The sequence below is a fragment of the Cydia amplana genome, chromosome Z (genome assembly GCF_948474715.1).
Source record: "Cydia amplana chromosome Z, ilCydAmpl1.1, whole genome shotgun sequence".
In the NCBI taxonomy this organism is placed as follows: domain Eukaryota; kingdom Metazoa; phylum Arthropoda; class Insecta; order Lepidoptera; family Tortricidae; genus Cydia; species Cydia amplana.
This window is the reverse complement of record NC_086096.1, coordinates 32,173,097-32,458,521: the sequence shown is the minus strand read 5'-3', so window position 1 is coordinate 32,458,521 and position 285,425 is coordinate 32,173,097. Positions and strand designations below refer to the sequence as shown.

The window sequence follows — 285,425 nt, the reverse complement described above, 5'->3', positions numbered from 1 at the left end:
GAGAGAGCTCTATGTCGCGGCATTTTCTCGCCTGTCGACTGTCGCGCCCATCATGTGCTAGCCGTGCAGGACCCGATATAACGAGAGTAACCCTCTGCAGGCCCCTCCACTCGCGTTCGAAACTTCGCGCACGAGTGTGGGCTTGTGACTTTTACCCCAATAGACGGGGGAAGAAAAAATGTTGCTTGCGTTAATTCGTACAGTTTCGAAAGCTTTTTCTAATCAATATTTGGGGTTTACAGATGCCCAGGATACGATTATCTCCAGTACCGTAATTGAGCTTTTCATGAAATTAATATCTATCTATATCTAAAACACTATACAGACTAAGTCATACAGTCGGGATAATGTATCAATTATACGTCTTAAGTTAGTTCATGATTAAGAACAAAGAAATCCCGAGAGTTTCCTGTGAGCTGTGTACAGTAAGCTCAATCTATAGTTTTTTTCTTAATAATCGATATAAATGTAACTTAAAAATTCCTACACAAAAAATCGAAATGATTAGGTCATAATATAAATCTCAATTGATATGGAAATTTGCACCACTCGGATACAGTGAGATCTATTTATTATGATTTTTTTTATTTTATTTTATGCTTAAAAAATATGTTTATTCGTCCTACACTCGAAAATTTTATATTTATACAATTATCTGTATATTTAACACGTGTTATCAAAAAAAAATGGAATAATAACAAGTGCTTTGCGAGAAATCAAAATAAATAACAAATAATTTGACACCAATACTTTTAAAATTGCCGCTTTTCGCGAACATGCTTGCGTAGCACAGATAACCAACTGTTAGATAGTTGGTCAAACCCACGTCAAACGAAATTTGTCAGTAAATAAGAACAAAAAAACTATACTCATCTTTTTCTTTTGGGTGCTAGTACGTACTAGTGTAAAACAAAGATAGTATGATTCTTTGACATTTCTCTCTGTCTATGTTTGAAATGAGACAGTCCTTTGACAAACTATACCTACGCGTGTTACTTAATTATAGTTCTTATTATATAATATTGGCGCTTATTCGGAACGCATAACGCCCCCTACATAAAACTGGGGTAGTCTATGTTACGCGGGCTCCGTGTGAGACACGTTCCGAAGTGTTACGATGCTGTCCATATGCTGTCAGTAAAAGGGAGCGGTATATTTTCGTTGCTTTCAAAAACGAACCATACATGTTTGGTATAGAGCCGTAAATTGTATGAAGTGATTTGACAATTCACGAAAACAGTGCAGACTTGTCATTGTCTTATGTCTGTCTCACATTATATTCTATCATCGATTTGACGGAATAAAATGGATAGGGTGCATTGGGGTAATTCCGAAGACGGGGTAATTTTGAAAATGGCAAATATCTACTAAACTAAAAACACTTCATACTTTAGCAACACTTATACCACTGGCACGCTTACATGGCATCTTGCGTAATGTTGCTACACAGTAGAAAGCTTTTCTAGTTTAGTAGATATTTGCCATTTTCAAAATTACCCCGTCTTCGGATTTACCCCAATGCACCCTATGATTTTTTGGTTATGTAGCATAACTTCGAAAATCAAAAATCCTAAGTACGTAGTAAGTATTCCTAAAGACAACATCGAAAATCAAATTGTCTAATGTACGAAATTCCTAAAGATGTTTGTCCCAATACACTATTAACCTTTTCGACGCCGTGTCAAACACAAAAGCTGTCACTCAGACGCCACGTCTATGTTGCTCTGTGGTCTATGACCGATTAATACGTCTTCGGCGTTGAACCTGCGGTGCGTATATATCAGTCATTGGCGTCCAAAAGGTTAATCAAATGATCTCATTTTCGAAAATCAAAATTCCTTTGTACAAGATGCCTAATGACAATACTTCGAAAATCAATGTCTAGTGCTCAAAATAGCTACGTTCAAAAAGCCTAATGACAATACTTTGAAAGTCAATATTTATAAAAAAAAACGTCACCTTTCTCACTTGTTTGACCCTGACATATCCCATCCATACAAGTGTCAAGAGTGACGTTCCTTCAAAAACGTCACTTTTGTCACTTGTTTGACACTGCCATAGCCCATCCATACATGTCAAGTGACGTTTCTTCAAAAACGTCACTTTTGTCACTTGTTTGACACTGTCATAGCCCATCCACACAAGTGTCAAGAGTGGCGTTTCTAAAAAAACGTCACATTAGTCACTTGTTTGACACTGACATATCCCATCCATACAAGTGTCAATAGTGACATTTCATAAAAACGTCACTTTTGTCACTTGATTGACAACGACATATATCCCATCCATACAATTGTCAAAAGTGACGTTTCTTAAAAAAACGTCAGTTTTCTCACTTGTTTGACCCTGACATATCCCATCCAGACAAGTGTCAAGAGTGTCGTTTCTTTAAAAAAAACGTCTCATTTCTCACTTGTTTGACTCTGACATATCCCATCCATACAAGTGTCAAGAGTGACGTTTCTTCAAAAACGTCACTTTTGTCACTTGTTTGACACTGACATAGCCCATCCATACATGTCAAAAGTGACATTTCTTTAAAAAAAAAGTCACTTTTGTCACTTATTTGACCCTGACATAACCCATCCATACAAGTGTCAAGAGTGACGTTCCTACAAAAACGTCACTTTTGTCACTTGTTTGACACTGACATAGCCCATCCATACAAGTGTCAAGAGTGACGTTTCTAAAAAAAAACGTCACTTTAGTCCTTGGAGGATATAATCAAACGGAGACGCCATGTCTGTAATTTTCTGTACAAAACCGTCTGCCGATTTTTGCGGGGGAGGGGAACGTCAAATGTATGCGTAACGTAAAAATAGCCATGTCAGATAAACGTCAGTCCATACATTGTGTATGACCGTTGGCCGCCTATTTTCGACAGAGGGGAAAGCCTGTTAATGGCTACACCGTTTAGTTGTATCTTCCAAGCTTTAGTCACTTGTTTGAAACGGACATATCCCATCCATACAAGTGTCAAGAGTGACGTTTCTTCAAAAACGTCACTTTTGTCACTTGTTTGACCCTGACATAACCCATCCATACAAGTGTCAATGTCAAGAGTGACGTTTCTTCAAAAACGTCACTTTTGTCACTTGTTTGACACTGACATAGCCCATCCATACATGTTTAAAGTGACGTTTTTGAAGAAACGTCACTTTAGTCACTTGTTTGACACTGACATATCCCATCCATACAAGTGTCAAAAGTGACCTTTTTGTTTGAAGAAACGTCACTTTTGACAGTTCATGAACGACCAAAAATCGTGATATTAAATAAAATTATCAGTTTAGTACGGTAGTCCCCACGCTAGCCCAGTGCGGATTGGGGACTTCACATACACCTTTGAATTTCTTCGCGGTACGGTAGACTTTTTAAACTTAGATCAGCTAAACGTGGGACACATGTCGTTAGAAATTTCGCAATTTATACATTTTAAACTTAGGTCAACTGAGATACGTCAAATATTAGTTATAGAAACGATATGGATCGGATATATCAGTGTCAACAAGTGTCAACAGTGACGTTTCTTCAAAAAAAAACGTCACTTTTGTCACTTGTTTGACACTGACATAGCCCATCCATACAAGTGTCAAAAGTGACGTATCTTAGAAAAACGTCACTTTAGTCACTTGTTTGACACTGACATATCCCATCCATACAAGTGTCAATAGTGACGTTTCATAAATAACGTCACTTTTGTCACTTGTTTGACACCGACGTATCCCATCCATACAAGTGTCGAAAGTGACGTTTCTTAAAAACAAACGTCACTTTTCTCACTTGTTTGACCCTGACATATCCCATCCATACAAGTGTCAAGAGTGACGTTTCTTCAAAAACATCACTTATGTCACTTGTTTGAAACTGACATATCCCATCCATACAAGTGTCAAGAGGGACGTTTCTTCAAAAACGTCACTTTTGTCACTTGTTTGACACTGAAATATCCCATCCATACAAGTGTCAATAGTGACGTTTCATAAAAAAACGTCAATTTTGTCACTTGTTTGACACCGACATATCCCATCCACACAAGTGTCAAAAGTGACGTTTCTTAAAAAAACGTCACCTTTCTCACTTGTTTGACCCTGACATATCCCATCCATACAAGTGTCAATGTCAAGAGTGACGTTTCTTCAAAAACGTCACTTGTTTGACACTGACATAGCCCATCCGTACATGTTTAAAGTGACGTTTTTGAAGAAACGTCACTTTAGTCACTTGTTTGACACTGACATATCCCATCCATACAAGTGTCAAAAGTGACGTTTTTGTTTGAAGAAACGTCACTTTTGACAGTTCATGAACGACCAAAAATAGTGATATTAAATAAAATTATCAGTTTCGTATGGTAGTCCCCACGCTAGCCCAGTGCGGATTGGGGACTTCACATACATCTTTGAATTTCTTCGCGGTACAGTAGACTTTTTAAACTAGGTCAGCTAAACGTGGGACACATGTCGTTAGAAATTTCGCAATTTATACATTTTAAACTTAGGTCAATTGAGATACGACAAATATTAGTTATAGAAACGATATGGATCGTATATATCAGTGTCAACAAGTGCCAAAAACACTGACATATCCCATCCATACAAGTGTCAATAGTGGCGTTTCATAAAAAACGTCACTTTTGTCACTTGTTTGACACCGACATATCCCATCCATACAAGTGTCAAAAGTGACGTTTCTTAAAAACAAACGTCACTTTTCTCACTTGTTTGACCCTGACATATCCCATCCATACAATTGTCAAGAGTGACGTTTCTTCAAAAACGTCACTTTTGTCACTTGTTTGACACTAAGATAGCCCATCCATACATGTCAATAGTGACGTTTCTTTAATAAAAAAAGTCACTTTTGTCACTTGTTTGACACTGACATATCCCATCCATACAAGTGTCAAGAGTGACGTTTCTGAAAAAAACGTCACCTTTCTCACTTGTTTGACCCTGACATATCAAATCCATACAAGTGTGACGTTTTTATTTGAAGAAACGTCACTTTTGACAGTTCATGAACGACCAAAAATCGTGAAGTTGAATAAAATTATCAGTTTCGTACGGTAGTCCCCACGCTAGCCCAATGCGGAAAGTCGTGAGAAGTTTCGCAATTTATACATTTTAAACTTAGGTCAACTGGACGTAGGAAAAAAGGTCGTTAGTATTTTCGTGCACTAGCAGTATTGTACTTTAGACATTTAATTGCTGGTGACTGTACGCGTACGCTCGTATAAAACGCTACTCTCTAACCGCCCTAAGATACCTTCATCCTATCCAATCCGTTGCTCTGCGGCCGTGCGGCCTTGAGGTATCGCCATCGCTTCCCCTCCCGCCCCGCGTCGATCATTTAAATAATTTAACGATAGCTAATTTTACAATTGTGACAAAAGCTCATTGTATTAATAGGAGATTCTTTGACGTTGTGATAACATTATTTACAGGCTGTATGGTGCATTAAAAAAATATACTGTAGAATTAATGCGCGTGGGGTAAAATACGTTATAATTGTTTAAAAAATAGTAAAAATAAAATCCCCTGGTTTTTTATTTTATTAGATTGAGTAGAATAATTGGCGTAACAATATAGTGGAAAATCACCAAGTGTTTAATTAATGTTGTATTGTAATTATTTATTTCAAACATTTTTATTGCTCGTGACGTATGCACCACTAAAAAAGTGGTGCATATTTTACTTACAGTGTAAAATATTTAGTTATGCCTTTTGAACAAAAAATCGCTACTGTAGAATTTGATGTTTACATCTTTTTAAAAACTAAATTTTTAAAAATTTATTTTCCAAAAAGCTCAATATTTTTTTTAGAGATAACTTTACACATACATTCACAAAATAGTGTTCTATTATATTCCAAACACAAATATACTGTAGGTTATGTGATGCTCTCGAACAATTTAAAGTTTAGTAACCGGCCTACAATTCAAAATGGCTTTTTGGAATCAATGCAAGTATAGTTGGTCAAGCAGATCTTGTCAGTAGAAAAAGGCGGCAAATTTGAAAAATGTAGGTGCGAAAGGATATCGTCCCATAGAAAATTTGAATAGCGCGCCTTTTTTCTCCTGACAAGATTTGCTTAACCAACTATACAAACTCTATTACTACAGCCGGTCAAATAACTTTATCAGTAGAAAAAAGCGGAAATTCTAATTTTCTATGGGACAATAACCCATTCATATTTTTTTTTATTTGCCATTTTTTCTACTGACCAACTACTGGCGGAAATGGCTAGACAGACAAATTAGGGTGAATCAACTTTTAGAACACTTAATTTCGTGTCTCTAGACTCCCTACCAAAGAAAAAATTGATTTTTCAAAAACCATGTCGATATTTCTACTTTTTTGTTTACACGGGCATTATCAGATCCATAAGTATTTAAGAACACATTAAAATTAACAACTTGATCAGATAAAAGTTACATTTTGTACGGTAACGCAGGAGAAAAAAAGTTATCTCCCATACAAAAATCAGGGACACCAATTTTGCCTTTTTCTACTGCGTTACCCTACAAAATGTAACTTTTATCTGATCAAGTTGTTAATTTATTGTGGTAATGATATATTTAGTTATCTAATAATGCCCGCGTAAACAAAAAAGTATAAAAATCAACATGGTTTTTGAAAATCGATTTTTCTTTGCTAGGGAGTCTAGGAACACGAAATCAGTGTTCTAAAAGTTGATTTACCCATCAATTAAAGAGCTTTATTTAGAAGCCCTGTTCAGTTTTAATTAATGCTCTAAACAGTCTAAACCTAACTTAATAGTCGGAACACACGGAACACACTACCTCATCGCACCACGACCTTGATAGCCCAGACTGTGCAAACTTCTATGAAATACTTGCAGTCTGGGCTATCAAAATAGCTGCCAACTTAGCTTGGTCTAACCAATATTTATGCTAAACTAAGGTAGGTGGATCAAGGAAGATATACCCTGTATCATAAATTTGAAGAATTGTTATTTATCACTGATAAATTATAATTACAATATAAGTAAATCCAAATTCCAATGATTTTCCAACTAAACTCATAAATTATATAAATGATAAACTAATAATTTACTATGAATGAATAAGTGTGGTGATATTATTATATTATATTGTTTAATACACTAGCAGCTGAAAGCTGATGCGTGTATATCACTGCACTTGTTTTTTTTAACGATTAATGTTCATTTTTTGTTGTTTTAAGTGTTTGTCAAGTCTGTTTTTAAAACTGTTCACTGAAGGAGCACATATCACTGTTTCTGGTAACTTATTCCACTCACGTACGACGCGGTTCGATAGAAAGTGCTTCCTAGGGTTGCTTGTACTGGGAACTCGAATAATCTTTGAGCTGTGGCCTCTTAAACGATGATTATTGCTCATAACAAACAGGTCCTTTAGTTCAGGTAAGTCATAATAATCATGTATGATCTTGAATGTTTCAATGAGGTCACCACGCTGTCTTCTTCGCTCTAGGGTTGTCAAACCAAGATTGGCAAGCCTTTGGTCATATGGCTTATTACGTAATCCATATACCATCTTAGTTGCTCTGCGTTGCACCTTTTCAAGTAAAGCTATATCCTTCTGAAAGTATGGACTCCAAATTTGGTAAGCATATTCAAGTAGAGGCCTTATGTACGTCTTATATAGTTTTAGAATTAATTTAAATATTTAAAGTATGGTAAACAAAACTAACTTTATCAGCTGTCAAAATCTTAATCTGTCATATCTTGATCTTCACATGGTGGATGGTTTGGGGTCACTTTAACATCAGCTTCTTGTAATTTTGATTTCCACTCTATTTTAAAGGTATCTATTGCATCTTGTACTGTCTTGAAATTTAATGGCACCAAATTATCTTCATCTTCTGGAGGTACACTTCGAACATCCGTTTCTGCAAAATAGTTTATTACCACACTTTAAACAAGTAGGTAACCTTAATTTTTATTCTACAGGATGATTACAACACCCTTTTGCATTAGGAGTGGGCAAGAGACTTGGCAGTCTTGTGTGTTGCTAAATAAAGAATGTTATCAAATTACCTGCACCTTCCCTAGGAGTAATGTAAGTATGCTTCATTCTGAGGTATTTGTCTGCTTTACAAAGATACTTCATATTTTCCTTTGGCACTTTGTCAAAAAGAGGATCAACACTAGGCGGAGCTACATCTCTAGCAAAGAACATGTATGTTCCAAGAGGGCTTTCTAATTGTCCTGTAATGATAGAATTACCTATATGGTTTATTTAGTATTTAACAAACATAAATAGGGTCTATGCGGAAAGAGAAGTCGTAGAATGTATGGGCTCCCCTAGATTTCACGACTCTTCTCTTTCTGCACAGACTCTACATATATTATAGATTTTATTTAGAAGATAGTATTGTATAAAATGTCACCCGAGTCGTGGAATGTATGGGGCTCAATACATTCCACGGCTCTTCTCTTTCCGAATAGGCTCTACCTGTGAATATGGTGTCATCTAATTGTATTATAGGATTTTTCCCACTAATACCAAGCACATGTATTGATCTATAGTTTTCCATGTTCACAGTATCCTCGAATTCGGCGAAAACGAGAATTTCCTCTTCAGAATCAGCTGATTCTTCACAGATCATTGCTTCCATTTTTTTTATAGCAACAGTCATGGTCTAATAAAACATGGTCTTCTCTTCCCAGCAGTGTTGCCAGATGGGTTTTACGTTCCGTTACGCGCGCCTCTTAAAAATATAGCTGGTCAACCGAAACTTGTCAGTAAAAAAAGGCGCGAAATTCAAATTTTCTATGGGACGATATCCCTTCGCCCCTACATTTTTCAAATTTGCCGCCTTTTTCTACTGTCAAGATTTGGTTGACCAAGTATAGTACGCAAATTCAAGGTTGAGTACGCAGTATAAAATTAACTGTAAAATAGTAATTTGTGCAACTGTTGCATAATGAGAGGCCTTAAAATTCGAAAGTGGTTTTATGAAACGAGAATTATAGCTGTTCAAGCAAATACATTTTTCAAATTTGCCGCCTTTTTCTACTGACAAGATCTGCTTAACCAGCTAAATGTTTGCATACAATACCTTATATACACACATATTAAAAGTACTTACTCTAGAGCCCCCTCCAGACCATGTGCGTGAATCGCGGCGCGAAGTTCGAAAATCGATTCCACACTCGCGTTCGCGCTTCGCGCCGCGATTCGCGCGCGAGTGTGGAGGGGCTTAAAATAAGTTCAGTAAACTAGCTTTGGTAAATATCGTCTGGACACAGCTTTATCATTTCGTCAGCTGACAACAGTGACAACCAAAACTCACTAGTTATTGTTAAGGCCCCATGGGCCATCGCCGGCCACTCCAAGGGACGCATTTATGCGTTAGAGGGAGCAAGTGATATTGCTATCTCATTCTACCGCATGGCTGAAAAAGGCGGCAAATTTGAAAAATGTAGACGCGAAGGGATATATTATCATCCCATACAATATTTGAATTTCGCGCCTTGTTTTACTGACAAGAATTGCTTAAAGAAATACAGTAAAACTTCGTTTTCTGTAGGGTGAAAAGAGGTATGAAACCAAGTTACAGGTACAAATGTAAAATGGAGTATTACGCGGAAAATTGTATTATCGTTTTAAACTGTATGTATTATGTCTATAATTCACCTGTTAACATATGGTTAACAAACGATCCAATTAAAGAAAAGAATGTATAGTAATACTAACTCACAATTTGATCCTTTTTTGATCGATATAACAACTATTATAAACAACAAACATGAAAATATTGAAAATTAAACCGCCAAAGAAAACTTAGAAAACGACAAACCAAAGCGCCAACACAACAACAGCAGAGCATAGCGCAAACCAAATTAACCAAAACAAAACATACAGGGGGCCTAGCCAAAACGCGTTTCGAAAAACGATATCGCTAACGAATCGATAAAAAATGTATGGGAATGACAGGTACCGTTGATGAGTTAAACTAAACTAAATCAAACTGTAATGCACAGGTAACATGTTCGATTTTGCCTTGACTATGATGTTGATGGTGCTAATGTCATTAGTTTGACCATTGGCAGTGTCACTTGCTTGTTGTGCGTGCGACAGGCACAGATAATCTATAGAAATAAAGTCCGTCAACCAAATCTTGTCAGTAGTAAAAGGCGGCAAATTTGAAAAATCGCGGGTTAGCAACACTGTGTTCAAATAATTCCAAAACGCGTGTCATCTGTGTTTTATCTGTGGAATGTGGATCGTGAATGACAGCCGTCACCTTATTTGTTTTCATTTGGTTTTCATTCTGAATCGTTTCTGTTTCAAGAGATATTTCTGCTGTCACCATTAAATACCAATACATTAAATAAGAATAAGCAAAGCTAAGGGGCCTACAATGTACAATCATGCTCGTTGATAGTAAACATTACTGAAACAAACAAACAAGTACTGGAAGAACTCTTTCGAACTTTTAAGATTGTGTTCAGTTTTTTTGTTTTAGGGTTAAAAGGCATAAATAAAATTAAAACGTATGCCTAAATCTATCCAACAAGACCATAAATTGTGTCCTGGAAACCGTCCATAGGCCCACATGTCTAATATTTTCAGCAATCGGTTGTGACTATTTACAAAGGTAAACCTTTTAAACAGTATTAAGAGCCTTGATTATATCGCCGTTCTTTCGCAATATCTACCTAATCCATACATGTTTGTTGCAGGATTAAATCTTGCCCAATATAAGGCGTTCGTAGTAGGTAGTATCTCTTCAGACAATACTTAAAGTCCGTCAACCAAATCTTGTCAGTAGTAAAAGGCGGCAAATTTGAAAAATCGCGGGTTAGCAACACTGTGTTCAAATAATTCCAAAACGCGTGTCATCTGTGTTTTATCTGTGGAATGTGGATCGTGAATGACAGCCGTCACCTTATTTGTTTTCATTTGGTTTTCATTCTGAATCGTTTCTGTTTCAAGAGATATTTCTGCTGTCACCATTAAATACCAATACATTAAATAAGAATAAGCAAAGCTAAGGGGCCTACAATGTACAATCATGCTCGTTGATGGTAAACATTACTGAAACAAACAAACAAGTACTGGAAGAACTCTTTCGAACTTTTAAGATTGTGTTCAGTTTTTTTGTTTTAGGGTTAAAAGGCATAAATAAAATTAAAACGTATGCCTAAATCTATCCAACAAGACCATAAATTGTGTCCTGGAAATCGTCCATAGGCCCACATGTCTAATATTTTCAGCAATCGGTTGTGACTATTTACAAAGGTAAACCTTTTAAACAGTATTAAGAGCCTTGATTATATCGCCGTTCTTTCGCAATATCTACCTAATCCATACATGTTTGTTGCAGGATTAAATCTTGCCCAATATAAGGCGTTCGTAGTAGGTAGTATCTCTTCAGACAATACTTAAAGTCCGTCAACCAAATCTTGTCAGTAGTAAAAGGCGGCAAATTTGAAAAATCGCGGGTTAGCAACACTGTGTTCAAATAATTCCAAAACGCGTGTCATCTGTGTTTTATCTGTGGAATGTGGATCGTGAATGACAGCCGTCACCTTATTTGTTTTCATTTGGTTTTCATTCTGAATCGTTTCTGTTTCAAGAGATATTTCTGCTGTCACCATTAAATACCAATACATTAAATAAGAATAAGCAAAGCTAAGGGGCCTACAATGTACAATCATGCTCGTTGATGGTAAACATTACTAAAAATTGAGGTTATGACAAGTATTGGAAGAACTCTTTCGAACTTTTAAGATTATGTTCAGTTTTTTTGTTTTAGGGTTAAAAGGCATAAATAAAATTAAAACGTATGCCTAAATCTATCCAACAAGACCATAAATTGTGTCCTGGAAACCGTCCATAGGCACACATGTCTAATATTTTCAGAAATCAGTTGTGACTATTTACAAAGGTGAACCTTTTAAACAGTATTCAGAGCCTTGATTATATCGCCGTTCTTTCGCAATATCTACCTAATCCATACATGTTTGTTGCAGGATTAAATCTTGCCCAATATAAGGCGTTCGTAGTAGGTAGTATCTTTTCAGACAATACTTACCTATGGCGGTTTATGTACGTGTACAACGCAACCAAGTCGAAAAGTGACCCTTATTTTATTTACCTTTAAATTAAATAAACACCCAAATATCAGTTGTTTTATTTTTAATATGTATATTGTACAATATATACCAATCAAAAAAATTACACAGGTATGTCATATTCATCCAGAACAGTACACTAATTTACATTAACAAGTGGCATATTATATTGTAAATAACAAATATATGCACTATCTTATTATCTGCATTTTGATATGATTTTATTTTAGTAAACTTAGAAGACATAGATAGGGAACAAAGAGAATATAAGCACTACGATAGGGAGTTGTTTTTGATATCTTCAAATTTGTTCATCATTTTGATTAACATTGTTTTAACATCGCTTTTAAATTGTCCGTCCATGTTTCAATTTTTTTCAATAAACCGCGAGTGACAATTTGAATTGACGTACGCAGGGCGCGCTCAACGGAAAAAAAAACTGTTGGTTCGATGTACATTGCTGCTTTTCTTAGCGCAATACTGCTCTTTGAGTGTTGCCCTACTTTAGTTTGCTTTACATTGCTACTGACAAGATTTGGTTGACGGACTATACCTATGGCGGTTTATGTACGTGTACAACGCAACCAAATCTTGTCAGTAGCAATGTAAAGCAAACTGAAGTAGGGCAACACTCAAAGAGCAGTATTGCGCTAAGAAAAGCAGCAATGTACATCGAACCAAAAGATTTTTTTTTCCGCTGAGCGCGCCCTGCGTACGTCAATTCAAATTGTCACTCGCGGTTTATTGAAAAAAATTAAAACATGGACGGACAATTTAAAAGCGATGTTAAAACAATGTTAATCAAAATGATGAACAAATTTGAAGATATCAAAAACAACTCTCTATCGTAGTGCTTATATTCTATTTGTTCCCTATCTATGTCTTCTAAGTTTACTAAAATAAAATCATATCAAAATGCAGATAATTAGATAGTGCATATATTTGTTATTTACAATATAATATGCCACTTGATAATGTAAATTAGTGTACTGTTCTGGATGAATATGACATACCTGTGTATTTTTTTTGATTGGTATATATTGTACAATATACATATTAAAAATAAAACAACTGATATTTGGGTGTTTATTTAATTTAAAGGTAAATAAGATAAGGGTCACTTTTCGACTTGGTTGCGTTGTACACGTACATAAACCGCCATAGGTAAGTATTGTCTGAAGAGATACTATAGTCCGTCAACCAAATCTTGTCAGTAGCAATGTAAAGCAAACTAAAGTAGGGCAACACTCAAAGAGCAGTATTGCGCTAAGAAAAGCAGCAATGTACATCGAACCAACAGTTTTTTTTTCCGCTGAGCGCGCCCTGCGTACGTCAATTCAAATTGCCACTCGCGGTTTATTGAAAAAAATTTAAACATGGACGGACAATTTAAAAGCGATGTTAAAACAATGTTAATCAAAATGATGAACAAATTTGAAGATATCAAAAACAACTTATATTGTAGTGCTTATATTCTCTTTGTTCCCTATCTATGTCTTCTAAGTTTACTAAAATAAAATCATATCAAAATGCAGATAATTAGATAGTGCATATATTTGTTATTTACAATATAATATGCCACTTGTTAATGTAAATTAGTGTACTGTTCTGGATGAATATGACATACCTGTGTAATTTTTTTGATTGGTATATATTGTACAATATACATATTTAAAATAAAACAACTGATATTTGGGTGTTTATTTAATTTAAAGGTAAATAAGATAAGGATCACTTTTCGACTTGGTTGCGTTGTACACGTACATAAACCGCCATAGGTAAGTATTGTCTGAAATGATACTACCTACTACGAACGCCTTATATTGGGCAAGATTTAATCCTGCAACAAACATGTATGGATTAGGTAGATATTGCGAAAGAACGGCGATATAATCAAGGCTCTTAATACTGTTTAAAAGGTTTACCTTTGTAAATAGTCACAACTGATTGCTGAAAATATTAGACATGTGGGCCTATGGACGGTTTCCAGGACACAATTTATGGTCTTGTTGGATAGATTTAGGCATACGTTTTAATTTTATTTATGCCTTTTAACCCTAAAACAAAAAAACTGAACATAATCTTAAAAGTTCGAAAGAGTTCTTCCAATACTTGTCATAACCTCAATTTTTAGTAATGTTTACCATCAACGAGCATGATTGTACATTGTAGGCCCCTTAGCTTTGCTTATTCTTATTTAATGTATTGGTATTTAATGGTGACAGCAGAAATATCTCTTGAAACAGAAACGATTCAGAATGAAAACCAAATGAAAACAAATAAGGTGACGGCTGTCATTCACGATCCACATTCCACAGATAAAACACAGATGACACGCGTTTTGGAATTATTTGAACACAGTGTTGCTAACCCGCGATTTTTCAAATTTGCCGCCTTTTACTACTGACAAGATTTGGTTGACGGACTTTACCTACTACGAACGCCTTATATTGGGCAAGATTTAATCCTGCAACAAACATGTATGGATTAGGTAGATATTGCGAAAGAACGGCGATATAATCAAGGCTCTTAATACTGTTTAAAAGGTTTACCTTTGTAAATAGTCACAACCGATTGCTGAAAATATTAGACATGTGGGCCTATGGACGGTTTCCAGGACACAATTTATGGTCTTGTTGGATAGATTTAGGCATACGTTTTAATTTTATTTATGCCTTTTAACCCTAAAACAAAAAAACTGAACACAATCTTAAAAGTTCGAAAGAGTTCTTCCAGTACTTGTTTGTTTGTTTCAGTAATGTTTACCATCAACGAGCATGATTGTACATTGTAGGCCCCTTAGCTTTGCTTATTCTTATTTAATGTATTGGTATTTAATGGTGACAGCAGAAATATCTCTTGAAACAGAAACGATTCAGAATGAAAACCAAATGAAAACAAATAAGGTGACGGCTGTCATTCACGATCCACATTCCACAGATAAAACACAGATGACACGCGTTTTGGAATTATTTGAACACAGTGTTGCTAACCCGCGATTTTTCAAATTTGCCGCCTTTTACTACTGACAAGATTTGATTGACGGACTTTATATTATACTACTCTTTGGCCGCGAGCCGAGCCACGAGACGAGAGTGTAAGCGGTGGGCTCGCGGCTCGCCTCGTGGCTCGCGCGAGAGTCTAAATCGACTATGAGGAGAGTAAAAAAATTTAAAAAATATTTGACAGGTTATACATTTGTATTTTGTATTCTAGTCTATGGTGCATTGTGTTTTTTTACACTGAATTGTGAGTTGTTACTTGTTTTTTGCGGCCACAGGACGAGAACAAAGCAGAAAGCAAAATCTTAGAAGTTTCAATTTAACTTACTTTCTTATTATTATAAACGCGTAAACATGTCGGACTGGGATACGGTCACTATTCTTCGCAAGAAACCGCCGAAAGCATCGACTTTAAAAACTGAGCAAGCAGTAAATGCCGCCCGCCGTCAAGGTTTACCAGTTGACACCCAACAAAAATATGGAGCAGGTACTAATAAACAGCATGGAACCACAAAAAACACGGCGAAACTTGACAGAGAAACTGAAGAATTAAAACACGAGAAGATACCACTGGATCTTGGAAAACTTATCATGCAAGGACGGCAAGCAAAGGGCATGAGTCAGAAAGATTTGGCCACAAAGATCTGTGAGAAGCCGCAAATAGTAAATGACTACGAAGCCGGTCGCGGTATTCCGAATAACTTGGTTCTTGGGAAGATTGAAAGGGCAATTGGAATAAAACTTCGTGGAAAAGAACGTGGCCAGCCACTACAGCCTCCTGGAGGAAAGAAATAACGGATTCCCTGGGAGGCGAAGACTATACTCCGATTTGTTAACTGCATACATTTTACTTAAAACTATTATTTGCTGTTGGATGTGGTTCTATCGTAAAACTTGAGTGATACAAGAATATAAGCAAGCATTTATTTTTCTTTCGCTATCTAGATTATTTTGTGATGTGTTACTACCACGAAAATAATTTTCAATGTTGATTTGTTCCAAGAAAGTTGTTTTTTTTTTAAATGTTGATTTGGCAAGAAAGGCCTGTTTGTGAAATTAGCTATGTTTGTAACATTTCATAATAATACTGTAATAGGTATCTAGTTATGGTTAAGATTGTGTAAATTGTGTTCTTTTGTACTCATGAAAAACGAATGAAAGATGTAAACTGATATGGTTAGCTCTGGCGATCAGAGCTAACATGATAGCTCGCAGGTTCAGTTGGTGTACAGCGCAAGTTAAAATTACACTATTCCGTGCGTACTGTACATCGCTGTATACCTGCAGCTCATGGGCTAGATATACGCAACGCTCGATCAATAAATGCGGCTGCCGCGGCATTGCAGCGCGTCTGGCATGTTCGCGGACGCTCACGTTGACAGTTTTTATGTGACGCTGCGCCGTGATGCTCCGCAGAGTCCGTGACAGCCGCCACAGCCTCCTGAGCGTAGTAGCGGAGAGGTGGGACAGTGGCCTAATCAGGCACTGGTCCTCGCTTCACTTAGGTTTAGGTACTAATATAGTTGTTTAAGTATTTTTAGTTTTTTTTGTTGTTACTAACAAACTATGGACACTGAAGTCTGAAATAAATGCATTTTATTTTTAGTCAGGTGTCGTTTTATTGTTTTTGATCGAAGAGATTGAATTATATATGTATAACATATTAAATTAAAACATGATACATGAATTTGTTCAATTTGTGCCATTCAACATAATATTTATCAATAATATCCGAAAATAATGTTTACTCCCAGGCAGCTCACCTATCTCCTAAAGCCGGGAATACAACATGCCTGTAGCTGGCATGCAAAGATGCAAATTGCATGCAACTCATGCGAGTTTAACTAAACTAGTGCATGTATTCACTGTGTGCTATTTACTTCCACATGCCGTTTATAGAGTCTGTGTGGAAAGAGAAGAGTTGTGGAATGTATAGGCCCAATACATTTTACGACTCATCTCTTTCCTCTCTAGTCCTCTCAGACTAGTATGCATGCTATAGTGTTGCATTTACATTCATGTGTATTCCCGCCTTAACTTATATGCTGCGTGAAGAGTATGACATCATTGTCTGTTTCAATCAGCTGTGTCAACTATGATGCAAAAAGTTGTGTAATGAGGCAAGTATTCCACCCAGATTCACCTGATTTCACCTGTCCAATTTCTTGGTCCAATGTGCATTGCGTCTCACTCTCTCACTAAGCAAAGTACCCTTAGGTTGCTGGCTATTTTGATATATTCTCCTATACACATAATTTACATAATCGTAATAATTATCGGCTACAATTACTTATAGACGGTCAATAACTTTGTCAGTAGAGAAAGGCGCAAAATTAAAAAGTGAGGCTCAACGCCGAGCTCCATGTGTTACAGACTAAGACTTGATTTCGACGCCTCCCAATGCGAGGCAAGAGGATGAGCTGCAGCATACAGCTAAGAATCGAACGTCAAGTGTAAGCCATTTTTTATTTAATATATGCATTAAGTTTAAAATTAATATGGTATATTCGGTCGCAGACGTTTCTGCTTGTTAATAATTAAACTAGTAGTTCGCCCCGAACTGAGAACTCGCGGTTCGTCAAAAAGATCAATTGAATGCAGTGCTACTTAGTCCGAGATGGGCATTTCGTAATTGAATCCTGATTCCACGATTACTTGAAATTACTGTTTAATCTGATTACCGATTCCCAGATTAGGTACTTTGTAATGTAATAATACCGAATTACTAAGTACAATTCCATTTGAGGAATCAGGAATCAATTTCTCGAATATTACAATTACTAGTAATTGGAATCAATGTCGATTCCTCATTACAGGAATGCATTACTTGATTCCTTTCAGATTACATCTCATACTACTACTATCAAAAGTACATTTCGATAGTAGATATAGATGTTGTTGACTTACTAGGATGCATCTATATCTTATTTGAAACAGGTGCGCAGATTTCGAAAATGATGACCATGACCTATAAAACGACACCCATGACGACTTTTATGACATACTGCATGGCTGCCATCTTGGAATCCAAAATAGTCATCATTTTCGAAATTTGCGCCCCCTAAAACCTATAAAACGACATCCATGACGACTTTTATGACATAGTGATGGCCGCCATCTTGGATTACAAAATAGTCATCATTTTCGAAAACTGCGCCCCCTAAAACCTATAAAACGACATCCATGACGACTTTTATGAGATAGTGCATGGCCGCCATTTTGGATTCCAAAATAGTCATCATTTTCGAAATCTGAGCCCCCTATAACCTATAAAACGACATCCATGACGACTGTTATGACATACTGCATGGCAGCCATCTTGGAATTCAAAATGGTCATCATTTTCGAAATCTGCGCCCCCTAAAACCTATAAAACGACATCCATGACGACTTTTATGACATAGTGCATGGCCGATATTTTGGAAATGTTCATAATTGTCGAAATCTGCGCCCCCCAAAATCTATAAAACGACATCCATGACGACTTTTATGACACAGTGCATGGCCGCCATCTTGGATTCCAAAATGGTCATCATTTTCGAAATCTGCGCCCCCTATAATCTATAAAACGACATCCATGACGACTTTTATAAAATACTGCATGGCCGCCATCTTGGAATCCAAAATGGTCATCATTTTCGAAATCTGCGCCCCCTAAAACCTATAAAACGACATCCATGACGACTTTTATGACATACTGCATGGCCGTCATTTTGGATTCCAAAATGGTCATCATTTTCGAAATCGGGGCCCCCTAAAACCTATAAAACGACATCCATGACGACTTATATGTCATAGTGCAAGTCCGCCATTTTGGTATCCAAAATGGTCATCATTTTCGAAATCTGCGCCCCCTAAAACCTATAAAACGACATCCATGACGACTTTTATGACATACTGCATGGCCGTCATTTTGGATTCCAAAATGGTCATCATTTTCGAAATCGGGGCCCCCTAAAACCTATAAAACGACATCCATGACGACTTTTATGACATACCGCATGGCCGCCATTTTGGATTCCAAAATGGTCATCATTTTCGAAACCTGCGCCCCCTAAAACCTATAAAACGACATCCATGACGACTTTTATGACATACTGCATGGCCGCCATTTTGGATTCCAAAATGGTCATCATTTTCGAAATCTGCGTCCCCTAAAACCTATAAAACGACATCCATGACGACTTTTATGACATAGAGCATGGCCGCCATCTTGGATTCCAAAATAGTCATCATTTTCGAAATCTGAGCCCCCTATAACCTATAAAACGACACCCATGACGACTTTTATGACATACTGCATGGCCGCCATCTTGGATTCCAAAATAGTCATCATTTTCGAAAACTGCGCCCCCTAAAACTTATAAAACGACATCCATGACGACTTTTATGACATAGTGCATGGCCGCCATCTTGGAGTTTAAAATGGTCATCATTTTCCAAATCTGTGCCCCCTAAAACATATAAAACGACATCCATGACGACTTTTATGACATACCGCATGGCCGCCATTTTGGATTCCAAAATGGTCATCATTTTCGAAACCAGCGCCCCCTAAAACCTATAAAACGACATCCATGACGACTTTTATGACATAGTGCATGGCCGCCTTATTGGATTCCAAAATAGTCATCATTTTCGAAATCTGAGCCCCCTATAACCTGTAAAACGACACCCATGACGACTTTTATGACATACTGCATGGCCGCCATCTTGGATTCCAAAATAGTCATCATTTTCGAAAACTGCGCCCCCTAAAACCTATGAAACGACATCCATGACGACTTTTATGACATAGTGCATGGCCGCCATCTTGGAATCTAAAATGGTCATCATTTTCGAAATCTGTGCCCCCTAAAACATATAAAACGACATCCATGACGACTTTTATGACATAGTGCATGGCCGCCATTTTGGAATCCAAAATGGTCATCATTTTCGAAATCTGCGCCCCCCAAAACCTATAAAACGACATCCATGACGACTTTAATGACATACTGCATGGCCGCCATTTTGGAATCCAAAATGGTCATCATTTTCGGAATTTGCGCCCCCTAATACCTATAAAACGACATCCATGACGACTTTTATGACATACTGGATGGCCGCCATCTTGGAATCCAAAATGGTCATCATTTTCGAAATCTGCGCCTCCTAAAACCTATAAAACGATATCCATGACGACTTTTATGACATACTGCATGGAGTGCATGGCCGCCATTTTGGAATCCAAAATGATCATCATTTTCGAAATCTGCGCCCCCTAAAACCTATAAAATGATATCCATTACGATTTAATGACAGTGCATGGCCGCCATCTTGGATTCCAAAATTGCCATAATTTTCAAAAAAAATCTTTAAAAAAACAATATTATAAATGTGTAAACCGAGCACTTTCATTTGATACCAAACTCGACCATACTTTCTTGCAATTAAAATGACCAGAATAGCAAGACCCCTCACAAATGGCTTTTTAGCATTTTAAGCTCTTCTAGCTCAATAACCTCTTGTTCAAGCCAGCTCAAAATTTAATGACTAAAATATAATGCCCTCGACTATACGTTCACCCAATTTCATTTAAATTAGAACAAATTTACTTAAGTTATTGAGTATCAAACTATCCTCTGAAAGTTCAGCTTAAAAACATTGAAATGCCAGGACGTGCCCCTAGCCAGCCGTGTGTTCAAAGTCGAATGTAAGAACTTCGCTTCGCTTCGCTTCGCTTCGCTTCGCTTCGCTTCGCTTCGCTTCGCTCGCTCGTTCGATTATGCCAATATTGGCAAGTTCAAAAATAGGCAAGACAAACGAGACCCGGGACAGCCATTAAAAAAATAACAAAATACATATTATCATCGCAATTTATTTATATTTGAGTGAATAATGGTATTCAACAACGTTTCAGTTTTTTACATCAGTAACACTTACAACTATAATAATTATCATTTATCAACATTGATATATCTTACAAAACATAACAATCAATTCATTAATAGAGTCAGACCGAGAAAAGTCTGCAGCGATTTTGATAGCCCCTGTAGTGCAAGTGTCATTTTAAACGTCAAACTTCTATGAATTTATGACGTGTAGACCAACACTTGCACTGCGTGGGCTATCAAAATCGCTGCATACTTTTCTTGGTCCAACTCTAAAAAACAGCCGAATTTCTTTAACGGCATAATTATAGTATTTGAAATAGAGGCGGATTGTCAAAGTAAATTCACAGCCATCTTTTGACAAAAGACGCCATTTGACTTTGAATCTTTTCGAGCGATGGCGCCATAACCTTTGGCCTACACTCGGGTAGATGACGTTATTTTAAAAATTTAACAAATTAACACATATCAGTGAAAGAATAAGGGTCAAAGTCAAATAGCGTTCTAACAGTATTAATCTTTTGTCAAAAGATGGCAGTAAATGTACTGGAGCTACATAATTTACCATGACAGTAACTCTCTATTCACTCTATTCTCTTTGGTAATAATAATAATAATAATCGAATTCATTCAACAAGGAAATATTTTTTTAAATAAACCAATGAACGTAGAAGGTATGTACCTACGTAAAAATTAATATCATTAAAACTTAACATAGATGGCGCTCCAGATGGTATGTCCCATTGACATATAAGATGAAAGAACAGTGGTCGAATAGGGACGCATAACTGCGTAGGGGGCGCCACTAGTACAAACTGTAAACAAACCGCCTTCATATATTTATTCCTAAGAAATAATCTGCGTATACAGGTGATTTTGTTATGTATGACCATACTCTAAGCCTAAGGGGTGGATATGTGGGTCATACTGAACAACTTTTAATATAGGGCCAACTCCGAAATCGCGACAAAATCTGCCGTCTGACATTTCGGTGAATCACATGCCAATATTTCTAATATTTCTATGGAACAGCTGAATTTTTTCGCGATTTTGGGTTTGGCCCTATATTAAAAGTTGTTAAGGGCCCCACTGATTACCAGTCCGCCGGACGATATCGGCTTGTCAGTTAGAACAAAAATTTGACAGTTCCGAACAACTGACAGGCCCATACCGTCCGGCGGACTGTTAATCAGTGGGCCCCTTTAAGTATGGCCCACATATTCATTCACCCCTCAGAGTATAGTCAAGACATAACAAAATTATCCTGTATAAGTTACTCCATGGTTTACGGTTTGTACTATAATCAGTAAAATGTGACATTCTCAACCAAAAGGTACCACACTATTGGTTGTCGATAAGGTTGATTTCAAATTGAAGCTATATGGAAATAGCGCCTTATTGAAAACCGACAATAAGTACCTTTTTGGTTGAATATGTCACAAAAATATATTCTTAAAGTGAGACCATCAGGGTATAGCCATACCTTTTTTTTTTGTCTCACAGGGGTAAATGCATTTGCGCATCTCACCCCCGGGCCAGGGAAGCCCATATGGGGGGGGTGGTATGTGGGGCTCGCTCCTCCTGCAACTCCCTCTGATAGTCAGAGGGAGGGGAGAAGAATACCCACTAGTGTTAGTCGCTCACTCGTGAGAGTCGTGAGGCACCTCATTTGTACCACTCATTTTGTTAATTTGTCGCAGTACTTCGTACCGAAAAAATGTCTTACTTCACTCCTCTATTCATTTTACTTGATTCTAAAATTATCTTTCTCCTAAAAGTTCTATTCTTAACCTCCAGAATTGCACTCCAATTAAATGTTACTATTTATTTATTTATAAAGGAAGTGATGAATACATAAATATGTATATACATTAAATATTTTTGTCGCCGTTGGAATTAATGGAATAGTCGACGCTGAAAATATGCTAGTACCTCACCTCATTTGAAGTAAGACATTGTAACACCTCATTTTAGAAAATGAGGTACTCATACAAACTCATTTTAAATTGATGTCCTACCCATCACTAAATTTCATATTGATTAACAGAACATTATTGTTTTGTTATGCCCTTACATAATAACGTGCTAGATGATGAGTGTTTACACGTTACACTTACTTGCGTATTTTTCACGCACGCTCAATTATCGATATCACACCGAATGATGCACATCCCTATCGCATATGTCAACGTCATAGTCGAATATTTTATCCTATCGCATTCACTCTTGGAAAAGCCATGCAAGTGTAAAAGGGATAGAGCATAAATGACTATTTACAATAAATAAAAATCGTAGTCCAATTTCGACATAATTTTCTTTACTGTAAGGTTCAAATTATTGTGATGGGTGAGGGTTCATAATCCCTTTCGAAATAAGAAAATATGGCCAATTTTTGTGACAGCGTGTTGGCGACATAGGTTCCCATACTAATCCAGGCACATGCCGTTTCCCCTTAGAGCGCGGCGCGCTCTTTCTTTCTTCCGTGGGTATGACTATACCCTGATGATCTCACTTTAAGAATATACAGGGTGACATTTAAGTCTTGATCAGTAATATGTTTTTCTAACTCCATAAACAACGAGCAATTTAATGCCCCTACTCTTGCTAAAATTAGACAAGATTTTTTTTATTTTTTTTTGTTTATTTTTTGTCATTTATTTTACTTTTACAAGTGGCAATGTGATATTTAAACAGCTTTGTAAGATATTTCAAATGAAAGATTAAGTAAATTTTATTTCTAACTGGACAAATGACAAAATTGATGTCAATGACAGTTCCGATTCAAAGAGGCGATTCAAGTTACTAATTTAAATATCTTAATAAGCCGCTGTAATATCGTAAATCCACTTATAAAAGTAAAATGAATGACAAAAAATAAACAAAAAATAAAAAAAAAATCTTGTTTGATTTTAGTAAGAGTAGGCATTAAATTGCTCGTTGTTTATGGAGTTAGAAAAACATATTACTGATCACGACTTAAATGTCACCCTGTATTTTTGTTCCATTTTGTATACAAGTGTCTGATATACATATTACTGGATGTGGTTCCCTCTTTCAGTCACTGGTGTTATACTTGGTCAAGCAGATCTTGTCAGTAGAAAAAGGCGGCAAATTTGAAAAATGTAGGCGCGAAGGGATATCGTCCCATAGAAAAATTTAATTTTTTTACTGACAAGATTTGCTTGACCAGCTATATATTACTTACTACTTATAAAAAAGGCTTATTTTAAAAGTCTATCGATATCCTCTTTGAGAAGTAACACCATTCGTGCCTTTTTGTCTGCGTCCGTACGAATGAGAGAGCAAACACTATCCCTCATCTTCTTCTGAAGTGCGGTGATTTGCTTTTTAAAGCTGAAAATTGCAATAATAGTATATTACGATACCAGTGCGAAAAATAGGAAATTCGCAACGAGTGGCGATAAATTAATAATCCGAGGCTGAAATGATGCCTTTCACCCGAGTTAAACACTCTACTTTTCATTTCGAATACGAGGAAAGTAAAACGCATGTGATTTTAAAAACATGACTGAGTAGGTATATATTTTTATACTGTTTCTCGAGGGTACTTTCGATTAACAATTTCAGTAAAAGAATCGTTATTTTATGGAATGGATAATTAAAAAATCAGAATGGAAATTGTATAATAAATCCATTTAAAACCAAATTTCAAATGTTTATCTTAAAAAAATGAAAATAATCGTCCTTGGAAAGTTAAATGCTCTAGTGCAGGAACGTATCACTTTCTGCACACCTTTTAGAACAACAATGACCCTCTTTCAGAGCATGAGAAATGAAAATAGTAGTTTGTGTTACAAGGGATCAAAATGATATATTTCTGAATGAAGCGATGGATTCTACAATAGTATGGATGTATTCTACTAACGTAGTGAGGGATTCTAAAGTAGAATCCTGAGCGTAATGAGGGATCCAAGTGTTAACGCCCAAGACGAAATAATTTTGATACCGTGTGACACATACTGCTTTTCACATCAACTACTTATGAGGAGAATAAAAAATCTTAGTGTTGACACAATCTGATACTTAAACAGATTATTTAAGCTAAAAAAAATAATGTGCAATAAAATGTAAAAATAGTGTGCTAGAACAGAAAAGTGTTACTTTGATCCCTCCTAGCAGGGAGGAAAAGTGCCACTTTGATCCCTCCTAGCAGGGAAGAAAAATCTATTTTCCGAATAGGTGGTGTGACTGGTGTGAAATAGTTATTTGTACAACAAGAGATCAAAGTTTGATATTTCTTCGAGTGCTTATTTTGAATCCCGTGCAAGCGAAAGATTCTATACTAGATTCACAAGCGTAGCGAGTGAATCTAATTTAGAATCTTGAGCGTAGTAAGGGACTCAAAAGCGCACGAGATGTAAATAACTTTGATCTCGTGTAGTTCACAAAACTTTTCACCTCAGCAGTGAACACATATTAGAGAACCCGAAAAATGTATTCCATCTTCATCACTTACCTCTATTCACTCACGTTTTCTTAAGATATACCAACAATTAAGTTTATCACCTCAGCAGCTCGAACAAGGGTACTTTGCTACTTAAAAACAGTGAGCAAAATGCGATTTTGCTCACTGTTTTTAAGTAGCAAAGTACCCTTGTTCGAGCTGCTGAGGTGAAAAACAATTTAACAGTTATAATAGTGTCTGCAGCTTAGATTACCGCACCGGACCGTGGCCTCTTGGTGCGGTGCGCCGCACGTATCGAGTAAGGTTGTCGTTAAGGACGCAGGTATAAGTGAGAGCGAGAAAGAGACATTTTGACGGTACCAAGGTACCGCGGTGCGGTGCGGTAGTCTGTTACGGCTTTAAGCAGTGTCCGGCCGAAATTTCCCGTAGAGATGACCCGAATAGTGGTTTTGGCCGAATACCGAATATTCGGCCACTCTTTCGGCCGAATACCGAATATTCGGCATGAGATGCGAACATTGTGAGTCACAATTAAAGGGATGTTTACAAAAACAACATAACTGCTTAGAGCGGTTGACACTTTTTAGGGTTCCGTACCCAAAGGGTAAAAACGGGACCCTATTACTAAGACTCCGCTGTCCGTCCGTCCGTCCGTCCGTCTGTCACCAGGCTGTATCTCACGAACCGTGATAGCTAGACAGTTGAAATTTTCACAGATGATGTATTTCTGTTGCCGCTATAACAACAAATACTAAAAACAGAATAAAATAAAGATTTAAGTGGGGCTCCCATACAACAAACGTGATTTTTGACCGAAGTTAAGCAACGTCGGGCGGGGTCAGTACTTGGGTGACCGTTTTTTTGCTTGTTTTGCTCTATTTTTTGTTGATGGTGCGGAACCCTCCGTGCGCGAGTCCGACTCGCACTTGGCCGGTTTTATTTAAGAACATTGTTAATAGTTTCAGGTGTCAACCAGTGTAGTCAGTTATGTTGTTTTTGTAAACATCCCTTCAATTATTATGAAAAGTGTTCGCCAACAAAGCACAACGTTTGCTAAGATATATTTTTTGTAAAACATAACTAATGAATGTAGTTAGAGTCAATCAAATGATAAAAATAAAATATTTCATAATCTTCTTCTTCAAGGGTCTTCCTATTTAACAATTTTCCAATAATACATTTTAAATATGAAATATACCTAATTGTTGGTATTTTTTTGTGTAATTTTTCTTTTTAGGTAGGGGCAACAGATATTCGGCAAAGTGGCCGAATACCGAATAGTTGCCGAATATTCATGGCATCTCTAGTAATAAGCAATTTTCTGATATAAATACCTGTCTATCTGTTTCTGGTAAGCTTCTTCCTGGGAGCGAACCAGTTCTAATAAACATGTCAGCTCCTCTTGAACATTTAAGAAGGCAGCTTGCATCCTAAAAAGTGTCGTTAGAGCATGAATCTAATATAACTGGATCAGGCATGAGGGGGGGGGGGGGGGGGGGGGGCATGACCAAACGGGATAGTCTGATGTATATTTCAGTAGGAGTAGCAGCCTCAAAAGGATAAAAACGGAACCCTAATAGGATCACTCGTGTGTCTGTCTGTCCGTCCGTCTGTCACAGCCTATTTTCTCCGAAACTACCAATTCAGTTGAAATTTGGCACAAATAGGTATGTAAGTTTGTGACCCAAAGATGGATGTTATTAAAATAACGTAAATAAATGAATTTTAAATATGGAGGCCATTTTTGGGGGGTAAATGAGAAAATTAATAAATAAAGTTTTTCAAACTATATCGTGTTACATATCAAATGAAAGAGCTCATTGTAAGAATCTCAAATAATTTTTTTTATAATTTTAGGATAAATAGTTTAGTAACTGTTGCAGACAAGAAAATAGGCAAAAACCATCCCCCCCCCCTTATCTCCGAAACTACTGGGTCTAAAATTTTGAAAAAATACACAAAATACTTCTTTACCTATAGATTACAGGAAAACCTATTAGAAATGTGCAATCAAGCGTGAGTCGGACTTAATGTACGGAACCCTGAAACGCAAGTCCGACTCGCACTTGGCCGATTTTTTTTAGTAGTAAATTTAGTAGTAATTATGGTGGGCAACAAATAATTTCGACCAATCATAGTGTCGCATTGCGTATGTTTTGTCCCTCACGGACGCACGCGTATAACACATCTATTAGGATCCTACCATCTATGCGTTAAAGTCAGCCAGGTAATAGTACTGCAATGTTCTGCCGCCAGAGGCAGCACTAGCACAAACTGTAAACCATAGAGTAACTTATAGATACTATGACTCAAACTGTTTTTTTTTAGAATGACGAATGAGTAAGGAAAATGGCTTTGATGCATCGAGGCGGTTTGTTTACAGAGTGTGCGCAGAGTTTGCGTAATCATATCCTATTGCAACTAATATAAAAATACAAGAAGGGAGTGATACAACCTCATTTCATATCGATCATAGAGAACATTATCGACGGTCTTCATATGTCATGTCATGTCTGTCAATTCACTTTTAATTGTCAACGTATATAAAATAAACATTAATAAATCTAATGAATATGTAATTTATATCAGTGGCGACGAGGATTAAAAAAAATCGTCACAAAATGAACAGCGAACAATTTGACAAATTCCTTGCATTGCAAGCTACACAACAACAACAAATCTCGGACATATTACAATTGCTGTTAACTCAACAGCAAAACGCAGCTGCCGCGACTCCCACACCAACAACGACACACGGCACGGAGTCACCCAGCTCTTCGAACACTAACGGTAACAGAAACAATGTTTACAACGGCTTTAAGAGCGACAAATTCAACCCGGACGATACCGCTGTTGAAAAATTTATCGACTATTTTGAAACAAAATGCAAACTTTGGGGCGAGGATGCACGTATCATACAAAAGGAACTGCTTTTCACCTGCCTCTCACCGGAAACCTTTCACGAAATAAAGGTTGCCCTTACACCACACTTTGAAAACAGTACATACGCGGATATTCGAAATAAACTCCTCGACCTATTTAGAATCAAACGAACAAGATATAGAGCATTAACGGACTTTTGGAACTGCTTACGAAAAGACAACGAATCTATGGAACATTACGCTAACAGACTGAAAGAAATAAGTAAAGATTGTGGCTATAGCGATGATCTATTAGAACGACAGTTACGTGACCGATTTGCAACCGGGCTTAACCACGAACAATTACAGATCGATCTAAAACAAAAATGGCCGGACCTACAAGAAATTCAAGATGGTAAGATGAAAGAAGTGACCTTCTCAGAGATTTTTAGCGTTGCTCAATCGCGGGAACGAGCAGAAGGCGATGCAGATACACACGTCAAAGTCAATAAGATTAAGAGAAACCCCAAATCGTACCAGAACACGTCACCGCGCAAATTACGGACTCATCAATGCTTGAGATGCGGTGAGCCTGAAAGACACCCACTTAACCAATGTGCTGCCAAAGCACATACATGCAAACAGTGCAACACGCCTGGCCATTTTGAGGATTGCTGCATCAAATCCGGCAAACATGCCTTCCTAACCGGAACAATAAACAAAAGACATTTACTGAAAGAAACAAGTTGCACAAACTTAAGTACGACGGGAACAGCAACCACTCGTCTCAATTTTCCTACTCAGATGACAGCGGAGATGAAACAGACACCGTCTGTCAAATACGCAAAACGAGCAGCAAGGACAGTAAAAAAATTGATGTCTTCATCAACGACATTCCCTGCACGTTGGACTGGGACCCCGGTTCTCTCTATTCGATTATAAGTACACAATTCTGGGCGCGTATCGGAGCTCCTCCTCTCATGAAAGTTCCCGGCTTGCGCGCATATGGAAATACAAGACTCAAACCAAAGGGTCTAACAAACGTTACCGTACGCATTCAAGATGAGGACAAACTACTTCCTGTTGTTGTAATGAAGTCAGCTGACCCTATGTTGTTCGGCCTACAGTGGAGCGAAATGTTTCAGATGGATTTCCCAAAGCCAGTCTACTCGATCAAGAAAACTCGACACGAATCCATTACACTAAAACAGCTCTTGGACAAGCATACAACTCTCTTCGACGGCAAACTTGGAAAAGTAAAAGATTATCGAGTAAACATACATGTCAAGCCCCATGCTCAACCGAAACACATCCCAGCCAGATCAATTAAATTCTCAATGAAGAAAAACATTGAAGTTGAACTAGATCGTTTGGTCGAAGAAGGAATTATAACCAAAGTAGACCCAAATATAACACCGGTTCAATGGGCAACACCGACAGTTAACGTGGTGAAAACCAATGGCCAGATCAGAATCTGTGGTGACTTCCGCAGCACACTTAACCCTGTTCTAATAACACACGCACACCCTGTTCCTTTATTTGACCAACTACGCCAGAGTCTAGCGGATGGTGAGAAATTCTCGAAAATTGACCTAAAAGATGCGTACCTACAATTTGAAATTGAACCCGAATCTAAACAATACCTGACAATATCGACACACAAAGGATACTACGTCTACAACAGAATGCCGTTTGGTATTTCGACGGCTCCGTCAATATTCCAACACTACCTTGACAAGCTTCTAGAGGGATTGCCAAATGTAGCAGTCTATTTTGATGACATTGCGGTTACAGGGAAAAATGACAAAGACCACCTTGAAACATTACGTACCGTATTTGAACGACTGGAGCAAGCCGGATTGAAAGTCAATTTAAAGAAATGCACCTTTTTACAACCAGAAGTCGAATATCTTGGGCACACAATTGTCAAAAATGGAGTACGCCCTACAAAATCAAAGATAGAAGCCATCACCAAAGCGTCCCCGCCAACTAACGCCAAGGAGCTACGAGCATTTCTTGGGTTGGTCAACTTCTACGAGCGGTTTATACCACACTTGCACAGCGTCTGTGCTGATCTTCACGCACTAACTGGAAACAGGATGAAATGGCAATGGACCAACAAGGAAGCTGAGGCTTTTGAACGTGCTAAGTTAATGATTGTACATTCTAAACCACTTGTAGCTTTCAATGACAAATGCCCACTATTTTTAGCCTGTGATGCTTCCGAAAAGGGGGTCGGAGCAGTGCTTTTTCACATGAGGAATAATATTGAACAACCAATTGCTTTCGCATCACGAAAACTCCGACCCGCAGAGTCAAAGTATTCTGTCATAGACCGGGAAGCTCTCGCAATATTTTTTGGAATTAGAAAATTTGACCAATACCTTCGAGGTACGAAATTTACATTAGTCACGGATCATAAGCCCCTGATACACATTTTGGGATCTCAACGAAACTTACCCAAACTTGCTAATAATCGCCTAGTACGATGGGCTTTAATAATTGGAAGTTATGATTACGACATTAAGTATACAAAAGGTTGTAACAACCTGATCGCAGACTATTTATCAAGAATGCCCAACCCAGAAGAACTGCCATCCAAGTCTGAGCTTAAGGTTCACAGAATTGTAGCGCGACTGCAGACTGACAGCATTGGTGATCTCGCACTATCTGAAAGCGTTATACGAGAAGAAACACGCAAAGATAGCACGCTGAAACAAATATATCATCTTATAAAAACTGGTTGGCGTGAGCATCAATACTCAAACGATGTAAAACCATACGCTCGGAAGCGCGGTGAGTTGTCACTAGAAGATAGAATAGTCATGTGGCAGGGCCGTATTATTGTTCCTGATACTCTAAGGAAGGCGACCCTAAAATATCTGCATCGTGGACACACAGGCATTTCAGCAATGAGAGCACTGGCACGTTTTTACGTTTGGTGGCCAACTATAGAGGAAGATATAGACACGCATGTGAAAGCTTGCCACAAATGCCAAGAGAATAGACCTAATACTTCAGATCTACCAATTTTCTCATGGTCTATGCCAGATCAAGCCTGGGAAAGGATTCACGTTGACTTTGCCGGACCATTCGAGGGCACATATTGGTTAGTTCTATCAGATGCTTTTTCCAAATGGATCGAGATTAGGGCTTGCAAATATTCGAAACTTTCAGATATTCGAATATTCGACTTTTTCTGACGACGTATTCGAATATTCGAATAATTATTCGAATATTATAAAAAATAAGAAAAGGAACGAGAAATCGGTTTATTATCGTTTTATTCAAAAGCTTTTTTCACATATTGCTAAAACTAAGGATATTTGGCAGAAATCCACTTAATTGACTAGATTTATCATCCTACTATTTATAAGATGCCCACATTTATAAAAACAAGTAAAACGCCAAAATTAGACGTATTTAATATTTCTAGATAAAACTTATTATAAATGCGTCGTTGCGTGAAATAATATTACTTTAACCATCCAAACACCTAGGTATGTAAGATATTTTTTTAGTAGGTAATTATTTTCCGATTTAAATTAACTTGTAATCACTCAGAAGCCTGTAAAAAGGCCTTTAATTTCATTGTATTTTGAATCTTTATTGACTTTATTTGTTTTGGCAAGTTACTATTCCTAATGGTCGGCTAATTATATAATATTGGAACATTTAAGGGAAAAAGTTAGTTGAGTACTGGGTGAATTATTCGTCAGCTAAAGGTGCATGGTTAGATTACCAAGTTGGGCAGGTTTGGTATGATTAAATTTGAGAATTGCGATAAGTGGCAAGGTTTAGACTTCAAAAATTCGCTTAACGTACGCTTGTACTGAATAAACAGAATGACCCTTTAACTTAAAACTTACGCACCGTAAAAATAACATACTTTTTGATTTCGTTTTCTTTTAAATTGAGTTAGGTTTCACTGTATTCACGAAGAGGAATACATATTCAATATTATTATATTTATTTGCAAGCCCTAATCACACCCCATAGCACCACTGGCAAAACCCCGGGCCAGCTAATGTTTGGAAGACAACTACATTGTGTGCTTGACAATGCCCGACCAAGAGCTAGACGTTCATTACAATACAAACAGATACAAGCAAATGTTGACTCCGACGGCCAGACTCCAAACTATAGACCAGGTGATGCTGTGTATGTGCGAAGCAGGGAGCAGCCGCGGTGGGAGCCTGCCACAGTGTCTCGACGCACGCATCGATACTCCTATGTCATTAACACTCCAGTCGGGGTGGAGAGGAGGTATCACGCAGACCATATACGATCCCGTCTGCCTGATCTAGAAGAAAGTCCTGCAGAGCAAGCTCCTCAATCATCTATGGTCCCAGTTGCATCATCGACGCCAGTACTGGAAACCAACAGATCCGCAATGCCATGTCCAGGATCAGGAGCTGGAGTGGAACTTGTCCCAGAAGTTACTCCAGCTGGCTCACCTCAGAATGAGGCTAGCAAGGCCACAGCAGCTACACCGATGGCACCGCGTCGAAGCAAGCGTGCCATTAAACCACCTCGTCGGTTAATTGATGAGATGGACGTGTAAATCTTTAAAGGCGGACATGCATGCACCTAATAGTCTACCTTGATGGCAAATATCAAGTTTCTAAGTCATCTAGAAGTGGGTTAGGTTTTTGGTCTATAAGTATTAATTATCTTTTTTCCATCGAAATATTAATAATTTCCAGTTTTCAGATTTTTCCCTCTATATACACCTAATAGTCTACCTTGATGCCAAATTTCAAGTTTCTAGGTCATCTGGAAGTGGGTTAGGTTTTTGATCTATATGTCAGTCAGTCACAAAAATGCCGGTTTTTAAACGTTAATTTATCAATAACTGTTTGAGCTATGTTTATGAAATTTTGTATTTTGTACAAGCTAAGGGACTTGAATACATGTGCCAAATTTCATGTGTGTAGGTTAAGTAGGTTTCAAGTTGTGAAGGGGTCAAAAGTAGCTCGAAATGGTTCGTGTAATATTACACACGGTTGCTGCGTCGCCAGTTCCTTTTTCTTTGAACTTGGCTGGACACGCTACCGCATGTCTATATAGATACGATATTTAACCAAAAAGCTTTTTTAATTATTTGGCTGAATGGAACTATCATTGCCATGTTGGCTGTCGTAACCAGAAAAAATTAAAAAGTAAAACCGGCGCTCGGTGATTTTTCACTCAGAATTTACATGTTATGTTAGATACATGTAAATTCTGAGTGAAAAATCACAATTTAGATTCTAAATAAATCATCTTAAATTGCAACCGTGTGAGAGTTTTTGTATAAAATGAGTTATTGTGAGTAATGTATTTATCATTCCTAATCGTAATATATGGTGCTGAATTAACAATATCATTCGGATTCAAGGGAAAATTCGTATCTGTAAGTATGTAAACAATGTCTATCACCCTTCCACTTATATGATCTGTGCTTCCACCAACTAATTAATGACATCACAAATGGCTTGCGAGGCGTTTTCGCGCGAGGTTTAAACTAGCTATAAAAAAATGCAATTATTTATGTTAAATCTATTAAGGGAGGGGAGGTCTTTGCCCAGCAGTGGGACACTAAACCAGGCTAACAAAAAAAATCTTATGAGTATAGCTGAAATATTGTGTTTTTCGGAACCAGTACAACTGTACCGACAATACAAATACAAATAACTTTATTTTGCATGAAATATGGTACAAAAGATGGTAAGACATTAGTATACATAAGTAGCACATATTTCACCAGCATCTGGCATGCAAAAAACTAAAACTATAATAAAAGGGATTTCAAAATTTGTCATCAGGCCAATTCATTAATTTTCTCATTTCCACCCCCTTTTCACCCTCTTTAGAGATGACTTTCGGCATAAAAACTATCCTATGTCCTTCCCCGGGACTCAAAATATCTCTATGCCAAATTTCAACGAAATTAGTTAATTTAATATATCAGAGTTAGAAATGGCGGCCGCCGCATGCGCTGCTGAATGAGAGCGGGCATCTCTAGGCGTCTTGCCCCACGAGGGGACATTTTCCTTTTAGGGCTTGTATCAGAGGGCCTACCGCGAACCACGTTCGGCGTGTTGCCTCTCTGTCGCACTTGTAAATTCGTACGTAAGTGTGACAGGGAGGCAACACGTCGAACGTGGTTCGCGGTAAGGTCTCAGTATCATCTGGTGCCCTCGCACTCACACAGGTGCTGTTTCAGGTTGAACTTGTAGTCGCTATTGCTACGTTTATAGACTTCGTCCCAATATGTCACCTATTTATCTGTACGAGAAGCTGTCCATATGCAGGCCACGCGAGGGTCGGCGGTCTGCGACTCGACTTCTTACTCCTAGGCACGCATCGGCAGCCTTCCGGGGCAGTTTTCGCTACGCGGCCAGCCGCTGTTGGAACAACATCCCTCCTCCTATCAGGAACCTGCAAAGTATTTACAGTTTTAAAACATCCTTAAAAGAGTTCATGCTCGAACACCAGCTTAGCGAGGAATGCCTCAAACTGGAGACAAGCTGCATTTAAATATCGATTTCGTATATGTATGTATAAGTACTTACCATCTTTTTCTGTTCCTTTCCGCAACTGCCATTCACACTCATTTTATTGTTTTACGTAGTTCTTAATATAATTCTTTCTTTTTATTTATTTTTTTATCTCTCTTCCTTATTACCATAATATATGAATGTATTACTGTTATTTACTTCTGTATGTAATTATAATATGAATGTATTACTGTTATTTATTTCTTTCCAATTTGTTTGTTTTATTGCCATTGTTAATTACTTAAATGTTGTGTACTTTCCGTGCTTCACTCGCCCTTGGCCCCGACGGAAGACCAGCGTTGGCCCATCCAGGCTAACACCATGCTGAGTCGGGACCATTTCGTGGTTAGTTTACATGTTATGTTTGATATGTGTTGTGATGTTATGTGTAAGTTTTACTTTTGTTCCCCTGTTTTATCTGTTGTATTTTTATTGCCACGAATAAACTATTTCTATTCTATTCTATTCTATTCTATTCTATATGCGTCTTCTGGTGCCTTTGTAGAGTTGATTTCTGAAGGCATTTGTAACCACAGTGGCTACACAGGAAAGACTTTTTACCATTATGCATCATTTCGTGTTTGCGTAGACTTGAACTATTATTGCACTTGTAGTCGCAATGACAACACGTGTACGGCTTCTCTCCGGTGTGTGTTCTTTGGTGAACTCGTAACTCTTCTTTCCGCCTGCACCTGTAGTCGCAGCTGCTACAATGAAATGGCTTCGACCCGGTGTGTATCATCAGGTATGTTTGTAAACTTGATTTCGCAGTAAATTTATTATCACAGTGGCTACACTGAAAAGGCTTTTCGCCAGTATGTGTCTTTTCATGTCTTCGTAAGTCTGAACTTTTACTGGATTTGTGATCGCAATGACTACATTTATAAGGCTTTTCTCCAGTGTGTTTTCTTATGTGACATTGTAAGTTGTATTTAGCAGTGGATTTGTAATCACAGTAGCGACATGTAAAAGGCTTCACCCCGGTGTGTATCCTCTGGTGTGCTAGCAAGTGATCTTTCCGCCTGAAACTGTAGTCGCAGTTACTACATTTAAATGGTTTCGCCCTAGTATGTGTCATCAGGTGTTTTTGTAAGGTTGAATTGTAACTGCATTTGTAATCACAGTGACTACACTGCAAAGGTTTATTGCCCGTATGTGTCTTTTCATGTCTTCGTAAGCCTTGCCTGTCACTGCACTTGTAGTCGCAATAACTGCATATGTACGGCTTCTCTCCAGTGTGTATCCTCTGGCGTCTTTTAAAATGTGATTTCTGGCTAAATTTGTATTTAAAGCTACCTGTAAATGGCTCCCCGTCAGTATGTATACTCAGGTGATATTGTAAGTGATGTTTTTGACGGGTTTTGTAATTACAGTGACTACAATTAAAAACGTTCTCCACGTGACTCTTTAAATGAGTCTCCAAACTTTTCTTGAAACTTGTTGTATACTCAATTACTCACATTCAGCACACATGAAATTTGTGACACCGTGTTCGCTTTTCTCGTGTTCGATTACAAGCAATTTAGTTTGAAACGTAGAACCACAAAAATCACAAGCAAATGTTTTACGTCCGATCGACAAGTGTGTGCTTTGTATGTGTTTTATTAAATTCGACTTGTTTCTGTAATGCTTGCCACAGTGCTCGCAGTAGTATGGTTTGTCTCCACTGTGAACAGTCGCATCGCCGCGGAGGCGCTCGAGCACCACGGAGCAAGCCATCGCGAGCTGTTCCCTGGCGCGGGCGGCGCTGCCGTCCGAACAGTGTCGTCGCTCCGGGCGTTATATCAGGCTTCGAAGTATCACGTTTAGGGCGGAGCAACTCCAGAGAACTGTAAAGGAAATTCATACGAAATTGAAGGCCTAAGCCGGGAAGTAATTTTTTTTAAAATTCTAATGTAAACATGGGGTCGGGGTCTGTGTCCATGAACAGGCTAAACAGCCGATTTTTTTTATTTTTTTTTATTTTTGGTGAATGAATGGTTATCGGACCAAAATATCCGTGTTAACGCCTGTTATACACGAACGTACTGATATTAAGAATACGAATCTGTATGATTCAATGTGTTGATGAATAAATTTAAAATCTTGTCTATACGTCAGTCACCAGAGACCATAGACAATATTTAAAATCCTCTGCATTTATACTGCGTCAACCAAATCGTGTCAGTAAATAGGAACAAAAAAAACTATACTCATCCTTTTCTTTTGGGTGCTAGTACTAGTGTTAGACAAAGATAGTATGATTCTCTCTGTCTATGTTTGAAATCAAACAGACCTTTGACACACTATATTTTATTTATTGAAATTGAGATTCTTATTATCAGGTTGTGTATAATGGCCCTAATAGGGTCTATTCGAACACTACACACGCGAAATACGGACGACTTCCGTAAAAAAAAACATTATGGCGGGATTGGAAGGAAAATTTAAAAACTTTTGTCGTGTAGCTATTTGTGGTTGATATTTATAATTTGTGTTTTTGAGTGGTGAATTTTTTTATTTCATTGCATATGTTTGAGAAAAGCACTATACATGCCTAGCCGTGAAAAGGTCTTGCCGACTTCGTATCACTATCCGGCCTCCCTACGGTCGGCCGTCTATACCTACTCACCCGGCAAGCCCTTCTTTCCCGGCGTCTGCAGTAATGTACTATTCATTGTATTTTGAATCTTTATTGACTTTATTTGTTTTGGCAAGTTACTATTCCTAATGGTCGGCTAATTATATAATATTGGAACATTTAAGGGAAAAAGTTAGTTGAGTACTGGGTGAATTATTCGTCAGCTAAAGGTGCATGGTTAGATTACCAAGTTGGGCAGGTTTGGTATGATTAAATTTGAGAATTGCGATAAGTGGCAAGGTTTAGACTTCAAAAATTCGCTTAACGTACGCTTGTACTGAATAAACAGAATGACCCTTTAACTTAAAACTTACGCACCGTAAAAATAACATACTTTTTGATTTCGTTTTCTTTTAAATTGAGTTAGGTTTCACTGTATTCACGAAGAGGAATACAGTAAAAATATTATTTCCTTCGTATTTGGGTACCTACCGTTCCTCATTCACTGTAAATACCCGTAAAACATACAGAAACTGTAACTACAGCGGATGACATAGATTTTTTTATAGTAATAAAAAATATTCGAATATTCGAAACCTGAGCGGCCGAATATTCGAATATCAAAACAGGTCGAATATTCGACAAATTCGAATATTCGAATTGCAAGCCCTAACAATACCTGAAGATACATGGCGGACTTAATGCCTTAAGGTATTCTCTACCAGTCCAGCAATGGGTCAAACCAGAAAGATTAAGTAGGTGCAGTGTCTTTTTATTAGTTTTTATGTATCTACTATTACTTACTAATATTATTTTCTCATAAAAGCCAATACAAATATTTCCTAATGTAGCTGTCGTAGACCAATTTGTTAGTAGAATTGAGTGAGTAATTTAAAAAAAAAGTTGGCTGTTTCATAAATTTTGGCTGTCCTGTTCGCACGTGTATCGTACAACGTTTTACAGTACTATGGCCCTTTAAACTTTTGACATACACACGAAAAGTGCTATTTTACGCACTAGTGCGGGAAAATAGGGCCATATGTACTGTAAATTTATTTTTCGCGTTTTCGGGGTTGGCCTCATATGGCCCATAGTAAAAGTTGCTCAGATACAAGTGACTCTAGAGTCTCTAGACTCACTGATATAAATTACATATTCATTAGATTTATTAATGTTTATTTTATATACGTTGACAATTAAAAGTGAATTGACAGACATGACATGACATATGAAGACCGTCGATAATGTTCTCTATGATCGATATGAAATGAAGGGTTCCGTATTTAGGCGATTTATGACGTATTAAAAAAAAACTACTTGCTAGATCTCGTTCAAACCAATTTTCGGTGGAAGTTTACATGGTAATGTACATCATATATTTTTTTTAGTTTTATCATTCTCTTATTTTAGAAGTTAGGGGGGGGGGGGGACACACATTTTACCACTTTGGAAGTGTCTCTCGCGCAAACTATTCAGTTTAGAAAAAAATGATATTAGGAACCTCTATATCATTTTTGAAGACCTATCCATAGATACCCCACACGTATGGGTTAGTTGAAAAAAAAAATTTTGAGTTTCAGTTCGAAGTATGGGGAACCCCAAAAATTTATTGTTTTTTTTTTCTATTTTTGTGTGAAAATCTTAATGCGGTTCACAGAATACATCTACTTACCAAGTTTCAACAGTATAGTTCTTATAGTTTCGGAGAAAAGTGGCTGTGACATACGGACGGACAGACAGACGGACAGACAGACGGACAGACAGACGGACAGACAGACAGACATGACGAATCTATAAGGGTTCCGTTTTTTGCCATTTGGCTACGGAACCCTAACCCTTTAATTAGGTACCTACACCCACCACCCTGACTCCAACCGCCAAGTAATCTTCTATCTATCTATATATATAAATGCAAGTGTCCTGACTGACTGACTGACTGACTGACTGACTGACTGACTGATTCATCAACGCAGAGCCGAAACTACAAAAGATAGAAAGTTGAAATTTGCACACTAGGTTGCATTTATAAAGTGTACAAGAGATAAGAAGCGATTTTGAAAAATTCAACCCCTAAGGGGGTTAAAAAGGGGATGAAAGGTTGTATGGGGAACAAGTTTTATTTTAAGCTAAGAATTTGAAACTTTGTACAAATGTATTATATTAAAAAACAAGAAAACTAATTTCAGCGTTTTTGAAAATTCATCCCCCAAGGTGGTGAAAAAGGGGTTAAAAGTTTGTATGGTGATCAAATATTTTTGTGAGTGTGGGACTTGAAACTTTGCATATGGGGATATTATTATAAGACAGGAAAAGTAATTTCAGCGTTTTTGAAAATTCATCCCCTAACAGGGTTAAAAAGGGGTTGAAAGTTTGAATCCATTACAAATGCTTTGAAACTTCTTAGAAAGGCATAATAGCCGATTACAAAAAAAAATTAATTGCAACGTTTTTGGAAACTCAACCCCTAAGGGGGTTAAAAAGGGGATGAAAGTTCGTCTTGGGGTGCAAATTTTATTTTGATCTAGAAACTTGAAACTGTGCAAAAAGGTATTAAATTAAAATACAAGAAAACAAATTTCATCGTTTTTGAAAATTCATCCCCCAAGGTGGTGAAAAAGGGGTTGAAAATTTGTATGGATATCAAATATTTTTTCGAGCGCGGGACTTGAATCTTTGCATTTGGGGATATTATTAGAAGACAGGAAAAGCAATTTCAGCGTTTTGTAAAATTCATCCCCTAACAGGGTTAAAAAGGGGTTGAAAGTTTGTACGGGTTTCAAATTTTATTTTAAGCTAGGAACTTGAAACTTCGTAAAAAGGTATTAAATTAAAATACAAGAAAACTAATTTCAGCGTTTTTGAAAATTCATCCTGTAAGGTGGTGAAAAAGGGGTTGAAATTTTGTATTGATACCAAACAGTTTTTCGAGCACGGGACTTGAATCTTTGGATTTGGGGATATTATTAGAAGACAGGAAAAGTAATTTCAGCGTTTTGTAAAATTCATCCCCTAATAGGGTTTAAAAGGGGTTGAAGTTCGTATAGCGTTCAAATTTTATTTTAAGCTAGGAACTTGAAACTTTGTTAAAAGTTATTAAATTAAAATACAAGAAAACTAATTTCAGCGTTTTTGAAAATTCATACTCTAAGGTGGTGAAAAAGGGGTTGAAAGTTTGTATGGATATCAAATATTTTTTCGAGCGCGGGACTTGAGTCTTTGTATTTGGGGATATTATTAGAAGACAGGAAAAGTAATTTCAGTGTTTTGTAAAATTCATCCCCTAACAGGGTTAAAAAAGGGTTGAAAATTCGTATAGGGTTCAAATTTTATTTTAAGCTAAGAACTTGAAACTTTGTAAAAAGATATATTTTTAATATGCAAGAAAACTGATTTCAGCGTTTTTGAAAATTCATCCCCTAAGGTGGTGAAAAAGGGGTTGAAAGTTTGTATGGATATCAAATATTTTTTCGAGCGCGGGACTTGAATCTTTGCATTTGGGGATATTATTAGAAGACAGGAAAAGTAATTTCAGCGTTTTGTAAAATTCATCCCCTAACAGGGTTAAAAAAGGGTTGAAAATTCGTATAGGGTTCAAATTTTATTTTAATCTAAGAACTTGAAACTTCGTAAAAAGATATATTTTTAATATGCAAGAAAACTAATTTCAGCGTTTTTGAAAATTCATCCCCTAAGGTGGTGAAAAAGGGGTTGAAAGTTTGTATGGATATCAAATATTTTTTCGAGCGCGGGACTTGAATCTTTGTATTTAGGGATATTATTAGAAGACAGGAAAAGTAATTTCAGCGTTTTGTAAAATTCATCCCCTAACAGGGTTAAAAAGGGGTTGAAAGTTTGTACGCGTTTCAAATTTTATTTTAAGCTAGGAACTTGAAACTTTGTAAAAAGGTATTAAATTAAAATACAAGAAAACTAATTTCAGCGTTTTTGAAAATTCATCCTGTAAGGTGGTGAAAAAGGGGTTGAAAGTTTGTATTGATATCAAACATTTTTTCGAGCGCGGGACTTGAATCTTTGGATTTGGGGATATTATTAGAAGAAAGGAAAAGTAATTTCAGCGTTTTGTAAAATTCATCCCCTAATAGGGTTTAAAAGGGGTTGAAGTTCGTATAGCGTTCAAATTTTATTTTAAGCTAGGAACTTGAAACTTTGTTAAAAGTTATTAAATTAAAATACAAGAAAACTAATTTCAGCGTTTTTGAAAATTTATCCTGTAAGGTGGTGAAAAAGGGGTTGAAAGTTTGTATTGATATCAAACATTTTTTCGAGCGCGGGACTTGAATCTTTGGATTTGGGGATATTATTAGAAGACAGGAAAAGTAATTTTAGCGTTTTGTAAAATTCATCCCCTAACAGGGTTAAAAAGGGGTTGAAAGTTTGTACGGGTTTCAAATTTTATTTTAAGCTAGGAACTTGAAGCTTCGTAAAAAGGTATTAAATTAAAACTGCAAAAAATTTGTATTGATATCAAACATTTTTTCGAGCGCGGGACTTGAATCTTTGGATTTGGGGATATTATTAGAAGACAGGAAATAGTTATTTTCGATACAAGTGCGAAAAAGAGGAAATTCGAAACGAGTGGCGATAAATTAAAACACGACCGAAGGGAGTGTTTTAAATTGACACGAGTTGCGAATTACCTATTCGCACGTGTATCGAACAACGTTTTACAGTACATATGGCACTTTAAAGTTTCGACATACGCACGAAAAGTGCTATTTTACGCACTAGTGCGGAAAAGTAGCCCCATATGTACTGTAAAGTAATTTTAGCGTTTTGTAAAATTCATCCCCTAACAGGGTTAAAAAGGGGTTGAAAGTTTGTACGGGTTTCAAATTTTATTTTAAGCTAGGAACTTGAAACTTCGTAAAAAGGTATTAAATTAAAACTGCAAAAAATTTATTTCAGCGTTTTTGAAAATTCATATTTCAAGGTGGTGAAAAAGGGGTTGAAAGTTTGTATGGAGATCAGATATTTTTGTGAGTGCGGGGCTTGAATTTTTGTACAGAGGCATTTATTAGAATACAAGAAAAGTAATTTCAACGTTTTTAAAAGTACATCCCTTAAAAGGGTTAAAAAGGGGTTGAAAGTTTTTATGGGGTTCAAATTTTATTTTAAGCTAGGAACTCGAGACTTCTTAAAAGGGTATTTTATTAAAAGAGAAGAAAACTTATTTCAGCGTTTTTGAAAATTCATCTCTCAAAGTGGTGAAAAAGGGTAAAAAGTTTGTATGGAGATCAAACATTTTTGTGAGTCTTTGTAAAATGGCATTTTATTAAAATACGCGAAAAGTAAATTCAGCGTTTTTAAAATTCATCTCTTAAAGGGTCGAAAGGGGGTTGAAAGTTTGTAAAGTTGCAAACAAACTTGAAACTTCGTAAAAAGGTATTTCATCAAAAGAGAAGAAAACAAATTTCAGAGTTTTTGATAATTCATCCCCATGGTGGTGAAAAAGGGGTTGAAGATTTGTATAGAGGTCAAACATTCATTTGAGTGCGGGACTTTAATCGTTGTAAACTTTGTATATGGGCATATTATTAAAATACAAGAAAAGTAATTTTAGCGTTTGTAAAAATTCATCCCCTAAAATGGTTAAAAAGGGGTTGAAAGTTTGTATAGGGTTCAAATTTTATTTAAAGCTAGGAACTTCAAACTTCGTAAATAGGTAGTTAAGTAGTAGGTTTTATTAAATAGAGGACATGAAAATCTTCTGGTTGAGAGGGATTATATCGAGAACAATTTTATTCAGTTAGGGGCTTGAAGCTTCGTAGGTTGTGAAAGACAAGTATCATGCGTTGTAATATTAATAATTAACAAATGATTAACCGTCTTACTGCGATCTTTTGCTGCATAATGTTCTAAGCTAATGTAGAATATATAACCACCAATATACAAATCCACGCGTACGAAGTCGCGGGCAACAGCTAGTACACAATAAAGGTACTTAAATCCGTTTCAAATGGTTTCTTAATTTGTGTTTCAGTGTGTTCGGATTATTAAAGGCCTTTTTACAGGCCTCTGAGTGATTACAAGTTAATTTAAATCGGAAAATAATTACCTACTAAAAAAATATCTTACATACCTAGGTGTTTGGATGGTTAAAGTAATATTATTTCACGCAACGACGCGTTTATAATAAGTTTTATCTAGAAATATTAAATACGTCTAATTTTGGCGTTTTACTTGTTTTTATAAATGTGGGCATCTTATAAATAGTAGGATGATAAATCTAGTCAATTAAGTGGATTTCTGCCAAATATCCTTAGTTTTAGCAATATGTGAAAAAAGCTTTTGAATAAAACGATAATAAACCGATTTCTCGTTCCTTTTCTTATTTTTTATAATATTCGAATACGTCGTCAAAAAGTCGAATATTCGAATATCTGAAAGTTTCGAATATTTGCAAGCCCTAGGTATTGTGCAATAAAGATTAAAATAAATAAATAAACAATGCTTACGTTTCTACAGTAGCTTCATTGATTTCCTCCAAGTGAGTATTTAATGTTTCCATCACCTCTTGGTACAGCATTTCTTTAACTGTCGATATGTCATCTGAAATGTTAGAATGCATTTAGCCATATCACATGTAAATCTAAATTAAAAAAAAAGTCGACGCAATGAAACGGATGAACCGATTTTGATTAGCTACCACCGATAGGAAACCTGCTTTGAAATAAAATAAAAGGGTTCTACAAAAATCTCATTCCCCTGGCCATGCCTATTCGCAAATTCCCAGGAGATGCCGCTTTATTCGCATCTCATTTTCGGTGACTCTGTAAGTGTAAGGCACTGACAATAGTGACAATCCAACCTCTAGACTGAGCTTAGGCCAATTCTTTCATGAAACCGATGCTGCCAAAAATACGGGGGTGCGGGGGGACGAGGTGAGCGAATCCCGTGCCGTGATTGGTCCGTTCAAAACACGGACCAATCACGGCACGGGATTGACTCGAAGATGGAGTAACGCTACCGTATGTGTGGCAGAGGGGGTAGCGCGACTATGCTATGTCTAGAGGTTGGATTGTCTGTGTTGATATACAAATACATTTTTTCAGGGGCAGCCTCCATAGCTGTTATTTTACTAGATACCATATCAAGAAATTCTTCTGATTCTGTATATTCCTTTGGTGCCTGCTTATAATAAGGCTTAATCTTTTTTTCAATTATCTTTTCCATATCATTGGAGTTTTCTAATTGGATACATAAGCTGATGAAGTTTTGATAAATAGGATGAAATTCACTTGGCAATCCAACGTCTTTTTTCGGATCCACGTTTTTTGTGTTCTGTTTTAGCTATAGGCTTGATTTGTCTGACTGACACAGTGCCCTGCTTGTTTTCTGCTATCTCAAGTGATGTTTTTTCAGTTTCCATAATTTCTGGAGTTAAAGAAATTATTTTACTTTCTTTATTTACTTTAGCATTTGATTTGTCACTGTCCTTTGAATTTGTATTATGTGTATTTAGAGGATGGTCTACATCCATTGGTTCAATTTCAATCTCAAGTGTGTGCATTTCTTCAATCACAAACAAGCTCACTCGGGTAATCTAGCATCTTTTTACAATGTGGGACCTTTTTGCAGTGTCTGCTTCATTGTCACTGCCTTCAGCAACAGCTTCACCAACAACGCTACCCTTGTTGGGGCTGTCATCAATCATAATTACTTTTTCAGTGCTTAGTTCCCGTGTTCGCTTTGTTTTTACTGGTTTAACAGGACTATCTTCTATTGTGATTTCAATATACTTAGGAATCTCTGGTTCTTTATTATTTGTATCCTCTTGTGTAGGTGCCGCCTCTTTTTGAGGTACAATTTCATCTTCTTGAATAGATATCTCAATTTGTTGTTCAGGTCTCACATACCATTGAGGACTTTTAGATGATGTAGAAGCATCATCATCATCAAGTTCAACTGTTTGCACCACCTCTAGTTTTCTCTTTTCACTTAGGTTTGTCCGCTGTTTTGGCATAGTTTTTGGATTAATAGCTTTTGATGGAATTGTTTTTGAGAGTACAGATTTTGGAAGCATAATCATATTTGGAGAAGGCTTCGCTGCTGACCCCGTCTTCTTAATTGTGATGCTGGGTGGCAATCTTTGCAGAGGTTGTGGTCTATTCTGCTGAGGTTTTTTTATCAGTATCGGAGTTTTTAACTTTGTGATGGCAGCGTTTGTTGGTAGGCTAAGTGGGTTAAATATTTTTCCCTTGGATGGGGGTAGTTGGGCCACTTTTTTCGCCACTGCCCTCTTTTTAACGGCAACAAGCTTTTGATTTTGGTTTGTTGATTTGTTTACTGAACTGCCACTTGTTTTTGTGATGGTTATATTTTTCCCCAGTTTAGGTAGTTGTGGTACTGTTTTGACAGGTTTGATTGTCACTCCAGGGAGGTTTGCCGGAATATGAACCATTGCATTTCTTACATTCATCTAAAACACATAAATAAGAATAATAAAATTACACTAAGGCCTGCGTGGACGCTCGAGTTGGGTGTGCAGCGGGGCGGGGCGTGCGGTGTGCATGTTAAACAAATGCAAGCGTATAGGAGCGGCCTTAGTGCACGCTGCTCACATCATGCGTGAGCCCGACGCCACGCTGCACGCCCCGCCGAACGCTCCGCTCTGAGCGTCCACTCAGGCCTTAGTGTAACCCGCGCCAAGCTCCATGAGCAACCAAAACTGCTTAGCGGAATCTCCTGGGAATTTGCGAATAGGTATATCCAGGGGAATGAGATTGCTGTAGAATTACCCAAAACCGGTTCAGCCGTGTAAGAGCAATGGTGCCACAGACACATAGCTCAGTTCAAAAGCTAAAGACAATATTCATGTAAATTTAAAAGTGGAAAAATTTGTGGGTGAGACTGGAACTCACGGCCTCTGGATGAGAATGAGGTCATGGTGGCTCAGATGGCAGAGCGCTGGAGTCTCGATCCAGAGGCCGTGAGTTCAAGTCTCACCCAAGACAGTAATTTTTGCACTTACTGTTTTGGGGTCTTAAATTTATTCTAAGCTTAATAGCATCGTTTGCAGACGTTTCTGGTTGTTAAAAATTAAAATTGGGTACTTTCCTACTAGTCAAATCAGCTTATTTTTTAGAACTGTCAAAACGATTTGCTAATATGGAATTTGAATCAAAACGTGTGCAGTGACGTCACAGTCAACTCACCTACTTTTTATACTTCCATCCGATTTATTAAATAGAAATTGTGTTTAAAAAAACCGCTATCTATATTTTTCTAATAATTATCTGGTGCTTTATTTCGTGCACGGTGTGAAATAATTTATTTTAAGTAGAGGAAAGTACCCAATTACATTCATGTATATTCACCTGTCCTCGACGACCCCGCCTCAGCGTTCCTGTTTATCCAGCTCTGTACGCAAGCCACACTTTTACTCATTTCTGACGGGCCCACAGTAGACGCAACAGTCTTCTCCTTATCAGTATTCTTTGTCTCAGCTGATATGACCACAGTATCTTGACTGTTTGAACCTTGGTCATTTAATTCCTTTGCCAAACACTCGACACTTTTTGCTCTTAATTTTTCTATGTTTGAACGAGATTTATTCGTTTTGTCGGAAGATTGGACTCTGCCTCCGAGTGTTCTGTTGGTTCTATTGCCTGTAATACTAGTTGTAAGATCTACGACATCGAAGTTTAATTTCACTGGGGAAATTTTTTGTTCAAAGCTTTCGCATGAAAAACAAGGTTTTGATACAGATTTTCGTCGTTCCAAGGTTCTTCTTGGAATTATCCCAGGTACTTTTTCGATAACATCATTAGTTTTCGGAATAGGTAGCCATTTGTTTATTTCGTCGGAAGAAATCCTGTCTAGAACGACCACAGGTGTAACAGTAGAGCTTGATTTTTTTGTACTGGTGGGAGTTACGAATTTTTCTATTTCTTCAAAAGACATTCTAGTCAATACTACCCTCGAAGCACTGACTTTTGATTTTCGTGTAACGGGATTCATTTGAGAGTCAATATCTTCAGACGATATTCTTTCCAATACAACTCTTGGGTTACTTTTATCAGACCCGATATAAGATGAAGTAACGCTTGGCTTCCTATTTAATTCGGATATTTTTTTCGCACATAAATTCGACCGCGCACTATCTTTTGTGGACATTCTAGTCATAGATATGACAGGAGAAGTGCTTTTTGCAGCTTTGCTATTCATTCTCTGACTCCTCATATTATCCAGGAATTCCTTCATGGATTTTCCCCTGCCCTCAATGTCTACATCTCTGTGTTGGAAACTTTCGTTCAGTGCGTCCAAATTTGGTGGGGATTCATCAAGGTCGTTGTGGCCAGTAATGGGAGATCGACCGCCTGTTTCTATTGATTTCTCCGAATTTACATCTGGTATATCCACAGCTTGTAAATTGTCAGCAGCGACTGCGTTGTCATTAGAGTTGTCCAGGTCAATTGCCACATTTTGATTAAGACAGGTTTTATTTAATAAATCAACTTCTATTCTAGCATTATCATTATTATCGTTAAGCAATAAGTTTTGAGTGTCGGTCGTATTCAAGTCCTCAACGTATATCTTTTTGAGCTTCTGAAATAAGTTGGCGTCTAAGGAAGAAGTCAATTCATTTTTTCGTGGTTCTGTTTCTACAACAAGTCCAGGTAGAGGGCTTACTGTTGCACTTTCTCTTTCCGTTGGTACATTTTTTAATATTGTTTTGCTCCTCTTGGATACAGGTGGCTTTGTGAGTTTATCGCATCTCCTTTTAAAGCTCTTGTCAGCCTTAATTTTGACTATTTCCGCTTTATTAGGTGTTTGGGGTTTCCTTCCCGACACTATGGACTCATCGTGTGAATCATCAGGAACTATTTCCATGCTACTCAAGGTTACAGTTGATTTTGTGAGTTTTACGCGTTTCTTTTTCAATGAATTCTCAGTCTTAATTTTGATTATCTCCTGTTTATTAGGTGTTTGAGGTTTACTTCTCGACACTATGGGCTCATCATATGTATCACCAGTAGGTATGGTTTCTAAAACAGGTACATTTACCGAAGGTTGAGGTTCCTCGGGTACATTAATATCGCCCTTTTCTTGGACGAAGGAAGTTTCTAGCACTTCAGGTTGTTCAGTTCTCATTCTTTCATCAATCAAGTCAGTCCTCTGTATTCCTTTAGCTTTACGGCTTCTGGGTTTCGTTCGTTTAACTGTTTTGGGTTTTACTCTTCTCTGGCACTCTTCTTCCGATGAAGATAATAGATAGATGTATGAATGATAATCTACAGGCTTCACCGATCTTCTACGTTTAGTTGCAGACTCTAGACTGGACGAACTGATACGTTTTTGGACTTGGATCTTTTTCTTCTGAAAAACTTCATCGTCGCTTTCACTCGACATATTATAAACATCTTTGTCACTTTTTATATTGACGAGCGTTATTTTCTCGTTATTAACAACATTATCTTTTAATTTATCGAATATATAGTTCAACTTCTTGGTTTTAGGCGAAATGACAGGTTGTGTACTCGCTCTCCTCCTAGGAAGTATTATGCGAGATTTGCGGGCGTTCTCCAATTGTTTGAAGCACGTCGCCATGGGAGATTCAGTGGAACTTGGTGGCTTTTTTTCTTTTCTGGTTCTAGCGATTTCATTTTCAGTATCGTCGTCCTTGGGTGAATAAAGCTTGCGCTTTTTTCGAATTAATCGGTTTGTGGCATTAGTTGGGGATTTCGTATTTTCTTTTGAGTTTCTATCTTCTTCGATATTAGTTAGTTTTACGCGTTTCTTTTTCAATGAATTCTCAGTCTTAATTTTGATTATCTCCTGTTTATTAGGTGTTTGAGGTTTACTTCTCGACACTATGGGCTCATCATGTGTATCACCAGTAGGTATGGTTTCTAAAACAGGTACATTTACCGAAGGTTGAGGTTCCTCGGGTACATTAATATCGCCCTTTTCTTGGACGAAGGAAGTTTCTAGCACTTCAGGTTGTTCAGTTCTCATTCTTTCATCAATCAAGTCAGTCCTCTGTATTCCTTTAGCTTTACGGCTTCTGGGTTTCGTTCGTTTAACTGTTTTGGGTTTTACTCTTCTCTGGCACTCTTCTTCCGATGAAGATAATAGATAGATGTATAAATGATAATCTACAGGCTTCACCGATCTTCTACGTTTAGTTGCAGACTCTAGACTGGACGAACTAATACGTTTTTGGACTTGGATCTTTTTCTTCTGAAAAACTTCATCGTCGCTTTCACTCGACATATTATAAACATCTTTGTCACTTTTCATATTGACGAGCGTTATTTTCTCGTTATTAACAACATTATCTTTGAATTTATCGAATATATAGTTCAACTTCTTGGTTTTAGGCGAAATGACAGGTTGTGTACTCGCTCTCCTCCTAGGAAGTATTATGCGAGATTTGCTGGCGTTCTCCAATTGTTTGAAGCACGTCGCCATGGGAGATTCAGTGGAACTTGGTGGCTTTTTTTCTTTTCTGGTTCTAGCGATTTCATTTTCAGTATCGTCGTCCTTGGGTGAATAAAGCTTGCGCTTTTTTCGAATTAATCGGTTTGTGGCATTAGTTGGGGATTTCGTATTTTCTTTTGAGTTTCTATCTTCTTCGATATTATTTGGAGGCTTGAAACATTTAGCCTTGTTTTGCCGAGAAGTGTTCTTTTTTGGAGCTTGTTTTTTAGGCTTAAATTTCAGGGTGACTTTTTGAACACCGTCAGCATCGAGTTCCTTTGTTATGTCTTTGGGTGATTTTAATGTGTCGTTATTCATATTCAGTGTTTTGTTTGCCGTATCAATCAGTACTGGCAGTAGCATCTACTGCGGCCACGGGTGAGCTATCTGAATGTTGTTCGACAATAGTCGAAAGATGTCTGGTATTTTTTAAAATATTATGAACCTCGCTGTCGCTATGATATAGCATTGAACGCGCCACCCCGCAGTGTGGTTTTGGTACGCTGTTGCTTAAACGTTCATATTCTTCTTCTATGAGTATAGGTAGCACGGGGATGGCGGCGATTTTTGGGGGTACTTTGGTGAAATGTACTGGAGTGAATGCACTTAATTTATCGCGAAGCTGGAATAGAAAATCAGCAGGTAAAATTTGTACTGCCCCTTTATTTGTGAAGCTTATTATTGCCTTATATATGTTGATTTTCACTAATAATTTTAAAAAGGGACTTAATCGCGTGCACTTATATTTATTATTAGGGCTGAAACATCGAACGTGACATTTCGGTCGTGGTCACAGGCAGACTGGCGAGATAAAACTGCTGGCTGCTGGGATAACGTAAGTCCACGCAATTAAGTGCCGTTTGAGTGTTAAAATTATGAATTTGCCTTAATAGTCTAAGATCCGGCATATATGGTCGACCTTCACCGATATGTCTGGCGGATGAAACTTACATATTATGAAAGAAAATATATTCCTGAACATAAATAAATAGGGTTGCCTAAAGAAATATGGTCAAGACTATTTTTAATTTTTAAAAAAAAAATATTTTTTTGTTTAAATATTACTGAATGTTTATTTTCCTTAATTAACAATTGCGGATCAAAGCTAGTCAATTACTATTGCATATTAAAAACTTTACATGATTTAAGACCATACTCCATGATTTCCATGGTTTAAATATCACCGATCTGTCTGACAAACGAAATAAGTTCCAATGGAAAGTATTATACAACATGTACAATATAAATTAACTAGGTTGCCTATCTTTTTCCGGTCACTATTATGTGGTTGCCGTGTTTACAGGTTACAGGTAAACAGGTGAGTTTTTATCGATAATTGCACTCATCTGTCTGACGCTTGAATTATACATCAAAATGATGGTAATTTGATTGCGAATACAATGGCATAGGGTTGCCTGCGAAAATCCGGTCACAAATAAGGGTTGCCACTCGACAATAGACGCAGTTAAATTGTTGACGAATTATAGCCTTTATTATATAGATACATTACAGACCAAAATATAATCACACCATTAGGTATTTGATTGCAACAAAATATTTAAATATAAATTATTTATACTTTACCCATCATATATTTTTTGCACTTGGAACTAATTTTATTAATGCACTGAATGAAATGAACGTCTTTCCCGAAGCAGAAGTTTGTTACAAATTCAGAATTAAAGAAAACAGAGTTTGTTTATCATGCGTTGGAATAAACCGGTTTTAATCGTTCTTAACCGGTTAATGTGACAAGAACTTTATGAAAACGTTCCCCTAAAAACCGGTTTAAAAATAACGGTATTACGAGCAAAACCGAAATGAAAAGGTTTTGCGCCAAGTACATCATAACAATCATAACGGTTTGGAAATTTAACCGGTATCCGAGCCCTGGTTGCCAGGTTTTTAAATAAAATGTCTGTCAATTTAAGATGTCTAAACACTACTGAATTTAGGAAGAACATGACAAGCTTTCTATTAGAACACTGTTTCTATAGTGTCAAGCAGTATAATGAGCACAATAATGCAAATAATTAATTTTAGTTATTATAATCCAATTAAATATAATCAACGAATCGGCATCGCCATTCAGCGCGGCAACGCCACCAGCCTTCTGGGCACCCTACCATCCGGCGCCGAGCTAGCTCCTATTTTTTATTTGTAAATATGTGTATATAGTTAGATATCTTTAGTTAATTTAGTATGTATTATTTCTGTTCTTTTTTTATATTTTTTTTTGTTTATCAATAAAAGAAACAATTAAATATAAATTTTATGTAATATAATAATGTACTGATATTAGTCCAATTTCATTGATGTAATGAAATGTGCTATACAATTTCTTGAGTGAAATCTATTTATCGAATTGGCTATATTGCATGTATTAAAATTAAATTCAATAACATAATAATTTTCAGTCTAACACATGTGCTAGACTAAAAATTAACGTTACTATAAAATTTGCGCATCGTTTTTCTACAAGAACATCCTGTAACTATAATGAAGTATTCTTGCAAATAAATGATATTGATTGATTGAAATAAGAAGGGAAGACTTTTAGCGATAACTCATAAACGGCTTAACTTATCAAGTTTGTTTTAATTTTGTTTGAATGAGTTTTTTAAGCACTATTTTTATGATTTTTTTTTATATTTTTTGGATCGAGTTTTCAAAAGTTAGAAGGAATAACCGTTTTTTGTTCTTTCTAAATTATTATTTGCCAAATGATTCACTTTATCAAAAAATGTTGTTTGCAGACCCCTATTTATTTTTAAAGACCTATCCAACGACACCCCACACATTTTTTGATAAAGTGAACATTTTCGAAAATAATCGCTTCTAACGAAACAAACTGTATGTGAGCATTATTTTTTTTCGTTTCAACCATATGATGTGGGATATCGTTGGATAGGTCTTTTAAAATTAATAGGGGATTTAGAAAATCATTTTTTGATAAAGTGAATATTTTCGGAAATAATCGCTTTAAAAGATACATAATGTGTGTGAAAAAATGTTCATCGTTCAACCATATGATGTGGGACATCGTTGGATAGGTCTTTTAAAATTAATAGGGGATTTAGAAAAACATTTTTTGATAAAGTGAATATTTTCGGAAATAATCGCTTTAAAAGATACATAATGTGTGTGAAAAAATTTTCGTTTCAAGTCTATAATGTGGGGTGTCGTTGGATAGGTATTTTTTTGATAAAGTGAAAATTTTCGGAAATAAACGGTTCGAAAAAAACTAAATGTGTGTGGCGATTTTTTTTCGTTACAACCTTAATGTGTCGGATGTCGTTGGATACGTCTTTTAAAATGAATAAGAGTCTTCAACAAACATTTTTTGATAAAGTGAACATTTTCGAAAATAATCGCTTGTAACGAAACAAAATCTATGTGAGGTTTCTTTTTTCACTTCAACCCTACGATGTGGGATATCGTTAGATAGGTCTTTCAAAATAAATAGAAAAGGGTCTTAGAAAAACATTTTTGATTAGGTGAATGTTTTTGAAAATAAATGCTTTGTAAGAAACAAAATGTATGTGATTTTATTTTTATCGTTTTAACCCTATAGTGTGGGGTGTCGTTGGATAGGTCTTTAAAAATAAATAGGGGTCTGCAAACAACATTTTTTGATAAAGTGAATCATTTGGCAAATAATAATTTATAAAGAACAAAAAACGGTTATTCCTTTTAACTTTTGAAAAATCGATCCAAAAATATGAAAAAAATCATAAAAATAGTGCTTAAAACTCATTCAAACAAAATTAAAACAAACTTGATAAGTTAAGCCGTTTATGACTTATCGCTAAAAGTCTTCCCTTCTTATTTTATTTAAAAGCCTGGCAACCCATATTTGTGACCGGATTTTCGCAGGCAACCCTATGCCACTGTATTCGCAATAAAATTACCATCATTTTGATGTATAATTCAAACGTCAGACAGATGAGTGCAATTATCGATAAAAACTCACCTGTTTAAAAACGGCAACCACATAATAGTGACCGGAAAAAGATAGGCAACCTAGTTGATTTATGTTGTACAAGTTGTATACTTTCCATTGGAACATATGTATTTTGTTTGTCAGACAGATCGGTAAAATTTGAAGAAAAAAAAATTTTTTTTTTCAAAAATTAAATAAAAATAGCTTTGACTATATTTCTTTAGGCAACCCTATTTATTTATGTTCAGGACATATTTTCTTTCATAATATGTAAGTTTCATCCGTCAGACATATCCTCGACATATCAGAGAAGGTCGACCATCACCTCCTACTATACCCTCCTCCTACTATAAATGCCTTGTTTTGAAGATTCAGAAAAAAGGTGCGTTAAAAAACCAATGTGTAATTATTGCTCTCCCGCCATTATGCCGGCCGAGCGACACTGTGCGAGCGGGACAGCAATGTAATTATGCGCGTGCGATAAAGATAGGAACAGGCGGGGCAACGTACAAGTGTTCGTGCTTATCGTTCTTACTTTATTAGCTGTGCTACTCTTACCTAGGGTTACCAGACGTCAGGAATTTTCCTGACATGTCAGGAATTTTGGCCGTTAGGAACAGAGATGTTGCGGATGCCGATTTTTTGACATCCGCGGATGCGGATGCGGATTTTTAAAGGCTCACACCCGCGGATGCGGATGCGGATGTCAAGATAGGTACATAAAAAACGTCAAATATTACATTTTAGTAATTTTTATTTCAAAAAACCGGCCAAGTGCGAGTGGGACTCGCGTTCCAAACCACGTCCCTCGCACAGGTAAGGGTTACCAGACCCAATTTGGAATTTTGGAATTTCCTGATAAAATTCCTGATTTGCGAAAATTTTTCCTGATGCTCGTATCGGCGGGCGACGGGGGGGTCTAGCCGTATGCGATATCTATGTATGCTTGATAAGTAAATTTGAATAAAGTACCTTTTAGGTACATATTGTTAATTCACTAAAATTCCTGACATTTTCGTATTCCGGCCGCATTCCTAACCAGGGATGTTGCGAATATCCGCATCCGCATCCGCAACCGCGGAACTTCCGCATTATTTTCAACATCCGCATCTGCATCCGCATCCGCATAAAATCGATGCGGATTTAATGCGGATGCGGATTTGGAACAGGTCGGTACAGGAACGTCTTAGCATCGGCGTAAGTGCTAGACTGCTAGGTAATTTAGTCACTAGCCAAAAAAACCTATTAGAAATTAGCAGTCAAACGTGAGTGGGACTTAATGTACGGAAACCTTGGAACTAGGGCTTGCAATTCGAATATTCGAATATTCGAATTTGTCGAATATTCGACCTGTTTTGATATTCGAATATTCGGCCGCTCAGGTTTCGAATATTCGAATATTTTTTATTACTATAAAAAAATCTATGTCATCCGCTGTAGTTACAGTTTCTGTATGTTTTACGGGTATTTACAGTGAATGAGGAACGGTAGGTACCCAAATACGAAGGAAATAATATTTTTACTGTATTCCTCTTCGTGAATACAGTGAAACCTAACTCAATTTAAAAGAAAACGAAATCAAAAAGTATGTTATTTTTACGGTGCGTAAGTTTTAAGTTAAAGGGTCATTCTGTTTATTCAGTACAAGCGTACGTTAAGCGAATTTTTGAAGTCTAAACCTTGCCACTTATCGCAATTCTCAAATTTAATCATACCAAACCTGCCCAACTTGGTAATCTAACCATGCACCTTTAGCTGACGAATAATTCACCCAGTACTCAACTAACTTTTTCCCTTAAATGTTCCAATATTATATAATTAGCCGACCATTAGGAATAGTAACTTGCCAAAACAAATAAAGTCAATAAAGATTCAAAATACAATGAAATTAAAGGCCTTTTTACAGGCCTCTGAGTGATTACAAGTTAATTTAAATCGGAAAATAATTACCTACTAAAAAAATATCTTACATACCTAGGTGTTTGGATGGTTAAAGTAATATTATTTCACGCAACGACGCATTTATAATAAGTTTTATCTAGAAATATTAAATACGTCTAATTTTGGCGTTTTACTTGTTTTTATAAATGTGGGCATCTTATAAATAGTAGGATGATAAATCTAGTCAATTAAGTGGATTTCTGCCAAATATCCTTAGTTTTAGCAATATGTGAAAAAAGCTTTTGAATAAAAAGATAATAAACCGATTTCTCGTTCCTTTTCTTATTTTTTATAATATTCGAATAATTATTCGAATATTCGAATACGTCGTCAGAAAAAGTCGAATATTCGAATATCTGAAAGTTTCGAATATTTGCAAGCCCTAGACGTGGTGGAAGCACTGGAGGGCGAGGTACAACTCAACCGATTGAGGACGGTCGATCGTGTGGCGAAGCCTGTCAGAGACATAATAGGGTGATGACACAAATGTTGAATTTTACAGGGTGCTTCCTGTAACAGGAGCAATAAATTAAACTGTAGGCTCTCAAACTGACCAACATTTGTTCAGCAATTTTTGAAAATAACTCATGTTTTGATTTTTATTACACTTTAAAGTTTATTCTAAGACGCAATGTATTGCAAATTTTGTTATGTTTAAAGCGTGACAAGCTGACAAGCAACGTCAAACACACTGATGTCAGCGTACATTGATGGCAATATTTATTTTGTATGAATTGTTCTCAGAGGCAGAATTGTATAACATAGTCACCAAAGGAGTAGCGTGTAAGAATACGTGTGACATATATGACATTTCTATAAAATTACTAAAGATAAGCATACCGATAATATTATCACAATTAGTTTCTATATTTAATTATTTAATAAAAACTGGAACATATCCAAGTATTTTGAAAAATGTAAAAGTAGTGCCTATCTATAAAGGTAAAGGGAATAAAGACGACCTGCAAAGTTATAGGCCAATAAGCATTATTCCGGCAATCGCTAAACTTTTTGAATACGGCTTAGCAAACCGATTAAGAACGTTTCTAGAAAATTTCAGCTTGTTAAGTGACAGACAATATGCGTATAGGAAAAATAAGTCATGTTTAGACGTTATTCGTCAAGCCCTAAAAAATATACTGATGGCTAAGGAAAACCAATGTCATGTCGCAATAATATTATGTGATACCGTAAAACGAGGTGACTTTAGGAAATTTTGGGGATACTTTGATAGTTTTAAAACTGCCACTAAATTATCATTATTCATTATTTTCTCGAACTGTTCGTGTAACGTTGTTTACCTACTACTAAAAAATCCGAATAAAAATATGTAACGGCTGAAAAACTGAAATATCGAAGTCGCGCCTGCATTTGAAAGTCACCCCGGTTTACGGTATGACACGGGCATTCGACCTCTGTAATCATAACGTACTCGAAAAAAAACTTGAGCATATTGGTATCCGCGGCCCTAGCCTTAAGTTAATGCTGGACTTCCTGCGCCAGCGACACCAATGCGTCGCTATAAATAATGGACGCACTAAATCTGATAGCGGGAATATCGATATCGGCGTTCCCCAGGGTTCGTCTTTAGCGAATTTGTGCTTTCTTATCCAGGTAAACGATTTACCTAAAATCGTAATGGTGAAATGTATATTTTTGCTGACGACGCCTGTGACATTATAAACGCTAACACAATTCCGTCTCTTGAGAATATTATAGCCTCGGAGATATGTACTAGATTACAGGGTTGGTTCACCGCTAATGGTTTAGTCTTAAACCTACACAAAACCCAAGTGATGCACATAAGCCTAGGAGGTAGGCCCCCGCGCCCACTAAGTGTCAACGTGGACGGCGCCGTCCTTCCTCAGGTAAATAGTACCAAGTTCCTAGGCGTGACCTTGGACGCGGCCTTGAAGTGGAACGTGCATATAGATGTCGTGTGTGGCAAGTTGTCTGGTGCATGTTTCGCATTAAGCAGGTTGGCGCGAATCTTGCCTCACCAGCAGCTAAGGACTAGCTACTTCTCGCTGTTCCATTCGGTGATGTGCTACGGCCTAGAATTCTGGGGCACAGCTGCGGAATGGCAGCGTGTATTCATTTTACAAAAACGTGCAGTACGGATCATATCATATGCCCCACACGGAACCCCCGCTAGGCAACTATTCATAAATAACAACATAATGACACTCACATCACAATATCAATTTTACATAACGACATCGTTAGGAGAGCCTTAGTGGCAGCTAATATCCCCTGCATGCTTGAGCCGCCAGGCCTCAGCCGTTCGGACGGCAAAAGGCCTGACGGCTTGACCCTGGTGCCGTGGGAAAAGGGTAAGTGCTTGCTATGGGGCGCCACGTACGTCAGCACTTTTGCCGCCTCGCATATTAGCCGCACAATGCGGTCTGCAGGAGCGGCTGCTGAGCACGCGGCGTCCCTTAAAAAAGATAAATACTCGGCGCTGAGCGGGTATCTGTTCGTTCCCCTCGCCGTGGAGACCTCAGGTTGCTGGTGCGCGGAGGGTAAGACCTTCCTCCGCGAGCTGGGTCGTTGCCTGAGTGAAAGGGGCCTTGACCCCCGCTCCGGGTTCTTCCTGATGCAAAGGCTGTCCATCGCAATACAACGCGGCAACGCAGCGAGCGTGATGGGCACCTTTGCGTCAGGGACAGCCCGGGACGGGTTTTAGTAAGTATTTATTTTTTATATTTTTAGTTTGTATTTATATTTAAGTTTTTGCAATAAATGTTCCTTATATTTTTACATAATTAAATATATTAGAAAAAACATACACCTATTTCCAATAAAGACATTTAAAAGTTCACGTATTACACAAAAATACAAAAATATGTTGGACTCGACATGTTGTCGACTTGCAAAATCCAATAAAACGGTATCTATTGCGGGGCCAGGTATCTATAATAAACTACCCGACAACATTAAAAATATTGAAAATGACCTGACATTCTACTCTCAGTTAAAAAAATGGCTCACTAGAAATGCCTTTTATGACATGTCAGAATAGGGTAATTGTGTCTGTTTGCCGTCCAGTGCCTGTTTCCGTCCACTTGGCGGAGTTGCTACAAAGAATTGCGGAAAATTTGAATATAAACAAGCCTTCTCACACATGTTTGGATTTGTTGCAATCCATAATGTCTAAGCAATATTTTTACCAAAATAAAAGTGTTATTTGACAAATAGCGGCTTTAAAAAAAATTATGTAAGTGGCGGCATTGCATCCAGAGCTTGAAAACGTCATTTTGCAAGAAAAAAAAAGTGTTGGCGGCAAATGTTCACGGTAAGTTTATTAATTAATTTAACTAGTTTAAGTTACGTTATTGGCACATACTGCAACTTAAAAGTATAGTAAACGCAATTTTAAGTGTTTTTTATAATTTTTTCATAATAATCTTTGATAAATTTAGTGGACGAGTACTGACATACTAATTTTGAAAAATATTTAGTTTCCGACCACACGGACGGTAACTGGAACAGCTAGGTGAGTATTTGTTATGATCGTTTTACTTCAAAAGACTTATAAACTACTATATATTTTCTCTTAAAATGATGTTTCTTGCTTATAAGATTATACATTTTAGTTTTCGTGCACGATTTTGTCAGTGTTGCTTGATTAAAATCATGTTTAAAATACGTGGTCGAAAACTAAAAATAGCTTTAAATATTGTTTCAGTTTCCGTCCATGTACTATGAGTGGTGTAGACGAGATTTATTATTACATGATTACTGAGGGCGAAAATAGCAATTCGTGGATGAGTTTCGATTTTGTTCGACGAAATGAAAGAATTGAACTGAGTCCGACAATGAGACGATTCCACGAATTGCTATTCCCACCGGAGCATAGTGGTTTGCCCCAAATATGCGAGGAAATAAGTTAAAATAGGCAATTAATTATTTAAGCATCAAGCATTACTCGAATCTTAATATAAAAAATGTCAAATCTTACGATTTTCCCTCCTTAATATCTCGCGCACGAGTGTGGAGCGGGCTTTAAAATAATTGAAATGTCTATGATTATTAAGCAGTATTTACACGATGTTACAAAATAGTCCTGCAAGAATGAGACATATAATTGTCTCCCTATCTCGCTCTATATCCTACAGCATGAACTGATAGCTGTACCAGGCCGTGTGGATGCTGGTTTAATAAGTATCTGTTTTTCGCTCTCACTTAAGCCCCGCATTCACACTCCTACCTTGTAGGCCGCCTCGTAGTCCGCCTCGTTGGGTAGGATTGTGTATGGGGGTTGTAGACTACGAGCCGTCCTACCGTTTAGCCGTTTGTAGGACGGCTCGTAGTCCACAACCCCCATACACAATCCTACCCAACGAGGCGGACTACGAGGCGGCCTACACGGTAGGAGTGTGAATGTGGGGCTTTATAAAACTGCGTCCTTAAAAGCCATCTCTTTCTCGCTCTCACTCATGGGTGCGGTTGTCTGTTACACGGCTTTAATGGACGTACATACGGCGGATCACCTTACACACGATCGAACGTGCGCCGGACCGCAAAGTCACGGTCCGGGCGTCTGTAAGGCCAAGCGCGCACCACGATTTTAATTTTTGCGAGACGATTTTAGAATCGCGCTGTAATTTATCGCAGAAAATTCACTGCGCGCACTGCGATGAAAAGTCGACGATTTGTTCATTCTCGACATGGATTTCGTACCAGTCGCCAGGCGTGAAACAATATGCAATCGCTGTATGACTGAGTATTTATACCACAAAGGTGATCTCCTTCTATTTCTATAATTAAACGGTCAACATCTAGCGTCTCATCTTGTGACTCCATTGGAGAAGCAGGTTCCGATATGTTGACTCTTGGAGAGCGAAATGCCGACTGAGGTCCGGGGTGCGATTTTATTATCGCAGTGCGCGCGGGGCCATACAACTCCGTATGCTGCAATTCACTTTGTGACAATGGCGTCGCGAGCAGTCGCGGAAAAATGTGACAAATCACAATTTTAAAATCGCTGCGATTTTTTTGTCGCATATGCGCGCACTGACATATAAACACATACGTTACATTTCTGCGACTAAATTATCGTGCGACAAAAAGTCGTGGTGCGCGCTTGGCCTTACTGTCGCATTTGTCAAAACCCATGTTGCTGCATGGATTTTTGACATTTGCAGCAATAATGCAGTCGGCAGTATTGTCACGCTGCAATAATGCTGGTGTAGTCAGAGGGGCTACCGCCAAAATCGAAATTCGCAAAATTGCGGGGCACTTTCTCTTTTACTCCAATGACGGCGTAATTAGAGTGACAGAGAAAAATGCCCGCAATTTGCGAACTTCGATTTTCGCGGTTGAAGCCCTGAATCCGAACTGTATTTTTAAAAGCCTGGCCGCAGACGTTCGGAATTTTCCGTAAGGAATGACATGTGTAAGCGAGACAGCGCTATGCATTTGTAGAGCGACGTCCCGTTCCCACATGTCATTCCATACGGAAATCGAATGAAAATTCCGATTGTCTGTGGCCACGGCCAGGGTTAAGGAAGGCGTCCGACTGATAATTGCAGCTGCATTACTGTTGCTGTATCTGTCAATTTCCGTAATAAAATAAATGACGTTCACCGCCGTACTACTGCCGCGATTATTACGTTCATTCCGTCATTAATTTTATCAAGGAAATTGTCATCAGATACAGCGGCGGAAATAATGACGCCGCAACAGTCAGCTGCACCTTCACCTAGGCCGGGTACTGCACGCACGCGACCGGCGGCGGCGCGGCAAGCAGGGCGGCGGGCGACGACCGCCGTCGCCGCTGTCGTCCAAAACAGTAGCCGCACCATGAGTTAACGCCAACTTGACGTTTACGTTAGTGACTACGTAAACTCGATCGCAGTCCATCTCGCATTTTCTGTCAAGGACCTTGGCGTAGTGTTCGATGCGCGGCTAACTTTCCACGAACATATTTTTTCTCTTGCCAAGAGTTCCTTTCAAAGGCTGGGCTTTGTTATCCGAAACCTTCGCGATTTTCATGACCCGGGGGCCATAAAAATGGTTTACAATGGCTTAGTAAGGAGTAAGCTGGAAACTTCGTCGATTATATGGAACCCCTACGAATCGACGTACGCTTTACTACTTGAGAAGGTTCAGAAAGCGTTTTTAAGGTTCCTTTATAAAAAAATATTCGGATTCTATCCTTATCTGTACCCGACAAAGTATCTTCTCGGATCCCTCGGGTACAATTCCTTGGAGGTCAGGCGGAATTACCAACTCCTAGTCACGGCATGCCGAGCCTTGCGTGGTGAGTCGGACTGTCCCGAAGTTGTCTCTGGTCTCGTGCGTCTGTTTGTTCCGGATGTCCCGAGAATGACCCTCAGACCGCGACAACGCGACCTATTGGCCGTGCCGCCGGCGCGCACCGTATCGCGCAGAAACTCGCCGCTTCCCCGTGCCCTTTCACTGCTCAATGCGCTCCTGGCACTGACACCTGAGTGCGACCTATTTGCGTGGAGATGGACGGAAGTGTATACTGAATGCTTGAGATTCTGTGAGGCGATGGATGCTAGGTGCTCAACTGTTCCAATGTAATTTGTCTACACTAGTGTAATGTGCTATTATTGTTGTTATAAGTATTATTGCTGTTAGTCTAAGTTTCGTGACGCATTGGTTTAGCTGTAAAGTCATGTAAACATGTTTATCAATGAAAATAAAAATAAAAAAACGTACATAGCTTAAAAATAAATGATTCCTTATTATATTGATATTATATATTATAAATGCGAATGTAACACTGTTTGTCGGTCTGAGTCCTGAGGAAGGAAATATATATAAATATTTATCACGAAAATAACCATTCTACGCGGTCGAAGTCACGGGCAGAAGCTAGTAACTAACTAAGAATTATCTATATAACATAAAAACAAAAAATAAAGATAGGTATAATTGATTTTCAATGCAATAATGCACCCTACAGTACTTTTTCATACAGTGGACGAAAACTGACTCATACGTGGACGAAAAGTAGCTCACAGGCGGACGGAAACTGAAATAACCCTACTTTTTCATAATATATTTTTTATGAAATAAACCGTAAATATTATTTAAGGTCACGTAATATTAACCTAAAATAGACAATATGAGCAATACAAACAAATATAGCACATTTAAGTAAGACTACTTAATATTTTTTTTTAGCATTTCAAAGTAGACATCTCCTATAATTGGACGGTATCTGACACAATTACCCTATAATAATATTAATAATAATGATTTAATTGTAATTTAATTTTTTAATTTATTTTATTTATTTGAATTATGTTGATTATTATAATAGTGTTTTATTTTACTGTAACTCATGAATATTATATTAATGAATTGAAATTGACTAATTATAAGTATAAATTTTTGACATATAAAGTTTGTAATTTTATGAATAAAGAAATATGAAATATGAAATATGAAGTCTAAAGGATTCATCATTTTTAGGGTTCCGTAGCCAAATGGCAAAAAACGGAACCCTTATAGATTCGTCATGTCTGTCTATCTGTCTGTCTGTGCGTCCGTATGTCACAGCCACTTTTCTCCGAAACTATAAGATTTATACTGTTGAAACTTGGTAAGTAGATGTATTCTATGAACCGCATTAAGATTTTCACACAAAAATAGAAAAAAAAAAACAATACATTTTGGGGGTCCCCATACTTAGAACTGAAACTCAAAAAAAAATTTTCATCAAACCCATACGTGTGGGGTATCTATGGATAGGTCTGAAAATGATATTGAGGTTTCTAATATCATTTTTTTCTAAACTGAATAGTTTGCGCGAGAGACACTCCTAAAGTAGTAAAATGTGTCCCCCCCCCCCCTGTAACTTCTAAAATAAGAGAATGATAAAACTAAAAAAAATACATGATGTACATTACCTTGTAAACTTCCACCGAAAATTGGTTTGAACGAGATCTAGTAAGTAGTTTTTTTTAATACGTCATAAATCGCCTAAATACGGAACCCTTCATGGGCGAGTCCGACTCGCACTTGGCCGGGTTTTTTTTAAAGTTGCTGAACAAATATTGGTCAGTTTGAGGAGTACAGCCTTTAGTTTAATTTATTGGTCCTGTTACAGGAAGCACCCTGTATAACCAAATTTAGTAAAATAGATAGCAAATGAGCAATTGTCACAATAATGTGGATATTAAAATAAAATACGGAAATAAATACGGAATCGTGAGGAGACCGGACTAATCCCAACAAGGGCCTAGTTTACCCTCTGGGTTGGAAGGTCAGATGGCAGTCGCTTTCGTAAAAACTAGTGCCCACGCCAATTACTGGGATTAGTTGCCAAGCGGACCCCAGGCTCCCATGAGCCGTGGCAAAAATGCCGGGACAACGCGAGGAAGATGATTAAAATAAAATACGGAAATGTTACAAAAATACAGGACCTGAAAGTTTCAAAATTTAAGTTTTTTTTTAACTTCTAAAAACGATAATAGGGTACCATTCGATTCCTTATCCAAAAAAATATTGTATTTCAACTATATACAAAAACGCAATATTTCACGGACAAAAACGCAATTTTCTTGTTTTGTCCATACTACAAGATGGGACGTTGACGTCACGTTCACTTATACTTTTGTGAGGGGCGTTTCGCGAGTGACGAAGTGCGACTGTCAGACTTTGACTATGATTTCTGATTTTTGTGTTGCTTTAATGCAATGGGTCCTATATAGACATTTGATCCTAAAAACAAACCCGATCGATTGATACCATAAATGAAAATTAGTCATGTAGCCTATTGGGTCATATTTAGACCTCGGATTCTAGGGGTATAATTTATTGACAGGTAGGCATAGAACGCACTGCGCTAATTTCTTGCGGTTTGAGTCTCTTAACCTTTTCGACGCCGTGTCAAACACAAAAGCTGTTACGCTGACGCCACGTCACCGAAGTGTCAAAACTGAAATTGAACTTTATGCATATGCACGTAGGTCTATGTTGCTTTGTGGTCTGTGACCGATAAGGCGCTAGACGCTGTTTTTGGCCGAAAACTCTAACATTCTAGAGTCTATATCTTCTTAACGGTTCAACAAAAAAATATGAAAAAAATATATATGATTTTACGTTTTATGTACAACATTTCTAACGTTTGACTTGTTCCCTATGACTTATAGTTTTTCCAAAAAAGGAACATTACGACAGGCCGTTTTGCGACTAACTTTGCCTATTTCTAGTAAACGGTTTATTCGATTAAAGTTATTTTTAGACTAGAATAATTGTTTTAACAGATACTACAAATGCAACGTAGAATAATGTTAATAAATAATTTTTTTTTAAGAAATCGAATATTTTTCAACATTTTGTGCGTATGTAGCTCGAAAAAGGCGTGGCCGGCAGTCGTGTGCTAGCTTTGAGACGAGGAGGCTGTGTCGCTCGTCGCTCCGTGCCTTCCTTGTATTCTGCATGCTTGTTCTGAGCCGAGGTGCTATAAAATTGGAGTTATTGTGGCCAAAGATTAAATAACTGCAGAATGTTGATTTGGTTGTGACGCGCTTTAGCGCGCGCAACACGGTGTTTCGCAGCCTATTATTACGAACGTAATGACAATATTTCCACTTATGTTTGAGAAAGCTTCATTTGAAATATATAAAAAATGTTTTCGAACATGCGCCGACATATTGCCATTAAAATTTAACGTTTTTAATAAAGTTCAATTTCTAAAAAAATTGATCAACATTGGCAATTTATGTTGTAGGTATATACTATATAGTTTGATTCAGAAACCATTACATTTTTAGGATTGTTACCCATTAAAATGATGTTAGTTTATTAAGTAAATCTATTAGGTAAATCCGGCCAAGCATTGTATAGTGCTTTTCTCAAACAATGTAAGAAAATAAAAATGTAAATTGCCGCCTTTTTTTATTTTTTTAACTTGACATTAGAAAAAGCTATTCGAGCACCATGTCTAACCGCTTATAAATATAGTACCATAGATTTGTTTTCTTTTTTTTTTTAATTTTAATGTCGCAAGTATGCCCCAACAAATCTGTAATATGCACCTACTAGACACATCACATATAGCCCGTATTTCTAGGGAGGACCGATTGACTCACCAAATGATACATAATAATAATAATAAAATATATGTCGCAAGTATGCTTACAGCTTACAGAGAGTGGTCGTTGGCTGTATGTAATATTTCCTTTGTCAGTCTAATCTTAGTGAGCAAATTTAAAAGATATTTTAAATATTAGACAAAACAAAAAACCTAAGGTAGGTAATAAACACATTAAAAAATGTTGGCTGACGGCGTATTGCATAAAGTATCATTCTATGGAACTAACTATGTCAACAAAAGTCACCAGAAAATTCATTCATCAAGTTTGATTACTTACATAGTTAGCAAGTTCCATCGAATGACACTCTACCAATTCAATACGACGGTTATGTCAATTACACAAACGTGCAGCATGGTGCGTAACGGGATGGGTAAGTAATATATAATAATAATATAATTTTATACGGCGTTTTAAACAGGACGCGAGTCGTATTAACCGTGAAATGTAATTTACGACCTCCACTAAATGCATTATCTACTCATACTCAAACAACAAAATATCTGCAAACAAAAGGTATACGAGTATAGCGCCAACTGCACGCCTCTGGGCTGTGTCTTATTCTTTGAACCTCGTGGCGGTGCAGCTGCGGTGCAGCGATACAAAATTGACGTACGATCGCAGCGAGCGGGGTAAGCGGGTGGTGCGGGTAGAGCGCTTAGCTCCGTCCTGACGCTCAAGGGCATTGGACCTTCCAATCGTCTTAATCGGTCTTTGGCGTTGAACCTACGGTGCGGATATATCGGTCATTGGCGTCCAAAAGGTTAGGGTGCGAGCGCTTATGAAGTACTAGCGACCAGCCCCGGCTTCGCACGGGTTAACAATTATACATAAACCTTCCTCTAGAATCACTCTATCTAAATAAACAAACCGCATCAAAATCCGTTGCGTAGTTTTAAAGATCTGTACGGATATGATGGTCGTTCTTGTCTACGTGACAGCGTGATAAAACGGTGTCCGTCACTTTCTTTCCCACGGTGTTAAACAGTGACAGTTATTTTATCACGTGGATAAAGATGGATAAAGCTATCCATAATAGGCTGGCTGAGCATACATAGGGACAGACAGACAGCGGGAAGCGAATTTGTTTTATACTAATGTAGTGATAAGGCATGCCGTACGTTACACTTTTTGCGATTCTGGGGGCCGATTTTTGAATTTCAGGCGCTCGATTTCGTGTGGTTCCCTTCAATATATCTCCGCTACTAAGGCATTTTAATTCTAATAACAGAATTGAAAACGAGTGGTCAATACCACTGAATTCCCAATTTCAATTATAATTGAGTCGCTTAATTTCAAACTCGGATCCCTCTACCCTCTTAGGAAATAACTACCTTTTGTGTTAAACATTCATTTTCATTGCCACCCAGCCAAACAGGACATTCGCGCCAGGCCACAAAAATTTCGTCATATAAAGCTGAGGACCTACCGCGAACCACGTTCGACGTATTGCCTCTTTGTCGCACTTGTAAATTCGTACGTAAGTGTGACAGGGAGGCAACACGTCGAACGTGGTTCGCGGTAGGCCTTCTGTAGTACCACGATCCCGACTATTGGGTCGTCCAGCCTGGGAACGAAATCATAAAATACCCGATAGTCGGGTTTTCGGCACTGAATGTGTATATATGTATACCTTTTCTTAATATCAAAATCTCAAAATCTGACAGTTGGATTTATCCGTGTTTGAAGTTAGCGACTATTTTACGGTAAGTACAGACTCTGACTAATAAGCGTTGGCGCTAATAAATATGGGCACAATTCACGCTGGGTACCTCCAATTTCAAATAAGTATCATCTAATATTTGATAGTATTCATTGGATAAAAAGGAGAACATCATTTAATACAATTGAAGGGGTGTTTACAAAAACAACATAACTGCTTAGAGCGGTTGTCACTTTTTTAAGAACATTGTTAATCGTTTCAGGTCTCAACCAGTGTAGTCAGTTATGTTGTTTTTGTAAACATCCCTTCAATTATACTTTACTTTTGATTATATTTTCAAACAATTAAATTATTTTTACCTTCGCGGTGCAGGAACACTCCGTCCGTGCTCCTGGACAACATTTTAATGGTAAATGTCACAATAACATTAATATATCCACGTTTTTTAAAACTACCCTCAATAGACGCATTTATTGTAGAAACGGGTACCTCATATATATATATATTATACTACTCTTTGACCTGTACACGAGCAGGCCCCTATTTCACCACGGTGACAGGTGCGACAATAGGGATGTTGACAATTTTTTGGAACTGGTTTCATTTTGTAGATAGACACGTAATAATTACAGAAAAAAATATAAAAAAAATATATTCATTAATTTTGAATAAAAAAACATGTATAATAAGTTTCGTGTTTAAATTTCGCGCCTAAACGCTCCAAACTGTCACGTGACCTTGATGACGTAACGGCGTTTTAAACAAACTGCTGTCAGTAATTTTTTTAAATTCTTTATATGGCAATTGACAATTTTTTTTAAAGCCTTAACACACTACCGCATCGGACAGTGACCTTCTTTCTCGCTCTAACTTATAGCTGCGTCCTTAACGCACCACCTTACACACTATCGATTCGTGCGCTGCACCGCACCAAGATCGCGTTTCGGTACTATAATCTGTAGACACTTAGGCAGGTTTTATAACTTGTCTTTGGTGATTCCACTGTGATTACGTCACGCGCTCCGATTGGCGTTTGCAGTCACGTGATACTGGGCATTATTTTAAATACTTTTGATTATTTTTAATTAATTTATTACGCATATTTACACTTGCAAAATATGATTTTCCGCGTTCTAATATTCCCTGCTATGGTAAAAACATAACATATTATATATTCGCGATTCATGTCAACATCCCTATTCGACAAATGTCACTGTTACTGACGTCACAGGCATCCATGGGCTGCGGTTACCGCTTACCATCGGGCGGACCGTATTCCTCTTTGCCACCATCATTGTATTATATTAAAAAACTTTATTATATCGCAAAAAACAGGTATTTCTCTTGCGAAGTTTATGGTGATGATGATGACAATTGTCTAGGGTTGCCATATGTGTTGGGGACTCAGACCGGGACATTTAAAGAAAACCGGCCAAGTGCGAGTCGGACTCGCGTTCTAAGTGTTCCGTACATTACATAATTTTTAACTATGTATTTTTTCATGTGAAACGTGAGTGAAATGACTATAAAAAACCCGTAGGCGTAGGGGTAGCATCAAAAACTAAGTAATTAAGTCCGACTCACGCTTGACTGCAGATTTCTAATAGGTTTTCCTGTCATCAATAGGTAAAGAACTATTTTGTTTTTTTTTTCATTTGTGTTTTTTTTTCAAAATTTTAGGATTTCCATGTGTTTAAATGACTATTCATTGACCAGTCAAGCTATCATGTAGATTCACAGGGTCAACCAGCAAAAAACGCGAGCGCAGCGAGCGCGAAATTTTTTGTAACAAAATTGTGAAAGCGTGTTAAAAAGTTCCCCAGTGAGGCGAGCTTTCATGCGAGGTCGAAGCCGTGCTTCAGGATAAGCTCAGCTAGAGCATAGACGCCAACCAATGTCCATTGTATTGAAAAGCGAGACCGCAGGCCGAGCGCGAGGCAGCGAGGTCAAAGGCTAAGCTGAAGAAGAGGAGATTTGGAAGACAAACCAAAAATTTAGGTAAAAAGTGAGGCTGAAGGTCGAGCTCAGAAATCTTCACATTACTTAATAAGCCCGAAACGTACTTATAACCAGCGCGGTAAGCTTTCATGCGAGGCAAATGCCAAGCTTCTGAAACAAATGTTTATATTTGTTAAAAATAAAGTGACGCCGAAGGGCGAGCTGTAAGAAAGCAGCGCTCTAACACGAACCAATCGTCAAATGTTACTCAACAATAATATGTGTCATATGTACAAGAGTTACTCGGAGGGCCGAAGTTCCATTGATGAGGTTTTAGGCCCTCGGGAGCCTGAAATTCGAGCTCTACATTACAGACTTTAAAAGCTATAAAATAACATAATTTACATAATCATCTAATGATTGTGTGTCTGAGAAACTGATATTGGACATTAGGTAAAAGTAGGTACCATAAAACATTTTTTTTTAACTTTTGGCCATATGAAACGTAGAAATGTAGGTATATTATTATTTACCAAGGCCAGCCCCCTTTTTTTCTTACAAAAAAAGGCCAGCTCCCTACTAAATAACTATGATTTTTAAACCGGGACAATTTCCTTATCGGCCGGGACGCCAGGACACCGTGCCATGTCCCATGCCATGGACATGTCCCGGCGAACCGGGACGTATGGCAACCCTACAATTGTCAGAAGATTTAAAAGAACTTTCGGTAATTCTTGACAGGAAATGAGTTCTATGTCGGAATTTCGTGACAATTGTCGTGTTTCTTGTGACAATTGTCATTAGCTTCGCAAAATATTAGTATTTATTTACTGGCGATATAATGAAGTTTTTTTTAAACTAAAACGTTGGTGGCAAACAAGCACACGACTTAACGTCAGTAACAGTGGTGTTGACAATTATCGCATCTGTCACCGTGGTGAAATAGGGGCCAGGTGGCAGCTAACCTAAAGTAGATACATCACACACACTTGTGACAAGTTTGACAAGCGAGGCGAGACTCGAGAGTTAACAAAAACCATCACGCCGTTGGTTGAGTTTTGCCTATCTAGCCGATGAGTTGAATTGGACATAATAACGATAGTAAGCAGAAATATAGCTGGATAATGAGTAAGTAATATTGGGTTGGTGTGGGCCTGTTTCAATACTAACACCAAGTAATTATCCGGATTACTATGTCGTTTAACTTTTCTCCTAACGTTCCCCCACCTGTGGTATTCGGCACCGCCGCCAAACGTGAGTATTCTACTATTCATAAAAAACTCACTAAAGCTATCTCCAATCCAGTAGCGGTAAAATAATTGGTCAAACATTAAGATACAAGGATTCACATTAAATACTTCCTTACTATTCTTAATACCAATCTGAAATTCGTAACATATGCCGTTTATTAAATATATTTTCTTGATAATCATTTAGGCGTTGCATGTAAATTATAAAGAAAACTTCATTCCTCAGGCATGAGTGGAATGATGGAAGGTCATAAATAAATCGTTTTCATCCTAAGTAGGAATAATGACATGTTAACATAAAATAAATTCAATCATTCATACTATAAACTAGCTTAGTTTTGTAGTAGTATTGTAAATAAATTTGTAAGGTGAAGCTAATTAAAATGGAATGATTCATAGGTACACCATTTGGAACTTTAGCGGCATCAGCTGCCTCCACTGGGGGCTCTATGTTTGGAGGCTCCACCTTTGGCACTACTACCACAAAACCCACAACAGGTATATGTTACGAAAAAATTAATGCAAGCATAGCATGCCTCTAGATCAGGGGTCACCTAATGGGCGGACCGTCAACCTATTTGATTTTCTTGCTTATTACATAAACTCAAGGACAACAAACCGCGATGATCATTTTATTTTATCAACCGGCCCCCTGAAGAAACTAATTGGTGATTCCTGCCCTAGATCCTAGGCCTAATTATGACCATTCATTTCTCATAGGTTATTTATTTTGGTGGCTCACATTCACAAAAGGAATTCACAACTGTATGTGTACAACTATGTGAGCCATGTCAATTTATTCTTAATGAAAATAATTAATAAACTTTATTTTCAGGATTTAGTTCTTTTGGGAATACAACTGCAACTTCAATTGGTGGCACAGGAAGTTTGGCCTTTGGTGGTGGTGCTTCAACTTTTGCTAGTACTGCACCAACATTTGGCAGCACTGCACCAAAATTTGGCAGTACCGCACCAACATTTGGCAGTAGTGCACCAACATTTGGAAGTACTGCACCAACATTTGGCAGTACAGCACCAACATTTGGCAGTACAGGACCTGCGTTTGGTAGTACTGCTCCTACCTTTGGCAGTACGGCTGCAACCTTCGGGACAGGAGCTCCAGCTTTTGGAAGCACAGCCCCAGCATTTGGCACAAATACTATGACTACAAACACCTTTGGTGGAACATCTACACTAAGCACTGGATCAACATTCGGTTCAACTTTTGGACAAAAACCTGCAACTAGTGGTTTTGGTGGATTTGGCACAGGACTGACCTCAGCATTTGGTCAGCAAAATCAGGTAAAATTCTTTAATGTTAACTAGGATTTAATGCTTATAGAGCAAAAAAAGGATTATCTGAGTAAAAATAAGGTAAAAGACGGTTACAGCCATGATATGGTGACAAACTATAAAACTTATCACATTAGCTATTTGTAACTACCTCACTAGGGAATTAGGTATGTAATGATATTACTCGACTAGTCTGAAATGATTGTTGAAGCAAGGTACAAGGTTAGGCACTCCTAATTAAGTAACTTTAATGATGGGAAATATAATATTACCATATAATATTAACTGTGACTTACACAGGGAAAATAATGTAATTATTAATAAAAATCATAATCATCATGAAAATATCTAGAAACAAACTGTTTTATTGTTCCTAGCCTAGCCGTTTCAAAAATATACTTATATACTTGACATATTGGGACATGTACTGCCATGACCAAGTCACCTAGAAGTAATGGAGTTAGCCGTATAAGTTGAAGATGCCAGTTCAATTACAGCCTTGGCCAACGGAGGGGCTTGGTTGTCTATTTCTGATTATGAAACTACTGACATTTCATACACCATGTTACAGAAATAAATTAGTTTGAATTTGACACCTTAAGAATAAGAATCTTTTATTTGCAATAAACAGTACCAGGTACATCGGTGCTCATGCGATAGGTGGTAGGTTTCATGTTTAACCATAAATGGTATGAAATACTTAGTCATAGTGGAATATTGATTATCTAATAGTACATAGTTTGTGTTACAAGGGATCAAAATCATATATTTCCGTCAAGGGCGTACATTGAATCCTGAATGAAGCGATGGATTCTAAAGTAGAATCCTGAGCGTAATGAGGGATTCAAGTGTTAACGCCCAAGACGAAATAATTTTGATACCATGTGACACATACTGCTTTTCACATCAACTATGAGGAAAATAAAAAAATCTTAGTGTTGACACAATCTGATGCTTAAACAGATTATTTAAGCTAAAAAAATGTAAAAATAGTGTGTGAGTATAGAACAGAAAAATGTTACTTTGCTCCCTCCTAGCCGGGAGGGAAAGTGCCTGTACAGTGAAAAGTACTTACAGTACAGGGTGTATATTGTGTATTGTTGTAGCAGCCCCAGCAGCAGCAGCAAGGTCCAGGGTCGGCTCATGAGGCACTTGTGGCTGCAGTGTTCAATTGTTCGGTGTTTGGGGACGAGAGGGACCAAGTGCTCGCCAAATGGAACCTTTTGCAGGCACAATGGGGCACTGGTGAGTTCCTCATTAGTCAAACCACAACAGAAAAAAAATCTATAATACAAAACTGAGTGCCTGAGTTCATTGTTGTTGTTGTTAATCGGTTTCAATAGTATACTATCTCAACGGAAATAATGTACCTACATAATGCCGCCATCAAGTCATTAATCCATAATATACAAGAATTGTATGCTCTGTTTTGAAAATATAAGTTTTCTTCCCTTACATATTTTCTTTCACAATTTTTTATTACCGCACGTAGAATATTTTTAAGCAATTTCCGACTTTGCAATCCATTTATTCAGAGATTTCTCGTAACAAATTTTATTAATGTGTAACAAATGTTATAAGGTACCTAACTTTATTATAAGACATAGGTTTCTTTTCTTATTATAGGAATTATAGTAAATTACTATTGTCAAATTATTAATTTCAGGTCATGCATACTACAGCCGTAACGCGCCGCGCCTAGAGTTGAACGAACAGAATCCCCTGTGCCGCTTCAAGGCAGTCGGGTACTCTAGGCTCGGCACCCACGAGGACAAAGACGGCCTTGTTGTGATGATGTTCAACAAGTCTGTTCAGGAGATTAAGTGAGTACCATCGTTATCACAAACCTTATTGCAACGAAATTCATTTTCATTCCTCCTCATTTCCTCATGACCATAACTGAGAGTCGCGATCAGATGAGGTTGGATGAGGAGGTTATGTCGACTCGAACAACTCTTGATCTATGCTCTAACTTTGTATGAATATGGCTGTAAGTGGTTAATAAGTGGTCAACTGACATGTGCTCTAATCAAGCTTACTTTCAACAGTTTCAACGCATTGATGTTACCTACTTCGTAAGGACGTTTCTCGGTTTCTACACTAAAATGTATTTATGTTTCAGCACAAACAAGCAAGTTCTCCAGACTTCGTTGAGCAACTTGTTTGGTAACAAACCGAATTTAGTAGTTACCATCGATTCAGTGGGGGCAGTGACTGATAATAAAAGCCAGGTAAATAAACACATTACAATACAAGTAACTATCAAAAAAAAATTTTTCGATACACACTTTTTTTGCTGACTGTATTTTCTCTCCTTTACATATTTGTAAAGTACTTTGATCTTTCTAATCTCAATATGTTTGAGTTTCTCTATCGAAGAGTTCCATTGGCTACCTGCCTACTGCATCATCAGATCGGCTCCATGCTCCATGTTAGCGTATTGCATTGTTAACAGAATTGTGGTTACTTGGTAAATTTAAATTCAAATATACGCAGTGAAGTTAGAGTGTGTAAAAATGTCGGTAGCCTACCGGTAAAGCGTGCAGCTTGGTAACATTGGTAACCAGACATCTTGACTTCAAAACTCAGCTTCTACGTGTAACGTAAACCACTTGAAACTCCTTGCCAGTCCTAGTGTTTTTAACACATTCAGTGCCGAAAATCCGACTATCGGGTATTTTATGATATCGTTCCCCGAGGCCGAACGACCCGATAGTCGGGATCGTGGTACTACAACTTTATATCACGATTTTTTTGTGGCCTGGCGCGGATGTCTTGTTTTATTGGGTTAATTATCCGTATTTTGAAGATAAGACCAAGAATATTCACAAAACTGTAACTATTGCCACAATGACTTTATTTGTAGCATCCTGTTAGCACTGTATAAAATGCTATGATACAGGATGTTGGACAATAGTTCCGGTTTTTAAAGAATTAACATTTGTTTGCTATCAAAGACTTCTGTGGTGAACGTATCTTAAATACAACAACGATTTACAGGTGGTGATATACGTGGTCGACAAAAACGCCAACAGCGCTCACATATCCGCGACGGAGCTGGCCTCGTTCCTGAACTCGGGCGCGGCGCGCACGGCGCTGAGCGGCGCCGGATGTAGCACCATCAGCGCCGTCACTCGGCCCACGCCCCAGGCGCTCGCGCAGTACTTGCAGACCCCTCCCCCCGGTGAGACTATACTGACTCTGAGGGGCTACCGAGAAAACAGAAATTCGCAAATTGCGGGGATCTTCCTTTTAATCCAATGAAGGCGTAATTAGAGAGAAAGAGAAAAAAAAATGCCCGCAATTTGCCAACTTCGATTTTCGCGGTTATAGACCTGGACTGGATTAACAATGCGACGGAGCTGGAGGTCGATTCGAACTTACATTTTCATTCAAAGTCATTGGATTAATAATTCGCGCGTGCATTTCGTACTTCTTCGTACATGTATTGGCGCAAGCGAGTCGCACGGGGAAATGATAACAAAATGACATTAGGTATTTTAACATCATAATACAAGTTAGAATTGGCCTCTTGGTCTAGTTCCTGAAGGCGGATTTTTTCTGTTGAGAAGTAAAGGTGCTAATCAAACAGTTTTGATGGCGTATTTTTCCTTGTCTGTAAACAAGTTTCGACTAAATTATAAAAGAGAAAACTGAGTCGCGTCTTAAAGCAGAGGACTTTAAAGGACTTGAATTTTAACTAACACTTAATCGACTTTTACTGTACACTGTACAGTCGCCATCAGATATATCGGAGCAGCCAAGCTGTTCACAAAATCTGAACTCGCACTCTAGTGCCTTGACAATAGAGGCGTGTTCAGATATCTGTGAGCACCTTGGCCGCTGCGATATATCTGTTAGCGACTGTACATGTATATTTCTGTCACTTCTCAACGCTTGAATGGAATGAAATCGCTAGCGGTTACTTACTAACTCGTCTGTATTCTTATTTTTTACAGGAATGGATATGAGGCTATGGAAGCAAGCACAAGCTGACAATCCCGATCCTGATAACTATATACCAGTTCCCATCATCGGCTTTTCCGAGGTAACATATAGATAATCACTTTAGAATACAATTTTTAAGATGGATTAGTACCTTGAGAATGACCCATGTTTCGATATTGTAGTGTATGCGGTTGCGACGTGGACAATCTATTGTCTATATTTTCAATAACATATATACTTATATAACTTCACTATAAGCATGTTCGTGTATCTATTTTTATATGTAATGTCTCGTAAATGTCACGTTGTAGTTTTAATTAGTTATTTGTTATTAATTAATTTGTTAATAACCTGCATGCTCACTCATATTTTATGATTTATCTTGTATTTTCTCTATTTAAGTGAAATGTTAAATTTCTTTTTGAGAAAATAAAGTTTCTTTAACCACAATAACATAGTACCCAAAGCAGGAAAAATGGAGTAAGATCGTAACGGATTGGTAACCAAGAGGTTGCACACGGAGTCAGAAGAAACCTCGAACAAGATGGGAGGATGAACTCAATCTCACAGCGGGCCCGAAATGGAGAAGAGTGGCCCACGACAGACCCCAATGGAAACAGCTAGAGGAGGCCTTTGCCAAGCGGCACACTGAGCTTAGAGACATACTCTAACTCAGAACAAAAGGGCTTAATAGATAGATAGATAGTACCCAAAATAAGACATATTATGTATGCAAAATTTCAGCTCAATCAGAAATCGGGAAGTAGGTCAAATTTAGTTTCCAAAATTTGGCCCACACTAACTAACAGGGCGAGTTAAATAAAAGCTTGTAGAAATACGTTACTTAGTTAATGAAAATAATGACCCATTATATAATGTCCATTCCATTGCTAATTTAATAGTACATTATTGTCGAAGTTCGGAAGTAGCTACTTGCTGGCTGAGGATTCGTTTTAAATGGACGACCTTGGGAGTCCGTTTAATTGAATCCGAAGCCAGCAAGTAGCCTTCCAGCCGAGTCATATATAGTGCTTTTCTCAAAAATGGTGTAAGAAATAGAAGTTATTTACCGGAGCAACGGTCTAATTATCACAGAAAAAAGCAAAACCATTGAAAATATTTGCTTTGCCGCCTTTAAAAAAAAAGTGTATTTTTCTGCTGAAAATACGCCAACCTATTTGAGACACCTAAATAGTCGCGGTACCAATAAGTAATAATAAGTGCTGATCATCTGTTTGGCTGTTTAATTGGACCTAGGCCTTCATTTGATATGACCATTTCAACTTTTAAAAAGTTTGGAACTCGTTAAATTTGTATGCAACATTGCAGTCCCGAAATCGAGACTGCAATGTTTTGACTTTTTAATTTTTTGACTGACCATAAACTACGCACTTCGCGACCAATTTTTTAACCGGCAACGTCGCCTTTGTCGTCCATTTTTGAGAAAAATCTTACGACGAATGAACGACAAAAAATATGTAATAAAATCTTAGACACCTGAACCTTATTGTAATCTATTCTGATATGCTTCTGACTCGTATTTGTTAATAGATCAAGAGTCGGGCACGCATCCAAGGCGAGGAGGCGAACCTGCAGGCCGAGTGGCTGAAGCGGACCGCGGACACACTGGCCGAGCTGCGAACCAGGCGCGCCGCCGCCGCCGCACGGCTCGCGCAACAGTCCGCCAAACTACATGCGTTGAGGCACACGCTACTACAGGTACACACGGACTATAGACGAACCTGCAGGCCGAGTGGCTGAAGCGGACCGCGGACACACTGGCCGAGCTGCGAACCAGGCGCGCCGCCGCCGCCGCACGGCTCGCGCAACTGTCGGCCAAACTACATGCGTTGAGGCACACGCTACTACAGGTACACACGGACTATAGACGAACCTGCAGGCCGAGTGGCTGAAGCGGACCGCGGACACACTGGCCGAGCTACGAACCCGGCGCGCCGCCGCCGCCGTACAGCTCGCTCAACTGTCGGCCACACACACGCTACTACAGGTACACACGGACTATAGACGAACCTGCTGTTACCCCTGACCGAACTGAGGACGCGACGTGAGCAAGGCTCGCTGAACTGTCGGCCACACTACATGCGTTGAGGCACACTCTACTACAGGTACACACGGACTATAGACGAACCTGCTGGTACCCCTGACCGAACTAAGGACGCGACGTGAGCAAGGCTCGCACAACTGTCGGCCACACTACATGCGTTGAGGCACACTCTACTACAGGTACACACGGACTATAGACGAACCTGCTGGGACCCCTGACCGAACTAAGGACGCGACGTGAGCAAGGCTCGCTCAGCTGTCGGCCAAACTACATGCGTTGAGGCACACTACTACAGATACACACGGACTATAGACGAACCTTCTGGAAACACTGACCGAACTAAGAACGCGACGTGAGCAAGGCTCGCTCAGCTGTCGGCCAAACTACATGCGTTGAGGCACACTCTACTACACGTACACACGGACTATAGACGAACCTGCTGGTACCCCTGACCGAACTAAGGACGCGACGTGAGCAAGGCTCGCACAACTGTCGGCCACACTACATGCGTTGAGGCACACTCTACTACAGGTACACACGGACTATAGACGAACCTGCTGGTACCCCTGACCGAACTAAGGACGCGACGTGAGCAAGGCTCGCACAACTGTCGGCCACACTACATGCGTTGAGGCACACTCTACTACAGGTACACACGGACTATAGACGAACCTGCTGGGACCCCTGACCGAACTAAGGACGCGACGTGAGCAAGGCTCGCTCAGCTGTCGGCCAAACTACATGCGTTGAGGCACACTACTACAGATACACACGGACTATAGACGAACCTTCTGGAAACACTGACCGAACTAAGAACGCGACATGAGCAAGGCTCGCTCAGCTGTCGGCCAAACTACATGCGTTGAGGCACACTCTACTACAGGTACACACGGACTATAGACGAACCTGCTGGGACCCCTGACCGAACTAAGGACGCGACGTGAGCAAGGCTCGCTCAACTGTCGGCCAAACTACATGCGTAGCGGCACACTCTACTACAGATACTCATTATAATGTCATAGTCGATCATCAGTAATCATCAGAGCTATAAATATCGATTGGGATTTTTTTATATTAAAGGAAAAAATGGAAAAAGTTACGCTTCCGGCAGGACTTGAACCCGCATCCTCCACAATCCGTGTGTTGCTCTTAACAAATTGAGCTACGGAAGCCTACCAGGACATCGCAAATCTTTCCATTCCTTCCATTATGCATACACGCCTTTTACGTCCTGGTAGGCTTCCGTAGCTCAATTGGTTAAGAGCAACACACGGATTGTGGAGGATGCGGGTTCAAGTCCTGCCGCAAGCGTAACTTTTAAATTTTTTCCTTTAATATAAAATTTGGAATATCGCTCGCAGACGTATCTGCTTGTTAAAAAATTTATTTAGTATGGGTTAGCACATTGTTACTGGTGAATTCTCAATGCAACTTGAGACTCCGGTGCCGTTAAAAGATGTAATCGTCTTTCGGTAGATGTCGCTATACGCCACCCCAAAAGGCGTGTATGCATAAAGGAAGGAATGGAAAGATTTGCGATGTCCTGGTAGGCTTCCTTAGCTCAATTGGTTAAGAGCAACACACGGATTGTGGAGGATGCGGGTTCAAGTTCTGCCGGAAGCGTAACTTTTTCAATTTTTTCCTTTAATATAAAATATGGAATATCGCTCGCAGACGTATCTGCTTGTTAAAAAATTGATCGATTGGGATCTTAGTTCTTTGTTTTTAGGGTGTTCTGAAGAGCCGCAGGCCAATTTATAAGGAACCGCATGCGCCGCGAGCGTCTAGCCGCAGTTTGTCGGTTCCTTATATGGCAACTATATAATATTTTAGATCGAAAAATGAATCCTAATATATGTTGTCGTCGTTTCTAGGCGATCGGTCGTAAGGAGGTGATGGGCCGAGTAGGCGCGGCGCTGAGCCCGGAGGAAGAGGCAGTGAGGGCGCGCCTGCACGAGCTAGCTTCCACTTTGTCCACACCACCGCTGTATAACGTAAGTAACTAAATAAATATTATAGGACATTCTTACACAGATTGACTAAGTCCCACAGTAAGCTCAAGAAGGCTTGTGGTGTGGGTACTCAGACAACGATATATACAGGGTGCTTCCTGTAACAGGAGCAATTAAACTGTAGGCTGTACTCCTCACACTGACCAACATTTGTTCAGCAACTTTTAAAAATTATGAATACTTCCTCTTTTTCATACAAAATAAATATTGCCTTCAATGTACGCTGACATCAGCGTGTTTGACGTTGCTTGTCACGCTTTAAACATAACAAAATTTGCAATACATTGCGTCTTAGAATAAACTTTAAAGTGTAATAAAAATCAAAACCTGAGTTATTTTCAAAAGTTGCTGAACAAATGTTGGTCAGTTTGAGTAGTACTGCCTACAGTTTAATTTATTGCTCCTGTTACAGGAAGCACTCTGTATAATATACAAATACATAGAAAACTCCCAAGAATCAGGAACAAATATCTGTACTCATTACACAAATGAATGTACCGGGATTCGCCAGAACCGCGGCTTCACAGGCAGGGTCACTACCCACTAGGCCAGTCAAAATTAACTAGACCACACTAATTGCATACACGTCCTAAGGTACTGGACGATAAGCTCGTCTCTTGTGTGTCATCTGAAATCCGTCTCGATTTTAGATTTGTATGATAATTAGGCATATGCGACAACGATGGCCAGCCTCTCAATTGATCATGTGGCATTGGAATGCTACAATTCAATCAGTCGGCATCAAAAGTAGCGTATTATGGCGTTATTCATAAACGGCTGCTAACTAAATCAGGTGATGATCGTCGTTTGTCCCTATCTGTCGTTATGCCATAGAGAGAGCCAAACGACGATCATCAGCTGATTAACTTAGCAGACGTTTATGAATAACGCCGTTAGACTATACGTCTAAAGTATTTACCATTAACAAAAAGAGATAGCTTAACAAAAAGAGATAAGTGTCTAAGATATATCGTCAGGTCAGGTGACAATTTCTTTTCTTTTCGTAATAATATGGTTCACTATGGCTATGAACTAGTGGTGGTACTTAGTGACTTTTGTTTGTCACCTGACGATATAGAACAATCAAACTGTCGCAGGTACTTTTGAACGCGGACTGTCGCGATATATTTCTATTTGAAAAAGTACAGATGGCAGATATTATAGGCGCATTATTTCAAACTCTGCCAGTAATAAGTGCCCCAGTTTTATTCGCCATACTAACTGTATAGATACTTACGAGATTGATACTTATGTTAGGGTACCGACTGTACCACTACTACGTATTGTGTTACTATTATGGTGTACAGTCAGCAGCAATAGTCGCTAAGCGGGGAGTAAGGTGTTCAAAATGATCTTGTCGAGAAAAAGAGCGCGTCAAGGTAATACTACTACTGTACTAGCATAATTTATTTTAGAATCCTGAAATTTTAGTAAACTCTATTTCTCCTCTATTAAATCCACCGTCCTTCTTACATCGGCCACCAATTTTTCAAGTAGGTAGTCGGTGGCCAATATTTAGGAGTGACAAAAAAATCGGACAAGTGCGAGACGGACTCGCCCACCGAGGGTACATCATCTTTGAAAATTTCAACTGTCTAGCTATCACGGTTCGTGAGATACAGACTGGTGACAGACAGACAGACGGCCAGAGGAGTCTTAGTAATAGGGTCCCATTTCACAGACAAGACATCCTCTAGACTGAGCAAAGTAACGCTACCCCCTCTGCCACAAATATACGGTAGTTTTACTCCATCTTCGAGTCAAAGTGTCTTTGTGTGACGTCCGTGTCTTTGAACGGACCAATCACGGCACGGGACTCGCTCACCTCGTCCCCCGCACCCCAGTATTTTTGGCAGCACGGAATCCTAAAAACAACTATCTGAATATTCACCTCTACTAGAATCAGCCTTACACGCTCCGTACACGATCTTATAATGTGTTGTATAGATAACACGTACAATCTCTTCAACATATAACCAGATATTAGATTATCAATCGACGAGTTTCCGGACATTCGGCGGTGACCGCTGTATGCTGTATATTTTTGGTTTCAAGTATCAATTTATCTCTTATCTTCAGGTAAATCCGGCTTTGTTTGGTACACGGATCATTTGCACACTAGATTACGTGTGACGACCGACTGTAGCCCGGTTTAGACGAAGCCAGCGCTGGCTTGTTATTGGCCCCGTATAAACAGTTTTTCAAGACAAGCCAGCGCTGGCTGCCAGCACTCATCTCTTTGTGTGGTAGGGCACAGCACATGCAGCGGATGTCATTCCAGATCTACAGCAGAGCCCAACTGGGGAAGTTGAACCTTACAGAAAACTGCAGCCAAATAACACTAGACCCCACCCACTCATAGTGTTGTCTTCCTGCCCGTGAGTAAGGTTGCCAGAGCTCAACGAGGGTGCGGACTGCGGAGTATTAGGGTCGGCAACGCGCATGTAACACCTCTGGAGTTGCCCTCGTCCATAGCCTACAGCCATCAGGCTTGCCATCAGGCGGGCCGTATGATAGTTTGCTACCGACGTAGTATAAAAATAAAGTTTTCATACCAAGTGCTGCGTCAAGTATGGAGCTTATAGGGATCTGTATGCCAAGTTTGTGCAAAGTTAGCGTGGTCAGAGTCTTACGAACATCATTCCGTTGGACATCAGTGAATAATGCGACGTGTAAAGGAAGTGTTCTATGGCCTCATGTGAGGAAGAGCGTGTTATCGGTAGACTGCTTTATCGATAGCGATTGCACGCGGCCTTGCCTGCCCACTCTGCCTGCGCGTGGACCGTTATCTGTTTATCTTTGATGGTGTTAATACTGTCTGGGGGCTATATGCCGGATTAGCCGACCTGAGGTTTCTGCGCTTCATTCATTTGTTATGTGTGCTGGATTTGTTAATAGGTGCTGGACCGTTAAATGGACGGTTTAACCTTTTCGATGCCGTGTCAAACACATAAGCTGTCACTCAGATGCCACGTCATTGAAGTGTCAAAACTGAAATTGAACTTTTTGCATATGCACATAGGTCTATGTTGCTCTGTGGTCTGTGACCGATTAATCGGTCTTTGGCGTTGAAGCTACGGTTAAAGCCCTTCTCAGCTTGAAATATTACAAGTTATTTGTAAAAAAAAATGACAATAAATACTAACTCTGGTTATCGATATCGCTTGACCAATGATCAGGGGGGATTTGGTCAGTCTTGCCGCCTGAGACCTGTAAAATTGTAACGTATAGCCTGAGCTTGTTATAATATTAACATAGAAAAAAAAAACTTTTTTTATGTTACGTGCATCGACTAGTTAACTTATATATTTTTTTTAACAATTAGTCACAAAATCGCAAAATCAAGTTGTTACTCAAAAATCCCAGTAAAAAAATTGTTTTCACCGAGGCCTTACGGAAAACTAGTTTTAAATATGTATGTAAAACGCGTTTTCACACTTTTCATTGAGGCGATACGGAAAACTAGGGAAAACGCGTTTGCACTGAAAACGGGATTTTACAGGAACATAGACAAGTGAATTTACTATATTTAAAATAAAATAAAAGCCCCTGAAGTTCCGTAAAATATTGAAGCCGCAAAATCGGCCGCTGAAGTAGACGGCGCTGTGCGGCGGCCCACAATACATTATGCAGTTATTAGGTGATCAAGCACTAACGTTATATACCGTTGTACACCTCCGTCTACACTCTACATCAATTGTCAAATATGCACATACAATTTACACTACTTTAAGACTTATGGTGCGGGGCCACACATATCGGGATTCAGCGAATATTCGTGATGGCGTCCCTTTCATTTTCCTTGGGTAGCGAGGGATGCTATCGCGAATATTCGCCGAATTCAGTTATGTGTGGCCGCCCCCCCGTCATATGAACCCGCCGCCAAAAAGCCGACGAACGTAACAAAAAACTTATTTTACAGTACATATGGTGCTGGAATAAGCACTTTTCGTTGCTATGTCAAATATTTAAAGGGGCATATGTACTGTAAAACGTTGTACGATACGCGTGCGAATAGGTAATTCGCAACTCGTGTCGATTTAAAACACTCCCTTCGGTCGTGTTTTAATTTATCGCCACTCGTTTCGAATTTCCTCTTTAACGCACTCGTATCGTTAATAACTATTACAGTACATATGGTGCTACTTTCCCGCACTAGTGCGTAAATAAGCACTTTTCGTTGTTATGACAAATATTTAAAGGGGCATAATAATATGTACTGTAAAACGTTGTACGATACGCGTGCGAATAGGTAATTCGCAACTCGTGTCGATTTAAAACACTCCCTTCGGTCGTGTTTTAATTTATCGCCACTCGTTTCGAATTTCCTCTTTTACGCACTCGTATCGTTAATAACTATTACAGTACATATGGTGCTACTTTCCCGCATTAGTGCGTAAATAAGCACTTTTCGTTGTTATGACAAATATTTAAAGGGGCATAATAATATGTATTGTAAAACTTATTCGCAACTCTTGTCGATTTAAAACACTCCCTTCGGTCGTGTTTTAATTTATCGCCACTCGTTTCGAATTTCCTCTTTTCCGCACTTGTATCGTAAATAACTATTTCATGATTCTTTTGCACATACATTTTGGCGCAGCCGTGTGTGATGTGACGACACAGTCACAGGACGCGCGCTTGTATGGGAAAGTTGCTGGGATACAATCGATAGCAGGTTAATTAGAAACATTTTAAAATTTTAATCTCTAGGGAAGTAGAATATATCAGGTCCATTTATTCAACAAAACTCAAAATACAAAATGTATACAAAAAACAGTAACAACTTAAGACTAGCTTAGGCCTAGTCAAAAAGTCCCCCGCGAGTTGTCCCTGGCGCAAAGGTACCCATCACACTAGCAGCGTTACCACGTTGAATGGCGATGGACAACCTTTGCACCTTAGAATATATTGACATTTTCCATAAAAATATGCATGAACATAATTGCAATTTTTTTTTTTTTACATCTGTGACATTCGTGACTTTCAACGTCTGTTTTTAAAGATTGTGAAAATCAGCAACATGGCGAGGGCCTAATAACATCTTTGTTGGGCTTTAGTTAATTAGGTACAAGTAAAGTTAATATAAGTGTGTTAAAAAGAGGGTCAAAGGTTAACAATATATTTGTTTGGCACGTATTTAACCGGTCAACTAAATAATCGAATTTGGGTAGTTTAAAAAAATAGAAATGGCTACTAAAATTAATAGTTTGACAACAAAAACGGAGCCTTAAAATATATCAATATGAGTTGTATTTTAATGCCGTTACAGCTTTTGATTATTTTTAGGCAGGTACCAAGTATTTATTTGGCAACTGAATTAATATATTGGAGACCATTTATGAAGCACATTTTAAAAAGAAAACGGCTATCTATTAATTAAATAATGAAGTTCTTTTAAAATATTTTGTTTGGTCATTACACGGTCAACCTCGCTTCGCTCGTCGTCGCACCTATCTGTTGACTCTAGCAGAACACAGTGGTAACTATTGAAATTAGTAATTAAAAATTTAAAGATCTAATGGTATAATGGCCTTTAGGCGTTTCATGATTAGAAATTTCGACTATAAGTATACTGACCATTGCGTATTGGTAAATTATATACGCATTTTATTACGGAGAAAGATTTAATATAAGGAAAGGGGTAAGTTTTTTTCTATTGGTAAATTAATTTGAGGTATTTTGTGTAAAAAGTGACTAATATTCATTAAATTTAACTGTGTTCGTGTTAAAATACTACCTAGCTGAAACGATATGCTCAGTTATGATTAGTTGATTACTTAGGTGTGAACAACTAGATGACAGCTAAATTTTATGATCGTTTTACAATATTAGTTGCCAATTTATTATTTTAGATGCCAACCTATCACTTTAAGTTCTCTATAATTTTTTAGGTGGCTTGATTTTGCTGCCAGTTTTTTAGGGTTCCGTAGCCAAATGGCAAAAAACGGAACCCTTATAGATTCGTCATGTCTGTCTGTCTGTCTGTCCGTCTGTCCGTCTGTCTGTCCGTCCGTATGTCACAGCCACTTTTCTCCGAAACTATAACAACTATACTGTTGAAACTTGGTAAGTAGATGTATTCTGTAAACCGCATTAAGATTTTCACACAAAAATAGAAAAAAAAACAATAAATTTTTGGGGTTCCCCATACTTCGAACTGAAACTCAAAAATTTTTTTATCATCAAACCCATACGTGTGGGGTATCTATGGATAGGTCTTCAAAAATGATATTGAGGTTTCTAATATCATTTTTTTCTAAACTGAATAGTTTGCGCGAGAGACACTTCCAAAGTGGTAAAATGTGTCCCCCCCCCCTGTAACTTCTAAAATAAGAGAATGATAAAACTAAAAAAAATATATGATGTACATTACCATGTAAACTTCCACCGAAAATTGGTTTGAACGACATCTAGTAAGTAGTTTTTTTTATACGTCATAATCATAAATCGCCTAAATACGGAACCCTTCATGGGCGAGTCCGACTCGCACTTGACCGCTTTTTTAATAATATGATGCTTATATTTGAGGCTAAAATATATTTTTTTTTTGCGCTAAAATATTAATGCACAGCCAAATTATATTATTATATGCCCAATGAAAGTTCCTGTTTAATATTTTAGTTGCCCGGTTAATAATAAACCTATTTGTTTACACCTGTACTTACTTATCAAATTCAATGACCTAGGCGAATAGGAAGTGAATGATTACAAATATCACGTGTGGTGTGAATGTTTTCATTCAATTAGAATTATCTAACGGCTGATTAGGGTAAATTCTTCGATTTTACGTGAGATATTACATTACTTAATGTTAATAATTCTGATGACTTTCAGGAGTTAATGAATGATGATATACATTTTGATTAGATACTTACAGTTATAAACGGACTTCAAATTAATTGGTCCAGTAGTTTCGAAGAAAATAGGCTGTGACAGACAGATGCACGTGTGATGGTATAGCGCGTTAGTTCTATTCATACCATAATATCCCTATTATGGTAATACTCCCGTATTACTGCAATGTTTTGCCGCCAGAATGCAGCACTAGTGACTTAAGTATAGTATACCATAGAGTAACTTATACATACTGTACCTTAAACGGTTTTTTGACAAGTTTTCACAGACAATCAAATATGACATTGATACATCAAGGCGGTTTGCTTACAAAGGGCCTACCGGGAAACGCGAAATCGAAACAGCTATCTGCCTCTTTATCGCTCGAATATGCAAGAGTGATAGAGAGGTTAGATAACAAAATGTCGACTCTCGTTTGCGGTAGACCCTTAGATTGTTTACTTGTTGTTGATGTGGCGCCCCCTACGCAGACTTTCGCATAATATTCCCTATTGATAGAGTCTGGCTACTGAAATATTACACAAACGTTTGGCGGGAAATTTAAAAAATCTTGGGCTGGTCACATTTTGTGTAGTAGGAAATTATAGTTTTGATACTATAAAACATTTTAGATTTTCTGTGCACACGTAAGGTACCTAAGAATATAAGTTAAATATACGTTGACGTGCACTCAAAGTCAGCTCACATAATTTCTACCACTATGTAAAGTACAGTTAACGATAAACACATATGTTAACACTTTCTCACCATATACCATTGTGACATGGCGAAAAATGAAATGTAGTGTAAATAAGACCTAGCTCGATGATACCGTAACATTAATCCATCACCAAAAAATTACATAAGTACTATGCCAAATTTGCTTAAATGCTAAGTAACAAAATATTTATAGAGCATCAATCTCCTAATTTGTTTACATTTGCGTACGACTTGTAAACATTGCAGTTTTTTGTCATATAACGCTACACGACAACTTCGCACATGGTCATAATTATTTACGAGCTTAAATAATTGTTGGCAGACCTGACTCAGTATAGACATTATTAATATTATTTAAAATAAACCCCTTATAACCGCAAACCATTTCAATGAATGACATAAATTGACAACTGACTTTTATATTTTTTTTCTATTATAGACAATTGGTGATACAACAACAAAATATCTCTCAACAATTTTTGGCTAGCCAGACTCTAGCACGGGATGTTTTAAGTAAACTAATATCACAGTACGAATGGAGGCTTATTTCGAGAATCCCATTACCATAATACCTAAAAGACTTGTAGCTTAAAAGTAGCATGCAGATTATATATTTAAGCAGATATTTCATGGCCTTAAAGCCGAATGAGTTCGCCTTGGCATACAGGTAATGAATAATGAATATACCTACTCGTAAAAGTAATCTACTCGTTGTACCTAATACTTAACTGTAAAGAGGTCATCAAGATACAGATACAGACTCGAAGTCCAAGAAACCATTTAAACACCGGTAACATCTAACCAAGCGTTGTATAAGCAAGCAGATACTTTCGCAAAATCACATCACAGTGTTGCGCGAAGTTGCAAAATAAACTTTATTTAAATAATACTAAAGTTGAATTCATTAAACGCGGACAAGTGGCTAAAGATAACCCTGCTACAGTCACGGAGACAATGACAAACAGCATTAGACAAAAATGTAACGCGATCCGGTCGATACTGGTAAGGCAGATAAATGCGACTCGCGCTTACCACACGCGCTGAGGACATTAGGGGTCTACCTAATTTACTTAATCTACAATATATTTAGGACTCATTAGTAAATCTAGAAAGAACTGCCGACACATTCTGCATGTTGTTTACTTATTCTTAACCTGATTTAGCAGATTTAGCCTCATTTTGTATATTACCCCAATTTTGCCAACCGATTTGTAATATTAGTACCTACAAAATTAGCACAAATTACAAAAGTGTGATGATTGAGTAGTAAACTGGCTAATTGTCATCTTAAACTCATAGAAACACAGTTTGGTAAACGGAATTTTAATTTCAAATGCAATAATTCACACACTTTTGGACCCCTTTGAATAAAACACCCGGAAAATTATATAAGAATAAGAATAAGAATAAGAATAAGAATAAGAATAAGAATAAGAAACCATTTATTGCAACACAAAAAGCATACAGGTTACAAAACATAAGGATTGAAAAAATAAGAATAATTGTGCGGCAAAAGGAACGGGCTCAGCATACGCTGCGTCAGTCATTTCATTACAAATTGTCTGCGCAGCGCTGATTTTCAGTCCGTCCCCTTCACTGAACCACATTGACATTTATGCGGGTTAAAAAAAAAAATTCTAAACAAAAAACCACTACAAAGATCTCTATTTAAAGTAGGTAATAATAGTTTAAGTCTTGTTATTGGATAAGTCTTATCTTAATTTTACAGTTTGCAATTTATCAGAAATAAGTACTTTTTTAACAGTTAGAAAAACAAAAAAACCGACATTATTATTAGAAGTATGTTAAAAATCGTTTTGCAGGACTATATTTACTACAAATGAATATTACAATGTGTTAAATTACGAATTAGCTTGACATTAACTACTGGTTAAATTTATAAGTGCTTAAGTTTATTACTAAATAGGTAAGTAAACATAATAAGTACTTTTTTGTATGAGAGAATACTTATAAATAATAATAATAAACAAAAACAAAATTATAAACAATAGGAAAAGAAAGTGCCCTATATAAGTATAGCACAACACCATTTTAAGTAATTATATCCTCTGTCGAAATTTGGTGATTTAATAAAAGTAGGCTCAGTTTGCGTTTAAAAGTTGGAAGGGATATCTGGCTGCGTATAATAAAAAAAACCGGCCAAGTGCGAGTCGGACTCGCGCACGGAGGGTTCCGCACCATCAACAAAAAATAGAGCAAAACAAGCAAAAAAACGGTCACCCTTCCATGTACTGACCCCGCCCGACGTTGCTTAACTTCGGTCAAAAATCACGTTTGTTGTATGGGAGCCCCACTTAAATCTTTATTTTATTCTGTTTTAGTATTTGTTGTTATAGCGGCAACAGAAATACATCATCTGTGAAAATTTCAACTGTCTAGTTATCACGGTTCGTGAGATACAGCCTGGTGACAGACGGACGGACGGACGGACAGCGGAGTCTTAGTAATAGGGTCCCGTTTTTACCCTTTGGGTACGGAACCCTAAAAACAGGGTTTTATATAGATTAACATGGCAAAAGCTCCAAACGCGGTGAAATTAGTTTTAGTAGTGTAAATAAAAGAGGGTTATCTAACAGCCTTGGGAGGTATGTTGTTTGTTGGCAGACGGGGGAGCCATTCGTGTCGTTTGGAAGCTTAGTCTACTGACAGCGATAATAACAGGCCAATTCGAACGTGCACTGAAATTATAATGATGTTTTCATAAACATTAAAAGTATTTGAAACTTGAATAAAGCTTGAATTTAGTTTGGAAAAATGGCCGTCTAGGAAATGTCAGGATTTTTAGGGCGATATCGGACTTTTCTCAGGATATTCTATTTTTTCTTATGACAACCCTGACACTTGAATCTGGTGTAATCCGGTACCTGATAATATTTTAACTGTTTTTTTTTTAGTAAGCCTAGTTTAGTGTCCCACTGCTGGGCAAAGGCCTTCCCTTCTTTTTCTCCACTCAACCCTGTCGTTTGTACTTTTCCGCCATCTCCTTTTCGGTGGCCGGGGGCCTGCACCATCTATGGTGTTCCGTGGGTTTTCACTGTTATGTATGTACTTCAAAAAATTAATTACATAATAACACGTCGGTTTTGGCTGCCTGTCACGCTTCGAAACTTTCACGTGTCATTGTACTATCGAAAGGGCATTGAGATAAAAGTTATCAGTCTAGACTTTTATCGTATCAGTTCAATCTTCAAAGGCTTAATAAATGATTCGCAATAAACCACTTATGTTCGAGGGCGCAACTAAATACTTATAACACTTTATGATGAGCTTTTTAAAGTGTGATATGTTCTTGTATCACTACTTACCTACAGTTCGAACACCAGGTCCTTGGAAATAAACCCCCAGCCTTGCCCTCAGCACTGTTTACCCAACCACAGTGCACATGATCATGATATATTACGTTCTAATAGTTTTACTTCATGAGTAACTATTCAGAATTAATTTGAGTATGAAAACCAGTGTCGTAAAGCTCACACATTCATAGTTAAGTTACAACACGGCATACAATTACAAAAATGCTTTTGATTGGTTGCAATCTATCTTACTAATAGGGTGTTACCGGTTGACATTTCCAGAATTAATATCAACTGTAGGGTCTGTAGGTAACATATGCCACGGTCTAAAATATAAAGGGAATGTTATGAGACATGCATTTAATTATTTAACAAAAGCTCGCCTAATACCAATCTAATACAGCTACTAACACCGAAACTCTTATCATACGCGAGTCGTAAGGCTATAAAACCGGTAGGTATACCTACGTGAGCTCTCCGATTACGTATACGTAGTTACGGAGCTTACGGCCTCGTTACACTGGTGTTTTCGATCTACACGCCTGCTAGTAGCCAACCGTTGAGAACTGTAGCTTTACCACGACCGCCTTAGCAGTGACAAACTGACATAGGTATTTGACTATTAGTCAAATCAGTTTCGAACTGTGTAAACGATTTTGCCACTATTTATTTGAAACATTGGCATGTGACGTCACTATCTAATTACCTACTCTTTATAGTTTTATACGGTTTTTAAAATATAAATTATCTCTAAAAATATTTTGTTGTGGCACAGGGCCGGCTGAACGAGTTGCTGAGCGCTGTGCGGCTGCAGCGGAGCGCCATCGGCGGCGGGTCCCATGAGCGGTACCAACTTGATCCAGGTAACTTATCTTTGTGTTTCGATTCAAGAATTCGGACACACACACTACGTTCTTATTGTTGTGTGCTTACACTCACTTCAGGAGCTAACCTAAAGTTTAGTTCATGTTTGCGGGTCGATTCAAGATTGTCGCAATAGTATATTTGGTGACTATTCTTTGGAATCAACAAGTACAGTGACTGTACTTGTAGGTTTCGTGTTTCAAGAAAAAGTAAGTTACACACACACACTACGTTTTTATTGTTGTGTAGCAGCACACATTTCAGAAGCTAACAAGTATAAATTAGAGTTAACAAGTTGGCATTTTTAAAATACATATAATGAAAATCACCGTAGTATAACTATATTTACTCCGTTCTCCAACTAAAAGCAGGACGTGTTTAATTATTACGAAAAAAAATATGGCAACATTGTATAAATTTTAAATATTCAATTAGTATTTTACGGTATTTTCTTATTAGCAAAGACATAACACCGTCAATCTCGTAACAAATTAAAAACAATGTTCATTTATGAATAAAAAAAAAATCAAAATAAGATATAAGGTAAGGTATGTTTATAAAATGTTATATAACATTGTGTGACAGGGACAAGATAATAAAACACTATCAATATTTGGTAGCACTATTACTGGGAAGAGATACATCGGTAATATCGGTATGGTTTCTTTAACCATGGCTAAGAATTTGAATGTACTGCGCTTCACATTTTGATTGTTTCTTATACATATGAAAGGTAAATCATATTTTTCTTATTTAGTCTTACTTAGTAAGCATATAATTTAATTAACCTTTTAGACGTCATTGTCATGCCTTAGTATAAGAATTGCACAGAGCAAATACCTTCGTCGTATTACAATTAATTTTTAAAGGTCTGCTGAAATTATACTAAAGAATAATAATTATAGCAGTATTTTATGAAAACTAAAATTAGATATTCTGGGATTCAATTATGACACGATGATGTATTGAGGTCTCAGAATTATGGCACAGATTTATATGATATGTAGTTATTAATGTTATTATGGTATGTGGGTAAAACAAAGTTAAGGTGCAATAATGACACATGAATCAAAAAATTGTTCAATAGATGACGATGCGAATAAGTAATTCGGAACTCGTGTCGATTTAAAACACTCCCTTCGGTCGTGTTTTAATTTATCGCCACTCGTTTCGAATTTCCTCTTTTTCGCACTTGTATCGTAAATAACTATTGTACCATACTTATCTTGCAGACGTCGCCCTTATACCTATAATTACAAAAAAATCACAATGACATCATCATGTTCATATGATCGATCTAATCTTATCTTTTCAAACCTATGCTATTTTATAGGTGATGACGAAAGCAACAATAAGTGTAGTTATTGAAGGAAAATCTAGGCAGCCTGTTTCTATTTTAGGGAAAGAATTTATGGAGCTGTAGCCCTGTCTATTCTGAAGGTCGTGTAGTCTATTGTTACCTTTGGTACTGATACTTGGGTACTCAGGGTTGAGCGATTTATCTCGTCTGAGTAGGGCGGTGTAAGTTGTACTTATATTTCTATCCTCACGCATGGGCATAATCGATGAGCGTGTGCAACAATGCAATTCTGTCTCCGCGTACTAACAGCATTCATATATACTTAAATGATCTTTGGAAATTTCTATACCTAAGAATTACGTTTGAAGGCATAAGCGTAATTAGTTTGAGCTACTCCTTAAGTCATTGTCGTGTCGAGATTTTGCTTATGTTTTGACCAGCTACACTCAACCAGCGGCTCTGAGCTTTTGTGACGCCTCTCATAAATGCTCAGAGCATCTAGCAATTCCGGACACTACTACTTGCATTCTAGTGGGTATTTAATACGAACTGTGGCCCCGATAACAATATTAAGTGTGACTTTATTATAGGCGGCGCAACGTAATAACCAATATTTAACAGTTATAAATTGACCCTTATATATGTATATGAATCTAAGTTTATCCATAGAGAAATAAGTAAGACAAGAGTGCTCACTCCATACATTAGTTCAGACTATTAATTTCAGTGTCTACATCTAGCATCGAGTAGCGGAACTATCAGTACTGCTACTTGACAATAGATGTAGCACCGACCGGAAAGTCTTATCTCAACAGCATAAGACTTTCCGGTCGGTGCTACATCTATTGTCAAGTAGCAGTACTGATAGTTCCGCTACTCGATGCTAGACGCTAATAGTCTCTTTGGTACTAAAACTGATGTATGGAGTGAGCACTCTATGTATTATTTTCTCTATGGTTTATCAGTTAAACTAGGTCTTAGCCTCAAATACATAAGAGTCGATTCATAACTCTCAAATATTGGTTCTTACGTTGCACCGACTATAGACAATCGTCGAACATGTCTTTGCGTGTAAATGAACCGCAACTCGCGCTATTATCTCACTCTCTCTTATCTACCAGGTGCACAAGAAGACTTAAAACAATTCCTGAGTCTACAGCAGCGCGGTATGGCCCACCTCCTAGACACGGCACGGAAGGACTTGGACGCGCTAAACACGATCGCGGAAGGCATGTCCCGCCTAGTACGGGCCTAGCGAAGTACCTCATGGCTATGACTACTAATTTGACCTTTGTTGAATTATTGCAGCACGCCCTCAAATCAAGATCAATCAAGAGAATCAAGATTAAATTAGACTGACCTACGAAGATTGGAGAATGTAAAACAGTAACTGATGGGTGTCATTGTGTTGTATTATTTTGTGGATTATGTGAATTGATACAATTGAAATACGAATTTTTTATTAAAAATTAAAAAAAATATCCGTTATTCTAAGGAATCTAAGGGTACGTTCGCAATAAGCTTATTTTTAGAGGTCTAGGAACTCTCATCGGATTGCATCCAGCTACGTAAGACTTAAATAAAGCTTTCACCCTACGGGTAAATATAGCTTGATATAAAATTTTCTGAAAAAGCCGTGTAAGCTTATTGTGACCGTGTTTTCTCCTAAGAAACCCATGTTAATACCAGTTATATACTAGTATAATAGGGATGATGACACATGTTGAATTTTATAAGAAAATCTAGTAAAATAGATAGCAAACGAGCAATTTATCACAATAATGTGGATATTAAAATAAAATATTGAAAAATTACAAAAATACAGGACCTGAAAATTTCAAAATTTAAGTTTTTTTTTAACTTCCAAAAACGATAAAAGTAAGGGTACCATTCGATTCCTTACATTTCATCCAAAAAAATATTGTATAGCAACTATATACATAAACGCAATATTTCACCGACAAAAACGCAATTTTCTTGTTTCGTCCATACTACAAGATGGGCTCCCAAAGACGTTGACGTCACGCACGGCCTCTGGCCGTTTTGTATAGGGCGTTTCGCGAGTGAAGTGCGACTGTCGGCCTTTGACTACAATTTCTGACTTTTGTGCAAACCCGATCGATTGATACCATAAATGAAAAAAAGCGGCCAAGTGCGAGTCGGACTCGCCCATGAAGGGTTCCGTATTTAGGCGATTTATGACGTATTAAAAAAAAACTACTTACTAGATCTCGTTCAAACCAATTTTCGGTGGAAGTTTACATGGTAATGTACATCATATATTTTTTTTAGTTTTATCATTCTGTTATTTTAGAAGTTACGGGGGGGGGGGGGGACACACACATTTTACCACTTTGGAAGTGTCTCTCGCGCAAACTATTAAGTTTAAAAAAAAATGATATTATAAACCTCAATATCATTTTAGAAGACCTATCCATAGATACCCCACACGTATGGGTTTGATGAGAAAAACATTTTGAGTTTCAGTTCTAACCATGGGGAACCCCAAAAATTTATTGTTTTTTTTCTATTTTTGTGTGAAAATCTTAATGCGGTTCACAGAATACATCTACTTACCAAGTTTCAACAGTATAGTTCTTATAGTTTCGGAGAAAAGTGACTGTGACATACGGACGGACAGACGGACAGACAGACAGACATGACGAATCTATAAGGGTTCCGTTTTTTGCCATTTGGCTACGGAACCCTAATTAGTCATGTAGCCTATTCAGCCCCATAATGCATAACAGCTGAAGCCGCCATTGGAAAACGCGTTCAATTGTTTATCGTATCTCCGCGCAACAAATTCCAAATTCAAACCCCTTTTTTTTAAGGGTTAGTGTTACGGCTGTTATGTGTGGTGGGGCAGAATTGGGGCCAAGGTACAGTCGGAAAAATGTTGACGTCTTTATTGCGTTGTCATTAGTAAATAAATTAGATTAATTGATTTCGATTCGCTTTGCTGAATTCAATTCATTGGTATTTACCAGCATGTGTTCTATTGTAAGTGATCGATTTCGTCTGAGCAAAGCTATTTATGACATGGACATATAGAGCTTATTTTGTTTGACTTAAGACTGACTGCTAACTGACTTAAGCCAATGTAGCGTCCACAAAAGCCCTTATTAACAAAGCTTCATTGGTTGTTCTAGATGAGTATAGTCTAAGACAAAATGTCGTTCTCAGAATTTACAGCTACACGAAAAGTTTAAATTTGACAGCGTCACTTTGGACGTCAAAAATTGACGTTTGACAATTCAGTGACTACAATTTCCTACCCTTTTACTTGACGTTGGCTATGGGCAACACTGCCCTCAAGTCCATACAAAGAAAAAAAAATAGCGCAGTACCTACGGCGCCATCTTTTTCGATTGTCAAATTAGGGAACAAGGTTTTTTCTTAGGCTTTACCTCTATTACAGAAAACAAAGTTTGTTAACACTTTTCCAGGCCGCTCTGATATAGGTAGAAGGTTTTCTCTAAATATCCGAATATATTCCAAATCATAAATTTGAAGACTAATCTCATTTTGTGAATGTCAATGTAATTTGAACCTTTAATGGAATCGTTAAGGTTGAAATTCTATTGACAGGTAAATAGTGGTCGATAAATCCTCTATTCCTAGAGCCATTTGCGCCATCTAGGGTTAGCCAATAACTCGGGGTTAACCGATTAAACCCGGAGTTACCAGTACAATTTAACCCTGTGTTAACGGTTAACTCCGAGTTAGTGGCTAACCTTAGATGGTGCAAGTGACACTTATAGTATGTCTGGAAAAGGGAATAATTAAGTTAAATTCTGTATAGAATCTGGACAATATAAATATTATAATATGCTTTAGCACAAGAAAGTTCAACATTATCACATGCCGACTGTACCTATATCCTAAAATTATGTTTTTATGTTATGTGACTTGACTAATCTGACTTATGTATTATTCATCGCTGACCATGTATTACTGTCCTAAAATAAGTTGCTAAATAAAAAGATGAGGATTAAAACAGGTAGTCTTGTTTTTAATATAATATATTAAGTTTGTATAAACAAAGCATATGCATCTCACGTGAAAACTCACCTCGTCATGTAAAATATTTGCTTAGTGATAAAGATATGCTGAATACGATGAACATCAGCAACAGAGTGTAAATGTTTGTTCTGTCTCGAGCAAGTACCGGGACGACTATCTTTTTACTGATCAAGGAAAAAAATAAGAACATTACATACTATATAAAAATAATTTATTTAATACTGTCAATACTATCTTTTGTTGCTTAAATCTAACGGCAAGTCTAGGCGAGGGGCTTTTTTGTCAAAGGTGTTGCTCTCCCGTTTGGTGCACTTTAAGTTTAACGGCATATCCGAGCCAGCGGGCTTCACATCCGCACTCTCCCTTACTTCTGGATATGCTTCGATCCGGGGTTCCTCGTACGTGTATATTTTTTCCCCGATTGCAGGTCTTAGTACTGGACAGCTGACGCCGTTGCAGTAATAGCTTCTGTAGGCGTGCTCGTACATCTGCGTGTACTCTACATACGACATTTCGTTAATAGGCAATCTCAACGGGTACATAGTTTCCAGTGGTCTCGTGTAGACTGGCTCCAAAATGGGCGGGTACGGCGCGGTCGGTATCGAATCGCTCATGGGTAGAATGGGATTGTAAGGTGGTATCGTAGGTGAAGTATTTCTTGGCGGAGAATACTGGATACGCATTGGTGATGTGGACTGTATGTTGTTGTAAGAGAAGCTGTTTTCCTTTGCCGGCGAGCTGGTCTCGGGGCTGTGCGTTTCTGGCGTGTGTTTGGACGTGAAGTGTTTGTAGGTTTTGACGTGTTTCCTTAGGCTGGAGGGGTCCGTGTACCTCTTGTTGCAGCCGGGAACCTTGCAGCAGTATGGCTTGTCTACCGTGTGGGTTCGCGTGTGTTTGAAACGGTCGCTTGAGTTTGAGTATGCCTTGCCGCAACCCTGTTGGCAAAAATACATTTTTAGCTACAATATTTGTCGTCCATAGTAAAATTACATTTCATTTGCAAACATACATTCCAAAAATAGTAAATTTATTATATAATTTTAATATTTGTTTATATATATTGTGTTCTATCTTTTCGCGACGTATAGAAAGCATAAGGTAATATTTTTTGAAATAGTCGCTCTGAGGTGAGGGTAGATATTTAAAAGGCACTGGTTAGATGTGAAGTAAATAAAACCTTGTATAACGTTAACAAGTACAAATACCTAAAGAGAAAGATATTTTATTGAGTTAATAAAGGTGCTTAAACTACTGGAATAATTAATTACCTCATAAGGGCAGACGTAGGGTTTTTCACCCGAGTGTGATCTTAGATGGATCTTAAGGTTCTCTGCCCTGGAGAAACTCTTGCTGCACTGGTTGCACGTGTGCGGACGCTCGTTCGTGTGCGTCCTTATGTGCACCAGCATCTTGTACCTGTTGACAAACAAACGCAAGTTCAATGATATGTACTTTTTATAGCTGGCTTCGTCTGCGTGGATGATGATGATGATGGTTGATGGGAAGAGCGGCTTAAGAGGCTGAGTTACTTACAGACATACTGAGTTACTTTCGCATTTATAACATAATGCTATATATATATTACATATTCTATTATATTTATTTATATCTATTAGGTATACATGTAGGATACTAGTAGGGATGTATAGCGGGCGCGGTAATGATTTTATCAGTGAGCTTGAGCTTGTTTCTTAAAATCGCATGGCAGCTTTACAACAACAAAATAAAAAAAATAGTTTAAATGTCAAGGATTATTTATTTTGAGCTATCAAGCCAGCTCACCGTGCCGTCTGTGTAACCAATGTCAAAACAACCTAAGTATGTTTAAACGAAAAATTGAAGGTTCGACATGTAACTTATAATGCGAAGCTGCGGTCGTAGCGCTACGCCGTAGCCCGTAGCCGGTTGAAGTACCCGTTTAGAAAAACTCCTGTACCGAAGAGCTTTCTACTTTCTAAATAGATACTAACCGTGCATTAAATCCTCTCTGAGGCCTGGTGCAGTCGCGCCAGCCGCAATAGAAGAGGCCATCCCTGTGCGCGAGTGCGTGTACGCGTGCGACGTGCGCGGACAGCCGCGCGACGCTGCTGAAGTGCGCGCCGCAGCCGCGCCAGCCGCACGCAACCTCGAGCGGCTCGCGCTCTGGCGACGACCCTCCTGACGACGACTCCTCGTCAATCTGTATAAACAAAACACCATCGATACATTGTTGATTGAGATTGCTAAAGGACATAAGTCGCCAGGGATGACGTGCGAGAAACGTCCTATAGTCATATAGTATCCGAGTATATAGCCGAGTATCTAAAAGGAAACGATTTGGAAAGGTGATTCCTGACTCCGGAACAGATACTTCAGATTCAACAAACCATAAGAGAAATTCCAACGAATATTTGGTATATCTAAGAGAGAAGTCGATATTTTTATATTGATGTATAATCTGGTATCAAAAAATACCTGTGTTTGTACTGCAGGTAACATCACTGGTCTAGCAATGTAGGGCGCGAAACGGTCCGCGGGCATCCACCGTTGCACCCTGCACCCCTCCCCGGCCACCTCCGGTCTCCATTGCGGAAAAACTAACATTATGAATCACTATCGCTTCGATATTAGAACGTGGTCACCGTTCGGCATACATCGACACAATGATGGCTAGCGCGCGCGGCGCTTACTTATAAAACATCTCCGAGTGACAACGTGCTGATAAGCGGACGTATCCCCCGCGAATATGCTCCACGTTCCCCCTGGGTAAACTGGTTAAAACTATACCGATCTGTATGGCGAGCGGTTAATGAGCTTGTTTTGTTATTGCTGGTGTTTCGATTATCATTTGCGGTTTGTAATAGGGGCTATATTAGCACAGCAGAGTTGTAAAGGACGGTTAGCGAGCGCCCCGTGGTAGTGTGGCCGAGTGTTATCGGCAGCCGCCTGCTGCGGCCGGCGGCCAGTTATTACCAGTCTGATAGGCCGTAGTTCAATAGGTGACTGATACGCATGCAGTCAGTGTGAAGCGATCTCGAGCTGGTTCTTAGTGTGAATCCCTTCGATGATTGCATCGCTTTAGTTTAAAGTCCACTCGCACTCGCGGAAGGGCTAATTAATAAGTATTAACATGAATTAAATTAACTCTAAATTTTGATTTTTATTACATCATTTTATTACTTACTCGTACATCAGACTTAGTAACACTAACTTTCTAAACATTTGGGATAATTCTCAAAACATAAATAGACATATATATATAGCAGTGGGCGACCGAAGGCTAAAATGAATATAGAACAGTTCTAGATGAATGTGAGGCATAAAGTATTTAGTATATTTAGTTTATTTTCAGTGTCATTTTTCAATCGCACCTCATATAACTCTATCGGTGCCATCGCGTCAGTAGACATGGGCTAGCTTCCTAGATCAAAAACACATTTGGAATTTGCCATCAACATTATAAAATTATCTGTCGATCTAAAGATTAACTGAAAATAACTAACTGCGTAGGTGAAATAAAGCTGTTGCACAATGATTTAAGTACTGAAAAAGAAATGAATTAAGTACCTAGGTCTTATATTTTTATGATTTTATTATTGGGCCGCGAAAGGCCTTATTGCTGTAATTTGTCATTGTCTGTTTGTGTTGATTACTTACACTTATAGAAATTGTCTACCTAAACAGAGCGGTAATCTCTGACCAAATAAAAACACTGTAAAAAGAAATGAGACCCGGATAAAGTATGTTAACATTGGTTTTATTGTTTAAGCCATTTTTCTTGGCTATTAGTATCTATATCACTAAATAAATATGGGAACTTAGGCTTTTTTTTCGTGTATTACTTTACCTACCTACATAACATACCTGTAGAGTGAAGGCGTGACAAACTTATCAGTTGGGTAAGCCAGAGCTTGCGGAGCTTTTGTCGAGACTCGTAGGATAAGGTGGTTAGATGACCCCAAATAGGGAAATTATGGTTTTAGGAACGCCCACATTGTTACCTTGGGTGGTATATTTGCTAAGCCAAGCAATTATTACCTTCCAATAAAACTGCCTATATGCCTACTCGGCCGAATAAAACACTGCCTAGCGCCATCATGGTATATTGATAGGTAATTAATTAGAAAATGGGTCAGAGACCTCAGGGTAAGATTTTATTTTCAAACAGTATTTCTGATATGACGTCACGCGTGCCATTAAAACGTCCTTAGAACGTACTTACTCGTAGTTTCTAAGAAACTAAAATAGAAAGTTTGTTTTTGGTCTACGGTTTTTGTTCCATAGCATATGTGCGGAAAGAGAAGAATCATAGATTGTATTGGTTCCCTTACAGACTCTATCAGATAGAGTCTGATTCTAATGTCATGTTTTTTTAATCGTAAGTGCGTTATCGTGCGTTAAGCTAATCCTCATTGATTTGCTTTAAGTAGGTACCTAAGACATTTGGGCCAGGGTAGTGAAAACGCCACCGTCGACTGACTTAATTCTGAAACATGAGGGACATTCTTACTTACGTCAGCTTCAACCATAGTGCCTGGTGTGCCTATACACATTATTTTACAGCATATAACTAGTACCTATTGCTCTCTGTATTATTATTCAACCAGTTGTCTACATTATATTTTAAAGTAATAAACATACTTCAGCTAGGTAGGTATATAAATCGCAGACCGATTGGTCACCGACGTCACTGTCAAACCTGTCTACATAGGTAGGTACTCTAGATAAGGGATTATTTCGTAAGGCCATCGGAAAATTTAGATAGCCACGTAAGGACCGTCCGGGACGGTTATCTAATCACGTGTAGATCTGCTGGTCCCCGCGTGCAGACGGTCTTCCGAAACCGCGATCCCAACAATATCAGCTTTAATCCATTCGACAATGATAAAGCAATGTTGCTCTGTAAATAGCGAATCCAAGTGCAAATATGGTGTAAGATACTGCGTCATCAGATACCTAGTTCGTGTTTGAACTAGCAAAAGCGACAGCGTTATCGGTACGGTATCAAGCGAGAGTGTGTGTGCGTTGCGTTTGCGCGAGTGTGCGCACGGCCCCCTGCGGCCAGCAGCGGCGCGCGCGCCGGTTTCAGCCGGCTCGCTTATCGCGCCGTCTGCGTCGACGTTAACATAATAAACGTATGAACAATCCAAGAAAGTATTAAATTGCGACATATTAAGAACATTACATTCAGGTTGACAATATAAACTTGTGTGTTGCGATATAATTTACGGTCAATTATTACTGGTCAATCATCGCTTCGGACAACTTTATAGGTAGTATAGGTACCACTACTTAATGTACGAAATTTTGCCTATAAGTACCTATATATAGAAGTATTTTGTATCAAATTGTATCTATTCTTTAAGTTCTGTTTAGAAATTAATATCCCACCAAAAACATTTTCATGTAAAATGTTGCCAAGACGAAACCATAAGGCTCGCACTGACAAAAAGTTATCAGATCTCTTGTAGAGCCAAGCTTCTAACTCTACAGGCCCTACCTTCACAGACTCTACACCTTAGTCCAAATATGTGGCTTGATCGTTTCGTCACATGGGCGTTAGGTGAAAAATGTATTCGCTATTCATTATTTTTTATTATAAAATAGTTCTTGTAATAATGAAACGGCCAAGCCACATATTTTGACTAAGGTGTAGAGTCTGTGAAGGTAGGGCCTGTAGAGTTAGAAGCTTGGCTCTACAAGAGATCTGATAACTTTTTGTCAGTGCGAGCCTTATGGTTTCGTCTTGGCAACATTTTACATGAAAATGTTTTTGGTGGGATTTCACGTCTTTTTGTAAGTTGCTTATGACAATCTTCTGATTTAAAGGGTTGTGGGTGATTTACTATTAAAAATCCTGAAATACGTATACCTGGGGGCATATTTTATATACAATCTGCTTTTTACTGATTCCCCATACAAACTTCAACCCCCTTTTTCCCCTAACGCCTTTTCCACCCCTTTTCACCCTTACGGGGTGATTTTGGGGTTGAAACTATTTTATATCCTTCTCCATAACAATAACTATCTACATACCAAATTTCAACTAAATCGGTTCTGCGGTTATTGATTTCCCATACAAAATTCCACCCCCCTTTTCACCCCCTTAGGGGCTAATAATTTAAAGTATTTGAATTATTTTGTTGTTTGTGGACTAATACTATCTCACATACCAAATTTCAGCTTCCTAGGACTTCAGGAAGTACCCTAGAGGTTTTGATGATCAACAGTGAGTGAGTGAGTCAGTGACGAAATCGGGTTTTTTTAGATATTAATAAAATCTTAAGTATAAGAGCTATTCAATTGAATTTTTTTATGCTTAATAAGTCCACTATTGACATCATATCCCGAGAGTTTTGTTTATCTGGTATAATCCAAACCCAAGTTAAGAGGGTTCAAAAAAACGACGAAGCGCTTCGAGAAAAGGTAGGTAGTGCCCTTGCGCTTCGCTTTGCTCGTCTTGGCGGGGGCACTACCGTGCCCCCAGATACAATCTTTGGCATGATTTGACGGTCGGTTGGTTGTGTTCTATCGATTTAATCGACTTGTCTTGTACAAACGTTTATCGAAAAAGTACGTGATAGAGTCTGTGCGGAAAGAGAAGAGTCATTCCACGACTCTTCTCTTTCCGGACAGCCTCTAGAATATTGGTATTTTAATTTATTATAGTGGCGTAGGTACTAGGTCAATAGCATGGGCGTTTCGAACGACACATTTCTTTGGATAGGTACATTTTAACTGTCTTTACATTTGATGATAATTTCAGTTGTTTCGTTGTAGTCAGGGACCTCAATTTACCAGATAACCAAAAATATCATCAAAATGTCGAAACTAAAAATAGAAAAAATGTTTATCAACATGTGATAAGCATTTCATGAATATGTTTTTGTCTTCAATATTACGTACCTACTAAAATTAAACAAGTAGACATACTCTAAGCTACTTATGTATACCTATTTATGAATCCTGAGCATTTAGTTTCTGAGTGGATCAACTATTTCTTGTTGTTATTCTGTCCCGTCAGCCAGGGGACAATAAGATACCTACTTATTTTACCTCACTTTTTCACAACTCACAAGAAATTATATAGAAATTGTCCTATACAACTGTCTACTAGCTACGTTTTTTTGTATACGTACATATTGTAGGGCCATCTGACCTTTATGGAAGGGACTTCTCTCTTTTACAGAAATGCGTATGTTTGTGAATTTAAATGACTTAAAATCGGGCTTTAAAGAGTGTCGAGAAAAAGTTGATTTACCCTTCTATTAGCTTCTGTTTTAGATTATTCCATAACATGTATCCGTTTAAAACGAAACCATTAAATTATCTACAGTTGGAAAAGCGAAAGTTGGTATAAGTACTTAAATTTCATAAAGTGCTACTGAAACTGCTGCAATGTAATTTTTTTAAGTTAGACTGTTGATATGTCGAGCAAAATAACATTAAACAGTGCCCTAAACCTACAAATGTAACACTGTGATAGATACACAAGATAGTGGCTTTGGGATAGTGGTTTGGCCGAATACCAAATATCCGGCCGTCAGGTTCCCCGTCGTGCCGAATATCCGGCCAAATGTTCAGCCTAAAATGTGCAGGTATTAGTTATTTGTGAACTTTGAATATGTAATAATAATTTACCTAAACACATTTTACTTTTAAATAAGTGGTACTTATGGTGAAAATAATGTAAACTGATTGGCTAATAAGTACAGAAAAAAAAACACGCACCAAATGATACCTTGTTAGAAATAGCTTGGCGTCTTCCCTTAATCTGTTCAAAACCAGATAGCTTAGAAGATTAGGTACCTAATGCAATACACGTGTCGCGTCGAGATATCGTTAAATTGAAAGGTGCGCGTGTAGGTAAAACCTGAATTTGCGTGTACAAACATTGCTCACGAGTCAAGCAAAACTGGACCCTGTGTCGATGACACAAGTTTGATCTTAGGCGCGTAAAAGGATTCTCTTCATTATTCGCCACGAGTTAAGTTGGTGTCGATGGCGGTGTTTACTTGCCTGTGCGATATCTATTGGACAGACAGGCCGCGGGGGCGGACGGTCGGTTCAAGCCAGCCGGTATGGTCCGGTTGCGGTTATCGCATACTCGTACTTCATTTCATCACGCAAATATTGTTTAACCGCTAATTGGATGCACCTTATTGGCAAAATAGAGAATTATATAGACTTGTTATGTAGGTGCATATGAAACATATAATCTTGTTCAGCCCCATGCATCGTAACAGTGCATTATGTACATTTTGTCATTATACTTTGAAAAAAACTCGTATCTTGGTTTGTCTATGACCATTGAAAAGAAAAATGTAGTATAGTTGGTCAAGCAGATCTTGTCAGTAGAAAAAGGCGGCAAATTTGAAAAATGTAGGCGCAAAGGGATATCGTCTCATAGAAAATTTGAATTTCGCGCCTTTTTCTACTGACAAGATTTGCTAGACCATCTATATCTACCTATGTAAGGTAAACGTACTAGTGCTCGGCACGGTCCCAGTACAGTACATACATGTCATCTTTAAAAATAAGTCATTGTCAATAGAGGTGACAGCAGGGTGTCATCTATTGGGCATTAACAGGTCGAGCACAGGAACTTTTACCTTATGGGATCCATATTATAGAGTTACTGCGGTTCAACTTTGAGGAGCAGCGAGATACGAGATTTTTTTATTTAAAGTACGGACGAGTTGTACCTAAAGTACCTAAATTGATACTAAATCGAGCAAGCGAAAGATAGAACCAAAATAGAACCACGAGGTTAGCGAGTGGTTTCGAAAAGTGGGATCTTGAACGTTGCGAGGGTTAAACAAATTTTGTCACCGAGTGACCCCAACATTTTTCAGCACACATAGCAAAGAAAATACTAACTGTAAAATATCAAATACAAATGAACGTTATTACATATTTATCATTCAAAATAATTTAAAAGTCAATCCGACCAGCCAACATACACATCTCTAAAGTCTATTTACAGTACATATGGGGCTACTTTTCCGCACTAGTGCGTAAAATAGCACTTTTCGTGCGTATGTCGAAACTTTAAAGTGCCATATGTACTGTAAAACGTTGTTCGATACACGTGCGAATAAGTAATTCGCAACTCGTGTCGATTTAAAACACTCCCTTCGGTCGTGTTTTAATTTATCGCCACTCGTTTCGAATTTCCTCTTTTTCGCACTTGTATCGAAAATAACTATTTTTTATTCAGTAGACTAAAATGACATTTCATAGTATGAAATAACATTTTATGTTCATACTATGTTCATTTTATGGTCATTTCAGTCTACCGAATAAAAAAATATACTTTGTTAGTAGTTTGTTAGTTAGTGTTAGGTATTCCAAAAATTATTAGTAGACATACTTATAGTATCAAGTTTCGATTAAGGTTTCTAAATTGATTCGATGGAAGACGGTTGCTAAAAAAAAATCCAGTGACGTATCCACTGGGGAAAACGTAATACGTTATCTTTACTGGTAATTTAGGGTTACATAGAACATAGGGTTTCATCAAATGATACGTTTGTAACAAAATCAGTGATCACTCACCATATCATCTGTCACCACGTTCTTCGACGTCACAATTTTTTTGAAGAGCCCCACCAACGTCGGTAATCAAAGCTGTTGTGACGTCGAGTTTCCCGCCAAAAGCGGCGCTGGCGACCACACGCGAACTGCGCCAAAATAAAAATTCCAAAATAGCTGCCATAATGCCGCGATGGAATTAAAATAGGCGCGCGTACCCGGCCGATCGCTTCATAGGATACGATTAGTGCCTATTATTGATGTATTGTTCCACTGGGAAAGAAAGTTGATATTATTTATCAAGTTGCATTTTATTATATGTATATGTCAGACGACTCCTGGATAAGGGTACTTACAGTTTGAAACATGAGAAACTGTACCCACTGTTTTTCATTTCATTAGTTAGGTATGTATATCAACTCAATTGTATGTACCTAATAATTCGAACCAAATCACACCTTCCTGTCAACACAAGTGTCATGTACTTAGTACAAATTACATACTTACTCGGTACCTCTAAACAGTATTTTTCGCTTGCTCGCTCGCTAACATGGATGCGTTTAAATGAAAGATAGTTATTTGTGTTACAAGGGGGCAAAGTGTTGTTTAACCGCTCGTAATAATATTGATACCCGAGCAAGCGAAAGATTCGCAAAATAGAATCTTGATCGTTGCGAGAGATTCAAAGCACGAGGGTTAAACAGAATTTGCCCCCGAGTGACACACAAAAATTTTCACCACACCAACCCTAAGAAAATATTAACTGTAAGATATCAAACAAAATCAAATCCAAATGAATGTTATTAAGTATGTATTTATTTGTAGTTCAAAATCATCATTTAAAAGTCAATTCTACCAGCAAACATAAGAAAACAACTCAAAATTTGCATTTGATTACTTTCCCGCATATGTGAATAAATTAAACGAGCAATTCTTGATGTATATTTATTTATTTACATATAATGATACATATATATATATTTCGGGGATCTCGGAAAGGGCTCTAACGATTTCGATGAAATTTGCTATATGGGGGTTTTCGGGGGCTAAAAATCGATCTAGCTAGGTCTTATCTCTGAGAAACGCGCATTTGTGAGTTTTTATAGTTTCCCAGATATTGTGAATAAAATGCAACTTTGCTATCAGTTTTTGAACAATCAAGAGTGCCTTTACCAGTTGGTGCGGTGAAAAAAAATAAAACCCTGGCTGTGCTTTTGTTTTAGTACTCGTAATTGTGCCAGTTTTCATTTTCCGTATTGCATAACGCTAATAAACACAATAAATACACACAAAAATATTGAGATTATTTGAGACACGCGACATTGCATGGAGGTTGAAACGCTTTATATTCATTGACTTCTCTCTGGTTAATGCAATATTTGTGTCCACCTCATGTTAAACGCCATACCTTCGCGTTTTGAACACATAATATAACATAATTTTTAACAAGTAATATATCGCGAATTAATTTTGTTCGCATTTAAGTATTTCCAAAAGGTAAACAAAAATTATTCGCGATAGATCCATTAAATATATGTATAGGTATGCTTTATGCATTAGTATTCCTTATGCTTCGGACCCCGGTTCATTTGCCATGTGTGTAAGTGTACATGTATATTTTAATATCAAATGCAAAACCACCCCACTACCAAAACTGGTATTCTAATGCTACATAATGCTGTTACGTGTGGTAGGGCGGGCAGCATTGGACTAAGTTATTTACTTTTTCATCAGATCACACTGACTCGTATATTATGTAGGTACAAAGCATATGGCATTGTCCGCATGTGTAGCCCATTTTATTCCCTAGGGAGCTATGGATTTTTAAACAAGCTATGTGCAATTTACTTTAAAATTTAATTTCTTTTGTTTATGGTAAAAAAAGTTCAATTGATATAATTTAATAGCTGTTTTAATTCTTTTTACACAATTTCCATTCGAGGCTGTATGTCAAATGAGTTTCTTGCCTTTCATGCTTATGCCTTTTAAGTACTTCAAATCGATGGCGGCCGGCATGTGTAATTTTTCCTTATTTATAATTTATTTTATTTAGCTTACTTAAAACTTTTTTCTTCGAAAGTGTGATAAAAACATTGCGTGTAACACTGGCGGTATTAAAATTGTGCCTTTTGGGCATGGGTTCCTATTGACTCGTTAACAATTTTACTAACAATATTTATGTGATCTCCCAGTTTAATGAAAGGTATACAAAATAAATAAAACACCAGTTTCATATTTATTTGTTTCATACAATTGCATAATAATATTTATTTCTTATAACATTTGAATATTGAAATGGAAATATTGGCGTTATTGTTCTGGTACTAAATCGGAAATGTTTATGTGGGTATTGTGGTACTATTACAGTGTAGTTTCGGTTTACTTTGTAAATACGAAGATGAGAGGTGAGAGCAAAACAATGCATGTACTAATCCGTATATCTTAGAAGTTTGTACCTTCCTTAAAGTACAATTTTGTACTTTTTCGGACTAAACACATATGTGACTTGAACCTGCTAGTGAAAATATGTGTGATCATGCAAGTACATAATATTTGACACTTGAGCTAGGTAATGTACTCGGACATTGGTTGCATTTATCTATACAGTTTTAATCAACTTATTTTCTTCTTCTTTTCTTTCTTCTAATTTTAATACTTATTGGGTATTACAGGTAATATTTAGATTACTTTTAAGTACCTAATACATTAATAGCTCTGATGCATATCAAAACTGGGAAGTTCACTAGTTTATTTACTAACTTCTTTGCTGTATTCGATGAATTTAAGGAAGGTTGATATGCATCGACATGCTTGAATGGAAATACATTACATAACCCATAAATAACCATTCAAGAATTAAGAAGTCTTCAAATCATTTGTAAATCTATATATTTCAAAAGGTCAATCCAATCATATTACCTAGATTGGTTTTTGTATTTTTTACTGTACTATTCAGAAAGTATTGTTAATTCCTAGTAAATGTAAGTATAAAATTCTTTTGTAATATACAATCTTTATGAATGTGTTGAAACTGATTTATATTTGAACGGAATTATTGAAATTCATTAGCTTTCGTCTGTTTTGTAATTAACTCATAAATTTCGATGTTCTAACGCAACTTACTCTGTAAATACGTAAAACAAGGCGTAAAAAATTGAGCTATCGGTGCAATGACACGATTCACTTAATAATAAGTAATAAAAGTCGTGTTAATTAGCAGTGGCCTGAAATATGTACGATACAAATGATTACATTTAAATTTAAAACTAATATCGCTTTAAATTCAAAGCAAGAAGCCAAGTTTACAAATTTAACAGAAGAAAAGCATAATATTAGGGTAGAAAGACGACGCCGAGCCGCTAATTGCTATTTAACTAATACACATTGATACACACTAAATTTAAGTAGATGCCGACTCGCAAGTCATAATAATTATTGACAGTAATACTAAAAGCACAAAATCCTTAAAACACGAAAATATTAAATATAATATAAGAGTGAATTGCAATAAAAACATATTACATAGTTAAGGACCTGTAAATTAGTCTAAAGTCAATTGATTTCATTGTGTTACGACAATTAAGGTTATTTAAGTTATATGCATGAAAGTGTTTCTGCGTAGACTTATATGTGTATGAATTAAGTACAATAAATAAATACAACACAGTACGATTTACATGGTTAATTTTCGTAACACAAATGAATAAATTACCCTAAGACTAATCTGATTCACAGCTTCTTAACTACGCTTAATTACGCTTAATTACGTAATTTTTTTTTGCAATTTACGCATAAAAAACATCACAATTAAATAAGTGAAATGCCAGTTCGGGAATGACATAATACATAAATTTGAATAATTAAAATAATACAAAAAAAACAATTGTCTTTGTTATTTTGAAACATCTGAATCTCGGGCAAGAATATGCTTTTGTCTTTTTAATGTCAAGATAGTTTGTATTTGCTAACATTTTTCCATTATTAAGAAAATACTTCAACAGGAGCATTTTATGCGTAGCCTTACGTTTCACTTAATTACATACGTATTACCTATAGCAATCGAACTAATAAAATTCAACTACATAAGTATATATTAAGTAACCAAATACTGGTTCAGACACGAATATTATTATTATTATTAATAATAATAATAAAAAACCCCAATTTTAATAGGAATTAGTTATTGCTAAACCTGTTTTTGAAGTGAAAACTTCTTTAGCGGCGCTGTGCACTTTTTGAGGTGGGAAAAAAATGTTAAACTCGCGGCAGCTCACCGTGACCGTAAGACGGACACGTGACCTGATCTAAAAACTGTCATTCGAGTTTTTATTTATTGATTTAAATGCCATCTAGTGAGTTTCCCTCTAACTGCTATTAATATAACTCGAGTACTAACAGTGATGTGCTTAGGGCTTTCAAGAAATGCGACTAAATAACGCTAGATGGCGTTAACCTCAATTACACAGACATTTTGCACTAGTCATTGAGTTTTCACTTCTGCCGGCATTCCCGCAGTGCAACCCGTTGTTTTTTTACGAAAGGAGGGGTATATAGTTAAGTACCTGTTAAATATTTAAGGTAAGTATACCTGATGTATATTTTTAATCTCATAGCAATAAAAAAATTACATGTCAATGTCATATTTTAAAGTATGTAAACAACGGTTACGTCCACATTCCTACAACAACAATAAGTTTTTATAAGGTTCAAAAAGTCTTTAATAATCAAAATTAAGTACGTAAAAAATAGGTATTATTAGGAAAAAAAATCCAACTGAGCCGAGATATTTTACAGTAATAAAAATCAACTAGAAAAAGATAGTATAGTTAATGTATATATAATCGTATAAATTCTAGCAGAACACATTTTGGTAGTATTTAAAGAAGACAGTTCTGCTGTCCACGCTCTAGCCTAATTATATATATTTTTTATAAAGAAGGCCATCGTTTTCTTTTTTTTTTTAACAGTTGAACGTGGCTCGCTTATCTAAAAAGGTTATTTCGTTTAGTTGGATAGATGTGTTGGCCAAGCATTCACACTCGGGTCCGTGCGTTTAATTATACATTCATATGTGTAAAAATACGGTTCGCGTCTCGCGAGACGAATATTAGGCTAAATTTTCAAGAATCTTTAGAGAGTGCATCGGGAACACTGATCGCGCCTCTTGAGCCAGGGTGTACACATGTCGCTTCGGCTTCGGCTCCTCTTCACAGCAACCGCTTTAGTCCATAGGCTCGTTATTAAATTCACTAATTGCGCACTCCTAAAACACTAATCAGTAATCATTGCCGCAAGTTAACATGATTCTACTTACAATTATTAGGTACGTCAAGTAACATGCTGAGAAAATCAACTACGTTACTGTCTTTGATATGCCAATCACTTTATACTGTATGATATGTTGGTTCATTTTGTGCAGTAATTGGGAGTGTAGTTGTTTATGAACGAATGTAGGCTGGTTAAAAGTTCACATTTTCACTTCGACACAATTTGTACCTTATGTGTACACCCGGTGTTTGGCAAACGTTCTCTCTTGTTAGTGGCTGTCGCGGGCGCAAGTTGTATTGAAAAAATAGATTATATCAAGCTATTTTTTACATTTCTCTTCTGAAAATCGCTCTTTCATCTCGTGATTAAAGTCAGAAACCAGTTGCTAATAGGAATTCGTGAGTTAACACAAGTAAAACTGTTCAAAGGTGCATTGCGTGGTCGTGCGCCGTGTGACATGAAATGAAGTTTTCAAACCGTGGTGCTGCAATGGGCTACAAAGAGGAAACGCAGAAGAGAAATACGCCCGCTGTAAAGTTCATGAAGATGTTCACGGGGCTGTATGCCGTCGTTCAAGCGGCACGATGTAGTGTTTGTGCCCCGTACGCGCTAGTCAGGCGTACGTCTCTCTGAAGCGCTTTTGGATGTGGTGGGCGGCGTTGAGCAGGCGGTGGTGGAAGGTCAAGTGGGTGTGGGGGGTGAAGACGGGCGGCACGGGCGCGGGCGCGGCGCGCAGCGGCAGGGTCGGCAGCACCGCGTCGGTGTCCGGGTGGCAGAAGAAGGCGACGCAGTGGCGGCCGCGAGCGCGAGCGTAGGTGCCCGAGGGGACCACTACGCGGTGCATCTGTAGCATTCAAAGTTTAAAAAATATCTCACAAAAGAATCCATTTATGCTTGCCGGGAAGAGAAAGCTATCTAAATATATAACTAAAAATACAATTTTGCGTTATAAAAACTACAGTTTAGGGTTAGTTAGTATTTTGAAATGCAATGATTAATTATTTTGTTACAGAGTTGTTTTGTTTGTCGTGCATAACGTAAATATCGATGGTGCAATAACAATAATTGTGACGTTTCCACATTACAAATTCCTCCAGAACATAATACGCTATCTTATGAGGAGATAGAAGAAATACCTAGCATAAACACATGGACTAGTTTATTCACCTATACACAAACATAACATACATACAAACAAACTCGCCCCCTTCACTTGCACACACACGCACTTACACACCTGCATTTCGCTACACCTTAGTAAGCTCAAAATGTAAATAAATATTTAACTTCATAGATTATATTAATATTATTTGTAATTTTTTAAATAAGTTTCGTTTTAATAAGTATGACCTGCAATAATCTAAGCCTGATTGTGTTAACTACGCGCTACATGTCGTTTGAATACTCGTAACTGTGTCGGCTACCTACGGGACAGGCACTGCCTAGTGTAGGAACCATGTATAATTTGTTCTTGGTTTATGTTATTCGAGTACTTGCTTAACCTCTTTGTTTAATACTTATGCTCAATATCAAATATGTACTGAAATAAAGATTTACTTTTACTTTATAATAATTTCACAATGTTGATAAAGTACTGCGGTATGTAAATAAACTGTTAGTCAACGCGACAGTTCGTGTTGTCATCGATGTTATGTAAATATTTTTATTTTTTCCTAAGAAAATAACAAACTTATTGCATTCCATTTTTAATACTAGTGAACTTAAGCAAAAAAACCCAAGGGCCAAGTACATATTGGGGCCAATAGTTTGGCAATAGTCGCTTGTCAGTGGAGCCTAGGTAGACAAAATAATACAAAAAAGAGGAAAGAGTGGGTTAGTTTTATTTTGTTCTAATGAAACTGATAAATAGGTTTGTTAGACCTTATATGTAAATGTTACTGACCAGGGCCGGCAGAATGTTGGTTGTCCAAGTGGCGAGCAGTTCCCCGGTCTGCACCAAGATGGCGCCGGGAAGATGGCCGACTGACTGCCACTTTTCGCTGCCGTTCAGTTTTACCTGGAAACAATTTCACATACTCATGTTAGTTGAAATACGTAACTCTGCTTGAAAGTTATAATCGACGACTGAGTCAGTTGGCGAGTTATTTTAGTCAATGGACTGGTTCAAGGCTTGGCTGTGTGGGACTGATTTTTATTATTTCAATTATTTAAAAAAAGTAAAACTTAAGTACCTACTCTAACTATAGAATTAGTCCCAAAACTAAGCTAGAAATAACACCAACCACCACCACCTCATTTAAGTGGTAGACTTACGAGTATAAAGTCTCTATGGGTATAGAGACTTGATCAAACTGCTGAGATCCAAACTTATTATAAATACTTTCGCATTTTTTTCACTTTAGGTAGCTGGTGTTTCTAGTTTGTACAGTCAGCCAAGAAAGTGGTAGACTTTCTTGGCTGACCGTACGCAATGATAAAGGAGTCGGAATAAGGAGTGCCTCCGTATATAGTATATAATATGTGGACGGACAAACATCGTCTATTAGGTAGCTACAGGCTGACACGGAAGACGAACAACAAATTCAAGTTATGAGGAAATACTACACGTTAAAATATATTGGGCGTTCTACGCGGTTGGTGCGAACGACCTCAGAACATTACCATGATATTGATCTGATGGCCTTGGCACTGACCTTGATCTATCTATAGCCTATTATTAACCAGCGAACCAGGTACTTATAGGCGGAGAACAGGGTACTTATTTCGGGGTAATCTGCCGAACACTGGATCTGTTTTTAGACGTGATACTTTTTAAATAAACGGTTCAAAAATAAAATGGAGTAAAATACAAATTAGTCATCAAAAATTCATATGTTCGTTGGTGACCTTGGGTTAGGTATAAAGATGAAATGTTTACCGACTTTTGATAGCCTGTAATTTTTTGGGTATCGTCTTGGGTCGTCCCATTCGTTTTTCGTCAAGTTCTTAAATTAGTCCTATTCTGCTTTCGTCACGCATTCTACATTGAAAGCCACTGACGATTGTGACGAATGTAGAATGACGAAAGCAGAATAGGACTCATTTAAGAACTTGACGAAAAACGAATGGGACGACCCAAGACGATACCATTTTTTGCTAAAAACGAGCAATATCTTTACGGCTCTTAACGCATTCACTGCTAGCAACCCGCCAGGCAGGTGTACTATCCGTAGTCGCTTCTCGCTACATACGGTTTTTCCCATGTTATCGGCTACGCTCGTAGCGCGTACTGAATGTGTTAAGTGAAATAACCTGCATTGCGTGTCTCTTAGCAAACGTTTCTTGATGCTTCCCAAGTTACTAATTTATTGTTCTTTGTTACGATTGTTGCTAAATAATTGGACGTAAGCGGAAACTAAACTTAATAAAGCATGACCTCGTACGATTAGGTAAACTCACTAAAAATACCCACAACAGTTATTCATAGATTTTTTCTAATTCCAATTGACAACTATATTTAGAACCCGTTCTTTTTCCACTCTCTTGTGCATTCGTCATTGTCAACGATAAAAAATGGTTTCACAAGTAAAAATACCTCGAGGCCGCCTTCGGAGTCTTGCGCAAGTAGCGTGAAAGTGCCGTAGTCGGCGTGCGCGCCGCAGCGGGTGTAGTGCACGGCGTCGCTCTCACAGCACGGGCCCACGTCCTCGGGCGGCACGGGCGGGTAGTACAGCAGCCGCATGGTGGACGGGTTGCGGCCCTCGCTGGACAGCATGCCCGAATGGCACGTCAGCAGCGTGGCCGGCGGCAGACCTGTACCCACAAATGTACATAATACATAATTCATGATAAATTCGATATTTATTTAATTTGATTTGGGATTTATTTAATTACAACTATGTCGAAAGTGAATTACTTACTTAACAAGGAGAACGTAAGTTCAGTGTTGGGAGCAGGGGAAAAGGATTTTCTAGTGATTTATCCTAATACATATTTGTACGTTCTACTAGTAGTTACAGCAACATCACTTAGAATAATACTGACAATAAATAAAAAGCGGCCAAGTGCGAGTCGGACTCGCCCATGAAGGGTTCCGTATTTAGGGGATTTATGACGTATTAAAAAAAACTACTTATTAGATCTCGTTCAAACCAATTTTCGGTGGAAGTTTGCATGGTAATGTACATCATATATTTATTTTAGTTTTATCATTCTCTTATTTTAGAAGTTACAGGGGGGGGGGACACACATTTTACCACTTTGGAAGTGTCTCTCGCGCAAACTATTCAGTTTAGAAAAAAATGATATTAGAAACCTCAATATCATTTTTGAAGACCTATCCATAGATACCCCACACGTATGGGTTTGATGAAAAAAAAATTTTTGAGTTTCAGTTCTAAGTATGGGGAACCCCCAAAATGTATTTTTTTTTCTATTTTTGTGTGAAAATCTTAATGCGGTTCACAGAATACATCTACTTACCAAGTTTCAACAGTATAGTTCTTATAGTTTCGGAGAAAAGTGGCTGTGACATACGGACGGACAGACAGACAGACAGACAGACAGACAGACGGACATGACGAATCTATAAGGGTTCCGTTTTTTGCCATTTGGCTACGGAACCCTAAAAAGTAAGAGGTTCGATTGCTCATATAAAATTCCTTACAGCTAAATAATAAAGCAGAAAAAGTTGAGGAATAGCTATAAATAGATATACCTCAAGGTTAGACGTTTATTAAGAGGGCAAATTAAAATGGCCTATTTCGCATTGCAAGCATTTTAATACGTATTCATAATAAAAAAGCAAAGCAAACAAACTTTGACTGTTAGAAAAATCATAGCTAATTATTGTCATCTGCATAAGGTACTTAACTGTCAGAGTACAGTCACCTGCGTGCAAAGAGACCTGGCACGACCTTATTGGTACGGCCATAAATGTGAGTCACATATTATTGTGAGACATTTGTATTATGTAAGACATTATTGCAAAACTGTACCTATTCCTAGTATCAAGGTATAGATACTGTCTGTATAGGCGACACAAACGAAACAACTGCGAGATGCAAAAACGAGTAAGAGGACCTGATCAAGGTTAGCTCCATTAAAATAACTAATTCTTATATATAAAAAAAGCGGCCAAGTGTGAGTCGGACTCGCCCATGAAGGGTTCCGTATTTAGGCGATTTATGACGTATTAAAAAAAAACTACTTACTAGATCTCGTTCAAACCAATTTTCGGTGGAAGTTTACACGGTAATGTACATCATATATTTTTTTTAGTTTTATCATTCTGTTATTTTAGAAGTTACAGGGGGGGGGGGGGGCACACATTTTACCACTTTGGAAGTGTCTCTCGCGCAAACTATTCAGTTTAGAAAAAAATGATATTAGAAACCTCAATATCATTTTTGAAGACCTATCCATAGATACCCCACACGTATAGGTTTGATGAAAAAAAAAATTTGAGTTTCAGTTCTAAGTATAGGGAACCCCAAAAATTTATTGTTTTTTTTCTATTTTTGTGTGAAAATCTTAATGCGGTTCACAGAATACATCTACTTACCAAGTTTCAACAGTATAGTTCTTATAGTTTCGGAGAAAAGTGACTGTGACATACACGGACAGACGGACAGACAGACAGACAGACATGACGAATCTATAAGGGTTCCGTTTTTTGCGATTTGGCTACGGAACCCTAATAAACTACAGGCATCTATAAGTTATTGCAGCTTCAAATATAATATTAACTTCTTAAGCTTAAGATACTCAATGAAACATAGTTATACTCAGATTAATATGACAATGTATTACAATGTTCTAATTAGTTACCAATTCAGTCAATTGGACGGGCGAGGCTTTCTGATACAGGTACCTACACTATACATGTAGATTCAACAATGATATTTTTTCAAAAATTGATATATTTAATGACTCCTTGACTAAATTTAAACATCAAGTACTTTTGGTTTTAAATGAACAAACGAATTAAAGACACTGTATCTTTACACTTTAATTGCGTATTTAATGTATAAAAATAGTTATATCTCATTAATTTAAGCCCTTGTCCTAATTTGACTGTTGTTGTTAATTTTTAAAATATAGCTATCCCGAATTTTGTTTTTCTTGAATGAGCTAGTAAGTGGTGGCAATGGCAACTGTATTGGTTTATGAATGATATATAGACATTAGTTATAAGAAACATGTACCGTCTGTGCCCAAATAAACATTAAAACATTAAAACATACCTACTAGAAGGTCTCAACCCCTTGTATTATGTATTACTTTAGATTCAATGAAATAAATTAAAATTATTAAAAATTAAATTAAATAACTGACTGTTCTGTGAGTCTGATTATGATTCTATGATTTATTGAATAGGCATTGAACCGGTTGTAATTGATTGACGCAACAGTCAAAGTGCGTTTGATAATAATCGATGGCTGCGATGCAACAACGATGACAATATTTATGTGCTACAAGTTACTTTAATTCCCATTTAAAAGTAAATAGTAAAAGTCCAGTATAAAGTCTCTAAAATACGTCAAGCCTTAAGGGCTTTTATGTTTCACAAAAAATACCTACCTACTATAGATCATACTTTTGCAAGAAATGTACAGCCAGCATCAATAGTAGCGTATGAAACAACACGTCCTAAGAATATGCCACTTTAGAATACTTTTCCAATTACAGATTTATCTCCATAGTTCGCGTTCAAAGATATCTGAAACAGTTTAAATTATACTACATATAGACATGTCTCTTTTGTTACTATCAGAGAATGGTAGATACTTTTTGGCGCTTGAGTATGATACGCTACTTTTGATGCTGACTAACTAATTGTGTGTTTCTAGAAACTAGGTACTTCAATCTAACTGCAAACGGAATGGATTGATTAAATAATATAGCGTAACGCGTAACATATTGTATACCTAACACGTGAGACTTCGCAAGGCAGTTAAATAACAAAAACAAAAGCATTATAAAAGCAAAAGGTATGAGAGTGAGCAACATATGACGGTATCTGAGTCTGATACGAATAGGTTCTACACAGCGGTGAGACTGTAAATAAAAATAAAAATGTATTACTATTATTATGAGACTAAGGGGCTGTTTCACAAAGTTTGAGTAAAATATTGGATAGCTAAACTAACAAATAAATTAACTGCCAGATAAAACTCTACGCGTACCTATACAGCACTTTTGAAGATGGTTAAACGTTCGTCAGATAAGCGGCAAGTAGCTTATTCAGGACTTTGAACATTGTGAAACAGACCCTAAGTCCAAACGCTGGACGTTTTGTAGTAAAAAAAAAACTCAATGACTAGTGCAAAATGTCTGCAGCACTATGTATAACTGAGGTCAACGCCATCTAGCGTTATTTCGTCGCATTACTTGAAACCCCTAAGCACATCACTGTTAGTACTCGAGTTATATTAGTACCAGTTAGAGGGAAGCTCACTAGATGGCATTTAAATCAATAAAGAAAAACTCAATGACATTGTAACAATTTTTCGATCAGGTCACGTGTCCGTCTTACGTCTGACGAATCTTACCTGTCGCGAGTTTAACATTTTTTCCCCATCACAAAAAGTGCACAGCGCCGCTAAAGAAGTTTTCACTTCAAAAAGAAATATTTACCAAAAGCGTAAGCGAGCGCCTGCAGCAGAACGCGAGACAGGTTCGTGAGGTCCTGCGCCAGGGGTACGGCGTGCTTCGTGAACTCGGGGATCTCCTGCGCAGGCATGGAGGACGCCGAGAGCGTCGTGATGTTGAACAAGTGCCGCAGCTCCTGTTAACATAACGTACGTGCTTTTTGTAAAGTAATGCCCTACATCCTTCAAACGTTAAGCAACATCTGCATTCATCGTTTTCCTCTTTGACGAACCCATTTTGTCATTGTCTGAGGACCTACCGCGAACACGGAAGTTCGCAAATTGCAGACATCTTTCTCTTTTACTCCAATTAAGGCGTAATTATAGTGGCAGAGAAAGATGCCTGCAATTTGCGAACTTACTCTGTTTCGGACTTTGCTTACTTCCTAATCCTTTAGTTAGGTCTTTCTGTAAGTAGGTACCTAAGAGTTTTTTTATGAAACCTATACGCCGGTTACCAATAGTTGTTGACACTTGACGTTTACCGTATTGACTGCGTGAACCCGATCGCAGTCTATCTCGCTCGCACTGATGTATTGGTGTGATCGAGTTCACGCAGTCGCTAACGTAAATGTCAAATGCAAACTTACGGTACGGCTACTGATCGAGCAAATCACTTATCTGCGCCTTGTTTCCTATGTACCTATGTATTGTATGTTGAGGTTAAGCCCTTTCGTTACTTTAGAATTTAGATATTCATAAACCACCCTCTCTCCCTGAACGTCGAATTTTGTAAATTTTATTACTTGCCTGCAATTCTATTAACCCCTAAGAGGCGCAATAACTGTAACAGAATTCTGGACATAAGAAAATTGGGGTCGTTTTTTCAAGTCCTATTTGTGTTCGCTAAAGTATTCATATTTACCGTCATGGTGGTGTCGAACTGCTCGGTCCCCGGGCGCACGTAACCATGGTTGTTGGCCGGGTTGCGGAGGTATTGCGCCTGACATCCCTCCGGCAGCGCGCAGAAGTTGTCCAAGTCTGCGTATACTGCTTTTAACTGTAAATGAATTGCTAAATTTAAATGACCTACACTAAATACATATTCTTCATAACTTCACAGTTCAGGACCAAATATATCGCAACACATTCTTATTCTTATGGCAATCGATTTCTATTAATTAACCGCCTTCAAAAAAAATAGTACATTACTGCAGACGCCGGGAAAGAAGGGCTTGCCGGGTGAGTAGGTATAGACGGCCGACCGTAGGGAGGCCGGATAGTGATACGAAGTCGGCAAGACCTTTTCACGGCTAGGCATGTATAGTGCTTTTCTCAAACATATGCAATGAAATAAAAAAAATCACCACTCAAAAAAACAAATTATAAATATCAACCACAAATAGCTACACGACTAAAGTTTTTTAATTTTTCTTCCAATCCTGCCATAAAGACTTTTTTTTACGGAAGTCGTCCGTATTTCGCGTGTGTAGTATTCGAATAGACCCTATTAGGGCCATTATACACAACCTGATAATAAGAATCTCAATTTCAATAAATAAAATAAATGCTGAGGATTTTAAATATTGTCTATGGTCTCTGGTGACTTACGTATAGACAAGATTTTAAATTTATTCATCAACACATTGAATAATACAGATTCGTATTCTTAATATCAGTACGTTCGTGTATAACAGGCGTTAACACGGATATTTTGGTCCGATAACCATTCATTCACTAAAAATATTTAAAAAAAAAATATAATTCGGCTGTTTAGCCTGTTCATGGACACAGACCCCATGTTTACATTTGAATTAAAAAAAAATTACTTCCCGGCCTAGGCCTTCAATTTCGTATGAAATTCCTTTACAGTTCTCTTGAGTTGCTCCGCCCTAAACGTGATACTTCGAAGCCTGATATAACGCCCGGAGCGACGACATTTCATTGCATGTTTGAGAAAAGGAGGTTCTCAGTTTGACCCGTATGTATGTATGTATGTATGTATATTTGTTCGCGATTATCTCGCGTTTGGCTGAACCGATTTTGATGCGGTTTTCAGAAAAGTGTTTCTTACATTCTGGAGAAGGTTTTAGTATACATAGATCTGAGCTGGTACTGAACCCTGGCTGTACCTAGTGGAACTCAGGTTTGGTGCAACATAGGCTCACGCTGTTTTGATCATCCGACACGCCTTGATGAGCACTTGGGAGAGCAGTACCCAAGATAGAGCTGATGCTGAACCCTGGCTGTACCTAGTGGAACTCAGGATGTACCTAGTGGAACTCAGGTTTGGCACAACATAGGCCCACGCTATATTGGTCATTCGTCATATCTTGATGAGCATTTGGTAGTGCAGTACCCAAGATAGAGCTGATGCTGAACCCTGGCTGTACCTAGTGGAACTCAGATTTGGTGCACCATAGGCCCACGCTATTTTGGTCATCCGTCACATCTTGATCAGCACTTGGGAGAGCAGTACCCAAGATAGAGCTGATGCTGAAGCCTGACTGTACCTAGTGGAACTCAGGTTTGGTGCACCATAGGCCCATGCTATTTTGGTCATCCGTCACATCTTGATGAGCACTTGGGAGAGCAGTACCCAACATAGAGCTGATGCTGAACCCTGGCTGTACCTAGTGGAACTCAGGTTTGGTGCAACATAGGCCCACGATCTTTTGGTCATCCGTCACATCTTGATGAGCACTTGGGAGATCAGTACCCAAGATAGAGCTGATGCTGAACCCTTGCTGTACCTAGTGGAACTCAGGTTTGATGCAACATAGGCACACTTTGTTTCGGTTAACCGACTTGTCGTCGTGTGCCTAATTGCCTATGTTGCAGAGTTCCACTAGGTGGGTCGATGAACTTTAAAAAAAAACCAAACCAAATTAACTTAATACTAAATTACACTAACACTAAATGGAGAGCCTAACAAACTACTATTTTAGCCCAAAACCTAAAATAAATGAAGTACCTACCTATCACTAAAAAGTAAAAAATAAAATAAAATATATAAAAAAGAATTAAAAATTAACAAAAATAAAACCAAAATAAAATAACTTAATATAATATCTTTTTTAAAAAAAGGGAACCGCCTTCAAAAAACCAACCCACTGAAAAACACAAAATAATTTTTATATGGCACCCCTATACGTGTCCAGTCCATATCCCGTCGTAAAGCAAATTTCTGCCAAAAAGTAATTAATACCTAATAATAAGAAAATTAATAATCATCCGGGTAATTACTTAGTTTTTGAAGGCGGTGCCAAACCAACAAAAACATGCTTTACTACCAATCAGAAAAAAAATACGAGTACATAGTACCCACAAGAACTAAATTAAGTACGTCTTTATAATGCAAGTAAGTGCAGCGTTCTTCGTTGTCTAAAATATCGGTTCTCAAAAATTTTGGTTTGGCTCCGACTTCAAAAACTAAGTAATTACCCGGATGATTATTAATTTTCTTATTATTAGGTATGAATTACTTTTTGGCAGAAATTTGCTTTACGACGGGATATGGACTGGACACGTATAGGGGTGCCATATAAAAATTATTTTGTGTTTTTCAGTGGGTTGGTTTTTTGAAGGCGGTTCCCTTTTTTTTTAAAAGATATTATATTAAGTTATTTTATTTTCATAGCTAAAGAACCACCGCAAGCAAACTCACTTTTACGTAAATAAGCCCATCAAAATCGGCCCATCCGTTGGAGAGTCCGATGCGACAGACTGACATTGACTTCAAACATATATAACACTCCTCTTTTTGCGTCGGGCGTTAAACAAAGGTGTGTACATACACATAGTTGCAATATATTTTACCACTAGTATCTAATTTACCTTCTCCTCGGCGACGCCATGGTTGACCAGCATCGCCATTCCCTTGCTGCTAAGGGCGGTGAACAGCTGTTGTCCGATGCGGCGGACCACTGACTTCATAGGACACACGTCCGTACCTGGAACAAGAAACAACTCACTGTTGAGCAGCTGTTTCCATTAGTTTCCATTACACAATTGATGGCGTGACAACGAGTTTTGGAACGACGTCCTGCCACGTCTATGACCTAGTGTAAGTACTTATAGCTGTACTGTGCATACTGACCTTTGTTAGACTATCCGCAGATGCTAAACTTTAGCGTGCTTTAGCAAGGTCTTTCCGTTCACACACATTCATAAAAATGCCTACGCGAACATAACAAAACAAAAGAGCCTAAGACCGCTTGTTGTCTAATGTCTGTGCTGCTTTACTCGGCGATGGATATGTTAGATATTTAAACGAGTGAATCCGGTAGTAGACCATTAATTCAAACGGATATGGCCGGGGATGATGTTTCCCACATATTTCAGTGTTGTGACCTTTCTCGATTGCACAAGCCCGCATGTTCTTGTAGGTAGGTACAAGTAAACCAGCCTTTGCTGTCCGTGACACCATTTCGATGGAACACCTTGTCGAATAAGAATTTGGATTTTTTATTTATGTTCACGGAGACAAAGTCGAAACCGCGTGTTAAAATATCGAAACGAAAGGATTGTGTACTGCACCCGAAGTGGCTACGCTAAAGAACGGTGTCGAGTCCTTAAAATGTCAGTCCTATTTTCTCATCATGATTTATCTGTTTGGATTGCCGCCTGGGGCCACTATTGCCGAAAGGAGACAGCTTGTAAGTCATGTCATCTTTGACTCTTATCACGAAATTTATTATACAAACGTATCACTTAAGTAGTTGTCAACATATCAAAGTGCTATGTAGTATTTTGAAACATTTAAGTAACAAAAATAATACTTGACGTATGATATAGTGATTGGGTTATGATTAGATTGGAAACTTGCCTATCGCATTATATCAGTCACGTGCAAAAAATATACCTGATTGATTGCTGTGAAAGTTTGAATAGTTTGATTGAAAATATCAAAAATGAATTTTATGAAGTTGTGTAGGTGAAGACAGGGCAAATTGATGCATTTTTTAAAAATTGGCTAGTAAGACAGGTAGGTACATTGATCTTAAATGGTCATTCAAAATGAAAAGTGATTTAAAAAACCTGAAGATGAATTATAAATCCATAATAAATGCTAACAGCTCGCTGACTACGACACGACTTCTTTTGAAGTCCTAGCGATTCTTATAGGAGGTACTGCTCGTCTTAGAGTTGTTCAAAGACATGGGACGGGTATGGAACTTATAGAACATCTATTCCAGTTTATACTTTCGATCTTGACAGTGCAATGTCAGTAAATAAGTAGTATACTGATTGATGTAATGTAACCAGTATGTAACGCGCTCATCCTTGGAAGACGCGAGATAATGAACTGCAATATATAGTAACATCTGTGGAGTTAATTCAACATGACATGTCGTCCGCCGCATTCCGCATGTGAGGCTCTTTACATGCGAGCACCTAAATACTTCCCAATTGCAAAATACTTAAGAAATAAGGTTGAGTATCGAACAGTGAGAGCGATTTCCATGAAACTATTGATATCGCTCTCCATGAATTGAAAATGAGACTTTAAGCCCCAATTTCACTTTAGACATATATCTCAGTGATCTTCTATTTTATTTAGTATTGACTATTAGACATGAGTGACATTCACATTAGACACAATTTCGAAAAACAACGGGTTGCAGTCCGGGAGTGCCGGCAGAAATGAAAACTCAATGACATTGTAACAGAACTCGCGAGGTCCGTCTTACGAATTTTCAATCTGTTGAATCTGTCGGTCACGTGACCTGTCGCGAGTTTAACATTTTTTCCCCACCTTAAAAAGTGCACAGCGCCGCTAAAGAAGTTTTTACTTCAAAAACTTGAAAAATGAAACACCCTAGAAACTAGTGGGATCCTTCGATTTGCTGCCCTTTTCTTTCTTCTATTCCGTATTAAAACTCTTAATAAAAACAGAAAATAATGACACTTTGATGGTCTCGGTCAAACACCGAATGCCGTAACCGAAAGAACTAAAGCAGCAGCAAAAATAAATAAGCAGGTAAGCTTTTCAAGGTTTCAATTAAATATAAAATATCTACCTAATAAAGTTATCGTAAATTAGTTGCTTAACTTGCAAGTCGTACCTACGATTTATGCAGACACTAATAGGTATACAGCAGGGGCAGGAAACTTAAACCTTATGTATGGAAATCAGCGCTGTATCCGCAGTAGCATCATATCAGTGCAATATTTCCTCACCTGATGCTTCCAAATGAATCCAACAGATGGCGCCACCGCGGAAAAACATGTGTTTAAAAAACTCGCATCCAACCCATAATTATTAAAAAGAAAAAAAAAATTGTCTTTGCATTTTTGACACAAATTCCGTTTCAAGTATAAAACGTTTAAAATTTTCTGTAATTTTAGTACCTCACATTTTTTATATCGTTTATATTCGTTTTAATATCATTTTATTTATATGAACATAATATAATCGTTTTTATTAACAACAACTAACTAAATAGATTCGCCAAGTGCCCTACGTGAAAGGAAACGTTAAAACAAAAAAATATAGTAACCGTCAAACTATAAAAGTCAAACAGAAAACTTAAATTTTCTGAAATTATATATTAATAATTTAATTTAATCACTATAAATTGATGAAAATGTGTGCGCCTGGGAGAAAAAACGATATTGCCTTATCGGCTGTGCGAATCAAAACAAAATTACTCCAAAACGCGTCAATTCTTCGTGGCATGTGCTATAGCTAGTCAAATTTACGTCCAAGTGTGGTCTAAGTTTTAATAGTGGATTTGTTATATTTCGAACTAATTTACTATAAGTGGTACCCGTAGAAAATATATTTTTTATGGTTTGTTATGCATGTAAGTAATGAAAAATAAATGCCATTTTTACACATCCGTGTTTTTACTTTTGCGACTAAAATATTCTTTGGTGTAAACATTTATAAAATACTAAATAAATAGGTTGTCGTAAATCGTCACTGCATGAATAGGTAATTAGGTATGACATAATATATTAGCGCCTTTTTCCTTGACCGTGTACAGTGTACTACAATGAGGTGTATTCATTTTTCACGTGATTGCTTTGCAATAAGGTGAAAGAATGGAAACCTCAAATTTGTAGTTCACTGTAAACGATCAAGGAAAAATGGCGCCATAGTTTTATTAGTATGCATGTGTGCACTGTGCACGCACACATACGTAAAGGTTAGTTTGGTCAAATTCCGCTAGGAGCGTTTGTGTAGACGTTTTTTGACATTTATCGCGAGTTGGCTCTCTTTTACTATATATAGTTATTATACTCTTTGGTATACAGTATCTCTTAGTATACAGTGTGGAAAGATAAGTCGGGCCCTGGAGGGAAACTACCTTAAATCCTGGCTAAAAGCTGGCTCATTTTACTTAATGGAGACATTCCTTTATTTTTAAAAAGAAACAAAACTGCATTCAAAATATTTTTCTTTTTTTCTTCGATTTGGCTTGTCTAAAAAAATCTTGAGTACTAAATATGGATATTTTATTTTATGGATATTTTGTACGACAGACGAGTTTAAGACCTAATGTTTCTTGGAGAAATGTTATCATTAACATTACCATTACAAATCGTTTAGCACCGGAACGTCATATTATGTTTTGTCGCGATTAACATCGAGTTAGGCCATCACCAACATTAGTAGGTAGTTACTAGCCCAAAACTAAATAGAGAGCCTAACAAACTAGTATTTTAGCCCAAAACCTAAAATAAATGAAGTACCTATTACTAAAAAGTAAAAAATAAAATATAATAAATAAAAAAGAATAAAAAATAAAAAATAACGGTGCCAAACCAACAAAAACATTCTTTGCTGCTAATCAGAAAAAAAATACGAGTATGTAGTACCTACAAGAATGAGTAAACTGACGTTGTCTAAAATATTGGTTCTCTAAAATGTTGGTTTGGCACCGATTTCAAAAACTGTGTAATTACCCGGATTATTATTAATTTTCTTATTATTAGGTATTAATTACTTTTTGGCAGAAATTTGCTTTACGACGGGATAGGGACTGGACACGTATAGGGGTGCCATATAAAATTTATTTTGTGCTTTTCAGTGGGCTGGTTTTTTGAAGGCGGTTCCCTTTAAAAAAAAAAAGATATTATATTAAGTTATTTTGTTTTGGTTTTCTTTTTGTTTATTTTTTATCGGCATAAGTATCATGTAAAAACCATTGATCTACCAGAAAAAAAATACAGGTGCAACAAATATATTACAAACAGGGAAATAAACAGTTTTTTTTGTCTCCTGTAAAGTAGCTAAAAAATACATGGCGATTTTTTTATTCGCACCGACGGTATGTTGTTCGTGATTATCTCGCGTATGGCTAAACCGATTTTGGTGCGGTTTTCAGAAAAGTGTTTGTTACATTCTGGAGAAGGTTTTAGTGTACAGTACATGGATGGTTTGAAAAACCAATTGGACCCGGTAGGTGGGCGATGCTATCGGTATACCTACCATCAAATTTAAGTTGCTGAAACTGATTCAAATAAAATAGTGGTGGGAGTCGGAGTCGGACTCGGATTGGGAATGGGAGTGGGACTGGGACTGGAAGTGGGAGTGGGAGCAATATAAATACAAATCGTTTAGCACCGAAACGTCATATTATGTTTTGTCGCGATTATCATCGAGTTAGGCCATCACCAAAATTAGTATAGTTACTAGCCCAAAACTAAACGAAGAGCCTAACAAACTAGTATTTTACCCCAAAACCTAAAATAAATGAAGTATGTACCTATCACTAAAAAGTAAAAAATAAAATAAATAAAAAAGAATAAAAAAAATTAAAAATAGGCAATAAAAACATCACCTATGAAGGAGCAGGTATCTACAATAGCTTACCAAAAACAGTAAAAGAAGCAACTACTCTATTTAGTTTTAAGATAAAACTCAAAGCCTACATACTACAAAATATTCCGGTTGCCTAAATGCGGTCCTGTTCTGAACACAACATCCGTTGTAATGCTTATGCTGCGAGCATGGAATGCGTCAAATTAGCGTTCTACCCGTCTTTTTTGTCATAGGTTGTACAAAATGATTATGTTTGAAATGATAGCATTTATCATGTAATTACATCTAGATTATATGAAAGCTTTTTGCTCAATAAAATTAAATAATAACTAACCAATCTAATATAGGTATTACCTATAGAATAAAAACTAGGATTAAACTTAAAAACTAGATTAACTGTAACAAACTAACTGTAAATTAAGATTTAGCATTAAGATATAGTTATATGTACAACAAGTGATCAAAGTTTGATATTTCTTCGAGTGCTTATTTTGAGTCCCGTGCAAGCGAAAGATTCTATAATAGATAAGCGAAAGATTATAAGCGAAAAATAGAATCTTTCGCTTATCTCACTGCTGAGGTGAAAAGTTTTGTGAACTACACGAGATCAAAGTTATTTACATCTCGTGCGCTTTTGAGTCCCTTACTACGCTCAAGATTCTAAATTAGATTCACTCGCTACGCTCGTGAATCTAGTATAGAATCTTTCGCTTGCACGGGACTCAAAATAAACACTCGAAGAAATATCAAAGTTTGATCTCTTGTTGTACAAATAACTATTGATTTTTAAAAAGCGTTTTTCAATTAAAGGACATGTCAAGATCGCTTACCTTCTTGCAAGTTCTTTCTAATGCTAAAAAACTTACTATAGGAGGATAAATTCTCATGTTGTGTTTTACGAAAAACATGTTACGCAGAAAGCATTTAATTTAGGTATCTACCTATTAAGTAGCGGCCTTAGTGCACGCTGCTCAAATCCCTTGGGAGCTCGACGCCCCGCCGAACGCTTCGCTTCGAGCGTCCACTCAGGCCTTACACTTAAACTTAATGCGTAAGCGCAATGTTATGCATGTGCATAAGTGTAAGGCCTGAGTGGACGCTCGAAGCGGAGCGTTGGGCGGGGCGTGCAGCGTAGCGTCGGGCTCACAAGTGATTTGAGCAGCGTGCACTAAGGCCGCTGCTATTACGTTTGCATTTGTGCCCGCACGCCCCGCCCCGCTGCACGCCCAACTCGAGCGTCCACTCAGGCCCTACACTATTACTTACAGAGTATTATGTAACGATTAAGTACATAGAATTCATTAGAATTCTGCTTAGTAGCAGAGTTATGCGACAGGTCGACGTGGCCCAATTATTAAATACGTTCTAAGAAGAAATATTTATCGCGATATGCGATGTGATGACGCAAGCAAAATGTTTTAAACAAAGAATTGATGTAAATATGTGCGTGTGTTAGCTCACAGCAGCGGACTGTGACGACGACGAAGGTCGTATGTTAAGATCATCATCCTATCGTTAAGTGCTGTTTTTTTGCCTCCCGCAGTCCGCAGTGAATAAAATAATGCAATATACGCTACTTTATCCTACTTACTTAACATTTATTATTTTTGCTTCCTAATACCTACAAGTAAATAGAAAAAACTAATCACGTTATGTTGCGTGCGACGTGCGTTTATAATAGCTGTCGTCACATTGGCGAGAAGCCTCAGTCCGACGTATTTTAACTCATTGCGCCCTAAAAATCTACCAAAGATTCAAAGATAACGGCAATTTTGTTAAAATGCGGGTAAAATAAAAAGGCCTTTATTTAATGGTTTGTTCCTAATCAGTGATTAGTAATCACCTTCGTGGACACAGCATTTAGCTATTATTAATGGGACACAGTTTTGAAGATGTATCAGGCTTTGGCGGCACCAAGGAACTTATATACCTACTCAAGAAATTTTCGCACAGCAGTAAAAGTCGAGGAACGGAAATATGACGTTGAACGACGTTATGCATATTGTCAGAAGGTTATCAATTCTCCCGTATTATTTTTTTGTAAGTACATATGTGTGTTACCTCAGGAGTCTCAGAGTCTCCGATTTGCCATATTATTTTTTTATTTTATTAAAAATATATGTAACTGAACGTAAAGCAATTACTTAGACCCATCCGACTCGTTAATGTTTAAGTCGTACTGAGCAGCTTTTACTATGGCAACAACCCCAAAATCCCGGGTTAGAGCTTTAGGTTCAGTTACGTACAGTTACATACTGTAGTTCTAAGTTGGTCCCATTTTGTCAAAACTCAAACTCGCACCGATATAAACATTGCAGTTGCTTAGCGCATATAAAAGGGATAATATTTTATTTTATTCTTTTTGAAGTCGGATTTTTAGGGTTCCGTAGCCAAATGGCAAAAAACGGAACCCTTATGGATTCGTCATGTCTGTCTGTCTGTCCGTCCGTATGTCACAGCCACTTTTTTCCGATACTATAAGAACTATACTGTTGAAACTTGGTAAGTAGATGTATTCTGTGAACCGCATTAAGATTTTCACACAAAAATACAAAAAAAAACAATAAACTACTACTACTACTACTACTAAGAAAAAAAAATTTTTTCATCAAACCCATACGTGTGGAGTATGTATGGATAGGTTTTCAAAAATGATATTGAGGTTTCTAATATAATTTTTTTCTAGACTGAATAGTTTGCGCGGGAGACACTTCCAAAGTGTTAAAATGTGTCCCCCCCCCCTGTAAATACAAACAAACTTCCACCGAAAATTGGTTTGAACGAGATCTAGTAAGTAGTTTTTTTTTTTAATACGTCATAAATCCTCTAAATACGGAACCCTTCATGGGCGAGTCCGACTCGCACTTGGCCGCTTTTTCTTCTTTGGCGCAGGTACCTTAGGTTAGGTAATAACTTTTGAAGTATAAGTAAATACCTACAATTAATTACCTACAGTAAGCATCAGATATTGACAAAGTGGGCTAGGTGTCCAATTGTGATTGTGACTTCTTCGGCTGCTGACTGTATCTACATACTTAAATAGATAATGTAAATATCCGCCAATAAACCGCATCACATTTCAACACATAAGCACTTAGAACTTGCGCGTGTAACGACAACGAGTTTCATGGAATTTTAACGAATGACAATCAATATTTCAAGCCACACATGCAAAATCCACGCTTCTAGGATCTACATACTAAGTTACTCGTATCGTATTACTATGTATGGCATAAAAATTTTAGGCTTCTTGTTTGTAATTACGCTAATTAGTTGCCCACCGCACCGGTCCTAATAATTGTATATGTACATACATTCATATTTACATCACGCCTATTTTCCGGAGGGGTAGGCAGAGATCACGGATTTCTACTTGCTACGATCCTGACATACTTACCTCTTTCGCTAACATTCATCATACACGCCTTTCTTCAGGATAATTATATACAATTAAGTAATTTGAATACAACTAAGTGTACATATATGTAAATGAGTTCTCAAGTTGTCCGGGAACAATGCCTCGTGTAATAGGGTAATAGGCGGAATTGTATATAAGTGTATTTTATGATAGATTATAGTTATAGTTTCTCCAATAAAGTTGCGTCAACATCATTTTTACCACCTGGCCCGCTTAGCAACTTCTGCTGCTGAATATACATTCAGCGCGTTTTCTTAATATGTACATTGTTTTATAATAATACAGCATCCTTGGTACAATGCCTCAAGGGCCTATTTTAGATTTAAGCTAGTTTTTAATTTCTTTTAGTAATACACTGTATATATCTTGTTTGTAAATAAATGATTTTTCCCCATAATACTCCAAGCTCGGGACTTTTATTCGATATTTAGACTAGTCCTATTTAGAGAACGTTTGATTGAAGATCAAATATTCGATATAATATTAATTCGACCTCCCCCTACTTATTTACTTTGTGCAAATTCAAGTTTGACTTTCACTTGTCGCACGGTGGAAAGTGTTACTTATACTTGCATTACTACCTGCACCACTAAAACATTATATAAAACCGGGAAATAGGTACCTATGCTAAGTGTTAAACGAGCTATTTATGTTCTATTGTCTATGTGATACGATACGAACTGTTACCATCTGAGTAATTCAGGATACAAGATTTTTTAGTTATGTGACTATAGGTAAGTAGACAGGTAATACTATGTACCTATGACGTTAAAAAAATGGGGCTATCTATAGTGTAGGTACACTAAAATTATCTAGAAAATACCAACCCCTAAAAAATTACAAATCCCTATTTCTACGACATTATTGTTGGGGTACTTTATAGGCGCCAACAGTTCAGTAAATGCACCGATCAGTGAACCTTTACAAGTATACATGCAATCATTACGTACCTATATACATAGAATATACACATTAATTACACATATACATGTGTTGTTATTCTCTCTCTAAACATAACTCTTCAGCAGACGGGTTAAAGGAGTTCTCAGTACCTATTGTCAGTTGTGAATGAGGATGCATGACGTGTGGACTGTGGACTGATCAAGGCTTGAGGAAGACGCCTGGGATTTCCGTATAACAAAACTAAATATAAATAGTAAGCCAGCTAATAACGACGATAACCCGCCGGCCATTCCGCCAATTACCTATGGCATTTTCGTACCAGTTTGTCTACAGTGGGATCAAACGGCTCGAATTCCACTTGATACTGAATAAAAACCACTTTTTACGATTAATGGATAACCCAGAACATCTGGGAATGTGCTGGCTTGCTTGTTGTACTTTGGATCTCTTCGCAATCAAAAATATTAGAAAATACATGGAAAATACGAGGAAAACGAAACATTGTGATCACTGACAAATTTATTTGACCCCCGACAGTCAAGTCCGTCTCACCAATTAGTTTCTTCAGGGGTCCGATTCTTAAAATAAAATGACCATCGCGGTCTCTTTCTCTTTGAGTTTATTAAATAACCTAAAAAAAAAATAGGTCGGCGGTCCGCGGTCCGCCATTTGGTGACGCTGGTCGGCGCTCTGTGGAAAAAAGTACATAGCGAAGAGTTCTCACCTAATTGGAATTACGCCAATAAGGAAAACTGGGACTAGAAACCTTAAAGAACTCTGAGCCGGTTTCATTTGCAGCCTGTGGTATGAATTCATTGTGAGGCTTTCAGGCTAAAGGTACCTTGTCGCTTGTCAATAATTCGTTCGTCGGTTGGCATTAGCGCCTTATTGGCAATGACAACTGAGAATATGTAGGTACCATTTTTGTTAAAAAATGCCTAATAGGTAATTGTATTCGTATCTAATGGTTTCATAGGAAACATTCCTCTTCATAAGTTTCAGTTTGATAGATTCATTCTCGAGGATTTTCTAACAACTTTATAACTTGCATGAATAATGACGCGAAATACGTGTGTGTGCAGTACACCCAAAGAATTTAATTTTCTACCCACTTCGAGCAACTTTCATATTAATTGTCACTGTGACAAAGTACGAAATGAGTCGGAAATTAAATTCTTTGACTGTACGACTTATATGCTCCTAATTATTCTGTAATTGCTACGTTTTCACCACACTCGTCATTCACGATAGAGGAATCAATCAGTAAAGTGTTTATTGGTGCCGTTATGAATTTGCTGACGTTATGATCATTCATTTGTATCAAAGGACAGTCAGCAGCAGAAGTTGCTAAGCGGGCCAGGTGTTCAAAATGATCTTGACGCGACTTTATTGTTCAGAGAATAAGAGCGCGTCAAGGTAATTTTGAGCATCTCGCCCGCTTAGCAACTTCTGCTGCTGACTGGACAATCCCACGTTTTTGTGGGGTGAAAATCCCAGTCTCCATTATTCCCAATAAATGGTATCTAAATTTTAAACTAAGTATAAGAGTGATTTCACATTATCCGATCCGATGTCGGATATCAGACGACCTTTGGAAAAAAACAGCTGCTAATAGAATAGCCCTAAGGCATTAAGGCCATTTATTTTTGCAATAACGCTTTCTTTTGAATAACAAACTTAACAATATTGAAATGTATAACAAAAAAATACAAAACGGTACTAAGTTTACCATTTGCTTCTTTGATAGTCTCAATCCTATGTTTAGGCAAACATATTAAAAATCATTTATTGCTCACGAGTGGAGGCAAAAATAAAATATTCCTACGGGTTTCCCAACAATATTACCTATTTATATTACAAATAATAAACGAAATAAAAATATGTATATTATATTTTAAAAGCAGATATTTTTATAGAATTGTGGAAGTTTAGCATGTTTAGTTTTCTGTTGTCTATTTTAGGTACCGTAAAATGGGGTGAGTAGGTTTCGCGGTGAGAGTTGTGTTATGAATGGGGAGAGAAGGGATGAAAGGGGGGTGAGATGGGATTTTAAGGTTACTGCTACAAAAATAATGTATTCCAATTTAAAATGGAGCTATAGTAATACTCATAATAAAAAAAATCGATCCAACAATCTTCCAAAATCACCTTTGTATGAAAACCCAACTCACCCCAAATACGAGGGACTACGGGGTGAGGTGGGTTTTCCTGTTTATCGTCAAAGTTATGTAATGGAACTACCCAAAATAAAATAAAAACTAAAATACAAACGTCCGGAACACTTATTATATACACCAGCAGTCGGCAACCTTTTAGCAGCCAAGGGCCACATAGTAGTTAACGAAGTTGACGCGGGCCGCACTTTGTTAATATTTATGACTTTATCAGACATTGTCGTTTGTCAATATTACATACAAAATAGCCAGAGAGGCTCGCGGGCCGCAAGCGACAGGTTCACGGGCCGCGGGTTGCCGACCGCTGATATACACCATTCAGTTTGCATATGTAAAAATAAAATGTTATCGAGGTTTGAATGTCAGTTTTGACACTCTACTCACCCCTTTTTACGGTAGGTATATCACTTTTTATGCAACAATCTACGCATGACATCCAAGACCATTTTTTTTATGCAACAATCTACGCATGACATCCAAGACCATTTTTTTATAAGTATGTAGAAAAACAAATGCGATAGAATTACAAAGCAGACAATGCAAGAGCCGGTGTGTAATTACATTCGCCGGCGAAGTAGGGACCTAAGTATAATTATTTACCATCTCTGCTGCTCGGTTCGGAGAAAAAACGTCATCAACATCATCGACTCTTGTAGATTTTTTGAAGTGAAAACTTCTTTAGCGGCGCTGTGCACTTTTTGTGATGGGGAAAAAATGTTTAACTCGCGACAGGTCACGTGACCGTAAGATTCGCAAGACGTAAGACGGACACGTGACCTGATCGAAAAACTGTTACAGTGTCATTGAGTTTTCACTTCTGCCGGCGCTCCCGGAGTGCAACCCGTTGTAAATCCGAGCTCGTAAATGTGTTTATTTATGCATTTGTTGGTCAATAAGTGTTAGTCAATTGAAAGATGAGTGCAATCACAATAAATGTGTAACGCAATCAAGTAATAAAATAGCTTAGGCACTAATCCGTACCTAGTCCATTGTCTTCGCACTACTAGGCTGTTAGTGTTAGATTTCAATATTGGCATCGTCTTATGTGTTTTTATGGCTGTAATAGATACATAAATGGCGGGAACGTGTAACGTGTTAGAATATTAGGTATGGTGTCTATGTCTAGGTATTTTATGCACAGGTTGAGTTTTATTATGAATTGGAAAATATTTTTCACCACACCAGCTCGTAAAGGCTCTCCTTATTCTTCAAAAACAGATGAACAGTTCATTTGGATTTGATTTGTAATGTTTACCGTTACACCGTTAGCATATTCCTCAAATTTGTGTGGTGAACAGATTCGTGTTATTATCGGTGGCAAGGTTGTTTAACCCTTGTGACTTGAAGCCCTCGCAACGCTTATGATTCCACTTTTCGAACCAGTCGCTACGCTCAGTATTAGCACGAGGGGTTAAACAACGACTTTCCTAAAAAGGTAACATGCAACCTGACTATCGCTGATAAATTGGTGATATCATTTCTCGTAGGTACGTGCTTATCTACTTATAAACAAATAATGTATCTTCTTGGTATTTGATAACATTCATGACAGGTTGATATCAATTGAACAATGAATTTACACTGACGGAGTGCTAGCAAACAGTTACCTTAGTCAAACTTGTTCGATTTGCGTCTTTACGAATATTCTTGGAATAGCAAACCACTGAGTGTCAAGATTCCTCGACAAGAGAATACTTGAAATCACGTATTTCCTTAAAATAGGTCGTGTGTAATTATTTATTCCTCATCCTACGTCAGTCAGCAGTGTGTCATGCATGAGATGAACCGTCTGAATGTAGTTTTAATCTATATATATAAATGCAAGTGTCCTGACTGACTGACTGACTGACTGACTGACTGATTCATCAACGCAGAGCCGAAACTACAAAAGCTAGAAAGTTGAAATTTGCACACTAGGTTGCATTTATAAAGTGTACAAGAGATAAGAAGCGATTTTGAAAAATTCAACCCCTAAGGGGGTTAAAAAGGGGATGAAAGGTTGTATGGGGTACAAGTTTTATTTTAAGCTAGGAATTTAAAACTTTGTAAAAATGTATTATATTAAAAAACAAGAAAACTAATTTCAGCGTTTTTGAAAATTCATCCCCCAAGGTGGTGAAAAAGGGGTTGAAAGTTTGTATGGAGATCAAATATTTTTGTGAGTGTGGGACTTGAAACTTTGTATATGGGGATATTATTATAAGACAAGAAAAGTAATTTCAGCGTTTTTGAAAATTCATCCCCTAACAGGGTTAAAAAGGGATTGAAAGATTGAATCCATTACAAATGCTTTGAAACTTCTTAGAAAGGCATAATAGCCGATTACAAAATAAAGTAATTGCGACGTTTTTGGAAGTTCAACCCCTAAGGGGGTTAAAAAGGGGATGAAAGTTCGTCTTGGGGTGCAAATTTCATTTTAAGCTAGGAACTTGAAACTTTGCAAATAGATATTAAATTTAAATACAAGAAAACTAATTTCAGCGTTTTTGAAAATTCATCCCCTAAGGTGGTGAAAAAAGGGTTGAAATTTTGTATCGATATCAAACATTTTTTCGAGCGCGGGACTTGAATCTTTGTATTTGGGGATATTATTAAAAGACAAGAAAAGTAATTTCAGCCTTTTGTAAAATTCATCCCCTAACAGGGTTAAAAAGAGGTTGAAAGTTTGTATGTGGTTCAAATTTTATTTTAAGCTAGGTACTTGAAAGTTCGTAAAAAGATATATTATTAAAATACAAGAAAAATAATTTCAGCGTTTTTGAAAATTCATCCCTTAAGGTGGTGAAAAAGGGTTGAAAGTTTGTATGGATATCAAACATTTTTTCGAGTGCGGGACTGGAATCTTTGTATTTGGGGATATTATTAATAGACAGGAAAAGTAATTTCAGCGTTTTGTAAAATTCATCCCCTAACAGGGTTACAAAGAGGTTGAAAGTTTGTATGTGGTTCAAATTTTATTTTAAGCTAGGTACTTGAAAGTTCGTAAAAAGATATATTATTAAAATGCAAGAAAACTAATTTCAGCGTTTTTGAAAGTTCATCCCCTAAGGTGGTGAAAAAAGGGTTGAAAGTTTGTATGGATATCAAACATTTTTTCGAGCGCGGGACTGGAATCTTTGTATTTGGGGATATAATGAAAAGACAGGAAAAGTGATTTCAGCGTTTTGTAAAATTCATCCCCTAACAGGGTTAAAAAGAGGTTGAAAGTTTGTATGTGGTTCAAATTTTATTTTAAGCTAGGTACTTGAAAGTTCGTAAAAAGATATATTATTAAAATACAAGAAAACAAATTTCTGCGTTTTTGAAAATTCATCCCGTAAAGTGGTAAAAAAGGGGTTAAAAATTTGAATCCATAACAAATGCTTTGAAACTTCTTAGAAAGGCATGATAGCCGATTACAAAATAAAGTAATTGCAACGTTTTTGGAAGTTCAAACCCCTAAGGGATTTAAAAAGGGGATGAAAGTTCGTCTTGGGGTGCAAATTTTATTTTAAGGTAGGAACTTGAAAATTTGCAAAAAGATATTAAATTTAAACACAAGAAAACTAATTTCAGTGTTTTTGAAAATTCATCCCCTAAGGTGACGAAAAAGGGGTTGATAGTTTGTATGGATATCAAAAAAATTTTCGAGCTTGGGACTTGAATCTTTGTATTTGAGGATATTATTAGAAGATAATACAAGTAATTTCAGCGTTTTGTAAAATTCATCCCCTAACAGGTTTAAAAAGGGGTTGAAAGTTTGTACAGGGTACAAATTTTATTTTAAGCTAGGAACTTGAAACTTCATAAAAAGGTATTATATTAAAACGAAAAAAAAATAATTTCAGCGTTTTTGAAAATTTATATTTCAAGGTGGTGAAAAAGGGGTTGAAATTTTGTATGGAGTTCAAACATTTTTGTGAGAACGGGCTTGAATCTTTGTACAGAGGCATATTATTAGAATACAAGAAAAGTAATTTCAGCGTTATTAAAAATTCATCCCCTAAAATGGTTAAAAAGGGGTTGAAAGTTTATATAGGGTTCAAATTTTATTTACTTCAAACTACGTAAATAGGTAGTTAGGTAGTAGGTCTTATTAAATAGAGGACATGAAAATCTTCTAAGGGGGTTGAGAGGGATTATGTCGAGAACAATTTTATTTAGTTAGGGGCTAGAAACTTCGTGGGTTGTGAAAGACAAATCTCATGCGTTGTATAATATTAATAATTAACAAATGATTAACCGTCCTACTGCAATATTTTGCTGCATAATGTTCTAAGCTAATGTAGAATATATAACCACCAATATACAAATCCACGCGTACGAAGTCGCGGGCAACAGCTATCTATCTATCTATATATATAAATGCACGTGTCCTGACTGATTGACTGACTGACTGACTCATCAACGCAGAGCCGTAACTACAAATGCTAGAAAGGTGAAATTTGGATACGAGGTTGCATTTATAAAATGTATAAGAGCTAAGAAGCGATTTTGAGAAATTCTACCCCTAAGGGGGTTAAAAAGGGGATGAAAGTTTGTATGGGGTTCAAGTTTTATTTTGAACTAGGAATTAGAAACTTTATCAAAAGGTATAATATTAAAAACAAGAAAACTAATTTCAGCGTTTTTGAAAATTCATCCCCTAAGGTGGTGAAAAAGGGGTTGAAAGTTTGTATGGAGAAGAAAAATTTTTTTGATTGCGGGACTTGAAACTTCGTATATGGAGATATTATTAGAATACAAGAAAAGTATTTTCAGCGTTTTTGAAAATTCATCCCCTAAAAGGGATAAAAAGGGGTTGAAAGTTTGAATCCATTACAAATGCTTTGAAACTTCTTAGAAAGGCATAATAGCCGATTACAAAAAAAAGCTATGGGACATTTTTTGGAAATTCAACCCCTAAGGGGGTTAAAAAGGATATGAAGTTTGTCTTGGGGTTCAAATTTTATTGTAAGCTAGGAACTTGAAACTTCGTAAAAAGGTATTATAATAAAAGAGAAGAAAACTAATTTCAGCGTTTTGGAAAATTCATCCCTCAAGGTGGTGAAAAAGGGGTTGAAAGTTTGTATGCATATCAAATATTTTTTTGAGTGCGGGACTTGAATCTTTGTACAAGGGCATACTATAAGAATACAAGAAAAGTAATTTCAGCGTTTTTAAAAATTCATCCCTTGAAAGGGATTAAATAGGGGTTGAAAGTTTGTATGGAGATCAAACATTTTTTTTGAGTGCGGGACTTGAATCTTTGTATAAAGGCATATTATTAGAATACAAGAAAAGTAATTTCAGCGTTTTTGAAAATTCATCCCCCAAGGTGGTGAAAAAGGGGTTGAAAGTTTGTATCGAGATCAAACATTTTTGTGTGCGGGACTTGAATTTTTGTATAAAGACATATTATTAGAATACAAGAAAAGTAATTTCGGCATTTTTGAAAATTCTTCCCTCAAGTTGGTAAAAAAGGGGTTGAAAATTTGTATGGAGGTCAAACATTTTTTTGAGTGCGGGGCTTGAATCGTTGTATAAAGGCATATTATTATAATACATAATAAGTAATTTCAGCTTTTTTAAAAATTCATCCCTTAAAAGGTTTAAGAAGGGGTTGAAAGTTGGTAGAGAGTTCAAATTTTATTTAAAGCTAGGAACTTCAAACTTCGTAAATAGGTAGTTAGGTAGTAGGTTTTACTAAATAGTGGACTTGAAAATATGCTGGGGGTTGAGAGGGATTATATCGAGAACAATTTTATTCAGTTAGGGGCTTGAAACTTCGTAGCCAGGTTGTGTATAATAATTAACAAATGATTAACTGCAGTCCCTACTGCTATCGTTTTCTGCATAATGTTCTAAGCTAATATAGAATATATAACCACCAATATACAAATCCACGCGTACGAAGTCGCAGGCAACAGCTAGTTTATAATATAAGTTAATGCGAGTAGGTCATCAAAATCGAAAATCTCTTCATTGCACGATTATGGTACCAACATTTACAGTGTGGTAAAGATGTTACAATATTTTTTATAAGGACATGCACAATCTACTCATCAGGATTGGACATACAAGGATTGGACATTTGGGGAATTGGACGTACAGGGATTGGACATTCGGGGAAATAGACATTTGAGGCCAGAATCGCAGTAGCTCCTAATTCCATTCCTATATGATTATTATGGTTAGGTTAATAGGTATGCCTATTTTATTTTGCTCGCATTATAAGTTATAAGACACCATGTTTCGCGTAGTTATTGTAAAATACAGAACAGACAGGTTCTTCTGTTTTTAGCGCGTTGAAATGTTTTTAGGGTTCCTTGCTTCCTTGGTCCACAAGGAAAGGTCGGTCAGGCTTTCTATGTGGTACGCGTAGGTACATTCAGGGGTTCCCGACAAGCGGCAAGTCTGTAATAACAAGACTAATATCAACATCATGTAGATATTGTTAAATACATAGTGTTGTTCCTATTTTTGTCATTCTTAGAAATAGATTAGGGGTAGGTACGCACAGGGCCGGATTAAGCATGTCGGGGCCCCTAGGCAGTGCCCCCTTACAGTTAATTCTGCATACATAATGTTCAGTTGTTCAGTACAGGGAAGTAAGTTTGCGGTTTTAATTTCAACCTTCAGGTGTCGGTTGAGCCGATCCGAACATGCCGAACGATGTCTTTCGCTCTTGCGTGGTCATAAAGGTTTTTTATATTAGTTTTTGCCGATTCCTCCTTGCGTCCAGTGTGGGGAGAGCTCTTCTTTTCTCAATAAGTAGTTAAATATTTTGCGAGGCTGAACAGCGATTGTCCGACCATATGAGCCACATGATTAAAATGAACCTAATAATAAAAAAAATACATGTGTTTAAATGATTTTTCATTAACCAGTCAAACTAGCATGTACAGGGTAAATCGGAAAAGCAATAAAAATCGCGAGCGCGAAATTTTTTGTGAAAAAATTGTGAAAGCGTGTTAAAAAGGCCTAAAAATCCGAAGTTACCCAGTGAGGTGAGCTTTCATGCGAGGTCAAAGCCGTGCTTCAGGATAAGCTCAGCTAGATCACAGACGACAACCAATGTCCATTGTATTAAAAAGCGAGACCGCAGGCCGAGCTTAGCGCAGCGAGGCCAAAGGCTAAGCTGAAGAAGAGATTTGGTAGGCGAACCAAAAATTGAGGTAAAAAGTGAGGCTCTAGGTCGAGCTCAGCAATCTCCACATACTTAACAAGCCTGAAGCGTACTTATAACCAGCGAGGTGAGCTTTCATGCGAGGCAAAAGGCTAAGCTTCTGAAATCAATGAATCAAAGCAGCGCTCTGATACGAACCAATCGTCAAATGTTACTCAACAATAATATATGTGTCATACAAGAGTTACTCGGAGGGCCGAAGTTTCATTAATAAGGTTTTAGGCCCTCGGGAGCCTGAAATTCGAGCTCGATTTACAGACTTAAAAGCTATAAAATAACATAATTTACATAATCATTTGATGATTGTGTGTCTGAGAAACTGATATTGGACATTAGGTATAAACAAGTAGGTAACATAAAAAAATATTTATGAATTTTGGCCATATGAAACACATTTTTTTTGGCGCGCGCGGGGCCGCCGGGGCCCCCTAGCCGAGGCGGGGCCCATAGGCAGTTGCCTACTCTGCCTTAGGGTTAATCCGGCCCTGGGTACGCAAGGTTATAAGTTTGAAAATCCATCACATTTTATATAAACAAGCTAACTGGCTGTTGCAACATGTGAAAATTTTCACGGTATAATGTAGTAGATATACATACAGTATAGGGAAGTTAATGTAGTTTACATTTTATGCCATAGAAAGTAATTTGTCGCGGTGGGTTTTATTATATGTATTTATAAATCGCAAGTCCGTGATATAATTCAGAATGATTTTTTATAACGCGAGTCAGAGCCCTTTTTTACGTATTTAAGTTTTTTTATTAGTTCCGTAGTCAACTACGAACCCTTACAGTTTCGCCATGTCCGTCTGTCCGTCCGTCCGCGGCTATGCTCCGTGATCGTTAGTGCTAGAAAGTTGCAATTTAGCATGGAAACATAAGTCATGCATGGCGACAGAACTGTAAAATAAACACTACGTATCTTTTTAGGGTAGGTACCTCCGTACAAAACTTTTTTAAAATCACACTGGTAAAGCACACTGGGTGAAGGGGTATCGTTGGATAGGTATTTCAAAACGAATGTCGGGTCTAAAAATTCGGAAATAATCGCTCCGAAAGAAAAAGTCTAGCCGTTTTTGAATTATCGCAAAGTCTTCTTTTCTTAGTAAACAGACGTACCTACACGTGTTGCGGAGGTACTCCCTTATTCTTGTAATGTATGATACATACTTACTAATAGCCCCCGTTGAGCCTATTCTGGCAGAAAAGTAACTACAGAACCCTTCACTGAGCTTGGCCCGACATGCTCTTGGCCGATTTTGGTTTGGTAGTCGAAATTGTAAAAATTGTGATAGTTAGATATACCTATTATACGAATCCACTCTAATTCTGTGGTCAAATACTATCTTTGGCGAATCTGGCGAATTAACGGTAATCTTTACAGTGGTAATCTTGTATTAATATCTAGTTACCTACTTAATACTTAGTCATCATCATCTGCTTAGCGAAGAGTAACATAAGGTTTGAAATAGCCTACCTATAAATAAATTATACTTATAGAATTGGTGCCGAAAATATCAGCAGTCGGCTTGCTGATAGGTATCTCGGTTTCAGACAAGTTTTATATTTACTGTTTTAGCACAAACGTAATACGGTTTCTCGTTTCTCTTGTTCGCACGTGCACGCAGCCATGCCACGTGATTGCTTAAATCAAACCTTGATTTTAAAAAAGCGGCCAAGTGCGTGTCGGACTCGCCCATGAAGGGTTCCGTATTTAGGCGAATTATGACGTATAAAAAAAAACTACTTACTAGATCTCGTTCAAACCAATTTTCGGTGGAAGTTTACATGGTAATGTACATCATATATTTTTTTTAGTTTTATCATTCTCTTATTTTAGAAGTTACAGGGGGGGGGGGGCACATTTTACCACTTTAGAAGTGTCTCTCGCGCAAACTATTCAGTTAAGAAAAAAATGATATTAGAAACCTCAATATCATTTTTGAAGACCTATCCATAGATACCCCACACGTATGGGTTTGATGAAAAAAAAAATTTTTGAGTTTCAGTTCGAAGTATGGGGAACCCCAAAAATGTATTGCTTTTTTTCTATTTTTGTGTGAAAATCTTAATGCGGTTCACAGAATACATCTACTTACCAAGTTTCAACAGTATAGTTCTTATAGTTTCGGAGAAAAGTGGCTGTGACATACGGACGGACAGACGGACAGACAGACAGACAGACATGACGAATCTATAAGGGTTCCGTTTTTTGTCATTTGGCTACGGAACCCTAAAAATTGACACCTCTTTGTTTTAAGTGGCCTTTCGTTTTTAAATTTATCATGAGCCAAGCTCTGGCACGATTTAAAAATTTTGTTTCCTCTTTAGTTTTAAAAATTTTGTTTCCTCTTTACGCTTAGAACTAATAATAATACAAGTGGATAGAGTTTAGACTTGTAGGAACGCACGGTGAAAGTTTGTTAATTTTTGTATAGGATAAACAAAGACTGACTTTGTACTCGTAAGCTAGTTAAAAATGTCGAGGTAACGCGACAAGGATGCTAAGTGAAATACCAGCAAAGTAAACTGAAAGAAATGTTCAAGCGCGCGGTTGCTTTATTTATAAATGCGATAAACGCAGCGTTTGCATGCGATCAACGGAATGTAGGAAAAAACACTATGCGCTTACCGCTGCGTTTACCGCGTAAAACAATGTATGGTCATTAGATAAAATTGTGTGCGGCAAACGCATCGCATTTAACGCTGCGTTTATCGTATAAAACCGACTTGACAGACTGATCAACGTAAGCCGGCGCGCCGCGGCGGTGTATATACTATAAATCTTTCCATAGGACAATAAAATTTAGCGAACTCTCGAAGACAAACAGTTTGGTGCAAGTGGTGCAACCGACCCTCAGGTTGTATAATCTCGTCCAATTTTCAAAGTTTGTTGTTGTATTAATTAGCAGCAAGTTATGCATGGACAACGGGGAAGTGTTTTGCCTTCGGGATAGCTAAATATTTACATAACCTAACAGTCCTAACACTGAAAGGGGAAAGGGGGGGTCCGTAACTTCTCAAAATCGGTTTGCATGGAAGAAAAAGTTCTAAGCTTTAATGCATTGTAATGAAACTGCATCCAAGCCGATAAGAACAAGGTCCACTGATTGCTTCTACATAGGTACGTTGTGCACGTGCCGAGTCGTGAACCAATAAATCCACTATGGCGTTGAACAATCGGAGTCTTGCACGTGAACTTTGCTTTCGTTCAAAACAATCCGTTTTGTTTTCTACACTATTTGCACCTGTGAAATGCCTGTAATCGGTAACAAATTAACCGTAACAAGGAACAGGGTGCGTAGCCAATATATTGCATCCAAATAATTAGTAGCAGGTACCTAATGATAGGACTATGGGCCATGGGGCTTAGGAGAATATACCTAGGTAGCGTACCTATATCTATTTGATTGTCACTGTCTCTGTCCAATCTCAAGGAACATACTGGTTCAAAACGATTTTATTATTGTTCGACAGTAGCGAGACGGCGTCCAGGGTCAGTCTACGTAGGTATTTGCATAGTTTTATTATTCCCCTTGTCTTGTTGTTTGGTGTACACAGATGGCGAAACCCTGCGTCGCACAATGGACGACGAACGTCATTAGGATGTAGCATGTAGCTACAGCGTTTTAGTTGAGGACAATGGTGTACCAATACCATACGATAGGTCTGTCAATTTGAATTCCACTAACATGGACACGGGCTCTTTACTGAAGAGTTTAGCGACTCCACATATATGGTGGGACAACAACCCATAACAATCCTGTCCCGTGTAGGTATATAATTTATTTAGTTTATTAGGCCCACTCCGCCCACACTCGTAAAATTAGGATATTTTTCGTTATACCGAACTTTTTTTTTCGGTTTGATATTGTTTTTTTCACTGCTTGTACCATTCTGGATGAGTTTGGCTCAGGACCGGGTTAAGAGGTGTACTCGAAGAGAGGCCTATGCTCAATAAAAGGCTGATATGATGATGAAGCATCGGCTAAAGCTGTAGGTAGCTATAAAGTATAGAAATAGTCGTCTTTGCCACCTGGGCCTTGCGAGTTGCGTGGTTAAGAAACACCCAGAGTCGCTTAGAATTTCATGAAGCTCCTGGAGGCCGATTTTTGAATTTCGATCACTCGATTTCGTCACCTGAAAATCGGCGGAAAACGGCGAAATGCTGATTATTGAAATACGAGTGATAGAAATTGGGAATCTAGTGGTATTGACCACTCGTTTTCAATTATATAAGTAGAATTTACATGACTAGTGGTGGAGATATTACTGAACGAAATACGCGAAATCGAGCGGTCGAATTTCAAAAATCGGCCCCCAGATGGCCGCGACTCCGACACTCATGAATACAACATGGTCCATAATATTATTGAAATACAGACGCGGCTAGCGAGGATTACCTATTCTGAAATATTTACTCGCAATCAATAATACAGTAGGCGACTAACGTCATTCAAAATGATAACACGAATAATATTATTTGACGATAATAATATATTTACTTATAGTATTAAATTTAGGCATAGAGTCTACCGCGAAAATCTCCTTTCCTTAATTTTACTCTCTATCGCTCTGGCATATTTGAATCATAGAGAGGCAAATAATAAAAAATAAAATAAATATAATTTAATAGAATCAATAGGTTTCCATGACCTAGTGTCACCCGATCCTGATCAAGCCCTGAATCGCCAAGGAGTGTAAGTTAGTCCAACCGCCGCTTTCGCGTCGGCGTATTTATTAACTTGATCTATGATGTAGGACGACTGAAGTACGAGGGTAATCTATGCAGGCGGCCTAGCCAAGGTGACAATAGCTTATGCTACGCCATCGAATCGCTTGGCGTCTCTCTATCACTCTTCCATATTAGTGTGACAGTGACAGTTGCGTTTCGTTCGCTACGGAGCGTTAGCGATTGGCATCTTGGCTACGCGGCCTGCACCGTTGTCGCTTAGGTATAGTCGGGCTCTCAATAATGTTCAGATGATGCAGGCGAGGCCATGGAGTCGGGCAGTATGGGAAACTATTACAGTCCGACAAGAAATTGTAGAAATTAAAAAGTGGCAACACCGCAGAATTACACCTATAATTTTCATTATTTGTATGCCCTTTACAAAATATCGGTATTGTTATTGGGAGCTCAAAATGTTCCACTCTTGGGCATAGGCTCCACTGTTTCCAGTCTTCCCGATGCTGTGCAGTCGCTGGCCATTTCTTTAAAAAGACTGGTCTCGCCATCGCCGATGTGGTCTGCCAGATCCTCGTTTTGAGCTGGGCTGCCACTCCGTGGCGATCTTATTGGCCCACAGGTCACTCGGAAGCCCAGTCCCACTTTAGCTTGGCCGCTGTCCGAGCTACGTCGATCATTTTCGTATCGATGCCGTTTAAATTGTATTTAAAATGTAGGTATTATGTTTAGTTTTGATATCCCTTATTTAATAAAAACTCCTATCTAGATTAGGTATTAGTTACCTACGAAAAAGTGATGTGTTGGTAAAAGAATGAGTGTAGGTAGGTTACCTAAATAAAAATTAGTGATTTCTTCGTAACACATGTATCTACGACTTTTTTACACAGTAATAACCTAGCTGTTACAAGCTGACGTGGGCGAGACTGAATGATGAAACTAATGAATGAATTCGTACAAAATGTGGGTCAGTGCTCGTTTGGCAGACGGTTATATGTATTGTAGGACCAGACACGATCAGTAACTTTAAAGCACAGAGTTACTGATTACTTACTAAAGATAAAGGTGTAAAGTATAAAGAGAGGGAAAAACCGTGTCCAAGGAGGTGTGTTTGAAAGCCCAACTTAGATGGCGCTATACGCCGCGGCATATGTTTTGTGGTCACTGAGTTGTCAAGCGGCAATTTTTGTGTTGTTGGTTGAGATAAGACATGTTATAATATGAAAATTGGAATGGAATGCAGGAATGACCATTCTATGGCGCCCTTGAAGGATTTCCTAGAAGAGAACACCTAATAACCATGTCATATTTACGTTAAAAAAACAAGCAACCAATGCAAGCAACAACGGTTGCACTCCGGGAGTGCCGATAGAAGTGAAAACTCACCTCGCTATGTTACCGACGCCCGGTAACACGATACATACGTTTAGCGGAGATATTCTATTTATTTATTATATATTATTATCATTCTCAAATAAGATCACACTTTTTCATTGACATGTTTATTTACATACTGCCATGACAACGTCAAATTATTTGAACATAGGTAAAGAGTCTTGAAAAGGAGTCCGCAACATAAATGTCAAATAACATTGAGTTTTTCTTTATTGATTTAAATGCCATCTAAATTATGAGTGGCCATCTACCTTACGCCCCTTACGGTCACGTGATCGCCTTACGCTGTCTCGACTCAAGTTTATCATTTTTTCCCCACTTCATAAAGCGCCGCTAAAGAAGTTTTCACTTCAAAAACAATAAATTTCCATTTGTAAACTTGAAAGGGTCTTACGGTAGGTTTCAAATTATATAGTTGACTCAGTCCAGAGTATATGTACTTATTTAAATGTTTGGCTTTCAATACCTTACGTAGGTAGGTACGTACGGTGAGTACCTACGGTAATTCATAGTTCTACCTATTGTATAAAATGAGATTAATTAAGTACACGCAAGAGAAGGAGATGAGAGTAAAGATACTTGTACCTAGAATACCATGTAGAACGGGGACGAGTGCGAATCGGGAAACGCAGTGGCATGTGGAAGGGAGCGCGCGGGACCGCCGCGCCGGCCGTTGCCCCCAGTTGCAAAGCTTCCTTTTTTTGTGTCTGCTCCCTAAGTTAGAAGCTACGGCTTCCGACTTGTGGAGCCACAACCACCCGATCAACTACTCAAGCTCCATTTCATATTTTATTGAGTCTTTAATTTATGGGTACGTAATACGTAGGTACATACTATGTACCTAGGAGTTGCAGACTATTGAATTAAGTACTAACTCGAACATATTCTTAATTAATTTATATTACACGCCACCATAAAAGATAGAGTTGATTGTTTTTATATAATTAGTACCAACGGTAAAATGTTAAAGCATTATTTCACAAAGCCCGCTTTGTTTAAATTCTTAGAAGGATGTTTGTTGTTGACTCATGTAGCGGTCGGTTGCCTGTAGTGGCGCCGTGGACATGCCCCTATCTCTTACTCATCCTTTCAGTAATTTCAGTCTTTGTTTACTATTTCCAGTGACCTCATTATTTACGTTCAGATTACCGAAAGATGCAGCGTCTATATGGGTCGGCGGTGTTCGGCATTATTTATGAACTAGGTGCACGAACCGAGTTGAACTCTTATACTGACTTCTAAATAACTGGTGTGCGGTCTTTGAACTCGAGCGGGAGGAACGCGAGGGCAATTTGTGTTGGACGTTAATCAAATCGTAGCAGGTAGGGAGTCTCGGGGCACAGCTGTCGCTTCGCTAAGCACGCAATGCTGCGCGAGATCTGGTCCGCCAGCTTTTTTAATATAATAATAAGGATGCGCGCGCAGGTAACAAACGTTTCGCCATCGCTTTGTCGTTTGTGTAGGTAAGTAAAGAATTGGGATCGACCGTTATATTTGTAGTGAGATTTAGGTAGCGGTCTGGTTCGACGTTGACCGTGTTTAACAAAGTGAATGCGCTCGGTTGGCGGGGCTGACAATGAGCAAGCGAAAGTAAGAAGGCTCACCTATGTGCGCCAGGTCGATGATGGGGATCTCGCAGCGCGCTAGCAGCGTCTCCTCCTGCGCAGCCGCCATCGCTGCTGAGGCGAGTGCTGCTGCTGCCCTGCTGTGCCGCTAGTGCTGCGCGCTCCGTCGCCCTCGCCCGCAGATAACGCGCCGACTTCTTATCACTCGACTCCCACAGTAATTAGCAATTAGCGATCGCGACACCGAACGATAATAGAGAAACGATAGATAAGCACTTACGACTACCGTACGGTAACCGGTACGTTAAAGTTTATTGAAGTTATGAATGGTCTTTTGATTACCCCTAGTATAGAAGCGTTCAGAACTCATTTGCATAACCTTGTAGTTCCTGCTCGAGGCGTTCTGCGATCTGACGTAGCAGCAATATGCTATACTGACTTGACACATTAAAAATTGGTTTTCGTAGCTCTCTCACAGTAAAGTAAATGTGTTAGGAAACGTCGCTCCCGCGTGTGCAACCGACGCCGTTGCGCCCCCCGTCCCTCACAGCTGGCGCGTTTCGAATGTCTCTCGTCGAATAAACTGGCTCACCGTGCGCGATGAGCGTTACCCTGGCGTCCGATGTCGGCTCTCACTTGTATATCATCGCGCAGACTTTCGCAACCGAGTGGCGTAACCGAAACACCTATGCTTTGAACACGCCGTAGTGTGGAGAGAGCGTGTAGTGAGCGAGCGCGAGCGCGAGTGCGTGGTGCGGCCGACAGCGGGAGTGACACTGAACTGACGGTGGTGAGCGGTGTGCGGCTCGGGCTGACTCACGCCGCGCGGACTGCCTGGCGGAAGGAGACTGTCACTCGCTCGCAGCTCGCTTCAAGGCCTATGGATAGAGGCTCACTTCGCGTCGCTCGCGCCGTCTATCGTCACCCTTACATTATTTTTTTTCATTTTGCTTCCCCCATGTTCTCGCCGGCGAAACTACAATTTGATTCTAATATATAGTTAGGTTAAAAGGGACGTTTAACTGTGTGTCTTTGCGTTTGCCATCCTACTGACCCCAAATGAGCGCAAAAACTCAGTGTACCTACGACTCATATAAATACCTATATTAATTACATAGGGGTTTAATTAATTACTTAATTAACTAAATGTAAACAACACGAAAATGCATTGCTAATAAATACAACTATTTGTTTCACAGTTTATTCTCAAAAGTAATCTTAATATACTTTACAGACCGAAACATTTACTATGTATGTACTTCTATTTTTGCTGTTCACATTTAGTTATATAGCTAACAGTTATTTGAAAGGATTATCGTTACAAACAAAAAAGAAAACACAAAGCTTGGGTTAAATCCTATTGGAAAAAGTGATTTCTCGTGAATTAAGATTACAAAATTATACAAAATATTCATAACGTTACATTAAAATCTTAAAAAGTAAACTACTTCTTAGTTGGATTTGCAGTTGACAAGATAGGTATTTACTTAACATGAGCAGCAATCGTCTCGTCAGCAGTGTAGTTAGGTACCCTTTAGCACTTTCTATTGAACTTTATATTAACAACGCCATGTCAAACTTCGGTTTTAATGTGTACTAAATTGACAGACACGCAGATAATATAATTCACTACTTCAAATTTTTATACCAGCTTTGATAAATCGATGAACAAGCAAAATGTAAAGATTGATTGCTAAAAATACATAGTGATTATGATAACTCCCTTGTATTTGAACACTCGAGCAAGTGGCGTGGCGAATAGGGAACATGAGTGTATAAACGCCGAAAAAAGTGCCTCCGTCCTCGTACCTACTAAACATTGTAATTCGCCCCGCTACTCACGCGTATCCGTAAATACGGGTTAGAATTTTGACATCGTATACATACTGTTACACAAGTAATTGTTTCTATTTTTCTCCCGCCAGATTTGTTGAACCGACCTGTACACGTTTAACCGAAAAAGTTCGAAGATGAATTAGGGCTCATTTAGACGATACGAGAACTCGTATGCGAGTTTCAGTACATTGCGGTTTTTGATCGGTCGGTTGAATTGGACGTAACCAACAGTCCGCAATGTAACTAAAATCGCATGCGCGTTCGCGCGCCGTCTAAGTCAGCCCTTAGGTAGTAATTTACAGAGTATTTTACAGAACCCAATCAAGCACACTGCAGCTAATACTTTTCTCAAAAGCTACGCATAGTAACGAAATTGCAGTTCAACCCTGACATTTTATACTAATATATCTATTATAATTTAGAAACAAAAAGGACAATTTTCTTATTTAGAGTTTAAAATAAAACACCGCAGAGGCGAGTACACCAAGGTGCTTCTTTCGAAAAGAATTATAAAAGAAACTAGATTTAATATTTAGTTACCTATGTACACTGAGGCAGGCACTCAATTCATCTCTAAAAGGCAAAACAAATCTCGTTGCCCGTTTGGTGGCCTAACTTTTCCATACATTTTGGCTAAAACAATTATTGCGTATGCCCTGTTTCGCGACCAACATATAATTGAACTCGTATAGAGGTTATATAGGGATGCCAATAAGATTTTGTCTGCTAACGATTTACAATCCACAATTCAGTCACCACAATATGTTGCATGTGTTCTGTGTAAAGCCATCTGTTCCATTAAAATGAGTACACAAAATCTTATCGGCATGATGCGTGGCGTGAGTAGCATGATCGTGCCTATGGCCGTCATAAGACATTTGTCCCTCTTTGCACTTCGGTTCATACTAGTCAGTTAGAGAAGATTGTTTGCCAAAGGACATAAACGCGGTCATGCTAGTTAAGTAGGTCTGTGGTGCGAAATGGTTAACCAGAGCGAGAATCAACTTCTTGTGCTAGCAATCTATTGTTTGACAATCATTTAAATTTATCATCTGCATATAAACGCTGAAATCAAATTAAAAAGCGTAAAAAGCATACAGCTACAGCGCCACTGACCTATGTGATAATATAGCGTGATGTAATTTTCTAGAGAAATAAAAAATGCTTTGTTGAGGGTATTGCGAGTTGGTTGGTGGTCACTTGAGGCAGCGCTCGAAGTATGAGGAGCCGACGTACCCGCCGCGCATGGCGCGCTGCACGTGCTGCTCGAACAACCGCCTGTTACTCTGCAGCTCGTCCGCCGCCTCCTTGTTCAGTGGGTCCTCTGGATTCGGTTCCTGGTGAATTGCCAATTGGTTACGACACTAGGTAGTTGTAGGGAAAATAACAGTCGTTTACTTTAAACTAGTAGTTCGCCCCGAACTGAGAACTCGCGGTTAACCAAAAATTATATAGCTATTGACTTTGTTGCAGCTACTTAGGTACTCGTATAGTGCGACATAAAATAATAGAAAATAAATGAGGGCGCCATTTTCTACGTGACTGTCACATTTGTGACGTAAAATGCTTACACATTAGGGTGGAGCGAAATCCAAAATTCTTGAATATAGCAATGCTCTAAAAGGATGTCTAATTTTTTATTATTTAAGGGAAAAAAAATAAAAAAAATATTGGTATATACTTTTAGCCCTCTACTATTCGATTATATACAGGATGGATTTTCTTTTTGGGTCAGTGAGGGCAGCTACCAGATCCCGTGCTGCTACGAGAAAACGGTCTAAGAAGACCTTCCCTCGATTTCAAATTAATGAAGATTGGCTTTTACAGATTTTGGAAAAAACATACAGGGTGCGAGAAAAAGGTCATTTTTGACAAACTTTTTTTTTGATGCCAATCGATCCTATTCCTATTAAGGATCAAAAGCTTGTATGGAACCAAAAAAAATTTTCCGGCTATAAAAGCCACTAATCGAGGAAAACTTTTCCCATACAATTTGTATGAAAATGAAAACTTTTATTTTTCACATGCTATTTTTGTATGCCAATCGATTCCATTCCTATCCAGTATCAATAGTTTCTTTGGGGTAACTTACGGTAATGTACTAAAAAGCCACAAATTAAAGAAAACTTTTTCCATATATTTACTATGGAGAACATGTGAAATTTAATTCACATTTTTCTATCTGGCCAATCAGTCCTGTTACATTTAAGGACCATAATACTGTATGAAGACATTGCTGTAGGACTGATGGGCGAGATAGAAAATTGAGAATAACATTTCACGGAAATTTTCTTTTGGTTCCATACAAGCTTTTGATCCTTAATAGGAATGGGATCGATTGGCATCAAAAAAAAAGTTTGTCAAAAATGACCTTTTTCTCGCACCCTGTATGTTTTTTCCAAAATCTGTAAAAGCCAATCTTCATTAATTTGAAATCGAGGGAAGGTTTTCTTAGACCGTTTTCTCGTAGCAGCACGGGATCTGGTAGCTGCCCTCACTGACCCAAAAAGAAAATCCACCCTGTATAGCAATATATGCATATTTTTAATTAATTTAATTTATGCTTATTTTTTTTATAACAATATCATTCATTAAATAACATCTTTTTGTTACAGATATACTCGATTCCTATACTTATTTTTGTTTAACGTATATTTTTATGACACGGTAAAACCACGTAAATCGAGGTTTTATGGAAAAGGCCCTTTAACCCGGATACTGTGCACAAATTGGAGTTTACAACTAATTACAGAACCGTGAAAACTATTTTGAACGTGATAAGATAATAAAAATACTACTAGTAAAAGTAAATATATGCCTAACATACGTGTTAACATGACCCAAAAAGGGCGTAAGCGACGCCGAAGGGCAAAATTTAACGCTCATTTAAACATATAAATAACCCATTTTTGCAGTAAAATGATACTTTTCGTAATCAATAACACCGTTACTTTGCCACAAGAACGTCTAAAAAAAATAACTCATATATATTTTTTACACTGTAGCATTTTCCTTGTTTTGCATGAAATTGCTGTTTAATATGAAAGTTTGAAATTTTATTATTTCATAAATATTGAAAAAGGCACAAACATTTTGGTAATAACTTATTATACGCTTATTAAGTATTATATAATTTCAATAAAATGTACACATATTAGTGAAATTAGTATATTTAAATAATTGATGAAAATGTACCTTTATTAATTTCTTTAGCGGCTGGATAGAGGGCTAAAAGTAGTGTTTATTTTGAAACTTGATATAATCACTATAATCTACATGACAAACTGCAACTTTTCGTACCGGTTCCACATTGATAATCAAATTTCTATTTTTTTCCCATACAACGACGCCCCACCCTATTACACATGGCAACAATTTAGTATGGACATTTTTGAGTTCTATTTTATTTAATTTCTACTATTTTATGTCGCTCTATAGGCGGCAATAGATCAAAGATGGATTTATTGCAAGGTCTGTGGAGCCTTTAACTGATTGATTTAAGCAAAGAGTAGTATGTATAATATAAGTTGGCCAAGCAGATCTTGTCAGTAGAAAAATGTAGGCGCGAAGGGATATGCTCTCATAGAAAATTTGAGATTCGCGCCTTTTTCTACTGACAAGATTTGCTTTTTTGGATCAATTTTGAAGCGCCATTTACAAGTTTAGCGTTAAGTAATATAGATGGCGCTATTTTTTCGAATAAAGGGCTTCGTATACGGCTGCCCCTCCCCTGGATTTAAGTCACCACCATAGAGATTAAAATAAACTGTATCTGTGCTAAGCCGAAATATTTCCTGTCAAATGTCAAATACATATATTATGTTTATTCTATTTTATTTTTATGTTGCTAATTATTTCAAAATGGTAAATTTAAAAACGATATTATAAAAGTGTAAGTCGAGCACTTTCATTTGATACTAAACTCGACCATGTTTCTTGCAAAAAAATGACCAGAATAGCAAGACCTCTCACAAACAGCTTTTTGGCCTTCTAAGCTCTTCTAGCTCAATAACCTCTTGATCGGGCCTGCTCATAATTTAATGACTAAAATATAATGCCCTCGACTACACGTTTACCCAATTTCATTAAAATTAGAACAAATTTACTTAAGTTATTGAGTATCAAACTATCTTCTGACAGTTCAGCTTAAAAACATCGAAATGCCGAGACGTGCCGCTAGCCAGCCGCGTGTTCAAAGTCGAATGTAAGAACTTCGCTTCGCTTCGCTTCGCTTCGCTCGCTCGTTCGATAACGTGCTAATATGCTAGTCCTTGCTAATTAAGATTAATCCAGGCTAGCTGCGATACTCGTAAGCTCTCAACAGTAGATTTCTGTATTCTTTGTTTTGTTTTCTGTATTGAGTTGTGCAGAGTTGTGTAGCGTAAATTGTATTGTACATTAAAACTAAAACATAATAAATGGAAAAATAAAAAGGGGAGAATGGTATTTTTTTTACATTTTCCTTCATAAATATTTTTTTTTTCACTATGAAAAAGAAAACAAAAATTGTTTTGAACAATACAATTTGAGCTCATTCAAAAGATACCCCACTTGACCTAGTAACTAGACTTTGAAATGTTGCCCCCTCTTCATATGGGGCAAATCAATAGCTCAAGTAGATCTCGAGATATTTAGCAATGTGAGAGACAGACAGACGGCCAGAGAGTCGTACCATATGGGTTCCTTTTGTACCTTTTTGGTACGGAACCCTAAAAAAGAAAACCGACAAAAAAGGAGTATAAGTTTGAAGTCAGTGCCAAGCTAAAGGATGATCCTTCCTCCATCCTTTGGCTCGACCATGTGGAGCTTCCACACCAATTTTGAATTTCGCGCCTTAATCTACTGACTGACTGAAATTGGTTTGACTATAATATCTTACCAGGAATAAGTATTGCAGCCCATACACTATGGAGTTGACTGTCAGCACTGGTTTCCAGTCTTCCCTTAGTATGTTGAGGCAGACATTTCCTTCAAGGTCTATGTTAGGATGGTATACGGCCGTCTCACATTTCACCTTGGGAGGTTCGTGAGGATAGTTTGGTCCTACCTGTAAGGAATGGCATACATAAATTAATAAAACACTTTGAGACTTGGGGAAATGTTGTTGTTGTTGTCCTATGGCACCCTAGAGGTGCAAAGGGCCTTCACAAGCTCGCGCCACGCCTTCCTATCTTCAGCGACCCTACTGGCCTCGCTCCAGCTCATTTCAAAGCTCATCCAAGCAGCTCATTTTCAAAGTCTGTCATTGAGCTGGTATTAGGAATAAAAACTATGCTAAGATTTTGCGCAAACATATTTAGTTCGGTGTTTCTTTGGTATTTTTAAACCATGTACCCAACAGAGATTTCAGTGGAGGAACAGCTTTTAGGGGCCTTTTTAGGGTTCCGTACCCAAAGGGTAAAAACGGGACCCTATTACTAAGACTCCGCCGTCCGTCCGTCCGTCTGTCACCAGGCTGTATCTCACGAACAGTTGAAATTTTCACAGATGATGTATTTCTGTTGCCGCTATAACAACAAATACTAAAAACAGAATAAAATAAAGATTTAAGTGGGGCTCCCATACAACAAACGTGATTTTTGACCGAAGTTAAGCAACGTCGGGCGGGGTCAGTGCTTGGATGGGTGACCGTTTATTTGCTTGTTTTGCTCTATTTTTTGTTGATGGTGCGGAACCCTCCGTGCGTGAGTCAGACTCGCACTTGGCCGGTTTTTTAAATTGTTTTGTAATTTTCCACAAGGAGTACTCATCACACTTCTTTGCCGATAGTCAGTCAAGCGACAAAAGTTGTTGTTGAAATGTGTATATTTAATTCTGGTCAATCATTACTTTTAGTTCCCGAGCAGTTTTTGAAACAGCCTCTCGTTCTCCACATGTCTACTAAATTGCCAAATTCGTCTGATTCTTATTTTTTCTGCATGATTTTATCATAGGTATGCATAGGGAATTTTTACCACACATCTACTTGTTGTTTGTAGATATGGTGTACAACGCCAAGCTGCTTCCTGTATCAAATTAGTTACATAAAACAGGGGTTCCCAAAGTGAACTGAACTCCGATCCCCCTAAATGCACCTCCTGAAAAAGGTGGTATGAAATAGTATTGGTGACCCTCAGATTTCGTAGTAGTTTCAGGGCCCACTCAATATTCGCATGCGACCCACCAATGGGTCGCGACCCATAGTTTGGAAAATGCTGATATAAAATGTTGCATCATCATAATCAATACAAACAAAAGATAAGCTTTTACTCCAAGAATTCAGCAAAAGCTATCCAGTCCATTTGATGATTGTATGTGTATAAAGTTAAATGTGGCTCTCTGTAAATTGCAGTTCTACTAAATATGCATATTTTTGGTGAGTGATCAGATAGGCAGCTTTCAACATCAATATGTCTGCAAGTGCCATAATGATAAGAAAATCTATTTGGTCAGGAATTTTGTTTCGATCAGTTAGCCAACAAGTTGGTTCACTTGTTGACAAATACGAAATACAGAAAAAAAGTAATCAGCCATGATCCCCAATGTGTTTTCTGTTCCATTCTCTTTCACATATGTATTTGTCTCCAAGGGTTAGGAAATATATTTTGAAGATTTCATGAGATATTCTGTGTCTCGTCGGACAGTAAACTGTACTAACATTATTAGATCAATATTTGTCTTCTATTGTGATTGTTGTGGCCTGTAGGTAATCATCTCGGAGCTGGCAGTACATATATGTAATGTTTGATATGTTTCTTTTTCAACAAGCCCACCATGGGAGCTGCCATCGGAATGGTTAGTGCAGTAGACACAATAATTCTGAATTAGAAAGGGTTCTCTGTCATTACGGTGTGTCTCAGATATTGACATAATATCAATTTTGATTTGCTTAAGTATGAGTTGAAGTTCATTATTAAAAGGAGCTAAGCCATTCCATGCTCATATGCATATAGAAGTCTTTTTGTCTTTGTTATTAATGTGGTGATGAGCTTTATAGCTGTCCCATTTGTGTAACTAGTAAATCAACTTTTTGTGCTCGTTTGCTAATTACTGGTTTGGCTATCAGTCTGGGCTGAATATGATGTCGAACAAATCTTAGTGCCAGTAGTCTCCTGAGTAGGACCTGCCTTTATTTGTCTACTTGTTGGTAAAATGATCATATCAATATTTCACTTTGGCAAAGTGGGATACCAACATCAAAGTTAAGAGTTCCCATGGTAAACAATTTTGCCAACCCTAATTTTCAATGAATTGCAACATTGATAAATGATCATGGGGTTTATTTATTGCCTATGATTAACCCTACTTAGTCATTATTCCTTTCTGATTGTCTACTTATATTGCTCTTTCTGTTAATTCTGAAGGTCATAAACGCAATGCATTATCTTCCAAGATTTTGTTATTTTTTATCAATATTTTCTTACAGAAAGAGTAATTCTAACAAGGTTTAGGATGTAATCAGTAATTAATTTACAAGTGTGATACTTATACCCTTGTGTAAAAATCTGTAGTAACATTTTTGACAGAAGACTTACCTTAAAACTAAATACAAATCTGCCTCCTCGATAGAAACCCTCATCAGGGCATATTATCAGTTTAAAATTGAGTAAATCATCTTGATCTGGAAACTCTGTACTGCAGGTCTTGGGCAAATTCAGCTCATTCAAATCTGTAAAGAAATAAATTGTGTTAAAATGCAATGAGGGTGGTTTCAAGTAAAAATGAGTGTTTGCGACATGATGAGGTGATGCTGACGTAGGTTATTGCTTAGCAAAGTGAGCTTTAGTCAGCGCGAGTCTTAATTTTCAGCATTAGGTATATAAGTGATTACTTTCAAGTTCATACGTCTTATTTTATGGTGTCTCTTACCTTTTGTAATCCGCAGCTGAGCTGCCGACGCTTTCTTTTGTGAACCACCAGCTCTCGCTGTACCCTCTTCATCTTTCTTTTGCTGTTTCAATGAAAAAAGTTTAATCATTGTCCTATTCTAATCGATATAATAGAAATTACAACGCGATATATTTCCAGTGTTGCCAACTTTATTTTTATCAACCCACCAAATAAGGCCGTATTAACCACCAGAAAACCACTAAATTTTGTCGGGCTCTCAAACCACCAGAATTCCACTAGAAATTACAGTGCGACACAAAATATTACTTATTCATGAGCGACAACCATCTGCGATACTTGTGAAATGTCGCGTGCTTAACGCTACGGCTTACGTAGGCGGCCAACGCGCGAACGCGGCGCGGCGCGGCGCGGTGAGGCGGCGGCGCGGCGCGGCGAGGATGAAACAAACCGTTGATACGTATAGGTATGTCCTACTCGTACGTGAGCGATTTAGACGCGAAACGGCGCGGCGGCCGCGCGGCGTTCGCGCGTTGTTCGCCTACGTAAGACGTAGCGTAAGCGTAGTGTTATATAGCTGCAAACTCGCTATAGTAAAATCACTAGGTTCTTTAATTCGCCCGTTGGAACGCGGTAGGGCGTTCAACTCGCGGTGTGGTAAAGGAAAGCGGGAAAATATTAGATTTTAAATTTAAAACAGAGTAGGAATAATTAAAAATAATAAAATAGAGTACTTAGATTTTGATTTGCTATGACCCGACAGATTTGATTTGAGCAATGTTGCCTACATCCTAAACTTAAACCATGTTTGAAGTTCCGGGCCTAAATGCTCATTTTTAACTATAACGTATACAGAGCATTTTATGAATCACACTAGCGGTTAAATTACGTAAATTACCACTAACTGGAACAATCTAATCCACTATAAAATCCACTAGCCACTAAAACCAAAAAAATCTCGCTGTAAGGCATGCCTAAACCACCAGATCTAGTGGAAAATCCACTAAGTTGGCAACACTGTATATTTCACAATGTATTTTTGTACACAGGACACAACTTTCTTGCGATTAGTAAAATAATAAATAATTATATTTTTCTGTAGATTTGATTGGTAACTAGCTAACGATGTTAAAAAGTATATTATAGACCAATCACAAACGAGTTGATGAGACAGTCGTTCAGACAATTATAACCACAGATAAAATCAGAATAATAAATTCCTGGTTCTTAATGACTGACAAGTTGTGTTTGCCGGATTTTACATGCCGGACGGAATTCCGCTACTATAGCTGGTCAACTAAATCTTCTCAGTAAAAAAAGGCGCGAAATTCAAATTTTCTATGAGACGATATCCCTTGACGCCTACATTTTTCAAATTTGCCGCCTTTTTCTACTGTCAAGACTGGTTGACCAAGTATAAACGGGAGGATTTATAATAATGCATGAAATTTGAAATGAATAGTCCGGTCTAGTCTAGCCCTAATGTAAACGCAATACGATGCCAAAGCCTCTTTTGGTTTGACAAGAGAATGGATATATAGTCTGTGGTTTTAATTCTTTTCTCTATTCATTCCGCTATTATGGCGCCGATAATACTAAAACAGTCATGGAGTATTAATTTTTTATCGGAAACATAGGGTTTTAAGATTGTTATTGATATTTAAAAGGACGGTTTTCGTTGATTAGTGTATTGCAATATCCGAGTAATAGTCTGAGACAGTGCAAACAGTGCCAAAACCACCATGGAAACTGAAGACATTATAGAATTGGGGTCTTCAGATGAAGAACCCGGGCCGCCTCCCCCTAAAAAGGTAGATACATATTATAAGGCGAATTTGTTTGTGCTCTGTATGCACAAGTAGGCAATAAGCCTTTCATTTAGAAAATGCGACCGTAAATTAACTTAGTAATTAATGTTTGCGTGATGGCGCATGACTGATGAATGATGATGCTTTTGAGGTGCATTTATTACCCAGTTCTTATTTTTTGTATTTATAGTCCCCAGTAACCTTCCAAAGATATAAATATCTGTAATAATAATTTAATTTATGGTTGTTTTGTTCTTCATTAGAAATATGTCCCAGTTTATATGCCCATACTCATCAATGACCATTTTCTAGAGCTTGTTAAGTATGCCTTCAGGCCAGGATATGGATCTGAGCTGATGAGACCAAGGAAACACGTCCGTTCGGTATAGGATTTATTAAAGAGACAGAAATACACCTACCCACATTCAGTCGGCGCCTGATTACTTAATCTACCCACATATGTCACTGAGCTATAAACTGAATTTTCCTGCCCTGCATCAGAATGTTAAAGGAATTGGTCCAACTGCAGTAAAAGGCTTCCAACAACCCCTTCGGCCGTGTACGTAACCGACCTTTCGTAACTGGTAACGAAGGAAGAAAAAATTTTCTTTGTACGATACTGGTTTCGAATAAAGATTATTTTTTCTTCGTACGTAGCCATAGTTACGAGAGAAGAAATTTTCTATTTGAAATTACGAAAAAAGACTATCTATTCCTCATACGTAACTGAGTCAAAATGTTTTAATCATCATTGAGCGTAGGTAACATACTGATATGAAACCTCTTCAAACTCCTTACTGTTATAGACTAGACTAACTGTTATATCCATGAATGAGTTTCAAAAGAAGACTCTATAGTCTGTATCCTCCTTGTGACCAGTTAGAACTTATTGACGGAATGACGAATAGGAACAGATTTTCAGTGTGACCAATAGCTACAAAATTACTATGTGACTTAATAGAACTAAATTTACTTGTGACGGGTTGAAACAAATATTATTGCTTTCTGCAGTATGACCGGTTAGAACAAAATTTTGGTGTGACGAGTTGATCCTAAATCGGGAATACGATACTAAATTATGCCCTTAAACGGATCATTACATTATGCGCCAAGCATTTATTTTAATTCATTATACAGTTGCTAGTGTACTAGGTGCACCAAATTATAATTAAATGATAATATAGATCTATTAAGCCTTTCTTTGTAATTAACTAGCTTTTTCCCGCGGCTTCGCCGGCGTACTAAGACTACTAAAAAATGAGGTTTTCCCCAAACAAACTTTGAACCCCCATTTCACCCCCTTAGGGGGTGAATTTTGAAACATCCTTTCTTAGTGCACCCCTAGACCTTATAAGGAACCTACGTGCCAAATTTGGAATCTCTAGAACTAGCAGTTTGGGCTGTGCGTTCATATGTCAGTCAGTCAGTCAGTTTCGTTATGTAATCTAGTCCTTACTTAGTCTAGGCGAAGGATCGTATGAAGAAAATTAATTCTTACTATGTAACTGGTTACGAACCACCTTCGAAAGATGGTGACTGATTACGTACGAGAAAAAAATGATCTTTATTCGAAACCAGTATCGTACAAAGATCATTTTTTCTTCCTTCGTTACCAGTTACGAAAGGTCGGTTACGTACACGGCCGAAGGGCCAACAACTGACCTTTGTACAAATGCAAATAATGCAGGACATAATAAAAGTTTGCTGTACTAAATACAAAACTTATGTGTTACCTATATGTGGGTCAAACACCTTTTTATTATTGCTATTCTATTCTTTTGTCTTAAGGATGACTGTGATATATATAGTCTAAAATAAAATTTTATAATTACTGTACATATTAACCACACATTTACAGGGGGTAAATGTGGGGTTAATTTACCTCACATATATAGCAAAAAAATAATAGACTTGTAATTATCATGGTAATGTAATGAAGATTGGAGAGTGAGAGGCAAGCATTGAATGGTGGCAATGTTACTAGTAGCTATATTTATATTTTATTTCACCACACCAGCTCGGAAAGGCTTACTTTGCACTTCAAAAACTGATAGCAAAGTTGCATTTTATTCACATGTGAGGCAAAGTAATCAAATGCAAATTTTGAGTTGTTTTCTTATGTTTGCTGGTAGAATTGACTTTTAAATAATGATTTTGGATGATAAATATTTAATAACATTCATTTGGATTTGATTACGTTTGATTTTGTTTGATATGTTACATTTAATATTTGCTTCGGGTTGGTGTGGTGAAAAATGTTGTGTTTCATCCGGGGGCAAATTTTGTTTAACCCTCGTGCTTTGAAACCCTCGCAACGGTCAAGATTCCATTTTTCAATTTTGGAATCTTTCGCTTGCTCGGGTATCAATATTAGCACGAGCGGTTAAACAACAACTTTGCCCCCTTGTAAAACAAATAACTATTAAATTGTATTGATAGCTGTTGGATCTCCATAATATAAATAAATAATGATGTCTGAATGTTACATGATGGACACCTAAGAAAATTTTAAATATACTACTGAACCTGCTACATGCATGATACTTGTTTTATATTTATATGTGTTTATTGTTTGTTGCCTACATAAAGTAAACTACTGATCCATAATTGCTTTTGAGGACTTTTGCTTAATTTGAAATATTTTATCAAGATTTATATTAGTGATTAAATTATTAATTTATTGCGAAACTGCTGACATACGATTTCAAGAAGTGAAAAAATTTATTAGCTCAATATCACAATAATGTAATATGAAAGAAAAAATATAAAAGGTACTGTCATTTTAGTATTAAAGGATGTAAAAACAAGGTTTACGCACATCATAGTGACTGATAGATAATCTAATAGATTATAAATTCTAGTTTAAAACTAATAACATGGTTAAGCATGAATAAGTGTATATTCATACACTCACAGACAAATTATATGTACCTATTCAGATCCATATGCCTATAATCTACTGTTATTATGATAAAAAGAATCCATTTTTAAAATGTGCACCCTTTTCTCTAGGGTAATCTTATTAATGCATTGCTCACATATACAACTAATGGCTGTGTCTGTGATTTGTGTCTAGATATGTATATTAGGATGAGCATAGGTAATCTGGGGAGGGATATATAGGTACATATAATCATTTCATGGTTTGTAAATATGTTATATATTTGCAATGCATATACTATCTATTATACCTGTGAATATTTGAGCAACAAATGTTAGCTCACTAGAGGGAAAGAAAAGTTTGTGTTAAAGTAAGTATTTTATGCACAGCGAATAATAATTACAATAAGCAAATTTTTTTTTACTTATCAGTAAAATTCTTAATAATAAGTAAGTTTTGCTGCTAAATGCTAATTGTGGACAGATAATGCATAACTAGAGTGTATTTTCTCAAATCTGACATTGCTCATAGAATAATTTAGAACCCAAGGCCATAAGGCTATTTACGAATTTTTATAAGCTTTTATTTAACTCGCTCTGTCAGTTACTTAGTGTGGGTCAAATCTTGGAATCTAAATTTGACCCATTTAGCGATTTCCGATTGAGTTAAAATTTTGCGTACATAAATTGGATGACAATGCATTATTATGATGGAGCTTATATCTGATGATAGAGACAGAAGGTGGCCATGGGAACTCTGTGATAAAACAATACAAACTAATTGTGTTTGGGGTTTTTAGAGTTGTCTTGATGGCTATTAGTTACCTGTGGAAAGAAAAGCACAGACAGCAATAAAAGCTAGTACCAAAAATGAAATTTTTGCAAAAAACTTATGTCATAGTCTGGGATTATATGTGGTTAAGATGTCAGCTCTTGCCATTACTTTGATGGAATATTTTGTTTCAAGGTATTTTATTATTCTTATTTATGTGTTTTAGATGAATGTAAGAAATGCAATGGTTCATATTCCGGCAAACCTCCCTGGAGTGACAATCAAACCTGTCAAAACAGTACCACAACTACCTAAACTGGGGAAAAATATAACCATCACAAAAACAAGTGGCAGTTCAGTAAACAAATCAACAAACCAAAATCAAAAGCTTGTTGCCGTTAAAAAGAGGGCAGTGGCGAAAAAAGTGGCCCAACTACCCCCATCCAAGGGAAAAATATTTAACCCACTTAGCCTACCAACAAACGCTGCCATCACAAAGTTAAAAACTCCGATACTGATAAAAAAACCTCAGCAGAATAGACCACAACCTCTGCAAAGATTGCCACCCAGCATCACAATTAAGAAGACGGGGTCAGCAGCGAAGCCTTCTCCAAATATGATTATGCTTCCAAAATCTGTACTCTCAAAAACAATTCCATCAAAAGCTATTAATCCAAAAACTATGCCAAAACAGCGGACAAACCTAAGTGAAAAGAGAAAACTAGAGGTGGTGCAAACAGTTGAACTTGATGATGATGATGCTTCTACATCATCTAAAAGTCCTCAATGGTATGTGAGACCTGAACAACAAATTGAGATATCTATTCAAGAAGATGAAATTGTACCTCAAAAAGAGGCGGCACCTACACAAGAGGATACAAATAATAGAGAACCAGAGATTCCTAAGTATATTGAAATCACAATAGAAGATAGTCCTGTTAAACCAGTAAAAACAAAGCGAACACGGGAACTAAGCACTGAAAAAGTAATTATGATTGATGACAGCCCCAACAAGGGTAGCGTTGTTGGTGAAGCTGTTGCTGAAGGCAGTGACAATGAAGCAGACACTGCAAAAAAGGTCCCACATTGTAAAAAGATGCTAGATTACCCGAGTGAGCTTGTAACCATTGAAGAAATGCACACACTTGAGATTGAAATTGAACCAATGGATGTAGACCATCCTCTAAATACACATAATACAAATTCAAAGGACAGTGACAAATCAAATGCTAAAGTAAATAAAGAAAGTAAAATAATTTCTTTAACTCCAGAAATTATGGAAACTGAAAAAACATCACTTGAGATAGCAGAAAACAAGCAGGGCACTGTGTCAGTCAGACAAATCAAGCCTATACAGCTAAAACAGAACACAAAAAACGTGGCTCCGAAAAAAGACGTTGGATTGCCAAGTGAATTTCATCCTATTTATCAAAACTTCATCAGCTTATGTATCCAATTAGAAAACTCCAATGATATGGAAAAGATAATTGAAAAAAAGATTAAGCCTTATTATAAGCAGGCACCAAAGGAATATACAGAATCAGAAGAATTTCTTGATATGGTATCTAGTAAAATAACAGCTATGGAGGCTGCCCCTGAAAAAATGTATTTGTATATCAAAGACATTGTAGATGAATTGAATTTACAACGAAAGTATATGAAACAAGTGCCAGTAGAAGATCCCACGTCGAAAGGTAAATTCATTGCACACTTTGAGATTAAAATGCTATTTGCAAGTTACGACATTAGTCATAGTCACTTACAAGCTCTTTGTGTTTGTAGCTTTTAGCTGTACTTCTTGAAACATTGCATAGGGTATGTAAGTTATATAAGTTCAGCAGTATGCCTGTAATTTGCCATCGATTTTTTCAGATGTGGATAAAGACAGCTTTCTATATGGAAAAGAAAATGAATTGGATCCTAACAAGCAGAGGCAGATTCGTAAATTAGAAAAGACACTTAAGAAACTAAACCGAGCCATTCAGAAACTTGAAGCCCAAGAAGTAGACTTTGATGATGAAGAAGACTCTGTTTATTTACTTACTGAAAAGTGAGTACAGTAATACTTTTGAGGAGATTTGTTGTTACATTTTCGCTAGAATTCTCACATCGTGTCAAATTCTCTGATTCTTTTGAACATGGTGAGAATATTAGAAAGCGTTGAATGTCTTAGGATGGTATTTCACCTGTCCAATTTCTTGGTCCAATGTCATTGCGTCTCAGTCTCTCATTAAAGCAGAATGTGAGACGCAAATACACCAAGACCAAGAAATTGGACAAGTGGAATACCACCCTTAGTAGCAAAATGTGTAGATCACAAATTGTTAAAGCTTTTAATAGTCTATTTAATTGATTCCCTTGTGGTAACTAAAATGTAAGATACATGTGTATACTACTAACTTTCGTTACACAATAGAATTAAAAATTATACAATAACCGGCCAAGTGCGAGTTGGACTCGCGCACGAAGGGTTCCGTACCATTGCGAAAAAAACGGCAAAAAAATCACGTTTGTTATATGGGAGCCCACTCATATATTTATTTTATTCTGTTTTTAGTACTCGTATTTGTTGTCATAGCAGCAACAGAAATACATCATCTGTGAAAACTTCAACTGTCTAGCTATCACGGTTCATGAGATACACCCTGGTGACAAACAGACGGACAGACAAACGGATAGCGGAGTCTTAGTAGGGTCCCGTTTTTTCCCTTTGGTACGGAACTCTAAAAAAAAGAAAAAGCCTAATTCCAGTAGTTGACTGCCCGTTTGTCACCTCTATTGCTTGGAATCCTGAAGGTGACAACTATTCAGACATTGTTCTGCGCTGGGAAATTTACGTTGAATGATCATTGATGTATGTATATAGAGATATAGAGATATATATAGAGATATACATACATCAATGATCATTCAACGTAAATTTCCCAGCGCAGAACAATGTCTGGATAGTTGTCACCTTCAGGATTCCAAGCAATAGAGGTGACAAACGGGCAGTCAACTACTGGAATTAGGCTTTTTCTTTTTTTTAGAGTTCCGTACCAAAGGGAAAAAACGGGACCCTACTAAGACTCCGCTATCCGTTTGTCTGTCCGTCTGTTTGTCACCAGGGTGTATCTCCAAACTAACTTTGCCCAGATCTGAATAAGAAGAAATTGAGGAGTGTCATTATAAACGTCATATTTTCATAGAAATTTGACATCAACAGTGGCATTACCTAAATCTTCGATTTCGATCGGTAATTGTAAAATAAAACACGTTTGCAGGTATAAAGAAAGAATGGTACGAGTGCATGCCAAGTTTTGTCAACTGACCAACACTAAGCTGCCTTCACAACCCCGGATCGTGATAGACCCCCGGCCGGGGCTCTCGGCCGCGCCTGCGAAGCGCCTGGAGGCCTGGATCAACAAGAAGAGTACCGTAACCTTTCCCGACTTTCACGACGTTTTGCGCTGTGTCAGGGAGGCCAATGAGATTGATAAGCTTGGCTGGAGTGAGGCCTTCATAATGGAAGAAGGTATGTCTATTTTTAGAAGAAAAATATTTTAAATATTAGAACATAATCTAGACACGCGGTAGCGTGTCCAGCCAAGTTCAAAGAAAAAGGAACTGGCGACGCAGCAACCGTGTGTAATATTACACGAACCATTTCGAGCTACTTTTGACCCCTTCACAACTTGAAACCTACTTAACCTACACACATGAAAGGCACATGTATTCAAGTCCCTTAGCTTGTACAAAATACAAAAATTCATAAACATAGCTCAAACAGTTATTGATAAATTAACGTTTAAAAACCGGCATTTTTGTGACTGACTGACATAGATCAAAAACCTAACCCACTTCCAGATGACTAAGAAACTTGATATTTGGCATCAAGATAGATTATTATGTGCATATAGAGGGAAAAATCTGAAAACTGGAAATTATTGATATTTCGATGGAAAAAAATAATTAATACTTATAGACCAAAAACCTAACTCACTTCTAGATGACTTAGAAACTTGATATTTGGTATCAAGGTAGACTATTAGGTGCATATAGAGGGAAAAATCTGAAAACTGGAAATTATTGATATTTCGATGGAAAAAAAAAATTAATACTTATAGACCAAAAACCTAACCCACTTCTAGATGACTTAGAAACTTGATATTTGGCATCAAGGTAGACTATTAGGTGCATATAGAGGGAAAAATCTGAAAACTGGAAATTATTGATATTTCGATGGAAAAAAAATAATTAATACTTATAGACCAAAAACCTAACCCACTTCTAGATCACTTACAAACTTGATATTTGGCATGAAGGTAGACTATTAATTGGACTGGAAATTATTGATATTTCGATGAAAAAAAAAAATAATACTTATAGACCGAAAACCTAACTCACTTCTAGATGACTTAGAAACTTGATATTTGGTATCAAGGTAGACTATTAGGTGCATATAGAGGGAAAAATCTGAAAACTGGAAATTATTGATATTTCGATGGAAAAAAAAAATATTAATACTTATAGACCAAAAACCTAACCCACTTCTAGATGACTTAGAAACTTGATATTTGACATGAATGTAGACTATTAGGTGCATATAGAGCGAAAATTCTGAAAACTGGAAATTATTGATATTTCGATGGAAAAAAAATAATTAATACTTATAGACCAAATACCTAACCCACTTCTAGATCACTTACAAACTTGATATTTGGCATGAAGGTAGACTATTAGGCGTATACAAAAGAAAAAATCTGAAAACTGTAATTTTTTGACAATTAACCGCGCGTTAGCGAGGGTCTCCTTTTCAGCTTAGGCAAACTGCTATCATGATGAATACTATAGTAATTTCTGTACACAAAGTAATGATATCCCAACAAAAACATAAATGTGAAATGAGAGCCAAGTTCAATATTAAGAATATGTGTCGTTGTTGACTCGGCGACAAAAGAATTGAGATCTATATGGGTGCCAAGTTCTGTGCTGTGTAGAAAATCCTGAAATTATAAAGGATTTGTCTTGGCTAGTTTTTATAAGCAAACCAAATTTTTGAAAAAGTAACATAGATAAATATATATTACCTATATGCCTATACGTAAAAACTAGCCAAGACAAATCCTTTATAATTTCAGGATTTTCTACACAGCACAGAACTTGGCACCCATATAGATCTCAATTCTTTTGTCGCCGAGTCAACAACGACACATATTCTTAATATTGAACTTGGCTCTCATTTCACATTTAGGTTTTTGTTGGGATTATGTCTTACAATTCGTGTAACAATTCATTCATAAGGCTTGAGAGTATTAAATGGTTTAAAATAAAAACGTTTTCATACCATTTGTGAAAAAACATTATGATTATTAAGTATGATAAATATTACCTAAACATAATAATGTAGACATGATACATATATCACATTGTACGTAGTAATGTAAAAAAAACTGCGACGCAAAACGAAACTACGAAAACTAGCGTAAATGTCGGTTTTGTTGAAGAAAAAGCTTCAGTATCCTTATTTTTCGGGCATAGGGCATATGACTTGTATTATATATGTACGTTAAGTTATTTGCATTAGTATCTAACTCGAATATTGTATCAAATTCCAGCTAGAGATCTCTTTGTGCGGTGCGGTAGAAAGCTACAGAGACGCAGACAAGAAAATGAATGGCGATTGGCTACCTCTAGAATTACAGCTAACAGCGATCCTGCCGAGCAAAGTGATGAACTTAAAAAGCAATTGGAAGCTAATCGCCGCCTGGCAAACACGAAGGAAACCGAAGTATTTAATAAGTAAGTTACCTATACCATAGAGAAAAAAATAGATTGCTCACTCCATCTCCATACATCAGTTTTAGTACCAAAAAGACTATTAGCATCTAGCATTGAGTAGCGGAACTATCAGTACTGCTACTTGACAATAGATGTAGCACCGACCGGAAAGTCTTATGCTGTTGAGTATCTATCCACCAAATTTGATCAAAAACTGACAAAAATAGAAACTTGCCAAGAAAAAAATAGCCCTTTAAGTCGCCGAAATACCTAATAATCATTATTATAATTCCAGATTTTGCGACCGACAAAGTCTGTTAAAACTAGAGGCTGAAGAGATCGATGATAAAGACGCTGAAGAATCTCCAATCGAGAGTGAGGAAGAAGATAACGATGACGATTCCTCTCTAGAAAGTAAACAGAGACGGAAAGACAGGCTAAGAAGGCTGCTACAAGAACAATCCAATAAGAACATTCCTAATAAATTTCAATCTGAAGATAATACAAAAAAAGACGAAGAATGTGTCATAGAGTCTGTTGGGAAAAAAGAAGAACCTGAAAGCAAATCTGAGGTAGTCAATGAAGACGACAAAATACAAAGCTTGAGTGATGATAGTAACGAAATTGGTTCAGACATGGATGAACTACACTTGTTACAGAAATTACATTCCGACTGTGAGATACGCACCGTATCTTCGTCATCTGATTCAGAAACCCCTATAGCTATTTCGGATACTTTGGACTCAAGCTCTGACAATGAACAACCAACACGACAGCAGCCCACTGACGTAATAAGTATAGAAAACTCAAGTTATTCTGATGATTCTGATGCTGACAAAAATGATGCCTTAAAAATGAATAAAAAGTACACAGTGGCGAGTGGAGATTTAATGGAGGAAAGTAAAGAAATTGAATGTTCCTCTTCAAGTGTTGTGAAAAATACACATCTTACGGATGCTGCCATAGAACATACAGTTCTTGCGTCATCTGATGACGGAAGCAATCTTGATGACAATACCAATTCCGGAAAGAGCGATAACTCGTCAAAAGTGTCGCCTAAAGAAGGGCAAATAATTGACAAGGATTATGACCAAAGTATTGCGTCAGAAAGCGCTGAACTCAGTATCAATGATGTTGCAAAACCAAGCGATGCTGAAGATGAACATAGTACGAATTCGGATATAGTTGAGAATCCTGGATCATCTGCTTCATCTGGACAATATGAGGAACTTCTTAAGGAACATAATGCTGATCCCCTTCTAAAACGGCCAGATTTAATTCCACGAGATCCTTCAGATGAACTGTTTGATAGTATGGTAATTAAGCATTACAATGATCCTCTTGTTAAGAAACATCTCAAGGGTTCTGATTCATCCAATGGCGATGATCCCGAAAATTCAAACTCCGATACTCAATCCACAATTGCTACTGAAACAGCAGAAGAGGCCAAGAAAGACTTGATAGAAACTTCAGTAGACACTGAAGAATTCCTAAATTTAAATTCCCCATCAGTGCAAATAGTTGATAAATTAATTGATAAATTGAAACAGTCTGATGGATCTCAAAGTAGTGATGAAATTCTAATGAAAATTGATCAAGAGATTGGCTTGAATGCCGAAGCTATGTCCCCAGTAACGTTAGCGCTGGAAAAGGCGGTCGGTCTTGCCAGACAGACCAAAGCGTGGCCGAGGTTTAAGGATGAATGTTCATCTCTGAGTTCTGCCGAGGATGAAAATACAGGTGATAATTCTCAGTCACTGCCGCCGAATACGAATGATTCCAAAAGTGATGATGGAATTGAAATCGCACTTAGTGAAGCAAGTCCAGCTACAGATACAAAAGATTCTGAAGTTAGTGGGAATGCCACTACAAACTGCGCACGTAAAACTGAAGATAGCACGCAAAGTATTAATATTTCTGCTGATGTCAATAGCGCGGGCGCTTCTAGTTCTAGGAGTGTAAACCAATTGTCGGATAAAATGGATGTCGCACATAATGAGATAGATTCTACACAAAAATCAAATTGTACTAACATTTGTAGTTCAGAGGGTGCTGAACATACACCCGAAGGAATTAATATCACACACAGTGAGCCAGTTAATTATGAAGATTCAAAAGATACCGTTGCCTGTACTTCCGAAACCGCAAAATGTGCACCTGGTGACTGTACCATTGCAGATATTGAGATGACTTCTACTGAAAAAAATATGGAGGGTTATGAATCTACTAAAGAAATATCTGAGGCAATGGAGATTGGGACAGACTTTACGGAACAGGCAAAAGAAACAGGGTGTGATGAACTTATTAATAATGTAGCATCCCTAGCAAACGAAGATGATGTAGATCTGCTACCTAAGAAAACTTGGGAGCTTAATAACAAGTCTGAACTTGTTAATTTTAATAAAGTCCCTGAAGAAAACTCAGGTGAAGCAGGGGACTCTGTGGTGAACATTTTGAATTCCAACAATGGACCTGAAAGTAGTATTGGCAATGGAAGTGAAGTGAATGGAAATTTAAACATTAATATGGACATCACAGACTTACTTGATAGTGATACTAGTTTATGTCCAAAAATTGGAGATGATTTAGACCTGGATCATTTAAATGAGCTAGCATCTGCAGAAAAAGGAGAGTGTGAGGAGAAATCTGTCCCTAGAACAATTTCTAGTATGTGTTTGCAAAGTACTGAGAGTAATAATTAAATCTGATAATTATAAGTATAGATAATATACTAGTATGAATGCATTTACTAAATACAGAGTCACATATGATGGTCCGGTTACTCTTATTAATATTTTCTATGAGGTAATATGTTACATACAATGTTAGTTATATGTGCAATTTTCATGTCATCAAATCAGTTTAAGACATGCCGCGAGATCCCCGTATTTAAAAAATATGCAAAGAATAGACATGTTAAAGCAGTTCTGGTATTTAAATTGAGGTTCGTGATGTAACCGAGCAAAACAGAAATTTGGCTTTTCCAGTAAAAGTAAAGCTGCCTATTTCTCAGCGTTCGACGGTTTAAGTAAATTTAAATGTTAAATACCGTGCGATTGCGTATTGTGGATATAGTGTATTTATTATTGTTTGTTTTACATATATACTTGAGAATATATTTAAATTATTTATATTTCTTTGAAAACGTGGTAGAATACTTTTGTCGTATGTTACGTACATTCAGTGCCGAAAACCTGAATATCGGGTATTTTATGATTTCGTTCCTAGGCCGGACGACCCGATAGTCGGGATCGTGGTACTACACCTTTATATGAAGAAATGTTTGTGACCTGGCGCGGATCTCTGGTTTGGCTGGGTGGCAGAAATGTATCACTTGTTTCACAATAATTCAAGTAAAAACGTGTATAATATGTGTTTATTAATAATCATTTTGAATCAACAGACTCACCTTCAACAATCACTTCAGTTTGAAATATACACTGTATTTATAATTAGAAAGAGTAATTCCACGTTAATTGAGATTACTGCGTTATGGTATAGATCTAATAGCGCTGGCGGTACACCGAGAAATTCAGTAAAATGCTGCAAATGATGTTAAAGATATGAAAATCGGTACGATTGATCTTTAGGACATTTGAAACAATTTGACCCGAAGCACCAACAAATGGTCTAAGAGCTAGCCACGTAAATAGGTATGCAATTTATAGAGCAACGAAACCCCTATAGTTATTATGCCATACTATCATTATTAATTAATCCGGGCGCCTGGCAGCTGCCTATTTTGGTACTTTTTCGCGAATCTTGTACGTCACCTGGCACTACTTTTCCCCCAATTAAAACGCCTGGCATTGTTATATTTGAATATAATACATAATTAGCTATTTTATCACACCAAACTCAGAGCTCTATAAATTGCATACCTTCAATTGATTTTACAACCCCTTTGTTGCCCATTCACTCCCACACCCACCGCTAAACAGCTGCCAGGCGCCCCGATTAATAAATAATGATAGTATGGCACACTAACTAGAAAGCTTTCGTTGCTCTATATATGCAAACCTATTTTGGTACTTTTTCGCGAAATCTTGTAAGTCACCTGGCACTACTTTTCCCCCAATTAAAACGCCTGGCATTTTTATATTTGAATTAAATACATAATTAGCTATTATTGCACGCCAAAATCAGAGCTCTATAAATTGCACACCTTCAATTGATTTTACAACCACTTTGTTGCCCATCCACTCCCACACCCATCGCTAAACAGCTGCCAGGCGCCCGGATTAATTAATAATGATAGTATGGCACACTAACTAGAAAGATTTCGTTGCTCTATATATTGCAAACCTATTTTGGTACTATTTCGCGAAATCTTGTAAGTCACCTGGCACTACTTTTCCCCCAATTAAAATGCCTGGCATTTTTATATTTGAATTAAATACATAATAAGCTATTATATCACACCAAAATCAGAGCTCTATAAATTGCACACCTTCGATTGATTTTACAACCCCTTTGTTGCCCAACCACTCCCGCACCCACCGCTAGACAGCTGCTAGGCGCCCGGATTAATTAATAATGATAGTATGGCATAATAACTAGAGGGGTTTCGTTGCTCTATAAATTGCATACCTATTTATGTGGCTAGCTCTCCGGCTAAAATAAAAAAAAACAACGAGATGAGTTACCACGTCATCTTTTTTTTGTATGAAATAAAAAAAAAATCCTTAGAAACCTATCGTGTGTAGTATTAATCGAAAGGGCTTTCTGAACCGATTCCAAAAATATATCATATTATTACATTTCAGTAATTTTTTTTTAAATTATAATAAAAATGATTTTCAAAACATACTAAAAAATACAAATTATACCTAATATCCTCATATCTAAACCTAATAAATCAATTATTAAAATATGTACCTTTAGTTTTTTTTTAATTTTTCAATTTTACCAAGTGATCTATGAATCTCTCAATTTAATATTTATTTAGAAAGCATAAAATTAATTTATAACGGTTTTTACAGAAAGTAGCTTATATTTCGGAATCTATAAGTCGTAGTAAAAATTATCTATGTAAGAATTAACTGAAAAAACACCTTTAACGCCCCCCCCCCCCCTTTCCCCGAGTTCTCCACTCATCAGAACTTTTTTTTACCATACTTTTTCTTTTCTTCTTGGCTTAGATATTACCAAAGGAACATGTAAACCAAGTTGCAATACTCTTATTTTACCCGAATATAAAAAAAAACTCTTCATAAAAAAAAGATAGTAAATGTAAATATTTTCAAAATTGCTTTATTAGGATTAGATATAAGGATATTAGATATAATTTGAGGTATATTTACCAAAAAAAAATTTAACGGTATTGTATCTGAAGAAGCCCAAACTTCGTATGTTTTGAAAATTATTTGTATTATAATTTAAAAAAAAAATCAAATGTAATGATGTGATATATTTATGGAATCGGCTTAGAAAGCTCTTTCGTTTAATACCATACACCAGCGGTCAGCAACCTTTTAGCAGCCAAGGGCCACATAGTAGTTAACAAAGTTGACGCGGGCCGCACTTTGTTAATATTTATGACTAGACTAGACATTGTCGTGTGTCAATATTACATACAAAATAGCAAGAGATCATACCTTTAACACCATTTGCAGCGTTTTTTGGCGAACCGCTATCGCTATAATATTTTCATGAGAGACTCTATTATCATGGTTAACTACTCCATCTCATGAATATTTTTAGGAAAAAATGCCTACTTCCCAAATGCCTTTTTAACCTGCTCCTATTTTATTCTTTCTAATTCTGAATATCACTGTAGCTAAATGTATGGCATTGAAATATTAAAAATACTTTAAATATGATTTTCCTATAATTTATTTATGAGCTCAAATTATTACGTATGTAATTATATTAATTAGGTACCTATACCGTACATATATACTTTATGAACATATTAATTTTAGGCTCGTATCATATTTACAGTATAAGGTACATTACTTTGAAATGCTATGTTATTTCTAAGAAATTCTCATTTAGTCAGTTCGGTCCCCAGATATGACAATTCATTTTTTTAGTCTTAAAATACTTTAAAAAGTAAAAGGTTTATTTATTTAACGCATAATATCCTCTCCAAATTATTATAATAGGTATGCGAATAAGGCATTTTGCTACCATGTCGCATAGCGATGGGATGTCCTGTATATATTGGCTAGTACAGCAACTTTTGATACAAACCAAAAAGTAGGCTTATAACTACAAGATCCTTAACTGATGGGATATCGTAGATAAGCTACGCTCAAGTTACGGAACTAAGTATTAGCTCTAAATAATCAAAAGGGGCGACTGAAAAATTAAGAATTTCAACTAGGAATAGAATTGTTTTAATGACTATGTGCTGTTCAGGGGTGGCGAAAACGGCAATAATAAAATGAATGTCCGTGAAACGAAAATTTCTAGGAGGTGCCTTTGGAGTGAAATTACAATCTTTATGAAATATTTTTATACGTTTCGTGGACAGGGTAATACCTGGCGTGTGATGACTTGAAGATTGCTCCTATTGGTGTATAGTCGATGGCTACAAATGTTTGTATAGCCACGTTTGTGGGTATACCTATTTCATGTCACTAATATTGATTGATAGCGTTTAGGTAGATATATTTTAACATATGATGTTGTGTGGTCATGTGTAATCATATACATTCATGAACCATAGCCGAGTTATAATGACGCGTGTCACCGTACCCATGATGTTTGAAAAATATGTACATAGGTACTATAATATGCGAGGAGAAACTTCTCAAGATGACTAGTTATTTTATACTTTGTATCATATAATAATCTTCATGGTCGATGTACTTATCGAAGTTAAGACAAGATGTCAGGCCGATTTGTAGTATTTTAATATTCGTCCGCCCGATGTGATGAAACTGATGAAATTATGATGTCATGATATTTACAAACTAAGGTCTTATGAAGACAAAGTCAGTCTAGCTAGCAATTAAATTGTTGGGAAATTCCATACTCCCTAGTTTTCAAATAGAAAGCAAGACAGAACTTTAATAATTATCATGTATTATGCTCGAGTTCCAATTTCCATACATGTGTCTGAAAAATCTCCAATCGTTACTGACCTAGCGTGGGCAGACGAGAAGTGAGACGATGCATTTATTGTTTTGATGGTACAAAATCTAACCTCATGAGTATTTTAATTAGCAGGTACCTGCAGTATACTTTTTACCGTTACTGTAAAATTCGCTAATCTAAAATGGATTAAAAATTACCACAAATCGGACTGAGCGTATTCGCCGAGTAGATCATTTCCATGTCCGATCGAGTTCACGAACATCTTTGCAAGCCATCGTTCCAATATTTGGTTATTTTTTTAAACATGTTATATGACTTATATGACTGTACGATCAAATCGCCTGACGTATGCAGCTCGCCTGGCGCGACCCTACATGAATCCCAACAGTGTGCGGCACAAGCATATTCAGTATAAAAATATTTGTGGCGCGCGCTGGTGGAATCCCGCCTTAATACATAATTGACCGAAGCGTAGCGAAGGTCTACGTTTTGACTCGGGCATTTTGCTTTTGTATGTCCGGATGTTCTCCTCTACAGGTCGCAATTCTTAACCGATTTTCGTGAAATTTTGTGATCGAATTCTATGACTAAATAAAAAAAATTTGTCAATACGGTTTTTGGAAATTTTTCAAAATTGCGGAGTCGTGATAGCTCCCGCCTAAACAAATAGTCGTATCGGTATCATAAGAGTTTTTTCTTTTTGAGATATGTTTATAGATTAAATGGCCAAAAATTCAGAAAATTTGTATCGCTGGTTTTGGCGGTATTTAGATATTTAGTTTTTACTTGAGAATGAGTAGTTAAATTTCGTCAGCTTTAGTAAGAACTATAATGGCGTGTTTTGCAAACGTTCGCTTTTTTTTGTTTGCATCGGGAGGTCCCTGGTTCCATCCCCAGTAATTGTATACTCCTACATAACTTTTTGTATTTTTTTTATACTTAAATTTCGTATAGTTGTTTTTTATTTTATTTTTTTATTTTGAAAAAATGAAAAATTTCTTATTTTTTATTTATCAAGCGCGGGTTAAGCGTATTCGTTTAATTTTTGTTTGTAGCTTTATGTAGTTTTCAGTTTTAAGCTCTGCTCGCGAGGTCTACAGCTCACAGAGCCACTAGTTATTTTGTCCAGATTACATTGTACATTTTCGCTTCGCTTCGCTGCCATTGCCATTGCTTACATTTTTTTTTTCAAGAAGAATGTAAAAACTAGGCCAATACAATTGATTGTGAATTGTTACTTATTAGTAGGTAGGCATTGATTGTGAGCCCTATACGCTGTCATCGATTTAGTGATGTACTGATTTGTTAAATTGTAAATTACGTAAAACATAAAATGCTAAACACAGTACGATACCAATCTAATATTTGTTTATCCATGATAATATTACGTGTATTAAGAAATAAATTTATTTGCTAAGCGACTTTCACTTTTTCTTACTCTCCCAGTATTCATCGTTATTATCAGAGTATAGTATTACTGACTGACACCCCCAATCAACGCCGCAGGAATCGTCAATGTTGTAGATAACGTTAATTATTTATATATATGGGAACAAGGCACTGATACCAGAAAGAAGAAAATCAGTCGTCACAATAATTTATTTACAATATTTACAAAGGTTCTTAAGTACATAGTAAAGCAGTCCTCGCTACTTGAAGCAGACCGGCCCCGGGGCGAACGAGAAGTCGTGTTCGGCGTCCGTGAACATTCGCGGTAGGAAATCCGTTATGGGCAGCCGGTCCATCCGAGAAGTCTTGATTTCTAATACTACGTCGCCCTTTCCAGTCTGCAAAATAAAACAATTACTTTATGCCTCTTATTCTGTAGGTAGGAGGCGTCTCGTGAGGATAGTTTGAACTAGGGTTGCCAACTATTTTTTGGTGGAATATAGTATTTTCCAGAATAAGGCATCACAAATATAGTACTTTTAGATAAAATACTAAACATAAGTGTAATATACGTTTATTAAATTATACAACGGGACTTAATCGCGTATCTAAGTTTTAAGATTTACCTCCGACGACCACGGGGACAACGTCGGAGGTAAATCTTAAAACTTAGATACGCGATTAAGTCCCGTTGTATAATTTAGTAATGTGTAAAAATCGTGAAAATATACGTTTAATCGGAAATATAGTATTTTAGCGTACTATATATTTTTCCAAAAGTATATAGTACAGAGACCCAAAATATAGTACAATACTATATAATATAGTACGGTTGGCAACCCTAGTTTGAACCCCTGCCTCGTAACCTTTAATACAATGGACAGTTTGAGTTTAACTAAAGGGCTTGACGATAGATTTCTTATTGTAGCAAAGATGGGGACCGGGACAAATAGTTCACTTGATATGGTAGTTACAGTCGGAAATAGAGCACTGACGCTGTTGTATCCATTCCCCTAACATTAAACTAACATTTTTCATGGGTAATCGTTAGTGTCCGACCGAAACATGTTTTTTTGCCGAAACCGAAACCGAATGTTCGGCTTTGGCTCTAGTTTCGGCCGAAACCGAAACCGAAACTTTTGTAGACTTGTTAAAATCGTTGAAAAAATGTCATAAAACCGCTTTTACACACATATTATGGGGCTGTCAATACCCAATGTCCTTGAAATTGATGTTACTTAAGCAGTTTTTTAAGAAAATTACTAGAGTTAGACCAAGATAATTCTGCAACGATTTTGATAACACACGCAGTGCAAGTGTTATTTTAAACATCAAAACTTCTATGAAATTCACCAGTCAAGCTAACATGTAGATACAGGGTTAACCAAAAAACTAACCAAAAACGCGAGCGCAGCGAGCGCGAAATGTTTTGTTGACAATATCGCAAGGCCGGGTACCGATCTTCACCTGGGCCTAAAAGTCCGAAGTGCCCCAATGAGGCGAACTTTCATGCGAAGTCAAAGCCGTGCTTCAGGTTTCAGGGACTCCAACCAATGTCCATTGTATTAAAAAGCGAGACCGCAGGCCGAGCATGGCGCAGCGAGGCCAAAGGCTAAGCTGAAGTAGAGGACATGTGGAACACAAACCAATGGTAAATTGAGGTAAAAAGTGAGGCTAAGGTCGAGCATTCGTATGAGAAACTCTACTGGGGACACTTTTTTAAGGGTTTTTTCTTCGTATTAATCAATAGTCAGCTGTTCAGCCTCGCAAAATATTAACTATTGAGAAAATCAAGTTTGCGGCACTAGTTGAGCGTAGCCTTTAGCCAATGACTGAATAAGTGAGTGAATAAGAGCGAAAAAGACATCGTTCGACAAGGGCCGAGCTGATACTCGGCCAACGCCTGAAGATTGAAATTAAAAACGCAAACTTATTTCCCTGTACTGAACAACAGAACATGCTGTATGCAGAATTAACTTTAGGGGGCCCCGAACCTTGCACTGCCTGGGGGCCCCGACATGCTTAATCCGGCCCTGGTTAAAATCACCATTAAACGATTTAAACGGTTCTAATGTCTTTATTTTTTTGACTTATGTATCTGAAATTTAAATCACAATGTGTAAACATTTATACTTAAACCGCTAACGAGTAGGTCTATACATGAATCAGTAGGTAATAGGTATATGTTGATATTAATATTGTTGTCCTACTTATTCTCCAACTTTTGGTCTTTGTCCGAAGTACCATTTCGTAAGTTTCGACCCGGCCGAAAGGTTCGGCCGTTTTTAGGCCGAAACCGAAACCACAGCCGAAACATGATTTTTTGGCCAAAACTGGCCGAAACCGAAACCGAACCTTCGGTCGGACACTAGTAATAGTTTACTGTTCCTGTCTGTACTTCGAGGCCTCTGAGGATGGGGGCTCTGGGAACCGGCCGCGGCGCCGAGTGCCCTTAATCTTTATGGTAAAGACGGTAGGTATTGGTGTCATGGCGTCGTATGCTATCATTTGGGATCATCCATTAATTACGTCACACGAATTTCTAGGTTTTTTACCCCTCCCCCCCTCCCCCTCCCCCCTCCTTGTCACACTTGGTCACATTTTGCAAACCCCTCCCCCCCTGGTGTGACGTCACATTTTAGGCAATTTTGTTTTCAACGAAATCGACAATATCAACTCGGCATTATTTTTTTAACAAAAAAATATTTTTAATATATAAATATTAGTAATTTTATAACACAACGAAAGTTACATCCAAAATCTCATTATTTAACTGTACAGCGAATAAAAAAATTAAATTAATTTTCGGTTACTGATGAAGTTAAAGTGACATCACAATGTTTGTGCCCTGTCACAACATGTCACATTTTCTTGACCCCCTCCCTCCCCCTAAACGTGTGACGTAATTAATGGATGACCCCTTTCCCACCTTGCTCGCTTCGCGAAGTCCGCTGCCAGTCGGGATTGAAACTCTTTCTTGGTGGAAGTCTACCTTTTTACTCCGGTCCGTTGCTTTCGCTTTCGCTCATTACCCTTTTTTGGTGGACACCTCCCGGATTATGCATGGGCCGATATGCAGTTGGCCGGTTTTTTCTTATTTAGTCAAAGAACTTTAGGAATTACCTTACACTCGTCCTTAAGAAATATTGGTTCTCTGAATTCAAATGAGTTTTGACCAATCAGTTTAATATTGTTAATTTGTGTCAAGTCTGCGGGAATGTCCGATCTGCAAAAATAACATAGATACAAAATACACAATTTAGTAGATATAGCTGGTCAACCAAATCTTGTCAGTAAAAAAAGGCGCGAAATTCAAATTTTCTATGGGACGATATCCCTTCGCGCCTACATTTTTCATATTTGCCGCCTTTTTCTACTGTCAAGATCTGGTTGATCAAGTATACCTACTACTACTTAGGTATAGCTGGTTAACCAAATCTTGTCAGTAAAAAAAGGCGGGAAATTCAAATTTTCTATGTGACGATATCCCTTCGCGCCTGCATTTTTCAAATTTGCCGCCTTTTTCTACTGTCAAATCTGGTTGACCAAATATATATACATATATAGTTATCCATGCCGTAATCGGCAACGGCGACCCTAGCTAATTACGAGCGTGAGCTCTGATATGGCTGGCAAAGCCGAACTTACTTTTAAAATATATACACATATTATACAACATGGATACATATTCGACGACCGGTCTGGCCTAGTGGGTAGTGACCCTGCTTGTGAAGCCGATGGTCCTGGGTTCGAATCCCGGTAAGGGCATTTATTTGTGTGATGAGCACAGATATTTGTTCCTGAGTCATGGGTGTTTTCTATGTATATAAGTATGTATTTATCTATATTAGTACATATGTATAACGTCGCCTAGCACGCATAGTACAAGCTTTGCTTAGTTTGGGGCTAGGTTGATCTGTGTAAGATGTCCCCTAATATTTATTTATTTATTTATATTTTAGGAGGTACCTACTACTTAGGTAACACATATACTGCATGGATAACATATATGTCACCGTATCAAATTAAAACTCGTTTTAACCACGGCATTTAGAAAAATTTCTTTTAAATAACTGGTAATAACGCATTTTTACATTTTTAACAGGAGATTCTATCATTTAAGTTGCATGCGGTGTAGGTATTCATGTATTGTATTCCCATCTGTCCTCGCGCCGCAACCGAGGTGGGTCCAGTTGGGAATGTACATTAACTATCTGCGACTGCCGGGGACAGGTAGGTACCTCGAAATAGTTTTATCCTCGTTTTGTGCCTATTGGGGACATGGGGACGGTGATTCGTGAGTAGACCTTTCTGTTATATATGTTACTGTGAGGTACCTACACCTTTGTGATATAGGCATGTTAATGCATGTGAGTACACATTACCTTTGTTCAAGCCTGGTATTGACGCACGTGTATGTAAAGTTTTGTCTGGCTCCGCTGGATAGAAGTCTCAGGAATCTCAGTTGTACAGAGCCAGTACCCTCTCCCTCGTACGTTATCTGCAAATGATTAGCAAGTAGGTACCTAAGTTAATTTAATAAATATTATTTTGTTGAAGAGTCATGTAAATAAAATTCTTTTCTACCTAATTTGCTGTTCATAGAATAGAATAAATATATTATAAAAATTATAGCTGTAGAAATCAAGATCACGTGATCAGAAGCTTTTATTGCTTTACTTGCCTACTTGCCGATCGCGGCAGATCCATAAAAAAAGTTGATAATGTATATGGTATTGTATTGTTTATGTTAGAGGGAGATAGACTGTTTGATAGGCATTTTTTTTTGTTTTAATTTTTTTTTGTGTGCGTTGCAGCAAAACAAAAGGGTTCTGGCTCAGTAATACGCTCCACTCTTTCGGGTGAAGCACTGATAATTCTGCTAGAATCCAGATCACGGACAGATTATCGAGTAAAAATTAATAATACAAAAATATTTAGAAACTTGCCTATTAAATAATAATTAGCTACGGATTGTGTAATAGTGTGGTGCCTGTTAGTGTATATGTAGTATGATATCAGATGGGGGATAGAAAACGGCCTACAATAACATAAAGTATTGTACACATAGGTACAGCCTAGATCCGGTAATCTGCAACCAAATACCCGTGCGGAATTCCTATATTTTGGTTTATTTAAAAGGTATATTTTAAAATGAAACTTAAACGATCGTTTTGTTTTAAGACATCTTAATGGTGGAGGGATATTATTCCAGCACTTGGTTGCGAGATACCGGAAGCAGCCTGTAAAAGCGACAGTTTTGTGTGGGTGTGTTTCTAAAAGACAACGCCTGGTGGATCTATTACCATGTCGTCTGTGGAATGAAGAAACGTGTATTTTCGAATATAAATATTCCGGTTTTTTGTCGTTCAGGACACTAAACAAAAGACTTGCAAGGTGTAGGTGTCTGCGAGATGTCATATTAAGTATTGAAGCCTTATTTAGATGCGGTGTAATGTGACTCCTAGGCGGGACTGAATAACAAAAACGGTAACAGACATTCTGAACTCGCTGTATAAGACGACGAGTTTTGTCTTGTAGACGTGGCCCATACACTATGTCCCCGTAATTTAGTTTGGAGAGAAATTTAATTAGGTAACCTGCTGATGTGCCTAAGGAAACTTTTCAAAATTGCGAAATGTTTCGGAAATTTAACGTAGGGAAAACTCGGAAAATTTCTTACATTTTTGTATGAGAATTGAAACTTTCCAATTTTAAATTTTAATTTCCCATATTTCCTAGTGAAAGTTTCATGTAATATCCGAGAATTTATGGAAACTTTCCGCAGCTTGCACATCTGTAAGGTAACCAATGGTGATAATGGTGCTGGATATTAAGTTACCAGTAAACTTACCCGGTACCCGTGGTCGAGTTGTGAAAACTTTTGCGCAGACCCGTAAGCGTTGTACGTGGCGGGTTTCTTCGCGTCGGGATAAAGGCAGGTGTAGAAACCCCTGCAGAATACGCGCACAGGCTGACTGCCGCCGCGCGCGTCGATCCAGTAATATCCTGTGAATTAGATGACGATGCTACAGGCTGCAGGCAGGCTACAATACAGGCTGTGTCTCCAAACTTTTTAGCCCGAGGCCTACACTGCACTTTAGACGAATTTGTGTAGGCCGAAACTTGGTTTACGTACTTCTAGGTATGGTTGCTGTGACTGTCATGGACGCCCCTCTTTTTCCGCGGGCTGGATTGGAATTCGAGGGGCAGACTGGGCTTATAACAATGCACTTCTTGCTTCTAAACTAAACTACCTCTCGCTCTATCCGCACGCGCCGCTTCGATATGTGAGTAAGGTTTGCAATCCGGATTTGAAATGTATGAAATTATCCGGATCTGGATCCGGATCCGCGGATCTTCCCATACATATCAGATCCGTCGTGCAAACCCTATATGTGAGCGAGACAGCTCTATATCTGTATATAGCGATATCCTGCTTGCGCTACGGAGCGGTGTGCATTCGCATCTATTGTGAAGACCGCCTTATAGTCAGTGGAGCTGGGGTGTGTGACCCTGATTTCCCTTTAATCTAGCGCTGTGCTCGCGGCGAGCACACTATTCATTAAATCTCTTCTGGCCAGTCGATGTCTTCTGTGAAGGCAGCCTTACCGTCCGTGGAGTTGGGATGTGTGACCCGCAAGTCCCTGCAACTGAGGGCGGGGTTGCCCCGCGATCCGCGCGGGCGCCGCGCCGCGTCCAGCGCCGTGCGCGCGGCCAACACGCCGTTCATTATTTCTTTGGCCCAGTCAATGTCTTCTGTAATATTTTTTTTAGATGTACTTATATTAAATCTATATTATGCAATTCGATAGGTACTTAATATAGCGATATTATATTAGGTATAAAATAAGATGATTAAGATTTTTGTCAGTGATGAATCCTTATACGTAGAACAATAAATCTGTTGTGCCCTGCTCGAGACGGCGCTAGTTAAGGTAAATGTGCTGGTGCTCGACGCGGTCCCAGTACCTACATGTCATCTTGAAACTTAAGTCATTGTCAATAGAGGTGACAGCAGGGTGTCATCTTACATTTCTCTACGTTTTCCTTAAGATTACGTTATGCAACGATTGCAATAGAACCATAATAGGACATATTTTCTAAATTATTATTGCTCTTCTACCTACTGTTTTAACATTTAAAAAAAGCAACAAATTGTTTTTGGAAAGCTTACCGTCTTCAATATCGGCATCAGTGGTCGACTCATCATCCTCGACGCTGCGTCTACGTCGCGATGACAGGAACAGCTCGGCGGGCAGCTGCGGCGGAGGTGCTGGCGGGCCAGGCGGGCCCGGCGACCCCGGCGGCCCGGGCTGGCCCGGCCTGCCTTCAGGGCCCGGCGAACCTTTGGGACCGAGAGGCCCTTCTGGACCTACAGGACCCGCTGGTCCTGGTTCGCCTTTTGCTCCTTGCGGTCCTTCGGGACCCTAATAATAAATATGTAGTTAAGTATATTTTTTACAACACTACAGAATTTTCGTATCTATCTAATCTAATCTATCTATCTATCTATCTAATACCTTTAAACGAGCAATTCTTGTTTATTTATTTATTTATTTATTTATATATATATATATTTCGGGGATCCCGGAAACGGCTCTAACGATTTCGATGAAAATTTGGTATATAGGGGTTTTCGGGGGCGAAAAATCGATCTAGCTAGGTCTTATCTCTGGGAAATCGCGCATTTCAGAGTTATTATATGTTTTCCCGGTCACCCAGATATTATACATATATGCTTTAGTTCTTATTTTTGGAATTCGGTCGAAAATATAGATTATACTTATTTTACGTGGGCTGCAAAAACCAATCCAATGATAACTTACTATCTGTTTTACTGGCGCTACGTGTGTATGGACTGAAGACGATTTCTTCATCACCTTTCCCATAGGTATATAAATAGTTTTAAATTATTACCATGTCCCCCTTAGGTCCCAAAGGCCCTGTTGGCCCGGGCGGTCCTTTCTTCCCGACGTCGCCCTGATCGCCCTTTAAGCCCATTGGGCCGGTGTCTCCCATGTGGCCCTTGGGCCCCGTGTTTCCCTTCTCTCCTCGTGGCCCTTGTGGTCCTGGGGGCCCGGTCTTCCCTGCTGGGCCTTCCGGCCCGGTAGTTCCCGGTGCTCCAACTTCACCCTAAAATGTTGATTGAATATTGTTTTCAACGAATATATATATACCAATTTAAAGCAATCTAATTTAAGCCCCGCCCACTTATTCGCACATCTAGGATGGTCGCGCTTTTATCGCCTATCTGCTATGCGTCACTCTTGCACATAAACGCTAGTTAAAACGTGACAGCCATATTATGCCTGTAAGTTAAATCCTATCGCTAGAGTAGGATCTAAAATACGACTTTACAGAAAACCGCAACTAAGTTAAAAAAGTTTTAGAGATAGGTACCTATTTATGGACGTTCATTTGTATGCGCAAAAACTCGAACAAACAAGCAAACATGTTTCTCAGTACCTACCGTGGTACCGTCACCCTTTTACTTGAGCGAGTTCAGCGCGAGTAAAATTAAAGAAAAGGCTTATTATTAACCGGGCACCTAAAATATTAATCAGGAACTTTCATTGGGCATATAATAATATAATTTGGCTGTGCATTAAAATTTTAGCGCCAAAAAAAATATTTTAGCCTCAAATATAAGCATCATATTATTAAAAAAACTGGCAGCAAAATCAAGCCACCTAAAAAAATTATAGGGAACTTAAAGTGATAGGTTGGCGCCTAAAATAATAAATTGGCAACTAATATTGTAAAGCGATCATAAAATTTAGTTGTCATCTAGTTGTTCACACCTAAGTAATCAACTAATCATAACTGAGCATATCGTTTCAGCTAGGTAGTATTTTAACACAAAAGCAGTTAAATTTAATGAATATTGGTCACTTCTTACACAAAACACCTCAAATTAATTTACCAATATGCAATGGTCAGTATACTTATAGTCGAAATTTTTAATCATGAAACGCCTAATGTCCATTATACCATTAGATCTTTGAATTTTTAATTACTAATTTCTATAGTTACCACTGTGTTTTGCTAGAGTCAACAGATAGGTGCGACGACGAGCGAAGCGAGGAGGAGCGTGTTAGGTAGACCGTGTAATAACCAAACAAAATATTTTAAAAGAACTTCATTTTTTATTCTTCATTGTGCTTCATAAATGGCCTCCAATATATTAATTCAGTTGGCAAATAAATACTTGGTACCTGCCTAAAAATAATCAAAAGCTGTAACGGCATTAAATACAACTCATATTGACATATTTTAAGGCTCCGTTTTTGTTGCCATATGATAAATTTTAGTAGCCATTTCTATTATTTTAAACTACCCAAATTCGATTAATTAGTTGACCCGTTAAATACGTGCCAAAAGAGAATATTAATATTAATGCACATCAAAATGATCGTACACCGAAGGAATTTTGGTAATTCTTCGGCAGTTTTAATGAGGTTTCGAGTTATAATTATTTTGTCTTAAGAACCTCAGACTGCCATTTGTCTTAGTAGCAAATGCATTTTGTTTTGTTTAGATTTCCCATGGGTTATCGCGTCCGCAATTCATTTTGTCGAAACGCCGCCCAGTTCGTCCGGATTTTAAAAAGGTGGAAGCACAGACAAGACATCCTCTAGACTGAGCATAGTAACGCTACCCCCTCTGCCATTTATACGGTAGTTTTACTCCATCTTCGAGTCAATCCCGTGCCGTGATTGGTCCGTGTCTTTGAACGGACCAATCACGGCACGGGATTCGCTCACCTCGTCCCCCCGCACCCCCGTATTTTTGGCAGCATCGGTTTCATGAAATAATTGCTCTAAACTCCGTCTAGAGGATTCCTAGTCTATGGGTGGAAGTAGGACCAACAGTAAAATAAATCAAGCGTATTAGCGCCACTTGAACCATCCCACAAACCCGGGGGTTACCTACCTGGAGTTACCATGGTTACTAGTACAATTTGACACTGAGTTAACGGGTTAACCCCGGGTTAGTGTGATGGTGCAAGTGGCACGATTAAGTAGGTATATGAGTATATGTATATGCTGTTTCAGTAAGTACATTTGTGTCAAAAACGTTTTACTCTGAATTAAGGTTACTTCACGCGTCAATCCTGTGGACCAAATAAAATAAACTCTATTTTATTTAAACCTATGTTGTTTTCTCACTTTATCCTTATAGGTTAGGATTTATAAAATCTAGCTTATACTTCTTAAAAATTGTTGCATGATAATTGTCAGAAAATGTATTCAAATCGTTAACTTTCGTAATATCCACAGAAATGAAGCTGATCTTGCCCAAGGTTATTGACCCATTTAAGTAAGCCAAGCGTCTACTCAAGTTAAAGTTAAAGCTTCGGCAAGTCTTAAGAGCTAAAAAAGTATATGTACTAATTTAATAGAGATAAAAGGGCCACGCGTGCCTTATTATATACCGTTTCTCTTTCATAACTTGCCACTCATTAATAAAGAGTAGAAAGGACACTCACGTTAGGCCCTGGTAACCCCCGCATACCACGCTGGCCCTCATCTCCTGGGGGGCCGGGGGGACCGGACGGCCCCGTTTCTCCCGGTGGTCCGGGAAGCCCGCGATCGCCTTTGTCGCCCGGGACTCCCGGGCTGCCCTGGGCGCCAGCTTTGCCTTCTGCGCCCTGTGGAATAAATGATTATAGATAAAGTAAAGTACGTCTAAAATTCGCCCGCCAAGTTTTACTTTAAGTATGGCGCGAACATATACTTGTCATTGCTAAGGGCCATCCCACACTAGCGTCTCCCGAGCGTCCGCGTCTAGTCAACTTTATCGCTGCTGCTCGACGCAACGTTGGCGCAACTTGATGACTAGACGCCGACCCTAAGAGTACCAAAGTTCTGTACAAACTTTATCTGGACGGACTAAATAATTTTGTGAGATTAGATATATTAGCATCAATAGATAGGTACATCATTTAAATGAATTTCAGGACCGCTAATTTTAGTGCAGCAGCGGGCCGGGTCGGTTTACGAGTGGGTCCGTGTGACACGTAATAAGTTATCAGGAATATGAGCAATAAATTATTAAAATAAGCATTCGAATGACTTACTGGTTTGCCTGGTAAGCCAATTTCTCCTGGTTTTCCTACGAGACCAATAGGTCCGGGAGGGCCTGGGGGGCCAGGACTGCCTTCAGGGCCGTCGGCCCCCACTTCGCCCTTGATGCCTTGTTCGCCCGGCTCGCCTCTTTCACCCGGGAAGCCTGCCGGCCCGGTGTCTCCTTTAGGGCCCTCAGGGCCCATTGGGCCTTTTGGTCCTGTTTCTCCTTGAAGTCCTACCGGACCATCGTCTCCCTTTGGTCCTGCGAGGCCTCTGGGACCCTAAAATATTTTATAGTAATGTTAAATACTTTGGATAGCCAAAGTCTATGCAAGGACGTTATACTTTATTCGGATAGGAACTAAATTTTAGTACCCGATACTACTTATTTAGATTTAGCACTACTTAACCACGAAGGAGCTTGTAAAAGTTGTGGCGATGTAAAAATAACAAATTAAAATTAGTTAAAAATTAATTGATCACCAGTTTTCCTTCAGGGCCAGGTGGTCCCGGCGGTCCCTGGGCACCTGGGTTCCCGACTTCTCCGCGTTGCCCCTCAGCACCCCGTGACCCCGGTTCACCCGGTACACCTTTGGATCCACGCTGTCCTTGCAAACCAATCGGGCCCGGAGGTCCGGTAGGTCCTATATTAACAAAAACATTAGTGATAAGTATTACATTTAATAGGGTAATATCATTACGCCCTTCGGCGCGGTTGGATGCTGATACTTAAATTGGATTTCTGATTATTATTTATTACCTTTAGGTCCAATATCTCCTCTATCGCCTTTGAATCCTTGCTGTCCTTTTTCCCCTTGAAGGCCGAGAGGGCCTGGCGGGCCCGGAGGTCCCCGCACTCCATCCACGCCGGGGGTTCCAGGCGGACCTGATTCACCCTGCGGCCCCTTTTCACCAGGTAAGCCTACAGACCCGGGTTCCCCACGTAAACCTTGTATACCTGGGGAACCTTGGGGTCCCTGTAAAGTAACATTCAAAATAAAGTTTCCTTCTTCTTCATATGTAATGATAAAGAAATTGTTGGTTGTACAGTCAAAGTAAGTATTAAATATCGACAAAACCAACCAAAGTGACAAAAAGGTACAGTGTATCTTTTACTAATAACAAAAATGGGTTTACTCACATTATCATTTATTTCGACCATTTGGGATCATATTCATATTCTTTATTTGTATTGATCATACATTGTCACAGCCGCGTACAACAAACAACAAACATTAGTAATTGAATAATCTAAATAGTCTAAAAACGCATCTATAAAGCCTCAACCAACATCAGCTGTTGAACTTGGTCAATAGTTCCAAAATTCCCATACTGACCGGTTCGCCAGCGGCGCCTTTAAATCCTTTTTCGCCGGGAGGTCCCGCTTCGCCTTTGTCGCCGTCTTCGCCCGGGGCCCCGACTGGTCCCGGTGAGCCGCCGAAGCCCCGTGGACCAGGTGGACCGTCCCTGCCGATTGCACCTAAAACAGTGACACGTTAGAGAATATTGACAAATACGGAGACTAAACGGTATATTATAAAAAAAATAGTTTGTCACCTGGTGGTCCTGGTTCGCCGATCTCTCCCTTTTGGCCCCCAGGTCCCGGAGACCCCCTTTGACCTTCTCGTCCCTGCGGTCCTATGGGGCCGTCGTGACCGGCTTCACCCTGCTGGCCCTTTTCTCCTCGTATACCGGGGAGTCCAGGAGGACCTATATCTCCTTTGTGGCCCGGAGTTCCCTGTAATGGAATTCGTTAAAGTAGGTTTTCGCAATAAGTACTTAAAAATAAATCGGAATACGAAGTAATTTTTGAATGACGTTGCTTTAAGCAATTTTATTATGTTTTTGTTAATCAGGCTTTTGGCTAACAAATTCTAATTTGCTCACATTTTTATTAGCACTTAATGTGAACTTATAATCCTATAAATTAAGATTTTATTTACCGGCGTTCCAGGTAATCCTGTGTCGCCTTGGCGACCTTGTGGCCCTTGTGATCCAACAGGTCCCGCCTTCCCTTCGGGTCCGGGCGGGCCTGGTGGTCCATCTTTGCCCATGTCACCTGGGGCTCCGACTTCTCCGGGAGTTCCGGGTATGCCTGACGATCCTTGTGGTCCCGGCGGGCCAGGCTCACCAACAGATCCTTGCGGGCCTACGGGGCCTAGGGTACCTGGTGGTCCCGACGGGCCAGGATCACCCTGCAGTAGCAAGCTCATTTACTATTGATTCCGAAAACAGGCGGTTACTATTAGGACACATGCATAGATTGCATAGTTAACAGCAAAATAAAACAATTTGTTTATACAATTTCACTTTTCATCGAGATAATTCTAACAAGCCCAAACACAATGAGGTTGCGATGTTTTATAACAGAGTTCCTATTTAGATTAGTTCCTAGTTAGTCCTAGATTAGTTCGATGGTACAGTCGACGTCAAAAATATGTTTACACTTTTGCTTCTTACTCCTTTGTAATAAGGCGAAAAATGTACACATATTTTGACGTCGACTCGACTATACCAGGCGTGTCTCACTCCGCGATTTCGTCGCTTTGCTGCAGGTAGCTAAAAGTACATTCGTTCGGCCCCAATTTTGGGGAAAGCCATAAGCCGTGCGTGGCGCTGTCGCCACCTAGCGGCCATATCTGTGCTGATCGTAACAGACGCGTTTTGTTAGAGAGTGAGTCTTCTGTACTTTGTACTATTATTTATTCTGTGACTATACTATAATATTTATTGCATTGTCGCCCAACTTACAAGTAGGTATGTGAAGTTTCAGCTCAATCGAATAATGGAAAGATTGGAAAGTAGATCTAATTTTGCTTGCAAGGTTTGATTTCATACAGACAACGGGATAGGTAAAAGCGAATAAAAGCTTGTAATCATAATTAATATCCTTTCTCAAAATAAGAAGAAGCCTGTGCTCCGGCAGTGTATGTGCATACATAAGCTTGTATTGTAATCATCGTACTTGTAAAATATGTACTTAACAAAAAAATCTAACCGTTGGACCGCGTTCTCCTGGAGGCCCCAGGAGCCCAGGCTTGCCGTCTGCGCCGGGAGGTCCGATCGCACCAGGGAAACCGCGGACGCCATCCAGCCCCTGAGGGCCCCGTTCGCCTATGGGGCCCGGGGGACCTGGCTGGCCAGTATCACCCTTCGACCCTGGCGGTCCGTCGGAACCGCGTCGGCCTCGTGGACCACGATATCCCTAAGAAATATTTACTAGTAAATAATTACCAGGAGATATACCTATTCTAAAACATTTCCATAGGATGACTTACTCTTGGACCGCTCTCACCACGATCGCCTGCGTTTCCCACCATACCCTAAAACAATTTAAGATATTTGATAAATCTGTACTTATTTTGCTACAATGTTATAATAATTTCAAATATCGTAACATTACCATGACACCTTTGGCCCCTCGACGGCCTCGTCTTCCAGAAGCCCCCTTGTCGCCCTTTTCACCCTGTGGACCGGGATATCCCGTTGGGCCTAGAGTACCAGTGGCACCTTTCTCACCAGTTGGGCCAATGGAACCAGTTTCTCCTCTTGGGCCTTCCATACCCTGAAATAAAATTCATTTTGTAATCAGATTTGAGAGACGTTGTTGACATCTTGAAAATAAAAAACAACACTAAATCGATTTCATTATAAGGTAATCGTCACAGTGTTCGACATGCTAATACCTAATAAATGGTGTCATTTATACGTTTATGGTAAGTTTAAATATGTGACGAACACTCGGACGTCTACTGTAGTTATTAAAAGTTTGAAAGTGGACAAGCAAGAAATAAGTAAAATGTCAACCTTTTGGCCCTCAACGCCTTCAATGCCCGGTGGTCCTGGTTCTCCGATAAACCCTCTTTCTCCCTTCGGCCCTATGTCTCCCTTTTCTCCTTCCAAGCCTAATCAATACAAACGTATGTTGTTAATATGTTGTTATTTATAAACATAAAATGATCTATGATTAAACTAACGCACACAATTTTAAAATAAAGGTAAGTCCCGTGTTAGTTATAAAAGTATGACTGAAAATCGTGTTAGTTTAAATCAATATAAAGGTTGGAGCACACCAAAAAGCTCGGCACCTGACAATATTTACACTACCGTTTAAACTAACGTCCAAACGAGACATTAAGACTTACGAGTAGGTATATGGTATGTTTGCAGGTAGGTATAGTATTTTATACCGCCAATTTTTTTGATGAATGACAATGTAATGCTGAGCCGCCTCTACTTATATTAAATTTAAAACCATGCCAGATAAACATTATTTAGATGTATATATTTTGATTACCTCTAACTCCTTTATCACCCTTATCTCCAGGTGGTCCACGCGGACCGTCGTCTCCTTTTAAACCTCGACTGCCCGGAAAACCTAACATGCCCTAAAAAATAAGAGTCCACTAAATTATCAAACCATTGGGGTTTTTTCCGGAGGAAGGATACAGTGTAAATTATACATTCATATCAGACGAATTAATCAAAGCACATACTTAAATGTAAAAAAAGAATTACCTGTGGTCCTTGTGGTCCTTGCTCTCCTTGAGGACCCTGTTGCCCTGGGTTGCCCGGCGTACCTGGTGACCCTTCAGGGCCTGGAAGGCCGGAAATACCAGGTTTTCCTTGTGGACCCTGGAGACATTTTTTTGGGTAGGTAATAATCTTAACTAGGCTTGAAGACTAACTGTTAGATAAATAATTAAATAGTTAATGGCGCGTGCTAAGTCAAATTCTATACATAATATGTATAGAATAATACATATTATGTATAGAATACATACATATATTATATGTATGTATTTGCACTCTATGTTCAACAGCTCAGTCAAATTAAAACATTAAATACATACCTGTATTCCCGGAGCTCCCGTAGGTCCTTGGGGTCCGGGAGACCCCGTAGCTCCCATAGGCCCAGGCTGACCTTGTTGACCGGGAGGTCCGGGTTGACCGGCGGAGCCTTTCGGGCCTTGCGGTCCTTCTATCCCAGGAATCCCGGGATAGCCGATCGATCCGGGAAAACCTCTTATACCCATTAAGCCTCTCGGACCCTAGAATAGACAATTTTTGGTAATGGAAACATATCATTTGTCACTCATTTATATTTAGATGCCCACCTAGATAAAAATACCTACACTACGCCCTTTTACAAAAAATATGTTGATATATAATAGGTACCTTCTACGTAATCAAATACTGCTTACAATTTCTCCACTTAAGCCAGGTGGTCCCGCTGGTCCGTCGTCCCCGGGCGGCCCCTCTTGTCCCGGCGCTCCCGGTTCGCCCTGCTGTCCCGGGGCGCCTCGCTCTCCTTTGTCCCCCGGTAGTCCCATCAGCCCTGGATACCCGGGTTCGCCTTTAGCGCCCGTCGCGCCCGTGGATCCTCTCTCCCCGTCTCTGCCCGCGTGCCCACGGCGACCGAGTCTGCCTGGTGGACCTTGAAGGCCTCTGGGTCCGGGTGGCCCCTGAAGATTAAATGTATAGAAAATAAATAATTTCAACATACATAAGATATGGTGCTGCTATATACCTAAATAACGGAAAGGTCATAAGCTCTATACATATATTACCTATAGATATAGGCTTCTATTAAGAGTTTCTACTTTGATCTGCATACAATAACAACTGCAATAGTTTCATATTACAGCACCATTCATCGTTTTGATCAGGATTTCAATATTGCCTTCCCTCCCGCACAGAATAAATAATAGTACTAAGTAAGTACAGAAGACTCACTCTCTAACAAAACGCGTCTGTTACGATGAGCACAGATATGGCCGCTAGGTCGCGACAGCGCCACGCGCGGCTTATGGCTTTCCCCAAAATTGGGGCCGAAAGGATGTACTTTTAGCTACCTGTAGCAAAGCGACGAAATCGCGGAGTGAGACACGCCTGCCTCCCGTTATAATACATTTAGAGCCTTGTAGTAACATATTGATGTGGCATTTTTAGACCTCATCTTGGTGCGTGCGTTTTAATGGTTATTATGAAGTTACATACTTTGGGAGAACGCAACTTCAATTTGAAGTTTACTTATGTTGTCATTCAGGGTCCGAGGACCGCTGAGAGTAAGTGTGAGTACAATGGGTTTAGCACAAGAGCGCCGCGACAGAATCTCACGGCCGTTTTTTTCTAACTGTATTAATTAAAGATCGACGGGTAGTCCATCTCACGGGTGAGGTACTGTCGCGACGCTCGCTCCTGTGCTAAACCAACTGAAGAGAAATAGGTGCATACCTAACCTAACCTACCTAGGTATTTCAATAAACTTAAACCTGGAATCTTACCGGTTCACCCTGATCGCCTTGTTCTCCTTTCGGGCCCTCGGCGCCGTATTCGCCTTCAGGCCCCGGGGGGCCGGTGAGCCCCATAGGGCCGTCGGCGCCTCGCATGGATGCCTGTCGAAATTTTAAACTGATTAAATTCCTGACTGACTGATTTTTGATTGCACCCTGGCTCGTGCCATTGAGTTTTCGGAACTTATGTAGGGGAAACTGGGGAGGGTTGATCACCCCTTTTGTTTTTAGCATACATTTTCTTAACTATTCGTAGTATTGAAAAACTTTATAGACCATACGACTCAGAATTTATCTCTTCATTAATAGTTTGAATTAGAACAGATTTGTGCAATAAATTAGATCATTATTTAATGAAAACCCATACTGTTGACTTTTACCATGTGTCCCCTATGTAAGGGAGACTTGTTTACCCCTGGTCGGGAGCCTTGATCCTAGGGGGATCAAGTGACCCTGGTTCTTGGGACACATGGTAAACATATTTTTTACCATGTCTCCCCATACCAGATTCTCATTGATTATATAACTCGGATCGCTATTAGCAATGCATCTATAATTTGTAAAATACACAGCAAACATATATATATTGCATCTTCCATGCTTTGAAGTTGTATTTCCGGTAATCAAATGTCTAAGCCGAAGGGATCAAGTCTTCCAGATTTGGGGACACTTGGTAAAAAGATTTTAAGTGGCAATGTCATATTTCGAGGGTAGTATCTACATTAATTTATTCACTTTATCTACAGAAAATTAATATATGAAGATATCAAACACATATTAATCCATAATCTTATACTTTTAAAAAACAATGTAATCGTATTATCCATAAAACAACATAAAATAGGGAATCAATTTTTGTACCAAAAAAACAGTTAAAAAAAAACAAAAATCTAAGTTATTAACATAAAATTTCTTGTAACAAGCTAATTTTTTTAAAGTTCTTATGAAGGTATTTTTAGCGTCAGATACCTACAGCAATTTTAATTTTTTTACCCATCACTGGGCGTTATTGTTTACTATAATAAATAAGTTTAGAAATTTACTGCTCACGTTTCGAGGACGGTGTTTGAGCTGCATAATCCTAAAATCCTTTCTATGGACCGTCGGTTCTATAGTACATAAGGTCGGAAAGCCATTGAAATAGCATTTCATCCATAAAAACAAATATCGCCGGTTGAAAACCAAATATCGTTATAAGTGTTTTTTGTCGACCGAGTAACATCCCCTGTGTGTAAAACGTTTAACTTCATAAAAAAGACCAAGTACGGGTAGTTCGTAAAATGTTGATGTCAACTTTAGTCAGTTTTTTCAAAGGCCACGGGGATAATTCCGTTTTCGGAGTCGGTTGTATAATTAAAAACTGAATTATACGCCATTAAATTCCGTTTTAATATACAATAATGAGTCAAAAACCTTGAAAGTTTAAATCAGTATTTCTCTGGTCGTACTTTCGCGGCATGATTTACTAAAGAAAAGAAAATATTTATGATAGCTCTATGAATCATTTTGTAAGTAAATTTATTACAATGTATACGCTCGCTCGATCGCTTTGGGGGTGACATGATCCCGGAATCATATCTCCCCTGAAGAAAAAGACAAAGTCTCCCCATACATAGTAAGATTATAAAATGTGCCGTACTCGAAACATGTGTTCGCGTATATCAATGTAATCCAAGTTAATCATCACTTCAATAAACAACAAATAAAATAAGCACACTCACTAACATCATTTCCATCTCATATTATAAAATAAATCCAGTTAAAGCTTACCGAAAATTGAATATAGTACGCAGAAAATCTTTCACCGTCCGCCATTTTTGAACCACTGACTTTTCCGATACAGTGCCATGACAGAACGTGAAGTTAGGAACGAATGAATGAGTGTTACCAGCGCAAAAAATTGTATCTCGTTTGGTTTGATTAAAAATGAAGTTTACCAAGTGTCCCCTAGGGATCGACCCTCCCCACCCTCACCTACGAAATATAAATTGATATTTATTTACCACTAGATTTCGGTTGGAAAACATCAAAAGGAAACCTGCATACGTCCGTGAAGAAATCCAAAGGTGTCCTACTGCTGTGGATCCATTAGGATAAATTGATAGGGTAAAATTTGCAACGAGCTCCTATTGTAAAAAAGAGAGGGCTGCTGCTATATTAATTGATAATGTGATTATTTTCTTCACGTTAAAAAAACATTATTGCGGAAAGTTTGATGTTATAATTTAGCGGACGAAAGGTTTGTTCGTAAGAATCGGTCACTTACCATATGTTGTGTGAGCATTTGACGCAAAGCTTCCGACTGTGCATCGGGACCTTTATCGTTACCGGATTGGTGCAGCTGTGAAAATAGTATTTATCTCAGTAATTCTTCTTATTTCTTAATTTCAGCATAAAGTACATAATTTAACAGTCGCTTTGAAAAACGTCTTATATGTCAGTAAGTACCTATATCTAGAGATCGTATATTGTATCTATCGGAAATAACGGAGAATCCTAAAACGAAATGATCGATACAATTTATGGAAAATTGAAAAATCAGCCCTAGTATAGAAACTCGCACAGGTACGCCTCCAGGGTATATCGTTTTCAGCTCGCTACGTCGCATGCTTCGCAGCGCGCAGTTATTTTATGCGATAAAAATACGCGATGCGTTTGATGCACAGTATACATCATTTTACATCAGATAATCTAATTACCAAACATTGTTTTACGCGGTAAAAGCAACGGCAAACGGAACGGACATGAAAAAACAAACGCATATGGTTGTTATTTTAATCATTTATTGTGTTGATTCAATTATGACATTAGTTGTAAAAACTAATAATTCTAGTGTAGGTACCTAACGCTTACGCACCTACAGAAATTAAAACGACTGAGAGGTTCGTTGTTTTGAGTTTGAATTAAAGTAGGTAAGAATATGAAATTGGCGTCTCTTGTATATAAAACGATTGTGCAATGTATAATTCATAAATTTCGACATAGTAGACATGAAGAGGACTTTGTAATGCCTCAGCCGAAAGTGCAATAGATGGACACATTGGACACGTATCTTCAAGGGCCTTCATTTCCTGTCTCAAACTAACTCGTCCATCTATTGGCCACTTTCTAACTTCTTCAGCAATGTAGTTACCTACTATTTTTGTGGTTGCACTTTGTACCTATCTACAAATTTATTTGCTTACCGGTATAACAAAGACGTGACCCTGCGCGCCGGGGTAGCCCTGCTGGCCCTCCGCTCCTGGTTTACCAGGTTCCCCCTTCGGCCCCCTTGGCCCCTGTGGCCCCGGGGGGCCCGGGTAGCCCCGCGGGCCCATGTAAGTGTAGTCGTAATCTGGCAAGTAGTAGGAAGAGTTTCCCTGTGGACAGTAAGTAATGGTCTTAAATTGAAGACTACCTATTTATATACTTTGACGACCACATTTCAAAGACTATGACTATGAGTCATATCTTTAAGACTCTGGTACCTTCAAACTAATTAAGTTTAAGCTGAGTTATTTTACTTAAACGTATTAGAGAGTCGAGTTTTGTCTAAAGACATTTCGAGTTAATTGTAGAATAAACTAACAAATTCATGTAATTGTGTTAGTCGATGATTTTATTGTTGTATTTAAATATCTACCTACCTAAATATTAATATTGACGATTGACTTAATCGATCAACTCCTACAAGGACTACAATTCCTACAGTGATGATACTGATGATTTAATAATGTAGGTATGTACATGTCTCGGAAGTCTTTAAAGCGCAGTTTCGTTTAACTAACATAATATGTTATTAAGTAATTTTGATTGCTTTTCTATGTACTTAGCTACTTATAGTAATTTATTTCACCTCTTACTGACTATGAAAAAGGAAAGGAAATTAAGTGCCTCGAACTTTTAGGTCCTATAATTAATGCGTACCTAATAAACACATTGAATTTTAAATAAATTGAATTCCTGTACATTAGCTATGAAAATTCAATACCTACGTAGTTTTTAGGGTTCCGTACCCAAAGGGTAAAAAAAGGGGACCCTATTACTAAGACTCCGCTGTCCGTCCGTCCGTCCGTCCGTCCGTCTGTCACCAGGCTGTATCTCACGAACCGTGATAGCTAGACAGTTGAAATTTTCACAGATGATGTATTTCTGTTGCCGCTGTAACAACAAATACTAAAACCAGAATAAAATAAAGATTTAAGTGGGGCTCCCATACAACAAACGTGATTTTTGACCGAAGTTATACAACGTCGGGCGGGGTCAGTACTTGGATGGGTGACCGTTTTTTTGCTTGTTTTGCTCTATTTTTTGTTGATGGTGCGGAACCCTCCGTGCGCGAGTCCGACTCACACTTGGCCGGTTTTTTTTTCATTAATAATCTAAGGAATAACTAATGTTCATTAAAATGCAAAAGCCAGTTTCTAATAATCAATGAACAACTTCAGTACTTAACTCCTGTTGTTAGTGTCACTATTTACTGTCACATAACCTTTACTTTAGCCTTTTAACCGGCAAGCTACCTGTAACACGTTATTTGCCTTCAAAAGTAATGAGCATCGGCGGTGACCCAGTTTAATATTATACAATGCTCCGTTATCTCACTTGGACATCCGGGGGGTGTGTGAGCCAATCTGTGTCCTCGGTGGTTGTCATAGGTGTATACGAGGAGTCCGTCGTGAGCACATCCGCTCCGTCGTCGTCTCCCCGCTTTAACTGAAACCATTAAGTACCATATCCATATAACCATTGAATTGGTATTCACAAAGCTCACCTGGGAATAAACAGTATAGTAGGACCTCGAACTACGAGTTGTTGATACGCATCTCGAGGCCTCAGTGATGTTCGGATTGGTCTGAAGCGATGCGATTGTATGTTGGTAACTGATGTAGTTTTACCGCCGATAAGTATACGATATTTTGCGAGATACATCATTATGCTTTATAACCGACTGGTAGTAACTTATATATTACTTCTAAGCCATCAGTAGAGTTTATTTATAACTACATACTAAAGTACTTATTTACAGTTACAGAAATATTTTTTTTAAACAACATTTTTAAGGCATGCCTAATCATTGTAAACAATTTTTAATTTTAGATTAAATCGAATTACTTCGCCTTATAAACACTTTTATAGCAAATAAAATAACAAAAGACTTTAGGTACTAGTTATTCAGACCGATTATTATATGTTTGGGATGGATTGGAGCAAGTCTAATTTAAGTTTGTATTCCTTTTTATGTAGGCTGTTTCGAATTACATTACAAAAAATAGTTTAAGTTTTTAAAATTATTACGGATTTTTAGATCATTTTTACATACTAAAATATATATTATATTATTTATACAAGTTTTATTTCAAGCTGAAAATAATAATTATTAACGTTATTTATATACCGTAAAACGGGGTGAGTAGGTTTCGCGGGGAGATTCAGTTTTCATATGTAAAAATAAAATGTTATCGAGGTTTGAATTTCAGTTTTGACCCTACTCACCCCATTTTACGTTATTTGTCAAACTCATAAGCATTGAAGTTTTCAAATATATATTCAGTTGTGTTCATTGTGATTATAATTATGCTCTTTGGTTGTGAACTGCAGTCGCACCTGGTGGAATTAACGTTTCAGTAGGGTAGCACGAATCGAAGATTCTTAAAGGACATGCAGAATAAATATAGTGTTTTACAGTCTAAATGCATCTATGACAGAAAATAAGTTCCCTCTTAATGCAACAAGCAATTCCCATAACTCACACAGAACATTGTAGCTGGCGTGGTTACTCTCTATATATATATATATATATATATATATATATATATATGTAAATTGATATATTTGTTAAATGTACTTACTGAAACTCGTAAAGCATCATAACATTCATAACTTACCCTAGGTGTTGTCACTTCTAGATGCTGATCTGTCATTTCCGGATTGAGAATATTCGGACGAATAACAGCGTCTAGCTCTTTGGTGAATGTCCCAAAAATACTGTTTTCATCTAAAACAAAGTAAGTTTTAAAAACGTTACTAATTAGTAATTACTTAGGTTCAAAATGAGTACTAGATAAGCTACATACGTAAGAAGTAGGTCTATGGATGTAATTCAAAGAAAATACGTTACAACACAACTATGTATTAGGTTTCTAGTTTATGAGGCTTGTAAAACTGAGTTTAAATAATTTGTGATAATAATTAGTCAATCATAAACTAGGAGTAGTAGAGGTACCTGTGGTACCTAATCGTGAATATCGTGGTATAATGAACTACGTACGTATTTCTGAATCTATGTCGTCAATTAGGGACGGAGTTAGATTGTGTTTTAATTTTTTTCCCAAAGTTTGTTGCTTCATAAATTAGTATGGCCACCCAAAACAGAATATATTTTCACGTTAAAACGACGACAAAGTGCCCGCAGGCGGGCGCTGAGCATGACAACAATTTATTTTTCATGTACAAACTTGGTTTATTTTTAGATAAACGATTTTCACACATTGGTTTGACTAGGTTAAGGGGACTTAGTCACCAAGTGAATTACCTAGGAAGTAATGGATTTTTAAAACAATTGCAAGGAAGGAGGTTATTAATCAAAGCGCAATATGAAACGAATTGGAACTTTAAATGGTAGCGGACCTATGATAAAACTAATTTCAGTACATAACATCAAGGTACGAGTATGTACGTATTACAATAATTAAATAAAATACTAATTACTAAAATAATATGAATATTTTAAGAAACTGAACCGAACCGAACCTATAAAACAAGCCTTTTATAAAAATTTAAATTTTGCCTGTAAGCCGAATGGATTTTTGCCCTTTATGCCCCCTGTAGATAGTAAAGGATGATTCTACATTTCTATCATTCGACGATGTACATTTAGATTTAAATTATAATTAAAATTATAAACCCGGCTATTTGATTCGCGTTAAACATTTTGTCATACCGGCGCCTGGGTATTAACCCAAGCCCCATGTAACTAGCAAGTTCAGTCGTTATAACAAATACTCCTTTGATAGTGGAGCTAGGTTAATGCTACTTACTCGTAGGTACCCCTATGTCATTGGACGAACCGCACAGCAGCGCCACAAAGGCTTTAGATTGAAAAATTGTTACAACTGTAATCGAAGTTTTTGTTCGTTTCTTTACGTACACAAAGTTTGCTAGTAGAAAACCTCCATTTAACTTTTACCTACAATCATCATCATCATATTTATAGTTAACAGCCCAGCTCTTATTCATGGTGTAACCTCCATTTATTTGAGCTCCTGCTACAACACTACATTAACCTTCTATGTGACCTTACCACGCATGAACTGCCTTTGCAGTGTCAAACTGACATATTCGCTAACGTCTGCGTTACTTACTTTCTATACTTCTCGCTAGCATTGATATGCGAGTACGAGCGAGATGCGCATACGCTAGCGAATATGTCAGTATTGTCAGTATCAAACTGGTGGTAGCCGTACTCATCCATAAAGTCACGCAACTAAAAAAGTTTTTTTGTAGTTACGTGAAAATAATGTCAATAACTATTACAATTACATAATTTCTTTCAGTTTACCAACCTGAATCCGTTGATGTAGTATAGGGCCTAGTGTAACCGTAAGAGGCAGCCAACCCATGAGGTGTCGGTGTGCTCCTGCCTCTCGTCGAAGCGTCCCCCGACCCGTTCCTCTCGTCCGATCTATCCCTTCCGAAGTGTCCATACACTCTAGGACCATGCTCGTCCTCATCCAGTGTGTTCTCAACTGGGTAATTAATCGATTCTTCGTATACTTCATTGGTGTTAGAAGCGATGGTTCTGACAGTATTGATTGCGGGCGCAGAGCCGTACACGTATGGAGCATCGCTTTGGCAATTGGGTGCAGTCGACTGGCACATATCGTACGCTGAGTCTGGCTTGTTGGTAAATTGCAATAACTCAATATCACCCTGTAAGTGAAAAATTGCTTTGCTCGATTATTTTCTTCACGCTTAAACCATAGAATCGATTTAAATGAGGTTTTGTAGGTGTATGCGTACCTAAGGAACCTCGAATTGGTAAAGTCGATATGTCTTAAACAGGATAAATGAAGATGCAATTGCGGAAAATAAAAATTAAAGAAACATTAATGTATATCACCGTATACTATGGTAATCTGCTTGAATATATATATATTTTCGTTATCAACCTACTAAATTGCCAAAATCTATCACTCTTTTACGACTTGTAAGTCATTTTCCATCTTAAAGAGTCTCTTACTGAAGATTCTTGAAGAGTATCCTTTAGATAATGTCGGCACCTTGATTGTACAAAATGGCGCCGGCAAAAAAAAAACAATTTAATTTAATACCTACTCAATGTCCAGTCCGTGTCCTGACAAACCCATATAACGAATGTATTTTTAACTGAGTGAGTTGGCGGGCCTACAAACACGACTACAAGACAGATTCTCCCCTCCAACAAAGGGAAATGGAAACCTTAATGCCACGACACACGTAGGTACGCAAAAATCACTAAGTTAAATGGGTTTGGGTTGTGAAATAAAGAGGTAGAGTAACAAGCAATTTTTTACAGCTGAATAAACTGATATTTATGAAAAGAGCACGTGTCAGGCTCCAGGTATTTATATTCGATACGTTGAACATTACTATAAAGTAAAATTTGCAACTTTTAGTACTACTAATCGATGTGGAGGACTAACAACATACGACAAGGAGTATCTTTTAAATAATTAATCTAAACCCAAAGTTGTGCAATTGTCCATGTTTATATTGCATAAAGTTAAGTTAATATACTAATTATAACATTTATAACTTTATAATAGCTTATTTGATAAATTATACAGTTAATAATTTTTTTGAGCAAATAATTTTTTTGTTTGAGTTATGCATGGAAGCTTGTTTTGGCTTAAAACTAGTATATTTAACTTGTGGTATGATTACGTGTTGTATGTTTCCTTAATATATAAATATGAATTACCCCTGAATTACCCACTTGAGAGTATCACTAGACCCCGTTATGTCGCACTGACATTGCTTTTTTTATCGACTATCTAAATGTCGATAGTGTAGAACTTAAAGTTATATGCAAAATTATTGCAGTAAGTATATAATATATAAACATCGATATCGAGATGGTCGATAAAAAACATTCACGCTCTTCGGAAAAGCAATCTAAGTCCGACAAGATAACGGGGTCTATTTATCAGTATCATTGTGATACGATGTCACTAAGCAACCAATATTTTATTTATCGTTTTGACAATAAAATGTCTATATTTTCTACTATTACCACTTGAGAACATCATGATTCATGAATGTGATAAACTTCTTCCTAACAAAGGATTTTTGGTAGTATAGTTACTTATAGATTCTATAGATGTTAACCTTAGGGTACGGGTTAAACTTTGATCAATCATATCAGTCCAAATGAATTCACCCACTGCAGCGAGCCTCGGTGGTTGCCCTATGGCGCCAGCTGTTGTACGGGTAGTTGTTTGCGTAAAAAAGTAGTATAGTAATAATTTCCTCAGTACAGAAATAGAGAGAATAAATAATTAAAGAGCACCCATATTATTCTACGGTTATTAAATCTGCGTAACATAATACATGTATTATTTATAGAAAATTATTACGAGGGAAACTGAATTTAAATAATGGATTGAGATAATAACTGAAACGGTCAGAAGGAAACCTAAATAAATAAGTAACCTAAGCCTGCTAAATACGTATAATGTCTCTAAATGTTGAAATGGAAAATAAAGCTGTACTTGGTTCATGGAAATATAATAATAGGCTACGCCGTACACTCCACAGCATCGCTAGCTTTTTCTTCAAACAATGCCGGAAACACTGCTACTGACGTTAAATTAAAGCGCCTATATCCAACTTACCTTTGTATTTACTATCGATATGACTGTTTAGTTTCTTTTTTAAGTCTTTGTCCTCTAGACTTTTAATCGTGTATTCGGTGCCAACCACCAGCACGCCGTAGTTCTATAGTGCCCCTTCACAGTCCATTAGCAGCATGATCGAGTTGCCCTTTAAGCTGTATAGACTCACGTCATAGTACTGATCCGTGGAGTACTGGGTGCCAACTACCAGTACGCCCGCCAGGTTGAAGGTGCTGCCCGGCTGACGCTGAAGGGCGACCGTGCCCCTTACTTCGCAGTCCACTAACAGTGTAACCGAGTTGCCCTTTATACTTAAACCTAGTCGATGCCATCTGTGGAATCGAGAAAAACATACATAAGTACTCGTACTTATAGCCCTTGAAAAATAGGGGAATATTTAGGGAAAACAACATAGTCGAATATTTTTTATTCTTTTATCTTTATATCATACATTGGATACATTACTAGCCTTCTTTAAAAAAAAAAAACTTACCTTCCATCCGCGATGTCTACATGGAACGTGAGCATCTCATGGTCAGGAGGGTCGCCCCTGGTGTCCTCGTAGTAGAGCTCGACCATGGGGCCGACCAGTAGCTGGAGTTGTTCGTCACCCGCGTCGGAGTACAGCAGGAATAGGGTGTTTTGATCCCTGTCTGTTGAGAACGATCCATGAATACGTTAACTTTTCATAAGAACAAAAGCTGTCCTGTGACAATAATGCTCTCAGGTAATATCTCGCAGAGACCTACAGCCCATAATCTACGTCGGTTCGCCTGAAGCTTATAGAGCGAACTTTACGGAGCAAGTCGATCAATCTTCGACTTAAAATACGCACTTAAGTTTACCATTTTAGGGAAGGGTAGCTTACTTATATAGCAAATTGTCATAATCACCATGTTACGATCAGTCATTTAAACAACTGGAATGGCTGCAGAACAATGTGTGTCCGTGGGAGTACTTAATATATAAAATAACGCCGAGTAAATGAAAATAATGATACAATAAGACTTATTGCCCTGGAATTCTCGGATTCAATTAGTCTTACACATAAATAACTCTAACAGTAAAATAATTTAACGAAGTTAAATCTTTCTCGTATGTTTATCCAATTTGGCAAGTGTTTATTACCTTAGGTATATAATAAAGCACAGTTGTCATGGAATAGTAGATTGTTAACCAAGGGATGAAAGACCCTTATTTCAGTCGAGGTAATTTGGCGCTCGAACCCATTGACATTGCGAACAGTCCGAGGCTGAAATGACGCCTTTCATCCGAGTAAACACTCTACAGTCCGTTAGCTCTTAGAATGACCTTCGGGTATCGGCGGTAACACGCGAAGGTGATACTGCTGTCTGTTCTGCTTTCTTATTAACTCACAAAAAGTTTTAAACGATTTGGCTCCGCCGCATGGAGTACCTAAATGTTTTCCTACACATCAATTATGTTAAAATTAGAAAATAAGTAAGTACGTGCTGTGCTGCAAGCACCCAAACCCACTCCCTACGAGTTTACGTAGGTAACAAAACAACTATTTGCGTTGATTTATTTTGAATGGTAGTGCGAGCCCAGGGGCCAAACTGTAAATTGTAAAATAGCGTAGGCGAGGAATGTAAATAAGAGCACTCGCACTATGACATATCTAGTCACAAAACGTTCTTCAAAGCGAGCTTGTGTCTAGTAACTCTAATATAATTTGAGCCCTCTGTCCGCAACTAAGGGAACAACCACCGGTTTCAAAACAAGTTAACTTAAAGTAAGTTTTGTCGCATTTCATCAAAGTGCCAATTACTTTTAACACTACACTTTTACCCTAGCTTTTACCCCTTTAAACCCGAAATATGTCATATATAAAACGTCAAGCACATAAATCAAGCGAACAGCTATAAGCCTTATCACAAGCTACGAAATATCATTTTACCAAATATTGGCGTCCTAGATATATTTTTTATCATAAAACTTTAAAGTAGCGTTAGATACCCAAGCAACACTGGAGGAATACTCCGGACTTTGGAACATTTGAACCAGTGATTTGACCCAATTGAAACCACAGGCAAGTCATTGTCTTATTTTTAGACGAACCCATATGTTTTAAAGACAAACGTCATATTTGTTCATATGTCATATTCTAACCTAAGCCAAAACTGATTTGCCTCAATAGTATTCGGTAAGCGGCAAATATGTACTAGGCCTTGGGTGCTATTTCAATCAAATGTTATTCAAAGGCTCAGAAAGCCAGTAGGTACCTAGTACCTACAAGTTCTCCTTACACATAGTCATTCCAAAACTCTAGGTCTTTTTATACTGGCACACTGATGGAGTTTACTCGCCCAGGCTCGCGTGTGTAGGTACTGCCTACTTACTGCCCACAGGCTATACAGGCCTACCGCGGCCGTCGCGCCAGCGGGACGGTAGCAGTGTTGGCCGAAACGTTAATGCAATTGAAAATGTTGGCCACTAACCATTATAAATTGTATCGTAAACTGTAATCGTCCGTTACGGTTTAAGGTTCAATTTATAATGGTTAATGGCCAACATTTTCAATTGCATTAACGTTTCAGCCGACACTGGACGGTAGCCCCCCGAGCACACTTGCCAGCGAAATGAAAGTGTCACGTACAGCAGTCGGATTTTAAATGTTTATTTCTGGCTGACTGGTCGTTTGTGGCATTGTGATGAATTGTCACAAAGGGGCTAATCTAACCGCCGACCGAGGACAGTTCGTTTCCAGTTATTGTTATGAGTACCTACGCGGAATTCATTGCTCTATGTCACATTTGTAACTTGTAAGGAAACCGTCTTGATTTAACTTGACTTGAAATAGAAATCGACATTTCCACACTCAATAGGTACTTTTGAGTATTCGTATTATATAGGCGAGGTTATGTATAAATGAAACCAGCGCAAATATGCTTGTTTTCTTCGTCTCTAATGTGTGAGTATATCTTAGGTTTGTACGTAGGTTATGTTATGATTGGGGAATTTTAGTTCTATTCGATCGAGATTTTGTTTGCATGTAGAATTGTAGATCTAGTTCCCAGAACCCTTATTACATATGTGAAATGTATTTACACCAACAGTAGTTTCTATATGTAGGTACCTTCAAATTATTAATTGCTGTAATTTAATACTGCCCGCCTGTAAACCTATTCAATGTGGACAAATCGGGTCATTCAATGCTTTGACCAATTCAATCATTCGGTAATGATACCTTAAATTAAGAGCCTTGATGGCATTCTGTGTATGTCCACTACGTCGCCAGTACAATTTGATCCTAAAATACCTTATACCGACATGTTTTCGGAGATCACACCTTAAATGGGCAGACTAAGGCGAATACATGTTTGGCGATGGATATAATATAACAGCCCTGTTGGGATGCAATTTCAATCGCAGTAGCGAGTCTAAGCTAAGGCTCAAGCGAACTAATGTACATTGTACATAGCTAGCATTACTATATGTCAAGTCAAGAGTACGGGTCTTTGTTGCATAATCAATATATCAATATATATATAATAAAAGCAAGTGTACAATGTGTGTGCCGCTAAAACTCAGAAATGAGCTCCGATACGATGAAGGAAGTTATATTGCGGGGTAGCCCTCTATCTCCCGTCCATGAAGAAGTTTCCCGTTTTTACCTGAAGCGAGTGCTTTTGAAAATATAAGGGCTGAAAGTTTCGCCCAGACCCAGACCCAGAAGCAGTCGTTTTGTTTTTGAAATTTGAACCTTAACTTAATAGACGAAAGTTCAGAGTAGATCGTGAAATATATACCTACAAAAATGTGTACCTGGTGTGGTTTCTCGGGTCTTGGACATTTCTAGAACAGTCCAGAACATTCGAGAGTATTCGGGAGCATTCCACAGCATTTCAGAACATTCTGGAATGTTTTCAAATGTTCGAGAATATCCTAGATCATTATTGAACATTCCAGAAAACTTTCGATTGTTCTGGAATATTCTGGACCATTCGAAGCCTTTTTATGTAGGGTCGGAGCGGAGCTACCATTGGAAGGCGTATATAAAGCAAGTCGTAAGGTTCTAATGTTCGAGAACATCCCAGATCATTACGTAATATTCCAGGACACTCTCGAATTTTGTGGAATATGCTGGAATATTGGGGGTCATTTCATTTTTTTTACAACTACCACACAATCACATGTCAACTCTCTGAGCGAAGCCGGGTACCTCAGCTAGTACTAATTAGAAAGAGTTGAGTAGTCTATCTCGAGTGCTACATGCAGTTATCATTGTTGCAGTTCGTGGAAAATAAGGGTTGGCATTAAACGTACCGTAAAGTAGTCATTAGGTACATAACTTCGCCTTAAGAGTCTCACATCGTCCGATCCGATCGTAGGATCCTACATCCGATATCGGATCGGACAATGTGAAAACGCTCTAACTAGCATTGAATTATAATTCTACTATTACTTGTATCATGGACGTTTAGTACTTACCTATTTCATTCATCATTTAGGATTTGGTATACGTTTTAGTATCATCCATAATATTTATTTAGGGTCATCGTCATCGAAAACGATAGGAGGAGGACTATAAATCCGTGAAGCCAAGCTTTGGTCAGCATAAAGAATTTCACTACCTACGAGTAGTTTGCTAGAGAGCTAAATTTCATTATCTGCCTCTCTGTCGCTCTAATACGAGAGCGATAGAGAGGCAGATAACGAAATTTAGATTTTCGATTTTGCGGCAGGCCCTTTGAAGTTGCTTCGATCGCGCGTGCAATCAGAATACGTGGCTTGGATGCCGCATGCACTTAATCTGACGTTCCGAGTGATTAGACTTCTGACGGTGGGGCCAAATATTCCATTGCAGGACCATCTCCATCGGTTGTACGCTTAATCGAATTAATTTTATGGTCGAAACAACCGACAATTCGACAGCCAAGTGGCGTGGTGACTGAAGAATGTGGATAACTGTTTATGGCTATGCGAAGTGCGTGGTGGAACTGAATACGATGACCGCGCTCTAACGGGCTGATTCTAATTTTCGTCACTTTTGCCACCGACAGATCCGATCCATATCGTATCGAGATTTAATTTTAGACGTTTATTCAAATTAGAACCGTCAGTTTTAAACCTTGTTTTAAACACGTCAAATTTCATGGGCCTTTCTGTAAAACTATTTTAATAGTGCGTGATTCTACAGACCACCCATGCCCACATCTTGACGTACGCCAAGCGTATACATATAAATATGTGACGTCCCACGGGAAAAGGTACCTTATGGGCGTTTCTAGTTTCGGAGATATTCAATGTTTTGTAAAAAGGTGAAAAAATGTTCAATTTCTTTTTATTGTGTGATCTGAAACCTTAATGCTTAACGTTTGTTTACCTGTTTCTATTTTTGTTATAACTGACTTATAAGCCTAGTAATGTCGTTTCAAAGTTTAGTAGAAAAGGTACCTTATGGAAAAGTGATGAAAATTCCCAAAAAGAACTAGTCAATACGAGAAAAGAAGTTCGGTAGAGAAGTATATTTGCATTCAGAAAAACTAATTTGATAATTTCAGTTTTGGTCGGGGGCTAGCCAATATTATAAACGTACATCGACCGATATTACAAATCCGAGTAGCCTGCTATTATACCAAAGTTATTCTCGTCAAGTCTTTCTTAACTAGAATAATCTTCATTTGGTTCAGTTGTATATGCAATAAATCTGCCATTGGTTTGCTGAAAAATGCCAATACCCGACGCATTCCTATAGGTAATATCTGAGGTCATCGAACCTCAAAACCGCTTGTCTACAATGGCAACCAAAATATATTATTGATAAGAAATAGACGATTAAACCATCTTAACTCCATAATATTATTAGTTTATCCTAACTGTTCCATCATGCCTCATCATGTAACTTAACCACAAGGTACCTTTTCTTTACATACAAATTATTGGTAATTTTTAAGATTATTATGACGAGGAACTAATTAAATTTGTGGCAGTTTAATGTAAATTGAGATTTTCAATTCATAAAAAATAAACTTCAATGTAATTGATGTTTTGTAGTGATGTATTATTAAATTTATAACCATAAGGTACCTACCTTTTCTTAAATGTATGGAGCAAAGACCGTTATTGTTATGTAAGTTTAAAGTGGCATAAGAGGTTAAATACAGTATTTAGTTGCGGTTTTATGACTTATTTCATTTAAATGACAGAATTTCTTTCATAAGTGCTCAGAAAAATTTATTGTGGGTCACATTAAAAGTAAAACATATTCAATTTTGTGATTTTACATGAAAAAGTCAGAAATTAAATTTTCACGTCTAAATCGATTTTTTTTGCTTAAACTGTCTCTCAGAGTCGTTTTCTAATAGATAAATTTAAATCATGAGAGCTCATTGCAATCAATCGTGAAAATGAAACAATACTTTATTTTTAAGAGATTGGTTAGTATATACATAAATCGGTCGATATCAAAGGTTTCTATTTATATTACAGAACAAGTCGCAACATTTTTTAAATCTCAGGAGTCTAAAGTATTATTATTTGTAGTCAACTATGTAACTTACTTCAGGAACATAGTTTTTTAGGTGGCTAAACTTAAAACTCCTCTATCGTAAAGTTGCTCATTTTACAACATTATTTTCAAAAAATAATATCTCTGTAACTACACAACTTAGGAGGTTGATCTTTTGTGTTATCGATAGCTTATTTATTGTAGATTACTGGGGTATGTATAACTCCATACCCGCCATAAGGTACCTTTGACCATAGAACGTCACATATGTACCTATAAGATTACTAGTGTCGGACCGATATCGATAACTTCAGCCAGTAAATGATTTTTATGACGAAACCGAAACTTCGGTCGGCGACTGCCGAAAATGCAGATTACCAATTCAATACAAAACTCTCTATTGCACACCTTACACCGTTTACAATAAATTTAAATTATATACATATACAGGGTCATTTTTGGACCGTTAGCCATATTGTGCGAGGTGATTTAGGTAGGTCATACTGAACAACTTTTTCTATGGGACCAACCCGGAAATTCCATTTTCCGGAAGTTTTCCATCGTATTTTCTCGGAAAAGTTCGTATTTCTTGGCTACTACGGTCAACCTCAGTACTTTTTGTACCGAGACTCTCTGAAATAGCAATTCACGTTCGTACGCTTCCGTGAAAATACGATGGAAAACAATTATGGACTACATCGTTTACAACTGTATCCGAATCCGCAATCTTTTGAAAGGCCTTGCTACTAGGCCACAAACGCTTTATGGTCGCTAGTTACTTACTGGGTACCTACATTATTCAACATAATCTGCTTTAAAACACTTAATTAAAATTACTAATTACCTACTTTACTAGGTTCGCAAAATGCTTTCGCAATGTAGGTAATGCTATCACAATGAACAAAAGAATATTGTTCTCGCACATGTTTGAGAAAATTACTTTTATTTTAACGTACCTAAACCAAGGCAAGAAAGGATAAAAAGAAACATGGCAAACAATTTCTCCAAAACGGGATTATTTTTAATAAGCTGTGCGAGTGAGTTGTTTTACATTTTACTTTGTTTGTTAAAGAGCTATTTCGATCCCATTACCAGTGTACGAGGTTAATTGAGTGAGACTGTATGGCTTGAAATGATTAGTTACGCTCGCGCTAGGTACATAATTTTTAATCAGAAGTAAGTAGAAAATAAATAGTTACAATTAGGGTGCCAATGCATTTATTGACGCCTCGAGATGGATTCGGCACGAGGCGACTTACATAATTTGACTGGTAAGTTTACAATTCAGTGAGTGGCTTGAAATGATTTAGTTATTACGCTTGCACTAAGTACATTAGTTCAAATTAGAAGCAATTAGAAAATCAAGACGGTTATTAGTTAGGGTGCCAACGCATTCATTGACGCCTAGAGATCGAATCGGGTCGAAGCGTCTTTCACAATTTGATAAGTAGAAGTTTGAACATTGCTATTACCTTGTATTATACTACTCTTTGTATTACCGGTAATATACGGAATTATTGTTAGTCGAGAAAAGGTTAACCTAAATGTTAAGAAAGTTCACATCCTGTAACCACAAGAGACTGACAGTCGAAGTGACAAATAGCATCTTTCTCCCAAAAATATATAACACCATCTTAGAATACATATTTTATTGCATATGGCAAGAGACCGAATGGGTGTTACAAATTCCGTGGAAGATGGGTCTGGTGTTGGTGTGGAACTCCATATAGGTATGTAGACACACTAGTCGCGTCTCATCTGCAAGTGCCAACGCGGCGGCAGAAGCGGCTGAACAATTACCCAAAAACATTAAATATAGGGTCGCAGCGCCGAATACTATGTCATACCGTTTGGCGTCGAGACTCTTGGTCTGTGGAGTCTGAGCGAGCAAGAGAGATAGTGTCTGGGCACTACTCAAAGAATTCATCAAAAGGATAATAGTATACGTTACCGGTGACCGTAGAGGTGGCAGCTTCCTCACCCAACGCATTAGTATTTGGCTATTATGATGGTAGCATGACGTAGGAGGAAACGGGGTCATTCGAAGCATGATTTTTGTACGATTTTCGGCGGGGGGAGGGGGGGGGGGGGGGTAAAAATCATCAAAAATAGATGACGTAATTATGAACAGCCCCATGCTAGTTATTTTAAGATTCGTTTTATTTATTGTTGTGTGTTGTGTTTATCAGGGAGGAGGAAAATATTCTATTCTATCCACGATCCAGGAAAATATCCTATGCCTATCCATGATCACTCAACTCAGATATTTATTACCCGTGTCCCATCCTATTAAATCTCGGTTTTCTTGTACAATCGTAATAAACGGTATAGTTGTTCGACATCAAATAATTTATTTAATAATATTCAAGGCGCAAACGAGCAGACTAACGCCTGATTGGCATTTACATAAGTACGTTTGGATGTATGTACATAGATGTTACTCTTCGGGTAAAGATTAACGAACAGAAATTTTATTTAAATAACGCGCAATTAAACGGACAGTATGTACTTACCTAAGTACCTATGATACTTAACTGATGATTAACTTACTTATGATGGTTAACTGGAAGAGATCCCTCAAAGGGATAAGTTCGCCTTTGTACTTCTTACTAATTGTATGTTATTTTTAATATGTCTTTTTGTACAATAAAGAGTTTACTACTACTACTACTACTACTTATTAGTTTGTAGGTACACACCTATAATGTTTATATGACAATGTGATTCTTGCCGAGTTCTATGCCGACGTAGGTAGTCATATCATAGGAAAAGGCTAGTTGTATAATGTATAACGAGTTGTTGTCGTCACAATAATACAATAAATTTATGAATTGGAATACCTTCATATGATAATGATGCTTATTCTGCTTAATACTCTATAAAGAACTTTCTTTTTGTGTTGTTTTCAATCTCGTAAAAGCCACCCTAACGTAGGTACGATGCGAGTAAAATGTGTGAACCGAGAACCAAGCAGTTTTACGAGTAGGTATTCAGACTCAGGGTTTTGTAGTTAAAATACTAAATATCTTTAACCATCTTAACATGCAATAGTGCATCCTATATACACATTTCTACATAAATAGATACCATACCCAAATATATATGTATGTATATACTTTACGAAGAGTTCCGCTACTCATTTAGTGGTCTTCAGATCAGGTCCAATTTGATATGCTGTCAATTTTTAAATAGAAATTACACAGTTGTGACGTAATAAAAAAATTATCAGCCGATTTTTTCAAGTCAGTTATATAATTGAATGTGTGGGTACCTTACTTTTAAATACTTAGTTTCTTACTTTTTAATCTTTAAGTTTGTCTAGACTAGGTACCTAATTAACTTTTATTATGAATCTGAACCCTCTTAACAAATAGGTCGCTAGTAATTGATACGAATTAGATCAATTTAGGTGCGATCATTGAACTCAATAGAGTCTGTGCTGAAAGAGAAGAGTCGTGAAATGTATGAGATCCCATGCATTCTACGAGTCTTCTCTTTCCGCACAAACTCTAACGTTGATTTATTCTGATTTTACAGTATGAGATGTTGCCATACATATGAAGTTTTTATGTGTAGAGTCTGTTGACGCTAGTATAGTATTTATGTATTTATGTGAGACATGTAAACATTTTTATCTTGCACTGCCGGGTTGTTACTTATTTTCACCAAATCGCCCATGTAAAACATTTTTTTTTAAACTTGCAAGTAAATACATAAATGTTATTTTTTGTCTACTATAATTATGAGTTATTAAAGCCTATATATTTTAAAGATGTTAAAATGCATTAACTGAAATAAATAGATGTCGTATAGGTATAAATACAAGAGAAAAAAATACTAAGCCCTCTGATGGCTGAAAAACCCAAATCAAAAAATATTTAATTTGTTCTCTAGTTGTACGTTAAAGTGCATTATATGTATTTATTATGCATGATATTTTTTGAGCACCTTGGTCGCTCCGATATACGTAATGGCGATTGTGAATACATTGTTATTATTAACAGGTAATTGGTGCAAGTTCACAATTGCTGTACTATGCCGACCTTCCACCGTATGCCAAGCCCGCTTCAGGCCGTGTACTTGCCAAACCGCAAAGACACAACTTTTGTAAGATATTTTCATTTAAAACATATAATGCATCTTACCAGGTAGCCTGGTCACGGCTAATATGGAGAAGTCTTCAGGAAATGTGTTGTAGAACATTCCAGTGGCTTGCTGCAGTATGGTGGCGTTCTCGTTGAGCCGGTAGGCGGAGATCGGGGCCGCCGCGGAGCCCTGGCAGCGCCCGGGCGCCCGCGACACGCCTGCCGGCAGCTCATCGCGGAGCGTCGACAGCACGTCGAACACTTCTACATCATCTACAAACAATAATACACACATTGTAATGGTAAGTTTACATAGTCGACGAGCCATGACAACAAACGAAAGGACTCACTTAAGGTTACATTCGAATGGCAACTGCTGCCTCACCGTTGCTGCTGTAGAATCAAGGAATTTACAGCGACTTCACCCACGTCAACATTGCAGCAGTGGTAGCATTGCGACAGCAATGCTGGTGCAGTGGCTAGATATTCGAAGCTGTTATAAGCTTCTCTACAGTTGAATGAAAAAAATATACGAATGTTGTTCGCAATGGCTCGTTGCGTATTTTTATACCTGAACAAATCGAAAGAGAGTACGAACAGTGGAGGTTTTGATACAACTTTGCGTGTTTTGCACGTAGAACATAAGCGCTCGCGACATTGCCGCTCTTACAACCCTCGGTATGCTAGGCTAATCTCCAGATAGTCACAGGCCAATTCGAGTTTTAGGTATTCGATCTGTTCCAGCGACCTACTAATTTACTACAGGTAAGCACTACCTGTACCTGAGTCTGGTAGAGTAAACATTAACCTTTTCCACGCCGTGTCAAACACAAAAGCTGTCACTCAAACGCCACATCATTGAAGTGTCAAAACTGAAGTCGAACTTTATGTATATGCACGTAGGTCGATGTTGCTCTGTGGTCTGTGACCGATTAATCTGTCTTTGACGTTGAACCTACGGTGCGGATATATTGGCGGTCATTGACGTCCAAAAGGTTAAACACAACTTATATAAAATTTACCACAAATATGATGCACTATCAAGAACGAACCTCGCATAGCTTCATTAGAATACGGAGTACATATTAGAATGTTCTAGCGTCGCGACGCCAGAGACCAGTCTAAATAATTAATGCTACGAAACGTTCGCATTCCAATTATTTAGGCAATCAAACAATTCGATCTCCAGAGCTTTTTCATCCAACAAGATTAAAAATACCCACCTATGCTTTTAAAGCTTAGTAATATATGCCCAGACATGCGTCTTCAATAATAACGAAATAAACAGAATTCAAATACAAACAATATTTACTTACCATTCCCTTTTACCGCGAATGCGCAAAACAATAGAACGAAGAGTCGTCCTCTCATCTGTAGAGCCATTTCGGCCCGAATAAATATGTTGGCAGGTTGATATTTACATTACGTCCCATCCCGCTTAAGGCATAAGAGGAATGTAGCAGGTGGGCCCCTGGAGAGGTACCGTCCGTGAGCTGCGGCTGCCCACGCGCGCTCCTCGGCCACACTGGCACCGAAGCTGGCCAGCTCGCCTTATCACTTCGCCCAAGCCTGTTAAACGCATTCGTGTCAATATGATCAACATCACCTACATTAATCAGGGGTCTGCAACTTAAATGTTCCTCCGTATTTTGGCAGTGTTGATGTACATTGTACACCCCACCGGAAGAACGGGTAGGTATTTATTTTCAAAACTCAATTCAATTTTAATTGAATAAAAGTAAGCAATAAGTTGTTGTAGGCTTACGTAACCGGCATATCGTTGACAGTGATGTATCGTGTGTATTTTCCAACCGAGAGTCCTCAGAACTTCATGTGGGGCTATACTGTATGACAAGTGATTGGAACGACAAGTGGATTGTCGATTTATATATTTAAATACAATTATTAATTTGCGATATTACTAAATGTCATACATGTAGAGATGGCATTATTAACAATTTCGGCATATATTATAAACATTGTAAACTACACCCACATAATAATTTGTAAAAGTCCTAAATAAAATTGTGTTTGTAAGTCATTATTTTCAATGGACTTCTTTTACAACGGTTTACGATGCCTGGATAGTCTGCATTGATTAAATCTAATTTGAATTCATCGCGATCCATCTCACCCGCTCGATGTGGCAAATAAGGATCCTATTGTCCTTATTTGCCACATTGAGCTTAGAGTCTGGAGCGGTTTGCTCTAGAGTGTGTAGGTAGGTACAATAATAACTTTTTCTAAGAGTGCCCTCCAACAAATAAAATAGTTTTTCAACTTGTCAGAAACTTTAGGAGCGGGAGTGTTCCCGCTGTGTAGGTTTTTCTGTGAATACGAGAACTGATTGGTATCCACTCAGAAATAACCACTAGGAAAAAAACGGCTGATTCTAAATTTGGTGCTACAGTCGACTCTCGTTAATTCGAAACTCGAAGGACTTTTAAAATATTTCGAATTATCGAGAGTTTGAAATATCAAATGGTTCGAAATTTTTGAGAGAAAAAATATGAAAGCTCGAATTATTGAGTAGGTAGGTAGGTAATAATCAAATATTGATTAACTGCAAAAAAAATTACAATATCAAAAGGTTAGTTTCGGAAGATGTCTGAAACATGAGTTTTCTTTAATGCACATTGCTGAGACTGATCTGAAAATGTCCCAAAATGTGCGGTCTGTAATTACTAATTACCTCTGTGAGGTCTGCAATCTGATAACTTCGAATAGAGTGTTTGACGCCTACGAGTTCGAATTAACGCGTCGTTTTGTTACTTAGCGATGATTATTTATGTTCGATTTACCAAGTGCTTAAAATGTATTGATTTATTTCGAAATATAAAGAGATGTCCTAGGGAACTCGTGATAACTTCGAATTATAGAGAGGTTCGAATTATCGCAGGTTTGAATTAACAAGAGTCGACTGTAGCTATTTGGGCAGGTTTTTATCAATATACATAATACATATACGAAGTGAAGTTGTGCGTTTCTCTAAATTTGTCCATGAGGACCATGAGTGTAGGTTTGCAGACTATTTATAGGCTGTCTAGCCAATTAGCCAATGACATTTTAGGCAGAATGCGGGATCATCCTTATGTACTTACTAATATGAGTACTGCTAATACTTAAAATCATATGCAATCTAAACGGTTCACTTTTAATGGAAATTTCCTTACAAAATGATCCGGTATTTGTAATTCTTGAGTGTACGTAAAATGGGTACGATTACGGCCGACCGATTGATGATCTGTCTGTAAATCGTAAATAATTTTCTAGTTTTCTGTTAAGTATCGTTAATAATCTCGCAAATATTTATTTAAATTCCATCACACAAAGTAAGTTAACCGACGAAATACCCAAACGCTTCGGCAGCGCGGCGTAGAAAAATCGGGAATTTTCCGACACAGTGCCCGTCTCGCACAAAACGGCGGGTCCCAAGGGGAAAAGCGTGTCAGTTACGATGTTGTGGTTAACAAGTGCGGATCTAGCCTCTTAATTTACAGTAACTTCGAGCCCTCGTCTCCGTTGCCCGATGGAGCGTCAAAGGTAGGACTAGGGATGGGAATTCAACCATAAAAAATGGTTTATTTTGCATTACATTAGAAACGATTGTATAATAAAATGAAAAGGTAAATAATTGATTTTATAGCAGATATAATGGTTTGTTATATTAAGGTACCTGTACTTTTTCTTCGATACAATTAATTCGTTTGAGCAGCTGTTACAACGGTTTTTAACAACCTGTTTAATGTGAAGATTTGAATCGGTTAATAAAATCGATTTTTATAACACAATAATTGTTTATTAATCGATAAGCAATTGACAATCGATTATTTTTCCCATCCCTAGTCAAATGCTGGCCTTCGACTCTGTTTACCCTACCCGGGATAACCTATAAGATACAATGCAATTAAATTAGAACTGGTCCTGAGTGCCTTTGAATCCCATCTTAACGTAGGTACATACTCGTAGGTATATTCAATTCCTTTTAGTGGGTTTGGTCGCTTCGACCGCGATAAAGAGTGTTCATTTTGAATTCATAGATGTGCTGCGGGCTCACCGGCTCAGCACGGTTCCATTTTTATCGACTATCCCTATGCCCGTCACTTTCGCACTTACATACTTGTTAGAACGTGACAGGCATGGTGATAAATTATAAAAATACGACCGTGCTACTAGGGCTGGATAGTTAGCTGCGGGTGGCACTCTATGCTAAGTTATCTATATATATATAGAGTATGGTGCGCTTAGAGTAGTTTGAGAGCTAAACCGACTATTGAAATCATAACGGTATATTATTAGTACGTTCGTAATACCTACATAATCAGGCTTTAGAACTGTTATGCAGCCAGCTTGGATTAAGCTTAAATTGTTGTAACTATATAGAGAGGGAATTACGTAGGAAGTGAACAGTTCCCGATTTGTGCGGAACCGTGGAATTTATCGTCTTATCGTCTTTATATTTAATCGATAGTATTATGTTCTATGTACATATTAGCAAGTTTGCTCATGTCTGAATGAACCGGAATGATTTAAATTGACGGTCAACTCGGAACCTTTATAAAGGTGTCGTTGCAGTTGGGTTTTTTATTATTTATTTTGTAATTACCTACTTCTAAATGACTAGACCGATTATGAATTTGATATAACGTTATCGTCAAACTATGTAATCATACCACTATGAAACCTTGCAACGCGTAATAGATATTCTTTAAGCTTTGGTTTCCTCCGAAGCGGTGCCGGCATTTAGCGGCCGTCTCCATATAAATACTACTACATCCATATTTAGCCGTATTATTTAGTATGGAGACGGCCGTTATATGACGGCACCGTTATCCTAGGAAAACCGATCTTTACTGACAGTAACAGAGCCAATCGGGGTATCCATGGGGTATCCCTGTTTCTAATGATAAAATTAAATTCGTTTTTATTAAATTAGGAGGACTATTGACCCCTTACTGCATAATAATAAAACATATTTGTTTAAATTTGAACTTTAATAGCTGTCAGATAGATTTGAACATCATATCCGCCTTATATGGCATTGTATGCGGTAAAGGGCTAAGTCAAACCGGCTCTCTTGGTTAAACGTCAAAATGGAAACCATGAAGTAAGAAAACGTAACGTAACGATGAAACCACCTCTGTCATAAAGAAATAAAATAAGTAAGCTTGGAGTGCTCCCGTTTTAAAACCTGGTATTCACGCTCCCTGCCCGCTCCTTCCGTCCTGCTAGTCGTCATACCTCCATTAAATCAAGCTTTAGGGCTAATATACAGTTGTATGGAGTGAGCTCTTTAAGTTCACTTGTGTATATCTATGACCTCTGTATATAAGTGGGTGCCGATTTAAAATAAGTAAGCTCTAAACAATATGGGTATGACCTTGTTTTTTCGTAAAAGTTGTTTTCATTACGTATTTGTAAATCAATTTATTTTAACTAAGTAGGTATAGTTGAGTAGCATGTTGAGTTATAATAACCTGTTGAGAGTGTTGACTTGCTCTTTAAATTTTAACAGTTCTATGAAAATATTATATATGTACATACAATACTCAGATACATTAGATTTTTTAGATAGTGTTTTACGTAACTCCCAAATATGTCACCCAAGAATGATTTACATGATATAAAATATACAGCATTAATTCCCAACTCGGAGGTATGTACTATGAACATAAAATTATTAGCACCATTGTGCATTGTGCCAGCTGCGACCTAAATATGACTTAATTTAACAATTTATGAGTTTGCCTCACTCCTCGCTGAGTTTCGACGCCATTTGCAAAACTGCATTATGTCGACGATGCTTAATAGATCTTAACTAGGCCCTGGAATATCCACCTATGCCAGGCGCTTGCTTATTTTTCTAGAATAAGGTTGCCGAGTATTCCCCAGGATCCAGCAAGGTTGACAAAAGGCGTGGAAAAAAGTTTGCCTAAGAAATAATTAAGTGTGTAAACTTGTTTATTTTTTGTCATGGAAGGTTTTATTGAAAACGTAACCCAATGGACCAAAAATTTGAGAACTTTTTTCTCAGTGAAATGGAAAAAGCTCGTGATTTTGACTAGAAAAAATAGATCCCAATCAAATCCCAATTCTAACAGAAAATTTGGATTTACAAGTTTAAAAAGAAATGCCCATCAGTTTTCAGAGGAGCGACGTAAACCAACAGGTTTAAGAATAGCGAGCAACATGACAGTCTCTTTAAAGCAAGTTTAGATATTTTGATTTATTATGAATTGGTATTTTGAGCTATTTGGTATTGATACCGATTCTTATCGGTACAGTAATATTTATATTTATTTACTGTATTTGATCTCTGGCTTGTAGTGCAGTTCCGTTCGTTTCATACCCAGGAACCCAAGTATTCTAAATGGATTTTCGTGAAACCCAATTCAATGAAAAGGTTTACCCATTATCTTCTACCGGTCTCAACAACTTGTTTTTGTTATTTGTTTGGGGAAATTATCAAACAGCTCCGAGCGCGCTGAGATTTGACAAGTCGCCACTTAGGAAGGCCCAAAAGACGCTGACGATGAAGGTTCTGGGCCTTTAGGCTCTTGGCGGGTCGTTCTCCCAGTTAAAATTACTTGAAATCTTGATTTGCCCATAACTGTCGAATATTGCCAGTTATGGATAATATGTATTATCCCTTTTACATGCGCTACCAACTGATGTTTTTGAAGTCGGTGCCAAGCCAAATAGTTACAAAAGTGGTCAATAATACCCCCAAGTAACAATGGACAGATTTTTTTCTTAACCGCACCAGTGTTGGCATTTGGTTCGATAGTGTGTCAACGATTCTAAAGATTTGGCTTGGCACCGATTTCTAACATCTGTAAACGCTTGTTGGCAGTCACTATAAAACTAAATTGCTATAATTACTGTAAGTAAATGAATTAGTTCAAGTATCTCGTTGAACGGGCTAAGTAGTGCTCATTGGGCGTGATCTTATGCCTATGCCAACGCTTAGAAGTTCACTCAACTTTGCACAACGGCTCATATTGAAGCTCCTTAGCTATGCTACGCTTTATTTGGAGGGAGCGCTGTCGCTGTGATTAGACATATAAAGATTCAAAAACAACTTGTTTACCTAATTAAAGGCCCCTGTAGGCATGACTAAGTTTATTAAGCTCCATGGAAGCGCGTGAAGGTAGCTCACAATTGACATGTAAGTAGTTAAACAATATCTAATTTAAGCTTCCTCAATTTAAGGATCGACCACACCGCAATTTTACCTTAATAATTGGCTGGAGTTAGGGAACTATTTAACCCCGTCTAGTGACTTGACGTGAGGTTTGCCGTAACTCGCAGTTCCAGCAGTATTTCTCAGCCACGTTGTATGATCCCCTATATTTGAGACGCATAAAGGATGACTAACGTTAAAACGGGCCGTGTCCGGGACGGAGCTTCCGGCGCTTACTTTTCTATGACAGATGACAGGTGATCGCGTGATGCTTTCCGTAGAAAACGAACCTCCGGCCCGGACACGGCCCGGTCTAACGCGAGTCATCCTTAAGTGTCACCGCGCGTAAGCCTAGAATGTATAGGTGAAGCACTGTTTAAATTCGGGCTTGGCAGCCAATCCTTGCAGAGCACAGATCACGTAGCTCCTCAAAAGAGATCGTCTATTGTTGGAATACACATATGACTTTCTATGAACCGTATTGTACAATAGAATAAAAAGGTATGAAAAATTTTACGTACCTTTCAAGAGTCTAAATATTGAAAAACATAAAAAAAAAAATCGAGGAAAATGTTGCGAAATAAAATTCAATTTTTGGATTAACATGTCTTTAGTTTAGCTTAGATATAGGCATATAAAGCTGTCAACCAGATCTTGACAGTAGAAAAAGGCGGCAAATATGAAAAATGTAGGCGCGAAGGGATATCGTCCCATAGAAAATTTGAATTTCGAGCCTTTTTTTACTGACAAGATTTGCTTGACCAGCTATACCTACCTACCCTCTCATCCATATAATACGGCAGTAAGTATAAGTAAATAATAAAAGTAGCGTTACTTAACATATTATAATTAATAAGTATGTAAAGTCTATTTTTTAATTCGGTAGACTGAAATGATAGTTAATAGTATGAAATGACATTTCATGTTCATACTATTAACTGTCATTTCAGTCTACCGAATTAAAAAATAGACTTTAGAAGGTACTAGAATTGATTTGTGCCTTGTATGTTTTATAAGTTAGTCAAATGAATGAACACGAAAGAACATTGACTCCAAAATATGTATGATATTTAAGATAAAATGTAGAGCTAGAGTTAGACCAACCTAGCTTTGCAGCGATCGATATTATAAAGTAGTTTTTCAAAATCAGTATGTGAAAACATCACAGTATGATACTTTGTAGTATTCTACCACGAACCGATTGTGGAAATCAGGCATAAATGTACATTTAAATCATAAAAATGCGGAACGGAAAGATGACGCTCGTAAGATTAAGTAGGCTATTAGGTGTGGTACAATTTCTGTGAAATGAAATCCTTGGTCTAAACTAATGTTATCTTATACCTTTAAACGACCAATTCTTGTTTATTTATTTATTTATATGTATATATATTTCGGGGATCTCGGAAACGGCTCTAACGATTTCGATGAAATTTGCTATATGGGGGTTTTTGGGGGCGAAAAATCGATTTAGCTAGGTCTCATCTCTAGGTAAACGCGCATTTTCGAGTTTTTATATTCCGAGCTTTGCTCGGTCTCCCAGATATAATTTATCTAAATATGTATTTACGTATCTATCATCATCATCATATCATCAACGTATTTTTGTGACAGCGAAGGGTGGTATTGCACCTGTCCAATATTTAATAAAATTTGTATTTGCGTCTAACATTTTGCTTAATGAGAGAGTGAGACGCAATGCACATTTGGTCAAATTGGTATTTTTTTTAAAGTGGTTGTCTAATTATTGCGCTGCAGAGATAGCTTGGTCTAACTCTAAGGGCACCTGGCACCTTGTAAAAAGCTAAGTATACTAATTTAAATAACAAGTGGTCGTATAGTAGGTATATACCTATGAAAAATTAAACAATATGCTGATAAATAATACCTATTAGACCTCATAAGAGTGAACGCACAGTGCACAGTGCGCGCTAAAATGGGGCAAAGTCATAAAATAACACTCTGACCTTTTCTCTTACAAATACAATCGATACCGGATACGCTTATATTACGATTAAGTATTAAGCTAACGAAGAAATACCTACGTAGGCATTAATATATCGCGTGCTTAATAGACGAATTCCTATCGGAAATCAAAATTCTTAATGCGTAGGTAAGTACCTACTGGAACTGCGTAATGGGAAAACTTGGTCTGAACGCATTGTCCTACTAACGTTAGTTTAGTGGGATCGGGGCCCCTGTTTTGATTTATTTGCGCAAACTGAGGTCGCTGGCAACCGTTCGGAATATAGGGCAACCTTGAGATGTATCAAATATGGCTATACTCTACACACAGTACGGTCGTATAAGATCGTATACCATTTAGTCGAATGTGGTTATATTGAATGCGGTCGTACGGTTGTCGTGGTTTATGTTATTTTAAGGATGACTCACGTTAGAACGAGCCGGGGCCGGGCCCGGAGCTTGCGGCGCTTCGTTTACTATGGAAAGCACCCACGTGATCACTGATCAGCCGTCATAGAAAATGACATGTCGGACGCCACGGCCCGGTCTAGCGCGATCTGGTAACCCTACCAGATCCAACTTGGGAATTCCCTGACAAAATTCCTGATTTGCGAAAAAAAATCCTGACGCTCGTAGCGGCGGGCGACGGGGGGTTGAGGGGGGGGGGTGTCTAGCCGTATGCGATATCTATATATGCTTGATAAGTAAATTTGAATAATGTACCTTTTTAGGTACATATTTTTAATTCACTAAAATTTCTGACATTTTCGTATTCCGGCCGCATCCTTGACAAACGGCTAAAATTCCTGACATGTCAGGAAAATTCCTGACGTCTGGTAACCCTAAGCGCGAGTCATCCTTTACAATGAGTTTCATCTAAGTTGATACATTTGACGAGCATTAAAGTTTGTCTTAAATATCATACTTATAAATATTTGCTCCAGGTTCGGACCAAGCTAACTCTGCATGACAAAGCGTGGCAAAATGTCATCATTAATAATTAATAATATCATTAATGTCAAATTGCCATGAAAATATAACTTTTTTCCGTACAAGTCGGTGCAAAGACCGATCATTACACGGATTGTAACAAATATATAAATATTGGTTGGGGTTTTTATGAGAAGATTGTTATCGAGTGTGCCTATAATTTATATACATTATTTATTAGTAATATCAATAGGAGAGGTTTATACAGATGGCGGAAAATATTTGCGTATTTGTTAAACAAAATCCGTCGGTTAAAAACGTATTTAATTTTATTACAACTAAGCGCTTTTATACTTTACCGTGATTGTCCACGTGAACTGTTGATTGACTGTGACGATGTGCTGTTACTATTCCACGGCAAAGTTTGAAAGCGCCCATTCGGTTCTCTGTGTGCTGATTAAAGTGATAATTACAATCAGGGATGTTGCGAACATCCGCATCCGCATCCGCAACCGCGGAACTTCCGCATTATTTTCAACATTCGCATCTGCATCCGCATAAAATCGATGCAGGGCTTATGCGGATGCGGATGTCGAACAATTCGGTACAGGAACGTCTTAGCGGCGGCGTAAGTGCTAGGTAATTTCGTCATTACCTACCTATAACGAAATCGTCTAGATCCAGAAAAGTCGACCAAGTTACTGTTTATTAAATATAACGCACCTATATCCTTGCTCAAATACTAAACGTTTTGTTTTTTTTAAATAAAAAAATACTAAAAATGTAATATTTGACGTTTTCTAAGTACCTAATCTTGACATCCGCATCCGCATCCGCATCCGCGGATGTCAAAAAATCTGCATCCGCAACATCCCTGATTACAATTATACAACACAAGATTTACAATATATTACTTACAAGACAAGACTTAACATTATTTATACATGTTTAAATGCGATACGCTTTAACTTTTACTTTTTCGGGGTGTGTGACCGCAAACACGTTGTCTTTGAGAAGTGCTTCGTAAAGTTTTGCGACCGTTGGATATGTATTGATGTTTATCTTGTGCCTGTAAACATTATCAATAACGGACACTGTTATAGCAGTTTAAACCTTAGGTTATACGATACGAGAAGGTATGTTATGGTCAAATATTTGATATATGTAAAAATAATTTAAGTTGTTTCTTACAATTCCGAAGTCCGTTTTGGCAACTTGCTAGTAAATCAAAGATTTGGGTCAGGCAATAGTTTTTACGCAAGCGCCTGCCATCAGATCAGCTCAAAGGGAAAACAAGAATAAGTTCGGTTTTCTCGTAGTTTTCCTTCACTGGAAACAACTGGTAAAAATGAAATGATAACGATTTCTGTGACATCCGCGCTGAGCTTTGCAGGTTTATCATCATTTGAAAACTGACCTTCCAATGGCGTTGTAGACTTGAGGCACGAGACAGATGTCGGCATAGGTGAGCTGGTCGCCGACGCAGTACATGCGGTCTCGCGCGGTTCTTGCCAACAGCTCTTCCAGCGTCTCGAGACCGCGCGCGGTCCAGTGACGGCCGAACTTCGTATACTGCGCCTCATTCCCGAACGAATCTCGGAGCCCGACGTTTTGTAGCGGCTGAATGCCAGCAACTACTGTCTGTAAAATTATCAAAGATATGAACTATACTTTTTCGAAAGCGCTACGGAATTGGAAACCTTTTTGACAATAGTTATTTGTACAACAAGTGATCAAAGTTTGATATTTCTTCGAGTGCTTATTTTGAGTCCCGTGCAAGCGAAAGATTCTAGAATCTTGAGCGTAGTAAGGGACTCACAAGCGCACGAGATGTAAATAACTTTGATCTCGTGTAGTACACAACATTTTTCACCTCAGCACAGTGAGAACATACCTATTAGACAACTTGAAAAATGTAATCCTTCTTCATCACTTAATACCTGCACTCATGTTTTCTTAAGATATACAAACAATTCAGTTTAATTACCGCAATGAAACAAAAACAAAACGTAATAATAAATTCCAGTAAAATAATATAGAAATAACACACATTAACTGACACTTCAATCGACAACTTTTTTTTGTAAAAAAATCTTCGTAAGATACGGTCCGAATTGCGGATACGTACTATTTGTCAACTATGGTAGAAATTCTTAAAAATAAAATAATTAATTTTGCGTGATGATCTGTGTATTTTTTGAGTTCGTTATTTTAATTGTACAATAAAATACCTAAAATATAGTATTTTATCAGTTTTTATCAAATCTTAAACTTTATTTTTATTTATTAATTATTATAAATTCATACTCGTACGTGGTTTGGAACGATGCGGTCTGAAGTTTTTCGGGGGTCTATTATAAACCGTGAATATACTGTTGAATGTCGTTTTAACTTTTTTTTGTCTGTTTCTTTTTGCTAACTGTGTGAAAGGGACAGAGATAATAGAACCCAAGTATTTCAAACTTTTATTAGACCCCGCATGTTGAAATGACATTTGACTATAAAGGTCACTTGAATGTCATTTTGTCTCACTCAGTGAACAAAATCGCATTTTGCTCACTGTTTTTAAGAATCAAAGTTTTGTTCGAGCTGCTGAGGTGAAAAATATTTTGATACAATTTTCAAAACTGAATAACTTATCGAGGCTATGAGAGCACAAATTCAATGAAGTTTTGTGTTAGTTATCATAGAGTTCTAATGGCCACCGTCGATCTCCATCATCAGATTAGCTTAATGTTATCATTTTATTGTATAATGTCTCCTATCTTAAATAAATAAGTATTGCTCAATTTTAGCTCAATAGCATAGCAGCAAGCGGCCTAATATTGAAGATATCATTGAATGTTAAATTGTTTTTAATTTCACTAGAAGATTGTCAGGAAGACTGGGGTCAAGTAGTTGCTGGGGTCTAGCCAAGATGAGCATCGTGCGTCGATAAACACTAAACGAAAAGACAAAATGTATCGGGATGACAGATGCAACGAAAAGTCACATGGCTATTTCCCTATTTCCATACATATGTTTCGATTTTGGTTAATAATAAAAAAAAAATATCTTGGCTAGCCCCCTACATGGCTGCAAGATGAATGTCATTTACCACGCTATAGCTATTACTATTTCATATTCATAGCTCGAGAATTCACACACCCAACTATTCATTCGCGCCGCCGCGCGCCCTCACGCCAGTCCGAACCCTTGTCGATGGCTATAACCCTACGCGGCTTGCGTCGCCAAAGCTATGGAGCTCGCTAAATGAAGAAATATTCATGGCTGATCTGTGGCTCAGTCCAGACATATACTTATATGAAGAGGCCTGCTTTTAATGGAAATTGTGGGAGGCTGGATAACGATACTGAAGAGGAAAGCGGTGAGTTCATTTGATATATCGGTTGATATATGGTTCGACTTAACTAGCAAGGTCGCAGGAGCCACGGATCTCGCTAAATGTGTTTAATATTTTTATATTAAATAAATAACTATTTGGGGACAATCTTACACAAATCGACCTAGCCCCAAACTAAGCAAAGCTTGTACTACTAGGCGACGACATACGTATATGATAAATAAGTATATGTATGTACATATATACCTCCATATTTGCCTAACTTTTGCCGGGGTTATTTATAAAATATCTAAGATGCGACTATCCGATCCGTGGTATAATAAATATTAGTATTGAGCGATGGAGAGGCAATCGTTTTCGATTTTTCATGTTGGTAGGCCCTCAGAGCTAAATAATAATATTTTAAAAGCTCTTAGTATTGAGCGTTGAAAAGCAACTATGTATATCGTCGATAAGTTACAATTTGTCATTAAGTCAACTATTTATTAAAATATGCCTTAAGTAAACGTATAAATTTAGAATTGATTTTCAGAAGGTCATACCATGGATAAATTTTAACTATCAATGCCCCATATACGTATAGATAGGTGGAAACTTGTTATTTTTAGTCGTCTGATCATTAAAATACCAACTCAAACCATGGATTTTTCCAAATCACGCTATCATTAATCATCGAGTCACGTTATCCTCGCAACATTATAACTAATTTATATAACTTATCATCGTTGGACTATCATGACAATCATGATAGTCCAATCATGATAGTGATGGTGATAATATCACCATAACGTTAGTATAATCCATACTAAGCGGGCAGGTGTAAGATGTTTTTAAAACGTAACTTTTTTATGGCTACAAATATAATGACCACCAAAAAATACTTTGGTACCCTAAATAAAAAAATCATGCTTACCAAAACAAATTACTGAACACCAAAAAAATTAGGCCAAAAATTACAAAAGTACCACCGTTTTAATTACGACTGCACTTCAAATTGTATTCAAATACCAAATATATTTAATGATTACCAAAAATCATTAATGATCACCAAATCTCGAAGACCAAATGAATGCAATATTTTCACCTAAATAAACCACTATGATTACCAAAAAATGTATACATATTACCAAATAAAGTAAAATGATGCCAAAATTACTAGGTTTGAACTGCGACCCTTACAGAAAAGAAATGCTAACTAGAAAAGTGGGTTAGGCTAGGTTTGAACTGCGACCCATACAGAAAAGATATGCTACTAAAAAAGTAGGTTAGGTTAAGTTTGAACTGCGACCCTTACGGAAACGAAATGCTACAAGAAAAGTGGGTTAGGTTAGGTTTGAGCTGCGACCCTTACAGAAAAGAAATGCTACTAGAACAGTGAGTTAGGTTAGGTTTGAACTGCGACCATTACAGAAAAGAAATGCTACTAGAAAATTGGGTTAGGTTAGGTTTGAACTGCGACCCTTGCAGAAAAGAAATGCTACTAGAGAAGTGGGTTAGGTTAGGTTTGAACTGCGACCCATACAGAATAGAAATGCTACTAGAAAAGTGGGTTAGGTTAGGTTTGAACTGCGACCTTTGCAGAAAAAAAATGCTATTAGAAAAGTGGGTTAGGTTAGGTTTGAACTGCGACCCTTACAGAAAAGAAATGCTACTAGAAAAGTGGGTTAGGTTAGATTTGAACTGCGACCCTTGCAGAAAAGAAATGCTATTAGAAAAGTGGGTTAGGTTAGGTTTGAACTGCGACCCTTACAGAAAAGAAATGCTACTAGAAAAGTGGGTTAGGTTAGGTTTGAACTGCGACCCATACAGAAACGAAATGATACTAGAAAAGTGGGTTAAGTTTGGACTGCGACCCATACAGAAAAGAAATTCTACTAGAAAAGTCGGTTAGGTTAGGATTGAACTGCGACCATTACAGAAAAGAAATGTTACTAGAAAATTAGGTTAGGTTAGGTTTGAACTGCGACCCATACAGAAAAGAAATGCTACTAGAAAAGTGGGTTAGGTTAGGTTTGAACTGCGACCCTTGCAGAAAAGAAATGCTACTAGAGAAGTGGGTTAGGTTAGGTTTGAACTGCGACCCATACAGAATACAAATGCTACTAGAAAAGTCGGTTAGGTTAGGTTTGAACTGCGACCCTTGCAGAAAAGAAATGCTATTAGAAAAGTGGGTTAGGTTAGGTTTGAACTGCGATGCCCAGGAGGGCGCCCGGAGCCGGGGCTCATATCGTTATGGGAGGTGTCCAGATTGCGATCAACTCGACGATGCGCTATCTGGGCATCACGCTGGACAGCCGTTGGAACTTCGAGGCTCACTTCGAGCGGCTGACACCAAAGCTGCTGGGGGCGGCCGGTGCGCTCGCGCGCTTGCTTCCGAACCTCGGAGGGCCGAAGAGTTCGTGCCGGCGGCTTTACTCGGGCGTTGTTCGCTCCATGGCCCTGTACGGAGCCCCAGTGTGGGCCGGCGGCCTCAGAAGGCAAAATATCACCAAGCTGCGCCAAGCGCAACGGGTGATGGCCACGAGGTCGATACGGGGCTATGGAACGATATCGGGCGAGGCCGCATGCGTGCTGGCCGGATCCCTGCCGTGGGATTTGGACGCGAGAGCCCTGGCGTCAGTTTTCTTCTGGCGCGAGGAGGCGCGGGCCCGGGATTTCTGGCCGGCACCGCGCGAGACAGAGGCCAAACGAGAGGAGCTCTCTCGCGAGGCAATCGAACACTGGGTGGACCGGCTAGAGACACCAAGCGCGGGCGTGCGGACGATAACAGCGATTCGGCCAGTGATGTCCGAGTGGCTGGAGCGCCCGCACGGTGCACTCACTTTCCGGCTCGTGCAGATTCTCTCGGGGCATGGCTGCTTCGGGAGGTATCTGCACAAAATCGCCGGAAGAGAGCCTACCGAGGAGTGCCACGAGTGCGGCGCAGATGTGGGCACGGCAGAACACACTCTGGAGGTGTGCCCTGCGTGGGGGCCGGAGCGCGAAGAACTGATAGCCATAGTGGGGCCGGACCTGTCGCTGCCGGCTGTGGTCAAGTCCATGGTCGACAGCGACCGATCCTGGCAGGCGGTGGCAAACTTCTGTGAGCTCACTATGGCACAGAAGGAAACAGCGCAACGGGCCAGAGAGGTCGACCCCATGGCCGACCAACGGCGCCGCAAGCGTGCTCGACGCAGACGGGTCGCACAAGACCGCCGTCTGCCTCCATAGGGGACCTTAGGATGACAGGCATGGGGACGCCTGTCATCCGACTCACCCATCGTCCCTGAGTCGGTGGCCGCACCCGATTCGGCCCAGAGAGCACAAGGCCAACAGGGGCCTCCAAAGGCGGTGTCTGCGTAGCGGACTGGTGCTGGTGGTGCTGTGGAAGTCAAGCGCGAGCGTTCCTGCAGTCCACCGCTACAGCACAACGGCGGCAGACGGAGGGGTTGTTTTAGTGGGTAGACTCGGGGTCTCATCAGCCCATGACGAGGAGTCCCACATAACCACCCGGGTTGGTTCCCGGACCCGGGTAGCATGCGTATCGCATTTTTTCCCCTCATAAAAAAAAAGGTTTGAACTGCGACCCTTGCAGAAAAGAAATGCTACTAGAAAAGTGGGTTAGGTTAGGTTTGAACTGCGACCCATACAGAAACGAAATGATACTAGAAAAGTGGGTTAGGTTAGGTTTGGACTGCGACCCATACAGAAAAGAAATGCTACTAGAAAAGTGAGTTAGGTTAGGTTTGAACTGCGACCATTACAGAAAAGAAATGCTACTAGAAAAGTGGGTTAGGTTAGGTTTGAACTGCGACCCATACAGAAAAGAAATGCTACTAGAAAAGTGGGTTAGGTTAGGTTTGAACTGCGACCCTTGCAGAAAAGAAATGCTACTAGAAAAGTGGGTTAGGTTAGGTTTGAACTGCGACCCATACAGAAAAGAAATGCTACTAGAAAAGTGAGTTGAGTTAGGTTTGAATTGCGACCCTTACAGAAAAGAAATGCTACTAGAAAAGTGAGTTAGGTTAGGTTTGAACTGCGACCATTACAGAAAAGAAATGCTTCTAGAAAAGTGGGTTAGGTTAGGTTTGAACTGCGACCCATACAGAAAAGAAATGCTACTAGAAAAGTGGGTTAGGTTAGGTTTGAACTGCGACCCTTGCAGAAAAGAAATGCTACTAGAAAAGTGGGTTAGGTTAGGTTTGAACTGCGACCCATACAGAAAAGAAATGCTACTAGAAAAGTGAGTTGAGTTAGGTTTGAATTGCGACCCTTACAGAAAAGGAATACTTTAATAGGATAACGATACATTAAATATTTGCCCCTTTTTAATTAAAATGTGGTCACAATTTTGGTGGTCATTTACTATTTTTGGGTTTACAATGATTATTTTGGAGTCATTTTATTTAATAAGATAGCAAGATTTAAAAATTTGATTATAATTTTACATTAAAATGGAGTTCTAATTTTGGTGGTCATTTACTATCTTTGGGTTTACAATGATTATTTTGGTGTCATTTTATTTAATAGGATAGAGTCGGACCAAAAAAAGTCTGCAGCGGATTTGATAGCCCACGCAGTGCAAGTGTTGTTTATAAGTCATAATTTCATAGAAGTTTGACGTTTAAAATAATACTTGCACTGCGTGAGCTATCAAATCCGCTGCAGACTTTTCTTGGTCTGACTCTAGCAAGATGTAAATTTTTGGTTATCATTTCATATTAAAATGGGGTTTGAAATTTGGTAATCATTTACAATTTTTGGGTTAATAATGATTAGTTTGGTGTCATTTCCTTTAATAGGATAGTAAAACGTAATAAAATTGGTAATCATTTCACATTAAAATGGAGTTATAATTTTGGTGATCATTTATTATTTTAGGGTGGTAAAATAGAGTAAGACCAAGAAAAGTCTGCAGCGGATTTGATAGCTCACGCAGTGCAAGTATTATTTTAACGTCAAACTTCTATGAAATTATGACTTATAAACAACACTTGCACTGCGTGGGCTATCAAATCCGCTGCAGACTTTTTTTGGTCCGACTCTAGATTTTTTTGGTAATAAATTTTACTAAATCTGGTGATCAGTTAAATAGCAGCCCTTTTTTATAATAAGCGTCATAATACAATCTAAGATATATATAGAAATAACAAGGCCTAAATATAAACATGTTGCATTGTTATTTACTGTTGTACCTATCTGCAACCAATACAACGGAAAAGCTGATACTTACATAAATACAAAAGTACACTGAGTAAGATGGAAACTCAATAAAGGTAGGTATTTTATTATGCTTTCTTAATCCGACTGAATCGATTTTTCTACAGCCAATTAGGGCTTCAACAAGATAATAATATGATCGTTGAAAAATAAAAGAAAGTCTTATAATAATTGGCTAATTAGTTACTACTTTATCGGGTTATTGAACTATTATGTTTTAATAGGGTTATATGTGGGACTTAATAATAGGCAGGTTGTTATTTTTATGGTATTAGTTCATTACTGCATTTTTAAGAAATCCATTAATCTTGGTTGAACAGAAATTTATACAACTAAGAATATACATAATTAGAAAAGCGTATTATCATCAAAACCAGTCGGTTATTTTAACTTATAATAACAGAATGGTTTCATAAAACAGTTTAAATTTAGTAGTGCATCTCAAAATAATTACGATTAGCATCAAGACGTAAAACACATTCGTGGAAGAGAGTCATGCTGGTCTTATCAGCAGTTCCATTTCACCAAATAGCACAGGGGGCCGATTTTTGAATTTCGATCGCTCGATTTCGTCACTCGAAAATCTGTGGAAAACGGCGAAATGCAGACTTTTGAAATACGAGTAATAGAAATTAGGAATCTATTGGTATTGACCACTAGTTTTCAATTCTATTAGTAGGCCTAGTAGTGGAGATATTACTGACCGAAATACACGAAATCGAGCGGTCGAATTTCAAAAATCGGTCCCCTGTTCTGCAAATGCTTGGTGAAAATAAATAATCGCTATAAGTATGCTTATTAGATTTAGGAACCTCAATCCCTCCTGGAACCCATCATCACATCTTCACCTCTATAATAAAATATAACTTGCTAAGTAAACAAACTTTAAAAAAGAGAAGAAAATTCGCCAAACGTTAAATACGTGTGGTTAAGATGTTCCGTGGCCGCGTAGCCAACGTGATAAAAGCGATTATCACGTTGGCTATCGAAACGCAACTGCCACTGTCGCACTAATATGGAAGAGTGACAGAGAGACACAAAGCGTGTGATTTTCGTTGTCCAAGCGATATTGATTGTCACCTTGGCCAGGCCGGCTGATCTTCATCAGTAACTCCACTCCATCAAATGTATCTTTTCTGAATGTAAATTCAATGAATGCTCCTTGTGCTAATATTGATACCCGAGCAAGTGAAAGGTTCCAAAATTACACGGGTTCAAGGCACAAGGGTTAACCAAACTTTGCTCCCAAATGAAACACAAAATTGTCAAAGTAACCCTATGCCACGGTACTCGTAAAATTAAAAGAATACCTACTCAAGTCGATATAGAAGTGCAAATAATATATTTTAAAGATTTCCTTCCTTTTCTTTTATTTTTAACTTGGTTAATTTATGTAATGTGTGGTAGCAAAGCTTTCCAAAAAGTAAAGTAACCACTTCCATTGGCCCACCTCTACCGAGTTCAGGCACCTCATGGGGTTTACCTCAACAATCTCTCTCATTCGGGCCCTGAGCAGCGGAGTGGCGGGCGCCAGGCTCGGCTGCGGGCGGGTGTCTTCCAAGTACTGCAGCATGGCCATGGACTCTATTAGCGTCACACCATCTGAAAGTTATTCCAAAATTCAAGACACACTATCGATAAGTATTTGAAGAAATTGATCTAAAATTAACGAGGTTGCGTTGTCGGTACACAGTAGGCACATTAGGTTGTCTTAGAAGTTAAGTTTCTTGAAATTTAACAATTTTTTTTTGTCAAACATGAGTAACATCGTGCCAAAAAACATAGTAAAAAAAACCTGCCACTGCATAAATTGCGAATACGGCGCATTTGGGTGATCCACTTGAATATACAGGATGTTTCCTGTGACACGAGCAATAAAATAACAGTAGCTATACTCCTTATACTGACCAACATTTGTACAGAACTTTTAAAAAATAACTTATATTTTGATTTTTATCAAAACACTCACTTTAAAGTTTATTCTAAGACGCAATGTATTGCAAATTTTGTTATGATTAAAGCGTGATAAGCAACGTCAAATACACTGATGTCAGCGTATATTGAAGGCAATATTTATTTGGTATGAAAAAGAGGAAGTCTAAAGGATTCATAATTTTTAAAAGTTGTTTAACAAAACTTTTATAGTTTGAGGAGTATAATATATGTTTTAATTATTTGCTCGTGTTACAGGCAACATCCTGTATACGAGTATGTCTGTGTCCGCGCGTTATTGCTCTCTGGCGTGTCAGCAGGTGTGTAATCGTAAATGCAACGAGTAACTTTATTGAACCTTTTAGTACGCGACTCAAATGATCTCTACACGTTTTATGAAATGTACGTTTCTGTTAACTTATGTTTTTTTACGAGTGGCATGTCGCGTTTGCCACTTATAAAGAGGTATACCTATATAAAGAAATATGTTTAATGTGCTGCCTGTCGCTTGTACTATGTAAACGTATAGGAGGATTTCACATCGTAGTCATCACTCCTAGAAAGCTGCTTTCGTAGTCAGCATAGTACATATAGCTGGTCAACCAAATCTTGTCAGTAAAAAAAGGCGCGAAATTCAAATTTTCTATGGGACGATATCCCTTCGCGGCTACAGTTTTCAAATTTGCCGCCTTTTTCTACTGTCAAGATCTGGTTGACCAAGTATAGTACAAAATAGGCGCCTGTGCGTTAATGCAATTGAAAATGTTGGCCATTAACCATTATAAATTGAAGCTTAAACCGTAACGGACGATTACAGTTTACGGTTCAATTTATAATGGTTAATGGCCAACATTTTCAATTGCATTTTAACGTTTCGGCCAACACTGGTTATAAGTAGGAATATTGTAAAAATGACATCGTCTCTAATTCTTTTAACAGAGTATAGGCCCCACAATAGCCAATGTACAGTCAGCAGCAGAAGTTGCTAAGCGGGCGAGGTGTTCAAGATTACCTTGACGCGCTCTTATTCAATAAAGTCGCGTCATGATCATTTTGAACACCTCGGCCGCTTAGCAACTGTTGCTGCTGACTGTACTGCAGGCAATCGCAATCACTTAATTTTAATCATGCTGTGTCTAGGAATAAAAAGCGTGCCCAATTGACCCGTCTGCCGACTGCGATAGCAGCTGGGTTGATCAATCACTTTCGATAGTTGCGTTAGTTATATCAGGGGCCGATTCGACCTGAGAAAGTATACTTTTGAATTTTCTGATTGGTGGTTATGTCACGAATGAATTGTAAAATTGTCTAATACTTAAAAAAAATATAGGTACTTTTATGTGTGTGAATGGGTTCAAATTTTGCGTCCATGTTCGCTAGTAGGTACAGTAAACAAAACTGCAAGTTCATATTAAACATGAGAAAAATATAAAATTAAAATAAACGTAAGGTACCCACGTTTTTGAATTTGCATACATGTTTGAATTAATCTCAAAACTGCATCATGTGATTCTTAAAAATATTTTTTTCTAGTTTTTGCTATTCTGTTCTGATTACCCCTATTAGCTGCCCTATTTCAATAATTCACCTTGTTTATCTCGGCAATGAATCATGTACTAGTATAATGTTACTATGTACTGAATACATTGACAGATGATGGCCTTTATAGGTAGGTGCCTATCACTACATAGTATAAAACAAAGTCGCTTCCCGCTGTCTGTCCCTATTTAAAACTACGCAACGGATTTTGATGCGTTTTTTTTAAATAGATAGTGATTCAAGAAGAAGGTTTATGTATAATTTGTTAACCCGTGCGAAGCCTGGCCGGGTCGCTGGTTTCTTATAAGTTATACCCCCGACAAGGTCACATATACTTCATGAGTGCACTAGCCGCGCCCCTTCCTTTGATCACCGTTCTGAGTGCCCATCGCCATAGACACGCAACTATCCTGCCAACTATTTACGTCTTTCCGGACAGACCAGAGGCCACCACGACCTCTCTCTCTTTGTCGCACTTGTAAATTCGTACGTAAGTGGGTCAGGGAGGCAACACGTCGAACGTGGTTCGAGGTAGGCCCTCTGCCCTTGTGTACCTATTTACTTACGGACTGATTTCTGGGTTTAAACGGAAATTAACAGAAGTTAAGTAAATATAACGAAATTATTATGTAATTTTCAACAACTTGCCAGTTAGGAAGAACCAGGAAGATTATACTTATCCCTTTCTTTTGGGTGCTAGTGCTAGCCTAAAACAAAGACAGTATGATTCTCTGTCTATGTTGGAAATGAGACAATCCTGGGCCAACCTATACCTATAATATAATAAAACACAAATCTCAAGGGAAACGCCAAATAGTTTTCGTCTTTTAGAAGATATCAACTTAGAGAGTTTCACAGGTTTTTGATCGTCTTAAAGAGGATCCGAGTTCCAGAGGTAAAACTAATGGAAAAAAAAGTTTTATATTCAGAAGTTATACAATCGTGTAAAATACATATAGGGTCAACCAAATCTTGTCAGTAAAAAATGGCGAGAAATTCAAATTTTCTATGGGACGATATCCCTTCGCGCCTACATTTTTCAAATTTGCCGCCTTTTCTACTGTCAAGATCTGGTTAACCAAGTATAGTTGTCCGATACGATATCGGATGTAGGTACATAGGATCCTACATCTGCGGGGCGCGCTCTTTAGCGGTCACGCACACTACAACAAACATTGTGCCTACACATACGCACACAAACAAATATTATCGGTCCTACAGCTGACGGGGGGCTCTGACATGTCTGAAAATATCGGAAGCGCTTTTCCGATGTCGGGTGTCAGAAGGCGCCTTTGAGAAAAACAGCAGCAGGAGAGTGCCATATGGCGTCAAGTCCGCCTTTTTGGCGTTATTTATCGTTTTTTAGTAGTAATTCTTTATTAAATGAATAAATAAATACAAAAAACACATATATGTCTTATATTTTACTTCCATCCCCATGAGATATCGGATCAAGCATTGTGAACAGGCAACGCTTGCCATAATCGATCGATATCAAACGTGCGTGATTTGTCAAAATTGTTTGCAATTGACATTCCATTTAAAACGTAGTTCCAGGTGGATTGATAATTATTCTATTACGAATTTCATGACGTTGGTACGAGAGAGTGAATCTGAGAAGCGTATTATATTCATGGTCAGGAAAGTGGATATAATACGCTTTGTTTCCGATTGGATAAGCAAATGTGTGGCTATCACCAGTTTGGCACTAACATAAACGCTATCGAGAACGTCACTTACTTTCTATGCATCTCGGTCGTACTCGCATATTCGTGCGAGCGAGATATATAGAAAGTAAAATAAGGGTCGCTTATCAAGAACGTAGACAAATATGCAGTCAGGACGGCGCGGCGACGCAAATAGCAGTTTTGTATTTTGATGTAAGAGAATAAAACAACAATAAATCTCACTTGAATTTAAGTGCCTTGTAGCTGTAGCAAAATTTAAAAGAAAGACACTTACTCATGATCAAATAGAAACCATTGCGTCTATTAAAACGATACAATGACCCAAATACCAATTCAGACGTAGTTTTTCTATATGTACAGTTACACTACAGCAACGGCTTCCATTGGTTGATAAATTGAGATGTTATTGACCGCTCAATTTATACAGGGGCCCAATTTCACCCGAGAAAGTGATATAATGTGACGCTTCTGTATCAAAACCTTTAAATGTGACTAACTTCCACATATATAACTGATATGCGTCGGAAAGTTTCTAAAATTGCGATATTTCCACTTGGAAAATTTTCGGAATCTTCTCATATCATTTCACTCACTATCATCATTCGTCATTTTCATTTTATAGGAAACGAAATTATCATTTATATACTTTATTTCCTGTAAAATTTTTCACAAATTCCGAGATTTTTTCCAACTTTTCGGAATATTTTTCGCATTTTGCACATTTGTAACTACCTACAGCTTTAGGAATAATTGGCGATGAATAAAATTTAGACACGCCTCATTCAGAAAAATATTTAGGAAAGTTACGATTCATTCATGCCTCTTGGTCACTCATAAACTCATACCAATATAAAACCTTAAAACTAATAAATGAAAAAATAAAAACTTGTTACAAAATAAAAAAAACCGACTTCACAAAGGATTAAATTAAATCAATGATATCCTATTTAAATAAGTATGTACATGCGTTGCCAACTAGTATGTATGAAGTCGATGCCAAGCCAAATTTTGAGGCGTACCTTGGTGCGTAGGTATAATGATAGGTACGTGTTGGTTACGCATATACTTAAATAGGATATATTTTATTTTATCCTTTTTGAAGTAGTTTTTCTCTTTTTTGTAATAAGTTTCATTTGACAAATATTTTTTTATTAAGTTGTAGTAAGGGTTACTCTCCGCAGACGAAAACAACGTAGTTATCTCAGTCGGCTTATTTATTGCAATAGTAACGTTATTACAATTAAACTGATACGTATCGAAGCTAATGTAACCTCAGTAGGCGTTTCGACAGAGACACCGCACTGTTATTACAATAGTTCGCAGGATTAATGTTGGAAGGTGTTCAATGACTTGAATGCAGCCAACCAAGCACTATTCCGCTCCTAGCGTTTGACATCGATCGGTAATTTGCATCTCGGAGGTCATGATTCTACGACGACACATCGTTAGCGCGTTCTATCTCGGAGGTGGCGCCATCTCTTGACGAGTTTGGGTACTACATTCCCCCCCATTTGTTTCCGAGATGCCCCAGCGAGGGTAACTCACTGTTTCTTCGGTCGGCCACGACCCCGTGTGGGACGATCTTGCTGGGTTGCCTTGCGTGGTCGTCCTCGTTTCCTCAAAGGTTGAGCGGGAGTAGGTAAGTCATTGGCTGGGCCCGTGTAGGGTGTCAGCGCATTCTCCGCACTCACTTTATCCGCTAACATCTTCTCGATTTCAGCTTTCAAAATTTGCTTCCTTTGTTCGGACAGCCTATCTGGAGGGACAGATATGGGCAAATGATTAGGCGTATCGATTGTGTGTTCCACATCATTCACTGGATTGCCATTTGATTCTAATATGTCTTTGAACTCTTGAAGCAAACCGTCGGGTTGTGCTGCTTGTACTTCATCCATAGTGGTAGATACATCTATAGCGCATAGGCCCACATCATAAAAGAGCGTGGCCGTGTGCGGAGATAAGTTGTATTCAGCTTCCTCAATATTCTTTATGGCATCTCGCATCATGTATTCCATTCTTGGTGAATATCCATCGAAAAGAAGTTTATCTTCAGAGCAGTTAATTTTCGAAGGCAATGCGGCTTCTCCAGCCTTTGTAGACACTGCTTCGTCAGCAGCAATTGCTTGCCTTAACTGTCTCTTTCCTCGTTCCATATCAACAGGAGCAACTGCGATTTTAGGAGCATCTGTGATTTTGGAAGAAAATGCGATTTTAGGAGCAACTGTAGCTTTAGGAGCAGTCGCGTCTGGTTGCGTGAACATGATAAATCTCTCTTGGTATAGTTCAAACTCCTGGTGCGGTTGGTCTATGTAGCTCCACGTGAACTGTGCGATATTCAAAATCATGCCAGCCTTTTGCATAAGGTCGATTCCTAACAACGTACGGTTGTCATGGGACTGTTGTAGGACGATGAAAGGGGCGTGTAAACGACGACCACCAAGGTCAACTTCAGCCTCGAAAACTAGTACTCTTTGCAGTCTTGGAAGCCCATCCGCCAAGGTCACTGTAGCCATTTCTTCATAGAAAATCTGTCCACGCGCTTTTAGTAATCCATATAGTTCCAATGATGCAACGCTAATCTTAGCTCCAGTATCTACGTAGGCTTTACCTTTAACGCCATTGACCTCCAGAAACACCATTGGACGAGACCGCATCTCTAACTGTATATTTATAGCACAAAATCCTAAAGTGCCCTTCTTCTCAAGCGAATCACTGGGCTTGTTAGAGCATATCTTGCAGTTACTGCGATAGACCCCTGGTGCACCGCAGCCATAACAGGAAAACTTCACATCGCTTGATGTTGGCAGAACAGTATCCGCTTGTCCATTACCAGCTTCCATTGTCTTTTTGCGTTTTCTACACTCTTCTATGACGTGGCCTAGCTTCTTGCAGAAATTACATCGAGATGCTTTCTTCGCACGTGTCGAGACCGAAGTGTCTGATTTGGAGGCCTCAGCAGTTTTATCGCTGCTTTCTTTCTTCCCTTCCCCCAGTGCTTTCTCTTTCAGTAAAGCTTCAGCGCTGCGTGCCTGCTTGAGAAGGTCATCAAAGTCCTTAACTTTCTCTATAGGGACTTTCTCCCTAATTTTAAGGTTTAACAGCCCATACGTTATGTTAAGCTGCTGCTTCTGATTCGGAGAACGCAATCTCTTTTTTGTGACGAAATCGTCGGTAGAGACTCCTGGGCCTTGCTTGGTCCCGCAAGCTTCCAAATAAATTTCATATACGGGTTTCTTTGGAGCGAACGTGTTTCTTAGTGCTTCTTCAAATTTAGCCCATGTAGTGATGATGTTCTTGGTACCTTGCCACCATGCTGCAGCCTCGTCTCGCAGGATTAAAGGTAGACCAGCTAGTGCGTCGCTGTCGGTTATATTTTCAAGCTTCTTGAAAACTTGCACCGCCGTAAGAAAAGCTTCAACTGTCTCTCTGTCCTTTTTACCGTTATAAGTAGCTTTGCATGACGTCATACTGCCTTTCCGATTACTTCCTATGCTGGCCAATAATTGCTGGAATTGCTCCTGAGTTAGGTTGACAGACATCTTGTCTTCAATTTTCCCTCGGAGAGCTTTCACTGGATAAGTTGTTTTCCTTCCGAGTCGTGTAACCACGTATCTGGGTTCGTTCAAGCCCGAGTTGGACGCCACTGTAGTAAGGGTTACTCTCCGCAGACGAAAACAACGTAGTTATCTTAGTCGGCTTATTTATTGCAATAGTAACGTTATTACAATTAAACTGATACGTATCGAAGCTAATGTAACCTCAGTAGGCGTTTCGACAGAGACACCGCACTGTTATTACAATAGTTCGCAGGATTAATGTTGGAAGGTGTTCAATGACTTGAATGCAGCCAACCAAGCACTATTCCGCTCCTAGCGTTTGACATCGATCGGTAATTTGCATCTCGGAGGTCATGATTCTACGTCGACACATCGTTAGCGCGTTCTATCTCGGAGGTGGCGCCATCTCTTGACGAGTTTGGGTACTACAAAGTGATATATTTGTGTAATAAAATGTTTGTAAAGTGATAACTTTTCTTAAATATTTTGTATGTAATTTCCATTTGTGAAACGTTTTCTGTGAAATATATTATAAAAGTAATACCCTAATATTTATACAGTTGTTGTCTGCGAGCGAGATGTCGCGTCAGTAATGGGACATCAGTAACAAATTAATATTAAGGCTCCATTAACGATTTTAGAGCCAAAATGTAAAATTGATAGATTTCGTTGTTGAAATTGTACACATTTTGTTACGTAATATCTAAATAACAAGTATTGGTTTCTATTAGCACGTCTTCTCATCTTGCCTATTAATAATGAGGTCTCGAGCGTGCGTCACCGGCAATATATGACGAGAAGGGGCAGTTTTTAAAAATTCATCAAAAAATGATAGTGGAAAATTATACAAAATGTTGTATAAGAACAGTTTCAGGAAATGTTGTAGATTGTTTTAGTATCAAAATTACGTTGAAACTAAGTCGATTTTCACGAAAAAAAATCACTTGTTTTGAAGTAATTTCTGGTGAAAATTGATTTCGTCTAACTTTCATTTACTCTTATTCAATATCATATAACAAAAATGTAATCTATGAAAGTTGGAGTACAGGATATGGGTAATACAAAATTACCATTTTTAGCAGTCCAAACTTTACGAAATTTCCAAATAAGATCGACTAAATCAGTGCTTTGCGCGCGTTTACCTAAACGTCTATCAGAAAAAAAATCATTACTAATTTAGTGAGTCTGTTTTCAAAAAAATGATCTGTACAAGTGCAAGATAAGAAGACGTGCTAATAGATACCAGTACTTGTTATTTCTATTACGTAACAAAAGGTGTACAATTTCATTGACTAAATCTATCAATTTTACATTTTTGCGACTAAAATCGATACCGGCCTCTTAAGTTAAATATACAATTTACATTATATTTTGGACATTTATAGCCGCGGATCTTTACCTCATCTCTAGCTCTATCATAGGGCTATAGACACAACTCATGTACAATCTCCCTCCGCATCTACTTAAGACTTGGAGATGCTGCCGTGTTATCATCCTACTTGAATCTCTCCTAAATCGATTCAATCTAGTTACAATGGATTCTCATTTTCATCCACACAGGTATCAATTTTCTTTAAAGGTATTTTTAGCGAGACCAATATTTTGAGTGCTGCATCGGTTTTAGAAATAACTTGTTGGTATAAACTTGTTGAGCAGGAACGTTTTACTTACATACAGTATAGTATTTGAACATTTGACGAGTACAAGTACCTAGCTTAGAGATATGTTTTACGAGTGTTTGCATAAATTTTTATATTTGATGTTTAGTTTAGTGGCTTAGTGGCAGTGGTTTATTCAAGGCTGGTTCCATTTATTATAACGACAAGACATACAGACAACGATGTTAGTAAAAATTAAGCGAACATGTACAAGTCGCTGTTTTTAAAGAAGCTCAAATTCCTCTGAAAACTGTAATTAATTGTCGACTGATATGTTTATACCTAGATTCTTAAATCTATTTGTGACCGTAATGCAGATGCGAGGATATACATATAGGTATCGCACCGCCTAATGCATAACACGACCGAAAGTATAACTACGAGTTCGTATGTGATTTAGGCTGGCTATTCAGAACGTTCACCGAATATATCTAGACACAGGCGAGATGTGTGCAAAAGACATAACCTTAAGTGGAAAGGGATACAACACAATTAATTTGCGTGACCTCTGTTTACATTATTTACCAACGCGTCAAACAGCGAGAATCTCACAAAATCGTGCAAATCTTGGAGTTGCTTAAATATGTTATGTTTATTAATATACTTATATTAAAAAAGGAAAAATTACCTAGTAAATCACAATTTTTTAAGTTTCCGTAATCGAAGTAACGACGCCACGTTCACCTGTCAAACTGTTTATTAGCGGCTTAGCTCGGTGTCTTGTCGCTGGATGTGGATATGCGACGGTGAGCGAAATATTTAGAACAAACCTCCGGATACGCAAAGTTAAAACTTGACCGCAAGTTATGGTTACATACCAAGGTGGAACTCATAGTCGAGGCAGAATGTTTGCGAATAGATACGCTAGGATGGACACACTCAGGCCCAGAGTATTGTCATACGAGGAGCTATTGTGGTCGATGACACAATGACGCCATTGCGTCACCAATATTAGATTAAGGCAATGATTCGCGTGCTTCTATTATTGCTTTATATTATGCAGCCGAGGCGTGTAATCGAGAGACGATAGGGACTCAAATATAATGTACTGAATTTTATAAAGTTCACTTATATTTCTAAGTTGGCGCTTCAATGATTTCCCAGACGTCGACTAGAGATGAGTCCTATTTTCAGGGTTATTGAAGCAAACAGGCAATAATCCAACGCCACAGAAATTCGGAAGTAGGTACCTATTAGGTACCTAATTGTTATAACATTAGCACAAATGTTGTCCCAATTGAAAGTCTTCACTCATTAAAGCTCCGATACATGTGTTATCTGCCTGACAAAAGTTGTTAGACGAATTTAAGAGTGTACCTACCGTTTTTAATACTAAATAAATTTACTTAAGTAAACCTGATAAAGGGATAACTGCTGCTCAGACAGAATTTAGTCCCATAAAATAGCCTAAAGTAACATTTTTAGTTCCTTCACAGATAATAATAAAATAGTCCTATTGATTTGGTGAAACAAAGAGAAATATAATATTAGGTAGGAAGGGATGTATGTTCAGGACAAGTCTGAACATAGCTTATAAAATATTATATGTTTAATTTTATTGTTAATATTTGTTAATACCTTACCGCCTACAAGTCGGATTTTAAGTAAAATATAATTATGAATTAACTCCCTGAAATCTACTTGAATGTAGTTTTTAGGGTTCCGTACCCAAAGGGTAAAAACGGGACCCTATTACTAAGACTCCGCTGTCCGTCCGTCCGTCCGTCCGTCCGTCTGTCACCAGGCTGTATCTCACAAACCGTGATAGCTAGACAGTTGAAATTTTCACAGATGATGTATTTCTGTTGCCGCTATAACAACAAATACTAAAAACAGAATAAAATAAAGATTTAAGTGGGGCTCCCATACAACAAACGTGATTTTTGACCGAAGTTAAGCAACGTCGGGCGGGGTTAGTACTTGGATGGGTGACCGTTTTTTTGCCTGTTTTGCTCTATTTTTTGTTGATGGTGCGGAACCCTCCGTGCGCGAGTCCGACTCGCACTTGGCCGGTTTTATTCTTCATATGCGGGGTTTATGGGCCATTTTATTTAAAGTTGTACAGTTGACGTCAAAGTTATGTTTAAATTTTTCGCCGTATTACTATGGAGTAAGTAAGGTGCAAAAGTGTAAAGATAATATTTGACGTCGCCTGTACTTTTCATACCACGATTTTTTTTAAATCCTGTATGTCAGTTTACACTAGGTAATAAAATTGTAAATGCCATTTAAAGATATATCCACTACAGTGTTTTTCTTTCACACTGACGCTTACGATTAGAAATATCACTCGAAGTAGGTACCTAATAACGATCGGTGTCCTTAGTGTATGTTTCAGATGAAGTCGTTATTCTCAATCGGTTCAACATGATTGCAACAGTTGCAAACGCCTATAGTTAATTGCAGCCACTTATTAGTTTGCCTACGTAAGTAGGTACCTACTTGTTAGGGTTCCGTACCCAAAGGGTAAAAACGGGACCCTATTACTAAGACTCCGCTGTCCGTCTGTCCGTCCGTCTGTCACCAGGCTGTATCTCACGAACCGTGATAGCTAGACAGTTGAAATTTTCACAGATGATGTATTTCTGTTGCCGCTATAACAACAAATACTAAAAACAGAATAAAATAAAGATTTAGGTAAGTGGGGCTCCCATACAACAAACGTGATTTTTGACCGAAGTTAAGCAACGTCGGGCGGGGTCAGTACTTGGATGGGTGACCGTTTTTTTGCTTGTTTTTTTTTTGCTTGTTTTGCTCTATTTTTTGTTGATGGTGCGGAACCCTCCGTGCGCGAGTCCGACTCGCACTTGGCCGGTTTAATACTTAGGCAAAGAATTTGCCGGTTGAATGCCCGGATTAATAATAGGGGATGATCTTCAGACCCGACTGACTAGAAGGAAGATGTGCCTCTGACGCACCTTAATACAGGTGTGTTGGATAAGAAACCGTCTAAGTTAACTTACGCTTACATATTTAAGTATACATATGTAGTAATAACTACATAGTATAAAACAAAGTCGCTTCCCTGTCCGTCTGTCTGTATGTATGCTTAGATCTTTAAAACTACGCAACGGATTTTGATGCGATTTTTTTAAATAAATAGAGTGATTCAAGGGGAAGGTTTTAGGAAGGTAATTTGTTAACCCGTGCGAAGCCGGGACGGGTCGCTAGTTATATAATAAAGAAAGTTTAAGTTGTTATGAAATCAGAGAGTACTAGTGGTTGCCACTATTGTAGGTTTTATTTTAATTTGTACCTAAGGCCTGAATTACACTTGTAAGTTTTACTTACGTAAGTAGGGACAAAGCTATTTGTTAGAATGAGATAACGATATTCATCTCTCATTCTCTAGTATAGCTGAGTCCCTACTTACGTAAGTAAAATTTACAAGTGTAATTCAGGCCTAACACTACGTTTTGTTTGATTCCTATATCGGCGCGACACTTATAGTGCATAAAAAAGTCACTACATATATGCGCCACTACATAACCCCTGGATCCTTGTTCTTTTATTTTGTACTTAACAATAAAAAACCAAGGAAGAAGAACCAACTTTATCCCGCATATAAAGTTGGTTCTTCTTCCTCCACATGCGAGATCAGTGTTTTTTTGCTTGAAATTTGTTTGGCCTTATAAAAGAGATTAAATATTATTTGGCTTAATTTGGCTTAATACTGAATATACTTATAACCGAGTTATTTATAAACATCCACAGTAAAGCGTCGGGCGTCGGGAATCGGGAAAGCATAGAGATTGCAATAATTTCTTAATTATGTTATTTTACAATTTAAACTCGACTCCGAGCTCGACGTTTATTGTTTACTAGATACAACGTGGGTCGAGCTCTTAATGTTGTCCATCATTTGCTGTAAGTTCAATATAACGTGTAAACTTTCTTACCAAGCTACCTACTCTAGATACAGGCGGACGCACACATATGGGCTCGATTCGGATTTTGTACTAGATATCTATTAGACATCACCAAGATACAACAACGATATTTTTAAGATCTAGCCTGTCAGATTTGTCATTTCCGCGATTCTGAAGATACTCTCGAACGATTATCACAATGTCTTAAACGTCTCCTGTTAGCAACATTGAAAGATAACTTTGCGTTCTATATTTAAAATCCGTAAAAAAATATTGTTATTCGTTGCCATAGCGGCACTTCATTTAATTTTCTTTCATTAGCTATAGCCCGGTGTTTGGCGGTATATGGGAAAGCGGAGTTAAAAGTGCAAAGCATCACCTAAAACGTGTGGTAGGTAAAAGCCTACTCACCTATGAACAATTTAACGCACGGCCCATTACAGCGGTAAGTAATGATCCGGACGACTTTTCATATCTCTCTCCAGGACATTTCCTTACTGGTGCTCCTCTAAACACTTACCCAGAACAAGATGTAAGTAATAAACCCACTAATTTGCTTAGGTTCTGGTCTACTATAACCAATATGAAGCAAACCTTCTGGAAGTATTGGAGTAAGCATTACTTAAATCAATTGCAAAACAGACCAAAATGGCAATCGGTTACGCCAAATGTAGCTATTGATAGTTTAGTCATACTGCGTAGTGACAATTCACCTCCCTCGAGTGGCCCATGGCGAGGGTAACTAACTTATTCCCGGGGAAGGATGGTATAGTACGCGCAGTAGAGGTACGCTTGTCAAACGGTCATACTCATAATAGGTCAATTAAGTATTTTTAGATCTCAAAACGTTTTTGAAACGATCTTATAACGATAATTTAACGTAAAAGTGACATTGGTTGCCCGAATTGAGCTGCAAAAGATATCTAGTCGAAATCTAAGCTAATTGGTGTCTAGTACATATCGTATCGTTCTCTTCTCTAGAACGGATCTACCTTCACTGAAAGTTTATTTGGACATTTCATAAAGTGATAACACGTCTATTTTTCTCTTGTACGAGTATCACGATACTTGTATGTAGCGAAACTTTATCTTTGTCAACAGCCCTATTGAAAAGTTAGCGCCAGAACGGAACATTGTCACTTTGCATATTTCTCACGTACTATTCCCTATTCGATGAATATAAGGATCAAAGCTAGCATGAGGTGTAATTTTTTTCGTATTTCCTTTGGTGCAAATCGAACGGATATTGGCGTTAGGCTCTTATCTCGTGAAGGTATATATCGCTATATAAGGCTCAACAAGCAATTTCTTTGGCACTGTAAGCACATGATATTGAAAAATATTCTTGACATGATCTTAGTACCTAGCTTTCATTAAGAATTCAATAAATATGACTCAGGTACACAACTTGAAACACCAATTAATGAAAACCTTAAAGCAGTGTGTTTAGATTAGAGTTGATAAAACCGTTTGTAAAGAGAAATATCTTAAACGGCTATTCTATTTTAAGGACGTAAAAATTTATAAAAAATATGACGTTAAGAGATAGAAAAATAAGATCTACTTATGTATGTATACTGTTAGTACTTAATAATTACGTAGCGCATTACTATTTTATATTTTCAAGAGAGGGCCTGGAGACGGATAAGTACCTAATACTCATGTTTCACTTTCGATTTGTTTTTCTATGGGCTGAAAAAAACCACTCTAATCTCTTGTATGTGTGTAGGTGTTCTACGCGTTTTCAAAAAAAGTATCTGAAAAAATTCGCCATTTTTTTAATAAACTGTCACTAAGATCATTTTGACGTAGCAGAACTGGATGTGGTAGATGCCATTAAAAATATACCCTGTACAAATATTACTGAATCGCGATTAGAAAGGGATTGAGATAGCTGTCAATCCATATTGATTTTGACGTAAGTGTATGGAAATCTGTTATTTCTAATCCCTTTCTGATCGCGGCATGATAATACACAAAGTATAATTATAAATAATAAATACTGTTCCGAGTAATCGGTTTAACGAACTCATACTTCTCAAGAATATAAAGTCCCTAATTAATGGTTTCTAGTTGTTAGTTTATTTGATTATAATAATATTATTACTGTCTGAATTAGATGTTTAACTTCAGCACAAATAATAAAATTATTTTAATATAGTTATATATAAAGTAATTATGATAATTTACTGATGATGCTTTGTTTTTGATTATTGCGTTCCGATATTGTAAAGTATTCAGACTTTGATTTTCAATATCCCTAAGCGAAAACACGGATAAAAAAATCTTTCCCAACATTTTATGTCCCATTGAATGAAGATTTTTACGGTTTTCCTTAAATTAAAGATGCAATATTCTTTAGAGAGATTGAATCCTTATCTATTGCGTTTCAACGCGGAAACGCAGCGAGCGTGTTGGGGACTTTTGCGCCTGGAATGACTCGGGGTGGGTTATTTGATTGGTTACCTAGTATTAGTACCTAGCTATTAGTTTTATGTTAAGTGTCTTGTGTTAAATGTAGTTTTTAAGTTTTTTTTTATTATTGTGTGTTTTTGACATGTGTGGAATATGACTGTATTTAGAATTATGAACTGAATTACGCATAAATAAATAAATGATAAATGAATTATTTAATTATTAGTACTGCACTCTGATCAGTTGTAGCGTATCGTAGTCATCTCACTCTTCCACTCTAGTGCGACAGTGACAATAAGGTTTCGTTCGCTACGGAGCGTTAACGATTTCACGTTGGCTACGCACAGGGCCGGATTAACCCTAAGTCAGAGTAGGCAACTGCCTATGGGCCCCGCCTCGGCTAGGGGGCCCCGCCTCCGCTAGGGGGCCCCGGCGGCCCCGCGCGCGCCAGAAACAATATTTGTTTCATATGGCCAAAATTCATAAATATTGTTTTTATTGTACCTAAATATTTATACCTACTTAATGTCCAATATCAGTTTCTCAGATACACAATCATTAGATGATTATGTAAAGTATGTTATTTTATAGATTTAAAGTCTGTAATATCGAGCTCGATTTTCAGGCTCCCGAGGGCCTAATACCTCATCTCCGAGTAACTCTTGCTTAAGACATATTATTGTCGAGTAACATTTGACGATTGGTTCGTGTCAGAGCGCTGCTTTCTTACAGGTCGACCTTCGGCGTCGCTTTTTAACAAATATAAACATTGATTTCAGAAGCTTGGCCTTTTGCCTCGCATGAAAGCTCACCTCGCTGGTTATAAGTACGCTTCGGGCTTGTTAAGTAATGTGGAGATTGCTGAGCTCGACCTTCAGCCTCACTTTTTACCTCCATTTTTGGTTTGTCTTCCAAATCTCCTCTTCTTCAGCTTAGCCTTTGGCCTCGCTGCGCCAAGCTCGGCCTGCGGTCTCGCTTTTTAATACAATGGACATTGGTTGGCGTCTGTGCTCTAGCTGAGCTTATCCTGAAGCACGGCTTTGACCTCCCATGAAGGCTCGGCTCACTGGGGAACTTCGGATTTTTAGGCCCGGCCCCGCCTTTTTAACACGTTTTCACCATTTATTAACAAAAAAATTAGCGCTCGCTACGCTCGCGTTTTTTTGCTGCTTTTCTGGTTGACCCTGTATCTACATGCTAACTTGACTGGTGAATGAATAGTAATTTAAACCTATGGAATATCTTTATTATTACGTTAATTTTAATCATGTGGCTCGGCGTATGGTATTATGGTCGGACAATCGCTGTTCAGCCTCGCACAATATTTAACTACCTACCTATTGAGAAAAAAAGGGCTCTCCCCACACTTGACGCAAAAAGGTATCGGCAAAAACTGATAGAAAAAAGCTTTATGGTCACGCAATAAGAGCGAAAAAGACATCGCTCGGCATGTTCGGATCGGCTCAACCGACACCTGAAGGTTGAAATTAAAACCACAAACTTACTTCCCTGAACTGAAAAATGAACATTATGTATGCAGAATTGACTGTAAGGGCCTAAGGGGGCCCCGAGCATTGCACTGCCTAGGGGCCCCGACATGCTTAATCCGGCCCTGGCTACGCACGCTGGTTCTTCTTTCACTCTCACTGAGCGTAAGCGTTAGCGACATGGCTGTGCGTGTCGGGATCGCGGATATCAAGATTGAATTTTAATTCTTTGTAAGTTTTAACAAAAAAAAATTGTTACACATTTTGAAGGTGCTTTCTATACATATTATGTTCGTGTTTTTTTCTATCGAGTGAAAGTCCAGAAATCAGGTTACGGGTCGTTGAAGTTACTAGAAAAATACCTCAAGATTGCTAATTAAATTTTTGGCAACCGTATTGTGATCTAAAAAAGCGCTACGATTTTTCAAAACTGCTGGCTGAACCTAGGTTCCGTTGGATACCGTTTGGGTACGGAACCCTAAAGACTTACCTATGACAAGAGCCGGGACCTTCTGCGACGGGCAGATGGCGCGGTAGCTCTCAGTCTGCTGTTGCTTCTGTTTCACGATGTCGATGGACCGCTCCTCGAAGGACAAGCGCTTGGCCACCAGCGCTGCGCGCACGCGCCACCAGCGCTGCGCGCACGCGCCACCAGCGCTGCGCGCACGCGCCACGAGCACGAAGACGCCCAGAACGCATACAGCACGGCCTTCTCACCCTTGAAAGTGGTTTGACCGGATATAGTTAGGTAACATCGTCTTAATTACACTACAGGGAAAAATCTTAAACTATTTTGTAAAAAAAAATTAAAAATAAGTTAAAATTGTACGGAACCCTCGGTGGGCGAGTCTGACTCGCACTTGTCCGGTTTTTTGTATGTATGCTACCTCAGAACTCCGTTATTTGTGAACCGATTTAAAAACATAGGTATTTTTTTGATTGAAAGTATTCTAGATTGGTCCCATTTGTCTTCTTCGTCAAGTTTGTTTTTTGTCAACGTCCCTCCTTGCACTGTAACATAGGTACACTCACAGACAATCCAACCTCTAGACATAGCATAGTTGCGCTACCCCCTCTGCCACACATACCTACGGTAGCGTTACTCCATCTTCGAGTCAATCCCGTGCCGTGATTGGTCCGTGTCTTTGAACGGACCAATCACGGCACGGGATTCGCTCACCTCGTCCCCCCGCACCACCCCCGCGTTTTCCCAGAGATAAGACCTAGCTAGATCGATTTTTCGCCCCCGAAAACCCATATATACCAAATTTCATCGAAATCGTTAGAGCCGTTTCCGAGATCCCCGAAATATATATATATAAAAATAAATAAATAAACAAGAATTGCTCGTTTAAAGGTATTAGATAGATACAGTCATTGTATCAGTTGATGGATGTTTTAGTACCTACGTGCCTAATTATTTATTTGGGTATCATATTCATTATCGCCCGTTGCTCTTGATAGGCCGTGACATCGTGCATCTAAGTATATTTATTTCATTTAAATTTTGCGTGTTAGTTCAATAATTTGATAACTCGTTGGTAATTTGACTAATATGGCTACTTTTCTATAGTATTCTCGGTATATACCTCACATCACTAGCCGTCTTCGAAACAAGTCAATTTCGCCTCCAGCCAGCCTATTATGGATAGCTTTATCCATCTTTATCCACGTGATAAAATAACTGTCACTGTTTAACACCGTGGGAAAGAAAGTGACGGACACCGTTTTATCACGCTGTCACGTAGACAAGAACGACCATCATATCCGTACAGAAAATACGGTTCGTTATCCTTTGAGTATAAACATCGATCCTCACTATATAAACTCAGTCTAAATATACCAGGTTATTTATATACTTACCGGAATCGCCATGGCCGTATTAGTTATGTGAAATTAACGTATTATTAACTGATATAGTTAGTATTAGATTGAACTAAGAGAGGTTATGTTAGTTTATTTTGTTTTATAAACTAACATTCGGATACACGCCACAAAGGTTTCCCTTTGTCGGATTGCACCGAGATAACTCGGTACTTGTTGTGATAACTGATAAGAAGTTCTAGAGGTGAAAATGCAAGCTGTATTGTATTTTATAATCTCTATTAAACTTAGTCAGTTACTCGTTACTAGTAAAATATCCAACTTGACGAACTTCTTAACTTATTCATTTTGGCTGGCCAAGTTGTTTGGTCCAAGAATGGATTAACTAGCCAAAATGGCAAGGCGAAATATGATATTAATTAAGATCATTGATCATAACAAGTACCTGCACTATTTCACTAAGACTAGGCTGGCTAGAAATGCCGACGTTTTTTTAAAATGGTTGACTTTATCCATGGGATAAAATAACTGTCACTCTTATTGCGCGATTGAAAGTAACGTACACTGTGTTTAATCACTCTGTCACGTAGACTATAATTAGGTACTATCAAATCCGTGCAGACTGCTAAACAAGTAGTGAGTGAGGTAGGTAGTGAAAAATACAAAAGTATTTTAACATTAAAATGCTAAAATGTCATCACGCAGTTCAGAATGTGTATACTGTGTATTCAAACGCATGTAGCAGAAAAGATGTTCAGCTTAACCATCGTAGTCCACGGTAGGTCAGAGAGATGGCGCTGAACACAAGAAGATCAGAGGCTCTACTGCGACAAACTTGCGACAAAAGAAAATAAATATTTCTTTATCTGCCTTTCTATTGCCCGAATATGAAAGAGTTATATTCGCTTTTCCCGGTAGAGCCTTTGAGTAGATGCGGGGTTGAACTCATTCAGATGGTTTAATATCACATTAAGTGTGATAAGATAACAACCCCAAAAACAATTAGGTTGCGTTGTTTCATCACAGAGTTCCTATGCCCACTTCCTGTCTCCATCATCAAATCAGCTCGATGGTACCATAATATTGCATCACCCGACTAAATTATAGTGTGTCAAAGGACTGTCTTATTTCAAACATAGACAGAGAGTCATACTATCTTTGTCTTACACTAGTACTTTTAGCACCCAAAAGAAAAGGATGGTATAGTTTTTTTGGTTCCTATTTACTGACAAATTGGTTTGATCAATACCCGACTTCGGATTTACCCCAATGCACCCTGCATTGGGGTAAATCCGAAGACGGGGTAATTTTGAAAATGGCAAATATCTACTAAACTAGAAACACTTCATACTTTAACTACACTTATGCCACTGCAACGCATGGCATCTTGCGTACTGTTGCTACACAGTAGAAAGCTTTTCTAGTTTAGTAGATACATATTTGCCATTTTCAAAATTACCCCGTCTTCGGAATTACCCCAATGCACCCTATATGTACCTATACAATTTTTCAGCCCAATCTGAAATCGGGCTGTGTAGCTTCCAAGGTTTGACCCACACTAGATAACTAACAAACCAAAAAACTTACATACTAACAGGGCAAGTAAAATAAAAGGTTGTAAAAAGTAACGGTAGGTAACAATAATTATAACGTAATGTAATAAACATCATTACATTACGTTATAATTATTGTTACCTACGGTTTATGTTTCGCCTTGAGTATTGGATTTTTTATAGAATTTCTAGAATTATTTTACGAAATGGTAGTATCCTACCGCATAATCCGCGTTTTGTTCTACCATTGATATGATTTGACTTTAAATAAAACGCAAATGTAAGCTGATTAACATATTATTTATTGAATTACCTTATCAAGGTCTCGAAAAAAGTAACGTTTCATCCTATTTGACTGTAATAATCAAGTTGAATCCTGTTCAGTTAAAGTCTTGCAAAAGTCGTATGGCATTCTTAACAAGCAGGCTTAAGTAAAAACATGTACAATTTTAAAGTTTTTCTTATTTCTATATAATTTATAATACCTAATTTATAATAGTAAACAAAAAAGGAATATACTTATCTGCGTATTTCTACATACTAAACAATATTTTTTTGTATTTTTTGTTTTAACATATTTTGGTATTAAAATACCTGGTATATAAAATTATTTGATTACATTTATTGTACTAATCGGCTTCAGAATGCCGCTAACATAATGAAAAATAAACGTTTTTGTGTAGTTAACTGTTGAGATCTTCTCCGACCGGCCTCATGCCCCGCCTGAAATGCAGCTGCCCGTGTAAGTTGATGTAATTTTATTGCATGGCCGATGGAAATGAACACTAAAACGTAGATAGTTTAGTGTTTATCCCCATCGGAGAGGCTGCCCGGGCGGGCGGAGGTGCGAGGCGCGCGTCTCGGCGGTGAGCGGGCCGTCCCGCGTGCCGTCCGGCCCGTAGAAGGCGAAGGTGTGCCTGCGCGTGGGCAGCTGCCGCCCCTTGTGCGACAGCGCCTGCAGCCGGCTCCAGAACGAGAACAACTTCTTTTGGACTTCCCCCGTTTCTCCCTCGTTTATCACCAAGTCTGTAACAAATAAATTCCCTAAAAGAAAGATATAGGTAGGTATTAACCTATTCATGGTGCTCTCATTTGCGAGTATAACCCCCGTCCCCTAAATTATTTTTACCAATTGGTCAGGACTTAACTAGTTTTGATTGAGGTACTAAAAGTCCAACCAGGTACCAAGGCATTTATTATATCTACCTATACATTCCGTTATAATCGATTCTCCGGTGGGTATTTATTAGTACGGAAGTATTGGTGAATTTAGGAAACTTACCAGGGATCTCTTTTTCGCCCGTTTCTTCTGTCTCAAATATTTTACCCACCGGTTCTACCGAGGGGATAATTTCGTTCGTGTTCAGTTTCTCTCGTTCAACTTGCCATTCTGCAACATCTGTATCAGTCCAAGCCGCGTTACGTGTCGATGGCCGTGCCATAGCTTTGTACAGGCAGTTCTGATGATTTTGGACATAATCAAAAGGACTCGTTGTTGCCATGTACGTATCGTACACATAGTAGGCTTGATCGTCCCGTATAATTACATCTTTGTTTCTCAAATACAACGTTTTAATCGTAGGAAGAGGGATTTCATAGAGAAGGGGTTTCTCGTTGGTGTTAGGGTTTTGCTCATGCAAATAGTTCTGTTCGAAGTCTTGGGGTTGAAATTGATAGACGTACTTTTCATCTTTATAATTGTCATGGTGCAGGTTACCACCCTGACGTTTGGTGACGTAATCGTTGTACTGTTTATTGTCCGTGTCGAACATCCAGTTGGCCTCACTGTTGAACAGCCTCCTCAGGACGTCGCATTCGGTTAGTGTGCTATCACTACTGGACTGGTCGGAGGCGGGGTCGGGGCCCGGTTGTAGGGGCGGGAGTCGCGGGAGTAGGACCCCCGTCGACAGGGTCACGGCGGCTAGTAACAGCATGGGGATCAATCGCCACATCTGGAACAACACAAAAAAATATTTGCTAATGATGATGATTTACGGAACCCTCGGTGCGCGAGTTAAACGAAATCGCACTTGACCGGTTTTTATTTTTATTTGAACCACAACATCAATTTGTTTAAAGGAAATGCATAATTTTCATTTTTACTAGTTAATTTCACGGGATCACCAACGTTGACTAATTTAAAATTCAAATAGAAATTAATTTGCTCCTGACTTGGAAATATGCATAAACAGGTTGTCATCTGGGCGAAGGGGTTAGTCATCAGCCGATAATTTGCATATCTATTCGCCTTGCTTGCACAAGATAAAACTTCAGGCCCACGGCTGAGTGAGTGAGTCGTGATTAAACCCTTTGAGACGAAAAGCCTGCGGAAAAACGTTTTATATTAAACGTTAGTTGAGTTGACGGTGAAAGAAGGTTTGAACAAAAGAGGCGTCAAAAAATATGTAAGACTGACTATAGACTGACACTTGTGGCCAAAGCTTGTGGCGATGATAACAACTTAATAAGTAGTATGTAGTAATTTAAGTTGGTATCTGAGTTAATGCAGTTTGTGTTTGATTAATGTTAGTTAGATAATTAGCCTGATTTTATACAACTATTGTAATAGTAAAAAAAACACCCATCACCGAAAGTTTGAGGTAACGTAACGTTTGAGACCGTCGTTTAAAATTATATTGCGCACGTAAAAGGAAAATAAGTAAATAAGATAACATCACATCAGTCTAAACGTGCAATCTACGTATTCCTAACGAGTCGATGAAGAATTAGAATGCAATAAAGGTGACAAATGTACGCCGAGAGCATTCTTCAGTAATGAGAATAGCTTTTGCACTGTGGGAATAATAAGTTGATTATAGTTTTATGACGATTTGTAATTCTACAAGTATTCCATACATAATTAGGCATCGGAGTTTTTGTCGCACGGTAAGATTAGGTACCTGTAGTGAGCAAGAATTATGTAATTATAATATTATAATAATTACGTTTTGTTTGTAGTCTACATATTAATAATACGTTTTTAATTACTTAAAAACTAATGTTTATAACGGCATTTCAGGGCGACATTAATTTTAATGTTAATATCGACTCCATACCTCACTATAATCTTACCGTCGATGAAAACTCCGATGTCCTACTCGTAGTCAATTATACACCCAGGCGTTATGAAACTAAAATCACTGACCATGCGATTTACTTACCTACATGCGAAAATACCTACCTGTTTTCATTGCTATTGAGTGTATGTTTAAAACATCCACAGAACTCTAGCGGTAGTCATTAAGAATAATCTTACAAAGGCTTTATTTTAGGTAAAGGCGTTCGTTCGTTTAGTTTGCATTGGAATTGGATTATTTATTTCTGTCTGCGTTCATCTAGCCCTGCTAACGCAAGAAATCAAAAACTAATAGAGCGCGGTGAACCCAGATTGAAACTGAAACACACTTAGAACTCACTTATTTATAGCGTAATATTAAACGACACTGCGATTCCTAATAGTTGTTCTATCGCTTGTAAAAATGGGTGTGCTCAGTAAAAATATTTGGCACTATTTATACCTACTACCACTGCAGTTTACAATAGGCCCAACGATTAAATACGCTCTCCCTTTAAAAGCTTCCTTTTAAAAGGTTATATAGGAACTTCCTCCTACAAAAGCTCCGGCATAAACTCCTTGCCGAGGTTTTCTAATGGGATTTCACATTCTTCAAGTGAAGCTCAGTAGGTAACACACATTTTGCATCCCTGGCTATGACAACTAACTGCTTACCATCCGGCCGTATGCTTGTTTGCCACATAAAATTGTCTCTTGCTAAGTTATCTCTTATATCCAGTCCACCCACCAATCTACACTAAATTATGTTCCTTGCCTCCCACATAATAGTTTACCACTTGAGCCGTCGTCATGGGAATTGGACCGCGAGGTAAAAGGTAGCGACGGTTTACGTAACAATTTGGCCCAAACATGGGCAAAAAAGTTCAAAAGGGATAACCGACGAAACAGAATTGCGTCCCAAAAATATGGACGTGTTGATTCTAGATTACCCTTACATTTTTGGTCAAGGCGACCTAAAGTTGATTGATTACTCAATAAATAAAAGTAAAAATTAACCTAATCGTTAAAATTGCATTGACTAATCAATAATAAAACTTTTTATTCATTTTGTAGGTATAATTCACACTTTATATCAAATAAAATAGTGATAGTGCTTACGGCGATATTTGGGTCGAAAGCTGCACTTAATGCAGAAAGCAAGCCGCTTTGCTCAGTGATACTAGGGACCAATCTGAATGATTTCATCCGAGGAAACACAAATTTCATCCACCAGAATTCAAGATGGCGGACCTTTTCCAAAATGGCGGCTGCAAAATTTAAAAAAATTGTAGACCCAGAACGGCTGCACCGATTTTAGTGATTGATATATCAATCAATTCGTATTAACACCTGTAATTGTAAAAAAAATACCTTTTAAGAAATTAAAGATGGCGGCCAAATATTAAGAAAATTGTGATTTTTTATTTTATTTTTTTTCCTTCTAATGAAAATAACAACTAAATATTCTATGATATGGTCACATATTATTTTATTTAAATGAAACCTGATAATATTATCTACAAAATAAAATAAAATGCTTGACAATCCGTCGAGTAGTTTTTGAACTATATTCATTACAAAAAGCGCGTAACAGTGGCCCGAAACGGCCCGCTTGCGCCAAAACTGACAAATTTGACGATATTTCTTTATTTTTAAAGGTAAAAAAACAACAGAAAATATATTTACTTTATTTAATGGGCTATAAATAAATATTTTTTGATATTTCCGCTTGATAAATTAAAGATGGCGGCCGAATATTAAGAAAATTGTGTTTTTTTTCCTTCTAATGAAAATAACTAAATATTCTATGATATGGTCAATTTTATTTAAATGAAACCTGATAATATTATCGACAAAATAAAAAAAATGCTTGACAATCCGTTGAGTAGTTTTTGAACTATATGCATTACAAAAAACGTCCGAAACGGCCCGCTCGCGCCAAAACTGACAACTTTGATCATTTTCTTCATTTTCAAACGTAAAAAAGAACAGAAAATTTATTTACTTACTTACTTTAATAAATGAGATGAGAGAGATAAATAAAAATGTATTTCCGCTAATTATTTACTCCTCTTTATCATTTTCATCCTATGTTGTTGAACTTACAGAAAAGAAAATTCGTATGAAATCAGAACAAAATATTCCATATATACTTAATTAAATTAAATATATAATATGAAATATAGAGATGAAATACGCCAAACTGTCCCGCCCTCCATTACTATTTCAATGTGTGTAAAGTCTATTTTTTTATTCGGTAGACTGAAATGACAGTTAATAGTATGGAATGAAATTTCATGTTCATACTATTAACTGTCATTTCAGTCTATCGAATAAAAAAATAGACTTTAGTATAAAAATAGTAATGGAAGGGCGGGACAGTTTGGCGTAGTTCATCTACTTAATACATACTTGATTTATATATTTTTTACTGAGGTGTGCCAATAAAGAGTATTCTGTCTATCTATCTATCTATTATACCTTTCGTTTTTGCAGCTGCCTTTGCATAATTATGCTGCATTGCACTGTGCAGGGTAGACCCATCCTCCGACATGCGCGGCGCATTGTTTCGCAGCTTTTTTTTATTTACAGCCGCAATGGTCCAGGTATGATTATTTACGCCATATATCCCTGGCTTCAGACCATTGCGGTCTCCAATTGTCATTAGCTGACTTCCAACCCCAAGAAAATGGCAATGGCACAGAAGCATAATCAAAAATAAGGGCATTGCCCCATAAGTGGCCCATTTGATGTGACACAAAGCGCGTGTTTGTGTAATGCTGCCGATGTTAGTGGGATGCTGGTTACCAATTTATTTTAAGTAGCAAATAGTTGCGTACCAGGTTGACCTACAAATGTGCTGTTTGTGTGTCAGATAGATAGCAGGTGTCATTTTCCAGTATAGCCATGAATTATTCAGGAAGACTTTCTAATGACTGCGATATTTCTTTCAAAGCTGGCGTAACTTCAGGGTCTGATAACCATGTTTTGAAGCAAGACTTCTTTCCTTTTGTACGGAAATAAGGAGTAGTGTCACAACCTGTAAAGGTGTGAACGCCACGAAGAGCAGGACCCAAAGTATTAGCTATTTTATGAACTTCAACATAACGGCGTTTATTTGCAATCCCGATCAACAGCCATATTTTTTCAAGAGTACCAGCAGATCTCAGGCCTCATATCTACAACTGGTACAAAAAGTAAATGCGAAGAGAATATACCTTGTATGGGATCTTTATCTGCCAAATAGCCGACTTAGACAAGAACGAGAAGGAAGACGGGCAGGCATTCGACGAGCCGCTGACCGGGCTGGCCTGCAAGAGTGGCCTGCTCTTGACCGGGACTGCAAATAAACGCCGTTATGCCGAAGTTCCTAAAATAGCTAATACTTTGAGTCCTGACAGATCGACCTCTTCGTGGCTTTCAAGCCTTTACATGGTGTGACACTACTTACTTCTTATTTCAATACAAAAGGAAAGAAGTCTTGCTTTGCTTCAAAACGTGGTTGTCAAGGTTGTCACACCCTGAAGTTACACCAGCTTTGAAAGAAATATCGCAGTAAATAAAAGTGGCTGCGAAACAATGAGCTGCACGTGTCAGAGGATGGGTCTACCCTGCACAGTTCAATGCAGCACATGCAAAGGCAGCTGCATAAACATAGATGATCTACGCCACACTGGGCGGGACAGTTTGACGTCGTTCGTCTCTATATATTTAATTTAATTATATGTATTAGGTATATTTTGTTCAGATTTCATATGAATTTTCTTTTCTTTATACAGACTGTATTTACATAAAATATATATACTGTGGTACTACTGAAATAAATTCATAACTAGCTTAAATCTAAAATAGGCTCTTGAGGCATTGTACCAAGGATGCTGGTGGCATTTCCTCGTTGTATTGCAATGCTGATACGTTGTGCGAGGAAGCCGCCAGCTCTTCGGTCACCTCTTTTCTGTAAGTTCAACCGAAGAAAAAGAACTAGTAAAAGACGAAAATGATAAAAAGGAGTAAATAATTAGCGGAAATATATTTTTTATTTATTTCTAGCTCATTAATTAAAGTAAGTAAATATATTTTGTCTTTTTTTAACTTTGAAAATAAAGAAAATTATTAAAGTTGTCAGTTTTGGCGCGAGCGGGCCGTTTCGGACGTTTTTTGTAATGCATATAGTTCAAAAACTACTCTACGGATTGTCAAGCATTTTTTTTTATTTTGTCGATAATATTATCAGGTTTCACTTAAATAAAATAATATGTGACCATATCATAGAATATTTAGTTATTTTCATTAGAAGGAAAAAAAATCACAATTTTCTTAATATTCGGCCGCCATCTTTAATTTATCAAGCGGAAATATCAAAAAATATTTATTTATAGCCCATTAAATAAAGTAAATATATTTTCTGTTGTTTTTTTACCTTTAAAATAAAGAAATATCGTCAAATTTGTCAGTTTTGGCGCGAGCGGGCCGTTTCGGGCGGCTGTTACGCGCTTTTTGTAATGCATATAGTTCAAAAAGTACTCGACGGATTGTCAAGAATTTTATTTTATTTTGTAGACAATATTATCAGGTTTCATTTAAATAAAATAATATGTGACCATATCATAGAATATTTAGTTGTTATTTTCATTAGAAGAAAAAAAAATAAAATAAAAAAATCACAATTTTCTTAATATTTGGCCGCCATCTTTAATTTCTTAAAAGGTATATTTTTTTTACAATTACAGGTGTTAATACGAATTGATTGATATATCAATCACTAAAATCGGTGCAGCCGTTCTGTGTTTACAATTTTTTTAAATTTTGCAGCCGCCATTTTGGAAAAGGTCCGCCATCTTGAATTCTGGTGGATGAAATTTGTGTTTCCTCGGATGAAATCATTCAGATTGGTCCCTAGTATCACTGAGCAAAGCGGCTTGCTTTCTGCATTAAGTGCAGTTTCATTTTGCTAAGCCCTATCACTAAAACACTTAAGAAGTACCAATATAGCATCACAAATATTTAGTCTTGTGTGCAAGCAAAAAGTAATTGTATTTTTTTTCTTTTTTGTATGGCAATATATCCTATAATTAATGTCATATATAATTGTCCCAAAACTCGCTGGCAGATTCACTAAGCTTATCCTGCCATGGCCTTTACAGTAAAAATCTTAGTAAAACACTTATTAAATCCCTCCTTGTGTCCTAAGGACCCATGCTGCCAAAGTAAATCTCTTGTTCACGGAACGCCGTATTTCATGACTTTCATGAGCTACAACTACGACTACAACAATGCCTGTTGAAATGGTGCAAATTGTCAACAACTATCGCGTCATTTAATTCTATTACATTGGAGAATTAATAATAAAATAAGTGGTTTAATTGCTTTCGCACCTTAAATACCTACACCTTAAAGATTTATTCAATATAATTTTACAAACGGAAAAAAGTAAAAAGGTTTAAAGCAGGTGTAAATATTCTCAGGGCAATTAAGCTCGTGTTCAGCGATCAAAAGAAAGCTTGGTAAGGACTCAGTTGCGAGTCCCACAATAGGGATGTTGATACACGTTAGATTTGATGAATTATTCTAGTAAAATCAAAAACGAGGTATTAGTGATAAAAAGATACAAGTCTTCAAAAGTTTGTTTTTGCTTTCTTACATATCAATTAAATTTTAGTTCATTATCTATCCCTAAGTATCACTAGTCTGAGACAGTACGTGAAGTGGGTTTTTGCGCGATGGATCCTTTGTAAAAGTATCACACCGTCGCCAGCCTCAATAAATTTAATAAACCGAGAGTTAAGTAAGTACCTAGACCTAAAGCTTAACAGTGATTTAAACTTTCACGATTTTTACACATTATTAAATTGTACAACGGGACTTAATCGCGTACTTATCTAAGTTTTAAGATTTACATCCGACGTTTCGAGGACGGCGTTGTCCCCGTGGTCTCGGAGAAGACTGGCTTAAGTTGACATCAGCATCTTCTAATCGGGCGAGTTTTTCGAACTACCCGCACTTGGTCTTGTTTATCCGCTTGAACGTTTTGAGTGACATCCCTAGCGCGCAAAACGTTCAAGCGGATAAACAAGACCAAGTGCGGGTAGTTCGAAAAACTCGCGCGGTTAGAAGATGCTGATGTCAACTTAAGCCAGTCTTCTCCGAGACCATGGGTATATTATTATGGGTAATAATATAACTGCAGTTGATATCCGAACATGAACTACATCGCGGCGCGAAGCCGCGATTCGCGCACGAGTGTGGACAGGTTGAAGGATGGGTGCAAATAACCCTGCCAAACGATACGATTTATGTACGAGTGAAGTTTCCTGTCAATAATATTTAAAAAGGTTAAAAATTAAAAATGTTTTTTAAGGGAAATAGTATATCAATTTTAAACTAAACAAAATAAACGCGAAGCACTTAAGTTCACCAACTTTTTTGCCTCTGATTTAATGACACTAAAGAGTATTTCATTTATACGTACATGAAAATAATTGACTGTAGGTATTCCAGAAAATTTTGAATAACGTCGCATAAGCCGACGTGCTCAAGGCTGAGCCAGCTTATTTTCATGGGTAATAATCCCATAAAGAAAAGGACATGGCGAACTAAGCTTGAAAGTGTAATAAGTATCGCTGGCACTTTGGATCCTGCACCATCTCTTTATGATACGTAACAATGGCGGCCTTTGAGATTGTTGTTCGATTGGTTTGGAACTTACACAATGGATATCCGAAGACTGAAATAACGTTTGATATCGACAAGTGACGGCAAGTTTTGCAAATGCCGTATATTTCTATTTCAGTAAATTCTAGCATTGCGACCTATACGCATGCTTAACCTTTTCGACGCCGTGTCAAACACAAAAGCTGTCACGCTGACGCCACGTCACCGAAGTGTCAAAACTCAAATTGAACTTTATGCATATGCTCGTAGGTCTATGTTGCTCTGTGGTCTGTGACCGATTAATCGGTCTTTGGCGTTGAACCTACGGTGCGGATATATCGGTCATTGGCGTCCAAAAGGTTAATTATGTAATGCTATTGAATAAATTTAGGTAATTGACGTTTTATTCTACAGGATTTGTTAATAAGTTATTCCAAGAACAAGCTTATGCTCAGGTTAGACCGGGCTGTTTCCGGGCCGGAGCTTTCGGAGGTTCGTTTTCTATGGAAAGCATCACGTGATCACCGGTCATCTGTCATAGAATAGTAAGCGCCGGAAGCTTCGGCCCGGACACGGCCCGGTCTAACGTGGGTCATCCTTAAATAAGCAAGAATAAGTAATCCCTGGTACCTAGGTACTAGAACCTATCAGTTCTTAAGGATTACTTTCTAAGGCTTATGATTCAAATACATTACAATTTTATAAAGACCCTCTGAATGTTTTTATAACGTAGAAAGGGTTGTAACAATTAGCAAAAGAATAACATTTTTTTTAAAAAGCTGATGGACGTTAGAATATGAGCTAAAAAAGAGTCTTCCCAGCTTTATCCATAAATCGTTGGAGGAATGAATAAAATCATACAGACGTTTTATTCTGTTCCTTGGGTACTGTTCCTTCCAGGGATGTTGCGAACATCCGCATCCGCATCCGCAACCGCGGAACTTCCGCATTATTTTCAACATCCGCATCCGCATCCGCATAAAATTGATGCGGAGCTTATGCGGATGCGGATGTCGAACAAGTCGGTACAGGAACGTCTTTACGGCGGCGTAAGTGCTAGGTAATTTCGTCATTACCTATAACGAAATCGTCTAGATCCAGAAAAGTCGGCCAAGTTAAGTACTGTTTATTAAATATAACGCACCTATATTCTTGCTCAAATACTAAACGTTTAGTTTTTTTTAAATAAAAAAATACTAAAAATGTAATATTTGTCGTTTTCTAAGTACCTAATCTTGACATCCGCATCCGCATCCGCATCCACGGATGTGAGCCTTTAAATATCCGCATCCGCATCCGCATCCGCGGATGTCAAAAAATCTGCATCCGCAACATCCCTGGTTCCTTCTCTATAACACGCCCCACGCCGCCAGCCATGTGAATACTGTGGAAATGTTGATTCGTGAAATCAGCACGGGTGTCAAGTCTTTGAAGAATCCAAGTTGAAACTTTTGTAACATACGTAAGTAATAAACGGTGTAAACCACGTGAATTTGACTAAAACTTATTATAAAAAACACAATACTACTGTCGATCAACATTTTTCTTTAAGCCTGACTGTTGGCCAGCTTTAATATATTACCATCAGCGTGTTTACAGCACAGACACACAACATTAATGAAAATTTCAGTTACGTAATATCACCGTAATATGCAGAGTTGCACTTTCAACTGAAGGTTTAGTATTGTTGCGACTACAACCTTTAGAATTACGAGTTTGTTCTTAATTAGCGCACCAGCACTAAATACTCGTATAACCTATTTACCACAAACCCTTTTCATAAATGTAGAAGGGGATAGCCTCCTAAGGCCCAGCCATACAAACGAAACATCCAAAATTTTCCACTAAAATTTTTGACCTAAATTGTAGGAAATAGAGTTGATTTTGCGTTGTTTGAAATTTTAAAGAAACAAAGCAAAAGCGGCTCTCTTCCAATTGAACATGGTTTAAATGACATCGAATTGAACTAGGTACTATGGGTAGGACCTTGGGCTTTAGGAGGATAGACGGGCTTCTCGTACCTATTTTTACAGGACTGACTTAGAAGGGAAGACATTGTTGATATTGTACTAATATTAGATTAGTTAAGGTTCCAAATTAAAATACACCGTGGAATCGAGGCACCCGACAGATTTTAACCACGCATCTTAAAATCAGGGCTCGGAACCGGTTTTGTTATAAAACCCAAAATAGCCCAATATTTTTAATTATTTTGTGCTCTTTACGTAGGACTGAATTATGTATTTAGGTAACAAATTCGTATTATTAGATTGTCCCATTAAAAATCAAATAATAAGCCAAAGAACGTAATAATACCGGTATTTTTTGTATGAAGAAAAAACCGGTTCCGAGCTTTGCTTAAAATCATAAGGATCAAAAAATGTTATATATACATATGACTTTTGGTCCACTTCAGCAAAAAATATATATATATAATTATGTGTGTGTGTGTGTGTCACTTTAATAATGCCAAAGATGTATTTGATATTAAATCGAATAATCATTTATTTACAAACAAGATATATACAGTGTATTACTAAAAGAAATTAAAAACTAGTTTAAATCTAAAATAGGCCCTTGAGGCATTGTACCAAGGATATTAAATTAAAATTGGAACTCATTAAGTTTTAGAAGCTTATTTCAGTAGAAAATTAAGTAACTGAATCTTTTTTTTTCAGACTAATGATTTGTAATGTCTGTCAGGAGGTAAGTTTCAACTAAGTCACACAATGGCAGCATCGCAGCACAATAAAGCGTTTTTCACCGAGTTATTACAGAAACAAATTTTTACAAGAATTGTCATTAGGTATATCTCTAAAATAAGACCGTTTTCGGGAAAAATTGTACATTTTAGTCTCTGAAAGCGGTCAAGAATACACCTCTAAAATCTGTCGCGTTCGACCCCACGGTGTATGTTTTGTTCGAAATTTTAATTTTATAAATTGATGCGTTTACTTTTCATACATATAGATACTGGTATATTTATATAAATTCTGAGGATTGAAAGGTCTAAGCAATTTAAGCGCTTATGGTTTTTCTTTGTATTGTCGAGAAAGATTATAGACAAATATAATCTTGTGAACAAAAAAAATGTGATCGATTTTATCGAATTTTTGTACGTGGAGCTCGGCCATCGTGAACGTTTCTCGCAATGTTAGTGCTTCAAAAAGGAGACGAAAAACACGATTAGTATGTGCTTCATAACTTAGAGCCGGCGTTGAATAGTTACATTATTGTCGAGGCTCGGAAGTAGCTACTTGCTGGCTGAGGATTCGTTTTAAACGGACGACCTTGGGAGTCCGTTTAATTGAATCCGAAGCCAGCAAGTAGCCTTCCAGCCGAGTTATATATAGTGCTTTTCTCAAAAATGGTGCAAGAAATAGAAATAGTTTACAGATGCAACAACGGTCTAACTATCACAGAAAAAAGTAAAACCAGTAAAAAGAATCACTTTGCCGCCTTAAAAAAAAGAAGTGTATTTTTCTGCTGAAAATACGCCAACCTATTTGAGACACCTAAATAGACGCGGTACCAACATTATAATAATAAGTACTGATCATCTGTTTGCTTTCTGTTTGACTATTTAACGGACCTATGCCTTCATTTGATGTGGCCATTTCAGCTTTTAAAAAGTTTGGAACTCGACAAATAATGGAATTTGTATGCAACATTCCAGTCGCTTCGCGACCTATTTTGTAACCGGCAACGTCGACTTTGCCGTCCATTTTTGAGGAAAAAATATTGTTATATTCAACAAAACAGTGTTGTTCAATTATAGTCTCTATGGGTAGGTACTGGATACTACTAAACCATTGGACCCATTGAAAGCTAACTTTAAGAGTCTTAATAAATGAACCAAATTTCATATGTTTATGTTTAATAGATTCTGAGATACGCAGGGGTCATAAAGCGGCTCCAAATTGTTCATGTAATACGATACGACCGTGACTTAAATTAGGGGTCACGTCTCATATTTATTTTATAAACAAGTCGAACAATCTAAAAATAACATGGTAACTTTTATGATACAAAGAAGAAACTGAAATGTGTAAAAGTGGTATAAAACTTCACACACTGCGCTTGTTAAGTAAAATACTTTAACCATATCTATAGGTAGTAACACTATTGTATAGTGGACCTCGCAGTAGTACTTTTTGACCGCCTCGTTGTATCACAGACTTCCTTTATTTACTTAGTTGGTACGAGTTTCATCTCGTTAAGAGTTTGTTCCACATAATACGCAGACAGAGACGGCGCAAGACGTCTGATAACATTGAAAACTTTTAAGTTAGTTATGATCTGACTAGGTAGTGTTTAAAATAAGCTTTTTTTCATAAACATAGGTAAGTAAACGTTTTAGTTTCTTTTTTTTGCTCTTGTTGTGGAATGTGACAGGGATGAACGGGAAAGTTTTTGTATAAAACGACCGTACCTACTCATAAGAAGGCATTGACATATATATATCTCAGGACTAGCTAATGGAGCATGAATGGGGTCAGGGAGCAGTACAGCGGTGTGAAAACGCTGCAACGCGATTGGTCGCGGCCGCGCGCGCGAGATGCGAACTCATCAACCAATTACATTTTACTATGGAAAATTGGAAATTGACAGTAACACCGACGCGTTCAGTACCAGTAGTGCAGCTGCGGTCAGAAATGGAATGTTACCCTTTGGCTCCACAATTGGCTCGAATTCGTGAGTACCATTTTTAGTGTACGTAAGGCCAGTCCTGAGATATAAGTCAATGTAAGAGGGTGTATGAAATGATCAGCGCCATGCGTTTGAAACCGTTATGTCGCGCCCTTCACGTTACAGCGAGCTTTATCATTGAAACGAAAATTTTTCAATAGGTAAACAAGCGATTTGCTGCCCTAATCACTATAAAACAAAGTCGCTACCCGCTGTCTGTCCCTATGTATGCTTAGATCTTTAAAACTAGGCAACGGATTTTGATGCGGTTTTTTTAATAGAGAGAGTGATTCAAGAGGAAGGTTTATAAATGTATAATTTGTTAACCCGTGCGAAGCCGGGGCGGGTCGCTAGTTGCTTATATTCGTTATTTTTATTAATGCTTATTATGAATATACTCTTGTTATATTGTAGCCTTTTAAAGCATCACCTCTTCAAATATAATCCGATTACCTACTTTGGTTCTTTGGTACTATGAAATTTAGATATAGTTATAACAAGTTAAAATTATCATCAAACGGGATCAAACAAAACTTAAGTAAAACAAGTGAGATACTGCGGCTTTTTAAGTCTCTGTACTTAGAAATGTGGCGCAGTCCACGAGAAAGTTCGCATTAATTTATGATTTATTATATAAAATTGGTACATAATAAACAAGCATCATATATGATAACATAAATTAAATTATAAATAAAACCGATCATGTTCAAAATAGTTTTCATTGAAAGTCCTAAGTTTCACAGCCAACCTTATAATCAATACTTCATCATTATCATTGGCCTTTGCGTCTATTCCAGACGATTTACCTATGGTGTAATACCCGAGAAACACCGTTTTTGGTGACTGAATGAATAGACCGATGCGAGACAGACATACTGCCGTATTCGAACTTCAAGATATTCACAAGAGACGACACGTACTAGATCTATCCTAGATACGTTATAGTTTAGATTTCAACTAGTTCTCTTTTGCAGCCCAATTCGGGCAACCAATGTCACTTTTACGTTAGATAGAGTTAGATATCTAATAGATGTGAATTAGATCTCTAAGCCATATCTTGTGGAAATCGTTCATGAGTATCTCCAGAATCGCGCAAATGTCAAATTTGACAGGTTAGATCTTAAACATATCGTTATCGTATCTTGGTGATGACTAAAAGATATCTTATAGATGTCTATTTCAAAATCCGAATCGGGCCCATGGTCTACCACAGGCCTGACAAGAGAAATTTGCGGAAAACGGCACTGAGAGACGCCTTCTCGTCGTTTTTGACTCTCTTGTGTTTTTAGGTAAGAACGAAAAAATACTGTTTTCGTCCCCATACAAAAAATAACGGTATCCGATCCCTGCTTTCCCAACGCTACGTTTTGCATTCGCAACTGCACTTAAGTATGAAAACGCAAAAATCGGATCAGCTGTTATATACCAAATTTTGCTAGACGATCGGGTTAAATACGTTATTACAGGATATCTGATACTATGCGATGCTCGTACGGGGTAAGGGACTAATTTCCGCCCCTTCATACATACGATCGACCACTGTTTGAAATGTCATAAATCTTTCTCGATGCCGTTTGAAATGTTAGGCACATTATAACGATTTGGTTTCAAAACATGAAACCGGTATGTTTATTTGTGAATGGATCGAAAAATAATATTATCATTTCATAAAGCTTTTGACGTAGGTCACGTCTTCAAATCGAAGCACTTAAGAGGCACAAAACGACGAAATGTAACGAAAAGTATTACAAAACAATATAAAGAAATGTAATCCTTTCAAAAACGACTAAGTACCTACGTCGCAAGGTGGCTCAGAACGGATTTGCCAGCGTATGGTTTCAAAGTAACATTAGGTACCTACTTACTGGCTTATTATTTTATTAACTTTTGAAAATCAAAAAAAGTTGGCACGTAAATATTTCGAATGAAAGGAAAGACGGGAAGAGTAATATTATTTACATTTACATAATACTCGTAATATGTCGTCATAATCGTCATTGCCTTGCTTTTGATTAAGTCAGCGCAACGTGTTTATTTCTCTCACGCAAATTATGTATATCTCACCCTCACCCGTTAGTGCCCCAACACACGAGCGCTTATTATATATTATATAAATTTACAGACTGCTTAATTATAAGGCGCATTGTTCGATACCTTAGAAAAGACGTATTTATTTAAGTATATTTCATATTTTATAACAATTAAAACTTTCGCGCTATGAATACATATTAAATCATATTTTTAGCGTTTACCTTTTTTTCCAACGATTCCATGCAGATTACACAAGTCGTGGTCGCGGATAATAGTCGCGTAAAACAATGATAAACAACAAGGTAAACAAAATAAATTTCCGATAATATTTATGATTTAATGGTATAGAAGCTAATACTTAGAAATAAGTTATAGATATCCAAAAACCTAATTAGTCCAGCCTACATTTCGTCTGTGTTAAATTAAGTAGGCACCTATTTAAGTTAGTATAATTAGTGCATTGACGCAGAATCCGAACACCTTAATGGGATACTCTTAAAGACCCAATTTGTGCAATCGGTAGGCCGAGCTCGTCAATCAGCGCCGATAAAGGCCCGGAGGATCCTTTCAGCTCTCGTAACTTAATAGTATTTTAAGCCCACTTAGCCCAACTTGATTTAATATCGAGGTATTGACTTGAGGGCAACTGTGAATTTTCGAAGCGATCTACTATTTACTTAGGTGGCTTTTAGTCATGAATATGTTTTAAGAGCAGCGGTAATGAATACTTGAATTTTAAAAATCGCGGTGTTCAGCAAACAGTGACTAACTACATAGATCAGTAATCAATCAAATTGCTTTGCCACTCTATTGAATAAAATGCAAGTTTTTCATCAGTTATTGAAGAATAAAGAGATCCTTTACCAGCTGGTGTGGTGAGAAAAATATTATTCATGTTGGTGTTAGCATTTCTCATGTACGAGTTATATAATATGGGTTCTCAAAACCAAAAACGCTGTATGCAAGTACTTTGGTGGCTAAATATAGGTACTGTAGTGCTATTAGTTATTGATATACACGTAAGTACCTAACTAATTGTATTGTGGGTTTTCGGGCGACATTTTATATTTACTCGGTCGCCCCTTTAACATAAAATATGTATGCAAAGAATATTATTGCCAGCATACTCAACCTTTCATCTGGCCTGGAGCGACTGAAATAAATTTTTCGCAGAGTTTTGGATTTAAGCATATTCCATTAGCTGTCTCTTATTTGCCGATCAGCCTGTAACAAATCAAAGCGTTGGCGTGGAAAAATATCATCGAAGAATATTATATCGATTACAAAAAATGAGATGCTAAGATTTGTGCGGTTTATGATATGTATTATTCATCGAGAAACGATTCAGAAGTTGTTTATCACACCAAACCAATGAGCATGTTTGAGGACTATCATTTAAGTGAACTCCGTTATCTCCGTCTCGCGTAGGAAATAGGTGTGATTACATGTAAGTATTTACTTATGTATTTATTATTATAATATATCATTTTTAAATATAGGTATCTATTTTAAGTATATAGTTATAATTATATTTCGTGGACTGTATACTTACCTATGTAATTTACAGGTATATTCATGAATTGTGGCAGGAGAATTATAGTGTGAGATCTTGGTACCTTGATGGCTCCTGTAAATGATACACTTCCACCGCAAAACCTATAATCCCTATTCAAAGCCAAGCAAGTGTATTTTATATAGAGGAACTGAAATCCTATTTTCATACTATCGATACATGTAAATAGATATAGTGCAGGAACCTTTTATTAACAATAAGTAGAACGTATTATTATTTCAATATTTCCTCTGGGGAGCGCTGTGACGATTCGCGGAATCTTATTAACACTGCCGACTTGTGGGCAAAAACATAAGACGAGCGCCTCGCCAATGACGTGGCCATCGTCAGACCCTTTATCCTACGACAATGACGCTAGTAAAATGTACGAAATGTTTGCGTAAACCTTCATAAGAGATTCTTAACCGCCATAGACTTTACTAGCTATTAAGCCCATTTATTAGGTCAATTTCCGCCATTTTGAACATTTTCCAAAAAACGAAATGACAGAAAAATTATATGGAACTTATGAAATGCGATCTGTAGAGAAGAATATCCGGACATACGAAAGCATTTTTGCAAAAATAATTAACGGTCAAAAATAATTATTTACTCAATTTACGCTCAGCAATGGACGTTTCAAATAAACGGAGTTAAAAAAAATACGGTGTATAACTGTCTACGTTCAAATAAAAACGTCACATGGCTCATGTTTTTAAGAATGAACTTTTGACTACATACTCACCTACGAGGGGTGTTCAAAATATTCTCGGTATGAGAATGAAAACAAACAAGTACGAAAAGTTTGATATTTTTATTTTTCAATATACTCCCCCCCTATGTTCATACACTTAAAAGATCGATCAATTATTTTTTTTAATCCTTCATAAAAATATTTTTTATCTTTGGTGTAAAAATGCTCCTCCACTGCCGCCTTCAATGCTTCATCATCGGAAAATTTATTTCCACGCAGATCCTTTTTAAGATTGGGGAATAAAAAGAAGTCGCTGGGGGCTAAGTCCGGACTATACGGTGGGTGAGTAACAGTTTCAAACCCACATTCAACAATAGCTGCCTTGGCAATATGAGCAGTATGGACGGGGGCGTTGTCATGCAGAAGCATAACACCTTTGGTTAACTTTCCTCGCCTCTTTTCTTTGATTGCATCCTTTAATTGACGTAGAATGTTAGCGTAGTACTGTCCTGTGATATTTACACCTTTTTCTTTATAATCGATCAGTAATACTCCTTCACAATCCCAGAATATCGTGGCCATGACCTTGCCAGCTGAAGGGATGACCTTGAACTTCTTGGGATGAGCTGAACCCTTAATGTGCCACTGCATGGACTCTTGTTTACTCTCTGGGTCATAATGATGAACCCAGGTTTCATCTCCAGTAACTATTCTTTGCAGCACCTCATCAGGATTTTCACCGCACAGGTCAATAAAATCGGAACAACAAGCTACACGCATGTCTTTTTGAAGCCGAGTCAGCATTCGCGGAACCCATCTTGCACTTACTTTTGACATATTAAGATGGTCATGGATAATATCATGTACGGTACCAATAGAGAGATTGGTTACTTGTGCTATAGATTTTACCTTCACTCGACCATCTTCCAATATAAGTTTTTCCACTTTATCAATATTTTCTTGTGAAGTAGCTACTACAGGCCGGCCAGGTCTAGGGTCGTCTTCAACACTCTCCCTTCCACGTTTAAACTCGCTTGACCACTTTTGAATGGTAGATAAAGAAGGAGCAGACTCACGGTAAACACAATCCATTTCCTCTTTTATGGTTTTTTGATTTTTACCCTGTTTTGTCAAGAATTTTATCACGCATCGATGTTCTAATTTAGTTAACATTGTCAATTCCCACATGATGTTCATGTTTGTTCAGCAATTGCAGAAAAACAAAAGAACATCTCGGTTCGAATTATACTTTTTTTAATGTCGATGAATAAACCTTAGCGGCCAGTAACGAAAGAAATTTTAGAAGAGGTTGTAAGATATCAATACCGAGAATATTTTGAACGCCCCTCGTAATCTGTAAAGTATCGATAAACTTCAATCTCGGCAGAAAGCATATTATATATCAATTCAATAAATATATGTACAAATCGAAAACTTCCGAGCATTACATAAATGTTTCACAGTTCATTGTATCCTGAACAATACATTTCGGCAATATAAACACTACACAGGGTTCATTGTTTCAACCTTAAAACAATAACAATGAAATATAAAATCGTCAATCAGACAAAACCTGGACAAAACTCGTAAAAATTAATAATTAATTAAAAAAGTTTTATTTAAACAAGGTTTTATTGAAGACAAGCGAATCGAATAGGGAGTATTACTGCAATGTTTTTCCGCCAGAGTGCAGCACTAGTGACTTAAGGTAACTGTACCTTATACATAGAGGTACAATAATATAGAGAATATAGAGATGAAAAGGGGGAGGACCAAACGACCGAACGAAATGCACTTATGGAACTTTTAGTAGGAGTAGCAGAGAAAGCCGTAATATTGCTTGTCCTTGTCACAGTCTCACTTTTTGTTTGTTCCCCACCATTAATTTAGTATGGTTTATGGTGGGCAACAAATAACCCGACCGAATTACGAAGATTGTTTTTGGTATGTTGTCAGGAATGTTAAAACGTGTTTTTAATATTGTCGCATTGCGTATGTTGTGTTGTGTCCCTCACGGAGGCACGCGTATACCACTTCTATAGGATGCTACCTTCTATGACCTTATACTGTTTTTTGACAAGTTTTCACAGACAATCAAATATGACATTGATACATCAAGGCGGTTTGTTTACAAAGGGCCTAATACCGGGAAACGCGAAATCGAAACTCAGCTATTCTATCTGCCTCTTTATCACTCGTGTTATTATAAACCTATGTAAGTGTGTGCACCTAAGTAAAATAGAGCAAAGCGATCTTTAGAAGAGCAGCTTAACGAAAAATCCGATAAACGTTTGGAGTTCTCTTTGTAAAGTAATATGGATAGCTATTAAAATCATAATGGTTTTACGGCGATTTATCTGAGGGTTTCAGGACGATGGCATGTGCAAACAGAACTTGTAGGGTCCAGCAAATATTGTTATTCAGTGGAGATAGCTATAGAAATACCGCCACAATGAAGCTATTTACACTTTCCCTGTACCCTACCGGTATGTAAATGTCTCTGTGCGATGAAATAAAATGACAGACACGGTAAACTTTACATCATAATATTAGGTAAGTATTTTTTATGAATAACCATTATCTGAATATGTACAGAGTAATCGCTTATTCATAAAAAACAGTAAACCTCTGTAAATTTTCTCTCTTTCTAACAGACACAAATGCCAAATCGTCAAAATGGACAAACGATTATCAACAAATTATATTACATAACTAGTTATAATATCATTGTTATCAACAGGTTTTTACATTTTACAAATGATTATCTTAACTATCGCTAACTAATAAAACTTATTTAACCTAGATCTAAACAACAAAACTAATAATTCGATTTAAAAAGGTAACGTCAAAGTGGAATGGAGGTACATATTAGAGTATTTTAATGTCACATTATACAAATCTACTAGTTACAGGGTAAATGTAAAATAAACGAAGTATGAAATAATACAATATAATTATAACAGAATGTTTTAAAAATACACTTAGTTTTTAACATTGTCAATAAAATTATGTTTAGCTACTTTTGTATTTAAAGACTAAAATATTGTTTTAAAAAGTTCTCTCTTGTCGAGCCTCCGGTTATTTTAATTGTGAAGCCAAAAAAAGCAAGATGTGTACATTTTTGCAAGCTCTGCCGAATTTCACCTTCCCATACAAACAGAGTTTCGTTCTCATTTTTAAACTACGTGTTGAAATGTAATGAAACTTTGCACACACAATGACATCAGGTATATCCAGTTATTAATTAGTTTAGAGTCGGACCAAGAAAAATCTGCAGCGGATTTGATAGCCCACGCAGTGCAAGTGTCATTTATGCGTCATAATTTCATAGAAGTTTGACGTTTAAAATAACACGTGCACTGCGTGGGCTATCAAATCCGCTGCAGACTTTTCATGGACTGACTCTAATATAGGTAGCTCCGGTTTATAAAACAAACGAAATAGAGTAAAAACAAGTATTGCTGTATTTTTTTAAACTATGGTATATGAAGCTACATGAACTAATTACAGGACCAGATATACCTTATCCTATTGTAAGTACCTACAAAGATTCAGAGCTATATAGCTAGTTTTAAAATAAGAGCGTAACTATGTTTGTATGGAGAACCGAGTTCGCTGGGGATTCTTAAATCATTCCCGTAATAACGTTTATTATAATAATTCAATAAATGAATATAGACGTTTATACAAATGAACAGCTAGGTACCTATGTATTAAACTTATTGGCATAATATTTATTTAACACTCCCTTAAAGAACAGAACCCAAAGAATTATCTGAAAACTCTCTAAACATGCGCTTATTCCGCAGGCTCTTACTCAGGTCCTTAATCGTACCTACTTTAGTACCTACCTACATTATTGGCGAGGGTCGAGAGGGTCGAGAGGCGATTCGTGCCCGATATCCTATCGAGTCAAAGGCCCTTCTGCGATACAGACCCGTCTCAATAATGTAAAAATAAAATGTTTTCCAGTGCCTATTGAAAACCTAATGCAAAATAGGTACTGTACACAGTATTGGTACGAAATATATATTTGCGGAGCGGGAATTGTTAAATGTTTCCTCATTTTATAAATTGAAGGAATATATTTATTGTATTTCTGCAACGTGGGCAGTTTGTGAATTAATCGGAATAATACATATGCAAAAAGAAAAGAATATTGCCTTAGCATTTTAGGGTGTCGCAGCCAAAATGGCTAAAACAGAACCCTCGAATAGTCTCGTCTGACCCTGAATTTTTGAAAAATGTTTTTTTTTTTCATTATTCGTAAATTTTTGCCTTTGTTCTTGTAACTAAAATAACGGAAGTGCCGCGAAGGTACGCCTTTTTGCAGGTTATGGCTTTTTCATATCGTACCTACCACATTTTTTATGGCCCGACACGCACTTGCTTGGTTTTTTAAATTGAAACGGTCCTTGCTTTATCAAAATAAATAATTATGATGAAAACAGTTTTCTTTCCCTTGCTATTTGTACCATCATAAATTAATTAATAGGTACTTAGGTATTAAGATAAACATCAACTAGGGAACAAATCGAATTATTATATTAATATTTTGATTTGTGTTGTTTTAAGCAATCCACCGCGGGCTATACTGGAGGGTTTGGTTATGTATTCTGTATTATTTCAGTTTATCATTATTATTTTTTCGTTTATACAGTGAACCCCCCAGAGGCGCTGCAACTGCCACAAACTAATTCTCGTAGCTCCGTTGATGCTCTGAGCTCCAATCTTATTGAATTAGCACCTAATTTTAGAGACGTAACAAACTTATACAAAGTTGAGACAACATTCTGGATAACTTTACTAATTTTCGTCTGGAATTGCTCTATTGAGGAGATATACATATTTTTTGCACTGTAGAGATATAATGCTTGCGCTATTATCGTGTAATGTAAAAATCTCGCGCCAACTTTTTGAACGTGACCGTCGCGATGACACGCGATAAAAGCGCGAAAAATAGATCCGCTGGTAGGTACCCAAAGGAATCACAACGCAAGGACTATTGACTTTCTCGGAAGATGTACTCTATTTATGTTATTATGTTATTAACTTATTACCTACCGTAAAACCCGTTAATAGTGAAAACGCGTTTTCCCTAGTTAAAACTAGTTTTCCGTACCGCCTCAGTGAAAACACGTTTTCATTAGTTATCATTTCGTTTTCAGTAGTACAAAAACATCGTGACTAAACTATGCCTTTTTGGGACATCGTGATTGTTGTGTGCCGACCGAGAGACATATTGAACAAAAGGTTCAAGTGAATAAACAACAGGGGCCTTATTCGACATGCCACTTTTGACGTCGCATGTTGAAGTTCATTTGAATCTGAACAATCATGGGTTGTCGAATAGGTAAAGATCATTATCTGTCAGTGAATCTCATGTAAACAAATCATTTCATCGCTAGACTTGTTTGTCTATTGGTATGGCCGCCATGTTTGGATTTATGACATTTAAAAGGGGATTCTATGGCATAGAGTAAACTGCATTTCTATTTTCTATAGTTTTTTGATTCCTCTACTCGACGCAAGATGGAGTTAACAGTCAAATTTCGATCTTGGCGTTATAAAAATAAACCGCAAGAACATGACATGCAGTTGCGTTGGTGTAGATCTATCATGAAAACGAATATATGACAATTGTCCAGAATTAAAAAAAACTTGACAATAAACATACAGCAATACATATACCACTAAATGTCAAAAAGAAAACAGATTTAGTATAATTACTAGGTAACAAATTATATATAAAGTTTAAATTTTAAACCAATCGTCGTGGGTCCTAACCCCGGCTCTTAGCAATGAACTTCTTGTAACTTGTGTGAAAAATATCATTTGATATTACACCAATTACTTTATGGTGAAGTAAAATATCATGAGTCATGAGGAAGACGGAGTAGCCAGTAGCCACAATAAGCTATATTTTTGTCCTCTGGGTTAGATGGCAGTGAAATAGGGAGAGATAGTGAAGAATGCGGCAAAATAAGCATTTATTGTGTTGTTAGTAGTTAGTAGACTAGTTTTTTTTTCTAAAAATGAAAATTGACGCAACAGCAAGCTCATAGCCCCCTATGAGCCAGTCTGTTAGGTGCAGGCTTAAGGGCTAATCCCGGGGGAAGCGGAGCGTCGGCGACTAGCTGGTGCATCTGCTTATTAACCTCTTCTCACTTTTACCTCAGGTCCTTTGATTAATAAATTAAGGTAAAATTCGTAAGAACTAGTGCCTGTGTCATATTCTAAATTGGACGCTATGCCTAATTAGTTGTTATAAATTAAATACAATAATTATTTATTTAATTAAATTTATAACAACGCAACGTGATTATTCATGATGAATTTTAATGGCTTATATAAGACAGCGGTCGTATATTGCCTCAGAAATTTGGATTTTGTCAGTTTGAATGAACAGCAAACTGGAGACATTGAGATTAATTTTAAACTTATTATTTTAGGTGTTCGTAAGAAATAAGGTATTGACAGACATTGACGGAAAATCGCGAAAACCCGGCCAGGTGCGTCGGACCACGCAAAACGGAGGAGGATTCCATACTTACTTCTTCTACCATGTATCCATATGCCAAAATAGCAACAAAAAAGCCGAACAAAAATACCGTTTCTTCGCAGCACTAGATTTCAGTCCTTTTTTTAGAAAAGTAATATGTTTAGGTACATAATATATATATATATATATATATATATATATATGTAAGTAATTTTGTTATGTGAAACTTATATGTTGTGTTACGAGACTTACGAGTAGGTAACTTTAAACTTTAACAGCCTAACAGATCCCAATAAGGCCTAGTTTACCCTCTGGGTTGGAAGGTCAGATGGCAGTTGCTTTCGGAAAAACTAGTGCCTACGCCAATCCTTGAGATTAATTGTCAAGCGAACAATAGGTTCTCATGATCCGTGGCAAAATCGAGATAACGCGAGGAAGAATAACTTTGTCACAAGAATATTTGGCCAAATATAAATCCTTACTCTCGTGTATTTGACCTACCTACTCGTATTGAGTCGTATTTTGCCACCTAGTAGCCTCGAATTGGTTGTTATATGTGGCTTTCCATAAATTAAGGGTCCTTATGCTTCAATAAGGACGTTTTCATGGGGTCCCGTTGTTTCCCATAAAGTTTTAAGTCATAATGTATTGTTTGTCATATTATCATTACTCATAAAACTGAAACCGTTAACATTTCAAGATTTTAGTTAGGTTATCCTATAGATAGGTTAGGTTAGGTTAGATTTGTTTTATGGCAATCCTGAAAAGTGACGCGTTTCTGAACCAAATGAATTATGACTAACGAAAATTCGAGCAAACAATACATTATGGCTTAAAACTATCTGGGAAACAATAGAAACCCCGTTTTCATCTGAAGTTGCAATAGAAATTGAAAAAGCCACATTTTTTCAAGCTTTTACTTAGTTTCATCTGTCCCGTTGGTTGTCTGTCTGTTCCAATGTGGTTCCAATCAAATCATGCAAATTAAATCCCAACAAAAACATAAATGTGAAATGAGAGCCAAGTTCAATATTGAGAATACGTGTCGTTGTTGACTCGCCGACAAAAGAATTGAGATCTATATGGGTGCCAAGTTCTGTGCTGTGTAGAAAATCCTGAAATTATAAAGGATTTGTCTTGGCTAGTTTTTAACAACAAACCAAGTTTTTGAAAAACTAACAGAAAAATATATATTACGGTTGAAAAAAACATATATATTACGGTGGAAAATATTATTAAGGTTGGGAGGTTTAAATTAAAGTCCCAAACGCTTTATAACAAATAAATTTATTAAAAAAATAACCCGAGCGGTGGTCGTGGTAGTGGTCCGTTAAATTTTAAATTAGCCTGTCTGATTTCACTGACGTAGGTGGGTACTCCCCTGACGTGGCAAGGTGGTCGTGCGAGCCCTGTGTTCGGACGCCGGGACGTCTCGGGAAGCGCCGAGGTCAGCTGGTGCGTGAAGCCGGGAAGCCTCTGGAGGGCCTCCTACTCTGCGGTCGGATCAGCAGGTCCCCCCTGCCGCCGTAGTTTTTAAGCCGTCTAATTGCACCCTGGAATGTACATCGTCCAGCTTTATGTCCACGTATTAATTGGCCGCTCGGTATGAACCCCAACGATGACGCTAAGCAAGCAAGGGAGTAGCAAAAAGTAGATGGTGGGTGTTCATAACCAGAACGGAGTTACAGCGGTTAAGTGATATGGCAAGTAGGTACCAAAAGCAGAGTGCAAGATTATGAAATTAAATTACAATAATGGGGATCAACTAAAATGATAAAAATGCAATAAACTAAGCTTGTGAGCTAAGGCTATTAATAATCTGAAGTTAAATAACACGCTGGGCAAAATGTATGAGACGCCATGTTATAACGGTACTTTTACCGTTACGCCGCGACGCGGCGGCTAACAACACTTACTAGATAGGAATTATTTTAAAATACATGATACCGGCAAGGCACAATTATAAGCGTTTTAGCACAATAGAATTTAGCACACTAGATTCTTAAAACTAAGTAACGTTCAACACTTACCCAAACGGGGTGCAGGACGGGTAGAACTAACTAGTACTTAAAATCATTTGCTTATAGAAAATTTTAAAGATTTAGCTACACTTGGCTAGCATTGCCGATTTAAAAAATATTATTTTAATTTGCGCCGGCGCGTGAGAGGACACGGCTCACGGCTCGTGAACGCGGCCGGCAGCGTCCGTCCTTAGAGACGATCGAACGAAGAGTGGGGCGCGGAGTGATGGCCGGTGGTATAAGAAGGGTAAAACTGCTGACATCGCCGTTCGGCGGAAAGTACAGTCGCGCACAGAAATGTTATGTTAATTTCTTAATTTCACATTATTTTAAATAATACTTTTGATTTAGATGCCTATAGTAACGTGCATCGTTACACTATATGCCTATACGTAAAAACTAGCCCAGACAAATCCTTTATAATCTCAGGATTTTCTACACAGCACAGAACTTGGCACCCATATAGATATCAATTCTTTTGTCGGCGAGTTAACAACGACACATATTCTCAATATTGAACTTGGCTCTCATTTCACATTTATGTTTTTGTTGGGATATCATTACTTTTTGTACAGAAATTACTATAGTATTCATCATGAAAGCAGTTTGCCTAAGCTGAAAAGGAGACCCTCGCTAACGCGCGGTTAATTGTCAAAAAGTTTCAGTTTCACATTTTTTCTTTTGTATACGCCTTATAGTCTACTTTCATTCCAAATATCAAGTTTCTAAGTAATTTAGAAGTGGGTTAGGTTTTTGGTCTATAAGTATTTTTTTTTTCCATCGATATATCAATAATTTCCAGTTTTCAGATTTTTCCCTCTATATGCACCTAATAGTCTACCTTGATGCCAAATATCAAGTTTCTAAGTCATCTAGAAGTGGGTTAGGTTTTTGGTCTATAAGTATTAATTATTTTTTTTCCATCGAAATATCAATAATTTCCAGTTTTCACATTTTTCCTTCTATATGCACCTAATAGTCGACTTTGATGCCAAATATCAAGTTTCTAAGTGATCTAGAAGTGGGTTAGGTTTTTGGTCTATAAGTATTAATTATTTTTTTTTCCATCAAAATATCAATCATTTCCAATTTTCACATTTTTCCTTCTATATACACCTAATAGAGTCAGACCAAGAAAAGTCTGCAGCGGATTTGATAGCCCACGCTGTGCACGTGTCATGTTAAACGTCAAACTTCTATGAAATTATGACGTATAAATAACACTTGCACTGCGTGGGCTATCAAAATCGCTGCAGACTTTTCTTGGTCTAACTCTAGTCTACCTTGATGCCAAATTTCAAGTTTCTAGGTCACCTGGAAGTGGGTTAGGTTTTTGATCTATATGTCAGTCAGTCACAAAAATGCCGGTTTTTAAAGGTTAATTTATCAATAACTGTTTGAGCTATGTTTATGAAATAGTGTATTTTGAACTAGCTAAGGGACTTGAATACATGTGCCAAATTTCATGTGTGTAGGTTAAGTAGGTTTCAAGTTGTGAAGGGGTCAAAAGTAGCTCGAAATGGTTCGTGTAATATTACACACGGTTGCTGCGTCGCCAGTTCCTTTTTCTTTGAACTTGGCTGGACACGCTACCGCGTGTCTAGATTTGACCCACTTCTCGGGTGTTCATGAA

General features: G+C 37.7%; 10 protein-coding genes and 1 non-coding gene across 11 annotated transcripts; 4 read left to right on the top strand and 7 right to left on the bottom strand.

Moving 5' to 3' along the window:
- Positions 1–7,712: 7,712 nt before the first annotated feature.
- On the bottom strand, positions 7,713–8,636 carry LOC134661893 (uncharacterized). Its single transcript, XM_063518120.1, has 3 exons — positions 8,462–8,636; positions 8,044–8,214; positions 7,713–7,895 (listed from the first exon to the last, which is right to left on the bottom strand). Exons 1-3 carry the CDS (start codon positions 8,622–8,624, stop codon positions 7,717–7,719), a joined length of 513 nt encoding a protein of 170 aa, XP_063374190.1. The 5' UTR covers positions 8,625–8,636; the 3' UTR covers positions 7,713–7,716.
- A 6,771-nt stretch (positions 8,637–15,407) lies between these two features.
- Positions 15,408–16,273, top strand: LOC134661658 (endothelial differentiation-related factor 1 homolog). The gene is made up of 2 exons (XM_063517805.1): positions 15,408–16,098; positions 16,131–16,273. The coding sequence occupies exon 1, from the start codon at positions 15,447–15,449 to the stop codon at positions 15,885–15,887; it is 441 nt and encodes a 146-aa protein (XP_063373875.1). The 5' UTR covers positions 15,408–15,446; the 3' UTR covers positions 15,888–16,098; positions 16,131–16,273.
- A 29,983-nt stretch (positions 16,274–46,256) lies between these two features.
- On the top strand, positions 46,257–46,329 carry Trnae-cuc (transfer RNA glutamic acid (anticodon CUC)). The gene has a single exon. It is a non-coding gene; the product is annotated as a tRNA-Glu (tRNA).
- Positions 46,330–70,484: 24,155 nt separating this feature from the next.
- LOC134661888 (probable nucleoporin Nup54) lies at positions 70,485–94,270 on the top strand. The gene is made up of 12 exons (XM_063518114.1): positions 70,485–70,613; positions 71,009–71,107; positions 71,445–71,911; positions 73,009–73,147; positions 73,569–73,725; positions 74,025–74,133; positions 74,903–75,086; positions 75,862–75,950; positions 77,402–77,569; positions 79,790–79,909; positions 91,574–91,661; positions 94,084–94,270. The coding sequence occupies exons 1-12, from the start codon at positions 70,553–70,555 to the stop codon at positions 94,215–94,217; spliced, it is 1,815 nt and encodes a 604-aa protein (XP_063374184.1). The 5' UTR covers positions 70,485–70,552; the 3' UTR covers positions 94,218–94,270.
- A 2,912-nt stretch (positions 94,271–97,182) lies between these two features.
- On the bottom strand, positions 97,183–99,668 carry LOC134660774 (zinc finger transcription factor ref-2-like). Its single transcript, XM_063516563.1, has 4 exons — positions 99,443–99,668; positions 98,959–99,167; positions 98,257–98,404; positions 97,183–97,923 (listed from the first exon to the last, which is right to left on the bottom strand). The coding sequence occupies exons 1-4, from the start codon at positions 99,569–99,571 to the stop codon at positions 97,219–97,221; spliced, it is 1,191 nt and encodes a 396-aa protein (XP_063372633.1). The 5' UTR covers positions 99,572–99,668; the 3' UTR covers positions 97,183–97,218.
- A 12,582-nt stretch (positions 99,669–112,250) lies between these two features.
- Positions 112,251–150,232, bottom strand: LOC134661110 (uncharacterized). The gene is made up of 7 exons (XM_063517058.1): positions 149,400–150,232; positions 123,139–123,254; positions 120,227–120,361; positions 119,348–119,498; positions 115,305–115,522; positions 113,673–113,786; positions 112,251–112,613 (listed from the first exon to the last, which is right to left on the bottom strand). The coding sequence occupies exons 1-7, from the start codon at positions 149,467–149,469 to the stop codon at positions 112,383–112,385; spliced, it is 1,035 nt and encodes a 344-aa protein (XP_063373128.1). The 5' UTR covers positions 149,470–150,232; the 3' UTR covers positions 112,251–112,382.
- Positions 150,233–152,311: 2,079 nt separating this feature from the next.
- LOC134661779 (NEDD8-conjugating enzyme Ubc12) lies at positions 152,312–159,194 on the bottom strand. Its single transcript, XM_063517965.1, has 4 exons — positions 159,045–159,194; positions 158,711–158,844; positions 156,076–156,243; positions 152,312–152,533 (listed from the first exon to the last, which is right to left on the bottom strand). Exons 1-4 carry the CDS (start codon positions 159,151–159,153, stop codon positions 152,393–152,395), a joined length of 552 nt encoding a protein of 183 aa, XP_063374035.1. The 5' UTR covers positions 159,154–159,194; the 3' UTR covers positions 152,312–152,392.
- Positions 159,195–160,660: 1,466 nt separating this feature from the next.
- On the top strand, positions 160,661–172,945 carry LOC134660681 (uncharacterized). The gene is made up of 6 exons (XM_063516460.1): positions 160,661–160,834; positions 164,710–166,177; positions 166,356–166,533; positions 167,747–167,997; positions 170,081–170,264; positions 170,539–172,945. Exons 1-6 carry the CDS (start codon positions 160,766–160,768, stop codon positions 172,943–172,945), a joined length of 4,557 nt encoding a protein of 1,518 aa, XP_063372530.1. The 5' UTR covers positions 160,661–160,765.
- A 5,923-nt stretch (positions 172,946–178,868) lies between these two features.
- LOC134661081 (collagen alpha-1(I) chain-like) lies at positions 178,869–218,091 on the bottom strand. Its single transcript, XM_063516990.1, has 32 exons — positions 217,772–218,091; positions 216,516–216,728; positions 206,392–206,551; positions 206,068–206,230; positions 203,589–203,955; positions 201,912–202,021; positions 200,629–200,739; positions 199,230–199,403; positions 198,311–198,385; positions 196,036–196,146; positions 194,953–195,213; positions 194,602–194,799; positions 194,267–194,383; positions 194,046–194,136; positions 193,556–193,653; positions 193,152–193,313; positions 193,027–193,071; positions 192,747–192,953; positions 191,692–191,943; positions 191,306–191,486; positions 191,086–191,228; positions 190,509–190,725; positions 190,232–190,392; positions 189,760–190,029; positions 189,169–189,330; positions 186,597–186,812; positions 185,854–186,106; positions 185,289–185,435; positions 184,531–184,685; positions 183,062–183,177; positions 181,800–181,902; positions 178,869–179,074 (listed from the first exon to the last, which is right to left on the bottom strand). The coding sequence occupies exons 1-32, from the start codon at positions 217,836–217,838 to the stop codon at positions 178,937–178,939; spliced, it is 5,244 nt and encodes a 1,747-aa protein (XP_063373060.1). The 5' UTR covers positions 217,839–218,091; the 3' UTR covers positions 178,869–178,936.
- Positions 218,092–227,481: 9,390 nt separating this feature from the next.
- Positions 227,482–253,864, bottom strand: LOC134660680 (probable maleylacetoacetate isomerase 1; the record flags this gene model as incomplete). The annotated part of the gene is made up of 4 exons (XM_063516459.1): positions 227,482–227,602; positions 227,951–228,174; positions 236,559–236,677; positions 253,711–253,864. Coding segments are annotated over 4 exons (618 nt in total), but the record flags the coding sequence as incomplete, so codon positions are not given.
- Positions 253,865–256,933: 3,069 nt separating this feature from the next.
- LOC134661905 (uncharacterized) lies at positions 256,934–258,564 on the bottom strand. Its single transcript, XM_063518149.1, has 2 exons — positions 257,880–258,564; positions 256,934–257,623 (listed from the first exon to the last, which is right to left on the bottom strand). Exons 1-2 carry the CDS (start codon positions 258,547–258,549, stop codon positions 257,406–257,408), a joined length of 888 nt encoding a protein of 295 aa, XP_063374219.1. The 5' UTR covers positions 258,550–258,564; the 3' UTR covers positions 256,934–257,405.
- Positions 258,565–285,425: the final 26,861 nt, after the last annotated feature.

What these genes read in the sequence shown, in the direction of transcription:
- LOC134661110 (XM_063517058.1), bottom strand. Translation starts at nt 149,469, where the DNA reads ATGGCGGCTGCGCAGGAGGAGACGCTGCTAGCGCGCTGCGAGATCCCC. An exon ending in CATCGACCTGGCGCACATAG is followed by an intron (nt 123,255 to 149,399) that starts GTGAGCCTTCTT and finishes TTCTTGTTCCAG; the next exon opens with GTACGGACGTGTGTCCTATG. An exon ending in CCAACATTCTGCCGGCCCTG is followed by an intron (nt 112,614 to 113,672) that starts GTCAGTAACATT and finishes TGAATGCTACAG; the next exon opens with ATGCACCGCGTAGTGGTCCC.
- LOC134661905 (XM_063518149.1), bottom strand. Translation starts at nt 258,549, where the DNA reads ATGTGGCGATTGATCCCCATGCTGTTACTAGCCGCCGTGACCCTGTCG. An exon ending in GGGCGAAAAAGAGATCCCTG is followed by an intron (nt 257,624 to 257,879) that starts GTAAGTTTCCTA and finishes TATTTGTTACAG; the next exon opens with ACTTGGTGATAAACGAGGGA.
- LOC134660681 (XM_063516460.1), top strand. Translation starts at nt 160,766, where the DNA reads ATGGAAACTGAAGACATTATAGAATTGGGGTCTTCAGATGAAGAACCC. An exon ending in AGAAGATCCCACGTCGAAAG is followed by an intron (nt 166,178 to 166,355) that starts GTAAATTCATTG and finishes CGATTTTTTCAG; the next exon opens with ATGTGGATAAAGACAGCTTT. An exon ending in GGCCTTCATAATGGAAGAAG is followed by an intron (nt 167,998 to 170,080) that starts GTATGTCTATTT and finishes ATCAAATTCCAG; the next exon opens with CTAGAGATCTCTTTGTGCGG.
- LOC134661081 (XM_063516990.1), bottom strand. Translation starts at nt 217,838, where the DNA reads ATGGCTCTACAGATGAGAGGACGACTCTTCGTTCTATTGTTTTGCGCA. An exon ending in GTGGTGAGAGCGGTCCAAGA is followed by an intron (nt 192,954 to 193,026) that starts GTAAGTCATCCT and finishes AATATTTCTTAG; the next exon opens with GGATATCGTGGTCCACGAGG. An exon ending in AATACCAGGCTTGAACAAAG is followed by an intron (nt 181,903 to 183,061) that starts GTAATGTGTACT and finishes TTATTTTTGCAG; the next exon opens with ATCGGACATTCCCGCAGACT.
- LOC134661893 (XM_063518120.1), bottom strand. Translation starts at nt 8,624, where the DNA reads ATGGAAGCAATGATCTGTGAAGAATCAGCTGATTCTGAAGAGGAAATT. An exon ending in AGATGACACCATATTCACAG is followed by an intron (nt 8,215 to 8,461) that starts GTAGAGCCTATT and finishes CTATCATTACAG; the next exon opens with GACAATTAGAAAGCCCTCTT. An exon ending in TACTCCTAGGGAAGGTGCAG is followed by an intron (nt 7,896 to 8,043) that starts GTAATTTGATAA and finishes ACTATTTTGCAG; the next exon opens with AAACGGATGTTCGAAGTGTA.
- LOC134661658 (XM_063517805.1), top strand. Translation starts at nt 15,447, where the DNA reads ATGTCGGACTGGGATACGGTCACTATTCTTCGCAAGAAACCGCCGAAA.
- LOC134660774 (XM_063516563.1), bottom strand. Translation starts at nt 99,571, where the DNA reads ATGTTAGTTTTTCCGCAATGGAGACCGGAGGTGGCCGGGGAGGGGTGC. An exon ending in TACCTGCAGTACAAACACAG is followed by an intron (nt 99,168 to 99,442) that starts GTATTTTTTGAT and finishes TTGTTTATACAG; the next exon opens with ATTGACGAGGAGTCGTCGTC. An exon ending in CCTACGTCTGCCCTTATGAG is followed by an intron (nt 97,924 to 98,256) that starts GTAATTAATTAT and finishes TTTTGCCAACAG; the next exon opens with GGTTGCGGCAAGGCATACTC.
- LOC134661888 (XM_063518114.1), top strand. Translation starts at nt 70,553, where the DNA reads ATGTCGTTTAACTTTTCTCCTAACGTTCCCCCACCTGTGGTATTCGGC. An exon ending in CATTTGGTCAGCAAAATCAG is followed by an intron (nt 71,912 to 73,008) that starts GTAAAATTCTTT and finishes GTATTGTTGTAG; the next exon opens with CAGCCCCAGCAGCAGCAGCA. An exon ending in GCGGTACCAACTTGATCCAG is followed by an intron (nt 91,662 to 94,083) that starts GTAACTTATCTT and finishes CTTATCTACCAG; the next exon opens with GTGCACAAGAAGACTTAAAA.
- LOC134661779 (XM_063517965.1), bottom strand. Translation starts at nt 159,153, where the DNA reads ATGATTAAACTTTTTTCATTGAAACAGCAAAAGAAAGATGAAGAGGGT. An exon ending in TCAGCTGCGGATTACAAAAG is followed by an intron (nt 158,845 to 159,044) that starts GTAAGAGACACC and finishes ATTTCTTTACAG; the next exon opens with ATTTGAATGAGCTGAATTTG. An exon ending in GATTTGTATTTAGTTTTAAG is followed by an intron (nt 156,244 to 158,710) that starts GTAAGTCTTCTG and finishes CATTCCTTACAG; the next exon opens with GTAGGACCAAACTATCCTCA.